This window comes from Schistocerca serialis, chromosome 7 (genome assembly GCF_023864345.2).
Source record: "Schistocerca serialis cubense isolate TAMUIC-IGC-003099 chromosome 7, iqSchSeri2.2, whole genome shotgun sequence".
Lineage (NCBI taxonomy): Eukaryota > Metazoa > Arthropoda > Insecta > Orthoptera > Acrididae > Schistocerca > Schistocerca serialis.
This window is the reverse complement of record NC_064644.1, coordinates 452,450,620-452,738,977: the sequence shown is the minus strand read 5'-3', so window position 1 is coordinate 452,738,977 and position 288,358 is coordinate 452,450,620. Positions and strand designations below refer to the sequence as shown.

At 40.8% G+C, this 288,358-nt stretch overlaps 2 protein-coding genes across 2 annotated transcripts; one reads left to right on the top strand and one right to left on the bottom strand.

Moving 5' to 3' along the window:
• Positions 1-139,920: 139,920 nt before the first annotated feature.
• Positions 139,921-140,421, bottom strand: LOC126413146 (uncharacterized). Its single transcript, XM_050083040.1, has one exon. The coding sequence runs from the start codon at positions 140,419-140,421 to the stop codon at positions 139,921-139,923; it is 501 nt and encodes a 166-aa protein (XP_049938997.1).
• Positions 140,422-141,739: 1,318 nt separating this feature from the next.
• On the top strand, positions 141,740-260,990 carry LOC126412138 (regulator of nonsense transcripts 1). Its single transcript, XM_050081587.1, has 18 exons — positions 141,740-142,046; positions 145,376-145,486; positions 157,215-157,364; positions 157,640-157,812; positions 177,865-178,077; positions 196,716-196,888; positions 197,004-197,211; positions 197,297-197,456; positions 219,639-219,922; positions 227,166-227,424; positions 239,055-239,268; positions 239,534-239,760; positions 242,401-242,634; positions 246,523-246,778; positions 249,400-249,570; positions 254,248-254,399; positions 255,617-255,805; positions 256,657-260,990. The coding sequence occupies exons 1-18, from the start codon at positions 141,861-141,863 to the stop codon at positions 256,663-256,665; spliced, it is 3,369 nt and encodes a 1,122-aa protein (XP_049937544.1). The 5' UTR covers positions 141,740-141,860; the 3' UTR covers positions 256,666-260,990.
• Positions 260,991-288,358: the final 27,368 nt, after the last annotated feature.

The window sequence follows — 288,358 nt, the reverse complement described above, 5'->3', positions numbered from 1 at the left end:
TCGAGAGGTCAGTATGTGCACAAAATCCTACGCCGGCAAACTTTCTCTGTTATGGACAGCCATGGAAGCAGCATGACTAAATACTTTGCAGACAACTTCCAACGAATCGTTGAGTCCATGCTACGTCCTGCTGCTGCACTATGCCGGACAAGAGCAGGTCCGACGCGGTATTAGGAGCTATCCCATGACTTTTATCACCTCAGTGTAAATTAGGGTGACTTCAGTGAAGTTAGTGTTTTTGAATAAAAGTTTCATTTCTGTTCGTCCCATTTCGTATTTCTTTCAGTTAACTTTTGTATTATATTGTAGCAGTTCTTTCTATCTTTGGTCCAAGTTGCATAGAGCAGTGACAAAACATACGAAAGTTACTTTCGACCTTAATTTTTCTACACCAGTGTATTTCACTGATTCTTCACGTTCCTCTTAAGCAGGCTTGTGGGCATCTCCCTTCATTCTTCCATTACTGGGTGAAGCAATCATAGAACGTTCGGGCTTCGTTCTTGTTCCTTATGGTCGTCTCTGCTGTGGTAACTATTGGCTATACTTATGCCTTGCTTCTTTCAGAGAAGTTACGAAAGTCCTCTTTTACTCTAATTACGTTGTAAACAGCTTTACCCCTTAAAGCTTGCCCAGCAGTCCTTGCTCTATCTTCAACTAGGGGACATGCCCATAAGTTCTGATCTAGTGTGCCGATTCAGCCACAATCATAGCTGGGCGTTGCCCTCCCACCAATTCTACTCAGACACGTACAACATGGCTCATGTTTGGAAAGCTTGTGTACCAGACTCCTACTTGGCTCAAAATGTGTTTGTAGCCTTTCATTTTTGCCAACGGCCTTGCCGCAGTGGTAACACCGGTTCCCGTCAGATCACTGGTGTTACGCGCTGTGGGGCTGAGTTAGCACCTGGATGGGTGACCATCCGGTCTAGCGAGCGCTATTGGCAAGCGGGGTGCGCTCAGCCCTTGCGAGGCAAACAGGAGCTGCCTGCTTGACAAGTAGCGGCTCCGGTCTTGTAAACTGACAAACAGCCGGGAGAGCGGTGTGCTGACCACACGCCCCTCCGTATCCACATCCAGTGACGTCTGTGGGCAGAGGATGACACGGCGGCCAGTCGGTGCAATTGGGCCTTCCAAGGCCTGTTCTGACAGAGTTTAGTTTTTTTAGCGTTTCGTTTTTATCAGGAAAATATTGAAACGTTCTCTTCAGGTGTCTAATTCAGTCTCTGCTGTATTTCTGCAAATATTAAATCCTTTATTACTAACGGATTTTTAAATGATTTAGTGATGCCTTCTTTATCTCATATATGACTCTTCAATTTCTTAGCTGCAGACCCTATCGCAATGAAGACTAACAGATTTGTTGATGGCTCCTCGCGAAGTTCGTCTTTTTTTTCATTTTCTCTTGTCTCCATCTAATAAGTGGCAGCCTTTTCTCTTATTTATAGGTCCAGGTGATATACGTCCACTAATATACTTAGTACGTCTGTATATGTCGTGCTGTAGGCTCTGCATCATCGTAACTGAGTTCCTCGCTGTATTTCTCTCATTGGAGCGGCAGATCTCGGCGGGGTTCGATCGAACTTGGTGACAAGATAAAGTAGAAATTTTTTTTTTCTTTTTTGTAGGAGCCACATTTTTTTACTCATTATGTCATCGAGCTCATTACGTTTGCCCCAGTGAGATGCCAACTTCTTAATCTTCCAGAAAATAAAATTGATTCCACCTCATCTACAGCAACTCTTTAATTCGCAATTAACCTTCTACATCTACGTCCATACTCCGCAAGCCACCTAAGTGTGTGTGACGGAGGGTACTTCTGGTACCACTAAGGGAGCTCCTCCCCTAATCTATCCGCGATTTGCGCGTGGGGAGAGTGATTGCCGGTAAGTTCCACATCAGCTCAAATTTCTCGAATTTTCTCGTTGTGGTCATATTTCAACACGCATGAGCGAAGAAGTAATATGTTAACCAAGTCTCTTCTATCAGTCCTGTCTGGTAAGGGTCCCAGTTTGATGAACAAAAGACTCCGTGGCTAGTACTGTACTCTGTTGTTAACGGGCTTTCAAATCACGCTGTGAACCTAAGTAGGATAAACAGCATGCTTCTATACATACTGAGGCACCTCTAAGGCAACTCGATGTTGTTGTTGTTGTTGTTGTTGTTGTTGTTATGATCTCTAGTCGGAAGACTGGTTTGATACTGCTCTCCATGCAAGTCTTACTGTGAGAGACTCTTTATCTTCGTATAAATACAGCAATGTTCATGTATTTGAATCTGCTTCCTATATTCAGTTCCCTTTTTGCATGAGGGTGTGTCCTATTAACTGATCTCTTCTTATAGTCAACTTGTGCCATAAATCGCCGGCCGGGGTGGCGGAGCGCTTCTAGGCGCTACAGTCTGGAAGTGCACGACTGCTCCGGTCGCAGGTTCGAATTCTGTCTCGGGCATGGCTGTGTGTGATGCCCTTAGGTTAGTTAGGTTTAAGTAGTTCTAAGTTCTAGTGGACTGATGACCTCAGAAGTTATGTCCCATAGTGCTCAGAACCATTTTGTGCCATAAATCTCTTTTGTCGCCAATGTTATTCAGTATATCATCACCTGTTATTTGATCTATCCATGTGATCATCAGTATTCACCTGTAGCAGCACATTTAAAAAGCTTTTACTCTCTTCTTGTCCCAACCGTTTATCACCCATATTTGGCTTCCATACAAGGCTATAATCCAAAACAACACCTTCAGAAAACACTTCCTAAGACTTGAATTCATATTAAATGTTAATAAATTCCACTTTTTTACAAATTCTTTTCATGCTATCGCAATCTACATTTAATATCCTCTTTACTACAGTTAACAGTTATTTTGGTGCCCAAATAACAAAACTGGCCGACTACTTTTAGTGTCTCATTTCCTAATCTAACTTCCTCAGCAATGGCTGATTTATTTCAACAACATTTCGTTACCCAGTTTTAATTTTGTTTACTTTCATCTTATCTGTTTTTAAAACACTACCCATTCCATTCACCTCATCTCACAAGTCATTTACCATCTCTGAGAGAATTTCAATTCATCAGTAAAACTTAGTTTTCGTTCTTTATCCCTGAACTTTAGTTCCCTTTTCCCAATTTCTCCCTGTCACCTTGACAGCTTGCCCGTATGTACAGACTGAATGGCATTGGGATTGGGCTATGACCTTGTCTCACTTCCTTCTCAACTAAGGATTTCTTTCTTGTCTTTTGACACTTATAAACCCAGTCTGTTTTCAGTTTATGTTGTTAATAATTTTAAGGTCTCTTGTTTTTATCCTGCTTTTTTCAAAATTTCAAAGAGCGGATTCCAGACAACAAGTCAAAAGCTTTTTTCCAAACCTACAAACGCCTTTCTTCAACCTATCTTCTAGGTAGGGGCGTATCCTCCATGAATGCAATGCATGCATTGCATGCTCTGTTAAATATATTACTCGTTAACTCACAAATATTTGTTACAAGTCAACTTGTGATAATTTAATCGTAATATATCTATTGCACAATCTGTATTCTCCTTTTTTGAACTGGCTGCTGGTTTTTGTACTGCACAAGAGATGGTGCATCTGCACAGGCACTCCCTTGTAATAGTTCTTGTAATGTACGAGCAAGGTGCTGTCGTAGTCTCGGCTCCCATTTGTTGATTTCTGATGTCATACCCACCTCGCGTGAAACATGGGCGATTTTTTTTTTTTCTTTGGACCTTGTGTAGATTCACGAAATACGAAGACTGCATTCAGTACATTTTACCTCCTGCTATCCCGAATTCAGTTTATACCTGGATCAGAAGTGACTGAGTTGTAGCTGTTTACGGAGCTGTTACCATAGCAACAGCCAATCGGAGAATACGCTTGGCTGCACCTCCTGTGCCGTTCGCTGTTGCCAGATCTCTCTGCTCCTACAGGTAGTGGCTACTGTAGCCAGTTGCAGACGACACTCACGGCTGAACCACAGACTGTCTTAAGGCTGTAGAGGAAGTGTGCAAAAAAAGTGTGGCTGTTAAGTGGAAAGTGTTTTGTGTGGTCAGACACATGACTTTATGTGCATGATGTGGGAATGTTTAAAGAAGGAGAGAGACAATGGTGCAACTACATTGCCTCTGACGAAGGTAGTAAAGGAAGTGCAGACGCTTTCAAGACACATAAAAACAGTGTCGACAAAGTTTGTAAGGAGAAATACTGTGCAAAAGCGGAAGAGCCTGGTTCATCCTAAGTGCAGACACCTGGTATAAAGAGGACAGAACCAAGTGTAACAAACTTGGGCTCTTTTGAAGAGCACAACTATGTGACCAAGCGGTTCTAGGCACTTCAATCTGGAACCGTGCGATCATTATGGTCGTAGGTTCGAATCCTGCCTCGGGTATGGATGTGTGTAATGTCCTTAGGTTAGTAAGGTTTAAGTTGTTCTAAGTTCTAGGGGACTGATGACCTTAGATGTTAAGTCCCATGGTGCTCAGAACCATTTGAACCATCTTTTGAACAAGATGCTGTTCGTCGCCACAAACATGGATCTCACGAGAAAAAAGAACATCCAACTACAAAAAAAGCTGTGTGTTATTCTTCTCGAGGTGGAGTTATTCACTTGTTTTCGGTAAAAAAAAAATCAATTGATGGAAAATTGTAATGCGCAGAGGTGACATCGTAGCGTGGCGTTGTCATTTTTTTTAGAAATATAGTTAAAGTGCCAATTGAACACATTATATGGCTCGACGAAATCTGTATAAACGCCAGTCATTCTGTCAGAGATGATTGAACATATCATAGCACATGTGGAAATTCTGCTGTTCCCGTGGGAAATGACGGAAGAATTATTGTTTTGCATGCAGGAACGGCATATAGTTTCGTAGTTAACTGTCTCCTCATTTACATACAGAGAAAAACAAGGGACTACCACAATGAGATGAACTACCATAGTTTTCTGAAGTGGTTCAAGAGGCACCTATTGGAAAACGTGAATCGGCTGTCTGTCATGGTAATGGATAATGCCCCTTACCATTCAGTTATGAATGATAAAGCTCTAACGATGGCAACGAAAAAAGACGGCTTTGTCGAATGGTTGAAACACCAAACTGTGAAAATTCGAGACGATTTCCGTAAGGTGCAGCTCATAGAAATAATGAAAAAAATAAACCACAGTTTCAACAGTATGTTGCGGATGAGGTAGTTAAAAGAACTTGACCACAGGGTTCTTAGGCTTCCGTCATACCACTGCCACTTCAGCGCCATCGAAATGATTTGGGCACAGATTAAACATTATGTGGCACAAACAACAATAGCTTCACTGTGACAGAAAGACTGTTAGAGGAAGCAGTGGCGTATGTTACGGCAGAGAAGTGGAATGACGTTGTACGCCACACTGATATGGTTGTTAAAGAAGTGTGGGAAAGTGAAGTGAATGTAGAGAGTGGTATTGAAAATTAATTTTAATGTTGTTAGTTATTGTATTTACATGTGGAAAAGTGAAGTGATTGTAGAGAGTAGTATTGAAAATATAATTACAACACTGTGCGCGCACTCTACAGTGACTGGTAAGAACTTTAGCAGTTTACATTATTTTAATGTTGTTAGTTATTGTATTTACATGACGATTCAGATCTATTTTGACACCCCTTCTCGAGTACGACAACTGAACAGGATTCATTTCGATTACCGGTACTGTAAAAGACAATGCGCTGCCTGGTGCTTTTCGTGAGACATACAAAAAATAGGAACACAGTATTATTCCGCTTACAGGTATGCTTTTGTAAAGCCACAAGGTTTACGATCCTGTAAACCGAACTCAGTACCTCCCGGTAAAACGCAACGTGAGAAGGTAGTCCAGTAAGGAGCCGCACAGCTGTTGTTGCTGCAGGGCTCCTGGAATATGGCGGAAATAAAAGGTTCGCGAAATTTTCGCTCTGTAAATTATGCCGATAACGAAAATGTTCCGTGTGAAGAATGTGTAAGAGTTAGTTTAGAGAATCCTGGAATGTGCCACCGTTGTTATTTGAAAGTTAAAAATGCCAACGAAATCGTAACTAGGTCAAAATCGAAAAGCAAAACAGTCACAGATGCAAACACGCGAGTTATTCATCCTTGCGACCAATGTGTCGATTATCGCCGCATGTTAACGGTAAAAAACAGTGACATCAACGAACTACAAAAGTTAGTCGCCGCCTTAAGAAGTCAACTGCAAGAACTGCTAGAGAAAGAAGTCATCCATGGGACATGTGAAGACCAAAACCTCAAGCAACCTGCCAACTGGAACGTAAACAACGATCAGAAGAACAGAGTCCACATAGGGAAAACGAGTTCAAAATCTAACCTGAACGTAAGTCTTGCACAAAACTACATTTCCCAAGCTAAGACCGCAAATATTATAACTAAAAAACGTTCACTTTGTTCAAGCAGTAAAGAACAGTCAGTGTTGTGTAGTGAAAACTGTCCAGATCGCGGTATGTCAATAAATAGCATCACCCAAAAATGCCCATCTGTTTCAAACAATAAAAAATATACAGAAACATGCATTTCGGGTACCGCTCTGATAAACAACACAGAATAAAACAATAGCGACCAGCTGAGACTGTGCAAAAAAGATCGACAGGTCCTTATACTCGCCGACAGTCACGGTCGTCAAATTGCAGAAAGAGTGTCTAGCCTTTTACCAAGCTACAATGTCATGGGTTTCGTGAAACCAGGAGCTTGTTTTTTGGAAGTAACAAAACCAATTGAAAACTCTTGTAAAAACTTTGGACCATCAGACTACGTGGTAATTTTTGAAGGTGCGAACGATGTTGCAAGGGATCAAGCCAACGAAATAAAAATAGCTCTTAAATGTGTACTGCAGCAGACAATCCACACGAATGTGTTAGTTATTAACCAGCCACAGAGGCATGACCTACCTTCCTGGTCACGTGTGAATCAATTAGTGATTAAGATAAACTCTGACATAAAGGATGTTTGTGGAAAATTTGAGCATGCAAATGTAATAGATGTAAGCACTCTTGAAAAATCCATGCACACCAGACACGGACTTCATCTAAATTATGCTGGTAAACAATACCTAACAGAGAAAATATATAATTTTGTAAAGCATTACACTAGAAAACTTACCAGTACGTTGGATAATTGGCTCATAACAGGCAATGAAAGCTCAAAAAACAAAGCAGAACATGTTAAAGGGGTCCAAATCGACTCACAAGGAAGGATGAAACCCAAGGAAAGAACGAATAACACAAAAATGGGTCAAAACACATTAGATAAATGGCTGGGAAGAAACACACACCAAGGGACAGGTAGACGTTTTTTAGAGTAGCTGAGGGTGCCACAGGGGAATGTGTTACGGAACAAACTGATACATACACTTTAAAAGTCGTTCACCAAAATGTACAGTCCCTACCAAACAAACTTGATGAAATGAGTGGAAGGAGGTATCAGTTTTATGTTTTTGTGAGCACTGGCTAGAGAAGGACCATTTACAGTATTCAAACATAACCGGTTTCACTCTGGCAAACTACTTTTGCAGATCAATATCAAAGCTTGGAGGAAGCTGCATTTATGTAAAAGAAAACATAGACTATAAGATAATAGACTGCGTAAATCACTTAGGAAGCGAAAAACACTTTGAAGCCTCAGCTATTGAAATAACATCAGGAAAAACTATAATAATGTGTGTTTACAGATCACCCAACAGCAATGTAAACATTTTCTTTAAAAAACTTGACCTTGCACTAGGGAAACTTAAAAATACTTGCAAAACTATAGTTCTGTGTGACGATTTTAATATTGACCTCTTAACACACAGCCACCAAAGAGAAAAATTCCTTAATATTATTCAAGAATATAACCTGTATTGTCACAGGCGGGCAGCAAGATCACTGATCCAAAATTAATTGCTAACCACTTCAATTCTTACTACACCAATATTGCTCGTGAGTTAGCGATGGAACAAATGGGAAAAACATCAAACAAAATATTACAGGAAATTTCTGGAAATAGTGTAACAAATACATCCATGTTCCTTCGACCAATAAGTAGGGAAGAACTGTTAAACAGCATAAAGTCATTAAAAAATAAATATTCAACTGGAGTCGACGATGTGCCAGACTATATTGTAAAAGTATCAGCTGAACAGATACTCGCACCACTGCTAGATATATGCAATTCTTCATTATCAAGTGGTATTTTCCCACAACAGTAAAAAACTGCGAAAGTTGTACCCCTTTACAAAAAGGGCGATCGGCAGCCTGTGTCACTCCTATCAGGTTTTTCAAAAATCATTGAAAAACTAGTTCTGCTACAACTAATTGATTTCTTTAACAAAAAAATATTATTTCAGGATGTCAGCATGGCTTCAGGCCTCAGTGCAGTACTGAAACAGCCACTTTTAGCCTCCTAAATCGTATTTTAAATTCAGTGGATAATCACAAAAATGTTTCGGGGATTTTCCTGGATTTAACAAAAGCATTTAATCTAATAGACCATGAAATTCTCCTAAGAAAGTTAGAATGGTATGGTGTAAGAGGCCTGCCACACGAGTGGCTGAAATCCTACCTAGAAAATCGCTCTCAAATAACAGAGGTAAAACACATGGGAAAAAACGAACTCCAAGCTTATCAATCGAAACCTTCCACGCTAACCCACGGTGTACCACAAGGCTCAATTTAAGGTCCGTTTGTCTTCCTAATTTTCATAAACGACTTCCCCCTACACGTTCAACACTCCGAACCAGTGCTATTTGCAGATGACACAAGCATATTAATTGAAGGTAAAAATGAGATGGCTCTAAGTTTAAATGCTAAAGTCACAAGTGAAAATGTCTCAGAGTGGTTTATGAGGAATAAATTACTGATAAACCCTCAAAAAACAGTCGTCTTACACTTCCATACACAACAAAATAAAAACCCATTAAAACCAAACATGTCAATGGAAAGCCAAAGAATTAACAGTGCCACTGAAACAAAATTTCTTGGCATCTACTTACAAGACAATCTTAAATGGAATTCCCACATCACTTCATTAAATTCTAAACTATCCAAAATGACTTATGCGATGAGAATTATATGGAACAACACAAGTCCTGAAACAGTTGGAGCAGTGTATTACGCTTGCATACACTCCCTATTGAGATATGGCATCATATTCTGGGGAAATTCTCCTCATAGCACAACCACATTCCGGAAACAAAAAAAGATTGTGAGGATAATGAAAAATGCCAACAGCCGAAAATCATGCAAACCATTCTTTAAAGAACTGGGGATTCTACCCCTACCATGTATCTATACACTAGAAGTTGTAATGTTCCTAAAAAAGCACGCTAAAAAATGGAAATGTATTTATTCAAAATAAATCTGTACATGAACACCATACAAGGGCAAATAGTGACATACACAGACATCATTGTTATACCACACTGTGCAAGAAAGGTGTATATCGCTCAGGTTCACATTTGTTTAATAAGCTGCCAAGTAACCTAAAGGCCATAAACAAAATCCATAGCTTTAAAAAATCTGTAACATCATATCTCTTGGAAAACAGTTTTTACTCAGTAACACAGTATCTTGAAAAATAAGTTAATTTCGGTTGTAACAATATAAAAATGTAATGTAACAATATAGCAATATAAAAATGTAATAATTTATAAATGTAATGTATACAATCAATGTAACATTATATTAATGTAATGTCATTTTGTCCAACATCTAAGGTATGGTATATGTACCACAAAGATTCAGGACGTAAATAAATAAATAAATAAAATAAAAAGCCAAACTACGCACGCGCACCTGTGAACCGACATCACCTCCTTCCACGCTCAACTGTGCTTCGCTGTCAATCACTTTGTCATTCTGATCCGGGTATAGCGGCGGATGAATGCGTCCTGTTTAATGCTTTTGGATGATATTTTACCCAGCAGTTTCACAAAGTGAGTGGCTGTAATAATGATGTTGTAGTGTTTTTAACAAATCTTTCTACTCATGGCCTCTCAGTGAAAAGTTTGAACTTGTTAAATGTGGTCGACCTCCCCTGTCTTATCAGTTTAAAGACAGAGGACAAATCCAGATATTTCATACGATCATTTACTACCGATATTTACAACAAAACAATATGGTTATGTGTCAGCGAAACATTGTGTAAATTCTTTCGAGAACCAGCATTAACGCGAACCACCTCGTTTTGCTGCAGCCCAGCAGTTTCTCATACTTTGTGTCATTGAAATCACTAAACTCTTTATGCGCTTCCTCTCGGACGGTATAGCAGTAAAAAAGATGAGTAAATTTTCACAGTATGTTTGAAGCCCACAGGGAGACAACCAGAAGCTATTTTGATCGCTTTGTGAATTAGGCCTATATGGGGTCCACATCCAAGCCCAACGAGTTGCTCTTCGAGTGATGGGTTCAATTTTGCTGAAACATTATTACTCCCTTTTCTATTCTTTCCTCCAATATTGCAGTTAGTATTATTCCACAAATGCCACAATTTTCTTATTTAAATCATTGCACGATAATACCTGCTTCAAATAATCGACACCAATATCCGATATTTCACCAGGCTCCTCTCGAAACTGTAAAATCTTGAGTTTCACACCTTCATAAAGTAAAAAATATCAGATCAAAACAGCGAATAATTTTAGTGGACTATGATTTGAAGCACCCATTAAGAAAGATATACAGTGTGCTTCACAAACATGCTCTTTCAATTCTTCCCTCTCCATACATGTCAGCACATTTGTAATAGTCTGGGATTTTGTGCGAACACATATAAATTTTTCCTCAAATATGTTTGATTAAAATTAGCGGCACATTCATTTGAGCAAAAACTGTGCTTTTCTTTTTAGTCGCATGAAATGCCCATGCACCTTCCTCTGCAGCTGCAGCCAAATCCTTTGAAGTCGGCAAATCGGTTCTTTTTAAAAAAGCAAGCATTGACGAACTGGAAGCAGCAGCTTGATCAGAAACCCTGTGTTTTACCGATTTTAAAGGTTTCTCAATATCGCTGGGGCCACCATGACCAATAATAAAATCCGTACGACGCTTTTCACACGCAACATCGGTGCGCCACTCCTTTGTTTTATAAATTGATACTTATTTTGCAAAGTAATATTAAAAGTACACTACCGTTTAGGCATTTTGTAACGTTACAAAAACGTATAAACACGAAAACGTTGAATGAGTTGTTTGATTGTGCACGTACACCCGATCATTCCAATACAAACTATACCCACCACTCTCTGGTTCCTGCATTTCTGGGGGTGGTACAATTTCTTTACCTACATCTCCCTGAGCACTGGTGGGCGGTGGTACCACTTCATGTGCTCCTGCCCCCACATTTTCCCATGATATATCCTCAAAGAGAGTACTTATACTGATTAATGCACCCGTTTCTATATTTCTTGCACTAGCTAATGGCTGTCCCTCAGTATCCATATTGCTCGGACGTTGACTATGCAATTTAACCATATTCATAAATTGCCTACTCGAACACAGGATCTATCAGTTTTGCCACTTGCACACAAAATATGGTATTTATCTACTATACACTGGACACTAACATTTACTGTCTACACTCAATTTTGCCCTGTCATAAATACTAACTTCAAACTACGCACACCACTACCGATATGAGATCACTTCTCTGGAGTTAAACTTCTTCGAACAGAACAACAACACTGTAGTCTTACCTTTAGTTTATCTGATTTCGGGGTTCGGCTGCCCCCAGATTGCCCAGCTTCCCGGGTTCGATTCCCGGCGGGGTCAGGGATTTTCTCTGCCTCGTCATGACTGGGTGTTGTGTGACGTCATTAGGTTAGTTAGGTTTAAGTAGTTCTAAGTTCTAGGGGACTGATGACCATAGGTGTTAAGTCCCATAGTGCTCAGAGCCATTTTTTGAGCCCCCGGACTATGTAGCGGTTACAGTTTCTCAGTAGTATCAGGATCTTTTCATCTGACTCGTTTGCAGTGGTGAAATTTTCTTGAAATAATTTTTTTACATTCATTAATGCATGGCATTAATCATGAGACACATACATACATTTATCACTAAATATACAGGGTGGTCAGAAAATGTGTGAAATGCTTGTAGGGATTTTACAGGGCAGTTTGTACTGAGACATAAATGTTAAGAAAGAAATTCGATACGTTGCTCCGTTTCCGACTTATTTAGCATAGAATTTAGCCAATTGGGGCGTCGCGCTTTCACATTCAAGCGGCCTGCCAGGGGCGGTGTTGCCCAACGAGTGCTTTGTCTTGTTAGATGAAACTTGAATTTACGCGCGCGACGATCTGATTGGCTAACTTCAATGCTAAATAACTCGGAAACGGCGCAACATATCGAATTTTTTTTGTAACATTCATATCTCAGTACAACCTGCCCTGCAACATCCCTACAAGCGCTTCAGACATTTTCTGACCATATAACAATAGACAATGGAAGAAAACACATAAAACAGTTATTATTTCCGTGGCCACTGCACATTCTGCCCCACGCTTTTGGGAGGCAGTTTCGATCTCCTTGTTATTGCGCGTAACAACTAATATATTGATAAATGGATGAGATAAAATATGTTGTTACGAAAAGAGCCCTGAAATACTTTTTAGGAATGCTGTGCTGTAACTTTCTTTGGATAATTAATTCTCAATAAAACAAATTATATTATGTTCTTATTATTCTAGATCTGGCTTTCTATAAAAGGAACACTGTTTCGTTACTGTAACTCACTATAAAATGGCTCTCAGCACTATGTGACTTAAGTTCTGAGGTCATCAGTCGCCTAGAACTTAGAACTAATTAAACCTAACTAACCTAAGGACATCACACACATCCATGCCCGAGACAGGATTCGAACCTGCGACCGCAGTGGTCGCTCAGCTCCAGACTGCAGCGCCTAGAATCGCACGGCCACTCCGGGCGGCTAACTCGCTATAAAGTTCAACATATCTTTCTTACTTTACAGTTATTGATAAAGTTACTGAAAATTATTTATTTATCATTACTGATGTTACAGTATTCTATGTTTGTTCAACATCAAAATTTTGCAGTGCATTTTTGTTAACATTAAAACACCAAAGAGTACCACGACTAACATGAGAACATGAGACTACTATCAGACAGAAAACTTTTTTTATAATGTTTGCCACACCAGAACTACGCACGGCAAGATTTCTTTCACGTCATGAAGGTAAATTTTTTTTGCACTGTTAATAATATAACATCATCCGCAGCCCATGTCCACCTGTAAAACACATCACAAAATCTGCTGCTCTGCCCTGCAATCCCGAAGGCTGAAAGAAATAATTTTAGTTCACTATTATCTGTCCGCTTCTTTGCGGTATGATTGCTTTCATTTAATGCAGTTTGAATGCGCCACGGCAGCGGCTCGTTCGTTTGTAGCGCAGTTCTGCACCACGAATAATATTTAAATAGCTGAAAATGTCTTGAAAGAATACCAGACAAGCTTATTACAAATCATAATGCAAGGTTTTACCAAGTAACTCTATTCAAAACATTTAGACAGATTAAATTCTTACACAACTTTAAAAAATCAATGCCTAATGGCGTCCTTCTCTCAATCTTAACAAAAGAATGCTACACAAGCATACAATATAGCGTCACAGGCGCTTCCTACTCACGAACTCCAAAAAGACGACAGAGAAATGAATGCTCGGTCACTACTATTAATATTCGGTTTGATATATTTACATCTTTGTTTGATATTTAATAAGTATCGTCTGTGGCGGTTTCAGTATTCACTGACGCAGATATTATCTTTAAAAAATCTTTACATAATTCTATACAAGTATAAAACATGACACATAATGGTTTCTCTTTATTACATTAAGTTCACACAATCATTGTCTATGCAGAAATAAAATTATAATCATCTAGTTCATTTTTTTTTTTTTTTACCACATGTGATATGTGTTTTGCCAAGAGATGTTACAGACGCTTTTCACACTTAACATCAGATGCACCACTCCTTTGTTTTATAAATTGATACTTATTTTGCGAAGTAATATTAAAAGTACACTTGTGTTTAGACATTTTGTAGCGTTACAAAAATGTATAAACACGAAAACGTTGAATGAGTTGTTTGACTGTGCACGTTACAATACAAACTAAAACTAAACAGTGTTGCTAATCGTCAAGTTTGCACTCACGCAATGTGACTGTTGAGTTGCGTGGCAGCAGTGTTGTCAATTTAGCGACTTTTTTGCTAGAAATGGCGACTTTTGCCTTTGTCTTAGCGACAAAAAAATCTTTTTAGTGACAAAAATTATTCAGCGACTTATCTGACGACTTTTGGAGTACTGACGACTTTTGAAGTACAAATCAAAATTATTTTGGGCCAGTATTTTCATTAACAAAACTAAGATTTTAACTATAGAATGGGTACTACACTGACTTTGTTCTAGATTTACTAAGTTAAATTAAGTTCTTAGCAGATCATGTAGCATTGTTCAGCATTTAGTAAACCTGAATGTGAGAATTGCCTACAGAGTAAGAAAACCTTGACCATAGAACAATTCATCATTCATTACCCACTAGCGTATTGATCTATAATTTTTCAATTTTTGAACTCCCTTCATTTTTCGAATTGACAAAAAACAGACTTCATATTAAGTAAAATAAAACATTTATGTCCAGCAACCTCTAATTTTTAGAAATGTTAACTAGCAGTCAAATTATTACCACATGCACAGTGGTAACGTGAGAACAATTCTGTGGGGGTTTTAAACAATGAACAGTAGGACTGATATCGAGTTACCGAGTGAGTAGATTGTTTCATGACCTCTAGTTCACCAGAGTTTTAATGTATTTTTAGTGATTATAAATTGGTGAAACTTATGTTGTGATGGCTTACATAATGGATTTACCGCAGAAGAAGAAGCAGTGCGCTCAAAAATATCGGGATGCATGGGAAGCAATCCTGAATTCAATGGATGGCTGAAACCAGTCGTTGGAGACTTATCCAAGGCAAGATGTCAAGTATGTGGCACAGAGTTTTATGCTGAATTGTGTGATATTAGAAAGCATTCGAAAACTATTAAGCATAAACAAAAAATTGATTTAAAAAAAACACAAACCACCTTACCTGTGAAAATTGTTCTGAAAACTACAGTTAGAATAGCAAGTAGAGCGGAAGGCGCCCTTTCTTTATTTATTGCTGAACATTGTTCTATTTTAGCTGTAGATCATTTAGTAATACTGTGCAAGGTGTTTTCCGGTGATGAGGGCACTAAAAACATGCAATTACATCGTACAAAGTGCACTAACATTATAACTGAAGTTTTGGCTCCATATTCTAGACAATCATTGGTTGAAGATATAGGTAACCAAAAATACAATCTACTAATAGATGAATCCACAGATGTATTAATATCTAAAATGCTAGGTATCGTTATATGGTACTATAGTGTAAACAACCAAACCATTAGATCAGCATTTCTCAAACTTGCTGTAGCAGAAACTGCAGATGCAAGAAATCTGGCTGCTGTTCTTGTGAATTCTTTGAAATATCTCAGACTTCCAATCGCTAATATGGTAGGAATTGGCACAGATAATGCTTCTGCAATGGTTCGAATAAACAATGAGCTTTTCGAACAACTCAAGAGAGAATATGGTTTGAAGCATTTGGTATTGATCCGTTGCATTTGTCACTCTCTTCGGCTTGCAGTTTCGCACGCCTCAGTGAATACCATACCTAGAAACATAGAGTTTCTTGTACGGGAAAGCTACAATTGGTTCTCCATTTCATCCAAAAGACAAGAGGAATATAAAAAGGTTTATGAGACAATAAATTGTGGAAAAGAGCCACTAAAAATTTTGAAGGTCTGTGCAACACGTTGGCTTTCAATTGAACCAGCAATATGAAGAATTCTGAAACAGTGAGAAGAACTAAAGCTACATGTTTCACTTGCCATGGTTCAAGACAATTGTTACAGTGCCGATCTTTGGCACAAGATGTATTGTGACGATCAAATCATCTTTACATGTTTTACCTTAAACATGCTTTAAAAGACGTACAAATAGCAATAAAAGCTTTTGAAGGAGAAGACAATGACCCCACTAAATTACTAGATACACTTGTAATTCTCATGCAGTCATTTGGACAAAACATAATTTTTCCAACTGTTGATTTGTTGACAACACCAGTTCCAAGCGAAAGTATGTACAGATATTCGAACCTTGGCTTTATGTTTGAACTGAAATTGTCTGAGTCAAGTTTGTCTGAAGAAAATAAAGTTTATTTGAAGAAGAGATGCATTCAGTTTAGTCTGAAACTCATAAAAGAAATTCAACAAAGGCTGAAAAGTAACGTTGCGATCCTGAAAAAAATGTCAATGCTAAATGTTGAAGAAACACTAAAAGTGAATAAAAATAATGCTGTAGCGGATGTAGCCAAAGAATTGGGTTTTAGTGGCGACTTCATAGATGGTATGCTGCAAGAATGGCATAATATCAACTTCGTTAGGTGGAATAACACTACTAAGGCTGTTCGGTTTTGGAGTGAGGTTTTGCAGTATAAAAATGCCGCAGGGGAGAATCCTTTTTCTTTGATTACACAGCTAGCAATGACTGTTGTAACCTAATTTGAGTTCTTGCTTTCTTTTGTTACAAATATGGATGTATATTTCTAGTATATTTGACTACTGTGATTGAAATAACAATTTATGTGTTGGGCCAGTTATGATAACATGTTTAATTCAACGTTAGCGTATTTTATACGTATTTTGTTGCAAGCGATGCATCATTTAATTAAGACAATATAGCAATTACGTATGAGACAATTTTTATTAATATTTTATTACCACCCCCCCCCTCCCCACCAGCACCATCACCACCACCACCCCACCACCACCACTGGCTTATTGCACCATTCACAGCACGAATTTTTCAGTACACCCCTAGTAAAATCGGTTTTAGCGACTTTCTAGCGACTTTTGATATTGAATCTAGCGACTCGGGTTTTTTAGAGTTGGCAACACTGCGTGGCAGCATCTGTCTCGTTCTCGCATCTTACTCGCTCTCTCTTCTCCACGCCACCCGCGCTGCAACCATCACCCACGCATTTCGAATATAGGCAGGTAGGGGGTTCATCTAATCAATTATCGTTTGCTCTGTTTGCAAAAGTGGGACTTTTTGCTCTGGCTGGGAACAACGGGACGGGCAGTCTGAAACCGAGACTGTCCCGCCCAAGCAGGACGTATGGTCATGTTACATACACATGCAACTGATATGTTTCATGTTCTACATCTACAAGCCACTGTACGGTGCGTGGCGGAGCGTACTCTGTGCCACAATTAGTCGTTTTCTTTCCTATTCCTCTTGCAGATAAAGTGAGGGGAAGCGACTGTCTGTACACCTATGTATGAGCCCTAATTTCTCACGTCTTCTCTTCGTGGTCCCTACACAAAATGTATGTTGGCGGAGTAGGACCGTTCTGCATTCAGCTTCAAATGCTAGTTCTCTAAACGTTCTCAGTAGTGTTCTTCGAAATGAATGTCTTCTTTTCTCCGGTGATCCAACTTGAGCTCCCGAAGCATATCTATAACACGTGCCTGCTGATCGAACCTACGGGTAACAAATCTAGCAGCTCGCCTCTGAATTGTTTCAATGTCTTCTTTCAATCCAACCTGGTGTGGATTCCAAACGCTCGAGCAGTATTCAAGAATAGGTCGCACTAGTGTCTTACATGCAGCCTCTTTTACAGATGAGCCAAACGTTCCTAACGTTCTCCCAATAAACTGAAGCTGACCATTCGACATCCCTACCACAGTTCTCACATTCTCATTCCATTTCATATCGCTTTGCAACGTTACGCCCATATATTTAAACGATGTGACTGTGTCAAGGAGGACACTACTAATGCTGTATGTGAACACTAAGGGTTTGTTTTTCCTACTCATCCTCATTAACTTACATTTTTCTACATTAAGAGCCAGCTGCCATTCATCACACCAACTAGAAATTTTGTCTCGGTCACCTTGTATCAACCTACATTTTCGACACCTTCCAGTACACCAAAGCATCATCGGCCAACAACCACATATTACTGCCCATCCTGTCTGCCAGATAATTTGTGTATATATAAAATAGCAACAATCGTATCACACTTCCATGGGGCATTCCTGATGTTACCCCCATCTCCGTAGAACACTCGGCGTCGAGGACAACATACTGGGGTTTGTTACTTAAGAAGTCTTCGAGCCACTCACATATCTATGAACTGGTACAATACCTTCATTAACAGGCTGGTGTGCGGTACCGTGTCGAATGCTTTTCGGAAATCTAGATATCAGGCTGTTGCCCTACATCCATATTTCGCAGTACATCACGTGAGAAAAGAGCAAGCTGGGTTTCACATGAGCGATGCTTTCTAAAGCTGTGCTCATTCGTGGACATCAGCTTTTCGGTCTCTAGGAAATTTATTATACTCGAACTCAGAATATGCTCTAGAATTCTGCAGCAAACCGATGTTAAAGATATTGGTCCGTAATGTTGTGGGTCCGTGTTTTTGGCCTTCTTATATACAGGAGTCACCTGCACTTTTTTCCAGTCGCATGGCACTTTGCACTGGTCGAGAGATGCACGATAAATGCAAACAAAGTAAGGGGTCAATAACATAGAGCACTCTTTGTAAAATCGAATTCGGATTCCAGCCGGACGTGGCAACTTACTTGTTTACAACTCTTTCAGTTGTTTCTCTACGCCAGGGATGCTTATTACTATGTCATCCATACGGGACTCTGTGTGATGGTCAAATGACGGTGCATCTGTACGATTCTTCTGCGTGAACGATTTCTTAAACATGTAATGTAAAACTTCGGCTGTCTTCTACTACCAAACCAGACTGGCCAACAAGTGACTGAATGGAAGCCTTAGACCCGCTTAGTGATTTCAAATGAGACCGGCATGTCTTCGGGTTCTCCGCCAGACCTGTAGCTAAGGTATGATGGTGATAGCCGTTGTATGCCTCGTGCATAGATCTTTTCACAGGTGCACAAATCTCTATTAATCTTTGCCTGTCGTCATTTGCGCGGCCTCTTTTGAACCGATAGTGCAACAGCCTTTGCTTTCTCAGCATTTTCGGAATTTCGTTGTTACACCATGGTGGGTATTTTCCGCCCTTAATCCACTTACTAGGTACTTACTTGTCTAAAACAGATTTACAGTCTGTTTAAACTTTGCCCATAATACCTCTATGGCTATCATTCTGGTACTAAATGGTTGCAATGAGATGCTAACAACTACTTATCTGCTCTTTCTGGCAGAATCGCTCCTCTAGGCCTCTTGACTGATTTATTAACCTTCGTAACCATAGTCACTACGATGACATCATGACCACTAATCCTCGTTTCTATATTGACACCATCGATAAGGTCCAGCCTGTTTGTAGCTGTAAGGTGCAACATACTTTCATTGCGTTTTGGCTGCTGAACTATATGCTCAAGACAGTTTTTTAAAAAGTGTGCAAGTACTTCACAAGACTGTCTGTCTGTATCCATACACGTCCCAGTCTATATTTGGTAGGTTAAAATCACCACCGACTAGTATTGCATGATCTGAGTATTTAAGCACAATTGACAATAGACTTTCTTAGAATGACTAGAACTGCCACAGTGGCGTCGGGTGGTCGATAAAAACATCTAACAATTGACTTGGTTTCACTAGACCAGATAATTTCACTATCACACTCAACTTTAACCTCAGACATTATTTTTACGGACTGCAATGAACACTCTCACCCCTGACATCTAATCTGTCTTCCAATAAACATTCCAAGACTCAGAGTTTTTTACGTAGGGTTTTAACCAGCTCTCAGCCTCAAGAATAACTTTCCTGGACGGCAGTAAATTCGTGAACTTTGTTACGAATACTTCGACAGTTTGCTGATAAATTTTTTACAACAGTCTTTACTCTCAATGCAGTCTGATTTCCCTAGATGCATATAGACTTGAGAGTGTTCATGAGAGTACCTCAAACTACCAACTTGCCTAAAAAAAAAACAAGTGCTCTCCACAGATACTTAGCTACCCGAGTAGATGTTTCCTTTGTGCAGAAGTCTAGACAAACAACTTGTTACCTTCCTGAGGTGTAACAAATGGATGCTGATGTCTCAATGAACTATGTAGTTGGCTGTTCAGAAGAAATGACAATTGAGCTACAGACACCCTGAATTTACACTTACAGCTAACAAAAAGGGGAGACTAAACTTCTTAAATTCCTAAACACAAGCAATTAAACAAATATATACTACTAAGAAAACACAGGAATAGCTTAACATGTAACATGATACCCTGGATATTTGTCACATGCAATAGTTGGCACTGAATTGAACAGCTAATTACATTGACTTCCCTTTCATTCTTCTCCCTCAGTCCATGTTCTACCAATTTTCTTTCTCTTCCATATGCTTCAACTGATTTCCAGTCATCCATCACAATTAAAGTTTCATCTCCCTTAACTATCTGAATAATTTCCATTATCTTATCAAACCTTCTTTCGGTTTCATCACCTGTGGATTTACTTGCATATGAACTTGTAGTATTTTGTTGGGTATTGGCTTTACATTTATCTTAGCTATGACAATGCATTCAGTATATTTCTCATAGTAGTTTCCCCAATTCCTACTTTCTTAGTCATTATTAGGCCTACCTCTGCATCACCCCTATTTGATTCAGCATTGATAACCCTGTACTGATCTGAACAGAAGTCCTGTTATTCCTGCTGCCACACTTCACTAATTCCCACAAATCTACCTTCAGTGTATCCATTTCCTTTTTTAAACTCGCTATCCTTTCTACCTGATTAAGGGATTTAACAATCCATGCTGCCAATTTAGCTTTTCATGATGACGACACTCTACTGAGTTGTCCCACAGATCCAAATGCGGAACTATTTCATCTCTGAAATATTTTACCCAAGTGGATGCCATTTTCATTAAGTCATACTGTTAAGCTGCAAGCCCCCAGGAAAAACTAAAGGCTGTAGTTTCCCCTTAGTTTCACGCATTTGCTGTACCAGCATAGCAAGGCCTTACTGGCTAATGCTAAAAGGTCGGATCTGTCAGTCATTTAGACAGCTGGCCCTGCAGCTACTGAAAAGGCTGCTGCCTTTCTTCAGAAAAGACTTGTTAGTCTGCCATCTCCACAGGTATCCCTCTATTGTGGTTGCACCTAAAGTACAGCCATCTGTATCATTAAAGCTGCAAGTGACCCTACCTTGTCAAGATCTATTGTTCACTGTTCATGGGACAACCAAATAGGATAACTGATAGACCAGGACAAGAGGTTTAAAAGATACTGGGGAAAGAATGGACTTGTAGGTAATAAAATGCCAATATGTGATAAGTTTAGGTCATTATTTGAAAACAGCTTTCCCAGAAATCTAGCTAGGAAGGACATTGACAGGTTGTCACTTTGCTGACCTGGCTTTCAGACTCTCCCATCAGTAGCACAGACTTCTGGTTACCTCCAAGCTGAAAGTTTAAATGAGTGTGGGATTGTGTTTGCTAAGGAAAGTACATACCACATACTTCCTTGCAAAGTTCAGTTATTAGTAACAATGACCATTTTAAGTAAAACAAAAAGCTGTTAGCACATGCAACCAGTATTTTGGAAGGTACACAAGCTGTGCTGTGGGACAGTCACCTGGTTGAAAATGAACACACTTTGTAAACCACAATGACAGTGTAGACACTTATTGCTCCAAGATGGCTGGTTTCTTCACACTTATGCTGCCATCACCTGGCCTTATGGAAACCGCTATAAAATCGCCATGTTACATTATGTGAAGTCAAAACATAAAAGGCACTCCCCACATATACATGTCTCGATAAAAATCTAGTTCATAAAATATGCACATTTGGTAAAATGCACACAGGTGATAAAAAGCACACAGTTAAAATCCTCATATCATCCTTGCATGCTGGTGGCAAACACGATTCTCACAAGCCAGCAGTGTAATGCTGTGCGGCAAGATTTTGAGAATTATGTTCACCAACAGCATGCATGGACAATATGAGGATTTGAACTTTGTGCATTTTACCAACTGTGTGTATTTTATCAACTGAATTTTTATCCAGACTTTATTGCTTCAACTTCATGTAACACTGAAATTTCATAGCAAAATCCATAAGATCAGATGATGGCAGCATAAGCATGTTGAAGTCAGTCATTTTGGAGCAATCGCAGTTACAGCATAAGAAGTGTGTTCATTTTCAACATAGAACCATGTCAGAAACCACATTTACATACCAATAGGCACAAAGCACAGTTCACATTTACACAAGAAGATTCACAGTTTTCTGTAATAAGTCACCAGAAAAAGTACACTGTGGTAGTTCAATTGAGCTAGTGAGAAATGACAAATACCATGTCCAACAGTATCTTCCTCTGATGACAATGATGTGACAAACCTTCTTGTTAATTACAACACAATTCAGTCAAAATATTCATTCATACGTATAGAGACATCGTTCAAAAATTACTAAACATTAATGTTATTGAGTTTCGCAGATGTCTGTGCACATATTTTCATGTACAGAATGTGCATAGCAGTGGCATTTGTCAACACTGGGAGCACAACCAATGTAGGTCTCTGTCATAATTTTCAAACTGTGAACCACCAATTTTCGGTGATGTCTGACACTTAAGGCTGGGCAGAAGAATAAACTGTTATTTTGTAAACTACATCATGCTTTGAAAATCAGCAAGGCTGAATTTTCCTGTTTTAGATGAAACACCAGAACTAATGTGATTTTAACTTATAGAAAATGTTGTAGGTTAGAACTGTAGAATGCTACATGGGACTATTAGTCTTCTGCAACTTGGATCCCCTTGTTTACATGATGAGAGCCATATTGCAATTTAGGCTAAATTATGTGAAGTTATTAAGTAGTGATTTAATTAATCAATGCTGTATGTTATTTTTCATATAAAAATTAAAGTAACAAAAGTACATAGGCAGAGTTCAGAATTAACAATAGATATGGCAAAATCTGGCATGGAAAATGGTAATAGTTTACAGCTTTGATGTTAGCTATAGTATATATGTTAATGAAGTTCAGTTTATTCAAAGTAATTTACAGTAAAATGGAACACCCAGACTTTCTGTTGGTGTGGGCCATATTTCTAAAATATGAGGTCTGTTCAAAAAATTTCAAAACATTCATAATTGTGCATCCCAATTCATGTCTGTGTTTAGTGTGTAAATGCTGAACATTTCATTGTCATATGTCTGTTAGTTATTATTCAGTGCTGAATTGTGTAGATCATTGTGTCACACAGTTCGTGAATTTTGAGACGGCAGAGTTAGAGGAGCAATATGTCTGCATTTAATTTTGCATGTAACTCAAGAAAACTTTTACAGAGATGCACCAAATGATGCAGGAAGCCTACAGTCATGAGTGCTTAAGCTGTACTCCATGTTATAAATGATTCACAAAGTTTAAAAATTGCAGGATGGAAGTTAAAGATGACCCTCTTTCAGGATGCCCTTTGACGTCTACCGATGACACTCTTGTCAGGAATGTCAACGAAATTGTGCATGCCAATCGAAGACTGACTGTCCAATAGATTACAGAAGAATGTAACATTTCAGTTAGATCATGTCATGAAATTCTGACACAGCATCTTGGAATGCACTGTGTTGCCACCAAGTTCATCTCACGGTTCATGAGTCAAGAAAAGAAAGACTTTCACCTCACAATCTGTGAACAGCTTTTGGATAAAGCAAATGAGAAAGAGATGTTGCTTAAGAGAATCATTACTGGTGATGAGATGTGGGTCTATGGGTATGATGTTGAGACCAAAATTCAGTCTTCACAATGAGTCAGGAAAGGTTCTCCAAGACCAAAAATGCTTGTCAGGTCAGGTGCAATGTCAAAGCCATGCTGATAGTTTTCTTCAACTTTGAGGGATTAATTCATGCCACAGTGACAAACTGTTAATCGGTGATACTGTTGGAGCAGGTTTCAATGCTTGAGAGAAAATGTGAGAAGAAAAATGGCCTGAAATGTGACGAGACAATTCATGGCTCTTGCATCACGATAACGCAACCACACATTCATCCCTGTTGGTGCATGACTATTGCACAAAAAACAAAATCACTGTGCTGCCTCATCCTCCAAACTCTCCAGACCTAGCCCCTGTGGACTTTTTTTTATTTATAGAGTTGAAAATCCCGTTGACAGAATCAAGATTTGCAATGACAGATGAGATAAAATAAAACAAATACTAACAAAGAGATAGAGGGACTGGCCAGTACTTACCTCAGCTCAGTACAGCCGATAGATACACACAAAACAGAACTGAAAATTTACATTCCTAGCTTTCGGAACTTTGTTCCTTCAGCAGGGAGGAGAGAGGGGAAAAAAGGGAAGAAGGGAAAGTGGATTCAGTTACTCACAACCCAGGTTATGAAGCAACAGGGAAAGGTAAACAGGGAGGGTAGCAAGGATGGAGGCATGGTTGTCAGAGGGAAGCCAAAGATATTCTACTGTAAGTACTGTGCCAGCTTCAAACCAGAGAAGATGCATACAGAAGTAAAGAGGTATATAGTATAAAGACAAACACAACTATGTAGGATAAAAAGATGCGTGAATGGCTAAAGAGGAAAGGGAAAGAGGAGAAGACTGAAGAGTGAATGGGAGTGAGGTTGTTTAACGTAGGTTCAGTCCAGGGGGATGGCGGGATGAAAGGATGTGTTGGAGTGCAAGTTCCCATCTCCGCAGTTCAGAGGGACTGGTGTTGGGTGGGAGAAGCCAAATGGCACATACGGTGTAGCAGGTTCCTAGGTCCCTAGAGTTATGCTGGAGGGCACGCTCTGCTACTGGGTATTGGGCATCTCCTAGGCGGACAGTTCGTCTGTGTCCGTTCATGCGCTCAGCCAGTTTGGTTGTTGTCATGCCGATGTAAAAGGCTGTGCAGTGCAGGCATGTCAGCTGATAAATGACATGTGTAGTTTCACACGTAGCCCTGCCTTGAATTGTGTATGTTTTATCAGTAGCGGGGCTGGAGTAGGTGGTTGTGGGGGGATGCATGGGGCAGGTTTTGCAGCGGGGTCGGTTACAGGGGTAGGAACCGCTGGGTAGAGAAGGTAGTCTGGGAATATTGTAGGGTTTAACAAGGATGTTACGGAGGTTAGGGGGGTGACGAAAGGCAACTCTGGGTGGTGTGGGGAGAATTTTGTCAAGGGATGATCTCATTTCAGGGGTTGACTTGAGAAAGTCATATCCCTGGCGGAGTAATTTGTTGATGTTTTCGAGGCCAGGATAATATTGGGTGACAAGGGGGATGCTTCTGTGTGGTCTGGGGGTAGGAACATTGTTGTTGGACGGGGAGGAATGTATTGCTCGGGAATCTGTTTGTGGACAAGGTCTGCAGGATAGTTGCGGGAGAGGAAAGCACTGGTCAGGTTATTGGTGTAGTTGTTGAGGGATTCGTCACTGGAGCAGATACGTTTGCCACGAATACCTAGGCTGTAGGGAAGGGAGCGTTTGATGTGGAAAGGATGGCAGCTATCAAAGTGAAGGTACTGTTGTTTGTTTATGGGTTTGATATGGACAGAGGTGTGGATGTGAGCTTCAACAAGATGGAGGTCAACATCCAGGAAGGTGGCTTGGGTTTTGGAGAAGGACCAGGTGAAATTCAGATTCGAAAAGGAGTTGAGGTTATGGAGGAAATTAAGGAGTGTTTCTTCACCATGAGTCCAGACCACAAAGATGTCATCTATAAACCTATACCAGGCCAGGGGAAGCAGCTGTTGGGTCTTCAGGAAAGCCTCCTCCATGCGGCCCATGAAGAGGTTGGCATACGAGGGAGCCATCCTGGTTCCCATGGCCGTTCCCCTGATTTGTTTGTGGGTCTGGCCCTCAAAAGTGAAGTAATTATGGGTGAGGATGAAGTTGGTAAGTGTGATAAGGAACGAGGTTTTTGGAAGATCTTCGGGTGGGCGTTGGGAGAGGTAGTGCTCAAGGGCGGAGAGACCATGGGTATGTGGGATGTTTGTGTAAAGGGATGTAGCATCTATGGTGACAAGAAAGGTTTCAGGTGGGAGAGGAGTGGGAATGGATTTGAGGCGTTCTAGGAAGTGGTTTGTGTCTTTGATGTAGGATGGGAGTCTGCGGGTGATAGGTTGTAGGTGCTGGTCTACCAGAGCTGAGATACGTTCGGTTGGGGATTTGAAGCCTGCTACAATGGGACGGCCAGGATGGTTCTCTTTGTGGATTTTGGGTAATAGGTAGAAGGTAGGGGTACGTGGCTCAGGTGGAGTGAGTAAGTCTATGGAAGCCGTTGTGAGGCCTTGTGAGGGACCTTGGATTTTTAGGATTTTTTGCAGCTCAGTCTGGATGGAGGGAATGGGATCCTGGGTAACAGCTTTGTAGGTTGAGGTGTCAGAGAGTTGACGCAGTCCTTCTGCCACATACTCCACACGGTCAAGTACGACAGTTGTGGAGCCTTTATCCGCCGGGAGGATGATAATAGAGCGGTCTATTTTCAGCTCCTTAATGGCACGGGATTCAGCTGGGGTGATGTTGGGGGTTGTCGGGATGTTCTTCAAGAAGGACTGGGAGGCAACACTGGATGTGAGGAATTCCTGAAATGTCTGCAAGGGATGGTTTTGGGGGAGGGGAGGAGGATCTCTTTGAGAAGGCAGTCGGAACTGTTCTAGACAGGGTTCAACACTGGGTCTAGTACTTGGGGGCTGTGTTTGGGTAGTGAAGTGATATTTCCAGTTGAGGTTTCGGGTGAATGAGAGGAGATCTTTAACCAGGGCAGTGTGGTTGAATTTAGGTGTGGGGCTAAAGGTTAAGCCTTTTGATAGAACAGATGTCTCTGGAGGAGAGAGGGATCTGGATGAGAGGTTTAGGACTGAATTGGGACTGGTGATATGTGGCATTTGACTGTGGTTATAGTTGAGATTTGGTCTGTGTGGGGTATGTGCTGGGATGGGGAGATTGAGTAGGGTGGCTAGGCTAGGTTTGTTGGCTATGAGGGGGGTTTGTTGAAGGTTCTGTTGTGGTTGGTGTTTGTGAGGGATAGGGAGAGGGACCCCACTTCTTAGGTGTTGCACTAGCACTGTGGATAGTTTTTTCAGGTGGTGTGTGGCATGGAACTCAAGTTTGCAGCTGGCTTCTAGGATGATGTTCCTCAGTGTGTTCTCCAAGCAAGGGTTTGAGAGGTGGAGGACTTTGAAGAGAGATAGGAGCTGTTGGGAGTGGTGGTTACATGAAGTAGTGTAGAGATTCAGGACAAGTTGGGTAAGGGCTAAGGATTGAAGGTTCTGGAAGTCCAGGAGAGACTATCACTTACGTCTGTCATCTTAACACTTTCTCTTCTTCAGTGTTTTATATATACATAAATAAATATTTTCGTCACCAACTGTGCTAGTTTCATCTTCCTCCTATTATCTTGTTCCGTTTATAGTCCTCTTCTCTTTTTTATTTATTGATTTATTTATTCAACATTCCATAGTTTTAACGTTCGTTATTCGCTGTTTCCCAGCCAACAATCACTGCCAACAATCTCTTCCACACCTACCAGTATCATCCATTTCCGTCGATTTCTTGTTGCTGGCGATATTTTTGTGCCATTGGCTATCTTTCTCTGCCACAAGAAAAATTTTTTGGGACATTTCTGCCCCACCCGCGATCTTTTTTGCGGCACGCGCGATCTTTTTTTTTGCGGCACGCATGTCCAGATCAGGGGAAAAAGAACACACGTAGCTCAAAAACAGAGATAGCGAGTGGCGAAAAAAGATCGCGCGTGCCGCAAAAGCGATCGCGCGTGCCGCAAAAGCGATCGCGCGTGCCGCAAAAAAGATCGCGCGTGCCGCAAAAAAAAGATCGCGCGTGCCGCAAAAAAGATCGCGGGTGGGGCAGAAATGTCCCAAAAAATTTTTCTTGTGGCAGAGAAAGATAGCCAATGGCACAAAAATATCGCCAGCAACAAGAAATCGACGGAAATGGATGATACTGGTAGGTGTGGAAGAGATTGTTGGCAGTGATTGTTGGCTGGGAAACAGCGAATAACGAACGTTAAAACTATGGAATGTTGAATAAATAAATCAATAAATAAAAAAGAGAAGAGGACTATAAACGGAACAAGATAATAGGAGGAAGATGAAACTAGCACAGTTGGTGACGAAAATATTTATTTATGTATATATAAAACACTGAAGAAGAGAAAGTGTTAAGATGACAGACGTAAGTGATAGTCTCTCCTGGACTTCCAGAACCTTCAATCCTTAGCCCTTACCCAACTTGTCCTGAATCTCTACACTACTTCATGTAACCACCACTCCCAACAGCTCCTATCTCTCTTCAAAGTCCTCCACCTCTCAAACCCTTGCTTGGAGAACACACTGAGGAACGTCATCCTAGAAGCCAGCTGCAAACTTGAGTTCCATGCCACACACCACCTGAAAAAACTATCCACAGTGCTAGTGCAACACCTAAGAAGTGGGGTCCCTCTCCCTATCCCTCACAAACACCAACCACAACAGAACCTTCAACAAACCCCCCTCATAGCCAACAAACCTAGCCTAGCCACCCTACTCAATCTCCCCATCCCAGCACATACCCCACACAGACCAAATCTCAACTATAACCACAGTCAAATGCCACATATCACCAGTCCCAATTCAGTCCTAAACCTCTCATCCAGATCCCTCTCTCCTCCAGAGACATCTGTTCTATCAAAAGGCTTAACCTTTAGCCCCACACCTAAATTCAACCACACTGCCCTGGTTAAAGATCTCCTCTCATTCACCCGAAACCTCAACTGGAAATATCACTTCACTACCCAAACACAGCCCCCAAGTACTAGACCCAGTGTTGAACCCTGTCTAGAACAGTTCCGACTGCCTTCTCAAAGAGATCCTCCTCCCCTCCCCCAAAACCATCCCTTGCAGACATTTCAGGAATTCCTCACATCCAGTGTTGCCTCCCAGTCCTTCTTGAAGAACATCCCGACAACCCCCAACATCACCCCAGCTGAATCCCGTGCCATTAAGGAGCTGAAAATAGACCGCTCTATTATCATCCTCCCGGCGGATAAAGGCTCCACAACTGTCGTACTTGACCGTGTGGAGTATGTGGCAGAAGGACTGCGTCAACTCTCTGACACCTCAACCTACAAAGCTGTTACCCAGGATCCCATTCCCTCCATCCAGACTGAGCTGCAAAAAATCCTAAAAATCCAAGGTCCCTCACAAGGCCTCACAACGGCTTCCATAGACTTACTCACTCCACCTGAGCCACGTACCCCTACCTTCTACCTATTACCCAAAATCCACAAAGAGAACCATCCTGGCCGTCCCATTGTAGCAGGCTTCAAATCCCCAACCGAACGTATCTCAGCTCTGGTAGACCAGCACCTACAACCTATCACCCGCAGACTCCCATCCTACATCAAAGACACAAACCACTTCCTAGAACGCCTCAAATCCATTCCCACTCCTCTCCCACCTGAAACCTTTCTTGTCACCATAGATGCTACATCCCTTTACACAAACATCCCACATACCCATGGTCTCTCCGCCCTTGAGCACTACCTCTCCCAACGCCCACCCGAAGATCTTCCAAAAACCTCGTTCCTTATCACACTTACCAACTTCATCCTCACCCATAATTACTTCACTTTTGAGGGCCAGACCTACAAACAAATCAGGGGAACCGCCATGGGAACCAGGATGGCTCCCTCGTATGCCAACCTCTTCATGGGCCGCATGGAGGAGGCTTTCCTGAAGACCCATCAGCTGCTTCCCCTGGCCTGGTATAGGTTTATAGATGACATCTTTGTGGTCTGGACTCATGGTGAAGAAACACTCCTTAATTTCCTCCATAACCTCAACTCCTTTTCGAATCTGAATTTCACCTGGTCCTTCTCCAAAACCCAAGCCACCTTCCTGGATGTTGACCTTCATCTTGTTGAAGCTCACATCCACACCTCTGTCCGTATCAAACCCACAAACAAACAACAGTACCTTCACTTTGATAGCTGCCATCCTTTCCACATCAAACGCTCCCTTCCCTACAGCCTAGGTATTCGTGGCAAACGTATCTGCTCCAGTGACGAATCCCTCAACAACTACACCAATAACCTGACCAGTGCTTTCCTCTCCCGCAACTATCCTGCAGACCTTGTCCACAAACAGATTTCCCGAGCAATACATTCCTCCCCGTCCAACAACAATGTTCCTACCCCCAGACCACACAGAAGCATCCCCCTTGTCACTCAATATTATCCTGGCCTCGAAAACATCAACAAATTACTCCGCCAGGGATATGACTTTCTCAAGTCAACCCCTGAAATGAGATCATCCCTTGACAAAATTCTCCCCACACCACCCAGAGTTGCCTTTCGTCGCCCCCCTAACCTCCGTAACATCCTTGTTAAACCCTACAATATTCCCAGACTACCTTCTCTACCCAGCGGTTCCTACCCCTGTAACCGACCCCGCTGCAAAACCTGCCCCATGCATCCCCCCACAACCACTTACTCCAGCCCCGCTACTGGTAAAACATACACAATTCAAGGCAGGGCTACGTGTGAAACTACACATGTCATTTATCAGCTGACATGCCTGCACTGCACAGCCTTTTACATCGGCATGACAACAACCAAACTGGCTGAGCGCATGAACGGACACAGACGAACTGTCCGCCTAGGAGATGCCCAATACCCAGTAGCGGAGCATGCCCTCCAGCATAACTCTAGGGACCTAGGAACCTGCTACACCGTATGTGCCATTTGGCTTCTCCCACCCAACACCAGTCCCTCTGAACTGCGGAGATGGGAACTTGCACTCCAACACATCCTTTCATCCCGCCATCCCCCTGGACTGAACCTACGTTAAACAACCTCACTCCCATTCACTCTTCAGTCTTCTCCTCTTTCCCTTTCCTCTTTAGCCATTCACGCATCTTTTTATCCTACATAGTTGTGTTTATCTTTATACTATATACCTCTTTACTTCTGTATGCATCTTCTCTGGTTTGAAGCTGGCACAGTACTTACAGTAGAATATCTTTGGCTTCCCTCTGACAACCATGCCTCCATCCTTGCTACCCTCCCTGTTTACCTTTCCCTGTTGCTTCATAACCTTGGTTGTGAGTAACTGAATCCACTTTCCCTTCTTCCCTTTTTTCCCCTCTCTCCTCCCTGATGAAGGAACAAAGTTCCGAAAGCTAGGAATGTAAATTTTCAGTTCTGTTTTGTGTGTATCTATCGGCTGTACTGAGCTGAGGTAAGTACTGGCTAGCCCCTCTATCTCTTTGTTAGTATTTGTTTCACATCTTATATGAGATAAAATAAAATTCACACACATGATGCAGCAAGAGAAGTTCCAAGACTGAATCTGGAAGTGAAAAAGGCATTGGGAGTGGTGTCAATTGGAACTGTGGAGAAGAGTAGTTCCAAGGAACCCATGCAAAATAAGTAAAAGGTAAGTCTAGAAAAATTCTGTAGACAGAGTTCCATAATTTTTTGAACAGACCTTGTACATTGATTAGCTCACAGAGCTTTGCATGTAGCAAATTGTAGTGCTTACATAAATTAATTTTTTTTCAAATTCTGAGTGCCCTAATGAAAATTAATTACATCAGTCACAGAGAACAACCAAAATGATAATCTGAATAATAAATTCACATGGAATTAAGTCTAATTAAGATGTGAGATTTCCATGTAAGTATTACATGCCAGTACATGAATGTGTTGAAAATGAGCTAAAAATTAGCAATAAACTTTTGATTGTTTTTGGAAGCAGAAAAAACACAGCAGATGAGAAGAATCCACCCTGCTATATCACAAGTTCCACGTGCTCTGTATTGGGGAGCACAGACCAGAGAGAAAGGATACTTGACCCATTCTCCTAACCAAAAAGTCAAATATTCTGTCTCCCACTGAAACTGAAACTTAGCTAGTTTGACACGCTTCACGTTTATGGAAGCTTGGCGGAGCAAACGCAAAAGTATAGGGGTCTGTCTGTTCATTGTCAGAATTTCAAACTTACGAGAATAATGGTACCTCTTAGGGAAATGACAACAAGGGACAAGATGCATCAATTTACACACTCATGGTGTATGCCTAGGGACCTCATTCAGATACTGGTAGCTGTAAGAGATCCCAAAATATTCCTGTAAGATCCAAATGAATGCCTCCAACTTATGAGACTGTTGGTGCAGAAAGGTGGTTAAAACCTGGAAATGATTATAGTGAGATTTTTGGAGTAATTCATTGTCAGAATTTCAAACTTACGAGAATAATGGTACCTCTTAGGGAAATGACAACAAGGGACAAGATGCATCAATTTACACACTCATGGTGTATGCCTAGGGACCTCATTCAGATACTGGTAGCTGTAAGAGATCCCAAAATATTCCTGTAAGATCCAAATGAATGCCTCCAACTTATGAGACTGTTGGTGCAGAAAGGTGGTTAAAACCTGGAAATGATTATAGTGAGATTTTTGGAGTAATTCATTGTCAGAATTTCAAACTTACGAGAATAATGGTACCTCTTAGGGAAATGACAACAAGGGACAAGATGCATCAATTTACACACTCATGGTGTATGCCTAGGGACCTCATTCAGATACTGGTAGCTGTAAGAGATCCCAAAATATTCCTGTAAGATCCAAATGAATGCCTCCAACTTATGCGACTGTTGGTGCAGAAAGGTGGTTAAAACCTGGAAATGATTATAGTGAGATTTTTGGAGTAAATCTAAATGTGTAGGGAATGGAAGTGATGTATTTGTTGTGATTCACATGATGATAGAAACTGAAGCTGTTCTTGAGATTGTTTGGGAAAGACTCACAATCAAAGGTGGTACCAAAGTGCAAGCAGAAATTCTGAAATCCATTTTCAAATGTTCCGTTACAAAGAAGGATCTGGGAGTACTGCCCCAGTTTAATTCTCACACCACTGCAACAATGAACAGTAAGATATTAATTTCAGTGGCATTGAAATCACTAAAATTGAACAATACCACAGGGACCTGTGGAAGTATTGTCAGAATCTATACAGAATTTGCAGCTGAGAGTGTCCCTGATTGAACCGGAATATACCATAGATCCAGAAGTGATCCACAATATATCATTGATACACACCTGTTATAGAATATTCGAACATATCCTGAACTAATATGTATTAAACATAATGATGTATTAAACATAATGACATCCTCCATGCCAAATAGCATGGATTCCAAAAAAAACAATTCACACTCAGAACATTACACCTTGAGTGCCATGGATCAAGGCAATCAGGTAGATGTAGTATTTTTGACTTCTGAAAAGTATTTGCCTCAGTACTACACCAACACTTAAAACGGAAGTACAATCATTTCGGGTATCAAACAAATATTGAGGACTTCTTGTTAGTATAGATACATGTTATCTTGAATGGAGAGTCATAAATAGTTGCCACACAGCAGGGAAGTATACTGGGACTCTTGTTGCTTGTGGTCTACATTAGTTACCTCACTGAGAATATTAATAATAACCTCAGGTTTTTGCATATGGTGTGGTGGTGCCAAGATAGGCGACTTACTGTAAATCTTCAGAAATGTATAATTGTATGAAAATACAGTTTGAAAAACCAGTATTAAGTAAATAATCAAGGAATATATTACAGCCCCCTCTGTATTACTCACATGGGACCTTGAAGACAAGCTTAGACTGATTAGTGCATGCACAAAGTCATTTAAGCAAACATTGTTCCCACACTTCATATGTGAAATGGAACAGGAAGAAATTTAAATAAAATGTATAACGTACACTCTGTCATACACTTCACAATGGTGTGCAGATTATTTATGTTGATTTAGATGTATAGAGATAGATGTAGGCATACATGCGATGCAGTTACGCAAGACAAATGGTGATTAACACCTGTGATCAAAGTATCTTGTGCCAGGAAGAGTGAGCTCTCTTTAATACAGAAATTAAAGAGGTACCTCTACTAAAGGCTCCTAAAGTGAATGTTTTGCTACATCAAAGATTCTCTTTGTAAGTCTGGTGTTGTTCATTCTCTGTATGTTTCCGTAGAAATTTAGTCTCCGCTTTCTGATCATGTCTGTGAGTCTGTCATTGTGTTGGTATAACTCATTGGTAGGTCTTTTCATACATACGTCATCTTTATGTATTGGTCCAAATATTTCTTCACAATATCATTTAATTATTATTTCTGTGCTGCTGTTCACCTGGTATCAGCAATGTGGTACGGGCGTAATATTACAGAACAACAGTGCACTAGTGAAGTCCATAATCACTGACAATGATAGCTTCTATTTTTAAAAGTCTAACAATGCTGGCTGCACAAGGTGCACACGGGCACAAATTGACTTAACTGACAGATAGTCAGGATTGATATCACATTTATGACATGATACTGAATTTAAACTAATTAAACTTCATATAGAATATTAATCAGAAAAAATACTCTTAGTATAGCACACAGTATTCTCTTTTATGGTGTTTTGTCACAGGATAACTTTATAGAAGTTTGTTGCCTATTACACTGACCTGTCCAAGCTACATGTGTTTCACCATTCAAGCAACCTTTAATAGTCATCACTGAGATCCACAAGTTTCAGTTAATGTCGGTAACAATGGATAAAATTTAGCATGGAAGTGATGCTAGCGACAGTTTTGGACGCAAGAAAAACTGCATCTAGCCAAGTCGGATGTTACAACATACAGCTGGTTCATAGCAAAGAGTTTAACCTTTAATTTTACAAAGACTCATATAATAAAGTTCCAAATAAATCAAAATGACTTACAGATACCAGAAGTAGGGGCCAATGGGCACACATTGAATGTGACTCCATGTGAGGAGTTCTTAGTAATTCAGAAGGATAATAAGTAGAGGTGGATGCGGATAAGTCAGCCAAATGTCTAAGTTCTTCCTGCTTCACACTTAGAAATCTCTTTCATGTGTTTACCTGCGGCATGCTTTCACTTAATATGGTGCTATTTTGTAATCTTCTGGGGCAAAAAAGTATTTATCCTACAGAAACATACTGTAAGAATATTGTGTAATGTCAATAACATAAAATCCCACAGTAACATCTACAGTGACCTTGGGTTCTTCCACAATACTGGAAGTAAAGGTACTTTCTATGTACACTATGTAAACTTATGTAGGATTCTCAGTGGATCTTATAGTCTGATGCAAAAGTCTGTAACATTTTACTAACAGATTTCAGTCAGAATAAGGTAAATTCCCAGATATTTGAAATCAAAGTAAAAGAATACCTCATTAGTAACTCCCTCTCAGTTTATCACAATATTTGTGTCTGTGGATGTAAATTCCATGAAACTAACTCTAACTTAAACATATGTTGACTTTGTCAGTATACAGACATCTGAAAGGAGTCTTTTTAAAGTTACATGAATGCTTAATTTTAAGAATCAGATAAATACAGCATCTGAGTTATAGTAGATGAGAATCACTTATTCAAAATAGCTGTCTTTGTCCTAATATACATAAATACATATAAAATAAATTAGAAGCAAGTCAAATAATTATCAGTATGAGTAAATTTGTACTAGTCATAAATTTTTCTCAATATTCTTACAAAAGTAGCATGCAGTGGCTGCTTCTATCTATTAATGCACACCAAAAACTCTTCTCATGCCCTGGAAGTCCCTCTTTCATAATGAGGTTTATAGAACAAGGTGTATGAATGAATGAAAGAATGAGTGGTCATGCCTGCTACAGTTTAAGCTAAGTTATTAATGTATATCTAGAAAAGAATCAACTTCATTATGGAAAACTGCAGAACAATTCTGGTCACATGTAAGGGCTGTTAGTGGTACCAAAGTTAGTGTCCAGTCTCTAGTGAATGAGACAGGAACTGAAATTGAGGGTCGGAAAAGAAAAGCTGAAATGCTTAACTCCATTTTCAAATATTCCTTAGAAAGGAAAACCCAAAGAACTGTCCTAATTAATCCTCATACCACTGAAAAGATGAATGAAATAAGTATTAGTGTCAGGAGTGTTGTGAAACAGCTGAAATTGTTAAAATTGAATAAACCTCCAGGGCCTGATGGAATCCCTGTCAGATTCTATACTGAAGTTGCAGCTGAGTTAGCCACTCTCCTAACTACAATCTATCATTGATCCCTCAGACAAAAAAAATCATGCCCAGTTCATGGAAAAAGGCACAGGTCACACCCATCTACAAGAAGGGTAGTAAAATTGAACAAAACTACTTCCAATATCTCTGACACAGATTTTTTGTAGAATCTTAGAACATATTCTGAGCTCAAACATAATGAGGTATCTTGAACAGAATGACCTCCTCAATGCCAACCAACATGGATTCCGAAAACATCGATCATTTGAAACCCAGCTAACACTTTTCCCTCATGACATACTGAAAGCCTTGGATCATGGCAGTCAGGCAGATGCAGTGTTTCTTGATTTCCAAAAAGCATATGACTCAGTAGCACACCTACACTTATTGTCAAAAGTATGATCATGTGGGATATCACGTGAAATTTATGACAGAACTGAGGACTTTTTGGTACAGAGGACGCAGCACATTATCTTGGATGAAGAATCATCATCAGATGTAGAAATAACTTCAAGTGTGCCACAGGGATGTGTGCGGGGACCCTCACTGTTCATGTTTTATAGTAATGACCTTGCATATAATATTAATAGTAATGTCAGACTTCTTGCAGATAATGCACTTATCTGTAATTAAGTACTATCAGAAAATAGCTGCATAAATGTTCAGTCAGATTTCAAAGTAGTGAAAAGATTGGCAACTTTCAAAAAATGTTCAAAAATGTAAAGTTCCGCACTTCACAAAATGAAAAACGTAGTACCCTATGACTATACTATCAATGCGTCACTGGTGGAATCAGCCACCTCGCTAAAGTAGTTATTTGCAACACTTTGTAGGGATATGAAAGGGAATGACCACATAGGCTCAGTCATGGGTAAAGCAGATGGTAGACTTTGGTTTATTGGTAGAATACTGGTGAAGTGCAATCAGACTACGAAGGGGATTGCTTAGAAATCACTTGTGTGACTGGTTCTACAATAGATATTAGGAATAGACTACAGTCCCATATGTACTGCTCACATAGAGATCGTGAGGATAAGATTAGAATAATTACTGCATGCACAGAGACATTCAAACAATCATTCTTCCTGCACTCCATATGTGTGTGGAACGCGAAGAAACCCTAATAACTGGTACATTGGGAATACCCTCTCCTGTGCACCTCGCAATGATTTGCAGTGTGTAGATGTAGAACAATCTATGTTACAGTAAGGTGTCCAGACACTAGCTCATTTCTTGCTAAGTGAGAGTGTGAAACAACCTTTCACTTTCTACTATTCAGTTTTGATCAAAACCAACTTAATGTTTTACTGCTGATGTACTTCACCTAGCTTGTAAAATTTCTGATGTATTGTTCAGAAAATATGCTCTAATTGCTTGCATAAGCACAACTTTCAGAGGCAAGTGTATATGTATTACTCTTAAATGTATTTAACCAGTGTTTTGTTACTGAATTGTTTCTTCAGCTTTCAGGTGATAGTCTAATGAAAACTGTTTATGAGGATATGATTAAACCATATCAAGATAGTCCAGTTTTTGATGGACCAGGACTTGAGAAAAAATTCTGCGATGTTCCAAGGACCTGTTTCATAGGAGAGCGAAAAGCCTTCCTTTATCACAATATCTCCTGTGAAACATTTGAAATACCTATGAAAGTTGCGCATTCACTCCTTGGATTTGCCATCAGCAGAAATACGCCATACAAGGACATTTTAAATTACCAGTGAAGTATCTTTAATCTTCTAATTTTTTTCTAAACAGATAAATTTTACAAACACTGTTTTCTTACAACATAATATAAGATGGAAAGATGATAAAACAGTTTCTTTGTTTCAGGTTGTTAAGGTTGAAAGAGTTTGGCATATTAACGAAGATAAAAAGAGAGGTATCATCTGACAAAAATAAAGATGATGAAATTTACTTCACAACTGTAGATATTGATCGAATCACTCCACTGATAATTTTTATTAGTATGGGCCTACTCCTCTCAGTTTTTGTTTTATTTTTAGAAAAAATTCTTTGTAATCCTGTCCGGAAAACAAAAGGCAAGAAGCGAGCAGTAATGTTCTATGATATATGTTTCGCAGTACTTGAATAAAAATTATTTTTTCACCTCAATGTAGAAAAATATTTCCAAGATCACATTTCCTGCAACTTTTTATCCTATATCCCTTCATACTTGTTGTTTGGCTCATTTTGCAGATAGATGTCAAGCCAAGCACACAGCATGATGAGGAATTCAAGCATTGGGGAAGTGAGCCCACTCACAATGGAAGAGGAACTGTTAATTCTTCCTCACAAAACTTAGTTCACTTTGTAAAGACTTCACAAAGGAAGACACCATGGCAATAGTGGGTGATGCACGAAACAGCGTACATAGGAACCCTAATAATTCAATTGAGAGTGACCTGGTAAAGATAGCTTTAGCAATGAGATGTACTGGTGTTGGGCTTATGTCTGTTCTGAGGTGCCATGACCGGTCTCATTTAAACTCTTCTGTTAGGAGAGTTAATTTAAAAGTGGAACAGTTGCGATCCGATATGGAGTCTCATATCAGTGTGGTTCCTGTTGACTCTATCAGCAGGTGGGACTTTACTAGGCATGGCCTTCACCTCAACAGGAAAGGGAAGGGAAAACTGTCTGGGCTAATAGCAAATAACTTAAGTGGGCGGGCGGGGCGGGGGGGAGGGGGGGGGGGGCACTGTCACAAGTGGTAAAGTACCATTGGTTACAAGTGACAAATCAGCAGTTTCTTTAGGGTAGGGAGGGCAGAAACAAAAGATGTTCAGAGACAGGCTGAAAATGACATTCACATTGATAAAATAGGCAGCCAGAAAGCAAATTTTAATGTACACAATTCATGCAGACAGCCTCTGATAGAAACTAGAGATACTCCAAAATTGGCAGGAAAATTAGGTTCATCCAGCTGTAATTCAGCCAGTGCACAAAATCGGTTATCGTTATTGCATCACAACATCCTAGGACTAAGGAGTAAGCTTAATGAGTTGCTTATTTGTGTTGAAGAATCAGAGTTGAGCAAACCAGTTGATATAATCTGCCTCTCGGAACATCATGTGACCACTGGTACAGATACGTTAAATGTTAAACGATTCAAGTTAGCTTCTTATTTCTGTAGAGAAAATATGGAGAAAGGAGGAGTTGCCATATTTGTCAGAAACTGTTTTGATTTCAAGAATACTGACGCTAACAAATTTTGCTCAGAGCAGCACTTAGAAGCTTGTCCAACAGAAGTAGTATTTCATAATAAGTCCTTTATAATAGTAGGTTTTTATAGATCACCTTCAGGAAATTTTAACCTCTTCATAAAAAATTTGGAAGCTCTGCCATCCTATCTCATGGTAATAAACAAGGAAATAGTGGTTCCTGGTGATTTTAACATGGATTTATTGAAAAACTCTGTCAGTGAACAATTATTGCAGTCAGTAACAATTTAGTTCCTACTATGAATTTTGCTACTATGATATGTAAATGCTCTGAGACTGCTATTTATAATATCTTTGTAGACAAATCTAAGAAAAAAAGTCACAAAACCAATAGTAAATGGGCTATCTGATCATGACATGCAGCATCTTGTGTTAAATCTGAGTACAGGAGGGTAATAAATAAGTCAAAAATTGAGAAATTCAGGGAATTGCTCAAAGACATGAACTGGATAGATGTTTACAATACTTCTGACTCAAATGGAAAATACAAAGCATTCATTAATAAAGTTACCTCCACTTTTGAAAACTGTTTTCCCCTAAAGGTAACTCAAATCACACAGAAGTCAAAAAATAAACTTTGGATTACACAAGGAATAAAGATATGTGTGACAAAAAGGAGACTGTATCTACTATCCAGGAACAGCTCTGATGTTAGAATTGTATTACAAAGAATACAGCAAACTACTGAAGCAAGTAATCCAGAAATCAAAGCAGCTTTATTATGAGTAAAAGATAATTATATCGGGCATCAAAATAAAAACTGTATGGGATATAATGTAGACAGAGACAGGTGGGGCCAAAAAGGAAGAGGAACAAATAGCTCTAAAAATAAATGAGACATTGGTAACAAGTAAATGTAATGTTGCAAAACTCTTAAACAAGTACTTCATTTTTGTCACTGACAGCTTGGGGTTATCAGGTTCAGTGAACAGTGCAATTGAGTATCTGAGACCAGTCTTTAAAAGTAACTCCAGTAAAATGGAAATGAAACTCATGTCTCCCAAAGAAGTAGCATCCATCACAAAATCCTTAAAATCTAAATATTCCTGTGGGTATGATAACATATCAACAAAGTTAATCAAAGAGCACTCATTCGAGTTGAGTTCTATCTTAAGTTATTTGTGTAATCAATGTTTTATCAGCAGAACATCTCCAGACTGGCTAAAATATGCTGACGTTAAGCCTCTTTGCAAGAAGGGGGATCAAACTATTGACCAGTTTCACTTTTGCCGGCTTTCTCAAAAATATTTGAAAAGGTTGTGTTCAAGCATCTCCTTAAGCATCTGACTGCAAATAATATATTGCCCAGCACACTGTTTGGATTTCTTAAGGGTTCTGAAGTAGAGAAAGCTATTTACACTAACAGTGAGAATGTACTTAATTCATAAGATAATAAATTAGAGGCTACTGGCATTTTCTGTGACTTGTCAAAACTGTGACTGTATGAACCACAGCATTCTCTTAAGTAAATCAGAATATTATGGTGTCACCACCAATGCTGCAAAATAGTTTGAGTCTTACCTATCTAACAGGAAACAAAGAATGTCATTGCGAAATACCTGTGCAAGAAGCAGTCGCTCTTCATCTGACTGGGAATTAATTATATGTGGTGTTTCTCAGGGTTCTGTCTTGGGTCTATTAATTTTTCTTGTGTACATTAATGACCTCTCATCTGTTACACTGCCAGATGCTAAGTTTGTTTTGTTTGCAAATGATACAAACATTGCAATAAGTAGCAAGTCAAGTACAGATTTACAAATAGCTGCTAATCAAATTTTCCTGACATTAATAAGTGGTTTAAAGCTAATCCACTGTCATTAAACTTTTAAAAGGCCCACTACATGCAGTTAATAACCTGTAACAGATTTCCTTCCAGCATGTGTATAACATATGAAGACATGCAAATCGATAATAAATTCAGTTGGGAAGGGCATACCACAGAACTGCTTAAGTGCCTCAACAAGTCTGCATTTGCTGGGAGAATGATGTCAGATGTAGGAGATAAAAATATATAAAAAAAACTTGCATACTTTGCTTACTTTCATTCTATTATGTCATATGGGATCATATTCTGAGGCAACTCATCAAACCAAGCAAAAGTTAAAGTGTGTGATACAAATAATTTGTTGTGTAAATTCAAGAAAATCATGTCAAAATCTGTTCAAGGAACTTGGTATTCTAACCACTGCTTCTGAGTATATTTATTCCTTAATGAAATTTGTTGCAAGTAATACATCTCTATTTCCAATCAATAGCTCGATACATAGTATCAACACTAGGAATAAGAACAATCTACATAAAGACCTAAAATCACTTCCCTTGGTCCAAAAAGGGGTCCAATATTCAGGAACACACATTTTCAGTAAATTGCCAGAAACCATTAAAAACTTGGTTTCAAATAAAGCACAGTTTAAACAGAGTTTGAAAGAGTTTTTGATAGGCAGCTCCTTCTACTCCATAGATGAATATCTTAACAGAGACTGTTAAGCTAGCTTAAGTAAAAATATCTCTTGGATTTCTGTTTTGACAGCACTTGGTCACAACAGTCAAGATTAGGTATTTTGTGTATGATAAATTTATTAATAGTGTCTAACAGTGTTTCATTCTGACAGCATGTTAATTCTGTAAATATTAGCTGTTCCAGTTTACCACATTGTATTCACCTATTTCAACAAACTCCCAACAAATGATCAGGGTAGTAGGTATTATATTCAAATGTTTTATGTTTTTATGTTATACTTTCTGACAAGTTCCACACCCACAGGAATCATCTCATCTTTTGGGTCTATGGAACGAAAACTAAATCTAATCTTTATCCTTTAGTACATCTGATATGAAAAAAACGTGTGTCTCCTTTCTGCAGCTGAAGTAGTTGAATTGTAATATCTATAACTTATTCTTGGTTGCAAGTAGAAGAGGCTGCACAGAGCACAGGAAGAAAAATCCACCCAGCACCTACACTGCCACAGGGAGAAATGTGGAACAGAAGGAAAAATCCTGTCTCCAAGATGCAGTGCTGCCATTATATGTATGCTTTATGCTTCATACTGATTGCTTAATTAAACTGTAGGTCATAAAGGTTTTTTTAAAATAAATAAAAATAGGTCCTACAATTAACTAAGAACTGGTTCATCATTCACTGTAGCACAGTCACGAAACAGTGCAGTTCAGCACTAAAACATCATCAGCATCTCCCATAAAAATAGTGCACGTACATTGTGTCTCTCTTAATATATTTAAAAGTAAGACTAAAAAGTGGCTAAAAGACAAAGCTTTTTACAGTGTTAAGGAATTTGAAAACTCTTCAAAAATAGACCTGACTTTACAAAACAACTTGCAACTCTGTTTGTACCTCTTACTACGCTTTTTTTTTGTCTCTGTAGTTCCACATTTAATTGTTAAACACGTGGAGAAATCCTTATGTATGAAATGTATTCTTTTATTATGCACATTCTTTAAAATGCACACTTTAGTTATGTGGGATATCTTTATGTATCAAATGTATTCCTTTATTATGTACGTTCTTTTAAAATGTATACTTTAGCTTTGTGTGATACCTCACAATAGTTATATTTCTTAGTATGTAAATTGTACATTACTCATGACGACATTGATTGCATGTAAATGCTTAAAGATGGATAAATAAATAAATGAAAATAGTGCATAATGATCAGGAAATGACTGAAGCAAGTTATGTAAAATTTCTAGGTCTAACCCTTGACAAAAATTTAAATTGGAAGGCACATGTAGACTGCTTAGCAAACAAACTAAACAGCCTAGCTCGTGCATTAAAAGTCTTATCTGGTTCCATCCTTATGGACTTTGAGACTATAATTCAATAAGGAACAATTTTCTGTGGAAACTCTATGAACAGCCCAAGATTACTTACACTGCAAAAGAGAATCATCAGAAACATGTGTTTAGTCCAAAACAGAACATCATGTTAGCCATTATTTTAAAAAATTCCTTCTGTGTACATCTACAAAATTTTTATTGTCATATATAAAAATCAAAACTCACTTGACAATTTTCATTTCAACCACAATTACAGTACTCGTCACAGACGCAGCTTCAAACTTCCCTCTCATAATTTAAAACTTTATGCTCAGACACCATTGTACATGGGATTAAAAATTTACAATAAATTAAATAACACAAATCTGTAAAATATAGAGTTTGACCCACTAAAAAGATTGTTATTCAATATTCTAGTGGAAAAATGTTGTTATTCAATTGTACAATTCATGCAGGACAGTTCGGCAATTTGAAAAGAAAGAAACAATAAGGATTATTTATTGTATAATAATAAATTGTATAAATTGTATTCCAAGCTGCAAAATGACCATATGTTCTTGTTAAATTGTTCATGTGTGAAAATGCAGAAATGTCTGATGAAATATCTTAATTATTGTAACCTTTTTTTGAAAGCAGTTTCACGTGTCTCCAGTACAAAAATCTTTGATTTGTAACTGTATGTTATGAGACGAATAAACTACATTTTAGATTCTACACATTCACAATAACAAAATCAAACAACTCATTCAGTTATGGCAGTTACAGTGCTAACATATGTAACATTTGATCACCAAGGTTATCAAAGGATGAACACAAATAATGAATCTTCCAGCATTTACCAATTCAGGAACAAGAAGTTTAATATTAATGAAAATGTTTACTAATAGTAATGGAAGTACCAGATTTGAATCTGAATTGAATGAAACTTTCATTACTGGAACTTCTGCAGCCAGGAAAAGAATTGAGTAATTATTATTGGAGAATACTCAGTATTGTAGAACACTCAGTATAATGTCGTTTATTGAAACTGAACTACACTTCTCGAACAATCACTATATAGACACAAAAACAAATAACTTGTGGATGACCATTCATCAAGAGCATCGGTGAGGTCCGTCAGAGCTGGTCCTAGCTCGGCGAGGAACTGGCTGTACTGCTGCTGCACTGACCTTATAAAGCCAGCGGAGGCTGGCGGAGTACTCCAACTTTTCCTGTATCTGTGAGGCGACCTCTGCAGGAAAAGGTTCGCATTAGTCTCTAGCAAGTTCTGTTTGTTTTGAAGAACTGTTTTCCCCTTGGTTGCGCCTGCAAGTGCTTGTGTATGTTATATGGTACATAGGGGTGTCTTGAATGTAGTCTGCCTGGCAGGGGCAGTCTGTGGCAGATGTAACAATTATGATACTGGAACATAAAGCCAGAAAAACTAACTGAAGGTGAACTTTGGAAATTCTTTAGTTCAGTCACTATTATAAGAAATGGAAAGATGATGTAATGGTAGATGGGGAGACTGAAATAGCAGTCAGTTAGGGTAAACATATATGAAGAATGCTAACAATAGTAATAAGCAGGGTAGACTAGAAGAAGCATTGTCTGACAGTGAATAAAAATGGATAATGTCAATGGTGGTGCAAGAAGGTGAATGAACTACGTACAGTTTCCAAACATCACTGTTAGTGTTGTTCTGGGTTAAGACTCAAGCAGTCTTGGAACTCATGATTAGTTGTTACAGATATAAGTAACTACTTTTTTTAAAATACCAATGTAATCATGCAAATATTAAGATGCCAATAGAAGATAAACAGCAGCTCTTTAATGTAACTGAGGAAGTGGCAGATTTTTCAGAAATAATGACTGTCCTGCTAATCTACCAAGCCACATGAAGCTGATGTAAGCCCAAACAGCATTAGGCAGTACAGCAATAACTTACTGTTAATGCATTGAGTAGATTAAGGTTCTTTGCATTACTTCTCTTTCGTTATAGTACATCTTGACTTTTTCCACATTCCTGAAGGCTCTCCTTCCCAAAAATATTTACAGAAGAAGATGAATTAATGAATACATAAGTGAGGCATTTCTGGATGGAACAATATGAAAAAAGAGGGAAGGTCAGCCTCTCACCTGCAGTGGACTGATGTGTGGACCATAAAAATGTGTAACATGAAACAGTATTCACACTAGTCTTTGAGCTCTTGCTCTTTTTGTAGTAAAATTACACACACACACACACACACACACACATACACACACAAAAAAAAAAATATCACACTGAGACCCAAACACACACACCTCTGGCCACAGCAAGATTGATTATTGGTTATTGAATGCAGCTGCCTGGTCTGACAGAGGTGGGGACAGGGTACGGAAGGACACAAGAAGGGGTAATGGTAAAGATGCATGTCTTTGGACAGATGGCTCAGCAGCTGCACAACATGATGAAAGGGGTACCGTGGGTAGAGCTTAAAAGAGATAAGGAAACAGGGTGGGGAGAAGAGGAGATGGAGGTAGATATGAAGAGGAAGACAGGGAAGGAGAGAAAAGGGAGAAGGGTGGAAAATAGGGAGAGAGAGAGAGGCATAGAGGAGAGAGAGAGGCAGAGAGAACACCATTTAGTGGTTGTTGGCTTCTTTAGATGACAGTGTGAATAATAATGAATGTTAATTTGAAGAGCCCCCCAATGAATCATGGACCTTGCCATTGGTGGGAAGGCTTGCGTGCCTCAACAATACAGATAGCCGTACCGTAGGTGCAACCACAATGGAGGGGTATCTGTTAAGAGGCCAGACAAACGTGTGGTTCCTGAAGAGGGGCAGCAGCCTTTTCAGTAGTTGTAGGGGCAACAGTCTGGATGATTGACTGATCTAGCCTTGTAATACTAACCAAAACGGCCTTGCTGTGCTGGTACTGTGAACGGCTGAAAGCAAGGGGAAACTACAGCCATAATTTTTCCTGAGGGCATGCAGCTTTACTGTATGGTTAAATGATGATGGCGTCCTCTTGGGTAAAATATTCCGGAGGTAAAATAGTCCCCCATTCGGATCTCCGGGTGGGGACTACTTAGGAGGACGTCGTTATCAGGAGAAAGAAAACTGGCGTTCTGCGAATCAGAGTGTGGAACATAAGATCCCTTAATGGAGCAGGTAGGTTAGAAAATTTAAAAAGGGAAATGGATAGGTTAAAGTTAAATATAGTAGGAATTAGTGAAGTTCGCTGGCAGGAGGAACAAGAATTTTGGTCTGGTGAGTACAGGGTTATAAATACAAAATCAAATAGGGGTAATGCAGGAGTCAGTTTAATAATGAATAAAAAAATAGGAGTGCGGGTAAGCTACTACAAACAGCTTAGTGAACGCATTATTGTGGCCAAGATAGACACGAAGCACATGCCTGCTACAGTAGTACAAGTTTATATGCCAACTAGCTCTGCAGATGATGAAGAAATTGAGGAAATGTATGATGAAATAAAAGAAATTATTCAGATAGTGAAGGGAGACGAAAATTCAATAGTCATGGGTGAGAAGGGAGAGAAGGAAATGTAGTAGGTGAATATGGATTGGGGCTAAGAAATGAAAGAGGAACCTGCCTGATAGAAATTTGCACAGAGCACAATTTAATCATAGCTAACACTTGGTTCAAGAATCATAAAAGAAGGCTGTATACATGGAAGAAGCCTGAAGATACTGACAGGTTTCAGATAGATTATATAATGGTAAGACAGAGATTTAGGATCCAGGTTTTAAATAGTAAGACATTTCCAGGGGCAGATGTGGACTCTGACCATAATCTATTGGTTATGAAATGTAGATTAAAACTGAAGAAACTGCAAAAGGAGGGAATGTAAGGAGATGGGACCTGGATAAACTGAAAGAACCAGAGGTTGTACAGAGTTTCAGGGAGAGCATAAGGGAACAATTGACAGGAAGGGGGGAAAGAAATACAGTAGCAGAAGAATGGGTAGCTTTGAGAGATGAAGTAGTGAAGGCAGCAGAAATATCCTCAGACTTCAAGAAGAATATAATAATTCCAATCCCAAAGAAAGCAGGTGCTGACAGATGTGAAAATAATTGAACTATCAGTTTAATAAGTCACGGATGCAAAATACTAACACGAATTCTTTACAGACGAATGGAAAAACTGGTAGAAGCTGACATCGGGGAAGATCAGTTTGGATTCCATAGAAATATTGGAACACGTGAGGCAATACTGACCTTACGACTTATCTTAGAAGAAAGATTAAGGAAAGGCAAACCTATGTTTCTAGCATTTGTAGACATAGAGAAAGCTTTTGACAATGTTGACTGGAATACTCTCTTTCAAATTGTGAAGGTGGCAGGGGTAAAATGCAGGGAGCGAAAGGTTATTTACAATTTGTACAGAAACCAGATGGCAGTTATAAGAGTCCAGGGGCATGAAAGGGAAGCAGTGGTTGGGAAGGGAGTGAGACAGGGTTGTAGCCTTTCCCTGATGTTACTCAATCTGTATATTGAGCAAGCAGTGAAGGAAACAAAAGAAAAATTCCGAGTAGGTACTAAAATCCGTGGAGAAGAAATAAAAACTTTGAGGTTTGCCGATGACATTGTAATTCTGTCAGAGACAGCAAAGGACTTGGAAGAGCAGTTGAATGGAATGGACAGTGTCATGAAAGGAGGGTATAAGATGAACATCAACAAAAGCAAAACGAGGATAATGGAATGTAGTGAAATTAAGTTGGGTGATGCTGAGGGAATTACACTAGGAAATGAGACACTTAAAGTAGTAAAGGAGTTTCGCTATTTGGGGAGCAAAATAACTGATGATGGTCGAAGTAGAGAGGATATCAAATGTAGATCGGCAATGGCAAGGAAAGCATTTCTGAAGAAGAGAAATATGTTAACATCGAGTATAGATTTAAGTGTTAGGAAGTCGTTTTGGAAAGTATTTGTATGGAGCATAGCCATGTATGGAAGTGAAACATGGACTAGTTTGGACAACAAGAGAATAGAAGCTTTCGAAATGTGGTGCTACAAAAGAAAGCTGAAGATTAGATGGGTAGATCATATAACTAATGAGGAGGTATTGAACAGGATTGGGGAGAAGAGAAGTTTGTGGCACAACTTGACTAGAAGAAGGGATCAGTTGGTAGGACATGTTCTGAGGCATCAAGGGATCACCAATTTAGTATTGGAGGGCAGCATGGAGGGTAAAAACTGTAGAGGGAAACCAAGAGATGATTACACTAAACAGATTCAGAAGGATGTAGGTTGCAGTAGGTACTGGGAGATGAAGAAGCTTGAACAGGATAGAGTAGCATGGAGAGCTGCATCAAACCAGTCTCAGGACTGAAAACCACAACAACAACAACAACAACAACATCATTTCAGTACCTCAGATATAGATATGAAGAAGAAGAAGAAGAAGAGCCTGGGACTTCAAGCAAGAATCAGAGGACCTAACAAAGTATACTATTTACTAGGTACCTAGATAGCTTAGCCACATTAATACAACCCTTTCAGATTACCCTACTAATCCTCCTTTCATGGAGAAGAAAGTGTTATTTTTGTATGTGTATTTTTAAGCAATATGTACAAATTTTCAAGTCATTTCAGTTATTTTGTTAGGTGATTTGGCAACAATACAAGACTGTTACAAAGTGTTATTCCAAGTGTTTTTATTATGCAGTCATTCATTTTTATATATGGTTATCTAAAATGGGGGAATATTGTTGGGCTTTATCCCATTTTGTGGGGTAAAACCCCACAGTTTTTGTTTCAGCTAAATTGTAAATTCCTCTGTAATTAATAATCAGAGAGTATTGGAATTTGTGTGGTTTATAGGTACTAATTCATCCTATAACTTCAATTTGAAACTGTGGGAAAAACTAGCCCTCATTGACCACAATGTTGGAAAAACAGAAAAATGCAGGGCTTTACCACCACATTCGCTATGTTAGAAAATTCTAAGATGGCATTTCTTACATTGGTCAAAATTTCAGGATATGTATTTGTCATGTATAGAAGCTGTTTGCAGACAAGTTTAGATAACATGACTGTTGGTCAGCCACATTATCATAACAGAATCACTTATAAATGCTTTAAAAATAGGTTCATTGTGATAGCTGGTGACAAATTTGTGCAGTGTCTGTAAGAATCTGCGATTAAATTTAATTGTATACGCACTACTGCTCCTCATGTCAGAAGAAATTGCTTGTGAATAACGTGAAAGTGAAGTGACATCACAGCAATCATTTTTTGCTGTTTATTATTTAGAACATGTTAGGTCTAATAATGAAAAAATATGTCATAAAAATTGTTGTGTCTAGACAAGACAGCCTAGACACAATGAGAGGAAGCCGAAAGGCACGCGCTAAGTTAAAGCAGGGTGCATGAGGTCTGAAACAGGATACGTAATGAATGCTATAAAGAAAAGTACGTAGCTTCTGGAATACTTAACTTTAATCCATCCTTTTTGGTACATCTGGAGATTGTGGCAATACAAGTGAGACTCTTTAGATACATGCAATGTTACTAATGGCGCCTTGCTAGGTCGTAGCCATTGACTTAGCTGAAGGCTATTCTAACTATTGGCTCGGCTAATGAGCAATGCTTCGTCAGTGTAGTCGCTAGCAAAGTCGTCCGTACAACTGGGGCGAGTGCTAGTCCGTATCTCTAGACGGTGACACCACAAAAATCTAGTCCAGCAAAGAAATATTTTAATTTCAAATCTTTATGAAGATATTAGTATATTTATGCAATTACTAGTACTGTGTCATTTCAGTGTCCACAAAAGTATTAGCTGAATATTACTTAACTGACCAATTATTGCGGTATTTCTTGATTTCTGAAAAGCATTTGACACTATACCACATTTATGCTTAATGTCAAAAATATAATCAGTTGTGGTATGAAGCAAAATTTTTGACTGGATTGAGGACTTTTTGGCGGGAAGGACTCAGCATGTTATCTTGGATGGAGAGTCACTGTCAGATGTTGAAGTAACTTTGGGTGTGCCCCAGGGAAGTGTATTGGGACCATGCTACTTTTTCTTGTATATTAATGGTTCAAATGGCTCTGAGCACTATGGGACTTAACTGCTGTGGTCATCAGTCCCCTAGAACTTAGAACTACTTAAACCTAACTAACCTAAGGACATCACACACATCCATGCCCGAGGCAGGATTCGAACCTGCGACCGTAGCGGTCACGCGGTTCCAGACTGTAGCGCCTAGAACCGCGCGGCCACTCCGGCCCGCTGTATATTAATGACCTTGAAGACAATATTAATAATACTCTCTGACTTTTTGCAGATGATGCAGTTATCTACAGTGAATTACTGTCTGAAAGAAGCTGCATAAATATTCAGTCAAATTTTGGTAAGATTTCAAATGGTACAGAGATTGGCAATTTGCATTACATGTTCAGAAATTTAAAATTGTGCAGTTCACAAAATGAAATAAACATGGTATCCTATGACTATAATATCAATGAGTCACTATTGGAATCGCCCAACTGACCCAAATACTTTGTAGGGAAATGAAATGGAATAATCACATAGGCTCAGCTGTGGGTAAAGCAGCTGGCAGACTTTGGTTTATTACTTAGAATACTAGAGAAGTGTAATCAGTCTACAAAAGAAATTGCTTATATATCTTTCATGTGACTGGTTCTAGAATATTGCTCAAGTCTGTGGGACCCATACCAAACAGGACTAACAGGAATGTATACAGGGAAGGGCAGCATGGCAGTGCAACAGGGCACAGGTTTGTTTGATCCACCATAAAGTGTTACAAAGATATTGAAGAAATTGAATTGGAAGACTGTTGAAGACAGACTTAAACCATCCTCTTGGGATATTGACTGTGACATGAGAAGAGTTTATACAGTGGGTCATCAGAGAAGCTAGTTTCATCAAAGTTTGCAATGTTTTCTGATGGTACACCATCCATTGGCCTCTTCAGATTTTCAAAAGATTCATCGATAACTTCTCTAGTAAGAGATGCTCTGTTTGGATTTATGTTGCCACACTTCCTTGTGGATTACAATGCCTTGTGGCTATGTAGTAATGATTTAGTCCAGCCTTTCCCCGAAAAACTGCTGGACCCAAACTATTCATGCCACTCTGTCAAATATAATTTTAATTATTAATATTAGGTCATACAAGTCCAGTACGAAACCCCTGATTCACATTTAAATCACACAACTGTTTTTGTTCATAAGAATTTGAACTGCTTGTCTGTCAGGTGTTTCTATGTTTCCTTCTGTTAGACAGAGTCCCTTTTGGTATTTTAAAAATTTGTGAGAACTTGGTTAGTGATATCATCTTTCCATGAATTAGTTTTAAGGCAGTTTCCATAAGTTCAACAGCCAGGCATACTAATTTGTTCTCTCACCATATCTACAAAAATGAAAACTACAATTGTAATTAATCATAAGGTACTGATATGTACCCTAATTACATATGGCTTAATACACAGGTAAATAAGTTTAATTAAACCTACCTGATAAATAACAAGTTCAAAATAACACTGCATATCACTGGTCAGCTGATCTGTCAACCAGCATAGATACCAGCAGGATGCCAGTGTCCATAGTCACCTCATGAAAAAGAAATCTTTAAATTTTATTTAATTATGACATCAAAAGAAGAAACAAAAATTCTTAGCCTTTCAATACAGTTAAATTTGTATATTCCCTTTGCCAGGAAGACTCATTTATGATTTTTGAACCTGAATTACTTCATATATGATGCAAACATTTTCTTGTATTTAGAAAAAATCATGTTGAAAAAGACACTAAATTACTCTTCAAAGACACCACATTTTACAGTATGTAATGTCTTCAACCTTAAAATCTACATTTAAATGATGTAAGACAGGTGTCACTAAATAATCTTCATTTACAAACTAATTTTATCAAAAATCTGATTTTGAAATCCTTTGACTGTCATCTTTGATAGAACAAAGATCTTTAACCATATAACATAATCAGAACTTTAGTATGTAATGGAAAAGTATGGCACCTGCCACAGAATCATCAGGAGAGGCAACCAGTGCAATGAATACCAGTGTTGTAAGGAGTTGTAATATAATCGACATGTGGAATGAAACAGATCAATTCTGGATGTGCAGTGACTGTCACTACTGCTACACAGTATTGCAAAAAGAGCAGCTTATTTCATAACTTTGAACTGGTTTGGCAGTAGCGCAAGAATAGTTAGTACAATTTCTATCTGTAATTCTTCTTCTGTCAATCTAGGATTAGGTCTTACGTCTTGTTCTGGCTGCACATCTCTTCCCCAGCCTTCTGACATTCCTTCTTAGAACAGGACTGTATTCCATTGCTTGTTCGTGTATTCTCTGAGATGACAAATGCAATACATGCTCTTTCCAATCCTGCTTTTGTTGGATTACTGTTTTAGTTAATAGCTGCACCCCTACTTTTTTCCTTGTTTCTTCATTTCTTATGCCGTCTTCTCTTCTGCAGCCTTTCACTGATCTGAGGAACTCCATTCCTTATGTTTCAGGTCATCTTAGGTGTTCTGATCTTAATGTCCAACTTCCTGCTCCATGTAGAACTGTGAGTAGTGCCCATGATTCTATAAAATTGTGTTTGGGTTTATGTTCTAGTTTTACCCTTCAATGTTCATTTTATCATGTCACATACATGTTGATTGGTGTTCAATTTCTTATTTATGTCTTTCTCTTTTTCAAAAATTGTCACATCATAGACAATGGAGATGGGGCATGTGTTTATTATTAGGATATTTAAGACTACCTTAGTCTTTATGGGTGCTTTCCTAAAAACGCCATTTTTTTGCTTTTGTTGTTGACATCTTTAGATTGTAATGTAGGCTTATTTTGTTTAATCTATGTACCATTATTTGTAATTTGTCTTCACTATTCTATATTATTACCTGGTTGTTGGCAAAAAGCTGTGTATTTAGTAATTTGCATGGTCCAATTTTTATACCTTGGGGTATTCTGTCGATCATCAATTCGTCAGTATAGATGTTAACAGTGTTGGTGCCTTACTCTCCATTTTTGGTGTCAGATCTTTTCCACTGTCTATTCTTATTTTGGTGTATTTTCATAAACCTTGGTGTACTTTTACCAGGTGTCTGGGAAAACCTCTTTTCTCCATTATTGATGAGAGCTTTTTTCTGTGGATGCAGTCAAATGCCTTTCCAAAGTCAATAAATGCTTGATGTGTCTCCTAATTGAGGTCTTATCCTTTTTGCACAATTTGTTTCAGAGTGAAAACATCATTGACACAATATGTTCCTTTACAGAAGCCTGCCTTCTGTTGTAATAAAATTTAATCAGAGATGTTTCAAAGACTTTTTATTAATCATTTTGCTGCAGAGTTTATAAGAAGCATTCAGAAGACTGATTCCCATGTAATTAGTTGTGTTACTTGCGTCTCCTTTTTTAAACAGTGAAATAACTTTAGTGCCTCTCCATTTGTTTGGTATTTCACTTGATACCAACACATTATATAGATGGAGCTTTCTGAATTCTAGAAATGGCCCCTCTAATCCAGATGCTTTTTTATTTATTTTCTTTTAATTTTTTTTCTTGAATGATGGTTTTAATTCTGTGAGATCTATTAGATCTGTCCCATTCTCTGCATTCTCTTCTGTGTCTGCATTATACCATAATCTCATGTAGTGATTTAACCAATCTTCTGAGAGAATGATATTTATATTTGCAATATCTCTGCCTCTTTTTCTTAGCTGTCTGATCAGTTTGTATGCTATTCCCTGTGGTTTCACTTCTGATTTCATTATGTTTTTCTTTACTTCCTCAATCTGTTTCTGTAATAACTCCCTATATGCTTTATTTTTCTTTTCTATGGCTTCTTCTATCTGTTCATTTCAAATCTTTCTATTCATCCCCTCTTTCCAATTCATTTTGGGTTTTTCACCAAGTACTTCTTTAGTGACGTATTATAGTATTTTTAATGTTTGTCCATTCTTCAATTAGATCTTTGATTGAAGACATTTCTTGGAGTAGCTTATTTAGCTTTCACTGATATAGAGTTCTTAAACTCTATTCTTGAAGTAGATCCACCTGTAAAATTTTGTTTGGGTTTCTTTCATTTTTCCTCTTGTTCTGTTTCTTACATCTTTCTCACAGCTGGATCTTTGATTTAACAAGGCAGTAGCCCATACTCACATTTCTTTCAATACGTACTTGTGTGCCTAACACCCTTGAGATGAGATTTTTATTTACTATTATGTAATCAATAAGAGATCCTACAGCCTCACACATACCATGTGTATTTATATACGTCTTTCTTTTTTTAAAAAAAATATTGGTTACTTTCTGTTGCTTTACGGGTGACAAACTCTTTCAGCTTCATTTGTGTCTTAGATTTAGACCAAGAGAGTGGATTACAGCGAATCCTTCCTACTCAGTGGATACAGTGAACAGATATAGGAAATGCTGCAAGTCTCATAGCTTTAGTCCAGCTACCTCCAATAGCTTCAATTCCCTGGAGACTGGATGAAAGCACACAGACTACCTGAGAAGACCAGAACCAGTCTGTCAGTACAGAGCTTATGGTGTAAGCTAAGATGTTTTGTAATGAAAGTTTTAAGAAGATCAAGAAGGTCTCAATGATGAGTAGTCACAGTAGAGGAATGTCAGAATTTGCCAAAACTCTTTGGGAGATAATTGTAAGGTAATTAGCTGAGAATGCTCCTCCACTTGTGTAAAGATCATGTCACTCTTTAAGTGGTATGATAAGTCATTGATGCAGCATTCTGTAGAATGTGTAAATGCTCAGTGGAGTAAGCCATTCATGCATGGGAGTGGTAGATCTATTGCCACACACTCAGTTCCACCATACATGTAAGGGTTTGAATCTGAATGCTTCTGGTAAGTGGCTACTTGCTCAGTTAATTGCCAGAAGCATCTAGTTTTATCAAAGGAATATCTATTCTCCTCTAATGATTTTCAGTATGTTCCATAGGTCTTTTTTAGCATAAATTTATCTGAAAGACAGAGTTGCAGAGAAAATATAACTACAGTTGAAACAACTGTTAATGAAACAATATACTGTAGGCTGGACAAATCCATGCATATTACAGAATACACTGATGAGCCAGAACATTATGACAACCTGCTTAATAACTTGTTGGTCCATCTTTGGAATGCAAATGTCACTGATTCCGTGTATCAGGATATGACAATTTGGTAATAGGTTTGTGGAGGTATGTTGCACCAGATGTCAATGCACAAGTCATGTAATCTCCTTAATCAGTGGGCCACTGATTTGTGTATGTGGTAATGGTACCTCATAGTGACCCATATGGGTTCCATTGGATTAAGATAATGCAAACTTTGTGGCAAAGATATTAACTTGAGTACACTACCATGTTCCTCAAAACACTGTAGCATGGTTCTGGCTTTGAGACATGAAAAATTATCCTGCTCAAAGATGACATCACTGGTGGGGAAGACATCAGAATGAAGAGGTACAGGTGGTCCACAGTTGTCAATGTGTCTTTGATTACTACCACAGGTCCCACGTGATTGCAGCAAAATGTCTCCCATAACATAATACTGCTCTCACCAGCCTGCATCCTTGGCATGGTGCACACTTCCAACCAATGTTCATGTAGCTGATGGCATTTTTGGAAACATTCCTCAGCCTGGTGTAGCAAAATTGTGATTCATCTGATGAGGCGACTTGTTCCCACTGATCCACGGTCAAATCTTGATGATCCCATGGCCACTGCAATTGCAACTGATAATATAATTGGGCCAACATGTGAACACATAAGGGTTGTCTGATGTGGAGTCTAACGTTCAATAATGTATGATGAATAGTGTGCTCTGAAACAGTTAAGCGTGAACCAGCACTGTGCTCTTTTGGCAGAGATGACATGGATTTCCACCTATCCTGCTTTACAGAGCAGGCAAGCCTCCGAAAGCCATATCCTCTGAAGACTTTCAAATGATAGAGCACAGTAATCAGTCGTCCTTTCCTTTCAGGTTCTGTTAGGCACATTTACATTTTGGCTAGTGCCTAATCATTACCAATGCAAAAAAAAAAAAAAAAAAAAAAAAAAAAAAAAAAAAAAAAAAAAAAAAAAAAAAAAAATACAAGAAGTACATAGTCAGGTAATAGAATAAAAAGTTACAATTCATGGCATAACCTATATGTCTTACTGATTAGATTACATACCACTATTCAATGCATGTCCTAGCACATCAGTCCCCTGTTGTTCAGGCTTCTGCCACAGTTCATTCAAGACTACTGTATAGCGAAGATATGTTTTGTGGTGAACACATCAGTTGGCCATATGGTGCCCTCTATATGAGCTACGGAATGTATAACACTCAAAGAAAAGCACCTATGGTCTCTAGTGCAAAACTTCAAATTTGCATAGGAATAACACAAAACAAAATATAAAAAAATATTATTTTCATTGCTGTCTGACTTACTGCCACATTTAACAGCAAACATGGTAGATGTAAGAATTCCCAGTTTCACTCCTCTGGAGCCAATCATTTTGTTATTCTTTAAAACACATATGTAACCTCAGATAGGTAAAACTTTTTAAAGTCTTTTTTAAAAATATTTACAAAACACAAGGAGGCAATACTGTATGCTTCAACTATTACAATTGATTTGATTTAAATGTTTCTATCTTTTGTACTATTTTCTTTTTATTTAATCATCATGACAGGTATGTGGTTTCTCTTACTTACTGAATAGTTCATAGATGTAACCAAATGTCATCAAGATGGATAGTTGGTGTGACTTGCCATTCTGTTACGAATGTAAGGAGTACTAATCTCTGTGCCACCTCAAACACATTTTAATAATAAATACAATAAAACCAATATCCTTAATTGCTGTTATTAACAATGTACAAGCATATAAACTAACATATCATAGAGAAAGTTCTGTAGATCAGTCTTATAACCATTGTGCTCTTACAGCATTACGTTAATGGCTACTACATATTGGCAATATGGCAGAAACTATTTTACCTGTGGAAGACTTCCCATGTCCTCTTGTTCCTCAAACCCAACAAACCCCTTTCCATCACCTCTTCCTATCATCCCATCTGTCTCACCTCCATCTTCAGTAAAGTCTTGGAATCCAGCCTCTCCCATCATATCCATCACCACCTTAATCTACACCACCTCCTCTCTCACATAGTGTGGCTTCTGGTCCTTCTTCTCTGCTGAAGATCAACTTCTTAACCTCGCCCACCTTCTCTCCCTCCAACTTAACTCCCGCTGCTTCACCATTTTTGTTTCCCTCAACCTCCAAAGTGCTTAGACCATGTCTGGCATCCCTGTCTCCTCTTTAAACTCCCTACCTATGCCCTGCCTATCAATTTTGTCCATCTGGTCACTTCCTTCCTCTCACGCCATCCTTCCTAGGTCACCATCCACAATACCATCTCCCGTATCTTTTATCCCACCACCGGCGTACACCAAACCTCCATCCTCACCCCTATCCTCTATCTCCTGTACACTGCTGATATGCCCAAGCCATCCCCATCTGTACACCTCCTCCAATATGCTGATGACACTGCCTTCCTGGCTCTCTATCCTACCCTTCAACAATCCCAATGCACCTCCAAACCCACCTTGACCAGTTCACCACTTGTCACAACCAGTGGTCCCTTCATATCAACCCCTCCAAGACCTAGGCAATCATCATAGGCCATACCAGCCGCTCTTTCCATCTCCATGATATCTACATAACCATTTATGGTCTTCCCATCCAGCTCACCCCTGCCCTGAGACACCTTGCCCTCACCCTCGACCATCACCTCACCTGGACCCCCATCTCCTGACCATCCAGCATAAAGCCCATTCCCACCTCCGCCTCTTGAAACTCCTGTCTGGCCAGGCAAGGGGATTGCATCCTTCCACCATCTTCCACACCTACAAATCCCTCATCCATCCTATCTTCCGTAATGCCAGTGTTGCCTCGATCTATGCTTCCCTCCCCCCCGTGTCCTCTCCCCCCCACAGACATATTTTTTAAGGCCCTCCAAATCCTATAACGCCACACGCTCTGCCTTGCTTTCCATATCCGCCTTCTGTCACCCACTCAACTCCTGTATGATCTCATCCCCTTCCAGCATCTCCCCTTTTACTCCAACATATCCACATCCTTTACACAGTCCACAGGCTTGATCCCTCCCCACGCTCTGGTGTCCTCCTCCCTCTCCACTCCCTGCCCGTTGTCATGCCTCTATCACTGTAACCCTCCCCCTCTCCATCTCCACACCCTCCATCTTCTTCATCAGGGGAATTTCTTGCACCTTCCCCTCCCAGACTGTGAACTTCACTGTGACATATACCCTTCCCACCAACTGTAGCCTATCCTTGATGCCCCCCCCCCCCCTCCCCAGGGACCCCCCTTTTCCTCTCCCTTCCTTCCCCCAGAGCAGTTTTTCTCCTTCCCCCTGCCCCTGAGTCTCTGCACCCCCTCCTTTGTTGTTTCCCTCTCCTGTCCTTCCCTCCCCAGCTCCCTTTGGCATGCATCCCACCTGTCTCCGCTTCTCTTCCCCCCTCCCCCCCTAGCAATGCCCATCTCCCCCTACCTTCCCTTCTCCCTCATCTCCGTACCCCTGGCAGATCCTCCCAGTTTGTTTCTCGTCATCAGTGTGCTACGTCAGTGCTGTGTTTGGTGCTGTTCAACAGTGACAAGTGTCACTGGACTTGTACATAGTGTTGCTGTCCATGACTGTTATGTGCTACACTGCCCATCGCAACTTTTATGCTCTGGCTGTACTTCACATTGTGTTCTTTTAATTGTAACAGTTTGTGGCTTTTTAAATTTTTTATTTTTTTATGTACACTTTTTAGATGTTTATCTCCATTTTTACAGTCACCCCCTTTTGTTTACTATCTCCCATTATGATCTCCCCTTTTTTATAAGTCTGTTTCACCCTCTTTTCTCCTTTATGTTGTTTTAAATGTCTCCCTGTTATGCATTGTCTCTTGGCTATAGAGCAGCACCCATGCTGCTGCCAGCCCACCCTGGATGAGGACAAAAAAGTCAAGGATTGGAACCCCTCATCTTTCAAGTGGAAGAATACTGTTGCCAGGGCTACCCCCATGGACCAGATTTGCCTCCTGCCACCCACCGCCTGCCACCAGCTGCTGTCACTTTCATCATCCCCTTTCCACGTCCTGTCTGTCCTCATTCCTTGGCTCCATTTTCATTTCATCTTCATGCCTTGGTGACGCCTGTTGCCATTAGGCCCACACTTCGCCATGAGCCCCCCCACCACCACTGTAATCTACACCTCCGCATGCCCAGCTTCACCTATCCCATCTTGGAGTCCCACCTCTGGCCTCCCCCCTTGCACCTCGCCTCCCCTCCCCCCCTCATCCATTTCCCCCATCTCCTCTCCAGCTGTCTACCCCCACCTATACACCCTTTCCCCAGCCTCCACACCAGCAACAGTTCCTGCTTCCACTCCTGCTCCTGCCCTTATGTATGCATCTGCTACTGCCTGCGTTGCAACAGCTCAGCTGGTGGGCTTCCCCCCTCTCACCCTCCCAGTCACCTCATCTTCTGCCATGACCGAACCAAATCACGTCGGGCCACGATTGCAACTACAGAACCCTCAGCATCTCCTGGCACCTCCGCCATGCCTGAAGGATCTGCCACCTGCCACCTCTGTCTCCTCCCCATCCCTCTCCCCTCCTCCCAGGCTACCCTCACAAAAAATCTCAGAAGTGCACAAATGCCACACTGCATCCGACAAAAAATCACTGCCCCCTCCTGCCATCGTCTCCATGTATACCACCCCTCCTCCTGTCACCCATACCCATGGCCCCACCCTCCACACCCTTGTCCTTTTGACCCCAGACCCCAAGTTCCCAGATGCCCGCGCCCTCACAATGGAGGTACAAAAGTATGTCCCAGGTGCTCCCATCTACCAATTGATTCACTGCAGGGACTCAGTCCTTATCAAATCCCACTCCCCTTCTTTCATACGGACCTTAGCAGTTAAGTCCCACAAAATTTCACACACATACTGTAAACTCCCACGTATCATGTTTGGCCCCCACGTGTCCCTCACACCCTTCCCCTCCTCTTCCTCTGCTCACCAACCCCAGCCTCCCCATTGCCCCCCCCCCACCGCCCTACACCAGCTTGATCACCAAGCTCAGCCCGGTGATCACAGAGGATGAGGTGCTAAGTGTACTCAACTCTCACCCTGGCCTTGAAATCTGCTCTGGTTGCCATATCTGCAATGCCACCAGTCCTAATTTCCCTAAGTGGGTCTTTTCAGAGTCCATGCCCTCCACTGATCACCTCCTCACCCAGCCCAGGGTACCCTGATTTTTAACTGCTGCCACCCAGCTGAATCCTCCAAATTCCCTCCCCAGTCCTATCGCTGCCAGTGTTGTTTAATATATAATGACCACCTGTCCTCATTGCAAGGCCTCCCACTTTCTCAGAAACTGTCACAACTTTGCCGCCCCTCCTTCCTGTAACATCTACTATGGAGCACATCCCACCTACTCCTACAAATGTAAAGCTAAACCCCCTCCTGCCACCCCTTAACTTACTGTCCCCGTCTGTACCATTGACACCTCCCCTCCTCCCCATCCATCCATCCCAACAACAATTCCCTCCGTGTGTCCCACCCCTCCCCCCACAATGTACGACATCATCTGTTTCTTGACCATAGTCCTCCAAAATATCCACCCTTTCCAACGCCCCTGCACCCTCCAACAGATCTCCATCGCTACCTGTTCCATCTTCCAACTCAACACCTGTGCCACCTACTCCAACAACTAAGCCCACTTCACCTTCGCCCACCTTGACACCCTAGTTTAAGCCTCTTCTCTCCTCTTCTTTCAGCCCCCCCCCCCTCCCCCTCCCAGTCATGGTGCGGTGCGAGTGTCACATCCTCTTCCACAACATTTGCTCCTTCTGCACCAACAAATACCTCTTCATGAACACCCTTTCGCAATGCCAAGTTGACACCTTCATCCTGAATGAAAACTTTCTCTGGCCCCGCCATACTGTCCACACTTCTCCTTATATCCTAAACTGCACAGATGATCCTGTTCCCCAATCGCAAAGTGGAGTCACCATCAGCCACCTTAAGCACATCCCCATCCGCCCCCAATCCCTTCTCAATGACCCCATCGAACACCTCATCCTCAGTGTCTTTTTCCCCTCCCTCACCATCACCTGTGCCATCATCTATATCTGTTCCACTGCATCTATTCCCTGTGACTTCATCTCCCACGTTGACAGTACCTTCGCCACCTATGTGATTGCCTCCGACATCAACATCCACAGCCGCTCCCCTGCTTCCCTTCAGTAGTGGCATCAGTTCTTCCCCACGATTCAAGGTGACCTTGTTCCTCTTTTTAAGCACACCTGTGCTGAAAGCAACACAACTCCCGATGATTTCATTGCCTCTGCCAACCTCCTTGGGCATATCACCATAGAAATTCTTGACGCCACAGGTTGTGACCACCTTCCTGTCCTTCTGACCATCACCTCTGCCCACCTCCTGCCTCTGGCTCCCAACCCTGTGCCCCCTATCATCATGCCAACTGGGATGCCTACTGGGAATCCACTGCCACCCAGGTTGAAAGCCACCCTCTTAACCGTCACCATCCCGACAATATCACCCACGCCTCATACTTCCTCCAGAAATTAGTGAACTGCTTATAGATGTTGACTCTGAAATTATTGTTATATCAGAGCACCATTTAAATAATTTGACAATTCAGAGGCTTCCTTCACCAAGATAAAGATTAGCTGGCTGTTTTTCAAGGAGCCGTTGCAGGGTGGGGGAGTGGCCATGTACGTAAAAAACGGTATTCCATTTGAGTCCATCGACATATCACGGCAATGCGCTGAACAGATATTTGAATGTTGTGCAGGGGCAGTTGAATTAAGTGAAACTAAACTACTAATTGTTGTTTATAGGTCCCCTAAATCTGACTTCAGAGCATTTCTGCTCAAGTTAGAGAGGTTAGAGAGGGTTCACTTTATACAAAGACCAGAAATTAGTTACAAGTGGTGACTTCAATATAAATTTTGTATATGATGGTGCAAGAAAAAGGATGTTGGTAGATCTCCTAAATTCGTATGATCTGATGCAGACTGTGTTTTTTTCCAACCAGAGTGCAGGGGAACACTAGCACAGCCATAGACAATATTTTTATTCATTGTTCATTACTAGATGGGAATTCTATTAGTAAAAGGGTGAATGGCCTTTCAGACCATGATGCACATATTTTAATACTAAAAGGCTTTTGTACTCAAACAAATGTCACATATAATTACAAACTATGTAGGAAAGTTAATCCAACAGCAATAGAGAGTTTTTTAAACCTCATCAAGGAACAAGAGTGGCATGATGTTGATAGTGCCAATAACATAGATAACAAATACAATGCTTTCCTTTACACATTTCTCATGCTCTTTGAGCATTGCTTTCCATTATAACATTCTAAATGGGGTACTAGCAGTAGAAGACAGCCCAGGTGGCTGACTAACAGGCTAAGGATATCTTGTAAAACAAAGCGGGAATTATATCAAAATGTTAGAAGTAGTCACAATCAAGCTGCAGTAGCCCATTACAAACAGTACTATAAGGTGCTTAAAAATGTTTTTAAGAAGGCAAAGAGTATGTGGTATGCAAATAGAATACCTAATTCACAGGATAAAATTAAAACCATATGGTCAGTTGTGAAGGAAGTGTTTGGTCAGCAGCACAAGGTCGAGATATAAAGACAGTTTGTAGTAAAAATATTTCTGTTACTGATAAATCAGATATATGTATAGTATTTAAGAATCATTTTCTGAGCATCGCTGGTGAATTAAATAAGGGAAATGCCTTTCCGAGATTGATGTCTGAAATACTCCTCTGTGATACAGACAAGAGGGAGATTGAGTCAATAATTAAATCACTGAAGACTAAAGACTCTCATGGATATGATGGAGTGTCTAGCAGAATATTAAAGTACTGTGCTGCACATGTTAGCCTTGTATTTAGCCATATTTGTAAATTTTCCTTTAGGAATGGTCAGTTTCCCGAATGATTAAAGTACTCAGTAGTAAAGTCACTTTATAAAATGGTAGAAAGGGATAATGCAGACAATTTTATACCTATTTCTACGCTAAAGTTATTGAAAAAGTCCATGTATGTAAGGATAATTGATCATTTTATATCATGATTTCCTGTGAAATGTAAAGTTCGGCTTTAGAAGTCGTTTAACAACTGAAAATGCCATACTCTCTTTTCTTTGTGAGGTACTGGAAGGGTTGAACAAAAGGTTTCGAATGCTAGGCATATTTTCTGATTTAACTAAGGTGTTTAATTGTGTTGATCACAAAATATTGCTCCGGAAGTTGGGCCATTATGGAATACTTGGAGTAGCTCACAATTGGTTCACCTCTTGCTTCGGCAACAAACAGCAAAAGGTCGTTATTCACAGTGTTGAGAATGGCTGTGATGTGGGTTTCCGAGTGGGGTACAGTCAAGTGGGGGTCACTCCTGTTCCTTATTTATGCAGTGTGGTCCATTGATAGTGACCGGGATCAAATATCTCACGAAATAAGCATCAAACGAAAAAAACTACAAAGAACGAAACTCGTCTAGCTTGAAGGGGGAAACCAGATGGTGCTAAGGTTGGCCTGCTAGATGGCGCTGCCCTAGGTCAAATGGATATCAACTGCATTTTTTTTAAATAGGAACCCCCATTTTTATTACATATTCGTGTAGTACGTTAAGAAATATGAATGTTTTAGTTGGACAACTTTTTTCGCTTTGTGATGGATGGGACTGTAATAGTCACAAACGTATAAGTATGTGATATCACATAACATTCCGCCAGTGCATATGGTATTTCCTTCGTGATACATTACCCATGTTAAAATAGACCGTTTACCAATTGCGGAAAAGGTCGATATCGTGTTGATGTATGCTCAATGGGCATGTGCTATGTATGCTGCTCAGTATCCTGGATGGCATCATCCAAGTGTCCGGACCGTTCGCCGGATAGTTATGTTATTTAAGGAAACAGGAACTGTTCAGCCACATGTCAAACGTCAACCACGACCTGCAACAAATGATGATGCCCAAGTAGGTGTTTTAGCTGCTGTGACGGCTAATCCGCACATCAGTAGCAGACAAATTGCGCGAGAATCGTGAATCTCAAAAACGTCGGTGTTGAGAATGCTACATCAACATCGATTGCACCCATACCATATTTCTATGCACCAGAAATTGCATGGCGACGAGTCTGAACATCGTGTACAGTTCTGACACTGGGCACAAGACAAATTATGGGATGATGACAGATTTTTTGCACGCGTTCTATTTAGCGACAAAGTGTCATTCACCAACAGTGGTAACATAAACCGGCATAATATGCACTATTGGACAACGGAAAATCCATGATGGCTGCAACAAGTGGAACATCAGCAACCTTTGCAGGTTAATGTATGGTGCGCCACTATGGGAGGAAAGATAATTGGCCCCCATTTTATCGATGGCAATCTAAATGGTGCAATGTATGCTGATCTCCTACATAATGTTCGACCGATGTTACTACAAGATGTTTCACTGCATGACAGAATGGCGATGTACTTCCAAAATGATGAATGTCCAGCACATAGCGCGTGTGCGGTTGAAGCGGTATTGGATAGCATATTTCATGACAGGTGGATTGGTCGTTGAAGCACCATACCATGGCCCACACATTCACTGGATCTGATGTCCCCGGATTTCTTTCTGTGGGGAAAGTTGAAGGATATTTGCTATCATGATCCACTGACAACGCCTGACAACGTGCGTCAGCGCATTGTCAATGCATGTGCGAACATTATGGAAGTGAACTACTAGCTGTTGAGAGGAATGTCGTTCCACGTATTGCCAAATGCATTGAGGTTGATGGACATCATTTTGAGCATTTATTGCATTAGTGTGGTATTTACAGGTAATCGCACTGTAACAGCATGCGTTCTCAGAAATGATAAGTTCACAAAGGTACATGTATCACATTGGAACAACCAAAATAAAATGTTCAAACATACCTACGTTCTGTATTTTAATTTAACAAATCTACCTGTTACCAAGTGTTTGTCTAAAATTGTGAGCCATATGTTTGTGACTATTACAGCACTATCTATCACAAAGTGAAAAAGTTGGTCCAACTAAAATATTCATATTTCTTTATGTACTACACAAATGTGTAATTAAAAAATGGGGGTTCCTATTTAAAAAAAACGCAGTTGATATCCGTTTGACCTATGGCAGCGCCATCTAGCAGGCCAACCATAGCGCCATCTGGTTTCCCCTTTCAAGCTACACAAGTTTTGTTCTTCGTAGTTTTTTTCTTTTGACACTTATTTCGTGAGATATTTGGCCCGGTCACGAATCAATGGACCACCCTGTATAAATGGTATGCCCTCTAGCATTACGGGTAACTCTAAAATATTTCTGTTTGCTGATGACACTAGCTCGGCAGTGAAGGATGTTGTGTGCAACATTGGCTTGGTTTCAGCTAGTGCAGTTCATGACATAAGTTCATGGCTTGTAGAAAATAAACTAATGCTAAATCACAGTAAGACTCAGGTTTCAGAGTTTCTAACACACAATTCAACAAAACCTGACATTTTAATTTCACAGAATAGGCATATGATTAGTGAAACTGAACAGTTCACTGCCTCTATATGTATTTATTCCAATCTGCTGTTCTTCTATTAGTCCATCTCCTCATTCCCTCTTTCTCCATCCATCTTGTCTGTCACCTCTTCTCTATCCATCTGTTCCATCTCCTCTCTCTGTATTCACACTCGCCCGATATTGTATTCAGAAGTGTCACTTGCTGGCTGCTTGGGGCACTGATATCGCTGTGGGTAACAAAAATGAGACAAAGTATTGCGAGTGTTATGTTAAACTGTGATTGCACAATGGTATAATTTTGAAGGTACATCCAATGGTATACATGGATAAAGTCTGCGAAATGTGGTTTAAACAGATTTAGTAGCAAGGAAGTAATAAATTAAAACACCATGCATGATGCAGCAGTTTTTCTCACACATCAGTCATATCTCCTGAACTGTGTGTCGCACAATGATATATTTTTGTAGGCATGTTCAGCGACATATGTGGATACTGTCTGGGAAATGTGTTGCGAATAGGATTAGTATCACTGGCCTGAAACAGCTTCATTTTCTACCAAGGAGCAGAAGAAGAGATACGGGCTAAACAGACCACTGCCAACGGTTGAAACACATTACAGCTTAAGAGTAAATTACACAGCGCATTACGGCATGATACTCGATTAATAATAATAAAAAAAAAAACAGAATCGTCATTACATAGCGATCAATCATGGCTGAGAGTGAAACACTCCCGGCCGGAGTGGCCGAGTGGTTCTTGGTGCTACAGTCTGGAACCGCGCGACCGCTACGGTCGCAGGTTCGAATCCTGCCTCGGGCATGGATGTGTTTGATGTCCTTAGGTTAGTTAGGTTTAAATAGTTCTAAATTCTAGGGGACTGATGACCACAGCAGTTAAGTCCCATAGTTCATAAAAATGAAAGGAAAAAGGAAGTGAAACACTATTTCCAACGAAATTTATCAAACTCACAGCAAGATCTACATCCAAACTCTAGGTCCAGTACATATTATATTTGGAGACCTCTAACTGGAGAAATATAAGGCCACAAACGAAATACGGCGTCCGTAGAGCACCCACTCTTCAGCGTTGGCTGAGAGTGAAACACTATTTCCAACGAAATTTATCAAACTCACAGCAAGATCTACATCCAAACTCTAGGTTCAGTAGGCCTACATATTATGTTTGGAGAGCTCTAACTGGAGAAATATAAGGCCACAAACGAAATACGGCGTCCGTAGAGCACCCACTCTTCAGCGTTGTGTGAAAAAATATATATATTAACGAGTCGCTTAGGATGTACTCATCATTGTATACTAATATCGATGTCTTCCTCATCCTCTAACTTCAAAAATCTATAACTAAATAAAGTTCTGCTGTCGCAATATATCATTTGTATCACCCAAAATATACTCCTTCTCTAGTTCTATGACGAAACACGAAGCCAAATCAATGGTCCGATTACGAGATATGGGCATCTGAACATGGCAGAAAATACGCGTTTGGCGCCGGAGTGCTAATTTCGAAGATCAATAAATAAATAAATAAATATCGGTTGTCGCAATATGCCACTTGCAGTATGCATAGCAGAATGTATACCATTAGATCAACATGTTTCAAAAGCATGAAAAAATGTTACAGTCACAATTTTTTCCTTTATTTTCCTTTATTGTGATTTCATTCCTCTGCCCCTTATGGGCAGGGGAGAGCTGGCAGTGGCAGAAACCGCCGCTCTTCAGCCGAGTGACAGTACAAACAAAAAGTTGAAATGATACACATAAAAGGCTATAAAAACGAGACATAAGAACATAATAATGGGAGACAATGTGAGTTAAAATATACACTTACTCGCAGACGTTCATTGTAGGACAGTCTCACAATCGACGATGATGCGTTTTACCACTTGGTGGCATTGACGTAAACTTGTTGTTGAGTAGAAAGGGCTAGTTGTGCACGCCATGAACCGAGCACGTCGTTTATCAGATCCATGTGTATTTGGACCTTGAGGCCAAGTCCTTATTCAAATGAGCAATAAATATACAAAGTTTGGATTTTTTTAAAACAATGAAAAGACATAAAAGGATCTGTGTGGGGATTATGACTGATCATACTTTGAAGTTTATTTTAGATTTTCAATATAAAAAAAAATGCGCCCATAACTATGGTTTGATCAAGGGCCTGCGAGTTTGAAGTACCCAGACTGTGTGCAGAGTATGCCCTCAGAAGTTATCTGGAATCAAAAATACTACATTAAATTTATGGGAACTTTTAACTAAACACAATAAAATAACCTTAAATTTAACGATATGGTGCTAACTCGAATTTTGAGTTCGATTTTCGGGTCTTTGTTTCACTCTTTATAGCTTAGTCAATATTAACAGAGTTCATATATGTTATAGGTATAAGCTCCCTACAAAACTGAGTACTTTTTGGAGGACAAAATTAGAAGTTAACAGGTTGAATCCTTTTTATTTTATGCTGCATGTAGTTCTGAAAAATCGTTTCTCAAGAAAAACATGTTTAAAGTTTAGGGAAAACTTTTTTATGTATAACTAGTTCAAGGTGCATTAAATATACATGTTATTTAATATTTTTGATGCTGCTGAACACAAGTCTGAAGTTAGATTTTTAAAATTCAAAATGGCTAATCTATTATGGCGGGCCAAAAACCATGTTTTGATCAATTTTGACCAAAATTTGACTAAGAAAAGTGTTTTTGTTAAATACACTACTGGCCATTAAAATTGCTACACCAAGGAGAAATGCAAATGATAAACGGGTATTCATTGGACAAATATATTATACTAGAGCTGACATGTGATTACATTTTCACGCAATTTGGGTGCATAGATCCTGAGAAATCAGTACCCAGAACAACCACCTCTGGCTGTAATAACGGCCTTGATACGCCTGGGCATTGAGTCAAACAGAGCTTGCATGGCGTGTACAGGTACAGCTGCCCATGCAGCTTCAACACGATACCACAGTTCAGCAAGAGTAGTGACTGGCGTATTGAGACGAGACAGCTACTCGGCCACCATTGACCAGACGTTTTCAATTGGTGAGAGATCTGGAGAATGTGCTGGCCAGGGCAGCAGTCGAACATTTTCTGTATCCAGAAAGGCCCGTACAGGACCTGCAACATGTGGTCGGCGTTATCCTACTGAACTGTAGGGTTTCGCAGGGATCGAATGAAGGGTAGAGCCACGGGTCGTAAGACATCTGAAATGTAACGTCCACTGTTCAAAGTGCCGTCAATGCGAACAAGAGGTGACCGAGACATATAACCAATGGCCCCTCATACCATCACGCCGGGTGATACGCCAGTATGGCGATGACGAATACTCGTTTCCAATGTGCGTTCACCGCGATGTCGCCAAACACGGATGCGACCATCATGATGCTGTAATCAGAACCTGGATTCATCCGAAAAAAATGACATTTTGCCATTCGTGCACCCAGGTTCGTCGTTGAGTACACCATCGCAGGCGTCAAGGGTAACCGCAGTCATGGTCTCCGAGCTGATAGTCCATGCTGCTGCAAACGTCGTCGAACTGTTCGTGCAGATGGTTGTTGTCTTGCAAACGTCCCCATCTGTTGACTCAGGGATCGAGACGTGGCTGCACGATCCGTTACAGCCATGCGGATGAGATGCCTGTCATCTCGACTGCTAGTGATACGAGGCCGTTGGGTTGCAGCTCGGCGTTCCGTATTACCCTCCTGAACCCACCGATTCCATATTCTGCTAACAGTCATTGGATCTTGAACAACGCGAGCAGCAATGTCGCGATACGATAAACCGGAATCGCGATGGGCTACAATCCGACCTCTATCAAAGTCGGAAACGTGATGGTACCCATTTCTCCTCCTTACACGAGGCATCACAACAACGTTTCACCAGGAAACGCCGGTCGACTGCTGATTGTGTGTGAGAAATCGATTGGAAACTTTAGTCATGTCAGCATGTTGTAGGTGCCAACGGCTTCAATCTTGTGTGAATTCTCTGAAAAGCTGATCACAGCATCTTCTTCCTGTCGGTTAAATTTCGCGTCTGAAGCACGTCATCCTTGTGGTGTAGCAATTTTAATGGCCAGTAGTGTAATTCCACAAGGTGTCAAAATTTAGGCTGTTCATGGGCGCTTGTTCTCTTGCACAACAGCTGCCTCTGATGCGTAGTACATCCCTTCTTTAGTTTAGTATTCGAATGCTATCCTCATATCTGTGAGCTAAACACAGACTTCTTTGGCTAATAGCAAGTATGGTTGATGGGGTGGGGGGTGGGGGAGGGCTGCACTCTACTTCACCCCCCACCCCCATCTTCCTAACTCAGTGGCGTGAAAGAAGAATATAGTGCGAGTCATTGTTAACTGATTGTCGTCGTGATCAGAAAACTGTGTATCTCTCAGAGACGACCACAGCAAATTTGTAAGTACACTCCTAGAAATTGTAGAAATTGAAATAAGAACACCGTGAATTCATTGTCCCAGGAAGGGGAAACTTTATTGACACATTCCTGGGGTCAGATACATCACATGATCACACTGACAGAACCACAGGCACATAGACACAGGCAACAGAGCATGCACAATGTCGGCACTAGTACAGTGTATATCCACCTTTCGCAGCAATGCAGGCTGCTATTCTCCCATGGAAACGATCGTAGAGATGCTGGATGTAGTCCTGTGGAACGGCTTGCCATGCCATTTCCACCTGGCGCCTCAGTTGGACCAGCGTTCGTGCTGGACGTGCAGACCGCGTGAGACGACGCTTCATCCAGTCCCAAACATGCTCAATGGGGGACAGATCCGGAGATCTTGCTGGCCAGGATAGTTGACTTACACCTTCTAGAGCACGTTGGGTGGCACGGGATACATGCGGACGTGCATTGTCCTGTTGGAACAGCAAGTTCCCTTGCCGGTCTAGGAATGGTAGAACGATGGGTTCGATGACGGTTTGGATGTACCGTGCACTATTCAGTGTCCCCTCGACGATCACCAGTGGTGTACGGCCAGTGTAGGAGATCGCTCCCCACACCATGATGCCGGGTGTTGGCCCTGTGTGCCTCGGTCGTATGCAGTCCTGATTGTGGCGCTCACCTGCACGGCGCCAAACACGCATACGACCATCATTGGCACCAAGGCAGAAGCGACTCTCATCGCTGAAGACGACACGTCTCCATTCGTCCCTCCATTCACGCCTGTCGCGACACCACTGGAGGCGGGCTGCACGATGTTGGGGCGTGAGCGGAAGACGGCCTAACGGTGTGTGGGACCGTAGTCCAGCTTCATGGAGACGGTTGCGAATGGTCCTCGCCGATACCCCAGGAGCAACAGTGTCCCTAATTTGCTGGGAAGTGGCGGTGCGGTCCCCTACGACACTGCGTAGGATCCTACGGTCTTGGCGTGCATCCGTGCGTCGCTGCTGTCCGGTCCCAGGTCGACGGGCACGTGCACCTTCCGCCGACCACTGGCGACAACATCGATGTACTGTGGAGACCTCACGCCCCACGTGTTGAGCAATTCGGCGGTACGTCCACCCGGCCTCCCGCATGCCCACTATATGCCCTCGCTCAAAGTCCGTCAACTGCACATACGGTTCACGTCCACGCTGTCGCGGCATTATACCAGTGTTAAAGACTGCGATGGAGCTCCGTATGCCACGGCAAACTGGCTGACACTGACGGCGGCGGTGCACAAATGCTGCGCAGCTAGCGCCATTCGACGGCCAACACCGCGGTTCCTGGTGTGTCCGCTGTGCCGTGCGTGTGATCATTGCTTGTACAGCCCTCTCGCAGTGTCCGGAGCAAGTATGGTGGGTCTGACACACCGGTGTCAATGTGTTCTTTTTTCCATTTCCAGGAGTGTATTTAGAAGAGGAAGACCGTGACAGCGATGCGTCAGGAAACAGTGAAGAGTAATAGGAAGACTCGGAAACAGAACCGAGCTGCACAGATGTAAGCTTTCCTCGAGAAAAGAAGAAGAAAAAACGAAGAAGGTAACAGAAATATCACTTGAAAAACAGCTCCTTATTGTCCACAGAGAAAAACCGCCAAACTCGATCTAACCAAGCAGCGCCCGAAATGCTGATCAATGTAGCTACGTTGAACTATGTCATTGACGATGACATGGTAGATATGATTGTTAGATATTCAAATCAGTACATTGAAAGCATTCTTACCCATTATTCGAAGCCATAAAAGTCTCCTGTTTGATGATGTCCGTCTTTAGGTTTAGGTTCTTATCGCAAACAGTGAGATTTGATGATAGGGGAAGTAGACTTGAAAGGAGAGCAGTAGCTCGTTTAGAAGCTATTCGTGATTTCTTTGGAAAGTTGATATACAGCTGTGTAGAAGATGATGTCACAACTGACGAAAAGCTAGAGCTCAAAGAGGTTAGATGCCCATTCCCTCACTATATTCCATCAGAAACATCAAGACATGGCATCAAAATATTTGCATTTTTAGGGTATAAAATGTTCTATAACATATACCTGGAAATATATCCCGGTAAACAATCAGAGGAACCATTCCAATGCAGTAAAAAATGCACAGAGCACAAGTGGTTATTCCCACAACTAATATTGCACGTAAGTCGACGGCTGATAATCGGTTTACTGATGTCATTCTTCTTCAAAGCTTCTGAGAAAAACATCGCTTGTCTTACGTGGGAACGCTACAACAGAACAAATGGCAGATCCCTAAAGAGGTGAAAGAGGTCAAAAACAGAGAGAACTTGTACACCCATTTCGATCGCGTAAAGAAGTAACGCTAGTTTCAGTAGAGAGAAAATTGTACTGTTCATCTCAGGTTTATACAAAGAAGATTCAACTGATAACGATACTAGTGACAAGAAAAAGCCTGAAATGGTAACTTACTGCTGTGAACATAAGATGGAGTAGTGTCATAGACAAAGGTGCTACTGTCCATTTCATGACTGACCCCTGACTTTGAGTTCAAATTTTTTTCACATTGTATTACGAACATCGATATGTTATATCTTGCCGGAATCGTGGAAATGTCTACTTTTATTTAGTGTGTGAATATTACATCTTAGTAGGAAATGGGTCGACATCCGCCGTAATATTTTAAGAGAAACTGCTTTTTCTAGCCATTTTCGGCGAATGTCAGCTTTAAGGACGCATAAAAAGCAGACCGTAAAAAAAACTAGAAGAAAAATTCCCCGTCCACAGTTTAAAGATACAACCTTGTTCTATTTACAGGCGGATTTTCGTTATTTTCTGCTTACTCGTTTCAGCAAGCCGCTGCGATTGAGCTAACCGTCGAAGCTATTACGACGGAGAAGGTATTGGTCTTAAGCTTCAACTTTTGTTGGTTACATCGAATGTCTTTACTAATGAATACTCCTCGTGTTTGTTAGCTACGAGTTTGTAAAGCAATTATGTAATAGCTGCGATATATGCGAGGCTGTGGTGGAGCGTAGTTGTCACACTAGCGTGCAACCACTGTTGTAATGCGCCATAAGCGCCTTTTCATCAGCGAAGAAAAGCAGCTTCGTTGTCGCATTGCAGTGCAGGATTGCGATGTTCGCTTTTTGTTACGAGTAAAGTGAAATAATATGGGAAACTGCAAATAAGTGCACGATATGCAAGCAGTTCACAATAAAGGAAGATTTTGTTGCACATTTCAGGTGTAAATGGAAAAGTTCTTTAGCTCGAATAAATTTTGCAGTAAAGAATTATGACTAAAATAAAACCTATCTTCATTGCTTTCTCTCCTGGCTGAGGTCTCACTGCTGCTATTGCAGTCGTCTGCTTCGACCAGCAACTGTTCTATTGCTATGTCAAGATATGGGGCTCACTGAATTCCTCAAGACGCTTCGGGGAACACTTTCCAGAGCGGAGCGACTCAACTGTAAATCATCATTTATTGTTCTCCTTTACTACCTTATTCTTGACAAATGCCCAAATAAGTTCAATGGCGTTCAATTCGCAGTGCGCTACAGGTAACCACAGAACATTAATTTCCTTGTCTACTGATCGCAATATGCACCCCAAAAGGTACTCCTGCGCCCTGAAGTGCGGTCGTGTGCGTTCCAGTAGGCCAGCCTTAGTAAATTCCTCATAAAGTGGCATTAGATGGAAGCTCTAGATTATTGTTTTCCATACATTCAGTAACAGAATCCTTTCTCCATTTCGTAATGGGTTTCGTGATACTGGATTTATCATCGTGTGATATGGAGCCCGGTCTAAAACAATAGAGGACCTGTTTGTTAATTTTTCGAGAACTCTCCCCTAAACCACTCTTCGTAGCGTCTGGCATTAATTTCAAAATGATGATGTACACCTCCTCTTTGCCCAAAAAAACATAAGCCAGCGTTTTGCGCGAATCCATCTTCGTTGCCAATGTGGCAAGTTATAATTTTTTTTTCTAGAACCGTTCGGTGTTTGAATTCCTGCTTGCCAGCCATTCCTCTGATGCATAAGGCACATTTTGTTCCTACTAACCAAACTTTCTAGAATGATTTGCACCACACTTACTCTCATCAGTGTAATAAATAGTACATCTATCGCCGCAAGAAGTCGTCTCTTTCTCCTGCTACTATTCCAGCGGCACAGGTTTTTTGTTAAATTTTTTGTATCTAAAGCCCAATTTTCTAATAGCACATTAAAAGGTTGTTTCACTCGTATAAAGAAAATCTTCCATTTCCGTCTTCAACTTTTCCACCGAGGCTGCCACTATTGGAAACTGCTTTTCCACACAGAGGTCCTGGATTTTTCCTCTTATGACTCCATGTGAAAATTGGTCCAATACTAACTTCTGTCGCCTGCCATAACTCTTTTTTGGTGATACAAGAAATGAAGTTTCTCTATATACTCTCGAAATTCGCTTCACTGTACTTTCACTAAGACCGAAGCATTCAAAAGTTCTCTACTGGCTGTGATACGAAACTGCTCGCACCCTGTTCTTTTCTGGCCTCGAAGTATGCAAGCGCACTGATCGCCGTAGACTCTCTACAGTTCCATAAACGATGTACGGTTTTACATAAGTGCAAGGCAATTAATTACTGTATGTCACGATCACTGTCGCACACGATTACACAACAACGAATGGGAGCACGATTGTTTTACTATCTGAAGGAAAGCCGCGATGTAAACACTGCAACAATGAAGTGGAAATCCTGTACAGAGGTCTGGCAACGTAACACACGCTAACACGTGGACCATAGAATTGCAAAAGCAAATAAATTACACCCGTGATATTTGAGTTTTCTATAGATTTTCGTGCATAAAAGCATAACAGCTGTGAAAGCAACAACACAGCTTGCATTTACACTTTTCGTCTTATTGATATATATGACCATTAGGCGAACTGCAGCAATCTACATCCACCATTATTAGAACAAAACGACTAATTGGAAGGCAACGACAGTTCGTCTGGAAGTTGAGTGTGGTTGCACCTTTAAACTATGCAAGGAAAATTTCTCTCCTAGTTGGGATCACACTTCGTTGACCACTCAATTTTTGACACTTGCCAAAAAATGGCCGAGACAGCAAGCTTTCTCTTAAATATTACCGTGTATGCCGCCCCCTTTTCAACTAAAATGTAATATTCATTCAACAAATAAAAGTAGACATTCCCACGATTCCGGCAAGAAATAACACATAGATATTCGTCATGTTATGTGTCCAGAATATGAGCTCATATTCAGGGATCAATCATTATGAAATGGTTAATAGAAGGTGGCTGATGGTGGTATACTTTTCAGTCCTAAATATTGCTGGACTCAGCCCTCACGTTATTCAAATAGAAAACGGAAAAGATTCAGAAGAGAACTTACTGATAATCACTTGTTGTTGTTGTTGTTGTGGTCTTCGGTCCTGAGACTGGTTTGATGCAGCTCTCCATGCTACTCTATCCTGTGCAAGCTTCTTCATCTCCCTGTACTTACTGCAACCTACGTCCTTCTGAATCTGCTAAGTCTATTCATCTCTTGGTCCCCCTCTATGATTTTTACCCTCCACACTGCCCTCCAATGCTAAATTTGTGATCCCTTGATGCCTCAGAACATGCCCTACCAACCGGCCCCTTCTTCTTGTCAAGTTGTGCCACAAACTCCTCTTCTCCCCAATTCTATTCAATACCTCCACATTAGTTATGTGATCTACCCATCTAATCTTCAGCATTCTTCTGTAGCACCACATTTCGAAAGATTCTATTCTCTTCTTGTCCAAACTATTTATCGTCCATGTTTCACTTCCATACATGGCTACACTCCATACAAATACTTTCAGAAACGACTTCCTGACACTTAAATCTATACTCGATGTTAACAAATTTCTCTTCTTCAGAAACGCTTTTCTTGCCATTGCCGGTCTACATTTTATATCCTCTCTACTTCGACCATCATCAGTTATTTTGCTCCCAAAATAGCAAAACTCCTTTATTCCTTTAAGTGTCTCATTTCCTAATCTAATTCCCTCAGCATCACCCGAGGTAATTCTACTATATTCCATTATCCTCGTTTTGGTTTTTGTTGAGGTTCATCTTATATCCTCCTTTCAAGACACTGTCCATTCCATTCAACTGCTCTTCCAAGTCGTTTGCTGTCTCTGATAGAATTACAATGTCACCGGCGAACCTCAAAGTTTTTATTTCTTCTCCATGGATTTTAATACCTACTCCGAATTTTTCTTTTGTTTCCTTTACTGCTTGCACAAAATACAGATTAAATAACATCGGGGAGAGGCTACAACCCTGTCTCACTCCCTTCCCAACCGCTGCTTCCCTTTCACGTCCCTCGACTCTTATAACTGCCATCTGGTTTCTGTACAAATTGTAAATAACCTTTCGCTCCCTGTATTTTACCCCAGCCACCATTAGAATTTGAAAGAGAGTATTCCAGTCAACATTGTCAAAAGCTTTCTCTAAATCTACAAATGCTAGAAACGTAGGTTTGCCTTTCCTTAATCTTTCTTCTAAGATAAGTCGTAAGGGCAGTATTGCCTCACGTGTTCCAGTATTTCTACGGAATCCAAACTGATCTTCCCCGAGGTCGGCTTCTACTAGTTTTTCCATTCGTCTGTAAAGAATTCGCGTTAGTATTTTGCATCCGTGACTTATTAAACTGATAGTTTGGTAATTTTCACATCTGTCAACACCTGCTTTCATTGGGATTGGAATTATTATATTCTTCTTGAAGTCTGAGGGTATTTCGCCTGTCTCATACATCTTGCTTACCAGATGGTAGAGTTTTGTCAGGACTGGCTCTCCCAAGGCCGTCAGTAGTTCTAAAGGAATGTTGTTTACTCCCGGGGCCTTGTTTCGACTCAGGTCTTTCAGCGCTCTGTCAAACTCTTCACGCAGTATTGTATCTCCCATTTCGTCTTCATCTACATTCTCTTCCATTTCCAGTATATTGTCCTCAAGTACGTCGCCCTTGTATAGACCCTCTATATACTCCTTCCACCTTTCTGCTTTCCCTTCTTTGCTTAGAACTGGGTTTCTATCTGAGCTCTTGATATTCATACAAGTGGTTCTTTTTTCTCCAAAGGTCTCTTTAATTTTCCTGTAGGCAGTATCTATCTTACCCCTAGTGAGATAAGCCTCTACATCCTTACATTTGTGCTCTAGCCATCCCTGCTTAGCCATTTTGCACTTCCTGTCGATCTCATTTTTGAGACGTTTGTATTCCTTTTTGCCTGCTTCATTTACTGCATTTTTACATTTCTCCTTTCATCAGTTAAATTCAATATTTCTTCTGTTACCCAAGAATTTCTATTAGCCCTCGTCTTTTTACCTACTTGATCCTCTGCTGCCTTCACTACTTCATCCCTCAGAGCTACCCATTCTTCTTCTACTGTATTTCTTTCCCCCATTTGTGACAATTGTTCCCTTATCACTTATGCGTTGTATACATGAGTCAATTTCTACGAGACTTCGTTAAATCTCATCTGAAAATCTACAAATTGTCATTACTCCTGCCAATTCTGTGACCACTCATAGTGCAAATACGAAGCGTTGGCAGCCCTACCAGGCCATGAAAACAAGACTAACAAAGTACACCTGCAAGACAAGTAGACAGTTTTTATGCTCGCAACATTGTGCCTTTTATGGTATTGATGGGTATGATGCAGGAGATGATCATAATGAAAAGACTGTGGCTATTTTTGTTCTTTAGACTTCATTAGTATTCACTATGTTTGCATTTAAACTTTAGAATTACAGTATGCTTATTAAAGTGTAAATGTACATACTTATATTTTCTTTCTTTTAAGAAATTTTCCTAACTGCTTCTTAGGTTTGTGGCTATTAAAAGGACAAAAGGATGTGCACGTGTCTTTACCACATTACCCTAAACTACTAACGTAAAAAGTGTGGATATACAAGGTGAGTAAGAAGTAAAGGTACGTGTTTGGACGAGTGATAGCATTAGTGATTCAGTAGAGAAAACGTGATGTGGATATTTGGCCTATTCCGAATGCTTTCAGGGATAGAACAATTTTAATATGCATTTCTATTTATTTTCTGTGTTATTCGTTGTCGTTGTTTACAACGTACCTCAGTAATATAGAGGAAGCTGAGACGAACAATTTGATACAGGACGCTTGTCGTCTATCAAGTCGGAAAACTGCCTCAAACTGGCTTATAAAAAGCATCGAAGCTACAGCGCACGCGCGTCGCACGACATTTTCAATATTCTCACGATCTCTGCGCGTAAACTGTTAGCTATAAACAAAATATAAATCGGACCTTTTTTGTAGCAAATTTAATTTAGTTTAGTTGTGTACTGAGACACGTTTTCGTTGGAGTGTGCAGTTTTCGAGTTATCAAAGAAAAACGTACAAAAGTGATATTAAACGTGTTCTATCTCGTAAACCATTGGCAATATGGCATATGTCGGCGTGAAGTTTTTTGTTCAGAATCACTAATACTATTACATATCAGAGCATTTACCTTTCCTCCTGACTCAATGTGTGTCCTGTAGCTCATAGATACTGCTGTAGCAATTTAGTAAGATTTTTCAGGATAGCATTCGAGTGTTAATATCAAAACATAAACCCAGATTAACGCTCCGATTACGAGATAAGTGCACCTGAATATGGCAGAAAAAACGAAACGCACTTGATGCTCCCGGTGCGAACTTTGGAGGTCAATAACTCTGTACATAATGGTCGTCGCATTATACCACTTCTTCAGAGGTCAGTTAACTAAACAAATATTCACCGTCGCAATGTCACTTGCAGCACCCAGAGTACACTCCTTCTTTAGTTCAGTAAAGAAACATAAAGCCAGAATAACAGTTCGATTACGAGAAATAAGCACGTGAATATGGTGGAAATTACGCGCTTGTTGTCCTCGGCTGCTAACTTCGAAGCTCAGTAACTCAATAAATAACCGCCTATGCAGTATGCCACTTGCAGTATCCACAGAACACTCCTTCTTTAGTTAAATAACAAAACATGAAGCCAGATTAACGGTCTGATTTCGAGAGAACGGCAGCTGAATATCGCAATAAACACAGTTGGCTAATTTCGGAGGTCAATAACTAAATAAATACGAGTCGTCGGAATGTGTCAGTTGTTGCATACGCAGTACGCTCATATTTAGAGTAGTTGAGTAAGATATTCATAATGTCTGACAGATATTGATAATACAAAGCCTTCATAGCAGCTTACTTCCGGGACGTTTGCTAATGGCTGTTCGGCTACGTAGAACCTACCTGTGGCTCAGGGCAAAGGTTCACATCTCCTGGAATGGCCGTAGCTCAGGAAAGACCAGAATTCTGCGCATGCCACAGTCGCAGATGAAGAGAAACTTAGAGAAACTAGATGGAGTATTGGATGTTAAGGGGTAATAAGGGCTGAATTAGAAAATTGTATGAAACATTTAACTTTCTTTTTTTAAACGGAAATAGCAACGGAGTGTAAAGGATGAATGTTATCAGTAGATCGTACAGTTCAAAATGTAAACAAAGAGAGATATTATTTGCAGTATCTACGTTGCTATCTTAGAAAAAGAAAGACTTAATAATCCCTAAGCTACAATTCAATTTGAAATTACTAAAAAGAGGCGTAACCAAGAAGAAGTTTCAGCAAAATTTTCACTTGCAACAAATACTAATAAAGCAAAAGAATCATAGTTGGATGTGTTGATAGCAGCTAAATTTAATAAATGACAATAGTTTAAGGGTAATGTAAGAACAGTAGAAGGCACAAATACAAAAATTATTACAAAATTATTACAGATGCGAAGTAATGTTCGACGGATTAAGCGATACTACACTAGTTTGGTGCAAAACAAAGACAAACGCTGTTAGTTTACAGTTTTCCTCGTGCTGCTTCATTTAATATTATTTAGTTCTTTCCTACTGCAGTTTCAATCATTGTTTTGCCGTCCTTGGTCCACTCATTCGGAGGACCCAAATACGATATGACGTTGTTGAAAATCTTTAGCCGTTCGCAGTTTTTGCTAATTTTTTTCTTCTGCCTGAGATCTCATCCTTTATTCGGTATGAGACAAACTTTGTAATTAATGGACAAGGTTTTGTGGCGTCTAATACTCTTCGTCGAATCCTATGGCTTCTATCAGAACAGTTTTTCAGGCTATTTTGAGTTCGATAATGTTCTAGCTCGATTGCTTGAGGAGTCACGTTTCCTTCGTTAATCCTGTGTCTTCTTTTCATACACAAGACAATGAACTTTTAAGTCAGTATCTTCTGCTTTTTTGCAACGGTTTCCCGATTTTTTTTTTTTTTTTTTTTTTTTTTTTTTTACTAGAGCTGCTATCCTTTCGACGTCCTCGGCAGTGCACCCAATCAGGTCAAGAGTATTTTCCTGACGGAGGGCGTCAGTTCCCAGAGCAGAACTTTTCTTTACCAGGAAGCGAACAGCGACCTCACCATACACCGAGGGCATCTGCTTGTGCACCTCTGCTGTGTGTGCTGTTTGTTTGCTTTCCAGTTTGACATTTTTCTAGTGTAGGTTCTTGGTGTTCAACTGTGCAATCACAGCGTAATGCCTTTCAACGGATTTTCGGATGTTGGCCACTCTGCATTTGTGCGGTTCTAGGCGCTACAGTCTGGAACCGCGCGACCGCTACGGTCGCAGGTTCGAATCCTGCCTCGGGCATGGCTGTGTGTGATGTCCTTAGGTTAGTTAGGTTTAAGTAGTTCTAAGTTCTAGGGTACTGATGACCATAGAAGTTAAGTCCCATAGTGCTCAGAGCCATTTGAACCATTTTTTGAACTCTCTGTTTCTCTGAAGAAGTAGCTAGTATTGCGAGGCGTTCTGATACTAGGTTAACTGTGCGTCGACTACATAAATTGTGCCAGAAAGATGCGGTTTGAACACAACAAATGGCGAAAGGTCACTGACAAGAACAAAATGCAATGTCTTGCATGAAAGTGACAATTCGGAATAAAAAGTCAGTCATAGTTGATTTAAAATGTGTTAACTGTGATCTTCAAAGTACGCACATCATTGATAAAGAGAAGTTCTTAGACTAAATCTTCCTGAGATGAAGTTAGCTTGTGTGTCGCACGTTTCAAAGTACTACACAAGCGGAAGGTACAACACAAACCGTATTTAAATTATGTTTTTGGTATTGAAGTGCAAATATAGCAACTGTACTATTTTCAAGTTCGTCTGCGTTCTCTACAGTGGAATCGTTCGTGTTTATGTGACTTATGGAATGGGAAATCACACAAATCTGGATAAACAATTCTGTGCTCTCAGGGGTGCCGAGAGGGAAAGGATGGCGCTCCAAGACAGTTATATCTTACATTAAATTAACTCTGCGACGAAAATTTTGCAATATTTGGTAATATGCAAGATGTATGGACATTATGTGTCTTGCAGAAAGCCAGATCGGAAGCTTTTTATATTGCCATTCGGATAAGAACGATTATCTGGATGTGGTACTACGGTACCTCAGTCGAAATGCAGAAGACAAGTCCATTCTGTGCGTATTGGTGCTGCGTCAGCTCTTTATGTTTTGCTCCTATTTTGTTATAAGGCAAACAACTTTTTTACTTTGACGCAACAGGATGCGTCGTTCGCGGGCAGCCAGGAGAAAAGAAAGCAGAATTTATTACAATGCTCGAGTGATAAATATTTACAGAAGAGTGATACCTGTGCTCGAAATGGTATGTGCTACGCATGACGACAGTTCAGTTGCGTCTTTCACTGGATCTTTTAAATAATGCTGTGTTAAAGGAGGCGTTAAATGTCCAGCCTTATCAAGGATCATACTGGCTGAAATTGGGCTAGGATATACGCTGTATTAGAGAAATTTTGTGATGTGACTTAAAGGTATACTTTAACATCCTTTACCCTGACACTGTATCCGGTTGGCTGGTTGGTTTAAAAGAGGGAGTGGGGGAGGAGGGGGGGGGGAGACCAAACTGCGAGGTCATCGATCAATGGAGTGCTCTGCTAAGGATCTGTGTTCAGCTGCACTCCAGGTTTGCTGCGCTCATTTCATGAAGATTATATCTGCTCATCTCAAGAACGAGGAGTTCCGAAGTGCCACAACAAGTTTATTATGGTTGATATGGCTGCAATGGTTTCTGCAAAGCAGTAACAAGAATAGCTCTACATTTTTCAGCATTTCGTTTCTATCTTAACGAACACCGCAATGACGTCACGCGTGCAGGAATTGTGGGAAATGCTAAATAATTTTCATATGAGTGAACATTCACTATACTCCACAGACACTTCCAAAAGCTAGTCTTAAGATCATATGCGAGCATCAGTGTTATAAGACCGGAATTGATTTTACTATCTTTTCAAAACGAAGGTAGAAGAAATGACAGAACAAATACTGCCTGAAATTGATGCCGCCAAAAATCCTTTCCATGATGAAGATTTTGTTACACATATATAAAGGAGACATATGTCATTTGTGCCGTTATGGTCTAGAATTGGCATGGATCTGCTGCCCGGCGGAGTAAACATCAAGAGGAACAGGAATGCAGCTGTGAAGAACTAGCTCGAACAGATCAAAATGGGATCACTCCATCACTTCAGCAAACAGAAAGCGGACGGTTCTTACAGATCATGGAGACGCAAGTACGATCTGTCTTCAGAGAGTTTAAAATCAACGGTGTCCTTTCAGTGGAAAAAGTTGCAGGAGGGTCCAAAGGGAAGAGAAGATGGAAGCAGTTTGAAAATAATGATGGGGTAACAGCAGAGGGGTTCTGGCAAAGAAAAAAGAAGGTAAAATTTTCTTATTTCAGACAGAATTTTTGATGCCGCTGCCATTCAGTCTTCTGTGCATGGTTACAAAGAAATTAAGTGCACAGGAAGTAATAATATCCCTGACTGTGTAACAGCATATTCAATGAATGGCTTTGCTCGAGTATCCAGCCATCTATGAAAAAGAGATGAGATGTGAATTTTGCTGTCGCTCTTTTCCGTGACTCGGTTGAGCCACAAAAAGAATGGTGGATCATCAATCTCTCTTCAACGACAACTGGCTGACAAATGTTGTTATAGGTTGTTGTGCAGGAATTATTTTTCAGGGTCGCGAGAAAGATTTTTACAGCATTTGAAAAGGAGGAAATAGTAAAAATAATCCTATATATCAGAAGAATCCCAATGATTTTGAAAGAATTTTCACTCTAGTCCATGTAAATGGCAATAACTGGTGCCTGTTTTCAGTCAACATAAAGCTTAAAGAAGTGATAAGTTGGTTCCGGTGGAACATTCGAGGCAAAAAGATGGTTGGAGCTGTGGATTATTTGAATAACATGGCTGGAAGTCACTCACCAAAGGCATCAGGTGCAAGAAAGTTTTGGCAACTAAAGCTGTTAGAGGTGTCTCTAAACGTTCATAGTAGATGTCTTTACTGTGGTTTCGAAGCAAATGATCGCCAAAGCGTGAATAGCGGAAAATGCGGGCGATAAAAGTACATCGATTACTAAGCAGTTGTGTCAACTGTCAGAAAGCAAAATCCATCATCAAAACTAGTAAAACGGAATTGCATTTTTGTTTGCCTAATAAACCACTTGAAATAGTACCTGTTGATACTGTTGGTCCATATTCGACAGCCAGTGGAGATACCAAATGCGTTGCTGCATTATATGACATTTTTTCCAAGTTTGTAAAGCTATATGCTACGAAGTCCGCTACGGTTGCAGTAATAATCAAATGTTTTTCAAATGATTACATTCTCACAGTAGTATAACCCAAGTCATAGCTAACGGACAATGCATCTTACTTCACTAGATACAAATGGAGAGAACTTTGCAAGAAAATGACGTACAACTTATTTTAATACTACGCTTTAAACCATAAGCAAATCCTTGCGAACAGATGTTCTGCAAAGGTTCATGCGCATTTATACAAATAAGCAATACACTTATTGGGTGCAGTATCTTGATTTGTTTGAGCAAGTAGTGTACCGTCTTCCTATTTATACACTCCTGCAGACTTGATGGTCAGTCTTAAAGAGAGTAAATTGATGAGTAGAACCTCTTCGGAAATTTCCAAAAACAGAATCCTATGATAACAAGTAAGATCCATGTTAATTACACTCACTTATTAAATGCATCTTATAAAACAAAGTGTGACAAAAATCTTAGAAATAAGCAAAATTATAAAGTAGGAAATTGATTCGCTCAGAATTCACCACCAATCTTCACAACTCAAACAAAAATACAGCAATTGGGTACTACTTTATGAAGGACGATGTGTCACTCTATCCAGGTCGTTATTTGCCCACGAACCAATAAGACTAAAGGTTTGTACCTACACAAAGATTTGAAGAAATTTCAGTGTATGTAAAAATATTAAATAAAGACTTTGAAAGGTAAATACCGGTTACGACAATATTCATGGTACTGATCACCAGATGGAATGAACATTAAATTTGAAACATACGTATGTATCAGATACAAGATCTACACTGGCTGGAGTTGTATTTTTTTTTCATACATACTCACACATTAATCTGAAGAAGATGTGTAGTATCATCAATTCACTTCTATCGATGGTTTTTCTACGTTTATTACACTGAAGCGCCAAAGAAGCTGTTATAAGCAAGCGTATCCAAATACAGAGATATGCAAATAGGCAGAATGCGGCGCTGAGTCGGCAACATTTATATAAGGCAACAGATGTCTGACTCAGTTGTTAGATCGGTTACCGCTGCTACAATGGCAAGTTATCAAGATATAAGTAAGTCTGAACGTGGAGTTATACACTCCTGGAAATGGAAAAAAGAACACATTGACACCGGTGTGTCAGACCCACCATACTTGCTCCTGACACTGCGAGAGGGCTGTACAAGCAATGATCACACGCACGGCACAGCGGACACACCAGGAACCGCTGTGTTGGCCGTCGAATGGCGCAAGCTGCGCAGCATTTGTGCACCGCCGCCGTCAGTGTCAGCCAGTTTGCCGTGGCATACGGAGCTCCATCGCAGTCTTTAACACTGGTAGCATGCCGCGACAGCGTGGACGTGAACCGTATGTGCAGTTGACGGACTTTGAGCGAGGGCGTATAGTGGGCATGCGGGAGGCCGGGTGGACGTACCGCCGAACTGCTCAACACGTGGGGCGTGAGGTCTCCACAGTACATCGATGTTGTCGCCAGTGGTCGGCGGAAGGTGCACGTGTCCGTCGACCTGGGACCGGATCGCAGCGACGCACGGATGCACGCCAAGACCGTAGGATCCTACGCAATGCCGTAGGGGACCGCACCGCCACTTCCCAGCAAATTAGGGACACTGTTGCTCCTGGGGTATCGGCGAGGACCATTCGCAACCGTCTCCATGAAGCTGGGCTACGGTCCCGCACACCGTTAGGCCGTCTTCCGCTCACGCCCCAACATCGTGCAGCCCGCCTCCAGTGGTGTTGCGACAGGCGTGAATGGAGGGACGAATGGAGACGTGTCGTCTTCAGCGATGAGAGTCGCTTCTGCCTTGGTGCCAATGATGGTCGTATGCGTGTTTGGCGCCGCGCAGGTGAGCGCCACAATCGGGACTGCATACGACCGAGGCACACAGGGCCAACACCCGGCATCATGGTGTGGGGAGCGATCTCCTACACTGGCCGTACACCACTGGTGATCGTCGAGGGGACACTGAATAGTGCACGGTACATCCAAACCGTCATCGAACCCATCATTCTACCATTCCTAGACCGGCAAGGGAACTTGCTGATAGCCGGCCGAAGTGGCCGCGCGGTTCTGGCGCTGCAGTCCGGAACCGCGAGACCGCTACGGTCGCAGGTTCGAATCCTGCCTCGGGCATGGATGTGTGTGATGTCCTTAGGTTAGTTAGGTTTCAGTAGTTCTAAGTTCTAGGGGACTTATAACCACAGCAGTTGAGTCCCATAGTGCTCAGAGCCATTTTTTGAACTTGCTGTTCCAACAGGACAATGCACGTCCGCATGTATCCCGTGCCACCCAACGTGCTCTAGAAGGTGTAAGTCAACTACCCTGGCCAGCAAGATCTCCGGATCTGTCCCCCATTGAGCATGTTTGGGACTGGATGAAGCGTCGTCTCACGCGGTCTGCACGTCCAGCACGAACGCTGGTCCAACTGAGGCGCCAGGTGGAAATGGCATGGCAAGCCGTTCCACAGGACTACATCCAGCATCTCTACGATCGTCTCCATGGGAGAATAGCAGCCTGCATTGCTGCGAAAGGTTGATATACACTGTACTAGTGCCGACATTGTGCATGATCTGTTGCCTGTGTCTATGTGCCTGTGGTTCTGTCAGTGTGATCATGTGATGTATCTGACCCCAGGAATGTGTCAATAAAGTTTCCCCTTCCTGGGACAATGAATTCACGGTGTTCTTATTTCAATTTCCAGGAGTGTAGTTGGCGCACGGGCGATGGGACACAGCATCTCCAAGGTATTGATGAAGTGAGGATTTTCCCGTACGATCATTTCAAGAGTGTACCGTGAATATCAGAATTCCGGTAAAACATCAAATCCCCGACATGGCTGCGGCCGGAAAAATATCCTGCAAGATCGGGACCAACGACGACTGAAGAGAATCGTTCAACGTGGCAAAAGTGGAACCCTTCCGCAGATTGCTGCAGATTTCAATGCTGGGCCAACAACAAGTGCCACCGTGCGAAACATTTCACGAAACATCATCGATATGGGCTTTCGGAGCCGAAGGTCCACTCGTGTACCCTTGATGACTGCGTGACACCAAGCTTTAGCCTCACCTGGGCCCGTCAACACTGACATTGGACTGTTGATGACTGGAAACACGTTGCCTGGTCCGACGACTCTCGTTTCAAATTGTATCAAGCGGATGGACGTGTACAGGTTTAGAGACAACCCCATGAATCCATGGATCCTGCATGTCAATAGGGAACTGCTGAAGCTGGTGGAAGCGCTGTAATGGTGTGGGACGTGTGCAGCTGGAGTGATTGGGACCCCTGATACGTCTAGACAACACTCTGATAGGTAACACGTACGTAAGCATCCTGTCTGATCACCTGCATCCATTCATGTCCATTGTGCATTCCGAAGGACTTGGGCAATTCCAGCTGGACAATGCGACACCCCACACGTCCAGAATTGCTACAGAGTGGCTCCAGGAACACGCTTCTGAGTTTGAACACTTCTGCTGGCCACCAAACTCCCCAGACATGAACATTATTGAACATATCTGGGATGCCTTGCAAAGAGCTGTTGAGAAGAGATCTCCACCCCCTCGTACGCTTACGGTTTTATGGACAGCCCTGCAGGATTCATGGTGTCAATTCCTTCCAGGACTACGTCAGACGTTAGTCGAGTCCATGCCACGTCGTGTTGTGGCACTTCTGGGTACTCGCGAGAGCCCTACACGATGTTATGCAGGTGTACCAAGACTTCCACATTGCTGAATACTTTCTATGCATAGGGAATTTTAATACTATGGCATTTATTCTGCGCAGAGAGTGAAAGGTGGCCATGAACTGATAAAAATAAGCGAATAGTAAAATTCCAGATAATTATGCTCTGTCAATAAACGAAATTATTTACCCTGATACACAGCACTGTGTGCCATGTACTATCTGAACACAACACGATCACATGCATGTTCATAGTGTACAAGCCTATTCACAAACTACAGTAAATATCAGTTGTACACTCACAGAAGATATTGCTAAGCAACAGGAATGGTAGTGTACTGCTGACGCAAAACTTGAAACTAGATATTTCTTTCCTCTACTCCTGTGGGTGAGCATTCGTTTGTTTTGTAATTTAATAGCTTCTAAAAGTAAGTACTTTGCTACTTTGCATTCACCTGCATTAGGTAGTGATGTGTTGTAGTGAGTTTTCTCTGATCTGCCTTTTTTGTGTATATAAATAAATGAAATATTAACCTGATGATATATGAATCCTGCACCCAAATACTCAAGCATATTTTAAAAGGCTGAAAGTAAGTTAAGGGAAGTTTATAAAAACAGGTGACTGGTTGATGCAAAAACTTAAGTAGATGAAATAACTTGAACAGAAAATAAGACAATATGAACGCCATTCCATGTAGGCTTTCACGGCCGGCGTCTTCAATAGTAAACACTTCCGGGCTAAGTTGCCGTGGTCGATCTGTAGAACTTCTTCTCCCTGAAGTTTCGTTCTCAACTACGGAGAACATCTTCCGAGGTGAGTCAACGACTGGCTGCTAGGAGCTGGGGCCGCCGCTTATATGGATATCGTAGGGGGCGCCACCACACGTCACGTGGCGTCGATGTGCAGCTATCTCTGGCTATCGTCTGTTCTCTCGATTGCCGGCAATCGATTGTCACGTGATTGATGCAACGTCGACCGCCATATCTTATCCAATTTTAATCCTTCTTCTTTACGATTAAAATTGTATTGATGTTTGTGGATTTCAATTGCCTCTCTATACATATGTGTATAATAGTGCGACGTCCTCGCTAGCACACTTGTTTCACCAAATTTTATTTCGTGATCTCCATCCTTAAAAACATGTTCCGCAACTGCCGATTTGTCGATATGTCCCAAGCGACAGTTTCTTTTGTGCACCGTCAACCGTGTATTGATGCTTCTTTTTGTAGTTCCTATGTAAACCCTGCCACAACTACACGGAATTTTATATACCCCTGGGGTGGCTAGAGGGTGACGAGCATCTTTTGTTGATCTTAGGCATTCACTAATTTTCTTAGTAGGTCTAAAAATGGTCTCTACCTGAAACTTGGCTAGTACTTTCCCAATGCGATCCGTGATATTATGGATGAACGGAAGAAATACTTTTCCAGCTGATGGTTGTTGCTGCCTCCTATTTTTAGGCATTTTTCTATGTGGGTGAAGTGCTCGGTTAATCTCGTTTTTCGTATAACCATTTTTCGCAAAGGCCATTCGTAAACGATTTAGTTCTTCTTGTAAGTAACCTGGTTCACAGATATTATTGGCCCTATCCACTAGTGTCTTTATGACCCCCTCTTTTGCCTAGGGTGGTGGTTTGAGTTCTTATGGAGGTAGCGATCAGTATGTGTACCTTTCCTGTAGACCTTATGGCCTAAGGTCCCATCTGCCCGTTTGATAACTGATACATCCAAGAAGTTAAGTTGTCCATTCTTCTCCTTCTCTATAGTAAATTTAATCTTTGGGTTGATGCTATTTAAGTGTACCAGGAAATCATTCAAGTCTTCTTCCTCATGATACCATATTACAAAGGTACCATCCACATACCGATACCACTTCGAGGGGCTTTTTTTGGCCGACTGCAGTGCTTGATGCTCAAAATATTCCATGAATAAATTCGCAATTGTGGGACTTAGGGGGCTTCCCATGGCTACCCCATCGATCTTTTCATAAAATTCACCATTGGAATGATTTCCTGGTACACTTAAATAGCATCAACCCAAAGATTAAATTTACTATAGAGAAGGAGAAGAATGGACAACTTAACTTCTTGGATGTATCAGTTATCAAACGGGCGGATGGGACCTTAGGCCATAAGGTCTACAGGGAAGGTACACATACTGATCGCTACCTGCATAAGAATTCAAACCACCACACTAGGCAAAAGAGGGGGTCATAAAGACACTAGTGGATAGGGCCAATAATATCTGTGAACCAGGTTACTTACAAGAAGAACTAAATCGTTTACGAATGGCCTTTGCGAAAAATGGTTATACGAAAAACGAGATTAACCGAGCACTTCACCCACATAGAAAAATGCCTAAAAATAGGAGGCAGCAACAACCATCAGCTGGAAAAGTATTTCTTCCGTTCATCCATAATATCACGGATCGCATTGGGAAAGTACTAGCCAAGTTTCAGGTAGAGACCATTTTTAGACCTACTAAGAAAATTAGTGAATGCCTAAGATCAACAAAAGATGCTCGTCACCCTCTAGCCACCCCAGGGGTATATAAAATTCCGCGTAGTTGTGGCAGGGTTTACATAGGAACTACAAAAAGAAGCATCAATACACGGTTGACGGTGCACAAAAGAAACTGTCGCTTGGGACATATCGACAAATCGGCAGTTGCGGAACATGTTTTTAAGGATGGAGATCACGAAATAAAATTTGGTGAAACAAGCGTGCTAGCGAGGACGTCGCACTATTATACACGTATGTATAGAGGCAATTGAAATCCACAAACATCAATACAATTTTAATCGTAAAGAAGAAGGATTAAAATTGGATAAGATATGGCGGTCGACGTTGCATCAATCACGTGACAATCGATTGCCGGCAATCGAGAGAACAGACGATAGCCAGAGATAGCTGCACATCGACGCCACGTGACGTGTGGTGGCGCCCCCTACGATATCCATATAAGCGGCGGCCCCAGCTCCTAGCAGCCAGTCGTCGACTCACCTCGGAAGATGTTCTCTGTAGTTGAGAACGAAACGTCAGGGAGAAGAAGTTCTACAGATCGACCACGGCAACTTAGCCCGGAAGTATTTACTGATAATATGAAAGCCCTTAGTAAATAAGAAATTATGTACAATAGTACCTAGATTTCTGTTATAGTGCAAAGCAAACTAGTGGTGTGTATGTGATAAACAGTGACCAATTGTGTGTTGGGGAAGAGAGTTAGTGCATTGTCCATAATCCCAATCCATGACGGCTGCTAAACGAACATTAGGACACGTTAACAGCATTTGTGCCAGATACGAAGATGTGCACATACCTTGTGAAAAAATTGATGCTGTCTCTTCCGAGATGGTGTGCTACCGAAAGGATGTCAGTGGATTCTACTGCTTAGGAACTCAAAACGCGTTAACAACACCAATCGTTACTCAGAAAACTTCAAATCAAATATTAACACAGTGTGCTGCATCCACGGTCAAGTCAAAACTAAGCTGTGGGGAAGCCAGTTGTAAAGTGGAATTGATCCAGGCATCTGTGTGGCGCACCCTATTGAACATTCAAATGTATACACTAATATGCATCCATGTAAAGAAAATTATGGACATATTGATATTTGTGCAAATCTAACAACTTTTGACCTTTGCAGTCCAAACAAAGAACAAAGCTTCAGCTTAGTCTGAATTTACATTATTCTTGTGCAAAGAGCAATGTCCAAGTCTTTCCAGTCGACAAAAATTTGATGAAAAAAGAGTAATTGTACATTCTGATCTTATGTTTTTTTCTTTTGTTAAGAAACGAATCCAAATTCTGTTCTGTTGTTTAGTTAGTTAATTAGTTGCGAGTTCCATTGATCAATCCCATGGTATGGTAGCCGTCATGATGTGCATTTATGTATTCTTCTATGTATTTTATCTCTGTATGCACCATAGCGTGTCACCTTTCAGAAGACTGATGTCATGGTACAAAGGCTTTATGAATCATGGACCCTCGGCACTGTTGCATGTATTGCAGCGGACGTTGGGCTGAGAACCACTAAAACTACACAGTATGTGTGGACCACGTGTGTATTAAGGAGATCAAATCATTCACCTGATGTCTCCTGGATGACATCACCCAACCCGCGTCTGATGCCACAACCCATGTCTGATGTCGAAAGCGGAGTCTGACGTCGACTTCATCAGTAAGTCATGCGTTCTTCCCATCCCCCAACCTCTGACAAAGGCCAACTGCCCTATGTATAAAACAGCAAGAATTCAAATTTTGGCAGGAAATTCAAAATGTTGGCGGGAAAATAGTGCATTGTCATGCTGGTTGACTTGGAAAGCTAGGACAGGGGATCTGAGACTTGGAATATTGGTGCAGTCTTCCTATAACGTCAAAATGGTTCAAATGGTTCTGAGCACTATGGGACTTAACATCTCAGGTCATCAGTCCCCTAGAACTTAGATCTACTTAAACCGAACTAATCTAAGGCATCACACACATCCATGCCCGAGGCAGGATTCGAACCTGCGACCGTAGCGGTCGCGCGGTTCCAGACTGAAGCGCCTAGTACCGCTCGGCCATCAGCGGCCGGCTATAATGTCAGAATACAAGATGGCGAATATGGAATTCTTGTGCAGTCTTAGTATGACATCACACCCAAAGACTCAGAATTCTGGCACAGTGTAGCTATTATGTCCGAATACAAGATGGTGGTGCAAGATAGCTGACCTGAAATTCTGTGGGAGGAAGTCCAAGACTCTGAATACTGGACGAGCCTGACTGTGATGTCAGAATCGAAGATGGTAGATCTGGAATACTGGCCCATGGCTGGAATACTGACCCTGGTTCTGTGATGTCACAGTCCTTCTCAAACCTGTCATGCTATTTGTAACAGTATGGAATTCCGGATAATGGTCCAGACTTGAGATACTTAGAATTCACTTTCCTGTATACTGGCACTACAACGTCTAAGACAGAGGATTTACTTGTAGGCCCAGACCTGAGACATGTTTTCCCTATATCTATTCACTCAGTGATGTATTGTCACTGCTTCTTTCCACTTTACATCTTTAAAATCACACTTGGAGCGGAAGTCTCTCAGTCAGAGGTGTACAATTACTTAAAAATACAGGTATACTGCTCCTCATAAGTCCAATTCCTCTAACTAGCCCTGGAGTTGCGTCTGTGACAGTTCCAAGTACCTCAAGCCAAATGGAGGATAAAGCTGCATCCACAGTCGTATTCCTAAGTTTAACTCCGCGTGTGCTATGTTTAAAACAACTGCAGTGAGTAGAACAGTAACAGTTCATCTTTGTTTCAACAAGGGAATAAGTAAAAACGGGGGGAAGTCCCTGTTGTGCGATTACAAAGTACATGATCAAGGAATTCACCCAGGACCAGTGAGAGCTGTGTCACCGCATGCCACTGCCGACATTGGAAAACAGGACCACAGGGCTCACGCACTGCACATGGTATGAGGACCCAGAGTTAAAATGATGTGAAACTTGAATACACTTGTACTCTAATCCAAGTGACAGGTACAGAGTAACAGCAATGGGTTGAGAAGCACTGGATGGTTGCATCAGCCAAGTCTGTTCAGTAGGGAATTTCCCAATGGTTACTATTGAGAAGCACAGAAGAGTTGCAACAGCCAAGTCTACTCAGTAGGAAATCAGAGAGAAAAGCTAGGACACCTAGTGAGAAGCACCAGTAATCTGTAACCTACAAATACATATATTGTGGGTGGAAATTGAACGTCAAAAGGTACACATTCGTCCTCCAGCTGGCAGACACTTCTGCATAGCTACTGAAGCTGAAAAAAACAGATCCCCGTATTATGTTTATAAAATTCGCCACAAAACAAATTGTGTGTGAAATGGACTGTGGCTGTTTACCGACAGTAACATAACCAGCATCGCAACGATCACACCATGTCAATTGGAGTTGGCTGATGGTAAAATTGACGTTCTGATGGAACAGCTGTCTAGAATATCGCAGTGCCTCTCACTTCTTCTTTGATGTATATGATCACTTATGGGCTGGTCGAACCGTGACTTTATCTTACCCTCTGTGAATCCAACCATTCCGCTCTTGAACTTATATTTCAATAGGTTCCTTTTCACGTTGTTTCGTTCAAAACTTTTCCTATACCCCATGCTTATTTTTCTTGTGATTTCAAACATCTTACTACTCCCTGTCGGAAATCCGCCTTTTTGACAATAGACTGTGTTGCAGACTCTTCCCACCACCGCAGGAGTATGATACCCCGAATTGTCACTGTCAGAAACTGTGGCAGAAAATCTAAGTCTTAGACCTTTCGTTTCATGTGAGTACATTACGCGACGGTTTCGGGTATTATTTATCAAAATACTTAGTTCTATAACACTACAAGGCAGACACGAAATATTACTGATTAAACTTACAATATGGAGTCCTCTTGCCTGTGACTGAATTATACTGTCATTATAGTGGGAATTACCTATATAAGACACTTTGATGCAACAGGTCCGTGTAGGTTGTTGCACAGTTGATTCCAGTCCATGACACTGAACTGCGCCTTTGTAGCCAGCTGCACAGTCTCTATCTCCAGTGTAGCTTAGAATTCCATGTCAGGTGCTAAACCAACATTAACATACTTAGATCTGTTGGGAGTCAATTAATAACTAGTGCTGAACAAGAGCACTCTGTAATGACTTACCTGAGGCTTGATTAGTGATGCAAGCGTTGCGTACAGTGGGAGCTCGAAGTCTCCAATGAATTCCATGTCCTCCTCTGGTGCATCTGGCTCTGCATCAGGCAGCTTATTTGCGTACTGACCTTTTGGTGGAGGTTATTTGAGGGATATAGCGAAAACTCAGGGTTTGGAAACAGTTCTCCATGCTGATTGGATTTCTGCTTCTGCTGCTCCTCAAATGTTATTGGTTACCACTCTAACGTGTTGGGAGCTGCGTCAATGGCGTGACTGCATGCTGGTTTGATTTATCCTGCTGCTACTCCTCCTCATTTGTATCAGGTACTACACCATCTACATCAGGGAGCTGTTGAACGAGGGGGAAATAAAAGAAGACCGCGAAAAACACAGAAGAATGTTATAATTACAATTCCAAAGAAAGCAGTTGTTACAGGTGCGAAAATTACCGAAGTATCAGCTTTTTAAGTCATGGTTACCAAATACTAACACGAATTATCTGCGGGAGAATGAAAAAAAAACTAATAGAAGCCAATCTGAGGGAAGATCGTTTCGGATTCTGGAGGTTCGTAGGAACACGTGAGGCAATACTGTCTCTACGACTTCTCTAATAAGATATGTTAAGGAAAGACAAACTCAGAGAAAGCTTTTGACAATGTTGACTGGAACACTCTATTTGAAATACTGAGGGTAGCAGGTGTAAAATACAGGAAGCGAAAGGCTATTTACAACTTGTATGGACACCAGACGGCAGTTATAAGAATCAACGGGCATGAAAGGGAAGTAGTAGATGAGAAGGGAGTGAGAGAGGATTGTAGCCTGTCCCCAGTGTTATTCAGTCTGTACATTGTGCAAGCAGTAAAGAATCCAGAGAAAAATCTGGAGTATAAATTAAAATTTAGGGAAAAGAAATAAAAACTTCTAGGTTTTCCGATAACATTGTAATTCTGTTACAGACAGCGAAGGTCTTGGAAGAGCAGCTGAACGGCATGGACAGTATCTTCAAAGGAGAATGTAACATGACCGTGAACAAAAGCAAAACAAGGATAATGGAAAGTGGTTGAATTAAATCAGGTGGTGCTAAGGTAGTCATATTAGGAAACGAGGTACTAAAGGTAGTAGATGTGTTTTGCTGTTTGTGCACCAAATAACTGATGATGACCAAAGTAGAGAGGATATAAAATGTAGACAGGCAATGGCGAGACACGCATTTCTGAAACAGAGAAATTTGTTAAAGTCGAACATCGATTTCCGTGTTAGGAAGTCTTTTGAGAAGCCTGGATTGTTGCCATGTAAGGAAGTGAAACATGGACGATAAACAGCTTAGACAAAAAGAGAGTGGAGTCTTTCGAAGTGTGGTGCTACAGAAGAATGATGAAGATTAGATGGATTGATCATTAATTAATGAGGAAATATTGAATAGAACTGGGGAGAAAAGAAATTTGTGGCACAGCTTGACCAAAAGAAGGGATCAACCGATATGATACATTTTGAGACATCAATGGATCACTACTGTAGTACTGAAGGGAAGTGTGTGTGTGTGTGGGGGGGGGGGGGGGGGGGGTAAATATCGTAGAGGGAGACCAACAGATGACTATAGTAAACAGATTCAGGAAGTTGTAGGTTGCAGTATTTATCCGAAAATGAAGAGGCTCGCACAGGATAGAGTAGCATGGAGAGCTGCATCAAATTAGTCTTCGGACTGAAGATTGCAATAACAACTGCATCCATAACAAGTTCCAATTACACAAAGGAGTGTCGACAGCGAAAATCTGCGTTAGTTAAAAAGCTACACTGCTACCCACCAAAAGAGTGTATCGGTCGCTATGGTACAGCTGGCAATCGGTTGGGAACCTACTGCAATATGGATTCATGTTAGGACCTACTGTTTCAGTCGATTGAATCTACTACTGCAAATGTTAATATGGTGCTACACCAACTGACTCACGCATCAGTTGATCTATTGTAGTACATTTTTCTGTACAAACACTTTTACATTTCATCAGAAATGATAGGTGAGATGTGCAGTTTCTGGTGTGTATTGTATGTGGTGTTAAAGACTTTGATGCTGTCTTGCTCCAATATTTTCTTGATAGGTAGTAAACCTGCATACAACACATTGTGGAGAATGTCTTATATCACTGCTAATCAGTCCGTTTTTCTATTCCACTTGCGTATGGAACAATGGGAGAACGCATACGTGCTTCTGACAGGTAACTTTATTTGTTCAGTGGTTGTGAAACTGTGTGACTTGTGCGCTACAATATGGAGAGCTTTCTAGATACTCTGTGTACAGGACCTAATATTAACTGCTCTTCGATTATGTTGTCATTTGAACTATTATAGCACATTTCCCTGCACAGTGCCAGTATTCCAGAACGTGGGTTCTGACGTCATAGAACCTGTGCCAGTATCTCAAGTCTTGGACAGTATGTCAGAACTGTACACTGTTATAAATAGCCTGACAGGTCTGAGCTGGGTTGTGACGTCACAAAGCCAGTGCCAATAATCAACGTCTTGGCTTCTCGCTGTTAGGCAACCCCTTTTGTTATTCTACCTGCATATGTAGCAACTGGACAACGAAAGTGTGCCTGTCAGGTAACTATAAGCGTTCAGTTGTGAAGAACCTGTGCAACTTATGTTCTGCAGTATCGATCCCTATGGAGATATTATCTGTGCTCTTCGATTAAACTGTCAAGTATTTGTTGAAACACAGAGTTAGCGTTCCTGACTTTGGGTTGGTGTTAAATACATGATGTACTGTGGTCCGGTGACTGTTTCTCATGTAGCAATATCGGTCAAATGAAGGAAACAGCCCACCATAAGGAGGGTAAATGTGCATCTCTTGATTTTCTCGATATACACATTGAAAGAAAGAGAGAGACAGACAGGAATGGTAGTAGTAGGGAAAGGGGGTATGGCTCCACTCTACATTGTTGCCAAATGTATTCAAGATGGCGGCCATAGATGTCGCAACGTCGCAGTGATGTCGTGGCAGGAGGTTCAAGTTTTGGAGGTAAAATCGGTCAATTGGGCTATCTTCATTAACCTAACCCCCTCCACACCCCTGCCCTCCCCCCTCCCCTCCCATCCCCGCCCCAGTTCGGAAATTGATGGGAAAAGGACTCAGTGAGTACTGGGCTGCCAGATAGGAGGGACAAAAGTCTCTATTTTCATGCATTGTTTATTTAAACAATTTGAGTTGTCACAGACAGTAGCTCCATCCAGTGTTTTCACATTGAGGTCTGGAGTCCAACTGACCTAGTTCACAACACCATCGCCAGAGGGCGCTACCATCCCTCCCCCTCTCCCCTCCCATGATGTAATCCAAGATGGCGGTCTTGGGAAAAATGGTGGGAAAAGGATTTGGTCTGTGTTTAGCTGCTTGACTGGGAGGATGGACGAGATGACTGTGCTGGAGAAGGAGGACTATACCTATCAGCATATGAGGACTATGTTAATAGCAAAGATATTTGGTAAAGACGAATATGCTTCATGAAATAATGAAGATGGGGCTAAGTTATGGTTCACAACTCATGCTGATAAATGCGTATGCTGTAGTTATAGATCATTCGATAAAAGTCCAGACAGTTTGTCTTCTGAAGCACAAGAGGCAAGATGTGCATCCCATAATAGTCTCCACGGCCCGCTGGAAGACAGATAATGCACCTGCATATGGCACAGCCAAGGAGTGCACTGGCTTATAGCATGCTTATGCAGTAGCCACTAAGCACTTCCTGTCGCATTGGAAATACCTGTGGCCTTTACCTGCAGCCTTCCTCCTTCCCGGCTTATGGCATGGTCATGCAGTAGCCACTAAGCACTTCCTGTCATGCTGGAAATACCTGCGGCCTTTACCTGTGGCATTCCTCCTTGCCATCCCTGGTGTATGGATACCCTTTGTCGTTGAACACAAACTGCTTCATCTGGTGTTCCAGAATATTGTCATGTACAAAACTTGAAGATATCACAGGAACTAAATGTACCACTGCACAAAGAGAGAGAGAGAGAGAGAGATAGAGAGAGAAAGAAAGAATTTTTCACATGATGCGAGAATATTTAAACAATTACACGTTTATCCATATAGCCAAACTGTGTTATTGTGGACAACAATCATGTTCATTTGCCTTTGGTTCATCGTATTCAAATCTATGAGGAAAATTATACATTTTAAATCCGATTTCGATCATTCGCCTACATGAGAGAAATTTCACTTGTAAATCTTGAGGCTGTGTCCAATACTCCACAGCGATTGTCTGTGTGACGTGGGAAGGCGAGAGCAGCTGATATAGCTTTGTAAAGACGTCAAGACCAATTTTTCTCAAAACGTCCATTGTCTAATGACAAGATAAATGAAAACAGTTGGAACAATAGCCATTTATTGCGATTTGGACTGTATTATAAGTAAAAATTTAATACATATCAAAATAAAATTAAAACTCAAGCCGAAATCATTATATTCGTTTGACAACTGCTTCTACTCCATACACTTCTTTTTTTTAAATGTGTATAATATATGTATGTGGGTGTCTTTCACTGCTGTTCCATGTAAATCACTCTATGTAAAAAAGAATTACCGGTTGCAAACATTAGTGCTAAAGATTGTAGTAAAAATAGTCAGTATGTTATCATATTTTTCGGTGTCAACAGGCATTATGAGTTTAAACTAATTCTTTTGACATTACAGGGGAAGAACGCATTTATGATCCACTGAACAAGCTAACAATTAACCATCTTCTTTGAACAAATCGACGGAATGCTGACCAATAACGTCTAAAACCACCGATATCTCAACAGGTAACCATCCTTTTCATTTTAAGGCATTTCCCAATTCGTGCTGTGAAAATGACAAGGGTTTATTTGTCGATATACTGCAGTTTTTGACGAATTTATCCAGTCGCGTTCTCGCAAGTAATATCGCAAGCTGGGAAAAGCTTAACTTTGAAAGGGTCCTGTAGCCACCTTTCATTGCCAACTCTCGTAGTGGTCAAGTCGGCAAAGAGGTTTCCGCTACTTGTGAGAAATCCACCTGCGTTGGGTTGGTGGCGGAAATGGCATCCTGGGGTTTTCCGGTCCACGCTGAGCGTCGAAGAGGCTGGAGAAGCGGGAGGCAGTCTGCCGCCGGTACGGGAAGCGTACACAGCTGTGCTCCAGTCGAAGAAGGTGAGTTGGACTGACCGCGTGGCGCGTTGTCACATAGAGAGGGGAGCTTTTAGCTTTTGGTCTCGAATTTCGTCTTATAAAGATTTACTTGCTGGGTTGCAGCAGGGAATGCAAGGCTTTTGTAGACTTTCAGTTTGATTCCCAATGCAGTCTTGACTTTGATCCGTGAGAGGAACGCAGCACAAAGGAGTTGCATATGTTGAAGTGCCCTCGGTTCAGTGTGAATGTTTATGTGCCTACAACTGTGTGTGTATGCTTCTAATCTTTTCCGGATCTTGGTAATTTTTGTGTATTTGTGAATTTTCTTTGTCTCATGTGATTAAAATTTGGCCACGGTCCATAGAAATTGTCTCCGTGGACCGAGTGGGCACGCGAGTCTGTTATGAAACGTATAGTATTTCACAAGCAATTGTACACAGTTAGCGTGCAACAGCAGTCTATAGATGCACTACGTCAATGTTTTAAGGAATAAATAATTTTGCCTTCAATCTTATCTTGTGTACCGATGTTACGTCGCCGTTACCTTCGCCATTTACCTTGTAGTTTTCCTTGTTGGCCCACCTATAGCGTTTCCATGTGCACAGGTGTAGTGATTAGTGTCCCTTTTTTTTATCTGAAACAAATGCTCTGGAATAGATCGTGTTTTCACGAATCTTGCTGCAGGCTGCACTTACGCATGGTGTTCACGACCTATTTACTTTACTCAATATTTGATTCACGGGAAGAATGCCTGGATCATATTAATAACTACATCCCATTCTTTATCAATGACTTTACAATGAATGTTCTTTTGTGAGTTTTTCTTATTAATAAATTAAGTAATTTTCCGACTCAGTGCTACCTCTTCTTTGTCGTGTGGCTAGAGTTGGTGGCGACCCTATCTTTTATATTGATTTCAGTGTCAAATAGCATTTTCTTATTCAAAGTGCGCGTGGGTCTTTTAGCTATCAGGATACATTCAAAGGGCGCTTCATGCTTCTTGCACATAGCGTCCTTTTATTCACGCTACTTACAACTTCTCCATGGGCAATGTGTTGAACATTATAGGCTGAATATTTTACCGACTACATATTCCTAATAGATAAAAGCTACGAAGTTCTCATGTACAGTATATGAAATTGACATATTGACAAAAACGTTTTTAAACCATGAGTGTATAAAACTAAGAAAGATAATTACTTTACTTCTTCTCATAATATCATCTGCTATCTGAGTCCATGTCCGAACCATCTGATTGTAAATTTAGTATGAAGCGTTCAATGCCTTTATTCATCTTCACTTCTCTGTGAAAGTCTTATTTTTGAAACTTTTCAGCGTGACACACACAATGTGCCCACCCTGAAGTGATGTTGTCTGTTACTTCATGCACAGGCCTTTCATTCTCTGTTATCTTGAGTGTTTTGTTTTTTCCCCACATAGCTTGTAACCTGTGCGCAAATTAATTATATTGGATATACTGACAGTAATATGTGGGTAAACGCAAAACTGTGTGGCCACATCCACATGCAAGAATTCAAATTTGTACATTCTGTCACCCGACTTTTATAAATTAACGAACAGCAGGAGTTCAGCACGAGTCTGGCTTATATTGTCTGGGAATACTTTTATTTTTTCAGCCAGAGCACAATATCCCCTTTCCTGGTGGTTGTAATTGGTCATTTCTCTGTAACAGCTGAATGATAAGTGGCACGGTAATTACAGTGACCGACTTCGAAGCTAGGTATGGCAACAATTGTTCAGTGAATCACTTCTTGAAAGTGACAACGTTCATTTCTGAATGGTGGTCACTACTGATTTTCTTACACCTAAATACAAGTTTACTCTTAGGAACCAAATCAGAAGAAGAGCCCGCATGTTGAATAAGTATCCGAGAACCTTTTTCCTAAGGGAACTATAAAACCGCCACTACCATCACTCATTCTCAAACAGGTATTCATGGAATGATTCTGATTCACCCAAGTTTCATCAAGGTAGTACACTGTAGACCTACCTCTTCCTCTTGTATCTTTATAACGGACATGCTTCGTGCAGCTTCTATGTCACTTCTTTTAATTAAAAACTCTCTTCTTAACATGTTGAAAACCAATGTATTTTAAAATTCTTTACATTGACGAAGCCCTACCTCTAAAGCCAATTTGCTCAGGCATAAGTGTAACAAGTTTTTGTAATGTTGGGTATTCCCTTCTTATATACATTTCAAAAACGGAGTGCTTTAAAATATCGTTTTCAAAACCATCTATTTGTGTTACAGGTTTATTACAATTTAGATGATTTTCAGGGGACACGAAAATAAATTATCCTGAGGTTTCTACAGCTTCAACACTTTTGTTTAGTGTTCTCTGTACAGTTCTCATGCCGACATATGCCTCTGTAGTTCGTTCTTGAGTTTTCGAAATGTCAAAAATAGAAGTATCGCTTTCAGATTCACATTTGAAGAAGTTATAAATGCGGGACATAAACCACCTCGACTGCTTGTAAACCATCCTCATCTACATGATGACTCTGCAATTGGCAGTTAAGTGCCTGGCAGAGTGTTCACAGGATCACCTTCTAGCTATATCTCTACTGTTCTCCTCTCGAACAGCGCTCAGGAAACACAAACGCTTTTACCTTTTCTTAAGAGCTCTAATTTATCATATTTTACTGTGATGAACATTCCTCCCTATGTAGGTGGGCGCCAACAAAGTATTTTTCACACTATGACGAGAAAGTTGGCGACTGAAATTTCATGAGAAAATCCTGCCACAACGAAAAATGCCTTTGTTTTGATGATTGACACCCCAACTCGCCTATCATATCTGTGGCAGTCTCTCCTATTTCGTGAAAATACAAAACGACTGGCCTTCTTTAAACTTTTTTGATCTATTCTACCTGTTGTGGATCCCACACCTGACAGCAGTACTCCAGACGAGGGCGGAAAAACATAGTTCAAGTTGTCTCTTTAGTAGACCTGTTGCATTTTCTAACTGTTCTACTGAAAGTATCATGTTCAAAATTATCTTTAAAAGTGGAAGTTGTTGTTGTTGTTGTTAAGGTCTTCAGTCCAGAGACTGGTTTGATGCAGCTCTCCATGCTACTCCATCAAAGCTGCATGCCCTCATGAAAAATTACGGCTGTAGTTTCCCCTTGCTTTCAGCTGTTCACAGTACCAGCACAGCAAGGCCGTTTTGGTTAGTGTTACAAGGCCAGATCAGTGAATCATCCAGATTGTTGCTCCTGCAACTACCGAAAAGGCTGCTGCCACTCTTCACGAACCACACATTTGTCTGGCCTCTCAACAGTTAACCCTCCATTGTGGTTGTACCGATGGTACAGCTATCTGTATACATGAGGCACCCAAGCCTCCCCACCAATGGTAAGGTCCATGGTTCATGAGGATGGAAAATGAAAGTATCTAACCCAAAATTGTTTCCTTTTTAATTAGTAAAAGTATAAAAGATAAAATTGTTCCAAAATAATTATTCAACAAACCTGCGTCTGACTGCGTCTGCAAATTTGTTTCGTGCACTCCTCCATTTTTGCCAATAATGAAATATGTATTTCACTCAGCAATCAAATTTAAGAGAATAATGCTGTTTGTACAAGGGCATTAATATGGTACTGAAAAATTAAATTTGCCCCAGATGTTTACTTAACGAAATTATATCTTGATTTGAATAATGCCAGTTGGGCAATGGCATAAAATTAGTTATTTGAAATAACTTCACTCTGATAACTTAAGTTATACCAAAATCGATTCAAACCATGAACACCACATATACAGGGTTATTACAAATGATTGAAGCGATTTCATAAATTCACTGTAGCTCCATTCATTGACATATGGTCACGACACACTACAGATACGTAGAAAAACTCATAAAGTTTCGTTCGGCTGAAGCCGCACTTGAGGTTTCTGCCGCCAGAGCGCTCGAGAGCGCAGTGAGACAAAATGGCGACAGGAGCCGAGAAAGCGTATGTCGTGCTTGAAATGCACTCACATCAGTCAGTCATAACAGTGCAACGACACTTCAGGACGAAGTTCAACAAAGATCCACCAACTGCTAACTCCATTCAGCGATGGTATGCGCAGTTTAAAGCTTCTGGATGCCTCTGTAAGGGGAAATCAACGGGTCGGCCTGCAGTGAGCGAAGAAACGGTTGAACGCGTGCGGGCAAGTTTCACGCGTAGCCCGCGGAAGTCGACGAATAAAGCAAGCAGGGGGCTAAACGTACCACAGCCGACGGTTTGGAAAATCTTACGGAAAAGGCTAAAGCAGAAGCATGTCTTAAAGAGGAGATTGGAAAACCGATGGATCGGTCGTGGTGGAGATCATGATCAACAATTCATCTCATGGCCTCCACGCTCTCCCGACTTTACCCCATGCGATTTCTTTCTGTGGGGTCATGTGAAAGATTCAGTGTTTAAACCTCCTCTACCAAGAAACGTGCCAGAACTGCGAGCTCGCATCAAGGATGCTTTCGAACTCATTGAGGGGACATGCTGCGCCGTGTGTGGGAGGAACTGGATTATCGGCTTGATGTCTGCCGAATCACTAAAGGGGCACATATCGAACATTTGTGAATGCCTAAAAAAAACTTTTTGAGTTTTTGTATGTGTGTGCAAAGCATTGTGAAAATATCTCAAATAATAAAGTTATTGTAGAGCTGTGAAATCGCTTCAATCATTTGTAATAACCCTGTATATTGCATAGAGGCCTCATTTTCTTTACATTCTTTCATTTGGTATGTAATTTTACTTTACTACTCATTTTCATAATCAGTACAAGCAAAGGATGTGGATTATGGTTCAGGCTGTTAGATTTAAACACAATGTTGATCTCTCTCTCTCTCCCTCCCTCTCCCTCTCTCTCTCTCTCTCTCTCTCTCTCTATATATATATATATATATATATATATATATATATATATATATATATAGTTAAAAATTTAAGTCATATACAAAAACTGCCATTTCCAACATTTTTGTAGCATGAACCACATCTCATTTTCTTATATACATTGTCAATACTCATATTACATCCTTTAGCACGAAAACCTTAAGTAAACTTCAGGAAAATTGGTACGACTAGCTTAACATCAACGTACAAAGTGGCCTTCATTACGACAAAATCTTGTTACAGTTAGTGTCATTATATAATATAAATATAGTTCAATGTAGGCATCGCAAAGTAACAGAGGTGATGAACCAAGAAAAAAATAGGAGCAAAGGTATCATGTAGAAAGTATCAACATCAATTTGATGACCGAAATTCTCAACTGTAATGTCAAATTCAAACGCCAGTATGAAAAGAGTTTCACAGAAAACAATAATGTAATTCATCGGTAATGTACTGAAATAATCCCAGGTTATTACAATAAGTGAGAAACCTATAAGGTGCAGGAAAGAAAACAGGTAACACTACTAAGCTGCCTCCAGAAAAAGATGTCTCCGAACTCATGTCTTTATCATAATGCAAGAACAGAACACAGGTGGTGTTAGTTGGAGCTTTTACACAGGGAAATATTCTGAATGCTTGCACGCTGGAAAATAAATGCGCTTGACACAGGCCTAATGGTGTGAAAAAAAATTCTGTTCTGCTCATGTGCTTGTTGGGGCTACGAGTGGAAATATACCTGGATGGCTGACTGCCACCTGTGAGCAGAATTCATATGGCACAAGCCTAACGACATGAAAAAGATCTGTTCCGCCAGTGGTGCGTGTTGTATCCACTGTTAGAGGTACCATCAGTGGCCTACCACCAGCTGTGACAGGAATTTGTGCGACACAGGCCATAATTGGGTTCCAAGCTACTGCTGCAGAGTCGCTACACATCTGCAAACAATGCCTGGGACAGGGAGAAATAATATAAATAAAATAGCTGGACATACATAGCTGGGATTTACTGTAATAAACCGAAGTAGTGAAACCCAAAATGTTCCCAAAGGAAACAGTACTGTCTATTCAATGAAGTGTTTGGAATTTGTGATATGTTGTACACCACATGATTTTTTTGTATGTATGGTTTGGATTTCAAGGGCATTAGGATGTGTTGTACGGACTAGTCGATATGGACCATTATATAACAGAAAGAATTTTTGACGTACATGGCGGGCTTTATTGGATAGCCTGTGGGAGCGGACCAGAACATTGTCTCCTACTTGAAAAGAAATATTCCTCTTTGGTGACTTCAGTTGGTGCAGTCATAGGTCAGCAGCTCACTTAATACTTTGTAATGCAATTTGAATAATCTCGTGATGTTGTAGGCAGCAAGACTGCAGGAAACATATGATCTGTTTAATCTTGTCAGGCAAATGTCTTCTTTAAAACGAGATGTGGAGACAACTGTATGGAAGTATTTGGTAATGAATTTATTACATCCCGAAACATGTGAAGGTATTTGTCTCAATCATTATGTTTTGCATGACAAAAGATCTTAAATAATTTCACCAATCCCTTCATTAACCATTCTGCGGGATTTGATGAAGCATGGTATCTGGAGATAAAAATGGGGGAAATTTTGTGAGTCTGATGAGTACATCGCCAAGTGCGCAAATGGAACTATGGCCTATCTGTCTCTGGTACAATGATCATATTGATCTGTCTTGAATCTGAAACAAGACGAATTGAACCATCCTGTTTAGGCACAGCATGTATTGGGGAATTGTATTGACTGGTAGCAGGTTCAATAATATTGTGAGCTAACATAGATTGGGTTTCCTGTTTGACTTTGTCACACTGAACTAATGGTATCAGGTAAGGTGGAACAGCAAAAGGGGTATGGGGTTTTACTTGAAGTTTATATAAAAATCTGAGATTGTGCCTGGAGCTGTGTCAAAAACATGGGAAAACTCAGTTAAAATGGCATGTAAATATTCCTATTCTTGAACTGAAGCTGAATCAACTTCCATGATTTTATCTTGAATAATGTCACTAATGTCTGGTGTTGTATCGTCATTGTCAATGTTTGGTGAAGGAACAAAAATGACGTCAATGTTACATACGATGGGAGCTGAGACTGAATGAAATTAATTTTGTTAAGGTTTGTTCTGCTTTCAACAAATGTTTGTGAAAGTCCAAAAAGAAACAAACTCCATCATCACAGAGATTAATCCAATAATCTTCAAAATCTAGAATTGCTTTGTATTTGTTCAAAAAATCGATCCCCAGAATGACGTCTGTAATGAGAAGCGGAACTATTAAGAATGTTGCATATAAAAAATGTGTATTGACTTGAAAATGCAGATAAAATTGCTGTTTAATATCTACACTTTTGCCAGGAACAGCACCTCTGACCTCAGCATGCTAAAGTGGAAGTGTTGGAATGGTAGCAACAGCGGCGCATTTTTGAAAAGCGGCTGCATTAATAACAGAAATGGGAGAACCCGAATCAAGTACTGCAGAGAATTTGTGTGTGCCTATTGAAATATTAATGAGGGGATGATGAACAATTGGTTGTAGTTCAATTTTTTCCAGCAGAACGTCCTCTCGTACATCGTCACAACGGATGACATGTGATGTAAAATTTTCAGAAGAATCATGGCACCGCTCGCACTGCAGCGAGCATGCGGTAGGCAGAGCAGTTAATTGCTATTGTTGGTGTTCTGTTTCATGCTGATGCTCTCCATTGTTTTAGGGATTTGGTGGACGAACTTCTACTAACTGTACTGTTCTACCTGATGAATTCTTGAAATCATGTCTGAGGTGGAAATGGGAATCAGGTTGATGAAATGGTACTCGTCTGTCATTGCCATAATTCTGTCGACTGTCATTTGTTTGTCTCTGGTTATGACTTGGATAATTATCATTACGATTTGAAAAATTTTGTTGACTGTACTGATGAGTGGGTGGGCGATCAAAGGTTTGTCATCATTGGTAGTAATCGTTGGTTCCATATGGTTGATGGCGGTTCTGGTGCCACATGTGGTTTCTTTGTACAAAAGAAGTGTTGGAATTATTCCGCTGAGTCTCCCAGTTTCTCTGGTTGTTACTGTACCGCCGGGATGATAATTTTGATTCCTGGATGTGTAGGCATTCACAACATTCTGCTGATACTGGGGTTGTGGAAGAAAGCATCTTGCATTTCCATATTGAAGTATATTATTCGGAAACTGCCTGCTGTTATTACAGAAACGGTTGTCACTATTCTTTTGTGTTTTCGGGAAAGAGTGTTGACTAGATCATGGATTGTGTGTTTCATCCAGTTCAAGAAGCTGTAAAACATCACGAAAAGTGTTCAAGTTTTCTGTGCGACTCCCTGTCAGCAACGGAACTCTCAATGATCTAGGTAATTTTGAAATACAAAGCTGAATGAGATCAGAAGGGCTGTAAGGTTCAGTTAAATGTTGATTCTGTTGAACCATGTGGTCAAAATATTGTGAGTTATAAAAAGGTGTCATATTCAGCAACTAGTCTTTCACAGCACACTGTGAGGTGGGATTCCAGTAAGTATCAAGAAATTGTTGTTGGAATAACTGTAAAGACAAACATTGCCGTGCAATGTATCTCATTCGCATTGCAGGTTCACCCTCCAAGAAACTGCAGATAAGTTCTAATTGATGTGCCACTGGCAAGTTTGGAGGAAAAGCGAATGTGAATTGCTGAATCCAAGCAAGAGGATGTAAATCATTCAGGTTATTCCAAAACGTTTTAAATTTCTTAATTGACAGGAAGTGTTTATAATCTACATTGTCCTGGTGTGGAAAAGAAAGAGCAAAGGAAATTGCCTGGCAAGGTACTACTTTGTACAGGGTAATCGTGTGCCAATGGAGCCTGTGAAGATAAGAATGGAGGCTGTTGTTGCTGGTATGCAAACGAATTTTCCTGCTGTTCTGGGACAAAATCACGAGGCGCACTGTTGCCCTGTAATTGTTGCTGTATATCAGAAAGTTTACTAGGAATTGAGGTGAGTTCTCGTTTTTGTTGTTCATTAACAGTGATTTGTTTACTCTTAAATTTAGCCAGAGCTTGATATCCAGTTGTCTCTGAAAAGGGAGCTGGGGTTGTCAGATCTAATTCATTTTCTGCATGAGTTTCCAAAGTGGCTACTCTTTCTGTTATGTTTCCTAATTGTGAGTGGAATTGCTCACCCTGTCCACTGACCTTTGTTTTAAGTTGAGTGACGTCAGATGTCAGGGATTCGATACATGATTCTAAGGCCTGTATGTGCTCAGAATGAGGAGCAGAATTTGGTTGCAACTTTTCATATTCAGTACAAGCAAAGGATGTGGATTATGATTCAGGCTGTTAGATTTAAACACAATGTTGATCTCAATATATACATATTATTAAAAATTTAAGTCTTATACAAAAACCACCATTTCCAATATTTTTGTAGCGTGAATCACTCTTACAAAAAATGTTACCAAACGCTTACTGCGTCAAAACTTGGACATACAAATCCTAACTCTGAACATTATCTAACAAAAACCATATTGATATCATTTCATAGCTTCTCCCGTTAACGTGCTAAAGTTTGCTCAGTGTACAACCGTAAAACTGCATAACGCGAATCCTACCTTCAAGCTGTCATCACACATCTGCTTCCTCCGGGCACCTAGCTGCGACTGCGACTACTGAGTTTTTACTGCGCGCGCCCGGCTCTCTTAACCAATAAAGATCCTCCTACTCAAAGATATTATACTCATTCCACCTTGCGGTTGGCAACTATCAACTTTATTTTCTGGATCTACCATGATCAGACCTTAGCATATACCTTTCACTACCAATAAATGGCATTCTTTGGTTTGCTTTCCAGACAATGTTATCCATGTGATAGTTACATTTTAAATTATTTGTAATTGTAATACCTAGGTACTTAGTTGAATTTACAGCCTTTAGAATCTCGTGTTTCATCCTATAAAGCGAATTTAGTGGATTCTTTTCAGTACTCATGTGGATGACTTCAGACTGTTCATTATTTAGAGTCAATTGCCTCTTTTCTCACCATACTGATATCTTGTCTAAGTAGTTTTCTAATTTGTTTTAATCTCTGATAACTTTATAAGACGGTAAATCATAGTATTATCTGCAAACAGTCTAAGAGGGCTACTCAGATTGTCTCCTAAATATTTTATTAGATTGGGAACAGAGGAGCGCCTATAACACCTCCTTGCAAACGCCAGATATCGCTTCTATCACTTCTGTATTACTTGAGATTTTCCGTCGATTACTACGTACAGTGACCTTTATGACACGAAATCACGAAACCAGTCGCACAGCTAAGACTATACTCCATAGGCACTCATTTAATTAAAGTTGCTTGTCAGGAACTTCACGTTTATTGCCGGCACATGACATTTTCACTCAGAAATCACTCTAAAACGTTTTTCCTGCCTCGAGATGACTGGGTGTTGTTGTGTCGTCTTCATCATCATCATTCATCCCAATTATGGTCATAGGAAGGACCTTGCCTAGTACAGCAGGTCTCCCGCATTGTCCGCTACACTCCTCAGAGTAAGGGACCTCATCATCATCATCCACCAAGCTGCAGCTCGCTAAAGTTTTGGGTTACTAGACATACAATTTCCACTCCTTGTCTTCGGAATTATGCTGTGCAAGCTGTACTCCTATGCGAGCAGTACTGTTACATGCTTGATATCGAGAACTATTGTGTAAATGGTTATGATATTCTGGCAAACCAGGTGAAAATACATGTGTTCTTATAATCTCAGAATATGGGAATGGGTGCGGAAGTCATGGCAGTAAGAAAGCAAGTAAGCAGGTCAAGGCCGGAAACAGTAACGCCTTTGTGCAACAGTTCAGAGAGTGACTGCGATCCACTGAGGGCACTCTGGTCGCATGTCAGACTAGGGGGTGTGCTGGATTAGTTGGCTTGTGACCATTGGCCGCGCTGGATGACTGACCGATCTTGCGGGAAATATCTAGTGCTGCGAAGACTGTATACGGTGCATGTGCTTATCTTTTTTTTGAAATCTGACTGTCTCCATGGTCCGGTCGTCGATAGCTATTTGCAGGGTGCAGAAGTGATGTTTTTGACAGTGCAGGATATGAACTGTGTTTACCTCATCGATATGGGGTGACACAGCCTGGTCAAAAATCGGTTTCCTGCTGAAATATTCAAGCTATCCTCGACAGTTGCAGAGTAGTGTGATTGAGGAAGCGTCTTTCCATATTTCATGGTCTGTAGACAACTTTTGCGGGGTTTAATTGTCAGTGGCCTATGACTGCTGTGTGATTTTTCTTCATGATCTGTACAAAAGAGTTTTTCCACTGAAAGTCTCATCTGCAGAAAATGGCAGACAGTGCTCCCACACCTGCAGCAGCAGCAGTTTGGTGGGTAAATTCAGTAAGAAACAATCAGAATGCTCCATTCACAAGACATCCTTTATGTAGGGTGTAGGAGAGTATTGAGACAAGGCGTATTCTGGCGCTATGTACCATTGTCCAAGATGGCGGCGATTACGTCATCCAAGATGGCGTATTTTGTCGGGAAGCTTCAATTTTGGCGGGAAAGTTTCACGCCCCCCTCCCCCAGAAAAATGGCGCAAAGTTCAAATTCCAACATGATAATGCAACACACTCCAGTTATCTCTACTAAGCAAAGAAAATCGCAGGAAAAAAGGACTTGTCTTTATTATTTAACCAATTTCAAGCATGTGTGTTCTCCACTGGGTCTGGACTCCAACTGGCGTAGTTCATATCAGTGCCACCAGAGGGCACACTCCTGATGTCAGATCATGATGCAAGTACCGGTATTCAAGATGACTGCACCCACTGTGTTCACTGCAAGCTCCATAGCCCATTTGACTTAGTTCGTACCATGCCCACCAGAGGGCGCTACCATGAAGTCACATGACGAAACAAGATCGTCTCCTCTCTCTCGCACACGCATGCTATAACCGCACATGTGCCACACCATTGGCCCGCGGGCATCCGACCGCCTATGTCACACACCCTCGGCCACAACCTCCATACACGCGCCGGACATAGTCTTCTGCGCTGATGACCTCGATGTTGAGCGCCCATAAGCCCCAACACCCCCCCCCCCCCAACATAGTCTTCTGTAAATATGCTAACTAAAGTAACACCCACATCGCCCATCTAACCTATCAATTACCTAAGCACTTAATTCCATTTCGATTTCAATCATATTCAATAATTCAACTTACAATTTCAATATTCAATGATAAAATGAGAAGTTCCACATTTTCCCACTATCAGCGCGGTGTTCATTCATGACCTAGCACCCCCACTCCTCGAATATTGCACTCCTGTTGGCTACTGCATTAGTCAAGTGATTCGTCTTCATATAGGTAGGAGAGACCTTTGGAGAAAAGAGAACCACTTGTATGAATATTAAGAGCTCAGATGGAAACCCAGTTCTAAACAAAGAAGGGAAAGCAGAAAGGTGGAAGGAGTATATAGAGGGTCTATACAAGGGCGATGTACTTGAGGACAATGTTATGGAAATGGAAGAGGACGTAGATGAAGATGAAATGGGAGATATGATACCGCGTGAAGAGTCTGACAGAGCACTGAAAGACCTGAGTCGAAACAAGGCCCCGGGAGTAGACAACATTCCATTAGAACTACTGACGGCCTTGGGAGAGCCAGTCCTGACAAAACTCTACCATCTGGTAAGCAAGATGTATGAGACAGGCGAAATACCCTCAGACTTCAAGAAGAATATAATAGTTCCAATCCCAATGAAAGCAGGTGTTGACAGATGTGAAAATTACTGAACTATCAGTTTAATGAGTCACGGATGCAAAATACTAACGCGAATTCTTTACAGACGCATGGAAAAACTAGTAGAAGCCGACCTCGGGAAGATCAGTTTGGATTCCGTAGAAATATTGGAACATGTGAGGCAATACTGACCCTACGACTTATCTTAGAAGCTAGGTTGAGGAAAGGCAAACCTACGTTTCTAGAATTTGTAGACTTAGAGAAAGCTTTTGACAATGTTGACTGGAATACTCTCTTTCAAATTCTGAAGGTGGCAGGGGTAAAATATAGGGAGCGAAAGGCTATTTACAATTTGTATAGAAACCAAATGGCAGTTAAAAGAGTTGAGGGTCATAAAAGGGAAGCAGTGGTTGGGAAGGGAGTGAGACAGGGTTGTAGCCTCTCCCTGATGTTATTCAATCTGTATATTGAGCAAGCAGTGAAGGAAACAAAAGAAAAATTCGGGGTAGGTATTAAAATCCATGGAGAAGAAATAAAAACTTTGAGGTTCGCCGGTGACATTGTAATTCTGTCAGAGACAGCAAACGACTTGGAAGAGCAGTTGAACGGAATGGATAGTGTCTTGAAAGGAGGATATAAGATGAACATCAACAAAAGCAAAACAAGGATAATGGAATGTAGTCGAATTAAGTCGGGTGATGCTGAGGGAATTAGATTAGGAAATGAGACACTTAAAGTAGTAAAGGAGTTTTGCTATTTGGGGAGCAAAATAACTGATGATGGTCGAAGTAGAGAGGATATAAAACGTAGACTGGCAATGGGAACGAAAGCGTTTCTGAAGAAGAGAAATTTGTTAACATCGAGTATAGATTTAAGTGTCAGGAAGTCGTTTCTGAAAGTATTTGTATGGATTGTAGCCATGTATGTAAGTGAAACATGGACGATAAATGGTTTAGACAAGAAGAGAATAGAAGCTTTCGAAATGTGGTGCTACAGAAGAATGCTGAAGATTAGATGGGTAGATCACATAACTAATGAGGAGGTGTTGAATAGGATTGGGGAGAAGAGAAGTTTGTGGCACAACTTGACTAGCAGAAGGGATCGGTTGGTAGGACATGTTCTGGGGCATCAAGGGATCACCAATTTAGTATTGGAGGGCAGCGTGGAGGGTAAAAATCGGAGAGGGAGACCAAGAGATGAATACACCAAGCAGATTCAGAAGGATGTAGGTTGCAGTAGGTACTGGGAGATGAAGAAGCTTGCACAGGATAGAGTAGCATGGAGAGCTGCATCAAACCAGTCTCAGGACTGAAGACCACAACAACAACAACATCAATAGGTAGGAAAAGGTGCTCACTATACTTTCAACTACCTACTCTCAACTACTTTTCAAGGTCCCAGGAACCGGCGCCGAGTTTGAATTCTGGCAGTAAAGAAAGGTGACTTGGGCTTTCGTTACCAACCTAAGAAAACTGTTGCAAACAAAGCTGACCGCCACTAACCCAAGCCTCCAGGGTGCAACCTCTTCCTAGGGGTTGCTGGTAAAAGGACTCAGACCGAGCGAGGTGGCGCAGTGGTTAGCACACTGGACTCGCATTCGGAAGGACGACGGTTCAATCCCGCGTCCGGCCATCCTGATTTAGGTATTCCGTGATTTCCCTAAATCGCTCCAGGCAAATGCCGGGATTGGTTCTTTGAAAGGGCACGGCCGACTTCCTTCCCCATCCTTCCCTACTCCTATGAGACTGATAACATCGCTGTTTGGTCTCTTCCCCCAAACAACCAACTAAAAGGGCTCATCCCGCACTAGGCTGATGGAGAGAGGAAGCAGTGTACTTTATGTATCTGAGAGCAGTTTATTCAGGGATGGAGCATATGTATCACAGAACACACGCTCTGACACGCCCCACAGCATACAGACCTGCAACTACTCCTACATAACTCATGTATAAGGCGCTACACACACTCTTGCTAATTGTAAACTGTCAAAAATAACACATTGCACAACCTACAGACATGCGAACCACTCATAAATAATACAATACATTTACGTTCAGATAGCCAAACAACTCCTAAATTGCCAAAATAATAATCCATCTAAAACACTCTGCTTGCTAATCGTCAGCTGTCGAAATCATGCACCAGTCATTATTAAAACAATTAGAGCGAGCACCAACACCAAGTGTATTCGCCACTGAGTCCATAGCCCAACTGACTTAGTTCATATCAGTGCCACTAGAGGACGCTGTAGTGACGTCAGGTGATGACGCAAGTACCATAATCTAAGGTGGCGCCACTTAGTTGGTTAACCACGAGCTCCAGACCCCAATAGCAGACTGCTCCTAGATAATTCTTCATACTGATGTGTAGATACGCTCAGTACTCATAAACTGTCCAAACAGCACATAGCACGGCCGACAGAGCCACTCGTAAAATAATGCAATCAATGCGCACAAGCATAGTCCACCGCCCACTGTCCAGTAGAGCACACAGGAGGTAGCGATAAGTGATGCATCAGTCAGATGTCAAACCACACACAGGCTCCTGCTCAGCTTCCGCAAGCATTAGGTGGCAGCACCCCGATTCATACATAACACCTGAGAAATTCCTATCTGCTAGACACTGATGATGACGAGATCGCACGTGCGTTCAACGAAGCCGACAGCTGTCAAAGCACTCATAGACCTCCATTTAGTGCCACGTGCCACAACCCCCACAAAGTGAGGCAGCCGCAGCTCGGGTCCCGTGTGCTCCGTCACAGTCTCCGAGCTGGCTTCGTCGAACACCGATGGAAGTTGCATGCCTGTATACAGTCACCGTTATACTGTCATAGCATTCCAAAGCGCGTTCACGCCAGTCTCATATTCGAGGCATCTCCAGGCGCCACTTGTCTTTACCACTGAAGGCAGAATAGCACAGAGAAGTATTGACACACGCGTTCAACTGCTTGTACCTGCCCCAGCTTGACTGACACATCGCCATCTAAATCATTCTTAACGTTATACTTACGGCACTTGAATTTGTGAAAAAAAAAATCAACCAAGTCCAGCTCTCCGTAACTTTATAGTGCCCCAGAAATAGTTAACTCTCACTTTCTTGTTGTCTCAGCTTGTATGTGCAAAAATTCTTGCCCTAACAGAACCTGTTTACCAAAATCTCGCCAGATCCAGTCTTGCTCCCAGCCATAACGTGATAGCCATCCTGCTCTCAACGTACGCAAATCTTCTCACCACTCCTATATCCCACCACAATCAATCGAGCATTTTCTTTCTGGGGCTTTCTGTCATTATTTTGCAAAGATTGCTAAATTGCACCTACCCCCAACCTGTGCTTTCTTTCTACAGACACTGCACTCAGTGGTAATAAACTATTTTACACTGATCATCATTTTGCACCAGCAACTAAATATCACAAAGTTGTCTACAGGTCATCAAATACATACGATACTCGCAAGAATATTGGAGCGTCAAACCGATCTCCAACCAGGCAATATATCACCAGGTACTGTCTCGATATAGTAAACATGCAACACATATCCCCCGCCATACCAAATCATCCCATTTACATCAGCAAACCAAAGCCACTCTCTCAGAACTGATGTGCAAAGACAGGCTCGTTTCGCCCCCCCCCCCTCCCCTCCCCACAAACCCACCCCCATGGCACAAACGCTTTCTTGCCCGAATTTCTACAGACATCTCCAGACTCGTCGATTAAATGAACAACCACGTTTTCGCCATAATATTATACTATTTTCGCCGTATTTCTCGATATCGAGCACACAGCAGTAGGCTCCCGATCGCTAATGCAACATAATGCATAAGATATAGACAGTAAATTATTTCTCCACAAACACCAAACTTTAGCGAGGTGCAGTGTGCTGTAAACCATTGGCTAACTAGAAACAAATACAGTAAACTGATATTTGCACTCTCGAATACCGAAGTCGGTGGTGTAACAGATTCCAGATGATCAATATTGTCTACAAACCAACTTGGGTCTTTCCCACGTCTACAGAATAGGCAACTAAATAAAGACACCAATTGTGCAGAAGCAGTCGACTGAACAATTTACATGGGAGGGAATAATGCTCCACCACATCTTCTCAAAGTTACACTTGATCACGAAAGCAGCCCAGCACATACTAAGTATTAGTTCGCTATTCAGTAGTCTAGAAGGTGGTAAAGTTAACTATGATACATTCCTACACTCCAACAGGCCTCTGCATTCAGAAGACTGCTACCATTAACATGGGAACGCGAATCAATACCACCACAGACTTTGCATACACGAACACCTTCTAGAAAACTCCTCACCTGTATCTTCTGTCATTATATTTACAATTAAAACTTACGATCGCGGACTCAACTGAACGGAATTCGGCAATAAGCGAAGTATCGGAAATACACTCTGTTGACCGCTGTGGCTCTGCAAATACCTGTACCTTCCTTACCATTGGACATACTCTTCCCTTCGCTATCACAGTACTCCAAGTCAAATCCATACCCTCCCTACAACAGAACACAGACATTTCCTTTACGCAAACAGATATACTTTATAAACCTGATGCTCAAAGGCGAACATATCACACACCCAGCACTAATACTAACGATAATATTACTTCCTCAATAACTGGATGCATACGACACCAAATAATACAGACTGAAAATCAACGGTGGGTGTGCATATCTCTTACGTTCTTCCTGTGAGACATACCACCGTGTCATAGACGTAATCGAGCAGTTGTTAAAGAAAAAATCCCGATCCCAACAACTACTGCAAGTTACTCTCACAAGCGCTCTTCGTTCTACAGGTGCACCCAAGTATCCATGCTAAAACCTATAACCGCGTTATGAATCTAGGTACGACATTACCTCTGAACGAGGTGGTGTTTTCCGGACAAATACTGTGACGGTGATCATAGAAATGTGTGTTTTACGAGCGAACGATGCAACCTCGCGATAAACTCAACGAACTTTGAAAGTCATTTGGTTAAGGAACGTGGTATGCATGCGCTGTTTTTCGACTCCGTCACACCGCATGGAACTACATAATTCATTAGTATTTGCAACCCATTCTGTCTCGAGACCATATCAGATGTTCCGCGATATATCTGCTGAGTGATAGGCGATGACAGACAGTAGTAGTAGATGATGTGCTGATTGAGGTCCTAAGAAGAAAAATATACACTAACTTGTCAGATCTCTAGTCTTATGCTATATATTAGAAACTATGTCCATTCAAACACATACTTGCATAGGCTCACACCCACAAGTCAATCATATTTCATGCACTGTCATATCTCTAAACGAGTCACCTTCCACGAATCTGTCTGCTACAGTAAAACTGCAACCTCCTTTTAATCACATCTTGCAGTCGCACCCATTCTACAGCTTTCCACAAGTGCCAGTTCCAATTTAAGTCAGAGAAAGACATATCCAACACCTTCTGCAACCTGTGTATAAACAGATCGAGCTGAGTTACTGCAACAGGACCGTGTTTTGAGCATTCGGTGGAAATGCACGCAATGTGGTGCATACCCAAACTAGATACAAGTACTACAGGTCACCAACATGTTATCTTCGTTATTCTTGTGGTGTCACCGCCAGACACCACGCTTGCTAGGTGGTAGCTTAAATCGGCCGCGGTCCATTTAGTACATGTCGGACCCGCGTGTCGCCACTGTGTGATCGCAGACCGAGCGCCACCACAAGGCAGGTCTCGAGATACGGGATAGCACTCGCCCCAGTTGTACGACGACTTTGCTAGCGACTACACTGACGAAGCCTTTCTCTCATTTGCCGAGAGACAGTTAGAATAGCCTTCAGCTAAGTCCATGGCTACGACCTAGCAAGGTGCCATTAACCGTATCTAAAGATAGTCTTATTTGTATTATCAAGAGCGATGTACCACAAGGATGGAATAAAGATAAGTATTCGAGGAGCTGCATACTTTTCTTATTAGCATTCACTAATTATCCTGTTCCAGAATTCACGCCCGTCTGAGTTAGATAGCGTGCATTTCAGGCTTCCTTTATCTACAAGGTGTTGGCACATTTACCAACACATCATTGGCGACGAGGATGGGATGGGATACAGATAAGTATTCGAGGAGCTGCATACTTTTCTTATTAGCATTCACTAATTACCCTGTTCCAGAATTCACGCCCGTCTGCGTTAGATAGCGTGCATTTTAGGCTTTACCAACACATCAATTCTATACCCACCCCAACATAGAAAAATTACGAACTACAAAAGCTCATCCTATTTACAAGTCACCTAGGCGCCAATAGAGGTGCAATGACGTATAGCTACGGTGGGCCTCCAGCGCGAAGAAAGACATTTGACAATACTTGCCCAGAATTGCGTAGCGTGCAGCCATCCAGGCATTCCTAACGATTCACCAAGTCTCGACACCTCAACCCGAAGCTGCCTATGTGGAGACGATCACACTAAATATAAAAACACCGCAGAGACCACTTTAAACTTTCATCACTATACTCTAAGCGAATTATCGTATGAGACGCTCCCTCTGGTACTGATTCAAACACTGTTTTCTAACACGCTTTTGTACATTGCCAAACATTTCGTTTTCTGCCATGACTTCGAGATCTGTGTCAGATTCTAAACTGACATTAAGACCTCTCACAGAAAACTAGACATGGCATGGTGTAAATCATATTCTTAAGGTGGATAGCATAACACTGGATGATTTTTAAATAAAACACATCATAAGGAAACTAAAAGAGTTTGACAGCGTTGAGGAGAGTTTCCAATATACCGTCCGAAAGTGATTCATGACCTCTAAATTTAAACTCATATGTCACAGTGACGGAATAGATGATGGCTCCGTGTTCCATTTCGAGTTATTCCTAATTTTGCACTCACGTACGGGATCGCTGTTTAGCTGCTAGCAACCCCTGGAAGTTGTCACCCATCCACAATACTTCTTCCCCAACTCAAACAAGCGATGTCACTCAATCATTATGTAGTAACCAATACGCGGATGTAATGGAGAAGACACCGTCGATGTACTGTAATATTAAACAACAGACTTGTCAGAGCAAAGAATTTTACACTAAGTTCAGCACCGGCCAATGACATGACAGCACGTTTCCCCAACTTCAGGATCATAGCTAAACCATGCCCTCTCCACGTTTGGAGTATCATTGTGAACATCGGTAGGTGATTGAGCAGTACGCAGTCGGATGCCCGCGGGCCGGTGGCGTGGTGCGTGTCTGGTTATAACCCGCATGCGCAAGAGAGAGCAGACATCTTGTGTCACCATGTGGCTTCATGGTAGTGCCCTATGGTAGGCACAATATGAACTAAGTCAGTTGGGCTATGGAGGTCGCGGTGAACACACTAGGTGCAGCCGTCTTGAATGACGGTACTTGTGTCATCAGCTTATGTCAGGAGAGCACCCTCTGGTGGCACTGATATGAACTAAGCCAGTTGGAGTCCAGACCCAATGGAGAACACACATGCTTGAAATTGGTTAAATAATAAAGACAAGTCCTTTTTTCCCACAATTTTCTTTGCTTAGTTGAGATAAAAGGGGTGTGGCATACTATCATGTTGGGATTCGAACTTCGCGCCATTTTTCTGGAGGAGGGGAGGGGGGTGTGAAACTTTCCCGCCAAAATTCAAACTTCCCAACAAAATCCACCATATTGGATGACGTCATCGCCGCCATTTTGGATGACATAATCGGCACCATCTTGGATAACGGTACTTTTCGCCTTGTCCCAATGCTTAGGAGCCTCTACGGATTGGCTTGAACAAGACAGAGGCAGATTATCTATGGAAAGTTCTGTGACGTCTGAGAGTAACGTGATGTCTTGTTTCTTCGAGTGTTCAGAGACACTTTCAAGCAGACCATGAACCTCCGGTGTGATGCTGTCCCTCATGCGCCATTGTGGCCTTAGAGCATCTCCACACCAGCAGCTGTGAGACACCGAAAAATCACCGAAAATTCCAGCCGTTTTTCTCGTTTGTAGGACAGTGCTTCGAATTGTTCTGATTTTCCCGTCTGTGCTTAGAAAGTGCATCAAGAAGTGAGGAAAATAACGTCCATGACTCCAGTAGCAGCAAATATACAAGAAAGGCCATGCACCGTTCCTGAAAAGTGATGGACACTACAGCAGCTGTAGGACTCAGAAATATTCCACTCTATCTGGCGCTGCCTTCAAACAAGCAGCTCAAACTCAAAAAATGATGAGTGTCCTGTTTAGAGTTACAGAGATATTTATTTTGACTTTCAAATATCATTGTCTTGGTGTATTAAATCAGATGTTGCAGCTGATATTGGTTCCAGGATCAGTTTCCCACAAAAGCATGTGAAGTGTCTCATTGACTGTAGCGATCATTTTAGAGTCTATGTTCAAGTATGGCAGTATACATCGCAAAACTGAAGCAAACTACTGTACATAGATCTTTTTGAAAGTGCGCTTAGAAACACATTCAATTGGATTTAGTAACTCCTGAAGCAGCTCGTGCTCAGGAACAAGGGTATTGCCCACGAAAGCAAAAAAGTGCTCAAAGTGTCTCTAGGATGGTTCCAAAAGTGTGTCGCGATCTTTTTCTTTTAGAGTCCGTGTTCAAATGTGGCAGGGGCGGTATTCCTCGGAACAAAACGCGTGTTTGTTTTAATACTCTCGCATCATCTGCAAAGGTCTCTCTCTCTTTGTGCAGTGGTACACTTAGTTCGTGTGATATCTTCAAGTTATGTATGTGACAATATTCCTCAACACCAGATGTAATAGCAGCAGAAGCAGTTAGTGTTCAACGTCAAAGGGTATCCATGCGGCAGAGGTGGGAAGGAGGAAGGCCGCGGGTATTTCCTATGCTAACCTCTTCATCTCAGATTAGCACTTGCAACCTACGTCCTCAATTATTTGCTTGACGTATTCCAATCTCTGTCTTCCTCTACAGTTTTTGCTCTCTACAGCTCCCTCTAGTACCATGGAAGTCATTCCCTCATGTCTTAGCAGATGTCATATCATCCTGTCCCTTCTCCTTATCAGTGTTTTCCACATATTCCTTTCCTCTCCGATTCTGCGTAGAACCTCCTCATTCCTTACCTTATCAGTCCACCTAATTTTCAACATTCGTCTATAGAACCACATCTCAAATGCTTCGATTCTCTTCTGTTCCGGTTTTCCCACAGTCCATGTTTCACTACTATACAATGCTGTACTCCGGACGTACATCCTCAGAAATTTCTTCCTCAAATTAAGGCCGGTATTTGATTTTAGTAGACTTCTCTTGGCCAGAAATGCCTTTTTTGCCATAGCGAGTCCGCTTTTGATGTCCTCCTTGCTCCGTCTGTCATTGGTTATTTTACTGCCTAGGTAGCAGAATTCCTTAACTTCATTGACTTCGTGACCATCAATCCTGATGTTAAGTTTCTCTCTGTTCTCATTTCAACTACTTCTCATTACCTTCGTCTTTCTCCGATTTACTCTCAAACCATACTGTGTATTCATTAGACTGTTCATTCCGTTCAGCAGATCATTTAATTCTTCTTCACTTTCACTCAGGACAGCAATGTCATCAGCGAATCGTATCATTGATGTCCTTTCACCTTGTATTTTAATTCCACTCCCGAACCTTTCTTTTATTTCCATCATTGCTTCCTCGATGTACAGATTGAAGAGTTGGGGCGAAAGGCTACAGCCTTGTCTTACACCCTTCTTAATACGAGCACTTCGTTCTTGATCGTCCACTCTTATTATTCCCTCTTGGTTGTTGTACATATTGTATATGACCCGTCTCTCCCTATAGCTTACCCCTACTTTTTTCAGAATCTCGAACAGCTTGCACCATTTTATATTGTCGAACGCTTTTTCCAGGTCGACAAATCCTATGAAAGTGTCTTGATTTTTCTTTAGCCTTGCTTCCATTATTAGCCGTAACGTCAGAATTGCCTCTCTCGTCCCTTTACTTTTCCTAAAGCCAAACTGGTCGTCACCTAGCGCATTCTCAATTTTCTTTTCCATTCTTCTGTATATTATTCTTGTAAGCAGTTCGATGCATGAGCTGTTAAGCTGATTGTGCGATAATTCTCGCACTTGTCAGCTCTTGCCGTCTTCGGAATTGTGTGGATGATGCTTTTCCGAATGTCAGATAGTATGTCGCCAGACTCATATATTCTACACACCAACGTGAATAGTCGCTTTGTTGCCACTTCCCCCAATGATTTTAGAAATTCTGATGGAATGTTATCTATCCCTTCTGCCTTATTTGACCGTAAGTCCTCCAAAGCTCTTTTAAATTCCGATTCTAATACTGGATCCCCTATCTCTTCTAAATCGACTCCTGTTTCTTCTTCTATCACATCAGACAAATCTTCACCCTCATAGAGGCTTTCAATGTATTCTTTCCACCTATCTGCTCTCTCCTCTGCATTTAACAGTGGAATTCCCGTTGCACTCTCAATGTTGCCACCGTTGCTTTTAATGTCACCAAAGGTTGTTTTGACTTTCCTGTAAACTGAGTCTGTTCTTCCGACAATCATATCTTTTTCGATGTCTTCACATTTTTCCTGCAGCCATTTCGTCTTAGCTTCCCTGCACTTCCTATTTATTTCATTCCTCAGCGACTTGTATTTCTATATTCCTGATTTTCCCGGAACATGTTGGTACTTCCTCCTTTCATCGATCAACTGAAGTACTTCTTCTGTTACCCATGGTTTCTTCGCAGCTACCTTCTTTGTACCTATGTTTTCCTTCCCAACTTCTGTGATGGCCCTTTTTAGAGATGTCCATTCCTCTTCAACTGTACTGCCTACTGCGCTATTCCTTATTGCTGTATCTATAGCGTTAGAGAACTTCAAACGTATCTCGTCATTCCTTAGTACTTCCGTATCCCACTTCTTTGCGTATTGATTCTTCCTGACTAATGTCTTGAACTTCAGCCTACTCTTCATCACAACTATATTGTGATCTGAGTCTATATCTGCTCCTGGGTACGCCTTACAATCCAGTATCTGATTTCGGAATCTCTGTCTGACCATGATGTAATCCAATTGAAATCTTCCCGTATCTCCCGGCCTTTTCCAAGTGTACCTCCTCCTCTTGTGATTCTTGAACAGGGTATTCGCTATTACTAGCTAAAACTTGTTACAGAACTCAATTAGTCTTTCTCCTCTTTCATTCCTTGTCCCAAGCCCATATTCTCCTGTAACCTTTTCTTCTACTCCTTCCCCTACAACTGCATTCCAGTCGCCCATGACTATTAGATTTTCGTCCCCCTTTACATACTGCATTACCCTTTCAATATCCTCATACACTTTCTCTATCTGTTCATATTCAGCTTGCGACGTCGGCATGTATACCTGAACTATCGTTGTCGGTGTTGGTCTGCTGTCGATTCTGATTAGAACAACCCAGTCACTGAACTGTTCATAGTAACACACCCTCTGCCCTACCTTCCTATTCATAACGAATCCTACACCTGTTATACCATTTTCTGCTGCTGTTGATATTACCCGATACTCATCTGACCAGAAATCCTTGTCTTCCTTCCACTTCATTTCACTGACTCCTACTATATCTAGATTGAGCCTTTGCATTTCCCTTTTCAGATTTACAAGTTTCCCTACCACGTTCAAGCTTCTGACATTCCACGCCCCGACTCGTAGAACGTTGTTCTTTCGTTGATTATTCTATCTTTTTCTCATGGTAACCTCCCCCTTGGCAGTCCCCTCTCGGAGATCCGAATGGGGGACTATTCCGGAATCTTTTGCCAATGAAGAGATCATCATGACACTTCTTCAATTACAGGCCACATGTCCTGTGGATACACGTTACGTGTCTTTAATGCAGTGGTTTCCATTGCCTTCTGCATCCTCATGTCGTTGATCATTGCTGATTCTTCCGCCTTTAGGGGCAATTTCCCTCCCCTAGGACAAGAGAGTGCCCTGAACCTCTATCCGCTCCTCCGCCCTCTTTGACAAGGCTGTTGGCAGAATGAGGCTGACTTCTTATGCCGGAAGTCTTCGGCCACCAATGCTGATTAATTATCAAAATTTAGGCAGTGGCGGGGATCGAACCCGGAACCGAAGACGTTTTGATTGTGAATCAAAGACGCTCTCCCTAGACCACGGTGCCCATACTGTAAGCCAAGGCACTCCCTGGACACGCTGTAAGCTGGCATGTTACATCTCCTGGGGTGCACATCTTGCCTCTTGTGCTTCAGTAGACTGACTCAATGGACTTTTATCGAGTAATCTAGGGTTACAGCACAAGCAATTTCCAGTATGAGTTGCAAAGTGCAACTTAGAAGCATCTTCATTATTTTATAAACATATTTCTCTTCACCAAATATCATTGCTATCGACACAGTCCTCAGATGCTAATATACTCCTCCTCCTCCAGCACAGATATCTCATCCATTTAATACAGTAAACAATTATGTCCATTCTCCCAGTCCAGCAGCTAGACACAGACTGAGGCCATTTCCAACCATTATTCCCCAGACCGCCATCTTGGATTACATCATAGGAGGGGAGAGGAGGAAGGACGACAGTGCCCTCTGGTGACGGTGTTTGGAATAGGTCAGTTGGACTCCAGACCTCATGGTGAACACAGTGGATAGAGATACTGCCTAGGACAACTCAACTTGTTTAAATAAACAATGCTTGCAAAATAAAGGATTATCTCCATCCTGTCCAGGAGCCCAGCACAGACTGAGTCCTTTTCCTGCCAATTTACAGATGGAGAGGTGAGAGGAGAGGGTGGGGACGGGTGAGGGGGTTAGGTTAGTGGAGGTAGCCCAGTTGACCTATTTTCCTGCCAAAATTGGAACTTCCTGCCATTACGTCACTGCGACATTGCCACATCTATGGCCGCCATCTTGAATATACCATCTTAAATAAATCTGGCAACAGTTCAGAGTGAGGCCATACCCCCTTTGCCATACCACTAATGGTTTGATCCCTTCTGCTGCTCCACATGCATATGGAGCAGTGGGAGAACAAAATATGCGTCCGTCAAGGTAATTCAAGCATTCAGTTGCAGTGAACCTGCGCGACATGTACTCTGCAATATGGATAGCTATAGTGAGACTGAAAGAACCAGAGGTTATAGAGAGCTGCAGGGAGAGCATTAGGGAACGATTGACAAGAATGGGGGAAAGGAATACAGTAGAAGAAGAATGGGTAACTTTGAGAGACGAAATAGTGAAGGTAGCAGTGAACCTGCGCGACATGTACTCTGCAATATGGATAGCTATAGTGAGACTGAAAGAACCAGAGGTTATAGAGAGCTGCAGGGAGAGCATTAGGGAACGATTGACAAGAATGGGGGAAAGGAATACAGTAGAAGAAGAATGGGTAACTTTGAGAGACGAAATAGTGAAGGTAGCAGAGGATCAAGTAGGTAAAAAGACGAGGGCTAATAGAAATCCTTGGGTAACAGAAGAGATATTGAATTTAATTGATGAAAGAAGAAGATATAAAAATGTAGTAGATGAAGTAGGCAAAAATACAAACGTCTCAAAAATGAGATCGACAGGCTTAGATGGAAACCCAGTTCTAAGCAAAGAAAGGAAAGCAGAAAGGTGGAAGGAGTATATAGAGGGCATATACAAGGGCGATGTACTTGAGGGCAGGATTATAGAAATGGAAGACAATGTAGATGAAGATGAAATAGGAGATATGACACCGTGTGAAGAGTTTGACAGAGCACTGAAGGACCTAAGTCGAAACAAGGTCCCAGGACAACATTCCATTAGAACTACTGACAGCCTTGGGAGAGCCAAGCCTAACAAAACTCTACCATCTGGTGAGCAAGATGTATGAACAGGCGAAATACCCATAGACTTCAAGAAGAATATAATAATTCCAATCCCAAAGAAAGCAGGTGTTGACAGATGTGAAAATTATCGAACTATCAGTTTAATAAGCCACGGCTGCAAAATACTAACACGAATTCCTTACAGACTAACGGAAAAACTGGTAGAAGCCGACCTCGGGGAAGATCAGTTTGGATTCTGTAGAAATGTTGGCAATACTGACCCTGCGACTTATCTTAGAAGCTAAATTAAGGAAAGGCAAAACTACGTTTCTAGCATTTGTAGACTTAGAGAAAGCTTTTGACAATGTTGACTGGAATACTCTCTTTCAAATTCTGAAGGTGGCAGGGGTAAAATATAGGCAGCGAAAGGCTATTTACAATTTGTATAGAAACCAAATGGCAGTTATAAGAGTTGAGGGTCATGAAAGGGAAGCAGTGGTTGGGAAGGGAGTGAGACAGGGTTGTAGCCTATCCCCGATGTTATTCAATCTGTATATTGGGCAAGCAGTAAGGGGAACAAAAAAAAAAAAATTCGGAGTTAGAATTAAAATCCGTGGAGAAGAAATAAAAACTTTGAGATTCGCCGATGACATTGTAGTTCTGTCAGAAACAGCAAAGGACCTGGAAGAGCAGCTCAAAGGAATGGACACTGTCTTGAGAGGAGGATATAAGATGAACATCAACAAAAGCAAAACGAGGATAATGGAATGTAGTCGAATTAAATCGGGTGATGCTGCGGGAATTAGATTAGGAAATGAGACGCTTAATGTAGTAAAGGAGTTTTCCTGTTTGGGGAGCAAAATAACTGATGATGGTCGAAGTAGAGAGGTTATAAAATGTAGACTGGCAATGGCAAGGAAAGCGTTTCTGAAGAAGAGAAATTTGTTAACATCGAGTATAGATTTAAGTGTCAGGAAGTCGTTTCTGAAAGTATTTATGTGGAGTGTAGCCATGTATGTAAGTGAAACATGGACGATAAATAGTTTGGACAAGAAAAGAATAGAAGCTTTCGAAATGTGGTGCTACAGAGAATGCTGAAGATTGGATGGGTAGATCACATAACTAATGAGGAGGTATTGAATAGAATTGGGGAGAAGAGTAGTTTGTGGCACAGCTTGACTAGAAGAAGAGACCAGTTGGTAGGACATGTTCTGAGACATCAAGGGATCACAAATTTAGCATTGGAGAGCAGTGCAGAGGGTAAAAATCGTAGAGGGAGACCAAGAGATGAAAACAGTAAACAGATTCAGAAGGATGTAGGTTGCAGTAGGTTCTGGCAGATGAACCTTGCACAGGACAGAGTAGCATGGAGAACTGCATCAACCAGTCTCTGGACTGAAGACTTCAACAACAACATGGTGAGATTCAGTTTATAATGGCCATAACGTAAAACTACTCTTTGATTATCTTGTCAAGTATTTGATGTAACACAAAGTTAGCGTTTCTGACTTCTGGTCAGTGTTAAATACATGGTGTGCAGTGATCTGATGACCGTTTATCATGTTAAAATACGGTGCAGTCTAACACTGGTGGCTGATTTTCGTGTTAAAATGTGATGGATAAGAAGGGAACAGATTATTACTCTCGAAAGACGTCGCTGTTTCGTCACATACGCTTACCTTCACTGACGATCATTTTACAAGGGATGGTGTGAATGTACCACAATTTCCGAACTGTAATCGGATATAAAATTCATAAGCAACTGCTGCTGTATACCTTCTGGATGCTATAAATGGGCTGTCAGACAGAATCAATTTCACACTCTCAAAGTTCGCGAGCGTAGTGTGTGGAACTTGCTACCTGGCTATATGTTTAGGGACAGTTAGATAGTGTTCATCACCATTAGCATTGCCACACCGTGCACGTTTGCGCTCGCTCCTTGTCCTATTCTCAGCGAAGACGAAAAAATGGCTTGCCCATTCAAAAATTGCACTACTCGTCAGAAATGTGTATGGAATGTTCCATGTGGTGGTTTCGGGCCTGCAGTAGAAAAACGAATACTTTAACGTGATACTTTGACGGATATTTCTACCATATGTCAAAACTACAAGTTTTCTGCGAGTCTGAAGTAAAAGTAGAAATGTAGAATGTATTATGAGAAGTATCATCGAGCTGATTCACACAAGCAAAGGTCTATACTGCTAGCGTTTGTCGGCTGTTCAGTTTTAGAGTACATCTTATGCCCTTCCTGGAGACAGAATAACAACTATATGTATTCCTTCCCTTTTAAACTGTCAAGAACTTAGTTAATCCACATAACACAGAATCGCGACACTGAAAACATGTGGGCCAACATAGCAAATTTCATTGCCGAGATCCGAGATGTTACAACATGAGCAAAATATGGAATGTTGATGTGGAATTTGTGAATGAATTGATTAATCCCTAGCAAATACCACATTGTTCTTAATGGAGCAGAGGGGGGGGGGGAGGGGGAGGGGTGCTCACTCTGTTCGTTCACGACCCTTAGTAGTGCAACTTTCAATACGTTATTCGTTGATTTCACGAGCTGGCCATGATCGCTCCCTACTGTACGGCATGATTCATACCCCCAGAACGCCGGGAGTGTCATTCTTGCTCATTACATGAATGAGTGGCAGTTCAGTTTTTTGTGTCAAATGCCATGGGTAAGGCTCTTCCTCTCATAAGACGTCATTGTTTTTCATCGTCAATATTTGTCACGTTTTGATGGGTATACTTAGAGTTGTGAATAAGAATAGGCACATTTGATTTCCCCTTGACAGTGTTACATAGATTCTGTATGTAAGTTCGCATATATGACGGCTCTGTGATGTTGGTTATGTTATTGCCGGTAAGCAGCCACAGTCCATCCCACCCACAGTTTATCTTTTGGTGAATTTTACAAGCATCATACCCGAATCTTTTTTTTTCAGCTTCAGAGCCTGTGCTCAAGGGTCTGCCGTCTGGAGGATGAACGTGCATCTCTTGATATTCAATTTCCATCCGGAATGTATGTATGTGTCGATTATAGCTTACTGGTGGTTCTCACTAACTGTCCATTCCTCTCTCATTCCCTACTAAGTAGGCTAAGCTGGAGCAACTCTCCTATGTTTCTCAGTGCTAACCATCTGGCACATTCCCTACTGAGAGGACTTGGCTGGAGCAACCCTCCAGTGGTTCTCAGTTTCTGCATTCCTCTCATTCGCACTGCTGTTACCTCTTGCTTGTCACTTGGGTTAAAGTACAAGTGTTTTCATGTTTCCTTTCACAAAATTTTCAATCACAGAAAGGGACTTGCCTCCAGTTTCGTATTTCTTTGCTTGTTTAAACAAAGACAATTGTTACTGTCCTACTCACAGCAGTTGTTTTAAGCATATCACATGTGGAGTTAAACTTAGGACAAGGGGTTTGGGTGCACCGCTGTCCTCAACTTTGCGTGAGGTACTTGGAACTGGCCCCAGTGCGACTCTGGGGCAAAGTTGAGGAATTGGAGTTAGAAGGAGCAGTACACATGTATTCTATAAGTAATCATATCCTCTGAGTAAGAACCATTCGCTCTCAGTGTGATTTTAAAAATATAAATTGGAAAAAGCCAAACTTAAAGAGTTAGGAGAAGCACTGACCATACACATATGAGTGAATAGTAGCTGGGGAAAACATTTCTACACATTCATCCTCTGTCTCAGATGTCATAGTTCCAGTATTCAGGAAAGCCTAGTATCTCAAGTATGGGCCAGTTTGCTGAAATTCCACACTGTTACAAATAGCACAAGTCCAAGGAGGATTTTTGTGTCAGAACCATGGCCAGTATTCCAGCCATGGACCAGTATTCCAGCTCATCCATTCTGCATTCTGACATCATAGTTAGGCTGGTCCAATATTCAGACACTTGGATTTCTCCCACAGTGCTCCAGGTCAGGCATCTTGCATCGCCATTTTGTATTCTAACATTATAGCAAAATTGTGCCAGTATTCCAAGCCTTGGTTTGTGATGTCGTATTAAGACAGCACCAGAACTCCAGATCAACCATCATTTTATACAGGTCTGCCATCTTGTATTCTAACATCACAACAAAGTTGTACCAGTATTCCAAGCCCTAGATCCCCTGTCCTAGTATTTCAAGTCATTCAGCATGACAATGCACTATTCTGAACTTTCCGCCAATTTATACTTCGTACAACAACAACCCTACTTCCACATTATAGTCATTTTATACATAGTGCAATTGGTCTTTGTCAGAGGGGTGAGAGGGGAGGGTGGGGAAAACCTATGACTCATTGATGACTTTACCGACGACTTCGTCGTTGACACTGTGAACGCTCCTTACTTACCTACTGTCACATACGCAGACTGACAAGTGGTTGGAATCAATGTTCACCCTCAGAACATCACGTTGCTCTCATATCATGTTAATATGTGCAAATAGACAAGCCTGCACCAAACCTGCACCAAGGAATTCATAATGGACGAATTGTGCACTTACTGAAATAGATCTCATCGAACAACTTAAAGAAATGTTTAAATATATTAACTTTTCTTTCCAGATGTATATAACTTGGACAGCTACTCACAATAAAGCCATTCAATACGCATTGTAATTCCCTTTTTATATATCGATATAAATGTCAGAGACTCGATGCATACATACTTGTGACTCCAGGCACACTTACTTGTGGGCTGTTCGCATTTGTCTTTCTTCTTCCAGCCATCAGTGTGGCATCATGGAATATAGCTATAAATGATGTTTACTTCCTAACATATTATGCCTATATTCATCCACCACATCATATGTTTTTCTCAATATTTATTGTGTTACAAGATTTATTTTTCAGCTTTTCTTGTGAGGAAGACGAAACATTCCGATGTGACGCCAGTGCGCCATTAGCGTGATTTCATTACTGATTTGCAACGCACATTTTTGCTTATCGTATCACCAGAGCCTGCAGTCATTCACAGAAGAAATCCAAGATTATTTTAATCAACTATGTAACGTAGAGCAGTTGTCAAATCGCGATAAGCTATTTACATTCTCTAAAATTCCATCAGCCCACATCCTCTGTAGCGCCACTCCCAAAACCAATCTGGGACATTTTCAAGCCTCATTCTGATAAAGCTTTATTTGTAATATTTCAGTAGTGGAGGTGGAAACCAACTCACAGAGTGTACTGTGCATACTCCAAGTGGCGTATTGCGACGGGCGATATTTATTAGTTATTAACCTCTGAAATTAGTGACTGAAAGTGTCTGACCTGTAATTTCCTGTCATATTCAGCTGCCGTTACCTAGTAATTGGGCCTTTAATTTGGCTTGATTTTTTATAAGCAGAGAAGCAGTGTATTATACAGATTGCAAGTGGCATATTGCAATGGCTGATATTTATTTAGTGAACGACCTCCAAAATTGATGACAGAAAGTGCCTGTCACATATTTTTTGCCATTTTCTGTTGCCGTTATCTCGCAATTGGACCATTAATTTGGCTTCATGTTTTTATTTTTATTTTATTTATTTATTTATTTATTTATTTATGTTGTGTTACTTAACTTATGACAGCGCTGAAGAAACTAAAACTTGCACCAAACAGCATCCTGATCAGGTTTGCTATTGTTTCTTTGTTTACAAAAGTGCCACTCAGTAACTCTCTGGAGCACATCGGTTCCCTTTTCCCCCAAGACATCACAAAACTCTTTTATGCGTGTCTCAACACGAGCTATTTCACTTGGAATGGCAACTTCTACGAACAGTTGGAAGGCGTCGCCATGAGTAGTCCTCTTAGTCCACTGGTGGTCAACTTCTTCATGGAACATTTCGAAGCACAGGGCTGGACTTGGCACCTTGTAAACCTAAGGTGTGGTGCAGATACGTCGTTGTGAGGAGCCGTGGTGAGGAACACCTCAGTGCCTTCCTAAGACACTTGAACAGCCTCCATGCCAACATTGACATTTACTGTTGCAATAGAAAAGGACAAAAAATTACTATTTTTAGATGTGCTGGTCACAAGATATGATGAAAACCTGGGACGCAGCGTGTATCGAAAACCAATACACATGGACCGATAACTGCACAAGTATCACCGAGCCAGAAACGTGGAATGATTAATACGCTCGTAGCGCGAGCAAGACAAATATGTGAGCTGCAGCACCTCAGACGCGAAATGAAACACCTGGAACGTGTTCTGAGGAGCAGTGGGTACTCCACAAGATATATTAGAAGTACAACAGTGTCAAGCACTCGGCAAAGTGGCAAATCAGAAAAAGAAATGTCGGGTACGGCCTTTCTGCCGTGATTTCCCAGACTGACGGATAGAATCGGGGTCAAGACTATTTACAAACCGACAAAAAAGATCAAAGAATGTCTCAGATTGGCAAAGAGTGAAAGGGACCCATTTGCAATGTTGGAATGCTGGACGATCAATCAACACCAGGATAACAGAACATACGCGACATTGCAGGTTGGGACAGGTGGAGACATCGGCCATGGCGAGCATGCGCTGTGTGAGACCGACCATGTAATAAAATTCGCCGATACGAGAGTTCTGGCTGTACAGAAGAGTTATCACACCCTCTAATTCAGAGAAGCTATGCAAATACATAAGCACGAGAGTAGCGTGAATAAGAGAGAAGAAAGCCTCAAGGCAAACGGATCCTGGCTTTCCATGCTGCAGCGAACGATCGTTGCAGGTATCAAGAGGAGAACCGCACCAGAAATGATAGCTTGAACGTTGGCGCACCAGGCACATATAGTCTGCGGCCGCGAGCTCGGCTCCAGTCCACCATCAATAATGCAGGGCGAAACTTTGACAATGTCAGCCACTCCTGCTGGCGAAACGTCAGGAAAAACCATCAGACGAACGTCGGCTGAAGAACCCGAGACACAAGCCAACAGGCAGTTTGTCCTTATTTGTAGCAGAATAACATACGATCGCTCGAAGTGACCAAATGGATTAGAAGGTACTGAAACTGAGAGTGCGAATTTGCTAAGATTCGTATTGCCACAGAACAATCAATACTGTAAAGGAATTTTTTATTTCAGTAAAGTGATGTCAATTTTTTGCTTTAAGCTTTGAGTGTTAATATTATCATGAAATAGAAATATATTTTGACTTTAGAGATTTAAAACTACTTTGATCCTCATTAAAATCTTATGTACACTATGTGATCAAAAGTATCTCGAGACCCCCCAAAAACATGCGTTTTTCATATTAGGTGCATTGTGCTGCCACCAGCTGCCAGGTACTCGATATCAGCGACCTCTGTAGTCATTAGACATCGTGAGAAAGCAGAATGGGGCACTCCACAGAACTCATGGACTTCGAATGTGGTCAGGTGAGTGGGTGTCACTTGTGTCACATGTCTGTACACGAGACTTCCCCACTCTTTAACATCTCTAGGTTCACTGTTTCTGACGTGATAGTGAAGTGGAAATGTGAAGGGACACACACAGCTCAAAAGCATACAGGCTAACCTCAGCTGTTGACTGACAAAGACCGCCAACAGTTGAAGAGGGTCATATGGGGAATATGCAGGCGTCTAACCACACCATCACATAGGAATTCCAAACTGCATCAGGATCCACTGGACGTACTATGACAGTTAGGCAGGAGGTGAGAAAACTTGGATTTCATGGTCCAGCAACTTCTCATAAGCCACACACCACGCCGGTAAATGATAAAAACGACGCCTCGCTTACTGTAAGGAGCGTCAGAAACACACAGAGCACAGTGAGTGACGAATCACGGTACACAATGTGGCGATCTAATGGCAGGGAGTAGGTATGGCGAATGCCCAGTGAATCTCATCTGCCAGTGTGTGTGGTGCCAACGGTAAAATTCGGAGGCAGTGGTGTTAAGGTGTGGTCGTATTTCTCATGGAGGGGGCTTGCACTCCTTGTTGTTTTGCGTGGCACTATCACAGCATAGGCCTACATTCATGTTTTAAGCACTTCTTGCTTCCCACTGTTGAAGAACGAATTGGGGATTGCGATGCATCTTTGAACACTGTCAAGCACTTGTTCATAATGCACAGCCTGTGGTGGAGTAGTTATAAGACAATAACATCCCTGTAATGGACTGGCTTGCACAGAGTCCTGACCTGAATCCTATAGAACGCCTTTGGGATGTTTTGGAATGCCGACTTCATGCCAGGCCTCACTGACCAACATCAATACCTCTCCTCAGTGCAGCACTGAATGAAGAATGGGCTGCCATTCCCCAAGAAACCTTCCAGCACCTGATGGAACGTATGCCCGCAGTAGTAGCAGCTGTCATCAAGGCTAAGGGTGGGCCAACACCATATTGATTTCCAACATTACAGATGGAGGGCGCAACGAACTTGTAAGTCACTTTCAGCCAGGCGTCTGGATACTTTTGGTCACATAGCTTATATATAACAGTGTTTGCATTGGCGACATCATTAAGTTATGACTGTTCGGCACAGTAGAACAATGTCCAGTAAAACAAACATATTTACAGCACCTCTGACCTATCAGAATCTTGACTAACTCTGAAAGTAAAAACAACGCTTAATTGTTAGGACAAGAAACTTACTTTCCAACGTATCTTCAGTCTGTTGTGGCTACCATAAAATTTCGAAATAGTGCTCTTTGGGATGCAGTATGTAAGATTTCAGTGACTCCAGTTGCTAGATATTTCAGTATTACTTCTAATTTAATGCAAGCTGGGATGACATCTGATATACTCGTGTTAGACTTTTGTACCCAGGCAGAAACATGCCTCAAAAAGATTTCAAAATTAATTTCACTCATTCAAAAATTATTTTCAAACACAATGTCATCCCCAACATATACAATTCCTTAATAGTGTGTTTGACGTCCCCAAACAATTCCAATGAGATGCCCATGTACAACATTCGTCATTCCACTTTTTTGTCACCTTTGCCATAAGCTATTTGGCTACGAGCTGCACAGCTCTCATACGAATAATTTCACTGTCACCAAATTTAAAGATTCACAGACAGTGTTTCCAACTCAGGGATTTGAAAATACTAATGTGCAAGTAAGGGCAGTGGTGTGGAAATGCACATGAAAGAAATTCATGCCTGTGAAAACCTAGCTTATTTCTCAGTATGGCAGATAGTCACTGAAACGCTTAAAAATAGCTCCAAATGGTATATAACATGCTGGTTGCTGCCCTCCTTATCGCTGCAGATTTCCAAGTGAATATCTAAAATCTCACTGTGACCTCTATCCGAAGTTTCCAAACAGAACGCCATAGTCACTTCGAATTTCTCATTTGTAAACAGAATCTCACAGTCACTTTGTAATTCTCATACCCCCTATTATTTAGATGCTGTATTACCCATGGTCACCTTAGAGATTTCTTTTTCTGTTGCCCTTCATCCATATACATGTAGAGCAAATTACTGAACAATGAAACGGATGCAAAGCTGACTGCTTGCAAAATGAGGTAACGAGTGCACACCACAACGTGGATTCGTATGTATATTCTTTCTACTAATTTTTAGGTATGCACTTTTGTTTTCATGTGTCGGCAACTGCAAACCAGGAAACAGTCACTGTGTAGTCAGTTACTCACAAATGTTCATAAATACACAATACATAATGATACACACTAGCATTGACACAATTAATGAAAGGTTTTGAGAAAACTAAGTGAATAGTAAAGTATTAGGACATAAAATTTAGACCTCACACAAAGGAACATTGCGAAATCGGCTTATATACGTAAATAAACGTGGAAGTTGTATGGATCTGTTTATTTAGGTGATTTTGTGATATGATACACACTGATATGCCAAAGATGAACACTGCAACATCAGTTTATCACAGTCAGAACTGGGCAAAACATTGGAGCACCAACAAAGCTTCAGGAGGCTAAAGGCAAATTCACACCAACTGTCAACGGACAGTCACACCATGCCACATCACCTCACATCATCATCACGTCATGTCACATCTGTTTGCTTAAGCTCAGTCTTGAACAACGAAAGAGCGGTTATGAGACACCATCCATGACACAAAAAGTTGGATTATTGTATCGGAAATGTGGAACTAATAATGACAAAATTTATTAATGGCCAAAGCAAGCTTCCTAGTGTATGTTCTTGGTCAGTTTTGTGTGGTAAAGTCCTGAGAAGTGAAGCAACATACCCAAACATCGACATTTATTTGCTAGTAAAAATACATACAAATAAATATATAGAAAAATATTTCTAAGGGAATAAGTAGAACCTGTTTACCTTATCCGTTATGTTTTTTCCATTATGTAACCAATAATTTCATAAAAATGATATTTTTCTCCTTCACTCAGACTGACTTTTTCACTCAAAATGTTATTCAATTAAAAATGAATTGTCACTATGTACTACCTTACAAGCAGTGTAATATTCAGCTCTGTTCAATTATTGTAAAATTTAAATCATTTCTCGCTTTCAAAGACCTAAGCTCGTTCATGGAAGAACGCTCAATGGAAAAATGCCCAATTTTTCAAGAAAACATAGCAAAACAACGATATGAGTATTAAGAAGAAACGAAAGCACAAAGCCCAATACCACAAAATAAGTGAGCATGCAGAAAATAAGTTAATTTTCGATGTTAAGAGAGTATGACACTGTCAAAACTTTTGTACCTGAGGAACCTTGACGTGATGTGACTGCCTGGTCCACTGATGGCCTGTGTGAATACCGCCATTTGAGGTGCCTTGTAGAATGCTTTGATGTGATGTGATATGACGTGACGTGATGTGATGGCAAGTATGAATTACTCTTAAAAAGGCATCAGAAGCTTTTTGTTAGACAGAAAGAGTGAAAATTAATAATAGCATATTTCGTTGAAGTTGGAAGGCTTAATAATTGACTATGTGACAACTGAAAGGACGTTATGAATTTAGATGGAACATAACAAGAGAATTAAGTCCGAATCACACTGGACTATCAGGTCACATCACATCATGCCAACTTAAGGATATATTTACATTATGTTACGGCAAATTGCCTAAAACCAATACAGAGGTGAAACTGAAATCAAGAGACACCATCCTTGATAAAAAAAACTCAAGAGTAGAGTATCGGAATTGAGGAACTAATATTGATAAAGTTCATTAATGGCCAAATCAAACTTCATAACGAATATTCTTGATCAGTTTTGTACAGCAATTAGTTGAGAAGTGCAACAACCTTTCAAAACATCAACATTTATTTGCTAGCGAAAATACATACATACACACACATCAAACAATATTTATAAGGGAATAAGTAGGGGCTGTTTACCTTATGTATTACTTTTTCCCCTACATAGCAAATAACGCCATAAACAGATCTTTTTTAATTTATAAAAGGTTATTTAATGAAAACTGCTCCATTAATTTATGTTCTTATCTACGCACATTGTAGGTGTTAACTCTGTTCTGTTATTGTGAAATCTAACCTTTTTCACTTTCAAGTATCTGGCCTCTCTTATGGAAGAGCATTCAATGGGAAAAATATCCAAGTCGCCATGGAACATTTGCAATTTCTGACGAAAACAAAACGAAATAATAAAATAAGATTTGAAGAAATAAAAGCACTCAATGCATTTCTATAACAGGAGTGAGCATGTTGAAAATAGTTTATCTTCCAATGTTACCATATGGTGCCACAGTTCTCCCCATCAACATTTCCATCAAAGCTGTCTTCCCATAAAACCTTGAGGTGATATGGCGTGTCATAACTTGGGGCAGCAACGTATTTAAACATACAAATAAAAAGTTTCTTCTAACCAGGATTCATTGCTTAGACTCTCTATAAAACTAGCAAACTTTTCCCCAGAGAAATTCTTCAGTAAGAAAAATATATATCTCTTTCTTTTAAAGATGAAGCTTGCATTGTAAGGATAAAAGCATTATGATCAAATATCCCTAAATCGGTATTGATAATTACCATCACTGTGGTGTCCATGTTGAAAATAACTTGTCATTAACATTTTCCATTCCATTTGTTATTGTTGTGGGGCTATTTACAAGAGAGAGCATGTTTAAGCTGTGAAGTACGTTAAAAAATAGCGCTTTTGATGCAGTTTGATTTGCAAGATTTATATTTAAGTCCCCACAGACAATTACAGTGGCTTTTCAGAAACATAATGTCCATCAGAGGCTTTAATTTAATAACAAAATTGCTTAACCTGCATACTGCTATAATTAATTATAACTCTACACAGTTCCCCATACAACTGAGCAACAGCAGTTTCAAAATGTTTTTCACTACTCGATGCTTCTGCTCCACACTTGCTTTTATATTCAGCACTGGATTTCTAATTATATAATCCCCTCCACTTAGGGCACCCTTTGTATAGAACCGACTAAAAATATTATAATGATTAATGTTAGCAATACATCATTCAAAATCCCTAGACCAGTGTTCCATAATATACATAAACGCAATATTGGCATCAGTAATTGCAACCTCAAGGTCAAAAGATTAATTTCTCAAACCTTAGACATTGTAGCTTAAAATATGAAAATCTGTAGAATAGAAAAAGTAACAGTTGTACTTTGGTGTGTCATATACAATCTTGTTTTGCAGCAGGGCACCTATTTATATTGTAAAAATATCAGCAGGACTCATACTGCCTCCTATGTTAGGTATTTGGAATTCATCACAATCAAGTAATGTTTCCCAAGAGCAGGTAAAAACTGTAAAAGTAAAAACAGGTAATCAGCATTGTGTGGATAACTATAGACCAGTGACACTACTGTCAGAATTTCCAAATATTACTCGCAAAGTATTCCTTTCAAAACTAGTGACATTGTCCAACAAAAACAATATACTTCTGGATGTCAATGTGGCTCCAGGGCACAGCGCTCAACTGAAACAGGTGCTTCCAACCTGGTAAATTATGTCTTCAGCTCAGTCAACAATCACAGAAAATTCACTGGGTTGATCTCAGCGGTAACAAAAACTGTTGGTTTGTGGTCCACAGAAAGCTTGAACAATATTGTGTAAGTGACTTGCCAAATGAATGGTCTAAATTGCATTTGGAATATCATCCTCAGGTAACAGAAATAAGGAGCATGGAATGAAATAAACTCCAGGTTTACCTATCAGAAGCATGTGTACTAAGTCATGAGGTTCCATGGGGCTCTATTTTAGGTCCATTTTTTATACATAAGCGGCTCCCAATTACATATTATGGATACAGAGCCAGTACTATTTCCAGATGACACCAGTCTATTGATTGAAGGGACTTATAAAGAAGATCTTACCGCTACTGCTAAAGATATTACGAAAGAAGTATGTGTGGCTTACCAGAAGTGAATTAGGGGTAAATTCACAGAAAACAGTATCCATAAATTTCCATAGAAAACAGAATAAAATTCCAGCATAACCAATAATATGTGTGGATTACCAAAACGTTAATACTGTTAGAAAAAAAAATCTTTTGATTCATGTTCAAGAAAATGTTAAATGACATTCTCATATCACATTCCTAAATTTAGAAGTAGCAAAAATGAGCACACATTAGGAATTCTTTGCAACAACACTAGTGCTAATACAGTTACAACCTTGTACTTTGGTTGTGTGTTTTCATTACTGAAGTACAGTATCATTTTCTGGGGATATATACGCCAGACCAAAACAGTTTTCAGGAAACAAAAGGCAATTATAAGAATGACGAAACAAGCAAGCAAAAAATCTTACCTTTTCCCCACACTTTATACTGAAAGTAGTTATGTATTTCAAAAAGGTACGCCAAGGAGAGAAAACCTTTGTACTCAAAACTAAATTTTCCTTGATAATAGTGCCAACCAAGCCAAACAATGACGTGCGTGTTCCACCACATTGTGCGAAAAAAGGGTACATCATGCAGCAACAAACTTGTACAACACATTATCTGGAAATATAAAATATATCTCTAATGCAGATACCTTTAAAAAACTTGTAATATCTTACTTACTACAAAATTGCTTTTATTCAATTTATGAGTAGCATATGTGTGAAAATATGTAATTCATACTTTTAATTATAGACATTAGTTATAATATACAACATATCGTCAGATTTGTAGCTATTCGTTATATGGCTCCAGTTTGTGATAAAAATTTGAATGATACATATTTTCTATTGAAAAACCACTATCCAAAAAGATTTTCTGTCCAATATCTTCCGTATGACGTATGCACTGAAAAAGAGATTTATATGGATAAATAAATAAATACCAAAATTATTTGTGTTCTCCAGGTTTCCCGCCCCTAGAAGATCTTTCCTTTGGCTATGTTTTAATGATTGCTGCAGCTGCTGCTGATGAGGATGGATCTTCTGCTGCCAGCGAAGGATCTTCTACTACTGCTGGTGCTGGATAGTCAGATATTGGTGTAGGATCTTCTCCTCCTGGTGCAGGGTCTTCTGCTGCCATTACAGGGTCCTCAGCTGCCAATGTGTTATCCTCTGCTGCCTTCGTAGTATCGTCTGTTGCCAGTGTAGGGTCCTCTGCAGTTGGAGCAGGGCCTTCTGCTGCCAGTGTGGTAGCTTCCGCTGGAGGTGACCTGGCTTCTTCTCGAGGTGTCCTGGACTCTTCTGTAGGTGATCTGGTTTCTGGTGTAGGTGACCTGACGTCTGCTGTAGCTGACATGATCGCTGCTGCTGCGGGCGCCACGACTTCTGCTGTAGGTGACCTGGCACTAGTTTCTGGCAACAGGGAATTTCGTAGATGCGTTGGCGAAATTTTCTCATCAGTACATGATTTCATGACCTTCAGAATTTCAGTTGTCATTGCTTCTTTGCCCTTCCTGTTTCTGTGAAGGCCATGTCTCGTAAAGTGACGTCTTACAGCACTATTTGTACAAACAAATGTTGCGTTTGCAAAACCACTGCAGATCTTTTCAAGACTTTTGTTCATGGATTTTATTCTACGATTAACACGTGAATTTTTTGTGAGATCATGTCTGCGAGGTATACTAACAATGAAGTATTTCACATCAGGCGTTTTTTGCAAAGCTTCTGTGAGAGCACTCTCTGCACATTTGTTCTTGTTCCTATACACGTCGTTCGCACCTCCAATTAATACACAATCACTACCAGGCTTTAAAATCTTCTCGCAGTCTTTCACTACTTCCTTGAGCGGGGCACCGGGTTTGATGATACCCATAACATTGAAACTCAGTTCACTGCAACCCATAATTGCTGCTACCTCCCTCCCGTGACTGTCAGATAGTATAGTTATGTCCCGCGTTTTTCTGGTGGGGTTTCGCCGCTGCATTTGCTCCTGCTACGATAACCACAGCGTTTCTTTTTGAAAAGTCGGCGCATTCTTTGTGGGCATTGGTCACTACATCTACGTAGGTATCTCCAATACAAATTGGACACGAGACATGAGTTTTAACTTAATCGGAGAAAATAAGGAGAAAAATAAAAGTGGTATACTTGAGCCCGTACTGGTACGTCATCTGTAAGAATATTGATGAGTTGTTACTTTTTTGCCTGTTTGTATAGTTTCCGTGGCAACATAACTAACAGTATCATATGAGTATTTTGTGTTATTATTGAATAGTATTCCACGACTTCTTGTCTTCAATATAATCTAGAATAAATTAGCCATACTCGAAATATGTGTGACCTCGTATATACAGATAAGAAACGAAACACTCCAGAACACTTAGAATATTATGTATTAAACTTGGTCTAGTCTTCTCGGTTTTGTTTCTTTTGCTGGTGCAGACTATGTATTAACTATGGTAATAAACGTCTGCTGGTTATTTATTTTGACCATTCTGTGAGAGCACAAGCCACAGTACCACTGAACTGTGTGCATTTATCAGAGTACTGCTTCCGGCAAGGACACCACGCAACACCAACATCAGCGTACTATCTCTTATCTTATCATTTGAAATCGTCCACGGTAATCTGCCCCTGGTGCAATAAAATGTCGTCGTAAAAGAAGACTAGGCTTAAAAATAATTTTTAGTCTCATTTGCAGTTAAAATTATCGTCCGTGTTGTCAAGCTTTTACGTTTTTGTTGGCTACTCTGACTACTACGGCTATCCTCATGACTAAGTGCTGACGTAACAAAAGTATCGAGAAGTCGAGAACATGGCGTCAGTGCGTCGTGTTTAGTGGTAGTTCAGTTGCGTTTGCTGCTCTTGTACCCAGTGTATTTGGCGAATTTTGTATTTTAGTTTGTGTAATACACGTTTGAAAAGAATACTTTCATAATGAGCGTTGACGCGTATGGACCAAGTTCGCAAACGCTAACATTTTTGGACACGGAAGATGCTGACCTTATCGGTGCTGATACCCAAGGTTCTGAATTCGATTTTACAGATTTTACGTTGCCTTCACAAAGTCAAACACAAGCATCCCAGCTGGACGTTGGACACAGCCAGTCAACACAAAATCAAGTAAGATGACTTTTATGTTTTACGTATGTCCAACTTTCCCGCCTATGTAACATAACCTCTTTTTGGTGGATTGCGTTTTCCTTATCTTTTTGTCTTAACATCTTTGTTGTTATATGTTTACGCACATGTAGGACGAGGAGTAGGTCTAATTTTGTTTTTATATCTCTTTGTATTTACATAAACATTTTTTGTTGACAATTGGTTGTTTATGACCAGCACATGGCGTTATTAATTTTCCGTGCAGCTGCTTGTATTATAAATTTCAGTGGAAAGCGTACGATTCTCTGAAATTGTATGTTGTGTATTACGTATCAGTTCCGTCCCTGGTAGATTTTGAAATACCTGAAAGACGTTAGTTGGTTAGATCTGTGTTGTTTCTGTGTAAAAGCAACGGTTATCACGAGAGAATATTAAATATATACCTGGTAATTTCTTGGTCTTAATTGCGCTAGGCCGTATAATATTATAGGAGATTTTATTTTGCGGAGGTGTCTATATTTCTTCCAATATTTGAGTTTTCGACGATTTCTGTAAGTTCTGGGTTAGTACACTGGCCTATAATAACAAATTTATTTAATATGAAATGATATTGGAGTATGTGGGAGACATTGCGGTGAAGGTCGTGTTCTGAGGTTATATATCATATGAATGCAAATGTGTTGATTGCAAGACTTGAGAATCTCAGTAACTAGATTACATGTGACTGGTCTATCTGTAAATATGTTCATGATTGTAGGTATGGTCTACTCGATGTGAAACAGCAGATGTTCATAAAAAAGGAGTTTGATGACATTTATTCAGTTTGGTAAAACAAACTGAAACACAGTTCTGGAAATTGCATACATTATATGTACAGTATTAGTTGACCTTGGTGTGCATTAAGCACTACAGCTGCTAGAATAGGTCAGGAATAATTGTGTCATATTGAATGTAATACTTATAATTTTGAAAATTTGTTGGACGCTTAGGAAAAACATTTGATTTCAAAGTGTGAGGGGAATTGTTAAAACTTAGGTTTACCTTTCAAACAAAGTAACTTAAATTGATTAGCCACTATAAAATTGACTTTATTGTTGAAACATTGGATGATTTTTGGGAGGGGGGGCTAGTTATTTGTTACACCATGAAGCACCATAATGACTTTTCAATTCCCTGTTCCTAAATTTATTTACTTATTGAAACGTCTCAAGCCAAACATTATTTGCATAACCACAATGTACGGTACTTAAATTGGTAGCAAATAACTTCAATAAAGCATTTCTGTGTTTGTGACAGTGTCTTTTTTATTAAACCTAAGTTCTGGCCACTGTTGAAAGTTGTCATCATCAGGGTGATGCATTGACTACTTGACCAGTGTTATCAGCCTTAATGTAATACCATCTTTATTGATAGTAGTCTATATTTTAATTCCTGTAGGCTGGTTTCAGAATGAGTCAGTACATTGACATTGTGTTTTCCTCCTGCAGTTCCCAGTGCAAACATTTTACTGAAGCCCACAATAACCTACATTTGCACAATCTCTCTCAAGTTGTCCATTGTATTTCACAATTTATCTCGGTGAGGGTTTGTTGACATTAACCGTGGTGTTATTAGAGGGAAAACACTCCAAATGACATAATTGTGGTATATGATGTCACTGTGTTACTCTGTTTCATTCTGGGGTTGCAGTTCAGCAGATGGGCTTGGATAGGGGTTGTGTCTGGTGGGGTTGATTGAGAGAACAAGAGGAAGAAAACAGGAGGGATGAGGAATGGGCAGTTAGTGGCTTAGAGGGAAATGGGGAAGGGGTAGTAGGTGCATGGGCTAGGCATGTGGCACAAGGGTACTGGAAGAGATGATGAGGTGCAGCACACAATGAAGATGAATTAGTGGGAATGAAGAATGTGTTGCATGGCTGTCTTTAATCTACATAGTTCAGAGAAGCTGGTGCTTGCCATTAAAATGTTTCGCTAATTGGTGGTCAGCTGTTTTTGGCCACAGTTCGATGGTGGCCATGCATTCTGATGGACTTTTGGTTGGTGGTGATACCCACATGAAATACTCTGTAATAATTGCAGCAGAGGTGGTATATGACACGGCTTCTTTCACAGTGGCCCTGCCTCTGATGTTATGGGATAAGCCTGTGACAGGGGTGGACTTAAGATGTGCTGGGTGGCTGAATGGGCCATGTAGTGATCCTGTGTCTTTCACAGTTAGATACGACCTGTGGCAAGGGATTGGGAGTTAAGTAGGTATGGAGCAGGATGTTACGTAGGTGGGCAGCGGAGTACCACGTCTGGCATTAATTCATGTAGACACACAAAGCAGTTGTGCCAAGGCCACTGCATCTGTTGGGATCTCCTTTCACCCACTCTACTATGGTGGACACAGTTTTCTGTCACAGTGTCTTTGTTTTCATTTGTTATAGAAATCTGTAGAATTTTCATAATTAATGTAGTATCTAATTTTACCAGTTCGCCTACCAAGCAAAAGTGTTACCTCAGTGAAACATTCTGACAAATTTCTGATCTGTCTGAAGATTGCAACCAAGTTTTTCAACTGTTTTCTTCAAGACAATAAATTATCTGACATCTTATTTGTGTAACCAGCAAGGAAAGCCTACCTTCTCTAACAGTTCGTAAAATTTACGAGAAAGATCCACAGATAGTACATATTTCTCTCTGTAAAAGAATACTACATGCTGTAGAAAACTGTCTGATTATTTCTTGAAGTAATTGTAGGTTACACGATCAAAGATTAAAAATGACTAAATAGTTTGGGAGGATGGAACGTAAATTATGGTAGGCCTATTGGTGTTACACTTTGGAACAGTGTCACACTGTAGACAAAACATTTGAATCTTTTGAGTTATTCTTGTGTGTGTGTGTGTGTGTGTGTGTGTGTGTGTGTGTGTGTGTGTGTGTGTTTCCTGTTGCAATCCTTCTGTTATTGGTTTCGACGGCTTCATGGCTGAAAGTGGTTCCACAAGAATGTGCTTTTGCTGAAAGTGCAAGGAAGGAGTATGATTTGCAGCGATAAGATTATCATACAACAAATGTGAGATGAAGTAGGTATTGTTGACTGTCTGAGGTCACTAGAAATGTAAGATTATTTCTTTTGTTGGCCATTTTTACCTAAGGTGTTCAGTTTCGGTTTTTTTTTTTTTTTTTTTTTTTTTTTTTTTTTTTTTTTTTTTTTTTTAAATGTGGCTGACACTGTCTTTTAGTCTGAAACACTTGTGCTATTAACATTTCAATATTTAATCCAATTCCATACTAATTTGTGAATCACCAATATTTGTACATGAATAAAAATGTTTGTAATGTCCTCATAAATGGTTTACTTTGTAGCTGAATGGTGACATTGGGGAAAATGGTTTGGACGCAGATATCACAGCAACAGCAAAAGCACTGGGAGAACTTCAGTTTGAGGAAGAGGAAGATGAAGCATATTACAATAAGGTACACTTATAGTCTACGTTTTGTTTAACTTAACCAGCTTAAAGAATCTAATTCTTAAATTGAACCTTGAATTGTTGTAGATTGGGAATGGGGATGTGTTTCTATTCTTATGTTGACAGTAATAAGAAAATAATGAATACCCCTTGGTTGACATTTTAAATGTCTCACTTTGTCATATTGGGCCTTACATGTGTCATGTAAAGGAATAATACAGGTTGACATGTTGGCATCATATGATGGTTATCTCCTTTGGAAAACTGCTTTTGTCTTAACCTATGTCTTACATTGATTAACTGCTTTCAGAAGCTTTTCGCCATTGAGAGAAATTAAGTTTTTAAGATAGTGAAACTACTATTATATCTTGCATAAAATAATGGAATGGCAACTGCTCATCTGTAGTGCGCTATTAGGTGACGTGCAGAACCGTGTAATAAAAAACCGCATTCACTAATTCCGTAAAGTTTCGGCTTTCCAGGCAGATAATGTTGACTTCTTGCCCTGATATATCGGCTGACAAACGCATCACTACCTTTATATGAGTAATTGGCATGAAGATGCCTGCACCAAAGGTAGCCGCCACATGGGAGATATCTGTATAGGTACATGCCCTCTTCGAATATTGCTCTATCTAGGACGTGCAGGCGCATACATAATGTGATACTAGATGTGCAATCTCTGTCGGAAAATGCACTTTCGGAGTTAAAATTCAGATGTCAAAATTAATAAAATTATAGTTCACTATATGTGTCACGTCTTATCTCTCAATAAATTAAAGAAATCACCTGGTCCCATGCCTTAGCCAGTTGAAAGTCACTATGCCAGACGTATTTCCACAAATTCCTTAATAACTGAATCCCAGAAGGATCTCGGTGATGCCAAGTTTTCCGTGGCGGAGTGATCGATGGAATGGCTTGTTGTGGAGATACTGTGAAATGCAAGTGTGGAGATTATGTTCAACACATCATTCGTGGGCTGATACAGTTATCTGACAAAATTTAGACTTTACCACACAAGCAAGATATTTGGTAGATTCCAGTCTTCAGCAATCAAAGATCATCCATTGCTGAACTGAGAAGTATGTCTTTGTAGGCGGGCAGAAGATTACTTCGACATTATGTTTTCTTAACATTCTGCCCAATTTCAACGAAATGTTGCCAACGTATGGGAGGAATGCTTCGGACTTAACCACTCCTGGTCTTGACCTTGTGGGTGGTCACGTTTCCACTCATGTTGTGTCTGTCTTTGTACGTGTGTCTTCACGCTAATTATTAGAATAAAGGTAGCAATGTGGACTAGCACTCTCCTGTGGAAAACACTCACATGAAAATGCCTGGATGGTTGTCATCCGACATATTGTGTAGAGAAGTTGACGTTATCCAGCTGCACTGAAACTTTGTGGACTACTCTTTCCACCGGTAAAATTTCAGGGATCAAACAGTACTCACTAACTTTCGAGCTCTCCGGCTCCTCTTGTGATAGGAAATGCACATTTTCGCACACACGACTACACAGATACCTAAATGTAAGCTATAGTGCATTCAGAATTACTTTAGGATTGACAGTGTGGAACAGAGTTTCCAAGTCCCGCGCATAATCTCATGTTTCATTCAACTCGCTCACACACGGTAACTATTACATCTTCAAATGTGGAGCCGACTGTAATTTGTTGTGAAATAGGTTTTTTTTAGTGTAGACTATAAAACAACAGTTTTTAAGAAACAACTTTCCAATGACATTTTCAAATTTTCGACATGAAAGTTTTTTGCTATTGAAGTTTGGTGTACAATTTATGCGAATGAAATGTGAATAAAACATCAAATTTTCATCTGTTTCAAACCTTAGCTGTGTCGAAGATCTCTAACGCGAGATACAGGACTGTAAATAATGAGACGCAATCGTCTGCTCGCGTACAGTAGCGGTAGGCAACAGACCTGTATATTTGTAAAGACCTGATATATTTCTGATATGCGCCCTTATTTCCAACACAACAAAAAATAAAATAATGCTTGTTTGGTATCTTAAATTGGGCAACATCTATTCTGAGAATCAAAAGCAATACAAAAACGGCCAGTGTATTGCAGACATCATTTCGTATACTGTAATATGTATGCACAGACTGAATTATAGAAATGTACTTTCTTTGGAATTAATATTTGATAATGCCGCCATATTAAAATTTCAAAATTTAGTGTGACTTAATTTTGATATGCCAGTACTTAAAAGTGCAAACTGCGCACTTCAAACGTGTAGCTGAATCCGTTTGTGCTGCATCTCTGTGTGGATAATGGTAAAACTCCACTGACACCACTCTTGTCGCTATTACAGATACGAAGTTTTGCTGTCACTATTGTCATTTAAAGAGATAACCATCTCTTCCACTGAAGTCTCCAAAGCACTTTCATCCTGCCATGCTCTTTCCATAATGTTGTGTGTTTGTTTGACAGCTTTCTTCCAGTCTTCAGAGGTAATGTGGGTAATAGCTTCTTTAGTGTGTGGTTCTACTGTGGAGAGCGTAAATTTTTGGTAACCTTTAATTTGGGCCCATATCAACTCTATAGGGTTGAAGTGGCAGTGGTACTGTGGCAGCCTGACGATAGTATGCCCATATTTTTTTCCCAGTTCGTTGATTTCATATTTTGGAAATTGCGGTTTATGGAAATTCATTTTTTACATAAGCTCGACCTTCTTAAAGTCATCAGACGCATTTACGTTATGATGCTCAAGCCAATTAGTCATTTCCTCCTTTCGCTTTCCGATGGTAGGTGCTTTGTCAACAACAACCGAATGATACGGAGCATTGTCTAAAACAGTTCTTGACGGTTTATCTAGATTGGGTATTAGAGCTTCTACAAACCACTTTTGTGAATGTAATGTGGTTCATATCTTCATGATAATCTCCTGTCTTCTTAGATTGAAAGAGAAGGAGACAGTTTGGTATGAAACCTTCTGAGGTGCCTGTGTGCAGTAGAGTCAATCTGCCCCCTTACCAGACGGCATCTGCATTGTTCCTTTAATCATGTTGTCTGTCCGCCCCTGCTTAACTGCGTGACCAGAATTAACCCACATTTCATCGAGCCAAACCACTTCATTAACATTTATGCTACATATTTGTCTTAAAAATCGGCATCGCCATGCAGCAATATCCTCCCTTTCCATCAGTAGCTTACAGCCGCAAAATTCTGTAGTGAAATCCTACATTGTACAAAACTGAATAACAATGTTTATTGCCCTGAAAAAGTCCTGATTCTTTAAGTGTCACCAATTACTTTGAGAGTGTTGGATGTTCCTTTCTGCAATAATAAATGTAAACATGGCAACGAATTGCATCCTCTGCAAATGAATCTAAATTCGTAACACGCTTATCCATAGAATGTGTTCCCCCGCCCCCCCTTCCCAATTTTTACGACAGAGTTTTTGTTGATATTTAGAGCTGCTGCCATTTTATCTACTACCTTGCTAACGTAGAGTAGTGGGCCACAATTAAGTTTTTCACTCTCAAAGGAAGCTCTTAAGGAACAAACCATTTCTCTACACTGTCCTCGTAAAGCAATTCCCTGTTCACGAGAAGGGCATTGAACTTATCCACTTCTAACTTTCGATGTACTTTCTTCTGACATGTTTAATAAGACACAACAAATAACTGTCACAGAAACAATACGGTAATTCCTAAACTGCAACAAAAAAAAAGGACAACGCGGAGTGATCGCACAGACTCACTCACTGCAACTAAATCGCGGCACAAGCAGCAGTGTTGTGGACTGAGATTTGGCAACTCAGGGTGCTCGTGTCCAATGGGCTGTGGCTACAGCCATCACGGGATTGGCTGAATCCAAGCCATGCCTCTGGCACGGCCTTCTCCCTACCGCTTTTGGCACAGCTGTCAATACTAAAGTTATTTTGAATAGACTATAGTGTGGCTGCACTCATTTGTGTGTGTGCGCATGTGTGTTTGTGCGCGCTTGTGTTTGGCACACGTGCTACTACTAGAAGAGCAGCTTGTAAGCTTGTGAATGCGGTTTTCCATTGTGCGTCTATGCTCCACTCATCAATTTGCTACAGGTGAGTGGTTGCCTTTTCCTCACTTTACATATTGTTCCATTCAGGTCCTTACATTATTGTTGTACTTTCACAATAATATGTTAGAGTTTTGAAACTTTGGTCATCGCTACATAGGTCTTGTCCCAAGATTCTTGGCTTGAATATGAGGTAGTCAGAACAACAGTTTTCTAGCTTCAAAGCTGTGTACAATAAAGGACAAATTAATAATTATGGAAAAGTAAAAATGTTTGTTTGTTGGTAATTTGACACATGCTGAAGTAGACGAATTTGCCAAATAAAATAAAAGCATGTGTACTACTTCTAGGGGCACCTTTGCTTTGACATGCAAAATCATTTGTCATCTCCAATGAAATGTCTGCACTTTGTGTATCATGATTATTAGGAATTCATACTGTCTTTCACAAATAAACTGATCAAATTCCTGGAGGCAGGTAAAGAACTGTAGTCTGTTTCCAACAGAGATTACAATAGATTAATTATATTAATATCTTATGTTTATAGAGGCTGACAAACAAAGGCATGTTATTTCAAAATAATGCTCCTCAAGTGAATCTTCGATGTTGAAATGACATAAAAACCTTGGCTAGTCCAATTCTTTTCTGGGAACAAGTCCTGCATCATTGAATGAATATGGTTATCTAAAACAATCTCCTAGGCATTACCAGTTATGTTTCCTTTTTGTGTCTTTAAGACAAACAGAAAACGAAATGAGGCTGATGATGATGATGATGATGATGATGATGATGATGTGTGTCATATCGTGGTCGCAAGATGACGTGGGGTTGAGACTAGTGTTACAGTAATACCTTTCCATTTCTCTGTAGTGTAGGCTGTGTTCCTTGCACCATTGAAGCCTGTTGTTTGTGTATAAGATTTATAACAGGTTTGACAGTAGCATTTCTACCATGAATTCTTCGTTTATACTGTTAATATTGCATTTGTTATGTTCACATTGGATCCTTTTCATAAATTTTAGGCTCAGCTGTTTTTTCATTGACAGTGGTAAAACTATTTGGTGAAACAGTTCCTTTGATGCTCACCTGGTGTCTGACAGTAAGTTTTCCATTGAATATCAAGAGGTTTGATGGAAACCCAGTTCTAAGCAAAGAAGGTAAAGCAGAAAGGTGGAAGGAGTATATAGAGGGAGTATACAAGGGCGATGTACTTGAGGACAATATTATGGAATTGGAAGAGGATGAAGATGAAATGGGAGATATGATACTGCGTGAAGAATTTGACAGAGCACTGAAAGACCTGAATCGAAACAAGGCCCCGGAGTAGACAACATTCCATTAGAGCTACTGACAGCTTTGGGAGAGCCAGTCCTGACAAAACTCTACCATCTGGTGAGCAAGATGTATGAGACGGGCGAAATACCCTCAGACTTCAAGAAGAATATAATAATTCCAATCCCAAGGAAAACAGGTGTTGACAGATGTGAAAATTACCGAACTATCAGTTTAATAAGTCACAGCTGCAAAATACTTACGCGAATTCTTTACAGACGAATGGAAAAACTGGTAGAAGCCGACCTCAGCGAAGATCAGTTTGGATTCCGCAGAAATGTTGGAACACGTGAGGCAATACTGACCCTACGACTTATCTTAGATTAACGAAAGGCAAACCTACATTTCTAGCATTTGTAGACTTAGAGAAAGCTTCTGACAATGTTGATTGGAATACTCTCTTTCAAATTCTGAAGGTGGCAGGGGTAAAATACAGGGAGTGAAAGGTTATTTACAATTTGTACAGAAACCAGATGGCAGTTTAAGAGTCGAGGGACATGAAAGGGAAGCAGTGGTTGGGAAGGGAATGAGACAGGGTTGCAGCCTATCCCCGATGTTATTCAATCTGTATATTGAGCAGCCAATAAAGGAAACAAAAGAAAAGTTCATAGTAGGTATTAAAATCCATGGAGAAGAAATAAAAACTTTGAGGTTCGCCGATGACATTGTAATTCTGTCAGACACAGAAAAAGACTTGGAAGAGCAGTTCAACGGAATGGATAGTGTCTTGAAAGGAGGATATAAGATGAACATCAACAAAAGCAAAACAAGGATAATGGAATGTAGTCGAATTAAGTCGGGTGATGCTGAGGGAATTAGATTAGGAAATGAGGCACTTAAAGTAGTAAAGGAGTTTTGCTATTTGGGGAGCAAAATAACTGATGATGGTCGAAGTAGAGAGGATATAAAATATAGACTGGCAATGGCAAGGAAAGTATTTCTGAAGAAGAAAAATTTGTTAACATTGAGTATAGATTTAAATGTCAGGAAGTCGTTTCTGAAAGTATTTGTATGGAGTGTGGCCATGTATGGAAGTGAAACTTGGACGATAAATAGTTTAGACGAGAGGAGAAAAGAAGCTTTCGAAATGTGGTGCTACAGAAGACTGCTGAAGATTAAACGGTAGATCACATAACTAATGAGGAGGTGTTGAATATAATTGGGGAGGAGAAGAGGAGCTTGTGGCACAACTTGACTAGAAGAAGGGATCGGTTGGTAGGACATGTTCTGAGACACAGAGGGATCACCAATTTAGTTTTGGAGGGCAGCGTGGACGGTAAAAATCGTAGAGGGAGACCAAGAGATGAATACACTAAGCAGATTCGGCAGGATGTAGGCTGCAGTAGGTACTGGGAGATGAAGAAGCTTGCACAGGATAGAGTAGCATGGAGAGCTGCATCATACCAGTCTCAGGACTGAAGACAACAACAACAACAACAACAACAACAGTGTTTAAGAGAAATTTTTTATGAACTCTAAAAGTCGTCATGACACGAGACCTAGTGATGACCTTCTGTGGATGTACCAAGTTGGTCAATATGATGGTTCAACACAACCCCACTATAATGTGAGCCATTTCCTTAGTCCACTTCCACAGGAAAACTGAACATTACTATGTTACAGACAGGACATAAGAGTAGTTCCATGCAAAAGATGTTGATATGACTTGAGGATCTTTCATTTTTGCGCTGTCCTTGTCTTGGTAATGCTAGACATTGTCCTTGTGACATTTACATTGATGTAGGAATATCCTTAAATGTGAGATGTTCTCTTGAAAACCTGCTAAACATTTAAGCTTTCATCCAAAAGGCCTATGTGGGACACAGACACACACGCACACACACGTACACGTACACTGGTAGCATGTCTCCGGCATTGTGGCCCAACTGTGGTCTGCATCTTAGTGTGATGTGAGCAACAATCTGGGGTGGCTGGTGGGGGGAAAGCAAGGGGCACGAGTTTGGGAGGGGAGGGTGAGCAGCATAGGGGTGAGGCAAAGGGCATGCAGATACTTGGTGGGGACGTGATATTGCTGCTATATGCAGAGTCGCAAGGCTGTCCTGGGAGGGGGGGGGGGGGGGGAGTGGAAGAGGGAGAGAAGAAAAGTAGAGAGGGCAGGATAGACTAGTGCGTGTATTGGCAGAAAAGTGTAGTGCCAGAGCGGGAGCAGTGAAGAGGATAGGTTGGTGGAGTACAGGAACTAGCAGGTGTTTTTAGGCTGGGGAGTTTATGGGAATGAAAAACATGTTGTAGGGAGAGTTTGTACCTGCTTAATTTGGAAAAGCTGGTGTTGGCATAGACTGTGAAGCAGACATTGAATTGAAGCACAATGTATTGGGCAGCATGTTCAGCAACTGGGTATATCAGCTGTCTCTTGGACACAATTTGACGGTGGCCAATCATGCAGACAGACAGCTTGTTAGTTGTGACGGCCACACAGAAAGCAGAACTGTAGTGATGGCTTAGCTTGTAGATCATGGGAAATGCCTGTGACAGGTTTGGCAGGTGGTGGTGGTGGTGGTGGTGGTGGTGGTGGTGGTGGTGGGACGATGTTTGGGACAGGTCTTCCATTGAGGTCTATTGCAGGGTATGAGTCATCTGGCAGGTGGTTGGGAATAGAGATGGACAGTGATATTGTGTAGGTTCTATGTGCAGCATAATGCCTCTATGGTAGGGGCTGGGGAGGACAGTGGAATGCTATTATGGGAGGCTGGGAGGACAGTGGGTAGGAATACCTTAGGTCCTGACAAAGCACCTAGCAGCTCTGCCCTGTTCCCACCATGTCCCTCCACCCTTTCACTGGGAGCACACCACCTTCCCCCCACCCCTACACCGCTATCCATTCCACTCCCCACTCCATGCCTCGTCTTTATCCCCACCAACTACCCCAAATTGTTGCTAACGTCAAATGCAGTCGCAGTGCCCAGACACATCCCATTGGTTGGAGATTTTGTGTGTGTGTGTGTGTGTGTGTGTGTGTGTGTGTGTGTGTGTGTTTTTCAGAAATTGGCCATTTGTGTTTAGCAGTCTTAACATTCTGCATGTCTGCAACTGAACCTCATCTTTGTGGCACATTACAGTTTTTACTTTTCATGTCATTGTTGTTCCATCCTGGACGTTCATTGTTGTAATTTTTATTTTTCCTAGTTTTGAACCATGTGACGCGAACACGAAGACTTTGCAAAAGGAATTGTAAAATAAACATCTGGGTTGGTAGGACATTTGTTTCATTGTGATGTAAGATAAAATGTGGAACCAGGTTTAAAAACGTGTACAAACGCTAACGAAGGCTACCATAAGAACTTTCTACATACATTTTTGCTGGAAGAGCATTGAAAAATATTTTCAAAGAATTTGTTGAAGTGCAAGTAGGAATAGTGCACTGGATGTTCTGTCTGCCTGCGTATGTACATGTGTGAATGGATATGTGTGTGTGTGTGTGCGCGCTAGTGTATACCTGTCCTGTATTCCCCCTAAGGTTAGTCTTTCTGATCCCGAGACTGGAATGACACCTTACCCTCTCCCTTAAAACCCACATCCTTTCGTCTTTCGCTCTCCTTCCCTCTTTCCTGATGAAGCAACCTTGGGTTGTGAAAGCTTGAAATTTGTGTGTGTGTGTGTGTGTGTGTGTGTGTGTGTGTGTGTGTGTGTGTGTGTGTGTGTGTGTGTTTTTTATTGTGTCTTATCTACCAGCGCTTTCTCATTTGGTAAGTTACAGCATCTGGCACCTAGAATCTCAATGATTTTTGCCTGTTAACGGTATCGATACTGGTAACATATTGATCCCGGGAGTTCAAAGACCATATCAAAATCTATGCAGTAATTCCTCAGACTAGTAGGGACTTAAGTTTATATATGTAGAGATGGAAGATTTATTAAAACATTTTTATTTACTTACTAAAACGAAACTGCAACTTAACATTTTATTTTTGTATGCAGTAGTGCTCATCTATTATGATTTGACAGATGATGAAAGCAATGGATATTAAGATGGCAAAAAGACATTTCTTTGTTATATAATTACAATTTAATAACCGACTCCACCAGTGACGCATTGATAGTATAGTATAGAGTACTATGTTTTTTCATTTTGTGAAATGCACAACTTTAAGTTTTCAGCATTTAAAGCGAGTTGCCAATCTTTACACCACTTTGAAATCTTGCCAAGATCAGACTGAACATCCATGAAGCTTCTTACAGATAGTACTTCATTATAGATGGCTGTGTCATCTACAAAAAGTCTGAGGTTACTGTAAATATTGTCTGCAGGGCACACACAGTCACTTCTACATCTGATGATGACTCCATCCAAGATAACATTGTGCATCCTTACTACCAAAAAATCCTCAATCCATTAACTGATTTCGCTTGATACCCCATATGATTGCACTTTTAATGAAAAGCGTAAGTGTGGTACTGAGTCAAATGCTTCTTGCAAAGGGAGGAATGCTGCGTCTACCTGCCTGCCTGGATCCAAAGTTTTTAATATGTTGTGAACAAAGTGCGAGTTCAGTATCAAATGCTCAAGGTACCTCATTATGTTTGACATGTTTGTGGTGTAAATCACCAAACCGCCTGATTCCATTGACTTCAAAGGTTGCATTTTTTACATCGCCAAGGGGACATAAATTTGAAGTTGATAATCCAACCTGTTCCAGAGAAGAGAGGGTGTTTTAAGACTAACAGACAGACAGATAAAAAAGGAAAAAAAATACTTTTAATGTAATTTTAAGACGTGCCAGTATAAAGCAGTGAACTCCACTGAAGAGGAATACACAAAGTGTGTTGAAATGTCAACAACTTAGCTGCTATAGTAGTTGCAATGACATGGCCCAATACCCATAATTATTGTATTCGAAATGCCACCAACTGTGGAAGCTGTTGAGTGAGTGAGTTTTCGAGTTTCAAAATGCGTGACATAAATGATCAAATCTTTCCGTAGCATGACTCAGAAGCTTAAAAAATGGTACATTGACAAGGGAGCATAGACCATAAGATGTGACATAAATTTGAACTTGATATGTCTACCGCATCCTGAGGAAAAGGGTTCTTAACAGTTAGACAGACAGACAGACAGGCATACTGACTGACAACAAAGTGATCCTACAAGGATTCTGCTTTTATAAATTGAGGCATTGTACCCTAAAAACATATAATTGAGTTGACATAACAAAATATAATGCAAGAAAAGCTAGAAATAAGATACATGTAAAGAAATAGAACTCTCTCTCTCTCTCTCTCTCTCTGTCTCTCTCTCTCTCTCTCTCTCTCTCTCTCTCTCTCTCTCTGTGTGTGTGTGTGTGTGTGTGTGTGTGTGTGTGTGTGTGTGTGTGTGTGTTGTAGAACACGAGAAATGAAGATCTTACATTTTGCTGAGAAGCTGATGACTGAAGTTCATTTCACATCCGTATGTAGAAGGGGTGTTCAAAAAGAAACATGCCAGAGGCGTAACTGCAGAAACCAATACCTATATGTTAGAAGTATTGACCCTGGCTGTTGAGACACTTGTCCCATTATGACACAAGGCCGTGAATAGCTGCCTCATAAAATTCCTGGGGCTGCGATGTTAATCAGTTCTGCACATACAGCTGGACATCGTCGTCAGAGGTGAATCGTTTGCCCCTCAGAACCTTTTTAAGGGAACCAAAAATGACATAATCACAGGGAGAGAGGTTCGGACTGTATGGAGGGTGGCCGAGAACCTCCCATTTGAATTTCTGCAGGAGTGCCGTGACTATGTTGGCCATATGAGGCTTTGCATTGTCATGGAGCAGAATGACTCCATGGGTGAGATTGCCTGGTCATTTTGATTTGATCGCTTGGAGAAGGGTGCTCAAGGTTTGCGAGTAACATTGGGCATTCACTGCTCCATGCGGCAGGAAGTGAATCGGAAGGGGGTCATCTTGTTCAGAGAAGAACGTCAGCATAACCTTTTTTGCACTCATGTGGACGGTGACGTCCAGCTGTACGTGCGAAACCGGTTAACATCGTAGCCCTGGGAATTTTAAGAGACAGCCATTCACCACCTTGTGTCACAGTGAGACAATTGTCTCAACAACCAGGATCAGTACTTCTCGCATACAGGTACTGGTTTCTGTAATTATGCCTCCGGCTCGTTTCTTTTTGAACGCCCCTTATAGAATAAGCACCGCATTTTAACAGTATTTTTACACCTACATGTCATAGTTTAAATTATATTGTTCTTGTCAAATTTGAGTGATGTTTGCTTCTTGTGTCTGTTTCTTGAGATGATCCGTGGTGAAGTATGTATCTTAACATTCAAGATGTTACTTTAATGCTTAGTATTGTATTGTTACTATCATGCAATTGGTGCACATTTGTCACAAATTTCTGTATGATGCTTATATGCATTTCCATTTTAGGACCTTCCAGAATTCGCATGCAAATATTGTGGTATCCATGACCCTAGTTGTGTAGTCATGTGCAACATATGCAAAAAATGGTTTTGCAATGGACGAGGAAACACATCTGGTTCTCATATAATAAATCATCTTGTGCGTGCAAAACATAAGGTAAGCAGAAGTATTTCAGTTACATATAACTAAGCAATATCATCATTCATTGACAAATGCACAAAATTTCTGATGTATGTACTTTCGAAAACACTCAGAGTGGGAGTAAATTTCTGATAAGCGGAGTAGCGGTAAACATACAGTGACAACTGATAATAGATGAGGAAATTCTCTTAAATGCATTTTTTTCGTTAAAGAATTCTGTGAGACATGTATTCCGTGGTTACTGTAAGTACCATAATTATATGTAACTAAATATTTTTGTTTTGTTTTAGGAAGTGACTCTACATAAGGATGGACCATTAGGAGAGACGATTCTCGAATGCTACTCTTGTGGTGTAAGAAATGTGTTTGTACTGGGTTTCATACCTGCTAAAGCTGATTCTGTAGTCGTTTTGCTCTGTCGACAACCGTGTGCTGCCCAGAATTCTCTCAAAGACATGAATTGGTGAGAATATTATATGGTTTTTGTGATTTTGGAATACTAATGTAATTATAGCTGCTTTCCACTTCCTTCTTTCGCATAGAATTGGAATGTGTCTAATTCTCTGTTGAATTGTGTGCTGACCTGTTGAAAAGTTGTGTAGTCCAGCCTATAAAGTTCGTGACAAATAAGCTATTGTAATTTGCAATGCTGTTTTCAATGTAGTTTAATGGAAAAGAATCTTCTCTCTTTTTTTTCTTTTTGTGTAATTAATAGAAAGTTTGCTCTCAGAATAAGTGTAAAGTTTGGTATAAAATTTGTTGAAGTTCTTGAAGAATGCTTGTTGGAATGCTATTCGTGTAGGGTTCTTGGAGAGTTTGAGACTAGTTTATAATTGAATCAATAATTTCACACTCACAGTTAATGTGTGGTGAACTAGCAGTGCAGTAGCGACTCTCATATTTAGCTTTCATATTTATTTTGTAGTTTGTTTCTTAATTTCTTTCAGAGTGTTTGTGCGCTTGCATATTTAATTACATAAAATCCTTGCATATTCTCGTATTTGAGAGGAAGAATATTGCTTATTGATAGCTGTAGAGTATAAATTTGCGGAGTCGTTAGATATTAGCAGTAGGATGGAGAGGGTGTGTGCGGGCGCAGGAGGAACTGGCCGCGGTTCACTAGCAGCTGAGCGTGCTATTGGCCACGGTCAGCAGCCTTCAGGCTGCTGCCTCGAGGTGCAGCGACGGCGGAGGGTCTGCCGCGTTGCTTGGACACCCCAGGTGTCGCTTGATGTGTCCGCTGAGTGCCGCCAAAGCACCTTCTAGTGTACCCAGCATGTTGAGGCTGCCCTCACCTCAGGGTGAGTGGCGGACTGCAACGCGTTCGCATCACTCAAGGCGGAGGGTCAATGTGGAGGCTGTCCAGCTGGCCTCACCTGTTCGTCCTGTCAGTGGGCAGGTGGCCGCTCCTTCAGCAAGGCCCGAGCAGGCACACGGAAAGGGGGGGGAGGGAGGGAAGGGCTTGCTGGTTATTGGGAGCTCCAACGTTAGGCAGCTGATGGAGCCCCTTAGGGGAATAGCGTACAGGGCTGGAAAGAAATCCAACGTGCACTCAGTCTGTCAGCTGGGGGGGGGGGGGGGGGGGGGCTCCTCCAAGATGTGGAGGTGGTCTTGCCTGCGGCTATCGAGCGTATGGGGTGCAGTCGTCAGCAAGTAGTTGCTCACGTCGGCACCAATGATACCTGGCGTTTGGGTTCTAAGGCGATCCTCAATTCATACGGGCGGCTGGCGGATTTGGGGAAGACCGCTGGCCTCGCATGCGGGGTGCAAGCAGAGCTCTATTCGCAGCATCGTTCCAAGAGTGGATCGGGGTCCTTTGGTTTGGAGCCGAGTGGAGAGTCTCAACCAGAGGCTGCATCAACTCTGTGATGGTCTTGGCTGCAGATTTCTAGACTTCCGCTATTGTGTGAGGAATTGTAGGACGCCCCTAGATAGGTCAGGGGTGCACTACACAAAGGAAGCGGCTACTCGGGTAGCAGAGTACGTGTGGCATGCACATTGGGGTTTTTTACGCTAGGCAGTAGTGCGAGGTGTCCTGATGAACACTCACCAGTCGACGAGCAGGCAGGGAAATCAGGACGCGCTCAGTGTAAAGACACTTCAGCTATCAAGATATTAGCAGTAAATTTTCATAGTGTTCGAAATAAAGTTCCTGAATTTACTGCCCTCCAGGAAGCGTGTGGCGCACAATTTATTCTTGGAACTGAGACCTGGCTGAACCCTGAGATAGGAAGTTCTGAAATATTTAGTGAGGGTTGGAATGTGTATCGGAAAGACAGATTAGACACTGTAGGAGGGGGTGTCTTCATTGCAGTTGACAAAAATATTGTGTCTACTGAGGTCGAAGTAGATTGTGATAGTGAAGTTATCTGGGTACGTTTAACAGGGCTAGGGGAAATAAAGTTAATTGTGGGGTGCTATTACTGGCCACCAGGTTCCAAAGGGAGTCTACATTCTGTATCGCAGAAGTACCTGGATCATGCTGTATTAGTCGGAGGCGACTTCAGCCTACCTAGTATAGACTGGGATGTCTATGGATTCATTACAGGTGGTACAGACAAGCCGTCGTGTGAATTACTTTTGAACACATTATCCGAAAACTGTCTTGAGCAGCTAAATCGACAGCCAACGCGTAATGGAAATATTTTAGATCTGGTAGCCACGAACAGACCAGACCTCATCGACGGTGTCAGTGTTGAGACAGGGATTAGTGATCATGATGCTGTCATTATGACTATGGTTACGAAAAGTTAAAAAGTCGGTCAAGATGGCTAGGAGAGTATTCTTACTAGAAAGAGCAAATATGCAGTTGTTAGCATCCCACTTAGTAAATGAATAGACTTCATTTACTTCCGGTACAATGGACGTGGAAGAATTATGGGCAAATTTTAAACACATTGTAAATCACACATTGGACAAGTATGTGCCAAAAAAGTGGGTTAAGGACGGAAAAGCGCAATTCGGAGAATGCTCAGGAAGCAAAGGCAGTTGCACTCGCGGTACAAGAAAGATCGGGAGAATGAGGACAGGCAAAAGTTAGTGGAGATGCGTGCTGCTGTAAAAAAAGCAATGCGCGAAGCATTCAACTACTACCACCGTCATACCTTAGCAAAAGATCTTGCTGAAAACCCAAGGAAATTCTGGTCTTGCATAAAATCGGGAAGTGGGTCGAAAGCTTCCATCCAGTCACTCACTGATCAGTCTGGCCTGGCAATGTAAGACAGCAAAACGAAAGCTGAAATTTTTAAATTTAGCATTTGAGAAATCTTTCACGCAGGAGGATCGTACGAACTTACCGCTGTTTGAGTCTCGTACAGATTCCCGGATGGAGGACATAGTGATAGACATCCCTGGGGTTGTGAAGCAGCTGAATGGGTTGAAAATAAATAAATCACCAGGTCCTGATGGGATTCCAATTCGGTTTTACAGAGAGTACTCTACTGCATTGGCTCCTTACTTAGCTTGCATTTATCGCGAATCTCTTTCCCAATGTAAAGTCCCGAGCGACTGGAAAAAAGCGCAGGTGACGCCTGTATATAAGAAGGGTAGAAGGACGGATCCTCAAAATTACAGACCAATATCCTTAACATTGGTTTGTTGCAGGATTCTCGAACATATTCTCAGTTTGAATATAATGAATTTCCTTGAGACAGAGAAGTTGCTGTCCATGCATCAGCACGGCTTTAGAAAGCATTGCTCCTGTGAAACGCAACTCGCCCTTTTTTCACATGATATCTTGCGAACCATGGATGAAGGGTATCAGTCGGATGCCATATTCCTTGACTTCCGAAAAGCGTTTGACTCGGTGCCGCACTGCAGACTCCTAACTAAGGTACAAGCATATGGGATTGGTTCCCAAGTATATGAGTGGCTCGAAGATTTCTTATGTAATAGAACCCAGTATGTTGTCCTCAATGGTGAGTGTTCATCGGAGGTGAGGGTATCATCTGGAGTGCCCCAGGGAAGTGTGGTAGGTCCGCTGTTGTTTTCTATCTACATAAACTATCTTTTGGATAGGTTGGATAGCAATGTGCGGCAGTTTGCTGATGATGCTGTGGTGTATGGGAAGGTGTCGTCATTGAGTGACTGTAGGAGCATACAAGATGACTTGGACAGGATTTGTGATTTGTGTAAAGAAAGCTAACTCTAAATGTAGATAAATGTAAATTAATGCAGATGAATATGAAAAAGAATTCTGTAATGTTTGAATACTCCATTAGTAGTGTAGCGCTTGACACAGTCACGTCGATTAAATATGCGATATGGAGTGGGACTAGCCTGTAATGGCAGTTGTGGGGAAGGCGGATAGTAGTCTTTGGTTCATTGGTAGAATTTTGAAAGATGTGGTTCATCTGTAAAGGAGACCGCTTATAAAACACTAATACGACCTATTCTTGAGTACTGCTAGAGTGTTTGGGATCCCTATCAGGTTGGATTGAGGGAGGACGTAGAAGCAATTCAGAGGCGGACTACTAGATTTGTTACTGGTAGGTTTGATCATGAAGCGATTCAGAGGCGGACTGCTAGATTTGTTACGGGTAGGTTTGATCATCACGCGAGTGTTATGGAAATGCTCCAGGAACTTGGATGAGAATCTTTGGAGGAACGGAGGCGTTCTTTTCGTGAATCGCTACAGAGGAAATTTAGAGAACCAGCATTTGAGGCTGACTGCAGTACAATTTTACTGCCGCCAACTTACATTTCGCGGGAAGACCACAAAGGTAAGATGAGAGAGATTTGGGCTCATACAGAGGCATATAGACAGTCATTTTTCCCTCGTTCTGTTTGGAAGTGGAACAGGGAGAGAAGATGCTAGTTGTGGTACGAGGTACCCTCCGCCACGTGCCGTATGATGGATTGCAGAGTATGTATGTAGATGTAGAAATACTCAGTGAGTCACACTGTTCGAAATAATCATTTACTTTTCTATAACTAGTGTCAAATTTAAGTCCATCATCAAATGAAAGAGGATTCCCTGTACAAATTTCTACATTTTTATCACGAGGAGATGATGATTTTGTAGATTATGTTATACAGACCAGTTTTCTTGCTTGCTACCTTTCTGGACCACATAGAAGTGGGCGCAAGGAAATTATCACTGTTGTCTAGTAATGGACACAGCTCCAAAACTGCTTAACAATAAAAATAAATTATTCCTTCAAAAATAGTTTGGCTGGTTGCAGTTTCTTACCTCAATGATACTTCCAAAGACAGTTCTAGTGTTCTCAAATCACCATGAATAAAATATGTGGTTACTGTTTCATTGTTTCCATTATGTACTGCATCTGCTATGAAGTGCATTTTCATTGAGATTTCAGTTAAATGGTGTTAACTTGTCATTCATCTTCAACAGTACTTTGAGTTTCCCTTGGAGTAGTAACAGTGGAGGTACTTAGTTTGAGACATGTATTTGTTTGCAGTCATTTTACGTAAAGTAGTTGTGATGAAAGTAATTCCAAAACAGTAATTAAAAGGTTTTTGAATGTCATTTTACAGAGTAGTGCTGAAGGCTAGATGAGTACATCAAGTAACTAATGAAGAGGTAGCAAATCCAACATGATGAAAAGAAGGGATTGATTGACAGGACACATCCAGAGACATGAAGGAATAGTTGATTTGGTAATTGAGGGAAAGGGAGGGGGAGGGGGGGGGGGCTAAAAATTGCAGAGGGAAACAAAGGTTGACTACAGTTGTTACGACTAAAGTTAATGTATTCTTTATTCAAAGATGTTGAGACTTGTGTGATATAGATTAATATGGAGAGCTGCTTGCATTATGTTACTCATTGTCCTATTAAAATTACGTGGGTCGTTTTCTTCCTGGGAGTGTGAGTGACCTACTGCTCCTTTTTACCTTTCCCCAACATGGTCCCACATGCTCCACTCGCAAGGAAGAAACAAATTATTCCTTAAGCTAGTATAGTTTTATTTACTTAAATATGTTTCTTTCAGGAGTATTAATAATTTCTCCTCCTCGAAGTAATTACTGAACAGCAATCCTGTCACACGATTTCATGAAATAAAATGAAGCAAATTTATTATTTTTTGGTTGTGTCATTCTGAAGTACTGAATTTATCTGAAAATTTCATATCAGAGAAGTCATATGCAGCAATTGTAGCTCTTTCCATGTAACCCCTTCCTTTCAAAGTAATCTTGTAGTAAATTTTTGACATAGTTTATACTCTTCACACATGTAAAATAGAACATTAATGGCTTCTTAAAGCAAATTCTGCACATCTTTAATCCTCCAAGTACCAGTTTTTAGCTGTCTTTCCTTACATCGTTTGTGTTTAACATGTAGTCACTTTTAATTTCCTTCTTTTTTTCTTTTGTTTTGGTGTTCTACGGTTCTGACAGGGGCGCTTGTGACCCTTGTTGCTTTTGCAGCCTAAAACAAAACAAAACATTATATTTAATTCTGAGTGAGCAATCTTTGAATGTGACCATTGTCTTAATTTGGCACTTAACAATTTAGATTGGTAAGTAGTAGCAGTAGTAGTTGGAAGTGTATCCACCTTGTGGCACGTTTCTGCCACTTCGTGGGAAAAGTACAAAATGTTAGATGGTATTTGTGGCAGTTGACTTCCACCACCCTCATTCATTTCTTCAACCAGAAATTGAAAAATATTTCACTACCAATTAAACACCAGTTCGTTCCCAATATTTGAATTAAACAAAGGAAATTCCAGGATGCAGTAACAATATAGAACAGATACATGGCAGTCATTCTTATGGAAAATATGTAATTCTCAGGGAATTACATTTTACCTAGAAAAATTGGAAATCTCAGGAGTTTCATAAAATGTAAGGGAATTCCACATTGAAACTGCTTTTACTAAGTTTTATAAATCACAAATTTTAAAATACTTAATATCTCAAAGTGTGATCATTATTTGAAAATTACACCCATAAAAATTCAGTGTTTAAGAACTGTGGTTACGTTACTAATTAAGGCTGGTATATTGCACAGCTGAGAGGAAAGAAAAGTCATTATTTACGTTCCCGGAATTAACATTTTCCTGCTGTTTGACATTTTTTATCTTTACCGTGAAATTTCCTATGTCCACAGTGTTAATTTGCACCCATTTTGCATCAGCTTATTCATAATTTTCCAGTAATTTATGCATTACGAAAAAAAGTTTGTGGAGAAAAAATGACACTGGCATGTTGGCTGTCCGGTAGTGTTAACAAATGTTATGTGGTTAAGTTTCTTGATATCGGGGCACTCAACTTGGTGGATTTTAACCGGTAAACATTTTGCAGTTGATACTACTGCAAAAACGCAGTTTTGTGATTGTAGTGATCATTGTGACACCTTTGCCGAATTATATTTAGTGTGTTTTGGTGTTTGGCGACTTGCAGTGCACTTTACGTTGCTCAAATGTTTTTACTGTTAAGTTTAAACTCAGCGCCGGTTACATGTTCTTTTTGTTTAATGTTGAGCGAAATGTGTTACGAGAAATTATTCTCGTTGTCAAGTGAAGCATTTATGTATGTATTTTTTGTGATTTTACATAAACAAACAATGTGAATGATAGTTTGCGTGTGCATGGTTTTCCATGTACCTGATACCTGAAAAAGGCTAAGACAGTGCAAGAGAGGCAGAATAACACGCATTGAAACACCACACAAAATACTTGCATACATGTTTGTGCTTGAAAATGAGAAAAAATTCTTGAAATGCATCAAGCTAAGTATGAAAAAATACGTGACTAGTGCAGTATTTCAGTACTTAAATAATGAATGACAGCTGCAGGCTGTCAAAAATTGACGTATGAAATTGAGTCAAACGTTCCTACTTCCCAGTCAGAAATACAGTCCCATGCCTTTGGGCATGTTAATGCCTTCTAAATGGCAAGCATAAAAATGTTTTTAGTTCTACGCAAAATAACTTCTGTAAATGGAGTGAACAATGTGCAGTGACGTCACATGTATTTATAAATTGTCTCTTTTTTATTTGAAGTTGCAGTACTCATCTATCATTTATGTACCGGATTTTGCATGCTTGAATCATACGAATGTTGTTTAAACATTATAATAAGGCACAAGAGGAAATTGGTTTTAACATTTGGGACGTAATTGTTCGCTTTGGATTTAATGGAGAGGAGAGTGGTGAAGGAAATGGAGGCAGCTTAAAAATTTTTCATCATGAGGTATGAGACAAGTGCAATAGAACAAATTAGGTTGGAAAAAGATTTTCTTGTTTCAATAAAGATCTTCTAGCATGAATGATTTTCCATATTTAAGAAGTCTTAGTAATTGACATGTGAGGAACTGTGACCATGTAATCTTTGTGTAGCATTTAAATTCAGTAGGCAAGGTTCATAAGTCGACCATAAAGTACTGTAAGCAACAAAAATTAATGGGGTGACTATTACTGTATTTAATTGTTGAATGTCATGTACTTGCTCATTTAGCATTCCTGTTCAGTAGTATTACTGGTGATGATTTGCAATGACTTTGTACTAACTTTTTAATAAGAAATCAGTGGTTGAGCCCTTGGACATTGTGGACAAGTGTTTTGCATCTGATAGCATAAAAAGTGTGTTGTGCACTAGGAACTGCTTCCAAGTGATGCGTCCATTAGTTGGCCCACTGGACTCTCATTCAGGAGGATGACAGTTCAAACCCACATCCAGCCATCGTGGCTTAGGTGTTCTGTGGTTTCCCAAAATGGCTTCAGGCAAATGTTGAGATCGTTCCTTAGATGGGCATGGCCGATTTCCTTCCCCTTCCTTCCCTAATCCGAGCTTGTGCCCTGTCCCTCATGACCTCATTGGCGACGGTACGTCAAATACTAATCTCCTCCTCCTCCTCCTCCTCCTCCATTACCTGGAATTTGCTGACAATGACTGAGATGCCTTTCAGTCACAGTGTGAGCACAACAAGTGTCACCACCTTGTGATAACACCTGCCTGCACACTGCTGATTTCAGGAAAAAGCAATCCAGGAGAATGTTCAGGAATTCACCTGCCACACATTTACTATTCAGATATTTTGCCCTCAAACATTTTCCATTCCCCACTTCTTATGGAACAACCATCAAGAAAATTCTGTTTCAGTTAAATTTGATTTTCAAATTTGGCTTGACGACACTCTCAACTTTGATGAACAAGTGGGTTTCTACCAGCATGGAACCAGTAAACTACCTGCGCATTGCTAGACTGTTTTTAATGTGAGAAAATTTATATCAATTTCCATTATGTATAATGTAAGTGTTCAGTAAACCAATGTGAGACGCTTTTGAAATAACAGAAATGAATTACATTTTACCATGAAAACCTTATGTCAAAACTAATATTTTAATAATATATGAAGTATCTGTAACATGATGGCTTGATGATCGATGGTCTAGTTGGCTTCACTTATGCTCATGCTGGAGATACTGAACAGCCCTCCTTACTGGATGGCTGCAGTGTTTTCACTGCAGAGTTGGCAGCCATCTGTCGTGCTCTTGAGCACAGGTGAGCATTCCTCTTCTGTAGTGACTCCTTAAGCAACCTTAATGCTCATGACCAGTGCTTTCCTCACCATCCTTCAGGAACAGACTATCCAGGAGTCTGTTTCTGCACTAAAAAACCGTGACATTGAGTGGCCTTCACTTGGACCCCAGGACATATCGGAATCCCGGGAAATAAACTTGCTGACAGGCTGGCCAAACAGGCTACCGGTAAACCAACTCTGGAGATCGGCACACCCGAGACTGATTTCCAATCAGTCTTAAAGTTTTTGGAATCTGGAGTACTGAATGGTGCATCCTAAGGACACTAAATAAAGTACATGTTAGCAAGGAGACAACGAATGTGTGGAGGTCCTCCATGTGAGCCACTTGCATGGCTTCTGTTGCCTTGTGCCGGCTCCACATCAGCCACACTTGGCTGACTCATGGTCGCCTCCTCTGTTGTGAGTAACGCTGTGGTTCCCACTTGACTGTTGTCCAAATCTTGTTGGATTGCCCAATTTTAGCCACCCTTAGGCGGACGTTTAACCTTTCCACCACACTGCCTACTGTATTAGGAGACAGTGCCTCAATGGCTGATCCAGTTTTATTTGTGAGGGGGGGGTTTTTATCACACAAACTATGGGTGAGCATCTGGCGTTCTCTCCTAGGCATTCACCCTCACTCCCTTTTAACTCTTTCTCACTCTTTCTTAGCTGTTAGTTTGCTTGGTGTTTGTCTTTTCTCTGTCTGTTTCTCTGATCTTGCCTTTTATGCTGGAGATTTTAGTGTATTGCAGAGTGGCTGGCTCATCTTTTAGTGTGGTCAGCCATCATAATCCATCTGCTATATTGTTTTAATACCTTCTGCTGCTTTTTCCCTTTTAGTGCGTGTTTTCTTCTTTTGTCTTGCTTCTTTCGTTTTCTCTCTGTGTGGTTCCCAGTTTTCCGCCTTTCTTACCTTCCCGGAGTCATTTGGGGAGTGGTTTTACTTTGTGAACCATTTGAATGTGGAAAAAGGAACTTTTTGACCCTGTAGTTTAGTCTTCTTCTCTCCAAACCAACCAACCAACCAACCATTCATTCATTCATTCATTCATTCATTCATCTGTAACACAAGTGCGCCTAAATAAACACAAATTAAGCACTGCGGACTCCAAAATGCTCTCTGTGTTCTGCCCTGTGTCATACTTAAGTATAATGGAACTGTGGCAGTTGTTGTAGACGCATAAAGAAAACCTGTTAATAAAATATTCAGTTCCAGCAATAAACAAATAAAATTGTTTTTGCACATAAACCAAAAGTTATGATGGCAGAAGCAGAAAAAAGCATTATCAAGTATGCAGTATCATACAGTTTTCTTGTTCTTATACTACGAGGTACTGAAAGTAGAAAGAAGGCTTATTGTGGTGAAGTTTACTTAAGATTTCCTTGCAGAGTTTTGGTCTGGCTGTTTGTAGGTCTGTTACATAATAAGTAGGAAGTTGGCCTTCCAACTAAGAGCCAATGAATCCTTCATATTACAGTTCGGCTCCATTACCTTAGAGCGAGTGAACAATTGCGGCATTAATCTCTCCCTTATGACCCCATTGGTACTTAGGACAGATAAATTGCAACATTAAATATGAGTCACAGTTTCTGAGTAGAATGACTCACATGAACTACAAACCATTTGGATGTCACACTTTTAAGTGAAAATTGCTGAGAGTATTCAGTCAAAATGATATGAAAATGTCAAGTGAATTTAGCAGTATAATTCCATGTTGCCCAGGAAGTGAATCAATGGTGACAGAGTTGCCAAACATATTCTGTGTTGTTGCCATCTTTGTTATCCTACCAACAGGAAACACCTATTTCCACAGTTAATGTGTTTCTTGAACAGGCTCGGATAAAGTCAGAATACCAAAGTATAAGCCAATGAGTTTTATTCCCATTTCTGTACTTCCGGTTAAGGACAAGAATGTGGTTACTAATAATACATGCAGTGACAGCAAACTAAACATCATAAGTCAATAACTGTCACAATTGTTTTTGTTTTTCTGTGTAACGGTACTGAAGACTGAAAGCCCATTCATAGATGATTCACATTTTTGAATCATAGCAAGTGGTTATATTGTAAACCTTACTAGTCAACAACACATCCTACAAACATAATTATAAGAAAGATTCTTTTTTTAATACCACCACCATTAGAACTACCCCAGAACATAGAAACACAAATGGAAAAAGCAATATAGCATTAATTGCAGAAATGATCATCCACAGAGAGACTGCATGATATAATTTCAAATCAAGAAGTCTACTGTGCAAGAAAACTATACACAGCGGCTGAAAAAGTTGGCTCAGAACGGCAAAGAAAATGAAGTAAAAGTGTCATACAGTCTATAAATACTGAAAGAAATAAAAGTATCATCTACTCACAATGTTTACAATGCAGCAGCTGCTGACAATTTGTAAATAAAGGCAAAAATGTGCCTATGTTGAAGAATGTTTCAGCTTGGAAGTATGCTTAAGACAGAAACAATCCAGCAGCTGAATGTGGTGCTCCTTTCTCGTCCAGTGCCTCTCATTCGTCAGAGGTGTTGCTAATTTAGCCCCTGATCATGTCATATGAATGACACCTCTAGTCTGTCATGTATTCGTATGAGAATTGTCAAGATGTAATGCAATTGCATAGATGGACATATGGTTGTGGAATTTGCAGAGACTATTGATACGCTGCTAATTCATGAGCATAAACTACCACTACTTTATTTTAACAAGGTCATTGTTAGCTGGATTATTATCCATATTTAATTTGTGCCTATGAAAGAATTGCTCAACATTGTATGGATAGTATCAGCATCCTGACAAGATAAAGCAATGTGCCAGACAAAGACTCAAACTTGAGACTTTTCCCTTTCTTGGGCAGTTGGAAGATAGGAGGTTCGGTAGTGGTGGAAGTAAAGCTTTGAGGACAGGTCGTGAGTTGTCTTTGGGTAGTTCGGTCAGCAGAGCACGTGCCTGAAAAAGACAAACATCCTGAATTTGAATCTCAGACCAGCACACAGTCTTAATCTGCCAGGAAGTTTAAAGTTTCAAGTTTTACAGTATGCCACACCACCGTTTGCACTCACTCCCACATCTCAACTACCAAGCTCATTGTAGATCTCTCATAAATTATCACACTAGATGCAGTTCCTCTTTCTGTTTCCTTCATGTAGTAGCTAAACGCTTTTGGCAGAGAGATGTTGCAGAATGGCGTGTCACCATTAGTAGTGGATAAATGAAATTGTTTAATTTCAACCCATTAAATGTTAAGACATCTAAAATCTTTGGAAAAGGTTACAAACTGTTGAAAAGGTTTAATTACCTCTTCATGTTGGCTGGTGGGCGTGTTCATTTTTCCCTGGATATTCATGCTCACCAGCTAGTGTTCAACTTAAAAAAAATCTAGGATGACCGAATCGTGAAAAATTAGACTGATAAATATGCATGCAGTCTGGTAACCTCATGATTAATATCCCCAGATAAAATATCGTTAAGGAGTTATAAATTGTTAAAGCAACAGATTTAGATTATATAAGAGAGAAACATATTAGATATTTGTGCACCAAAACAATGTGTAGCTTCCATACATTTTCCCATGCTTTTTCCCCTAAATGACAAACTTAATCCTAATAAGCATCACAGATGTCGTTGTAGGAATATATTCGAGACTGACTTAGATAGATTGCGGTCACAATTGTGGTTGTCACCACCACAGATGCGGAGCAGTAATGCATGCAACTTCACTACTCTGTTATGCCAATAGAGCTTAAGTTATTGGCAGGCCCTGATCAACATCCAACAGTTCAATAATAACTAAATAGTGTAGATAAGGATCACCAACTGCATCTTGCCTTTCAGGAGAGGTATAACTATCAGCTGTGCAGCAATTTGACATGTTCACTTAAGTTCCAGATTTCCGCCATTGAATAAGAAACAAATCTCTCCCAGTCTCCACTTAACCCCAACGACCACCATGTGTTCTTATCAGACATATCAACGAAAAGTCCAACAGTAACAGTGAAAGAAAAGAAACAAGTTACCCGTACGAAGTCATGTAATTTAACTAGCTTCATAATGATAGTTAACTCCCAATGTTAGTTATTTGCCCTACAAGGCTCCCTTTGATTAATAACATCAATATCTTCAAAGTCTCCATGTAAGCTACTTTTAAGACCAAAATTGCCGGTTATTTATCAGTTTTGGAGGCTGCAACCCTCCTCTGTTTAGTAATAATACCTCGCATTCAGAAGTCTGAAACTGGTTATGAAACTAAACACCTGGATATAGAAATAGCCTGTACTTTCTGTAGTCTTCATGCACTCCAAACATTTGTGTTGCGAAAGTGTTGTACTGGATGAAAATATACTCTTTGATACAATTGTGGTCCCCTTGGTTTCCTCTGGGAGGAGACAAAGTGGTTATTATAACACAAAATATTAGTTCACTGCATGTAAACATAGATAAGATGAATAGAGTTTTGTAGTTGTTGTGGTCTTCAGTCTGAAGACCATGCTACTCTATCCCGTGCAAGCCGCTTCACTTTCGAATAACTAATCTCTTGGTTCTCCCTTGTGTGATCTTACACCCCCCCCCCCCCCCCCCCCCCCCCCCCATTTTTCCCTCCAGTACTAAATGGGATTCCTTGATGCCTCAGAATGTGTCGTAACAACAGATCCCTTCTTCTAGTCAGGTTGGTTCCACAAATTTTTCATTTTTCTCCACAATTCTTTTCAGGATCACCTCATTAGTTACATGATCCACCCATCTAATCTTCAGCATTGTTCCGTACCACCACATTTCAAAAGGTTCTATTCTCTTTTCATCTAAACTGTTTATCATCCATGTTTCACTTCCACATGTGGCAACACCCTAGACAAATACCTTCAGAAAAAACTTTCTAATACTTAAATCTGTGTTCAGTGTTCACAAATTTATCTGCTTCTGAAATTCTTTTCTTGCCATTGCCAGTCTACATTTTATATCCTCTCTGCTTCGGCCATCATCAGTTATTTGGTGCTCAAATAGCAAAACTCGTCTACTATTTTTGGTACCTCTTTTTCCTAATCTTGATTCCCTTAGCATCACCTGGTTTAATTCAACTACATTCCATTATCCACTTTTTGCTTTTGTTGATGGCCATATTTTATCCTCTTTTCAAGACCCACTCCATTCCGTTCAACTACTCTTCCAAGTCCTTCTCTGTCTCTTACAGAATTACAATGTCATCAGAAAACCTCAAAAGTTTTTTTTTTTTTTTTCTCTTTCTTTTCCCTGAACTTCAATTCATACTCCAGATTTTTCTTTGACATCCTTTACTGCTTGCTCAGTGTACAGATTGAATAAAATCAGGGACAGGCTACAACCCTTCTCAGCTTGTCAACATTTAATACTGCTATCTGACTTGTGTACAAGTTATGAATAGTGTTTCACTTTCTGTATTTTACCCCTACTACCTTTAAAATTTCAAAGAGAGTATTTCAGTCAACATCGTCAAAAGCTTTCTCAGAGTCTGTAAATGCAAAAAAAAAGTTTAGATTTGCCTTTCGTTAACATATCTTCTAAGAGAAGTCAGAGGTTCAGTATTGCTTCACGTGCTCCTACATTTCTGCAGAATCCAAACTGATCTTCCCCGAGTTCGGCTTTTTTTAAAATTTGTGTTAGTATTTTGCAGTGATGACTTAAAAAGCTGATAATTCAGTAATTTTCACACCTGTCAGCAACTGCTTTCCTTGGAATTGTAACATTCTTCTTGAAGTCTAAGGTATTTCACCTGTTTAGTACTTCACGCAGACCAGATAGCAGAGAGTCGTCATGGCTGGCTCTCCCAAGGCTATCAGGTGTTCTGGTGGAATGCTATTTCTGGGGCCTTGTTTTGACTTACGTCTTTCAGCACTCTGTGAAATTCTTCTCACAGCATCATACCTCCCATCTCCTCTTCCCGTACATCCTCTTGCATTTCTATAATATTGCACTCAAGTTCATATACCTTGTACAGACCCTTTATATTCTTCTTTCACCGTTCAACTCTCCGTTCTTTGCTTAAGAGTGGTTTTCCATCTGTGGCTTCGATATTTATACAGCTGCTTCTCTTTCCCTCAAATGCCTCTTTAATTTTTATGCACTCGGTATCTGTTTTTCCCCCCTAATGAAATATGCTTCCAAATCCTGACATTTGTCCTCTAGCCATTCCTGTGAGGCAGTGTTAAATTTCCTGTCAATCTCAGTTTTTAGACATTTTTATGCCCTTTCGCCTGCATTTTTATTTGTTCTCCCTCCTTCACTTTTTACAGCACATTTCCACAGGAATCTGATGAGTATTCATACTATCTCTGAACTAATGTTCACTTGACATAAACAAAATACAAGTGTCTCAGTCAGAGTACATTTAACACTAACTTTCTTGTTGGTTTCTTCCTAATACGTTCGATCACACAGCTGCTATTCCAGAAGATCATACTGTCATCTTACTAGATGATTGCAGACAGGGCTGAGCATTACTGTGCTTGGCTGTAAGTAGAACAGCTGATGCAAAGGTGTTATGAAATGTTTCGGGGTGTGGCTACGTGGGTGTCGCTCGTGCATTGATGCGGCTTGTAGTGAATATCTTTTTCTGATGTTGGGTTGCAAGGTACCAGTGTTACTTTGGCACATTGCTCTTCGGCTGACACCACAGAAAGTACTGTGCTACCAAAATTAATCACAAAGTGCTGTATCCCTTAGGTCTCTATGACCCATCTTGACTCGTGGAGGAGGACATTCGTGGACACCCCAATTCTTAAAATTCCCAGCGGCTCTTGAAATTCTTGAAGATTTATGAATTTTTCCCAATCTTTGGTTTAGCTACTGTTCGTCATCTTGTTGCAATGATGGTGTTTGCTTCAATCTAGTTCCCTAGGCACCTAAAAGCTACTAAATTAATGTGCTGCAGTCTTGTTTGTAAGTATTGTGACCTTACAGGAAACCTTCACATCAACTCCAGGCCAGGCATCGAAAGTTGTATTTCATTGTTAATGCCTGGATACAAATGGAGACATCTATCATATGTACCACATAGGTTTCTAGCTTGTTAAATTCATTGAAACAACCACAACCTGACCCATTGATAAGGGAAATACTTCTCAACCACTGATTGAAAACTGAGCTGGTGCAAATTAGTCCTCTGCATACCAATTGCTATAGGCTCATAAATGAAGCCACTAAATAGTTTCGTGTTCCCAGTACAGTGATCTGTGACTTCCTCCGCAAGATATGGAACTGAGGTTACCAGGAGCCTCTCAGTATAATATGCCTCAAGGCATTCTCTGTATTTCTTGAGCTTTGTCGTAAGTATAGAGGTTTACCAAAAGAAAGACATTCTCGTAACCCAACAAATAGGCATCACCATTCTGCTGTCATGAAAGTTGTCTTATATTTTGGTTTAACTCAGTGGAACCAGCGCCTGAAACAACAATAAACCATCCTGGACTTTTAAAGGCCATGCATTTATAGCTTTCTGGTAACTATAGTTCACATTGCTCACAAAGCAGCTGTGTAACATGCTCAGACATAAACTGCTTTGTTACTACCATGATACATCATCGGAAATGGTTGACGACTTAACCTATATTACTGCCTGCTTCGTATCAGCTTTTCTGATTGGAGGTCTTGCTGTTGCTTTGAAGGTAAATGCTTAAGGCAAGTACGAATATTCAATGTCTAGTCATTTCCTTCGAATGGGCTGAGTGATTTTCACTTAAGGTGTGAAACCAAGTTATTAAAATTATGGTGTCCGATCAGGAAAGGTGCTCCACACAGAAACTGTACCTAAACTCATATTTTACACTGTGATTTACCCGTATTAGCCACCAGTGGAACAATAAGGTAGATATGAATGCTGCAGTTGGTTGCTAGCACTGAGGCAACAGTATTGAGATGTAAAGGAAAGGCTACATTTGCTGCCAGTTCTAATGAAGCCCCAGCTGTCTGCTTATTGTGTGACAGAGGTACAAAAAGCCAGATAAAATATCAATAACAAAAACTTGCAAAAACTTCTCCAGCATAAGTACTCTCACTACTTTGTGTCCTGTAATGTAAGGGTGTAAAGTGTATGATACAGCAAATTCATAATGCCTTTCCTTGCTTCCGCTGCCATAATTTTTGGTTTTTGTAAACACACAATTTTATGAAGTTGTGGAACTGAACAATTCATTGACTGGGTTACTTTGTGCATCTGTTTGAGTTGCCACAGTTTCATAATGTGAGGATGACACTAAATGAATACCATTTCAAAGTCCAAAGAATCTAATGTATTATTAATTTGTATTGATTTAGGCACGCTTGTGTTGCGTTAACATAGACTTTCATCATAACAATATTATGAAAAGGAAAGTTGCTACTCACCATATAGCGGAGATGCTGAGTAGCAGAGAGGCACAACACAAAGACTGTCACAAATAAATAAAGCTTTTGGCCATTAAGGCCAACAACAACAACAACAACAACACACACACACACACACACACACACACACACACACACACAAACTACTGTTACGCCTACCTGCGACTCAGTGTCTCTTCTGTATGGTGAGTAGAAACTTTCTTTTCATAATATTGTTACATCCCATCCTGGATTTTCCATTGTTTGCCTTTTGTCATAAGGTGGTTGTTGTACGTTGTAATTCATTTATATACTTTTATATAATTCATTTTATATACTGCATAGTTCGGTAGTACATTGAACACTACAGGAAATATGAGAGAGAAATCTGTCATCAGCAATGTATTCTCTCACATTATCTGATAATGTTCAGGTAGTTCACAGATTCCATGCCTGTGGAGACATACTGGTTCATAGTTAAATATGTTTTCCAGCTAAGTTTGAAGGATATTTTTGCCCAAAAGGAATTTCCTTCATAGTTGCTCCATAAGCTGTGGAGGGGAGTAAACATTTGGGGGGCAGAAAACAAGAATAATAAGAGTTGGGGATGACTTCCAAAACAAACTCAACTCCTGGATGGTTCTTTTGTGAAATCAGCAGAGGACAGGCAGGTGTTATCATGCAGTTCTGTTTGGCATTTTTTGATAAAATGTCAATGAAAGATGTCTGTCATTGGTAATGAATGCCAGCTGATACGGAGACTCCCTGGGGAGCATTTCGTAATGCACATCACCGTTTTTATGCCATCAGGTGCAAAGTATTAAGTCATTAAAACTCCTCTTTGCCTGAGTACATCTTTTTCTTTTTTTTTTGGGGGGGGGGGGCAGCTATTAATTTCTTATTAATTGATTAGCAATGGAATAAGTAATGGAATTCAGGTAAATTGCTTGGCTTTTGCGGATGATTTTGCAATACTTTCAGAAAACCTGACAGAAGCAGTTATTCAAATAAACCTTCTGGAAAAAAATAGCAAACAGAACTGGCCTCAAAACTTCAGCTGAAAAAACAAAATGCATGGCAAATATAAAAAAATGCACCAAAATTCATAGAAACACAGATAGGTAAAATAGAGTGAGTAAATAAATTTAAATATCTTGGAGAGACTGTACAACAGAATGGATTAGAAAACTCTGCAGTAGATGCAAGAATTAACAAAATAGGAAGAGCATATGTTTTGACCAAAAATATTTACAATAAGAAATGAATATCTAGAAAAACAAAACTAAAACACTACACCACAGTGGTACGACCCGAATGTTTATATGGATCTGAATGCCTAACGATGAACTATAAGATGGACAAACTAGAGGTACTGGAGAGAAGGATTATTAGAAAAAGAACGGGTGCAATACAAACTGCAGATAGTTGGAAAATAAGAAGTAATGAGGAGATCTACAAAACTATAGAGGAAAAATATCTGAAGTAATGGTCAAACGAAGATTAACGTTTTTCGGACACACCTACCGAATGGATGGAAATAGACTAACAAAACAAATACTCCTATATTTCCGGAAGAAGAAATCAACAATAGCATGGATTACAGAAGTAAGGAAAGATCTAAAAAGAAACATCAAAGAATCAGAAATAGCAGAAAGAAACCGTTTTAAAAAAATTACTAAATTTGGAAGGCTTTCGAAGCAGAAGAAATAAAAACTCGGGTACAACATGGACAGAAAAAAGGAAGAGACTTCATGGAGAGAAAATGAGGGAATACTGGAAAAAATGGGAAACAACAACAAAGAAAGAAGAGGAACTGAAGTTATTAACGTGATCCTAGTTGGTCAATACTGCCAGTTACATTACTGGGTGCACACTTTTACTGTCCCCTCTGTAATCAGTAGAAGTTAGCTGACTTTGTGCCACTCAGGAATGCTTGCGCTCATTGCCAGCCATAGCTACCTAACAGTTTTGTGCACTGTAACAATAAGTAGTTGATATTATTTACAGAAATAAGTGACATGTACTTGGTCCTTGCAGTGACTCACTATCAACTTTTGTGTCACTTTTGTGATGCATTAGTACATTACATGTTTGTTTCTTTTCTAACGTATAAGCAATGAGCCGATTGCAAGCTTCCACTCCCAGCATCTTCCGACCAGGGGCCAAACACATGCATGCGACCAGTAGTAACCTCTACCAGCTGTCACTTCTACTACTCTGTACTGTAGTATAATGGCCATTTGGTTTTAGCACAGAGAAAACTGGAGTTACGGTTTTTCACTTGCAGAGATTTTTTTAAAAACATTTTCATTTTCTAAGGAATATGTCTGATGTGACAACTGCTTTGCCGAGCAAGGTGGCACAGTGGGTAGCACACTGGACTCTCATTCGGGAGGACAACGGTTCAATCTTGTGTCCTGCCATCCTAATTTAGGTTTTCCGTGATTTCCCTAAATCGCTTCAGGCAAATGCTGGAATGGTTCCTTTGAAAGGGCATGGCAGACTTCCTTCCCTAATGCGATGGGACCGATGACCTCGCCGTCTGGTCTCCTTCGCCAAATCAACCCAATCCAACAACTGCTTCACAAATTCTTCTAAACATTTAAATATTAAGAAGCAAAAACAAAGTATATTTTTTTAGTATTTTTTCTTTGCAAATTTCACTCAGTGCAAAAATTTAATAATTCAGGGACCAGGAACAGTGGAAACCACTGATTGCAGACAGATGCTTCCTTACATGGCTGGTGAAGATCCCTCTGGAACAAGAGCAGTTGCGTGCAAGACAGATAACAGCTCAGCAAATAAATAAGCTAGAGGAACTCTGGAAAGACAATATTGATGCAACGTTCCAAGATTTGGAGAAACCTGGTGTGGATGAAGAACCACAACAAGTTTTATTGAGGTACTTTTGCAAGTTACATTACTTAAGTTACCTACTGAAATGTGTCATTATGATAGTTTCATGAAGTTTCAGTTGTGACTTTTTGAGTTCACATTTTTTGTTGTGGTTAGTTACTTTGTTTCTGAGCTTTTGTGTGAATCTTAACTGCCTCAGGAAAATTGTTATTTCTTAATGTGTTTGATGTTTCTTAATGTGTTTGCAGTGAATACAGTGTATTCGTATAAGTACCTATTTTGCATGTGCAGCAATAGCATTATATTCTGTAGTATTAATTTATGCTGCAAAAGCATGAAAGTTCACTGGGAGGCTGAAATTGGGAAAAAGAGACCTAAAAGTGCTAGTGTGATATCCTATATGGAGAAGAAAAAAGCAAAGCATGATTTAACAGGAAGTATTACAAAAAATAATTTGTTGTGAAATTTTTATGAAAGCAGAAACTTGCCAATTATGTTAAATTTGTTTGTGTGGCTATCTTCCGCAGCAGCTGTTAATCTGTTACTGTTGGTTTTCTGTCTTGAGCTGACTGCAAGAGAGAGTGGTTTATTCAGTAGTAGTACATTTAGTACCTGTTATATGAGTTCTAGCAAATGATCGAGAAAAAAGACTCTTGCACCAAGTGAATTCTTTGCTGAAATAAGTTTGTACACTTGGCAGCACAAAAATTGGCCAGTGGAAATCTCAGCCAGAGTTAAGTCCAGTACAGTAATGAAATGAGTGAAATGCTGCATGCCATATTTTTCTATTTATATTGGGAACATGCAGGTGAGGAAATACTATTTCAAAAATTACAGGAAACTGATCTTGTCAGTTTTATGCACATATTTATTTCCCTGTAAGAGAGACAGTATTCGGGCTCAGCAATTTGTTGTCTATGAAGCTCTCCATTGTGTTACAAGGAAACACATTTTGATGATGTGCAGCTAATTTTCTACAGAAGGTGCAATGAATTTTTGGCTGCAAATCACTTCAGGTTAAGAATGCCATTCCTGATGTGAAGTTCGTCTGCTTTATTTCTTTGTTGATTGTCCTTGGTGCCGACGTACTGCATTGCTACACTGGCTGAAAAATGGGGTTTGTAATTTCAACACTGACTACTGTAAATAATGTAGCCAACAAGTGCGCAGTTGCGTTTCACAGTTCTTTACTTTTATTGTTCACAACCCCCGAATATTACAGTTATATGCCCAGTGCACTAATGTTTAACTTTCGATAAGCCTCATTGCAGGAAAACACTCATATGCTGCTACAGTAGTTTACTGTTGAACATCTACAAGCAGTAAAAACCTAACCACATAGTTCAGTTTTTTCAGGACAATAAGGTACATATTAAACAGACACTATCATTGTTTAAAACATGGCTTGTTTGTATTACACTTATTTCATAGTTAAGTTAATCGCATTGTTGTTGCTGTTGTAACAAATACGTGTTCGTCGTCTGAAACTTGGCCATGGACTGACTTGTCTCGGGACCAAAAATCTGTCCCTTATACATCCTCACAATAACAGGCACTGAACCTATAGATTGTTCATTGTTTAATTTATAGAAATTGCAATTGAAACTTCTCATTAAATTAACTGAATACATCAAAAACTTCCTTCTCTTTTAACAGTTTGTCTTACTTCAAGGGTTAAGCTGAATTATTTGTTTAAATGATGAAATTAACAGATATCGTTACGCAAACAATACTTCTGACAAAACTGTTAATTACTTTGGAATTAATTAAGGGCTGGCTTTGCTAAGATGTTTTCAAATAAATCCAAATAGATCCTTTAAGAATACTATTAGTTGTTTCTCCAAATGTTTATAATTAGTACAGAATTTATATTTGTTTATAAGTCAACAATAGAATTTAATTTACGAAACAATTACTGATTTCACCCTATAATGAAAGATACTAGCTAATAATAGTCAAAATAAATTAGAAAATCAATTACACACATAAAATTAAGCACACAATTAGACCTGGTGGTATATTCTTTAAAACGGAGGGACAATCTCTCTCTCTCTTATGAAAACTCAGATTATACTCATGTATGTTAATGGTAATTAGTGAAAAGTAAATTTTAAGGAGGCAGATGGCAAAACAAGAGGGGAAGTAAAAATATCCGAGCTAGCTTCACCACACTGGGTTGAAGAATAAATTTACTATCTGTATTTGACATAAAACACGAGAATTAATCACACAGAGTCACAGATATTACACAGTAATAGGCTAACAGTGTGTTGTGCCAATTCAGAACTGCAAGCACACCATTCGTTTTCTAATAGCCAGTGACAGTATAAGAGTGAGTTCAGATGCCAGCATTACATCACTTTCAATCAAGTCACATTATTCATGTGCAATGCCTCACCATCAATGGGCTATTCGTACTTGCGTCATTGCCCTTGTGGAGGAAGGGAATTTAATGACATCGGAGACCAGGGCATTGTACAGTGTTTCTGGATGACGATGGATAAACTGTTATCAAGACACTGGAGAACGCAGTTGGTTTTGGGTACTGGACTTTGAAGGAGAGGCTTTGTGATGACCATCAACTCTAACGATCAACATTTGCCAAGGAAAGTGTCAGTCATGACTGGTGGAATGTGATATTTTCAGATGAATCAGCATTGTGTTCAGTCACTGGTGGTTTAGTTAGAATATGCAGGCTGCAGTCTACCTGTTTTGACCTCAAATACATCCAGTGGCCATTTGTCTAAGGCAGTTCGTGGCTAGATGTGTTCCTGTGAACTTCGAATGCTTCGCAGGATAGATGGTACACATGATGCTGCCTAGTATACCTGTGTAATACATAATATTGTGGTCCAGTCTGTGTGACAACTATCTTCTGCAGGTGTAATTTGTTCAGTGCAAGACCAGTTCCTTATAAACCTATCAGCTATGATGCAGCAGTGGTTTGCAGAACAGAATGAGCTTTCTCTTTCCAATTGGCCATCCCCTGCACCGCATCTAATCCCTGCTGAAAATGTGGGCAGAGATCAAATGAACCATGTGAGAAAACTGACGGGACCCTGTGCAAAGAACCCTTGATGGCCCTGGAATACCTACGTGGGAGAAGGTGGCAGCAAATAAGATTTATTACTGATCTCTCTTCCTTGCAAACTGCAAACAGTCACAGAATTAGTAGGTCTTGAACAGGATAAGTGCCAAGCCATTCTGAGGGCTGAAAATATCTTCATAAGATCTGTGAACAGTTTGTTCTATTAATTTTGTGATAGCTGCTGAAACAAATTAATGGAGTAATGTGTGCAGCGAGAGATTGCATTAAGGCAGATATGAAACAAACCTAGTCACCATGCAGTTGCATACTATACCGTCAACTACGCCACTGAGCATTATGCTGCAGTTGTTGGCCTTTAGATACCTCTTACCGCTTTTGACTCCATGCTAAGTATCAAGTTGTCCTACTACTACAATCACAGTTAGTGTTCTTTACTTTCATGGACACATCTGTGCACACCATAATGTGATTGGCCCCTTTGTAACAAGGCAGGTAATTCATATATCAGCAATTGCTTTTTTTGTGCTGTCATATGTACTAAATCTTACTCTGTCGTCTATTTATAGAAGTAAAATATTAAAATACATCCAGCTGGAGAGCTCACAATTCCAAACAAGTTATTCTGGCTTACACCTAGGATTAGCTACTAGGGGTTGACAAGAAATTGTACATTTGTCATTATCAAAGTGATTGAGAAGTTACAGATATTATAATAACTACTGTACAGAATCTGGCTGCAAGTTCAGTCACATCTAGAAGGAGAGTTCTGTCACATCTAGAAGTCGCAAGCAGCATTTAACATTCAGAGCTGTGTGCCGTTTGTTTGGCGAAGTTTGTACTTCTTTCGAAGGAGGTTTGGTTCATGCTATGGAAGTATAACACACTTATGGTTTAATGATCCAAAAAGCTAATTTATTCTGATAAAAATTTTATGCTTGGTAATCTGTCTGGCAGCAGCACTAAAATGCATGGCTCCAATTTTATATTGGACATTCCCCACCACTGTAAGTGGTGTCACATAGTCCAGTAGATGTTTAGTTAGTCTTTTTCCAGGTAATCTGTCTAGGTGTCCATAGAACTTCATTCGTATCTTTCTGCTGTCAGGTTTGATGTTTGATAATTTTTCTGTTGTCTCAGTGGTTTGCAGTCTGTATCCATCATGTGTGTATTGTGGTCCCAGAATTTTTTAAATAATCTTTCTCACTACTTCCTTAATTTCTTGTAAACCTAGTTTTCAATTCATTGCGTGTGTTACACTTCCATGTGTGACTGTCGGTTTGATTACTGTGTTGTTGTACCTGATTTTAGTGCCTTTTGACAGGCATTTCTGGGTTATACAAATTTGGAACGAATCTGGAAGCTTTCTTGATTTTCTGCAATCCGTTTTTTTTGTGCTATTTCGGGTTTATTAATTTCATGGAGATACTTAATGTTAGTCTGTTGATTTCACCATAATTTGTTTTATGTTTCGGAATACCTAACTTGGAACATGATTGTCTTCTCCTGGAGATTTGGAGGCCAATCTTCTCTACACATCCTTTGAGGGTCTAGATTCCTTTTTTAGAACCATTTCCCATTCTTTCATTACTTCGCATAAACCTAATTTGAGTAACAGTGGTGAGATTCCATTTCCTTGTCTTCTGTTTTAATTAAGAATGGTTCCAAAATTTCACGTATGAAATTAATTTTTGATTTGGTTTCTGTCAGTGTTTGTTCAGTCAGTTTTAGAGTTTCAGTGTCTAGTCGACGTTCTTCTAGAGTATTACATAGAGATCATCTATCTATAAAATTGTATACTTTCTAAAAATAAATGAATGTGCAAACTATTGGTTTCGACCTGATTGCTTTAATTTTTAAAATAATTTTAAATTTAAAGTTCTGTTCAGGCACAATGCATTAGGTTGGCGTGCCTGCTTGGTATGTTCCAGTTGTATTGTGCGCTCTTCAGGAGACAAGCGGATAAAATTTTGCAAATGATTGGCAAAAGTGAAGTGCCTCTGTAGTTGTTTACATTCAATCTCTCCCTTTTTGTGCAATGGATGAGTTAGTGCACATTTCCAATTCTCTGGAATATTTTCTGTCTTCCATATTTCATGGATGATTTTTGTGATTTCTTTTAAGGAATTTGAACAGAGGTTCTTCAGTAGTTCAGTTACATTCCGTCTTCTCCCAATGATTTATTATTTTTGAGCTTTCTAATGTGTGTGTAAATTTGTTCTTGAGTTGGTTGTAGTGAAGTGTCATTCCTGTGTTCTGTTTGTAAAGTGGGCAATCTCTTGCTGGTTTTGAGCAATTTAGAAGTTTTGGGAAATAATTTGGCCAATTCTGGACAATTTTCTTTGTTAGTTAGTGTCAATTTTCGATTATGTTTCCTAAAACAGAGGTTTCATGGAGTGTATCCTTCGGTTTGATTTGCAAATGTTTTGTAAAAGTTGTTTGTTTTATTGTTCCTAAAGTCTTCTTCAGTTGAGTTTAGCTGTTCATTAAGATATTTTTTTCAGTTTATGTAAGTATTTTAGCTGTTTATTTTCTGACTTTGAAAAATTTATCATGGGTGGTTTCTGATTTGTCACAGTTGTAGTTTCAGAAGGCTCGTTATCTCTCTTCTATTACGTTATCACAATTTGAATTCCACCTCAGGTGTTTGGATTTTTTCTTTAGTGGGATCACTTCACTTAGTTTCTGTATAATTTTCTTCAGGGAATCTCTCCAGTTGTTTGTAGGTTGTTTTTTTCCCATAATTCCATAATCTTTAATTCTTGGATTTTCTTCAAATCTAATTTGGGAATTAGTGGTGGTTTCTTTCAGCATTTCCTTTGGTGTGAATTTGATTTTGACTCTGATAAGATAGTGGTCAGAATCTATATTTCCCCCTCTGCCAACGTGATCATCGTGTATCTCTTTTTGGAAATCGTAGGAGATTGCAACATGATCTATTTGGAAAAAAATGGAAATGAATGTATGGCATCAGGGGAAGTTAGGCCGCCAAGTGCAAGTCTTATTTCAGTCGACGCCACATTGGGCGACTTGCGTGCTGGTGATGAGGATGAAATAATGAGGAGGACAGCACAACACCCAGTCCCTGAGCAGAGAAAATTTCCAACCCGATCGGGAATCAAACCAGGGCCCGCTGGCGTGGGAGGCAAGCGCCTCACCATCCAGCTAAGCAGGTGGACATCTATTTGAAATTCACCTAGTTGAAGGATGGGGGATCACAATGTTTTCCTTTTTCTTGTGGGTCTTTCAAGTTATGTTGATATGCTTTTTAGATTGTTGTGTTGGCACAAGTCAATGAGTCACCCCCAGGGGTCCACAACTCTTTTGTGGATACGTGCGTAGCGAGCACAGGACCCCGAGCTAATGTGGCCCTCCTTCCTTTCCGGGCTGCATACCTTCCTTTTCCGCATCCTTCCCTATCCCCCCCCCCCCCCCCCCACCTCTGGCTCTTTCCTCCCCTTTCTCCCCCTCTGGGAGTATGGTTTGTGCCTGCGTCCGGAGACGGACGCTCGTAAATGTAACGCATTCTTCACCTTCTCTGCTTGTATGTCTTCATCCTTCCTTTGTCCTTCTCTTTTCCTTACCTCTTCTCTTTACCCTTTTCTCCGCTGCGGCGTTTGAGACCTCTCTTCTTTCCTTTCCCTTTCTTTGTTTTTCCCTTTCTCTTTCTTCCTCCCTGTGCGTGTCTGAAGGCCGACCCACGCGTTTTTGTGCGTAGCCGGTGACGGGGTAACGCGTAATTCCCCGCCCCAGGTAGACAGGTAGGACACGTACGTACCCCCTGGTAACGGCCAGGCCCAGGGAGGGGTGATTACCCGAGCTGATACCTTCCGAAAGTGCCGATTGGTCCCTCTGTCCGTTTGTCTGGAGGTGTGACCTGAGGTGTGAACAATCACCTAAGGCGGGAGTGCCCTCAGAGAGGGCCCCCACAAGGGAGGAGCGCGCCATCGGAGACGCCGGTAATCATGGGGGATTCTTCCGCAATGGTTTCCTCACCTTCCACTATGTCTGCTCACAAACGTCAGTTCACTGAGTCTCAGCCACAGACAGTTCTTCCATCGTTGCCACAGTTCCTTGTTGTTTCTCGGTCTGACGAAGGTCACGACTTCTCCACGGTCAACCCTTTCGTTATTCAGAAAGGTGTCGACGCAATTGCAGGTCCTGTAAAGTCTTGTTCCAGATTACGAAATGGCACCTTGTTGTTGTTAGAAACAGTCAGTGCCCTCCAGGCACGAAAATTGCTGCGTACTTCACTGCTGCACACTTTCCCTGTCCGGGTTGAAGCGCACCGCACTTTAAATTCCTCGCGTGGAGTTGTTCATACACGCTCCCTCGATGGATTGTCTGACGAAGAAATTCAGCACTACCTGTCTGACCAGGGCGTAACGGCTGTTCATAGAGTTATGAAAAGGGTTGACACGAACATCATTCCAACCCGCACTGTCTTCTTGACATTTGACAAAGTTCACCTCCCATCGAAAATCAAAGCAGGCTATGAGATAATTTCCGTTCGCCCTTACGTCCCAAACCCTACGCGTTGCCATCAGTGTCAGCGGTTCAATCACACCAGCCAGTTCTGTTCCAATCCAGCCAAATGTGTTACGTGTGGCAAGGATGCACATGAGGGTGCTTGTCCACCTCCATCCCCTCTCTGCATCAACTGTATGGGTGACCATGCTGCTTCCTCTCGAGATTGCCCCATTTTTAAAGACGAAAAGCTCATCCAGGAAATCGGAGTGAAGGAAAAGGTGTCGACCTTTGCTGCTCGAAAATTATTCGCCAGTTGACAGCCCACCGTGCCTCAGACAGGAAAACACAGCACTGTCCTTGCTTCTCCTCGACCAACAAAGGAGGCGGCCACGCAGACTTGCAACCTCACCTTTAATGCCACGGTCGTCAGATCGGCCAGCGCAAAGATCGCCTGTTCAACCTCACCACTTTCGCCTGCGCACTCTATGGCTCACCGTTCATCGGGTTCGAGCCCAAAAGTCAGACACCAAGACTTCGAAAAAAGAGCATACTCGTGAAAATTTTTTATGTACCCCAAGTTCACACCCATCGGTTCCTCCTTCATCTAAACATCATATTTCCAAGAAGGCTAATAAGAAACCCAGTGCATCTCCTTCTCCGCCAAGGTGTGTCCCATCTACAGCACCATCTGGCGGAAATCGCCCTCGGCCATCTTCTGTGTCGCCGAGGCGCACTGCTGGCGGCCGATCAACCGGCCGATCGCTGGTGGCAGGAGCTGCTCCTGAATAACCTATGGATCAGGATCTTCTGCCTTCGGCTGAATGCCATTCCATGCTGTCTGTCGCAAGCTCTGAGCAGTCGTTGAGTTGACGGCAACCTTGGTCAGATTCCTCCATTTTCTGTTCACCCTATGTCCATTATCCACTGGAATATCCGCGGCATTCGAGCCAATCGGGATGAATTGTCGATCCTCTTACGATCCTACTCGCCGGTCATCTTCTGTCTTCAGGAAACAAAGCTGTGTCCCCATGATCGCTTTGTTCTCCCCCATTTTCAGTCCGTCCGATTTTATCTCCCCTCTGTTGAAGGCACTCCAGCCTATGGAGTACTCATGATTCTTCTCCATGATACTCTCCATTATCACCCAATCCACTTAAACACTTCCTTCCAAGCTGTCGCTGTCCGTCTTTCCCTTTCTGGATATACCTTTTCTCTTTGTACTGTATACATTCCATCGTCCACACCAATGGCACGAGCTGATCTCCTTCATCTTCTTGGTCAGCTTCCACCCCCCTATTTGCTGGTTGGGGACTTCAGTGCCCACCACCCGCTTTGGGGATCTCCACATCCTTGTCCACGTGGCTCACTATTACTAGACGTCTTCCACCAAGCGAATCTAGTTTGCCTCAACACTGGGGTCCCTACATTTTTGTCTGCCTCCACGACAAATTTCTCTCATTTGGACCTTACGGTCGGTACTGTTCCGCTAGCTCGGCACTTCGAATGGTTCGCCCTTGATGATACACACTCGAGTGACCACTTTTCATGTGTCTTTAGACTGCAGCCTCAACCGCCATATATGCGCCCGCGACGCTGGAAGTTTGCCCAAGCCGATTGGACACTTTTTTCGTCTCTAACGACATTCGATGACCGTCACTTTCCTAGCGTCGACAATGAGGTCACACATATTACAGACGTTATTCTTACAGCTGCGGAACGTTCAATACCACACACCTCCAAATTGCCCCGGCGCCCCCCAGTTCCTTGGTGGAACGAGGCGTGCCGTGACACAATACGTGAGCGGCGACGTGCTCTTTGCGTTTTCCGCCACCATCCTACTTTGGCCAACTGCATCCGCTATAAGCAGTTCCATGCGCGATGCCGTCGCGTCATCCGCGATAGAAAGAAGTCAAGCTGGAAATTCTTTATTAGCTCATTTAACATCTTCATTCCCTCCTCGGAAGTTTGGAGTCGGCTTTGACGGTTATCAGGCGTGCCTAGTTTCTCCCCGGTCTCTGGGCTCACTGTCACGCGTGATACGTTAGTGGACCCCCGTCGCAATTTCTAACTCCTTGGGTAAACACTTTGCTGAGATTTCGAGCTCTTCAAATTACTCGCCAGCGTTTCTCCCGAAGAAACGTGCAGCGGATGCGCAACCTCTTGCTTTCTTCTCTCAAAATCGCGAAGGCTATAATACTGTTTTCTCCATGCGGGAACTCCAACATGCACTCTATTCTTCTCGCTCCTCCGCCCCAGGACCGGATGGTATCCACATCCAAATGTTGCTGCATTTATCAACCCATAGTCTGCGTTACCCCCTTCACATTTATAATCGAATTTGCACCGACAGTACTTTTCCCAGACGATGGCGGGAAGCTATCGCCGTTCCTGTTCCGAAACCTGGAAAGGACAAACATCTCCCCTCTAGCTATCGCCCCATTTCTCTCACGAGTAGTGTATGTAAGGTTTTGGAGCGTATGGTGAATTGCCGTTTAGCTTGGTGGCTGGAGTCCTGCAGTCTTTTAACACCTGCCCAATACGGTTTCCGAAAGCATCGTTCTGTAGTTGACCATCTTGTTTCTCTCTCTACTTATACCATGAACAATTTTCTCCGGAAACGCCAAACAGTAGCAATATTTTTTGATCTGGAGAGAGCATATGATACCTGTTGGAGGACAGGCATCCTCCGCACACTGTTCTCTTGGGGCTTTCGAGGTCGGCTGCCCCTTTTTCTTCGCGAATTTATGGCGGAGCGCACATTTAGAGTGCGGGTGAACACTTCTCTCTCCCGTACTTTCTCCCAAGAAAACGGGGTACTCCAGGGCTCCGTGCTAAGTGTTGTACTGTTTGCCATTGCCATAAATCCAATTATGGATTGTCTCCTTCCTAATGTCTCGGGCTCCCTCTTTGTGGACGATTTTGTGATCTTCTACAGCTCTCAACGGACCAGCCTTCTTGAACGACGTCTTAAAGGATGTCTTGATCGCCTGTACTCTTGGAGCATCGAAACTGGCTTCCATTTTTCTCCCAGTAAGACTCCTTGTGTTAATTTTTGGCGATGTAAGGAGTTTCTTCCACCCTCCTTACATCTAGGACCTGTCAACCTTCCGTTTTCGGACGTCGCTAAATTCTTGGGTCTTATGTTTGACAGAAAACTGTGCTGGTCCTCCCACGTTTCCCATCTTTCGGCTTGCTGTCTGTGATCCCTCAACATCCTACGTGTCCTGAATGGTACCTCCTGGGGAGCGGACCGAATGGTCCTTCTCCGCCTCTATCGCGCCTTAGTGCGCTCGAAATTGGACTATGGAAGCATAGTTTACTTCTCTGCTCGGCCGTCTATTCTTCGTCGTCTCGACTCTATTCACCACCGTGAATTACGTTTAGTGTCTGGAGCTTTTTACACCAGCCCTGTGGAAAGCCTTTATGCTGAGGCTGCTGAACATCCGCTGTCCGATCGGCGAGCAGTCCTTCTGAGTTGTTATGCTAGCCATCTGTGTTCCATGCCTGCTAATCCAGCCCATGACATTTTTTTTTGACGCCTCCTTTAATGTAGGGTATGCAGGCCGCCCCTCCTCCCTACTACCACCGGGAGTCTGCTTACGTCAACTGCTCCATTCTCTTTCCTTCCGCTTTCCTAAAACCTTCTTGACAACTTGGGGTACAGCACCGCCTTGGCTCCGTCCCCGGATCTGCCTGCTCCGTGACCTTTGTCAATTTCCCCAGGATGGTACCCCTTCGCTTGTTTATCGTCGGGCATTTGCTGCTCTATGTGCACAAATGAAGGAAGCCACGTTTATTTACACCAATGGTTCGAAAACATCGTTAGGTGTAGGGACTGCCTATATTGTTGGCGACACCCCAATTCAATTTCGGCTTCCCCACCAGTGTTTGGTTTATACTGCGGAGCTTTACGCTGTTCTCCACGCCATTAGCGGATACAGTATGTTATCTGCTCAGATTCTCTCAGCTCTCTCCTCAGTCCCCAAGCTCTTTATCCTGTCCCCCTCTGGTCCACAGGATTCAGGACAGTCTGCGCTTGCTCCACCTGGGGGGCGTCTCGTTGGCATTCCTCTGGCTCCCGGGACACGTTGGTATCTGTGGAAATGAGGTGGCCGATATAGCGGCCAAGGCTGCAGTCTCTCTTCTTCGGCCAGCTATTCAATCGATTCCCTTCGCCGATCTACGGAGCGGTTTATGTCGTCGTGTTGTTCTTTTATGGCACGCACATTGGTCGACACTTCCCCATAATAAATTGCGGGACGTGAAAGCTCTTCCTTGTGCTTGGACCTTTCCTCCCAAACGCGTCGTCGGGAAGAGGTACTTTTAACTAGACTCCGGATAGGGCACTGTCTTTTTAGCCATCGACATCTTTTAAGCGGCGATACTCCCCCACTCTGTCCCCACTGCTCTCAGCTGTGGACGGTAAGACACCTTTTAATTGAGTGCCCCTATTGTACTCCGTTACGCGCCCGTCTACAGCTGTCGCCTGATATATCGTCAATTTCAGCAGATGACACGCGCACGGCCGATCGCGTTCTCGAGTTTATTAGTGCCAGTGAAATGACGTCAGTCATTTGAAGCTTTTTTTGGGGTCAGCCAAACCCTTTCTGTAGTGGATTTTTAAGCCTTCCATCTGTTTTTAGTTTCTCCAATTTTTTGAGTTTCGTTCCCATTGCTGCTGGTTTCTACTGTTTCCTAAGTCACGGACCGGGCGCTAATAACCATAGCAGTTTTGCCCCCTAAAAAAAAACCACATTTGTAATTGAATGCATAGTAAAGGATAACAGGAAAAAATTAGGTATACTAAATGTGCAGATACAGGACTGAACGCAAAATGACCAAAACTAGATGGTGAAATATTGATATGGATTCAAAGACACTGTCAAAATGGCATTGGAATTAATATAAAAATGATGTAAATACATGCACATAAGTTAATGCTACAGTGGAACTGTGCAGAGTGTAAGGATGGAGTTGGTTGGTGCTACAGATCTTTTTCCCAAAAATTTTCTGTTTTCTCAGGTTCTTTTTTGTTGTCAATGTTTGTAGGTGTATGAACATTAATAATTATCAATGTCTTGTGGGTGTGCTTCATTCATTTGATCATTAGTCTATTGCGGGTTAGATTTACATCTCTAACAGAGTCAACAATGTCTTTATTCACAATAAAGGCCATGTGAAACAATGCTCCTCCTTTGCATATTTTCTTGTCCATTTTGCTTTTAAAGATATGGTAGTTGTTTTCAAATCGGTGAATCTAATCTCTTAAAGTGGAAGGACTTGAATTTTCTGTCTGAGTTCTCTAGTAACATTCTTTAATCTACCAGTTTGAATAAGTGTTTGGATGTTGAAAAAGCCTGTATATGCTTTATAACGTTTGGCTCTTCTGCCAGGTCCTCTGTTGCTATGATCTGCATTTCGGCTTTCATTGCCATTGGGGTTTTCGCCGTTATCCTGGCAAGGAACCCTTACAACATACTATCACCTGGGTCAGATGAACCAAGGTTTTTTAATGACATGTTACTCCTCCCGCTCCCCTTCCTCCTTTTCCATCAGGGCTTGGGACCGGCTTCCCAATATCAACTTTTAACTGGAAGTCTGTACTTCCCACCATTTTCACTTGCAGAACATCAGTCTTAAACCAGAAAACCCTCTAACCCAACCTAGACCTTGAGCTACACTACATTTCACTTTATCAGTAACTACAATGCAGAAAATTTTGGGGTGTGAGATGCTTACACAAAGGGAGAAGTGAGTTTTTGTTATTCACTCTCAGCACATTTCACATTTATTTATCTTCCCTTTCACATTGCATAATGACTTCAACGGCCCACTGTTCCAGTACTCATTTTGCATCATTATTTTGTCAGTTATGGCCCACTTAAGCTGCGAGTTCTTTAAGATTTGTCCTGAATCTTCATGATAGTCTACTAGGTTTGGATGGGTATGTTCAGCAGCCAGTAATTGAAGTACAAACTGTTTCAAAAATCATGACTATTATTAAATCTTTCTACTGCTACTAATAACTACCAATATAATTTGCAGTGTAAAAGTGCTGATATTTCTGATAATGAAAGCAATAGATTGGGATGGTTTCGCACTTGGCAATAAACAATCTCATGAAGTTCATTCACAAACTATCGTTTCTTCTGACAAAGACAGTCTGTCTAAAGATGCTGTGGCAACTACACCAGTTCTGCTGTCAATGGTATTTTGAATTACCTTTATATGGATTGACTGATAATGGGGTTCAGATACCGGAGAACATAAAAAGGGGTTAGAATCAATATTCTAAACATGAATATCTACTGTACTGTGTGGCGATTTACGTTAAGATTCTCAACGCCCCACTATTAACATTTTCAGATGTGCTCCATTAATACAAAATCAAAGTCATAGGAAAAACAAATTTAAAATCTGCTTTCTACTGACTGTTTTGTTGAGATGAAATTTTCTCTCTGGACAAACGTGACTTCTGTATATTGTAATAAATCATGTAAGCCACAGAAATTTCATAAGTAACAGAAATCGTGCAAGTCACAGAAATAGCATTGTAGAGTTTGGAGAAATACAAGTTATGAATTAATTTACTGTGATTTTAAACTACAACTAATCACAACTAAGAATCACAGTTACCAAAAATATAGTGTTTGCAGGTATCGGAAAGTCACAATTTAGCACATCCCTAGTAGCTAACATGTAAGATATTTTTTAGTTAAAATAAGGATTAGAGTATAGTTAGGTAGCTTGTGGTTATGGTTTTTATCCTTCAGTAATGCTCTTATATTAGACAGTAAACTCTTGGTAAATAATTTCACACTACCAAAGTGCTAAAAAAAAAAAAAAAAAAAAAAAAAAAAAATTGTACGTTTTGATTTGTGTTGTTCTAAAAATTGCTTCTTGTCCTAATTTTGAGGAAGGGAGAAAATCTTAAAAAAAGTCTTTTATGTACAACTGTTTAAAGTGTAGTCATAAGAAAGTAGAAGTAATAGGAAGTGTTGGAGTTAGCTACTACCTGAAGTAATCAGCTGCTTTGTTAGTTTATGAGAATGTTCTGTTGACAACTTGCTCGGTTATTTGTGGTGGTAACTGACAAATAAGTGGATACACTTTTACCATTAGCAGTCTGAAAGGATGACAATTAAGGAAAAGTTTGTGCATGAAATTAGACTGGATACTTAAAAAATGTACCTGAGAGTTCAAAATTAAATGAATTGTTGGAAACAGTGTGAAACCGGTTGCAAAGGATTGGAGTGAAAGGGGGCTTAATGAGGATGAGGCCTGTCAGTCAAAAGTGCTGTAAATTAAATGAGCACAGTTACTCACTGTTTCATCCTGTGACAGGTGTGGCATGTTCAGGCATTTATTGGAAGTTCTCATTTGTGTATTTTTCAGTAATGTGAAAAAATTCCTTTTTAATTGGTTGGATTTCATTGTTTTTATCATTATCGCTTACCACCATACATTTTATGATAAATTGTGGCAGTTAACATAATTGGAAGTAAATCACAAACCTATAACAAAAGTTTGGTCTCTTATTGATTTCTTTTGTAGGTACACATTGTTGGTCATTAGAGTGTCAACAGTTTCCTGTTCTTATATTTCTGCACTAGTCACATGCCCATGCTTTTCTGCCAGGAGGCTCGCCACTCGCCGCTGAGTTCATGCTTGGCTACTGTAGATCCTAAGTCTTTGTGCCCTGCTATTCTTTTTCCCCTACCTTGGAGAACATGTCTTGAATACTCCCAGGAATGTGTTCTGTAGGTTTGGTAACATGGCATCGGAACAATCCCTCGTCTGCTTTTTCCTCGTTCCCTATCTCCTCCCCTTCCTGCACTTTGGCATTTGAGGTGTTTCTTCTTCCTCCTTGTGTTGCTGCAATTGTGGGCCCTATGAAATCCTGCTCTTGCTTACGTAATGGGACTTTGCTTCTGGAGACCAATTGTGATTTTCAAGCCCAATAACTGCTTACAGCTTTGCTCATAAGTGGTTGTCCTGTTCATGTTGAGGCCCATTGTACACTGGATTCTTTGCGTGTATTATTTACACTCAGCTGCTTCTTGGTCTGATAGAGGGAGAAATCCAAAATTATCTCTCTGATCAGGGCACCATTGCGGTCCATTGGGTAATGAAAAAAGTTGATGCAAACTTAGTGCCTACTCACACTTTTTTTCTCACATCTGAATAAGTAGTGTTTCCATTGAAGATTAAGGCAGGCTATGAAGTTATCACAGTCCAACCGTACATTCCAAAGCTGATGCATTCTACCAGTGTTAACATGGCAACCACACCCATGTGTTCTGTTACACACAGCCAAATGTGTTACTTATTATAGAGATGCTCACAAGGACGATTGGCCACCTCCTCGCCCCCACTGTATCATTTGTAATGGTGACGATGCCGCCTCATCCTGTGAGTGTCCCGTGTATCTCGATGAGTGGAGATCCAGATGAAGGAAAAGTACTCTAACCTGTGACTTGCAGTGTGAATTTGTTGCATTAGATCCAACAAGAAGGAATTATGGCTGCTTTTCTCGAATCACAGCATTCATTTGTTTCCTGCCTTCAAGAAACAAAATTGTGTAATCACATCTATTTTGACCTTTCACATTTCCTTCTGGTCCGCTTCAAAACCACTGCATACTAATACCTATGCACAGTAAGGACAAACACCTATTTCTCTCATCAGCTATGTTTGCAAGGTGATGGAATGTATGATTCATGGCTGGGTGGTATGGTGGCTCGGGTCTTGCAATCTACTAACCACTGCACATTGTGGATTTAGAGTGCGCCGTTCTACAGTTGACCGCCTTGTCACTTTGTTAACCAATGTCATGAATGGTTTTCTGTGGAAATAGATGATGGTGGCAATGTTTTTTGATTTGGAGAAAGCCTACAACACCTGTTAGAGAACTGGTATCCTCCATCACTATACATGAGGCTGCCTGCACCATTTCCTTCAGGAAAGACTGGGGTTTCTGGTCATGTCCATCTAAGGGGAAATAATGCTACTGATGCTGCAGTCTTCCAGTCTTCCTACTTCAGCACCTGCTAACTTTGTCATTCCTTCGGATGCTCTTTGTGTTGCCGTCTTTCAGCTGATGGTATCACTTTAACATCACCACTGGTCTTCTCTTCACGGTGTAATGTAATCGACCATCGGAAATAAGGTTCATCTAAAGTGAAGAGTATGATACCCCTAGTAAGGAGTTGAAGTAATTTCATGACTGTATTATGTTGCCAGAAAACATGCTTATTTTGTTAATTTAATTATGAATATGTTCTTTTGTAATGTAATAAATAATGGAATATTTGCAACTTCCAGACACATGTTAGCTTGCCCGCCACTTCTTTTTCAGTCTTGGAGGAAGACAGTAGTGCTTTTGTAGATAACGGAGTTAGATAATCAATATTCATACTAAAAATGTTAAGAAGTGCAAACTTTCATTGCAAATAGTGTAGTTCGGAACAAAAAGTTTGAATAAATATAATGCTTAGCAAAAAGTATTGCCAATCCAGTGGAGTTTGTTTAAACATAAGAAAACCCAGGCCATGCTTGATGTTGGAATGATCATTTTGCAGGCAAAGAAAACAATAAAACCCCCTAGACAAACAAGATCTGCAGTTACTGGGTATGTGATCTTTCAGCAACTACTAACAAATTCGTGCTGAAATTGTGCTGGGACTGGACTTACTATTCCCATTCAAATAGCTTATTGAATGGAAACCAATAACATGTGGTGTGTGTGCTGTCCTACCACACTAACCCTGTAAGGTTCTGTAAACAATTATTCAGTTACTTAAAAAACCAGTAAGGTAACCAGTACAACGGGAACAGACTGCGGGGAATTTAACTTCTCCCAGTAGCTTGGCTGACCACCTCTCGGACCTCTCATCGCAAGATCATTTCAGCAAGGTTGCGTATTGGCCACTGTCTTTTTAGCCATCGCCATTTGTTAAGTGGTGATCCCCCAACACTTTGTGCTCATTGTCATCGACCTTTGATGGTTCGCCATTTCTGGGTTCAATATCCTTTTTTGACCGGTTACGTTTCAGTGTGTGTTTACCGTCTGAGGTATCGGTTGTTGTAGCGAATGACTTGTTGGCTGTTGACCGCGTTTCACTTTTTATCCATCTTAGCAGTATGGCAAAGGACTTTTAATCTTCAGTTCAAGAACTCCACTTTCTCTACAGGTTAATTTGTGGAACTTTCCCCAAAGGGGGGACCTTGTTTTTAGCTTGTTTCCTTCTGTCAATTTGGCTTAATGTATAGTAACTTTCAGTTTCATTTACATCTTGATCTTCTAAGATTATGAGATGGACACTTTTATGACCTCAGTTGTCTTTGCGCCCTTAAAAAATAAAAAGGAAAAAAAAAATGCTTTGAAACGGAAGCTAAAGAAGGGCCTTTACATACCACCATCTACCCATCAATCAGTAAAAACCAAACCCTTATAGCATCACTTCGTCAGTAAATTAGTTATTTCTAGCCAAGAAGCCAAATATAAATGAAACCTATTGAAAGAAACAAGACAATTTCGTTAAGATTTTAATACATAAGTGAAATCAGTAAGTTTGTGTATCCTAGCCAAGGAAATTCAACAGTAGTTTGTATTAATAAAGATAAGATAGTGGCACTTAATTGTATCACTGACTTGAACATCTGAAAAATTAACAGTGCACTCAGTGGTTCTCGGGTGCACTGTGCCATCACAAAAGTAAACATCCAAACTACCTAGCCTGAAAAAGCTTCTAAAACTTCAAATTTTCTCTTTTTTAAAAATTATGATATTTCTTCTAATTCTTTATTTTTTTCTGTCTTTGTGTCATTTTGATGAAATAAAACTTCAGTTGGCCCAAGCAGTGCTCAAGTGACTCATGAAAGCCCTATGTGAATTGTTTCAGTAGTTTTGCAGATCAGCATGTTGAAATAGACTGACAGACACAGTAGTTTTACAATTTTATCACTAGTATGGATTAAAAGTGTCTACAAACTGGCATTAATCAGCTCTCGGAAATTCCAAGCATGTGGTGTAAGCCATCCAACTCTGAACACATTTTCTGAGATGATAAGAAAATCTGTGTTATTATCACTTCCTAACTAATAATTACTGGTGTGAAAATTTAGATTTAGTTTTTCTAACAATGGTTTCTTTGTTTTATTTTTAGATATGAAGATGGCTATCAGTATCAGAATATATTTGGACCTCTTGTCAAGTTGGAAGCTGATTATGACAAGAAACTGAAAGAGTCTCAGACACAGGAGAATATAGAAGTTAGATGGGATGTTGGCTTGAACAAAAAAATAATTGCGTACTTCACACTGGCGAAAACTGATGGTGGTATGTTGCAACTAATTCTGTTTGAAACTATGTTTGTAGAAGCTGTACTTTCGAGTACTAACAATTCAGAACTGAATTTCGAAATTGAGAACTAAATTATGCATTGCAATTGCAGACATGAAGCTCATGCATGGTGATGAACTGAGACTGCGTTACTTGGGAGAGATGCATAAACCGTGGTCTGGTGTTGGTCACGTCATAAAAATACCAGACAACTTTGGTGAAGAAGTGGGTATTGAGTTGAAGAACAACAGTGGTGCACCAACTGAATGTAGTTCACATTTTGTTGTAGATTTCATTTGGAAGTCAACTTCATTTGATAGGTATTTCATGCAACTTTATATTTTATCAATCTTTATTAGATAAACGTGTAAAGTCAAATTATTGTATTGTAATTTTTGTCTGCAGAATGCAGCAGGCACTAAGAAAATTTGCGATGGATGATTCCTCTGTGTCTGCTTACATTTATCATCGCTTACTTGGGCATGAAGTTGATGAAGTGTTATTTCGTTGCCATTTGCCTAAACATTTTTCTGCTCCACATCTTCCAGATCTCAACAGATCACAGGTTAGTTTTGCCACTCTTAACAAATATAATGAGTCTTTCTGAGGGAAAATTTTCCCAAACTGAACATTCAGTATGATTTTGAGAATGTAGTAAACATTACATGGTGTCCTTTGTCTTTGTTAATGTTTGTGAAGTGTGGGTGACTTCAGCCTTTTTTCCCACAATAGTAATATGTAGTATATGTCTGTATTATTTTTAAGCATCGTCCTTGAATGTGTCTTTGAATTAAGATGGACATACTGGTAAGTCTGTCTGTCTCAACTACTAAGTTATCCATGTCACGAAGAGCACTTTTCATTCATTTTTAAGGCAAAGGTCCTCTTACTTCTGCATTCTTGATGTACATAGAAGTCCACTAGTGCTGTGACAACCATCTGTGAATAAGTTGGGCTTCTGAGAGAATTGAGTGTGAAAAGTTTGTTAAATCTACGCTAATGCATGCATTTTTACATATCTGTTGCACCTTTTCAGTTGAGAAAATTAATTTACATGCAGTGTGGTTCAGTGCTGCTAGATGTTGTAGTAACATGATGTTACTAAAATGTGGAAGCTGGTAATGTTTCCAGTTGAAGAATCCTGAGTATTAGATTTATTAATTGTAGGCAAGATAATGAAAATCAGTTCATGAAGAGGGAAAGTTGCTGTCCTAAAATGCTAATTTGGGGGTGTATACATCCACACTCTGATATCGAACTGAGAGTTGAAGTACTTAAATTAATTATGCACCTACTCATGAACCTTAGTCAAAGGTTGAAGAATACCGCATTCATAATCAGCTTAACTTTCTCACATGTTGTCCCATTTCTTGTTGTTTGCTTTAATTCTTCCCTCAAAACTGTCGGTATACCTTATTTTATTTTACCTCTGCTTTTCAGTTCTATATTTCCTTCATTTGTAGGTTATATGCGAGCATGTGCATGCATCCATGTGAGGGAAACAAAACTTAATGTTTTCTTTCTAATCTACTTAATGAGATGAAACAATGAACTCTCCTGAAGTTTACCAGGGAGGCGACAGTTAACTGGCTCATAGAAAACCAGCTAGTAAATATATTTTCTCTTCCTCTTTCCAATCAGTGAATTGCGAAATTGTTGTTATTATGCCCATTGTTTCCTTTTACTTAATAGTGGCTCACATTTAGGTTCATAACGATGAAAAGTACAGGGTGATTAAAAATGAATGGAACAAAGTCCTGTGACTGAAGATACGACTTTGTTTCAGAAGTCCACATATAGACTGAAAGAAACTCCCTCAGTTTCTGTGAATGTTAACGGATGTTGAATCTGAGCTCTGTTTGTGGCACGGTAGATGCCTGTCAGATACTGCAGTTTCTGCCTGACTTTTCCAGTGTAGCCCGATCAATGGAGTTACCCCTGCCAACAATCCAGTGCCTTAGCTGCTGCAAGTCCTTCGCAGATAAGGGTGCATAAACCATGTCTTCACACAGTCTCAAAAGAAAAAAAATCTATAGGTGCAAGGTCAAGGGCTACAACGTGCACGGAACATCATTTGACCAAGCATTACCAATCCAGTGCTGTGGAAGATATTCATTGAAGTGGCTGTTTACAAAGTTATGCCAATGTGGCGGGACTCCATCCTGCTGCAAAATGAGGTTGGGTACCTCTTCTGTCAAATGAAGCAACAATCAGAGAAAAAGTGTATTGAGATAGGTTATACCTGTAACGGTTTTTTCGGCCTTGGCTCCTCAGGCAGTTTTCATTGGGACGATCATGCCTTGGTTTCGACTTGATAGCCATATACCCATGTTCGGTCATCTGTTGTAACCTTTCATAGAAGTTTTGGTTTGTTGTTGACTTCATTCAGCAATTCCTGAACACTGTCTACACGACGTCGTTCTTGGTCAAAATTCAACCATTTCAGAACAAACTTTGCTGCTAGACGTTATGCCCTAAACATAAAAAAAATGCATGGTATAAGCCAAAGGATAATTTAGTATCATCAGCAACCTCTTTTACAGTGATTCAATAATTTTCCAGAACCTTTTCTTCACTTGTTCCACATTGTCTTCAGTAATTGATGTGCTAGGACAACAAAGGCCGTCATATCTTAAACACCTTATTGACCTTCTTTTGAGCATTTATACAGGGTGTATATGTCACGGCACAACTGGGAGATCCGGGAAAAACCCGGGAATTTTTTCATCCGGGAGAAAATCGGGGGAAAAAAACGGGGAATTTTTTAGAATTCCAGGAATTTTTCATTGTGTTAGTTTTCAGTTAAATTCTTTGAATTCTGACTGGTAAGAACGATACTCTAACAAAGGATATTACTGTATCCCGCTACTGCAGAATACTACTTCAACAATAAAACATAAACGAGAGAAAAAAACGAAAATAACTTCAATTGCAAAGGAAGTGCACCATATACGACGACGACACACAGTGCTCGTGCAAGTGTCTGCCAACAGCAAAATGTGTCAAAGTCTTTAAGAAGACATGCAATGCTTCATAACAACAAACTGCCGTGAAGTCACAACTGTTTGCATTGGATTTGTTTTAGAGTTACGAGCGGGCTCGTGCGCATGCGCAGTTGAGTCGCGTTTGACTTGTAGATTCTCCCGCTTCTGGCTGCAGGAGTGTGGCCATTGGCTGTGCAAGCAGTCGCAGTAAGCATCTAGATGCTACCAGCAAAAGGGGGTGCCAAATTCATATTCTTGAGGAAAAGAACTTGTTTCACAAATCGCCTAGCATCCAGAGCACATTTATTTATCGATTATTCATACGATTTTTGAAACGCTTCCCTGTTGGTTTTTGAACACATTTTAAGTTGATTTCTGAATGAATCAGGCAAATGCCGGGATGGTTCCTTTCAAAGGGCACGGCCAACTTCCTTCCCCGTCCTTCTCTAATCCAATGAGACCGATGACCTCGCTGTCTGGTCTCCTTCCCCAAACCACCCAACCCTCTGAATGAATCGTAAGTTGATTTTTTAATGCGTGATGTCTGTCAGGAGAATCCTAGTCGCATCTAGAAATAAACTTTCAGCAGACAAGCAGACAAAAGGGTACGGGGCTATACAAGCTGAGCGAAGTAAAGCCGAACGGATGAATGCTAATTGCTGTCTGATTGTGTGGTTGATTGGGTTTGCGAATGATCAGCATTGTTATAATTACTAGTGAAATCTATAGATTCAGACTACCAGAATGAAAATAAACAACTGACAGGAATAACAGGTGAGAAAGATTACGTATTATCTTCTCGGTGTATCAAAGAAAATCAAATTTTGACAGAAAATTTTTGGCCTGATCGCTATACTAGTAAGGACCAGTTGTACAGCAGCCGCTTAAGTTCTATTTTGGAAGTAATGCGGAAAACGTGTTGTACGAACACGTAATAGTGCCTAACTGGAAAATAATCGCAGGATAACTAAACCTGGGATTCTGGCAGGGTTAGTGAGGTTAATCGGAAAATAAATTTTGACAATGGCAGGAATAGCTACAGAATTGGTGATGACAAGATTGTTTGTTAGAACGAGGAAGGAGAAGAAACGGGGACATCACAAAAATTATGAAAGAATAAGACGATTCCAAATTTATATAAAAATTTCGTAATACTACTTTTCGATCTCATGCTTCAGAAACTAATGCGTATGAATGAAATTTGAAACTATTTCCTAACCTAAAGCTTTTTGCTTGTAGTAGGCCTAATAGGCGTTTGATATTGGTACTTCATGATTTATATTCTGTCTTGTTGTAAAAATGGCCATTTGTGTCAAAACAGTCTCGTTTATTTGGTGTGTTAAAAAATTGCTGCCATATTAGAAAGCCCTATTTTGTTTTATCTAGCAGACAGTGACAAAATAGACGTAATCAGATCGAGAAACCACACCAGTCTGGGGTATTATTTGTGTTACCAGCTTTTTCGGTATTGGATAATGACATTTCGATTTTTCATGTAGCAAAACGTTTGACGAAATTTGATGAAGTAACAGATTCTTTCGCAGAAAAGAAAGCACACCTTGTAAAGCTGTAGCAAGATTAGAGAGAGAAAAAAGGCTAGGAGCTAAGGATTGAAGAATTGTGTAATTTCTTGCTTATCGTCTTTATTGGTGTTATGTATCCTATATTTAATTTTATATCACACAAAACAGCAAGTTATTAGCTAATAGGCAATAAAAAGTGCAAGTTTTCTGAAGAGTTCTTGTTCTCCCGATTACAAATAATCCCATCCGCTATTAATTGCGAGTTGTTTCTTTTTTTAAGAAAAAAAAGAAAAAAAGAGGGGCGGGCTGTCAAACCGGCCTACTGGGAGCAGGCGAGGCACCACAGGACGTTTCAATTAGACTATAGTTTGATGGCATCCATTGCAAATTATACACGTTTCAGTTCCACATAGTGAAATACAGTGACGTGCGGTACAGGAATGCTTTACGAAGAGGTGTGGCACTGCACTTTGCCACACTTAAGACCAAATAATATGCCCTCATTTCCTTGAACACATGTATTTTATGTTTCAGATGCACTACAAGATGAACATATTTTTGAAAATGCTTTTTTTTCACCCTGTTTGCCAAGTATTGTAGATCCGGGGCTGATCCGCAGAGCAGTCTGAGTTATAGTGGGTAGTCTCCCCATGACCCGTGTTTACATTTAGTGATTTTGCTATTTGCCCCTCGTTTACTCTCATGTCAAATGAAAACAAAACGGATATCTTTGGCTGGGAGCTATACATGCATCCACCCTCCGTCGCATGGAATCCCTGATGTGCTGATGCAGCCCTGGAGAATGGCATATTGTATCACAGCCGTCCACAATACGAGAACGAAGAGTGTCTACATTTGGTACCGGGTTTGTGTAGACAAGAGCTTTCAAATGCCCCCATAAATGAGTCAAGAGGGTTGAGGTCAGGAGAGCGTGGAGGCCATGGAATTGGTCTGCCTCTACCAATCCATCAGTCACCGAATCTGTTGAGAAGTGTACAAACACTTCGACTGAAATGTGCAGGAGCTCCATCGTGCATGAACCACATGTTGTGTCGTACTTCTAAAGGCACACGTTCTAGCAGCACAGGTAGAGTGTTCCGTATGAAATCATGATAACGTGCTCCATTGAGCGTAGGTGGAAGAACATGGGGTCCAATCAAGACATCACCAGCAGTGCCTGGCCAAACGTTCACAGAAAATCTGTGTTGATGACGTGATTGCACAATTGCATGCGGATTCTCGTCAGCCCACACGTGTTGATTTGATCATGTTGATTTGATCATGTTGGAATGAAGCCTCATCCGTAAAGAGAACATTTGCACTGAAATGAGGATTGACACATTGTTGGATGAACCGTTCGCAGAAGTGTACCTGTGGAGGCCAATCAGCTGTTGATAGTGCCAGCACACGCTGTACATGGTACGGAAACAACTGGTTCTCCCGTAGCACTCTCCATACAGTGACGTTGTCAGCATTACCTTGTACAGCAGCAACTTCTCTGACGCTGACATTAGGGTTATCATCAACTGCACGAAGAATTGCCTCGTCCATTGCAGGTTTTCTCGTCGTTCTGGGTCTTCCCCAGTCATGAGTCATAGGCTGGAATGTTCCATGCTCCCTAAGACGCCGATCAATTACTTCGAACGTCTTCCTGTCAGGACACTTTCGTTCTGGAAATCTGTCTCGATACAAACGTACCGTGCCACGGCTATTGCCCCATTTTAATACATATATCAAACGGGCATCTGCCAACTCCGCATTTGTAAACATTGCACTGACTGCAAAACCACGGTTGTGATGAACACTAACCTGTTGATGCTACATACTGATGTGCTTGATGCTAGTACTGTAGAGCAATGAGTCACATGTCAACACAAGCACTGAAGTCAACATTACCTTCCTTCAATTGGGCCAACTGGCGGTGAATCGAGGAAGTACAGTACATACTGATGAAACTAAAATGAGCTCTAACATGGAAATTAAGCATTTCCGGACACTTGTCCACATAACATCTTTTCTTTATTTGTGTGTGAGGAATGTTTCCTGAAAGTTTGGCTGTACCTTTTTGTAACACCCTGTGTAACTGATATATAACTAGTGCAAAGATCCAACTATTGTTAGGGTACCACTTCTATGTGTTTGAATTCCTCATATTAAATTGTGAACTTATGTTAGTGCAGACTCCAGTATAACTCATCAATATCGTCCCTTTTTCTTTTATTACCCATCTACATTTATATTCTGCAAACGCTGTGAAGTGTATGGAGAGCGTACGTCCCATTGTACCAGTTATTAGGGTTTCTTCTCATTCCATTCACTTATGGAGCGCAGAAAGAAATATTGTTAAATGTCTCCGTGTGTGCAGTAATTATTCTAATCTTATCCTTGTGATCCCTATGAGAGCGATATGCCTCCTTTGTAGACTGATGGCGCTTCCCCAGTATTCTACCAATGAAACGAAGTCTTACTACTTGGTTTACCCTAGACTGATCCTATGTGATTACTCCATTTCCTATCCCTACAAAGTGTTGCACCCAGGTATCTGTATGAGTTGGCCAGTTCCAACAGCAGCTCATTGTCATTATAGTCAATATTATAGTCTATCAGTTACTATACAAATTGGATTAAGCAGATGACTTCAGTTTTCCAGCCTAATGATTCATAAGAATTGTAGTATTCTTTTTAATGCATGAAGGCCTCCTAGTAAAAGTTAGCACTGCTTTAAATCACCAAATTGTTCAACATGTTTTGATAGAGCCTAATCCAGATAGCAAGTTAGTAAGTGTACATCTTTTTTACTTTCTATGAGTCAATAATAATATGTGATACGCCACAGTAATCATTGAAATATAGTTATCAGGTTTGCAACTGTTTTGGAAAACCTGGAATTCTCAGGGTACTAAATTTTACCTAGAAAAGTAAGGGCAAACTTGGAGAATTTTAGAGATTTCAAAAAAATCTCAGGAATTTTACTTTTTTAACCCAACCTTGAAATGGAGTTTTATTGAACTTTATAAATCATAAATTTAAAAAAAGTTAATATATCAAAGTGTGATAATTATATGAGTTTTATTCCATATAAATTATTGACATTTAAAAACTGTTGTTAAACTACTGCTTGTAGGTGGTATACAGCTCAGGTGAGAGGAAAGAAGTCAATATTGTGTTAAACTGCTCCCACTCCCCACCTCCCCCCTTTCATTAATTTATCGGAAACTTCGTGACACTCTTTCTCCTCATGTCTGGAATTCCCAAAGAATTTTTTTTATTTCCATGTTTGAGTAGCCAGCCTGGTTATTTTGATTTAATTATACACCATGCAGCATTGTGCAGTCAGACCGTAACTATGTCACTGACTTGCAGTAATAATACAACCAACTTCCCTTCACCCTCACAATATGATCTATCTCCTGTGTCCCTATGAAAAAATGTTAAATATTTAATTTACAATAGCAGAGTTGTTCAAAATAGGCATAATAACTGCAGATGTTATCTTTTTGTCATATATTATGATAACTTCAAGCAAAGATCAAATTTACTGCAGAGTCAGCGATATAGTTTGTCTCCTCTCCATTGTTTATCAGTTGTAAACATATTTTTCTTCATTTCTTTTCATATTATATAATCACTATAAAGTATCTCTTTTGTATCTATTGACAATGTTGGAAAAGACAGATTGCTCCTTGCTGTGAAGATGACATGTTTAAGTTGTAAACATTTGGCCACACACTTCGTCAGGAAAAGAAAGAGAAGTGCACATCATTCGTTAACACAAACAAGTACACATGACTGCCAGCTCCAGCAGCTCAGACCAAAATGCTATCTATTGCTTGTATCAATTATTTATTTTTCAGTTTTTATCTCTATTACGAAATAGTTTGACAGCTTATACCCATCTAGATAGATATAGCGCGCACACACACACACACACACACACACACACACACACACACACACACACACACACTCACACTCTTCTGAACTATTCAAAGAAGAACAGGTATGCATCCAAGTGACAATGTTGATAACCTCCTGCAATTCAGCAGGTTGCCATTCTGCCATTTTCAAGCAAATATACACTGCTGGTGTGAATTTTAAACCTCGTTTTGCAGAGCAGTTCTGGAAAGGGTGGTGTCACTCTCATCCTCTGTGTTGTGTGTTGTGTGTGTGTGTGTGTGTGTGTGTGTGTGTGTGTGTGTGTGTTCTCTTAATGTTGTCGGTAATGTTACTCAAAAAAACTTTGCATTTCCTTCAGGGGTTCCCATTAAGTTCCCAAAACATTTCCGTAATACTTGCAGGCTGTTCAAACCTACCAGTAACAAATCTAGCAGCTCACCTCTAATTGCTTCAATATCCTCCTCCGTTCCAACCTGGCATAGATACTAAACACTCGAGCAGTAAGAATACATCACTCTAGCATCCTATATGTGGTTTCCTTTACAGATGAACCACACTTTCCTAAAATGCTCCCAATAAATCAGTCAACCATTCGTGTTCCTTATCACAATCCTCACTTACTTGATCCATTTCATATCGCTTCACAACGTTATGCCCAGATATTTAAATGACATGACTGTGTCGAGCAGGGCACTAGTAATGCTGTATGTGAACATTATGGTCTTGTTTTTCCTACTCATCCGCATTAACTTGCATTTTTCCACATGTAGAGTGAGCTGCCATTCATCATACCAGCTAGAAATTTTGTCTAAGTCATCTTGTATTTTCCTACAGTCACACGACGACACCGACACCTTACTGTGCACCACATCATTAGCAAAGAACCGCCGTTTGCTGCCCACCCTGTTTGCCAAGATCATTCATGTATATAGAGAACAGCGATCCTATCACAATTACTTAGGCACTCCTGATGGTACCCTTGTCTCTGATGGACATTCGCCATCTAGGACAACATACTGTGTTCTATAACTTAAGAAGTCTTAGAGCCACTCTCATATTTGTGAACCTATTCCATATGCTTCCACCTTCCTTAACAGCTTGTAATGGGGCACTGTGTCGAACGCTTTCCGGAAATCTTGAAATATGGAATCCACCTGTTGCCCTTCATCCATAGTTCACAGTATATCATTTGGGAAAAGGGCAAGCTGAGTTTTGCATGAATGATGCTTTCTAAAACCATGCTGATTCATGGACAAAAGCTTCTTGGTCTCAAGAAGTGTTGTATTTGAACTGAGAATGTGTTAAACTGTCCTGCAGCAAACCGATGTTAGGGATATTGGTCTGTAATTTTGTGGGTCCATTCTTTTGTCCTTCTTATACGCGGAAGTCGTGTGCACTTTTTCTAGTCACTTGGAACTTTGTGCTGGACTAGAGGTTCATGATAAATGCATGCTAAGTAAGGGGCCATTGCCTTAGAGTACCCTTTGAAAAACTGAATTTGGGATTCCATCTGGAACTGGTGAGTCATCTGTTTTTAAGTCCTCCAGTTGTTTCTCTATGTCAGCAATGCTTATTACTATGTCGTCCATATGAGAGTCTGTCTGATGGTCGAACAACAGTATGTTTGTACGATTCTCCTGCATCAACAATTTCTTGAGCAGAAAATGTAAAGCTTGGGCTTTCATTTTGCTATCTTCACCGCACCAGACTGGTCAACACGCGACTGGATGAAAGTATTAGCCCCACGTAGTGATTTTACATAGGACCAGAATTTTCTCAGGTTCCCTGCTAGATCTTTTTCTAAGGTAAGATAGTGGTAGTAGTTACATGCTTAGTGCATAAATCTTTTCAGATGTGCACACATATCTATTAACCTTTGCTTGTCGTCACTTGTGGGTTTTCTTTTGAACCGAATTTAGATATTAAACCATGGTGGGTCTTCTCTGCCCTTAATGCACTTACTAGGCACATAATTCTTCAAACCATAATTTACAGCACATAATTCTTCAAACCATAATTTACAGTCTGCTTAAACTTTGTCCATAATTCCTCTTCAGCCGCCTTACTGGAACTAAGTGATGTCAATCCATTGTGCAAGTGAGATGTTAACAACTGCTTACCTGCTCTTTCTAGCAGAAACTCTCTCCTATCCTTCTTAACTGATTTACAAACTTTTGTAACCATAGTTGTTATAATGACATAATGATCGCTGACATTGCCAGTAAGGTCAGGCCTGTTTGTAGCTATGAGACTTAAGATATTTCCATTACATTTGAGCTGCCGAACGAGCTGCTAAGGAAACATTTTCAGAAAACATGTCTAAAAGTACTTTGCGTGACTGTCTATCTGTGTCCCCCTGCAATGAATCCATGGACTTCCCAGTCCATGCTGGTTAAAGTTGCCTCCAACTAGTATTATATGATCTGGTTATTTCCTCACTACTGACAATAGACATTTTTTGAATGACTCTAGAACTGTAACAGCAGAATTTGATGGCCGGTAAAAACATCAAAAAATTCACTTGATTTCACCTAAATATGTTATGTGACCAGACAGCTTCACAGTTGCACTCAACCTTGACTTCAGTAGAGACAATATTTTTGTCAACTACAATGAACGCTCCCCTTCCTATGGCCTCTTATCTGTCTTTCCAATATACATTCCATGACTCGCTAAATATTTTGGAACTTTCCACAATGGGTTTTAGCCAGCTCTCTGTCTTGAGAAAATTTGAGAGCGAGAACTTTCCTGGAGGGCAGTAAATCAAGGAGCATTGTTATGAATAGCTTGGCAATTTACTGATAAAATTTTGACAGCCAAAGTGTCTTTACTCTGAACAAGGTCAGAAATCAGTTGCTGCGTATCGACGGGTGAGTGTTCATCAGAGTACCTTGAGCTATTGCCTAGCCTAAAAATTCTCATGTGCATTCCACAAGTACTCTGCTACCCAAGTAGCTGCTTCCTTTGCATAGTGCACAGCTGTCGTATTAAGGGGAATCCTACAAACCCCATAACAATAACGCAGCTCAAGAAATCTGCAACGAAGACCATCACAGAGTCAACAGATCCTTCGGTAGAGACCCTCCACTCAGCTCTAAACCAAAGGACCCCATTCTATTATGGGAACTATGCAGCAAATTGCAAGCTCTGCTTGCAACCCACTTGTGAGTCCAGCAGACTTGACCACTTCTGCCAGCCACCTGTATGAACTAAGTAAGGATGGCCTCAGAAGCCATGCGACAAGTGTCGTTGGTGCCAATGTGAGCCACACATTGCCGATGACTGCACCCTGCCTGCTTGATAGCTGCAGGCAAGGCCACCGCCAAATATCAGAGGAGACCCTCCAGCCCCTGGCATTACCTCTGTCCCTCTGCCTTTTGTCAAGGGAGAGAGCAAGATCCCATGCAGAATTTAGCAAAAACCTCTATCTCTATTTACAATGTTACTTGCTTATTTAATCTCGACTGCTTCCATACTGACTCTTTCATCTGCCTCGAGATGACTGGGTGTTTGCGTTGTCCCATCATTTCATCATCATTCATGAAAGTGGTGAGATTGGACTGAGCAAAGGTTGGAAATTTGTACAGGTTTAGTGCGACTGTGAAGCTGTCTGGTCACATATAGCAGTGCCCCTCAAACAAATCATCATAATCATCATCCATACTGACTGTATCCTAATAGCTGGAAGTGCACACCACAGTCTCCGTATTATATTCCATAGGCTTACTGGTGCCAGGACAGTGTTCTGCAATAACCAATTTGCTCGGCTGTTGTAAGTGTATGTGGCGCTTATGCTCAGTACACTGGTACTCCATAGTTATCAAAGTCTGACCAGTATATGACAGCACAACTGCAGGGCATATGCTACACACCCACCTTACGCAAACCAAGATAATCCTTGATGTAACCTAGAAGGACCTTAATCTTAGATGGTCAGAAAACACATTTCGTGCCATATTTCTGCAAGACAAGATAAATCTTGTAGGAGATGCTCCCTGCGTAAGGTAGAAGGGACATAGCATAGTGCCAACTTGGTTTCATCATCACTAACCCAGTGCACACTCAGTTGATAGAGCAACACACATCTACTGTGCCCTTCACAGTTTCCATTCTGATGGAAGGGGACTCCAAAATGAGTTAACTCAGCTGACTAGTATGAAATGACTTGGGCCTTGTGATCAGAGGAGCTAGATAGTGACAATTATGAGCCTATAGATACAGACTTAGAGAAAGCTTTTGACAATGTTGACTGGAATACTCTCTTTCAAATTCTGAAGGTGGCAGGGGTAAAATACAGGGAGCGAAAGGCTATTTACAATTTGTACAGAAACCAGATGGCAGTTATAAGAGTCGAGGGACATGAAAGGGAAGCAGTGGTTGGGAAGGGAGTAAGACAGGGTTGTAGCCTCTCCCCGATGTTGTTCAATCTGTATATTGAGCAAGCAGTAAAGGAAACAAAAGAAAAATTCGGGGTAGGTATTAAAATTCATGGAGAAGAAATAAAAACTTTGAGGTTCGCCGATGACATTGTAATTCTGTCAGAGACAGCAAAGGACTTGGAAGAGCAGTTGAATGGAATGGACAGTGTCTTGAAAGGAGGATATAAGATGAACATCAACAAAAGCAAAACAAGGATAATGGAATGTAGTCTAATTAAGTCGGGTGATGCTGAGGGAATTAGATTAGGAAATGAGGCACTTAAAGTAGTAAAGGAGTTTTGCTATTTGGGGAGCAAAATAACTGATGATGGTCGAAGTAGAGAGGATATAAAATGTAGGCTGGCAATGGCAAGGAAAGTGTTTCTGAAGAAGAGAAATTTGTTAACATCCAGTATTGATTTAAGTGTCAGGAAGTCATTTCTGAAAGTATTCGTATGGAGTGTAGCCATGTATGGAAGTGAAACATGGACGATAAATAGTTTGGACAAGAAGAGAATAGAAGCTTTCGAAATGTGGTGCTACAGAAGAATGCTGAAGATTAGATGGGTAGATCACATAACTAATGAGGAAGTATTGAATAGGATTGGGGAGAAGAGAAGTTTGTGGCACAACTTGACCAGAAGAAGGGATCGGTTGGTCGGACATGTTCTGAGGCATCAAGGGATCACCAATTTAGTATTGGAGGGCAGTGTGGAGGGTAAAAATCGTAGAGGGAGACCAAGAGATGAATACACTAAGCAGATTCAGAAGGATGTAGGTTGCAGTAGGTACTGGGAGATGAAAAAGCTTGCACAGGATAGAGTGGCATGGAGAGCTGCATCAAACCAGTCTCAGGACTGAAGACCACAACAACAACAACAGATACAGTCAGCGTGAGATGACTTTCCATTAGCAGTATGTACCATTGTACCCTCAGCATTTCTCCCAACCAACACATCAAGGAAGGGGAGGCAACCATCATTTCCCACGTCCATCGTGAAATAAATATTCAGATGGTTGAATTCAAATTCTCACTGCTACGACGACAAACAACAAAAATATCTATAAGCAAGGCTTCGGCGGCCATTGTCACAATCAATAAAATTTTTCTGGTTTGTGACCGCATTGTCGGTAAAAACTACCAATGTTTCACTGTTGCAAGTGACCTCCTTCAGGGTGTTTTTGTTTACTACTGATTGAGAAAACTTTGTTTCTGATATACCTGCAGACATGGCTGTTATCTAATTCTCATAGGCTGTTAAGGATGCACGAGAGAGATGTTAGAAGTTCTTTTTTGGTATTTTTATTATTTCTTTCCATTGGTGAAAACCCAACGTTTTGATTGGTGTTTGCATTACTTCTTGTGATTGGTGGAAATCGGCGAATTGAAAACTAGGCGGCAGTTGTGAGGTGGCGTTGTTTTCCTGCTTTGTAGTGCTGGCTGAGGTGCACCAGTACTCTATGTACCTGTGGCTGGTGTGGTCTCCTGCAAGTGTATCGCTCCATGTGAGCTGTCATTCTGTAATAATGATATTGCTCATCTTGAAAGTAAGAGGCTGTTCCATCAGTATGCGAGCTTCTCCAAAATCAGTCTGTTTGCCGCACTCATCCTGCTGTTCTGCCACCACCGATTTGTGTTGTCTTAGTCGGATATATCTTTCATGTTCAGATATCCATGTGCTGATGGGTCGTCCTGTCTTGCCTACATACACTAATCCACATTCGCACCTGATTTTTTTAAACTCCAGCATGTAGTTTGTCAACTGCATCTTTCGTTATGCAAAGAACATCTTTTTGTCCTGCTGCTGCTTCAGAAAATTGACTTGACGCCTGCTCAGCAGAGAATTTGCCCCCCCCCCCCCCCCCCCCCCTGTTCAGTGACACCTTGAACACACAATGATAGAGCGATTTTTTTGTGCTCCCTTCTGCTCTCCTCTATTGCCTTCATTCTTTGTCACCTTAGTTGTATCTATTAGTTTCTTCCCATAACCATTAACACCAAAAAATGGACTTTGTTTTGTAATTCACCCATTAGATGTTCCTTATCACTGATCCTTTGAGTCCTTTGAGCCCTCTTGGTTAAAGCGTGCAGTGCGGATTTCATCTGCGTAGGGTGATGATGAAAGGAGGCATATAGGTACCTGTCAGTAGTGGTTGGCTTCCTATATACTCCATGACCCAGTTTAAAAGATGCAATTGACAAACTACATACTGCCGGAGTTTACAAAATCAGGTGCAAATGTGGATTAGTGTATGTAGGTGAGACGGAATGACCCATTAGCACACTGATACCTGAACACGAAAGATATTTCCAACTAAGACAATACACCAAGTCAGTGGTGGAAGAACAGCAGGATCAGTGCAGTAAACAGATTGATTTTGGTGAAGCTTTCGTACTGACGAGACAGCCTCTTACTGTCAGGAGGAAGTTTATAGAGAAGCAATAGAAATAGCCAAGCAACCCACCAACATGAATACAGTAGACTGGTATCAACTTAAGACCTCTTGGTTGCCAGCAATAACATCATCATAGGACAACAGCTTAAGTGAAGCCATACACGCAAATAAAGGGGAGAGCGCAGCGGCTGCAGGTACATGTAGTACTGGTGCATCTCAGCCGGAGCTATAAAGCTGGAAAACAACGCCACATCACAACTGCTGCCTGGTTTTTCATTTGCCGATTCCCACCCATCACAAGCAGTAATGCAAACACCAAACAAAAAGTCAGGTTTCCACCAATGAAAATAAATAATAAAAGTACCAATAAAGAACTTATAACCAGAAAACACCAATAAAGAACTTCTAACATTGCTGTCCTTCATCCTTAACAGCCTGTCAGAATTAGATAACAGCCACGTCTACAGGTATATAAGAAACAGTGTTCTCATTCAGCAGTAAACAAAAACACCCTGAAGGAGGTCACTTGCAACAGTGCAACATCGGTAGTTTTAGATATTGACAATGCGGCCAGAAAACCAGAAAAATTTTATTGAACAAAAGTATCATCTGCCTATCTGAAAAAAAATGCAGGTTTCAAAGCAGCATACTCAGAGGCATGTTCCTCGAAGTGTTCAGAAAGAAATTTGCTGTAATAGATGACAGTCAGTTTCCCATTGGAACTCCATCTGTCTGCTCATAATATTAGGCATTGAATAGAAAGATAGATGGAGGTCAACACATTATGAAATAGATTCGTTAACTCATCACCAAACCTAACTGCAGTTAACCACAACAAACTGAACAGAGGAACATGAGGGGGGGCGGGGGAGGGGGGGGGGGGAGAGAGAGAGAGACTAATAAACGTGAGAAATATGCTGAGTTTTTAATGTGATGCTCACAATGATCAGCTAGTGAGATCAACACAGTTGCAAGATGTTTTGCTACACAATATGTCAGGGCACAGATGTTACGAACAATCAGATGAAGAGGAACACCTTCTTTGTCGCTCTTTGAAGCTCAGAAAACTGGGCAACAGCACAGTAAGTATTAAGACTATTGATAGACCCTTTTGACAAGGATTTTTTTTTTTTTTTTTTTTTTTCCAGGATGCTGTTAGTCTTTCTCTCGACACTTTTTGGTAGGTCAGTACCAATCCTGTGATATGCTGAATCAGATAGTAAACACTGCACTCAGGTTTTAAATTCACTTGCACAGCACTTAGTGTGCATTGTCACTTGGCTGCATTCCCATGAGTTATTCAAACATTGCGTACCCTTGGAGAAACTTGGGTCTCCCGTCTCTTTAAGTCTTATTCTCCGATGTAGCCGACAGACAAATCTTAATATCTTTGCCTTTTCTTTTCTGTATGTTATTTTAAGAGATTTTTCATTTATGCTTTATATCTTTGGGAAAGGGAAAGCGAAGGAACTAATATAAGATGCTTTGGGACTTAATGTGGAATCAGTGGTGATAAGTGAAAATTTGTGAAGGACTGGGACCCAAACTGGGGATGTCCTACTTAATATGCAATTGCGTTAACCACTGTGCCACTTGGACACGGTGTTTATCACAGATGTGTGGACTGTCTCCGTGCGCCCCCCCGGCCGATTCACACTCCCACCTAATGCCATCTATCTGTAGTCTCCATCCATGTCCTTGCTAACTAATTTTAGATTCCCACTGGAGGTCGAATGTAAATGTGCATCTGCACTGGAGGTTGTGGATTCATGGCCTATTGAGGCGAATCAACTATAAGAATGCATGGTGCATGTCCTTTCAGACATGTCCGAAAAAACAGACACAACACATTCATATAATTAAAGGAAAATTTTATTTTAGCTCAATAATAAAGAGTTGGGATCCCCTTTATAAGTTTTCAATAATCAGAGTTTTATTTAAGGTTTGGTTTCTTACAGCAGATAATCAACAGCTGTATACAAGTGCCAACACAGCCAATTGCCAAACAACAAAGGTACTGAAATCTTAAAAAGATACAATGAAGAACCCTTCAAGGTAGAGATGGGCAAAGTCATTCATCCTTGGGAACTAGTTGACTGGTGATTTCCCTTTTTCGGGAACCGTTCATTTTTACTTGTTCACCTTTCGTTGTGCTTGGTATATGGTTCTTATGAAAAATTGAAAATTGGTAGCATAGGTGACTGAAGATGGAAGGCGCCAAGAGGGGGCACTTGCCTCCCCCTTGGAGTACAGGGTTCTTATCGTAATAGAATTATCACACAATTGTAATATTCGTGATTCTGCAAAACTTCTCGTTTAGCCACTGTAGCTTTATGTGGCTGATTGCAGTGAAATAATATAAGGTGGCGCACAAAAAACCGGCCCCGAGTACAGACTGCTTGCCAATTACACACAATTTGTTGACCGCTACGAGCAGAATAGATAAGCACGTAATAATTAGGGAACGAAGAAATAACAAATAAGCAATACAAACAACTTCAAAACAATAGGTAATGATTGGTAAGCAACAATGAGCAGTCTAGTACTTGGGGCAGATTTTTCGTGCGCCACCCTGTACCACTGAAATAATATTGTAGGAGTTACCATATTCTCTTCACAAAATGTGACACCATACACTTCATTACGAAGAGCGGGCTTCATTTGGTTGTTAGTCAGTCTGCCTTCCATAACAATGAACATGCTCTTTTCCCGTGGATAAAAAAAAGACTGAAAATAGCCACTTGTATGTGCCGTGCAGATGTCCTTTGCATGTGTAATAACAAAAAATCTTGCCTTTTGACAAGTATTTATTCTGCTGTTTATCGAAATAGTGAAGTAATCTGATACGCCATTTTGGTACCTGAAAAGGTTTTTGTATTACATACCACATAATTTTCATGTAGTTTACGTAGTTATAAACTACATTTTAATTACTGGTCATGGACTCTGAATAGAATATGAAAGAACCAGAAGTTCAGAGTTCAAAAAAGGTTTGAATCAGCAAACAAATCTAACAACAACAACAACTCGATACTGAACTAACTATGAGCAGTCAGCAGTGGAACTGCAACGAGTGGCCACGCGATGAAGGAAGAGTCCGGCCGACCAAGGCAGACAGGAACGGCGCCGAGGCTGGAACGAGACCGGCTGATGTGCTGTTGTGGGTATGAGACCGACCGTTTCCCGTTCCCGGGAACTGTATGTAGAAAGCCGTGACCGAAGTGAACTATGAAAGACCGTTCCTTAGAATTCGTTCCACGCTCTTTCTGTTCATTTTAGTGAACCATTCCTTGGGGCCTGTTTGTTCGCGAACGACCCATCTCTACTTCAAGGCACCATCCCTTTAGGTCTGGTAATTATACAGTTAATGCTAAATTGTGCCTCTTCAGTTGTTGGCAACATGTGCCACCGAAGTTGCATAAATGAATGGTCACTGTCACAATTATTCTGCAAGTAACGATAATACTGCACAAAGCTCACTTTAATGCTTCTGATAAGGTGCAACTGTAAAAATAATTTAGGAAAAGATCTTTGTGAATTTTCGGGTGACACGTGCTGTATGACCAAAGAATAGTTAGTTGTAAAATCTCCAGTGCCTGTTAAACAAACAGTCTTTTTATTGAGTCAGTACCTTGCTCAATACAAATCACAAAACCAGTTTCTCATATGCATAAAGCAACCAGTGAATTAAGCTAGAGGGTGCCAAATAGGATACTTCCCACAAGACACAGAGCAAATCTGAGAGTATACACCTAGGTTCTAAGTCACACACAAAGTTAAGGCTACAAAATTATCGTGATGCCAAATAGATCAAATCTTTCGAACCATCACAAAGCACACTCAAAATATTAGGTCTGCATCCATTCTGGATCTTCTGATTTTGGTTACTTTTTTCTTTTTCCTTTAGAAATTCAACAATATCTAGACTCGAATAAAAAAAATTGTTCCAGGCATGCTTCATGGTTACACCTACATACTTTGCCAACGCTCTGCATTGAATTCCCTCAAAAACTGTTGAAACTGAGGGTGTTACAATGCATGTAACTTCAAGAAATTTAACGTTTGTACCACAGATTTTATCAAACGCTCCAGGTCAGAAAATTTAGCAGAGTGTGGTTTTTGATGTACAGAACAATGGAACCTGTACAAATTGTCTCTCGACCATTGTAATTTTTTGCTGTTTCATCATCAGTTAAATCTTAAAATTTTTTGTGCTTGGTGTGGTAGTAATATTCTATGGAAAATCTGGGATAGCCTTTGATTATTCAACTCCGTAGTAAATATTAAGAATTCTCACCCTTCTCTTCAAATTGGAACTGTGATACTCATTCATTTCTGAAGGCTTTTGATTATATATTACTAGAGTGCCTCTTTTTGTGCAAACAACCACTGAAGCCCTAACTTACTTCCTGTGCCCCAAGCAAATGAAGAAGGTAAACAGCACTGACACAAACATTCTGCCGTGGTGAAGAAAACTGTGCTATTGAGAAATGGCACACTGAATACTGGAAGAAACAGTATTACATCACACTTAAATGAAATGTCACACTGTATTGAGTAGTTCTGAGAAGGACCAAGCAAGCTAGAGATATACTGAGTAGTGCCAAGTCAGGCAGCCCAGTGCTGCATGCGTATGGCACATTGTGCATGTGTGAAGTTTAGCACACTATGGCCAAACCTAGTTTACGTGATTGTGAAAGACGTTACTGAACCAAGCCAGTTCTTTCATAACTGTAAAAGTAATAGTGAAGGTGATTTTGTCACTAACATTCAGTCAAATAAAACAAACTGTGGACAATATTTATTAACTGGAAAGACAAGAATGATAAAGCCGTCTTATGAGACACTGAAAGTAACTCCTTTCTGTATGCAGCGATATGACCGTAGTAATGCCTAGCCAGTAATATTTCAAGTACTTACTGTTTAGGGTTACGGTGTAGAGAAAAATATTTTTATTGCCAAACATTTAGCATGCTACTATCTTAGTAGTAAATAGATAATTAAAATCATTTCACATTTTCTGTGTAAAGAGCAACAACCCGTGGATAAGATATGTTCCAGAATAATCAAGCAATGTTTTGACCATTCTTAGTACTTTCACAGACATAATGACAATATTTTGCACATTCGTCTTTGTTACATATTTCTATTGCTGTTTGTGAACTTTGTTGGTATAACATACAGCCCATTTTTATGTTTAAGTGATTTGACACCTACGTCAGGAATACATTTCTTGACATTCCTCCAATACAATAAAAAGTAACTAGGTCCACAGAGATTAATCAAAAATACTTCGTGTGGAGACTCGAGTAGATATCCAATGCATAGTGGCTACTAAACTTCAACGATGAACATCCCAATACGAAAAATAAAAATTGCTTTAGTTTCTCAGAATTGAAACTTTTTCCCCAGGGCAGTTTTCATAATTTTCAGGACATAGAATTGTGACTAATCTTCAACTAATTGTGCTGGTCGTAGGACGGACACACACACACACACACACACACACACACACACACACACACCAACTTTACATGCATTGCCAAACTGATAGTTCCTTGATGCGTGAGTGCTTGTCCTCTCAAAGTATCTTTCTCAAACAGTGGAAACTGTAGGTTGGAATATCAACACTGTAAGGAAAAGATGGATTGCTACTTACCATAAAGATGCCTTGTTAAATGGCAGAGAGGCACAACTAAAAGACACTTAAACATTAGCTTTCAATCACAGCCTTCATCAGAAAAAGAAAAAAACACACACACACACACACGCACACACACACATACCTCCAAAGTAAAGTTGTGTGGGGAACTATCAGAGCCCTTTGAAATTCGCACAGGTGTCCGACAAGGCGATGGCCTCTCACCTCTCCTTTTCAATCTGGTGTTAGATAAGGTCATAAAAGAATGGGAAACATCACAACAGGGGATAACCTTAGGAAACCTACAGATTAAATGCCTGGCTTTTGCAGACGATTTGGCGATTGTCACGAAAGGTATAAAGGAAACAAAAGACGCTATTGAAAAACTGCACGAAATCGCTTCCAAAACTGGACTACAGATCTCTTACGAAAAGACACAGTTTATGAGCACAAAGAAACTCTCATCTCTGAACACGAAGTATGGCACGATTTACAAAACGGCAAACTTCAAATACCTCGGTGAAACACTACAAATGAGTGGACATAACAGAGACTCAAACGAAGAAAGAAAGACTAAACTGGACAAGGCATACAAAGTAGTGTGGAATCATTACAACAAGAAGTCTATCTCACAAAAACCCAAATTACGCCATTACGACACGGTGGTGCTCCCCGAGGCACTATATGCAGCAGAGACCACACTAATCCTAGGGCATACACGTATCGGACAATTAGAAAAAGTAGAACGGAAAATATTTAAGAAAATATTTGGCGCAAATAACAACAGTGGAATATGGATCAAGAAACCTACAGAGGAACTGTACAAACATACGGAGACAATCACAGAAAAGATTAGAAAACGCAGACTACAATTCTATGGACACCTATACAGAATGCCATCACACAGGCTGACCAAACAGATCTTTGACTGGGTAACCACTAGAAACAACAAATGGGTGGCAGAGGTAGAAAACGACCTGAACCAGCTCAACATAACAGCAGACACAATAAACGACAGAATAAAGTTCAGAAACATCATTAAGAAAAGTAAGCTACATGAGATACAATGCGACAAACGAACAGGCATAAAATGGACCGAAGAACGCAAGCAAAATCACAGCCAGAAGATGAAAGAAATATGGGCAACCAAAAAGGCAATCAAGATGAAGCCGAAGACACAAAGCCGACAAGAAGCATGGACAGAGGACCGGAAACAGAAACACAGCGAGCGAATGAGGGAAGTTTGGGCAGCAAGGAAGGCAGCAAAAGGAACTGGCCATGTAGTTTAGTCCAAATGCGCTCTTTAAGGGCAAAACACCAATAATAATATATATATATATAATTTTTTTTTTTGCTCAAGCAAGCACAACTCAAACATACCTGACCGCTGTCTCCAGCAGCCCAGCCCAACATTCTGGTGTCATCTTTGTGATAAGTAACAATCTATCTTCTCCTTGCATTGTTGTGTCTTCCCATTTAAACTAATTGGGCCATAAAGCTCTTTTGTCTTCAGTTTGATTCAGTACCTCGCCATTAGTTAAACCTGCTCATCTAATAGTCAGCTCTCTTCTGGAGCACTACAAATTTCATGTTTACATTTTTCTTTCCAGTGAAGCTTTTTGGGCTATTGCTAGTCTCTTTGCTCCTGCTGTGATAGTATTCCTTTGGTTTCCTGGTGGTGGTGGTTAAATAATCATTACATATCATTGGCTAGTTCACCTGTAAATGAAACGCCTTATATCAATTCTAAATACATTGAAAGTTAAGTGTGTGTGTGTTTTACCTGATTCCACGTCACTTGTGCTCTCTCTCTCTCTCTCTCTCTCTCTCTCTCTCTCTCTCTCTCTCTCTCATTGTTTGGAATATTCTGTGTGTGTTTTTTTTTAGGTGTATGCTGTGAAGCATGCAGTCCAGCGCCCATTGTCGCTGATTCAGGGACCACCAGGAACTGGCAAGACTGTTACATCAGCAACTATTGTTTACCATCTAGTGAAGCAGAGTGGTGGTTCAGTACTTGTTTGTGCTCCTTCAAACATAGCTGTTGACCAGTTAACTGAGAAGATTCATCAGACTGGCCTGAAAGTTGTTCGTCTTTGTGCAAAATCGCGTGAAGCTATTGATTCCCCTGTCTCCTTTCTCGCTTTGCATAAACAGATACGAATTATGGACAGGTATGATAACAATTTTTTTCATTTAGGAGTAATTTCAGAATTATTTATTAAAATAACTGTCATAAACATCACTCCTGCATTTATAACTGTGCCGTGGTACTTACAAGTTACTTACGACATTAACCATCATTGATGTAATGCACATCCTTAAGAAGATGAACTGTAGTTTTGTTTCATTGTAAATGATTTTATTGCTGCTTAATCTCTCATTAGTGAGTTTACTGTTCTTCAGTAGGCTATTGGGTTACATAGTTCACGACAATATCCATGTTCATTGTGTTAAGCAAACTGCATACTGATGCTGCAACCTTTGTGACTTTCAGGTGGATTTTACTCTCTATACAAGTGAATGCTCATGCCTATGTCTGCTGGACTGGCTCACCAGTACTGTTTCAGGCATTGATCTAAAAACTGCCGAATACTATTAACAATGTTCCTAGCAAAGCTAATACTACGTGCTTAAATACACAGATACAGTTTCTTGTCAGTAAGTTGGGTGGAGTCATTGTATGCAGCTGTTTTATTTCTTTGCAACAATTTCAAGTAAAAGTAATTAATGTGAGACAAATGGTCAGACAATTTTGTTAGTTGAAGCAAAGAAGAATAACTAAAATTGTAAATTTGTATTTTAACATAAAAATGCTTGCACTCAAATCTCTCTGTCTAAAAGTGCCATATGGATTTTGTTTCATAGTAACTTTGTATCTTTCTCTGTCTCTGTGCGCCTGTGCCTGTGGTAGCTTGTATGCGTCCATGCATTTTCATGTAAAGTGGTGATCAAAGAGAGGGCTTCACGGTGGTGTGCTAATACATATAACAACAGTGCCATTAATGAATGTACATCACGTGCCATGCTATTTCAGACCTTATTTTTATTGGAAAAATGGAAGAAACACTACTACTTAAAAGCAGTAATTTTGAGGAAAGATGTTGATAAATTCAGTACACAGAGTGCTGTTGCAGCCATGCATGCTGGCAGAGATAACTTTGAAAAGTGACACATACGTTCTTATTTAACAATAATAAAGTCAGTTAGCAGACTCGAACAACGGTACTATGATAGCACATTGTTACAGTTTCTCGTTACTCAGCTTTGGACTCGGATGATATTAATAATTTCTCAAAGTCCTAGTCCATTAATACTCAGAAATTGATTCTATTTTTACACAGTACAGTTATTAGGTCATGAATATTTATTTGTCGTCTTCTAGTTTGGATTCATTGCTGTTACGATGGGGCAGTTAGGGAGAATTTTATGTGATTTGATGTGGTCCAATCTCAGCAAAATTAGTTGCCCTTTGTAACCTGTGGCATCAGTGCTCCGTCAGTTGTGTGATGTACTTTTGCATTGGTGCTACCTGGATGAAATACCATCCTGCAATGCAAATTAGTCTTTTTTTAAAACAAATAATAGTTATTATTTAGTTTGAATATAACAGAGGGAAACATTCCACATGGGAAAAATATATCTAAAAACAAAGATGATGTGACTTACCAAACGAAAGTGCTAGCATGTCAATAGACACACAAACATACACACAAGATTCAAGCTTTTGCAACCAACGGTTGCTTCGTCAGGAAAGAGGGAAGGAGAGGGAAAGACGAAAGGATGTGGGTTTTAAGAGAGAGGGTAAGGAGTCATTCCAATCCCGGGAGCGGAAATACTTACCTTAGGGGGAAAAAGAACAGGTATACACTCGCGCGCCGAAACTCTTTGCTTTTGCAAATGTCTGCTTGTGTGTGCGCGAATACCTGTCCTTTCTTCCCCCTAAGGTAAGTATTTCCGCTCCCAGGATTGGAATGACTCCTTACCCTCTACCTTAAAACCCACATCCTTTCGTCTTTCCCTCTCCTTCCCTCTTTCCTGACGAAGCAACCGTTGGTTGCGAAAGCTTGAATTTTGTGTGTATGTTTGTGTTTGTGTGTCTATCGACATGCCAGCCCTTTCGTTTGGTAAGTCACATCATATTTGTTTTTATTATAATGGAAGGAAACATTCCACGTGGGAAAAATTATATATAAAAACAAAGATGAGGTTACTTACCAAACAAAAGCGCTGGCAGGTCGATAGACACACAAATAAACACAAACATACACACAAAATTCAAGCTTTCGCAACAAACTGTTGCCTCATCAGGAAAGAGGGAAGGAGAGGGGAAGACGGGAGAAAGTGGGTTTTAAGGGAGAGGGTAAGGAGTCATTCCAATCCCGGGAGCGGAAAGACTTACCTTAGGGGGAAAAAAGGACAGGTATACACTCGTACACACGCACATATCCATCCACACATACAGACACAAGCAGACATATTTAAAGACAAAGAGTTTGGGCAGAGATGTCAGTCGAGGCAGAAGTGTAGAGGCAAAGAAGTTGTTGAAAGACAGGTGAGGTATGAGTGGCGGCAACTTGAAATTAGCGGAGATTGAGGCCTGGCAGATGACGAGAAGAGAGGATATACTGAAGGGCAAGTTCCCATCTCCGGAGTTCGGATAGGTTGGTGTTGGTGGGAAGTATCCAGATAACCCGGACGGTGTAACACTGTGCCAAGATGTGCTGGCTGTGCACCAAGGCATGTTTAGCCACAGGGTGATCCTCATTACCAACAAACACTGTCTGCCTGTGTCCATTCATGCGAATGGACAGTTTGTTGCTGGTCATTCCCACATAGAATGCATCACAGTGTAGGCAGGTCAGTTGGTAAATCACGTGGGTGCTTTCACACGTGGCTCTGCCTCTGATCGTGTACACCTTCCGGGTTACAGGACTGGAGTAGGTGGTGGTGGGAGGGTGCATGGGACAGGTTTTGCATCGGGGGCGGTTACAAGGATAGGAGCCAGAGGGTAGGGAAGGTGGTTTGGGGATTTCATAGGGATGAACTAACAGGTTACGAAGGTTAGGTGGACGGCGGAAAGACACTCTTGGCGGAGTGGGGAGGATTTCATGAAGGATGGATCTCATTTCAGGGCAGGATTTGAGGAAGTCGTATCCCTGCTGGAGAGCCACATTCAGAGTCTGGTCCAGTCCCGGAAAGTATCCTGTCACAAGTGGGGCACTTTTGTGGTTCTTCTGTGGGGGATTCTGGGTTTGAGGGGACGAGGAAGTGGCTCTGGTTAATTGCTTCTGTACCAGGTCGGGAGGGTAGTTGCGGGATGCGAAAGCTGTTTTCAGGTTGTTGGTGTAATGATTCAGGGATTCCGGACTGGAGCAGATTCGTTTGCCACGAAGACCTAGGCTGTAGGGAAGGGACCGTTTGATGTGGAATGGGTGGCAGCTGTCATAATGGAGGTTGTTGCTTGTTGGTGGGTTTGATGTGGACGGACGTGTGAAGTTGGCTATTGGACAGGTGGAGGTCAACGTCAAGGAAAGTGGCATGGGATTTGGAGTAGGACCAGGTGAAACTGATGGAACCAAAGGAGTTGAGGTTGGAGAGGAAATTCTGGAGTTCTTCTTCACTGTGAGTCCAGATCATGAAGATGTCATCAATAAATCTGTACCAAACTTTGGGTTGGCAGACTTGGGTAACCAAGAAGGCTTCCTCTAAGCGACCCATGAATAGGTTGGCGTACGAGGGGGCCATCCTGGTGCCCATGGCTGTTCTCTTTAATTGTTGGTATGTCTGGCCCTCAAAAGTGACGAAGTTGTGGGTCAGGATGAAGCTGGCTAAGGTGATGAGGAAAGAGGTTTTAGGTAGGGTGGCAGGTGATCGGCGTGAAAGGAAATGCTCCATCGCAGCGAGGCCCTGGACGTGCGGAATATTTGTGTATAAGGACGTGGCATCAATGGTTACAAGGATGGTTTCCGGGGGTAACAGATTGGGTAAGGATTCCAGGCGTTCAAGGAAGTGGTTGGTGTCCTTGATGAAGGATGGGAGACTGCATGTAATGGGTTGAAGGTGTTGATCTACGTAGGCAGAGATACGTTCTGTGGGGGCTTGGTAACCAGCTACAATGGGGCGGCCGGGATGATTGGGTTTGTGGATTTTAGGTAGAAGGTAGGGGTGCGGGGTGTCGGTGGGGTCAGGAGGTTGATGGAGTCAGGTGAAAGGTTTTGCAGGGGGCGTAAGGTTCTGAGGATTCCTTGAAGCTCCGCCTGGACATCGGGAATGGGGTTACCTTGTCAAACTTTGTATGTGGTGTTGTCTGAAAGCTGACGCAGTCCCTCAGCCACATACTCCCGACGATCAAGTACCACGGTCGTGGAACCCTTGTCCGCCGGAAGAATGACGATGGATCGGTCAGCCTTCAGATCACGGATAGCCTGGGCTTCAGCAGTGGTGATGTTGGGTGTAGGATTAAGGTTTTTTAAGAAGGATTGAGATGCAAGGCTGGAAGTCAGAAATTCCTGGAAGGTTTGGAGAGGGTGATTTTGAGGAAGAGGAGGTGGGTCCCGCTGTGATGGAGGTCGGAACTGTTCCAGGCAGGGTTCAATTTGGATGGTGTCTTGAGGAGTCGGATCATTAGGAGTAGGATTAGGATCATTTTTCTTCGTGGCAAAGTGATACTTCCAGCAGAGAGTACGAGTGTACTCTCTGCTGGAAGTATCACTTTGCCACGAAGAAAAATGATCCTAATCCTACTCCTAATGATCCGACTCCTCAAGACACCATCCAAATTGAACCCTGCCTGGAACAGTTCCGACCTCCGTCACAGCGGGACCCACCTCCTCTTCCTCAAAATCACCCTCTCCAAACCTTCCAGGAATTTCTGACTTCCAGCCTTGCATCTCAATCCTTCTTAAAAAACCTTAATCCTACACCCAACATCACCACTGCTGAAGCCCAGGCTATCCGTGATCTGAAGGCTGACCGATCCATCGTCATTCTTCCGGCGGACAAGGGTTCCACGACCGTGGTACTTGATCGTCGGGAGTATGTGGCTGAGGGACTGCGTCAGCTTTCAGACAACACCACATACAAAGTTTGACAAGGTAACCCCATTCCCGATGTCCAGGCGGAGCTTCAAGGAATCCTCAGAACCTTACGCCCCCTGCAAAACCTTTCACCTGACTCCATCAACCTCCTGACCCCACCGACACCCCGCACCCCTACCTTCTACCTAAAATCCACAAACCCAATCATCCCGGCCGCCCCATTGTAGCTGGTTACCAAGCCCCCACAGAACGTATCTCTGCCTACGTAGATCAATACCTTCAACCCATTACATGCAGTCTCCCATCCTTCATCAAGGACACCTACCACTTCCTTGAACGCCTGGAATCCTTACCCAATCTGTTACCCCCGGAAACCATCCTTGTAACCATTGATGCCACGTCCTTATACACAAATATTCCGCACGTCCAGGGCCTCGCTGCGATGGAGCATTTCCTTTCACGCCGATCACCTGCCACCCTACCTAAAACCTCTTTCCTCATCACCTTAGCCAGCTTCATCCTGACCCACAACTTCTTCACTTTTGAGGGCCAGACATACCAACAATTAAAGGGAACAGCCATGGGCACCAGGATGGCCCCCTCGTACGCCAACCTATTCATGGGTCGCTTAGAGGAAGCCTTCTTGGTTACCCAAGTCTGCCAACCCAAAGTTTGGTACAGATTTATTGATGACATCTTCATGATCTGGACTCACAGTGAAGAAGAACTCCAGAATTTCCTCTCCAACCTCAACTCCTTTGGTTCCATCAGTTTCACCCGGTCCTACTCCAAATCCCATGCCACTTTCCTTGACGTTGACCTCCACCTGTCCAATGGCCAACTTCACACGTCCGTCCACATCAAACCCACCAACAAGCAACAGTACCTCCATTATGACAGCTGCCACCCATTCCACATCAAACGGTCCCTTCCCTACAGCCTAGGTCTTCGTGGCAAACGAATCTGCTCCAGTCCGGAATCCCTGAATCATTACACCAACAACCTGAAAACAGCTTTCGCATCCCGCAACTACCCTCCCGACCTGGTACAGAAGCAATTAACCAGAGCCACTTCCTCGTCCCCTCAAACCCAGAATCCCCCACAGAAGAACCACAAAAGTGCCCCACTTGTGACAGGATACTTTCCGGGACTGGACCAGACTCTGAATGTGGCTCTCCAGCAGGGATACGACTTCCTCAAATCCTGCCCTGAAATGAGATCCATCCTTCATGAAATCCTCCCCACTCCGCCAAGAGTGTCTTTCCGCCGTCCACCTAACCTTCGTAACCTGTTAGTTCATCCCTATGAAATCCCCAAACCACCTTCCCTACCCTCTGGCTCCTATCCTTGTAACCGCCCCCGATGCAAAACCTGTCCCATGCACCCTCCCACCACCACCTACTCCAGTCCCGTAACCCGGAAGGTGTACACGATCAGAGGCAGAGCCACGTGTGAAAGCACCCACGTGATTTACCAACTGACCTGCCTACACTGTGATGCATTCTATGTGGGAATGACCAGCAACAAACTGTCCATTCGCATGAATGGACACAGGCAGACAGTGTTTGTTGGTAATGAGGATCACCCTGTGGCTAAACATGCCTTGGTGCACAGCCAGCACATCTTGGCACAGTGTTACACCGTCCGGGTTATCTGGATACTTCCCACCAACACCAACCTATCCGAACTCCGGAGATGGGAACTTGCCCTTCAGTATATCCTCTCTTCTCGTCATCCGCCAGGCCTCAATCTCCGCTAATTTCAAGTTGCCGCCACTCATACCTCACCTGTCTTTCAACAACTTCTTTGCCTCTACACTTCTGCCTCGACTGACATCTCTGCCCAAACTCTTTGTCTTTAAATATGTCTGCTTGTGTCTGTATGTGTGGATGGATATGTGCGTGTGTACGAGTGTATACCTGTCCTTTTTTCCCCCTAAGGTAAGTCTTTCCGCTCCCGGGATTGGAATGACTCCTTACCCTCTCCCTTAAAACCCACTTCCTTTCGTCTTCCCCTCTCCTTCCCTCTTTCCTGATGAGGCAACAGTTTGTTGCGAAAGCTTGAATTTTGTGTGTATGTTTGTGTTTATTTGTGTGTGTATCGACCTGCCAGCGCTTTTGTTTGGTAAGTCACCTCATCTTTGTTTTTATACATATTTGTTTTTAGATTTATTATTTAGTTTGTTGCTTCAGGTGCAACTTCACGAAGAAATTTGTCACTGCTAACCGTGCCAGATTTCTTATGCTTGTGAGATACTGATGTATGCAAGTGACCAATATTTATTTGTGTCTTTGTGACCAGAATGCATTTTTGTTCTTCATGTTAAATGCTGAAATCAATTTAATTTGTAATGAAGTTGTGCGTCATCTATTTACAGCAATACGGAACTGCAGAAGCTGCAGCAGTTGAAAGATGAGACAGGTGAACTGTCCTCTGTAGATGAGAAAAGGTACCGCATGCTGAAGAAAGCTGCTGAGAAAGAGCTTTTGGAGGCTGCAGATGTTATCTGTTGTACCTGTGTGGGTGCAGGTGACCCACGCTTACAACGCTTAAAATTTCATTCAATTCTTATTGATGAAAGTATGCAAGCAACAGAACCGGAGTGCATGGTTCCAGTTGTACTAGGAGCGAAACAGGTAAATCGTAAATTGTGATTTTGTGTGTGTGTGTGTGTGTGTGTGTGTGTGTGTGTGTGTGTGTGTGTGTGGTGGGGGGGGGGGGTCGATGGTGCATGTGTGTTTGTGTTTAATAGTTTCCGCAACAAAATTGTCTCGAAATCTGACAGAAAATCCAGAGAGATTAGTGTCATAAGTAAAGTACACAAGCAGCAACACACAATTGATATCTTCACTGCACAATAGCAGTGGTAATGTTACAGACAAGTCTCACTAAAGCAGTGTTATGAAACACGATTTTACGATATTCCTTCATCAAAGAATATGAAGTAAATGTGCCAGAATTAAAATTGAAGATAACTGCCAACATTAGTAACTTAGAAGTAGACACCCTTGGTGTAGCAAAGCAGCTTAAATCGCTTGACAAAGGCAAGTCCTCTGGTCCAGATTGTATACCAGTTAGTTTTACTACAGTGTGTGCCTATACAATTGCAAATACTTAGCACTCATATTCAGCCACTCGCTCGACAGAAGATCCATACCCAAAGATGAAAGTTGTGTATGTCAAACGAATACTCCAGAAAGGAAATAAGAGTAATCCACTGAATTACAGACCCATATCACTGATTCTGATTTTCAGAAGGATTTTCCAACATATGCTGTGCTTGAACATAATGAGTTACTGCAAAGAAAATGCCCTGTTAACAAATAATCAACACAGATTCAGACAATACCATTCTTGTGAAACAAAAGTAACGAGTGCTATTGACGGGGGATCTCAGTTGGATTTCATATTCGTAGATTTCCAGAAGGCTTCTGATACCATTTCTCACAAATGACTTCTAATCAAATTGTATTGTCTTTGTTGGGCAACTGTAATCTCTATTTCCTCTCTGAAAGATCACAGTTTGTAGTGACTGATGGAGAGTCATTGATTAAAACAGAAGCTCTATCAGGTGTTCCCCAAGTACACTGTGTGATCAAAAGTATCCGGACATCTGGTTGAAAATGACTTAAAAGTTCGTGGCGCCCTCCATCAGTAATGCTGTAATTCAGTATGGTGTTGGCCTACCCTTAGCGTTGACGACGGCTTCCACTCTCGCAAGCATACATTCATTCATGTGCTGGAAGGTTTCTTGGGGAATGGCGGCCCATTCTTCATTCAGTGCTGCACTGAGGAGAGGTATTGATGTCAGCCAGTGAGACCTGGCATGAAGTCGGCATTCAAAAACATCCCAAAGGTGTTCTATAGGATTCAGGTCAGGACTCTGTGAAAGCTAGTCCATTACAGGGATGTTATTGTCTTATAACCACTCCACCACAGGCCGTGCATTATGAACAGGTGCTTGACAGTGTTCAAATATGCATCGCCATCCCCAAATTGTTCTTAAACAGTGGGAAGCAAGAAGGTGCTTAAAACATGAAGTAGGCCTGTGCTGTGATAGTGCCACACAAAACAACAAGGAGTGCAAGCCCCCTCCATGAAAAACACAACCACACCATAACACCACTGCCTCCGAATTTTACTGTTGGCACTACACTCACTGGCAGATGACATTCACTGGGCATTCGCCATACCTACACCCTGCCATTAGATAGCGACGTTGTGTACCGTGATTCGTCACTCCACACAACGTTTTCCCACTGTTCAATCATCCAATGTTTATCCTCCTTACAGTAAGCGAGGCGTCGTTTGGCATTTACCGGCGTGGTGTGTGGCTTATGAGCAGCTGCTTGACCATGAAATTCAAGTTTTCTCACCTCCTGCCTAACTGTCATAGTACGTCCAGTGTATCCTGATGCAGTTTGGAATTCCTGTGTGATGGTGTGTTTAGACGTCTGCATATTACACGTTATGACCCTCTTCAGCTGTTGCCGGTCTTTGTCAGTCAACAGCCGAGGTTGGCCTGTACGCTTCTGTGCTGGTGTGTCCCTTCACATTTCCACTTCACTGTCATGTCAGAAACAGTGGACCTAGGGATGTTTAAGAGTGGGGAAGTCTAGTGTACAGACGTGTGACACAAGTGACACCCACTCACCTGACCACATTCGAAGTCCATGAGTTCTGCAGTGTGCCCCATTCTGCTTTCTCACGATGTCTAATGACTACAGAGGTCGCTGATACGGAGTACCTGGCAGTAGGTGGCAGCCCAATGCACCTAATATGAAAAAAATGTTTTTTTTGGCCATGTCTGGATACTTTTGATCACATGGTGTAAGTATTACAGGGCCTCTGGTATTGTTAATCTACATAAATGATTTATGAGATAGTCTGAGCATCCCTCTTAGATGGTTTTCAGAAGACGCTGCTATTTACTGTCTAGTAAAGTCATCAGAAGATCAGAATCTATTGCAGTATGACTTAGACAAGATACATGTATGGTGTGAAAAGTGGTAGTTGATTCTGAATAATGAAACGTGATGTCATCCACATGAGAAATAAATGATTCAGTTAAATTTCAGTTACAAAGTAAATTACACTAAACTAAAGGCAGTCAATTCAACTAAATATGTAGGGATTACGATTACAAATCATTTAAATTGGATTGACCCCATAGATAATTTTGTTGGGGGGTGGGAGGGAGGACAAACAAAACAAAGAGTGTGTTTTATTGGCAGAACACTTAGCAGATGCAACAGGTCTGTTAAAAGGACTGCCTACACTAAGCTTATCCATCCTCTTCTGGAGTATTGCTGTGCAGTGTGGGATCCATATCGGATAGGATTGATGGAGGACATGGAAAAAGTTTAGAGAAGAGTAGCTTTTGTTGTATGACTGCAAAAGGGGGGAGGGGGGTGTCGTTCATGTGATATGCAAGTTGGGGAGACAGTCATTAAAACTAAGGCATTTTTTGTTGCAGTGAGTTCTTTATAGGGAGAAACGATCATTATAATAAATGAGAAATCAGAGCTCACCAGGAAATATTTAAGTGTTTGCTGTTAGATAGTGAAATGGTAGAGAGGGAGTCTGGAGGTGGTTTGATGAAACACATTGCCAGACACTGTGCGCTCTTTTATATCTTGATAGAGATAATTAGTGGATTATTAATCACCTCTACCATTGTTTATGAAGTTGTTTTTCAGATTAAATTGGGTTGTATGTATGTTTAAGAAAAATATTAATTCAGAAACAATGGTTTATCTTACTGTATTCACATTTGAGGAGCTTCATCGCCTGCTGCAAATGCTAGAATTGTTTCTCCAAAAAGGCAGCAACCCTTTCCCTTCTCTATGATTGTGTCTATGGGGTTCTTCTCTGTTTTGCTGGTGCCTTCACAGACCAAAGTTAATGTCCACACTTCGTCTACAAAGAAATGTCCAGTGCTTGGTCTCCCCACTCATGTCCCTCCCCTCATGTAGCCACTGATGGGCCACATTGGAGTGCCCGCTCTTGACTCAGTACTTCCCAGGTCTGGAGCAGCTGAATCACACTCTTCACCAGGCTTTCAGTCACTTGTCTTCATTCACTGAAATGAAAAGTACCCGCCCCACTATCCTCCCCATCCCTCCCGCAGCAGCAATCTACCTTCCACCCATCTAACCTACAGTATGTTTGTCTATCCATATTCATCGCAGCTCCAATCTCTTGCCCTGTAGCTCACAGCCCTGTGGAAGACCTATATGCAAGACATGTCCCATATATCCTCCTCCTGCCAGCTACTGAAGTCCTGCCACAGGTATGCCCCCCCCCCCCCTCCCGGGAATTTTTTAGAATTCTGGGAATTTTTCATTGTTGTATTTTTCAGTTAAGTTTTTGTAATTTTGACTGGTAAGAACTGAAACTATAACAAATAATTTTATTTTAGCATGCTACTGCAGAATAATACTGCAGCAATAAAACATAAATGAGGGAAAGAAAACAAAAATAAATTTAATTTGCAAAGGAAATGCAAAATTTCCAAAAACAAAACATAATGCACACACGTGCGTCTGCCAACACCGGAATGTGTCAGAGGCTTTAGGACTAAGACTATGCAATACTTCATAACAGCAAACTGCTTCCCATGACCGTGACGTCACAATCGTTTACATTAGGTTTGTTTGAGCATTTGCCAGCGGGCTAGTGTGCATCTGCAGTTCAGTCGTGTACGAGCAGAACCTGCTCCCACTTATGGCTACGTGAAGTACGGCTGTTAACTGTGTCAGCAGTAGCAACTAGCAGCCAGACACTAGCTGGAAAAATTCTTCTGGCGAGCCCAAGCTGCCAGATTCACACATGCGCAGAGCCGTCTAAGTTGCAATGGAGAGGGCGGTAGTCTCCACATGACCCGTGTTTAGGTTTAGTAATTTTGCTGTTTCTTCTTTGTTTACAACCCTCACATCATATGAAAACAAAATGGATTTCTGTGGCTAAGAGCTAGCAAGTGAATTAAAATACATTGAATATAATAGAGGGAAACATTCCACGTGGGAAAAATTATATATAAAAACAAAGATGAGGTGACTTACCGAACGAAGGCGCTGGCAGGTCGATAGACACACAAACAAACACAAACATACACACAAAATTCAAGCTTTCGCAACAAACTGTTGCCTCATCAGGAACGAGGGAAGGAGAGGGAAAGACGAAAGGAAGTGGGTTTTAAGGGAGAGTGTAAGGAGTCATTCCAATCCCGGGAGCGGAAAGACTTACCTTAGGGAGAAAAAAGGACAGGTATACACTCGCGCGCGCGCACACACATATCCATCCACACATATCCATCCACACATATCCATCCACACATATCCATCCACACATATCCATCCACACATACAGACACAAGCAGACATATTTAAAGATATTGGTCTTTAAATATGTCTGCTTGTGTCTGTATGTGTGGATGGATGGATGGATGTGTGTGTGTGTGTGTGTGTGTGTGTGTGTGTGTGTGTGTGTGTGTGTGTGTGTGTGTGTGTGTGTGGCACGCGCGCGCGAGTGTATACCTGTCCTTTTTTCCCCCTAAGGTAAGTCTTTCCGCTCCCGAGATTGGAATGACTCCTTACCCTCTCCCTTAAAACCCACTTCTTTTCGTCTTTCCCTCTCCTTCCCACGTTCCTGATGAGGCAACAGTTTGTTGCGAAAGCTTGAATTTTGTGTGTATGTTTGTGTTTGTTTGTGTGTCTATCGACCTGCCAGCGCCTTCGTTCGGTAAGTCACCTCATCTTTGTGAATGTATTTTAAATAAAAACATACTTATGAAAGGCTAAAATACGTTATTAGTTTTAGTTTCCTGGTTTTATTTTATTTCCAGTTTTTTGGCATTCAAACATTAATTGCCTTGCAGAACACTGAAGTTATTATTGTCGATTTGCTGAAGAAATTTGGCTTTTATTAATCTTTTCTGCAGAGGCAGTCAATTTTTTTGAAACAAACTTAGAAGAATTTTGAGCCCAGATGTTTATGTATTATTTAAAATTTTACTGGCTCATTTGTGTGATGTATATTCAAGTATAACACGTGCAAGAAAGACCAGTATTATATGTGAGCGTTTAGCTTTTCTAGTAGCCACACGTGTATATTAATTTAAACCATTAACTTTTCCGATTTGTGTGTTTGTGCCAGTGAACAGTGATGTTGGTTGCTGTTGGTGGACTACGTCGCATGTTCTATGCTCTGAATATCTGCTATCATCGACTGGTGAGATCATGTGACATCAGCTGTGGTTGGCTAACTAAAGCACATCACAATTTCGATTTCAGTGCTTCGGAAACTAACGTGCTGTGGTTGGTGAATTCTGATATCAGAATTTTCGTAATATGAAAATATGCAGCGTATATTTTGCTGCAAATCAAAGATATTTTCAAAATGCGCTTTGTGTGTGTGTGTGTGTGTGTGTGTGTGTGTGTGTGTGTGTGTTCATAGTTTTCTAAAGTGCTGGAAGTTCTACGGCAGTGTATAAAGCCTTAACCATTCAAAGGGTTGATAAGTTTTACAGTTCCGAGAGAACGTACTCTGTCACTTAACACAGAAAAGTGTATTTTTAACCGTGAAAAAATATGGAAATTTTTTTTCCTTGTCCACATATACACCCTGTCACTGCAATTGAGCAGTTTCTTCAAGGGTTGGACCTCCCTTTCTAAATTCTGTTTCTGTAGTGTTAGCCATCTGGGGAAGAACTCCCTCCCTAGTGCCTCTGGTGTGAATCATGCTGCGCTGGAAGCTGTGGCTGTTCGGACCCATTTAGACTTTGGAGTAATGATATGCAATCTCTATCTCCTTCCATACTGGCCTCCTACACTTCCTGCTCTTCTTACCCTCCTTAAACAGCTCCCTCCCCCCCTTCTTTCCATTTGGGAATTTTAATGCCCATAACCCTCTGTGGGGTGGTACTGAGACCGCTGACTGGGGCAGGATTGTTGGAGACCTGCTGGCAGGGCTTGATCTCTGCCTCTTAAACACTGGAGCCCCCACACACTTTAGTGTGGCACATTGCACATTCCTAGCTATTGATCATTCCATCTGTAGACCTGAATTCCTCCCGTGTGATCATTGGCAGCCCATTGAGGAGTTGGAGTTGCAGGATGCCCTCTTGCCTCTTCTACTCTGAACTGGCAATGGCTTTGCGGGTTTCTTGGTCCACTCAAGCCCTCATCCTACCTGCTCTTTTGCTCTTCTTCCCCCTTGTTCTGCCTTTGTTTTCTATGCTTGTCTCACGCAGTCCACATCGCTAGTCTCATGGTTGTTGTTTGGTGGGGTGTCACTGGTAAGTGGCGGGAGGTATGTTTCACATCGCACTTTTTGCTTTTGAAGCCCTCTGTTGCTCCCTGGATATGACACCTTGCCCATCTTTATTACTTTCCCCTCTTTCTTCTTCCTTGTTTCTTTCTCTACAGTTTGTTAACCTTCAGTGGACCTTTTGTGCATTAGGCCCATCTTTGTTATTCAGTTTTGTTGGCTTGCCTGTTCCAAGTAGGAGGGACTGATGACCTCGTAGTTTCGTCTCTTCAGTCATTAAACCTACCAACTAACCACTGAAAGGACTGCAAATTTATCTGTTATGACCATTTGTGTTTATAGTATTACAACACAAAAATTGATTATACTTCAACGGTGGGAAGTATTCTTATTTTCAGGTTTTTAATTTTAAGTATACCTGTGCTGTTTTTGTGAATGCAGACAAAATAATTATTTTACTTTTGAGCATGGGAAACTTATTTTTGTCATGATTCTCTTCTGTTTTTTATGTTACTTACATTGTCCTATTAGAATAGTATATACAGTGGAATCTCATTATCATGGTTTTTTGAAAGGACCGCAGATTTTGAACATTGTGGGCGGGAAAATGTAATACCTAAAAATACACAATTTACTATGATTTTTTTTTTTTTTTTTTTTTTTTTTTTTTTTTGGTCAGTGAGAAGTGGAATTAAGGGTACCATGTCAGGGGATTTGAGGTAATATGAGATCTCTTAGTGCCACACTTGCTGCCATGCTAACTCAAATATGTAATAATTCAAAATGCGTGTTTCGGAGAACGGATTTGGAATATCGTATCTGGATACTTTCAAAATTATGCTGTAGAAACGAGGACCAAAAATACATTAAAAATGGAGACATTAGCTGTACACTATTGCCATCAGTCAATTGGAATGCGGAAATGTCATGTGACATCAGAGAGTAACTTCCAGTGCCCAGAATGCAAACCTGGCATGTGATGTTTATTGAAGAAGTATCATTCATTTAGTGTCTTCCTCGTGAATCACTTCTGGTAATTGAGTAGGATGTACCATTTCAACAAACTATCGGTATATCACGCATCTTAGACAAACTACACTACAAAACAGTAACATACAGTACATAGTCCTGTCTTTACAGAGGTTTCAAAAACATGTCAACAGCTGATGCTTCTTTTTTCTTAATTTTAATGTTGTATTAGCAGTTAGTTTATACACAGAGCTTAGCTGGATCCATTGTGTCAGTAGTTTTTGATATTGTAGTTCAACCTCATCTTCACTTTTTCTTATTTCACTGTCACCTATTCATGCAGGACTTCATAAAGTGTCATTGACTGACAGATGGCAAAACATTCGTCACACTCAACATACACATCGAAGCTTAGGTATTCATTGTTCTCTTTCTGTGCCATTATTTGCTGCCATTGATCAGCTGCAATTTCTTAATGTTCTAACTTGTCTTCTACAAGTACCTGCCTACCTGGCAAATATTTGTCAACTATAGTTCTTACATGAGGTTGATTATATTGGCGAAACTAGTAATTCAGACCTGTGATGCATAACATTCTAGCTTTCCTTGTAAAATATTTGCTTCTTTAAATGCCAGGAACACAGCTGAATGTCGTTCATATTGTCATATTTTGAGTCTTTGTGCAGAAATCTTCCATCCACCTGGCAGAGTGCATAATTTGGGTCCATTGATTAGCAATGTTGGTCATGCCCATATGGGTGCTTTATTGTTGACACGCGAGCTGGCAAACCCATCATTACTCAGGCACTCATTCTGCCAATTTTTATTGTAATTGAAAATAACAAATTAAATGTGTTTGTGGTGAAGGCAAAAAATTTCGTTTCCGTGGATTTCTGAAACCATCTTTGAAATTATGAAACAGTCATACAAAGAAATATGCATAATGTACAAATGTACAAGTATAGTATACAAATTAAGAGACAAGATCATGGACAGTTTCTGTGTGCTGGGCGCAGCTGCTTCATGTGTCTACAACATGATGATATAAATGTGTCTATGGCAACACCTCTTCATATACCTATAGATGGTTACTGTATCTGCTTACAGGGATTTGTGCTTCACAGGTGAAAGCTGTCAAAAGTGCTGCCAGGTGTCAGGAATTTCCTTAATTTGACTCAGCTTAAGAATATCTTAGTAGTAAGGAATAAATTTATTAAAACTTCATGCATGATGCAGCAATTTTTCATGCATTTGTGAGTTTTAGCATCATATCTCTTGAACTGCGTGTCGTACTATGATGTAATTGTCTAGGTATAATAAGCGGTGTATGTGAATACTGTCTGCAAAGTATGTTGCAAATGGAGTTACACTAGACGCTCACTAATCTGGCACTCAGTAGTCTGGCCTCTCAGTAATCCAGCGCACATCCAAAAACACATACACGATGAATTATCGTGTGCAACAATGCTTTATATACTGTATTTGAAATTGTAGCTTTCTTTACAGTTTGGAATCATGTCTTCTAAAAGAAAATGCGTTACGCTAGACCTCAAGCAGAAACATGAAATTTTGGTTAAGTTAAATTGAGGTTCTTAGCAGAAAGCCATTGCTGGACGAGCAACTATTTATGACATCAAAAAGATAGATGATGATATTTGACAGTAGTCAACGGAAATGGATAGTCAGTTGGGAAAACTGAAGGTTGTGCGAAAGAGTGAGAATGGAGAACTGGGCGTAGCTGTTTATAGATTGTTCATACAACAACACAGTAAAGGAATTCCAGTCAGTGGCCCGATTATAAAGGAAAAAGCAGCTGCCTTTAACAAACTGCTTGGCGGTAGTAACTTGTTTGCAGTGAGCGAAGGTTGGATATCAAACTGGAAAAAACAACACGGCATTTGGCAACTGACAGTCATGGGGGAAAGTCGCTCAGCTATCGATAAGAATGCTGACGAGTTTGTAAGCAAGATACGGAAAATAATTTAACTGCTGATGCCTTGTATAATGCTGATGAAACAGGACTCTTTTAGAAGATGCTTCCTTCAAAAACATAAGCTGTCAAGAACGAGAAGGAAGCTCGCGGTTACAAGCAACAGAAGCAGCGCTTCACATTAATGGCGTGTTATAATACAAATGGTATTCATAAACTACCGCTTAGGGTGGTTGGAAAATCCCAACATACATGTTGTTTTCAACATACTGATATAAATACTCGACCAGTGCAGTATTGCGCTCAGAAGAAAGTGTGGATGGACAGACAAATATTCTCTCTGTGTTTCCATGAAACGTTTCCACTGGAGTGAGAAAAGAGCTAAAGAAGAAAAAGCTTCCACTGAAAGCTATCCTTATAATTGACAGTGCCCTCCGTCATCCTTCACACGTTTCTCTAAGTCTGATGGTACACATGTACAAGCACTCTTTGTCCCACCCAGTGTGACAGATCTAATACAGCCCTTGGACCAGGAATTTTGGAATCAATTAAACATCATTATCGACATTCACTTCTCGTCTCCTTGCTGAACAGAAGTGAAAATGATTCTATTGGGACTATGCTGAAGACCTGGAAAGCAATTAATATATGTGATACCGTTTCCCATGCAGCCGAAGCACGGGAGAAAGTGGAGAGAGCTACATAATAAAGAGCTGGAGAAAATGGTGGCCATCTATTGATGCCAAGTTGAACACCCAGTAGTGAGTGACAGCAATGAGCCAGTCAATTCAGAATTATCAATTACTTTGTACACTGACATGTTTCACAACCGTCCAGGAGGAGAACAAATTGATGATGAAGATGTGACCAAGTGGTTGAATGAGGATAACTGTGATACAGACCAAACTTGAACAGATGGAGAAATAATCAAAAGCGTGCAAGAAAGTAATGATGAAAGTGATGAAGAGGACACAGGAGGAGTGAGCAGGAAGATAACTCACACTGCTGGCGCTCAAGCTGCCGAGGTCTTCCTGGAGTACATTATGCAAGAACTAGATATGTGTAGTGCTGATGTAATGCTTGTAAAGTGCTTGCATGATAAAGCATGCCACCGCCGTGTATCATCATTAGGGACATGTTTCATAGTTAGTGATGAGACTGTATAATTATGTACAGTATACACTTGAGGAATAAGTTTTCTTTGAAAATTAATGAATTTTTGATTTTATAAAGTATATCCTCTATGTTTTAAAATGTATCCTTTGTTTTAATAAAGTACAGTACACTATATCCCCTATGTTCTCAAAATAAATGAATAAAATAAATTTCAGACGCCCAATAATCCAGCACTTCTGCTAATCCGGCACCCATATGTGCCAGGAATGGCTGGATTAGCGAGAGTAGTACCTGTAGTACCAAAGGTTTAATAAATTTAAACATCAAACATGATACGGCATAACTGGAAATCGGTTACTTTATCTGTATTTATGTACTGGAAATGGTTTATTAAAATTGTCAATAGTAATCCATATTGTTAAAAGTAGCAACAAGAGAGAGATTATTATGCTATGTCATATGTTGAGCCAGCATTCTTGTCTATATTTTCATTTATTTGATTTATGACAAATGTGAAGTTCTCGTCTAGCAGAATGTTTGCTCTGTAATAAATCCTATTACTAAATACGATATTTTTTTAAAATTTTTAGCCATTTGATATTTGGCAGACTACTTCCAAATTGTGGAATTCTGGAAATTAACACATTGCCCATTGAATTATTCGAAAAATACAAGAGCTATATGTTCAGCAGAATTCCATTTACTTCAAATGGCTATCAAAAATGAGATTAAAGCATATTTAGTCACATTTCCTCTGGGCATTTTCACTAATTTCCAGGAGATTGTGCCTGGTAATACCTGAGTGCATATGTTTATAATTTCAGTTGCTGCTCACAGTAGCGTAGCTGTTTTTCAGTTAAAAACAACAGAATTAAGAATTTTTGCGTTTAAAATATTAGGAGTAAAAACTGACACACAGACAACTGAAACTGCTACTTAAGAATGTCAGGGTGATAATAGGTGAATTTGTTTCTTTTGTAGCTAATTCTTGTTGGTGATCACTGCCAGTTGGGCCCAGTGGTTATGTGCAAAAAAGCTGCACGTGCCGGATTGTCGCAGTCATTGTTTGAACGTTTGGTTGTATTGGGGATCCGCCCATTCAGGCTTGAGGTGCAGTATAGAATGCATCCAGAATTATCCAAATTTCCTTCAAATTTTTTCTATGAAGGCTCACTGCAGAATGGAGTGTGTGCAGGTTAGTAAATTTTCACGAATGAACATTTTCATTATAATTACGTTTACAAATACAAGCATTTAACAATAACTGAAAGTTGAAAGTTTGTATATCATACTTACCAGTATTCCATTTAGTGAGGATACAGTTAAAAGATTGGTTGAGATTCAATGTCAGTTCAAGAAATAATGTCAGTGCTGATTGGTAATTTGCGTTTAAAGACTCAAGATTCGCATCCGTAGCGCAGTTAATAGAAATATACTAAAAATATGTAACTATTTTTCAGATGAACGTAAATTGACAAAAATTGAATTTCCATGGCCACAGCCAGACAAGCCAATGTTTTTTTATGTAACTCAAGGCCAAGAAGAAATCGCAGGCTCTGGAACATCATATTTAAATCGCACAGAAGCAGCAAATGTTGAAAAAATTACAACTAGATTTTTGAGGTGTGGAGTCAAGCCTGAGCAGATTGGTGTCATAACACCATATGAGGGACAACGAGCGTACTTGGTGAGTCTTTGAAATGACAAATGGAATACAGTGGTTTCTTTTTTTGGAGGGGGGGATATTGTACTGAGAAAAGTGCAGTTATCACGGTGGAAGAGATGTGAATATCTGACTTAAAATGCCAATTGTTCCATCACTTAAGGAATTTATTACTAGGTAGCTTTTATGTGAATTTCTTATTCATATTAGAAAGCTGTGCAAATATGCTTAAAATTGCTTTTTTGAAATTAAGAATTAAATGAAAATTTTTGTAGGCAAAAGTAGTGTGTTGTTTGTGATTAATTTCAGCAGTTGACTGTTTCTTCTGTGCTAACTTCTCATAGTATTTGTTCTGTGTAAATTCCTTGCTGATGTAACACAAGGAATAAAGAAGCATGCAAAAAATTACGTGGATCTTTTTCGGATCGTGTGTCATAGCCTACTGTTCGATGGGACGCAAATTATGCTCATAATGTACCTAGCTATTTCTAAGTATGACAGTGGCAGATCATCTAGAGTGTTTTTTTACAATAAAGTTTTAATGGAATAGTTTCACAACATTGGTTTTAGTGTGTGTGTGTGTGTGTGTGGCCAGCTATCACACCAGATTTCCTGATATATAACACAAATACACAGACATTCATGATGCTGACAGAAAGAAGTGATAGGAATGAGTGTTATCCACTGATTGACTAAAAGAAGTTACAAGAGATAGTACAAGTTACTACAGAGGTGAAACTTCCCAGCAACTTTAAACTACATGCTAGGGCAAGAGACGCACTGAGGATCTTTGTCTGAGCTACCCAAGTTTGACTCTCAACCCATCCTCAGAGCTTTACTTCTGCCAGTAACTTATCTTCTACTTTCCAAACATGCCGGATAAAGCCAAAGGTCCCAAATTTGAGTCTCAGCCTGACACACAGTTTTCGTCTGCCAGGAAGTTCCATCCAAGTGCACTCTCTACTGCAGAGTGAAAACTTCATTTTACTACAGAAGTGTTGATCGTATGAATGCGGGTGGCAGATTATCACAGAGATTTTAGTTATACATTAGCTTGCCTGGGACCGAAGAATTTTGAATTGGAAGACATATTTTAAAATGGCAAAATGCTGTTTTGTGGTCATAACATTACATCATAGTTCGTAACACTGTAGGGTGAAAATTCAAATAATGTAGATGACCTATTGGTTCCAGTAATAATTTGGTTTAAGGAAAATACAGTTATTTGGGAAGTTAAAAAAGTTCTCAGTACTGTTTATCACAGTGAATACCTCCTTGGTGGACTACCTATTTACGAGTTAAGTTGCCCCATTTGAAATTCTGTTAAATTAGCGAGTTCTTCAAGGGCTTAGTTGAATGAAGAACAGTGTTAACTGCTTCATAAATATTATTACACCAAAATTTAAGTATATTATTGTAATCAACTGACAGAATACTGTGAACGGAATAATAAATTAATGAGGAATTGTATGTTCATAGGATATTGATAATTTTGGTTGTATGTAGTATAGCCATAGTATGTCAACTCATACACTGTTGAAATAAAAATCGGAAAAAAATATTGCTTGGCAGGAGTAGAACATTAGTACGTCGCATAAGTTCCAGCTGTCTTTGTTTCATGTTGTTTGGTATGTTGTGCATGTGGGACATGGACCATGTTGTTTAATTTACAGTGTTTAGTGCAAAGCATCCTTTAACTCGCACATTGAATGAGATACATGGATGATTTGTGATATCACTGTATAACATCGACTTTCATTGTGATTCGCATGACTGGCCAATCCCCATCTGGGCATCCAGATGTAGCTGTTCAGTGATTTCTGTAATGATTAATGCAAATGCCAGGATGGTTCCTTTGGAAGGACACCGACAATTTCCTGCCCTAACCTGAGCTTAGGCTCCATCTCTGATGACCTCAATGTTGACAGGATGTTAAACTCTCATGTCTCTTCCACCACTTGTTCCTTGTGATCTGAAGATATAACTTTTTCTTCTTGATTATATTCAGTGAGATCTGTTTGGTAGCTCCATGCATGATCCATTTCCTGGACTGTAGCAGAATGTGTAGGCCAAAATATTGAGGTGTGCATGTGGTACTCTACATCATATATTTATGTGAGCTCTTGCAAGGCGCAAATGTTCTGGTTTTTCATAAAATAGTCGCCGTAGAACTACAGCATACCAGCTTCACATAGAGGAGACTGATTATACTATGTCATTAACACAATTTAATGGCAATACACAACTTATCAAAGCCATTATGCCGACAAGCCGTGTCATAGGGGATGCAGCAATGAGAGTTACTGTGGCAGTCAGCTGTTGCCTGCCTGACCTGTATGGCTGCTGAACTAGGATTATGCTCACGCCTTTGAGCAGAAGCCATTTCAAAATTCAAAGAAAAGAGAGTAGAACTTAATGTTTAAGATGTGGTATAAAATTTTTTATTTGTTACTTCTAGTTTATAAATGGAATGAGATTAGTTAATTTAGTTTACACTTTAATGTATTATAATGTATATGTTCATCAAATGTTTGAAACCTCCCTCCGCACTCCCAAATTTTCGTAATTTTTTTGTTGCAGATTCTAGAATGTAAACTTTCAGTAGTATGCTGATTCTGAAGAAATGGTTTATTCATTATATCTTAAAAGTTGCCTGTATTTCAGGTGCAGTACATGCAGTATCAGGGCTCATTGCATGCGAAGCTCTACCAGGAAATAGAAGTTGCTAGTGTAGATGCTTTCCAGGGTAGGGAAAAGGATCTGATCATCATGTCCTGTGTGCGTTCTAATGAACATCAAGGAATTGGATTCTTAAATGACCCAAGAAGACTGAATGTTGCACTCACACGTGCAAAATATGGGATTATAATCGTTGGCAACCCAAAAGTGCTATCAAAGGTGAGTCTGAATTAATCCAGAATAGACCGATCACTGACAGTATGTTCAACGCGATAGAAGTTCGGTACAATTCAAATAATGTTCTTGGAAGATCACACATAGCCCATTTACCCATGTTTACGCAGTCTTGAGACTGCGCAGGTAAACAGAAAACCACAGATAATCTGATATGTCACATATGAAAACTTACTGCTTTACTTACAGATTACTTGCCAGAAACTAACAACTTACTTCAAAAAATTACACTTAAAACACAATGTAGTTTGTATCACTTGTTTTCAGTACAGTTTTTGGATATGTTTATTTTTTCTGTTCCTGCTCAAATCCTGGTTCGTATAGCTATTTAACCACTCGGGGAAGTTTTTATCATCTTCACAACCATAGATTTGTTTCATGACAGTGGGCTGATGGAGCAACAGTATTGTATTCCTCAGTGCTGTGTATTTCAAGTCACTTTCAGCAGTGAGAGTTGCAATTCTCTCCCATGATCAAGCTGCTGATATGTCCATGTTGCTCCAAGTCTTAAAACCCCTGTTGACTGCTTTGAACTCATTCAGGTAATTCCAGAAACTGAGGACGTCTGAACCTTCTTGCTCAAGCTGTTTTGTAAGGTTCGACCAGAAATGAATCACACCAAAGTTCCTTGACTGTACGAGTTCCACAACACAAGGAGGGAGGTATCTCACAGTAATTATCCCATTATCTGAAATGAGCACTACTTCTGCAGACAAAGTGCATTGTATATGAAAGAACAGCATATGCCGATAAACATGTCTCCTCCAAATATGTATACATAGCAGGAACAAACATAGAACAGAACCAGTCTCTTAAAGTTGTACTGTCTATCAAGGCTCCTTTGTGATGGGTATAATAAAGTGGTAAGTTCATTATACATTTGAACGAACACAGTTCATTAGATTTACCAGGACAGTGTATTTTCAGTTTGTGTTCACCATTTGAATTTGAACAGCAAAGAACATTCAGCCTTTCTTTCTAGGCTATTGTATGGTAACATGTGCTTCAGTCTGAGTGTGTTGTAATTTGTGGGCACACCCTTGCAGTCCAGTCCAGTTTCACCCGTGTTGTAACTCTGTTTCTCGAGAAAATCTTTGTTTGCTGTAACTGAGAAGGATTCATCGGAGAAAGCATTATCGGTCTCTTTTTAGCACTAAGTTTCTCTCTCTGAGTTGCAATGTCTCAAACTCCATAGCCATCCATCCAGGTAAAGTGTTAAAAGTTCCCTTCTACATTCAGTGTTTTATGAAACTCTGCTGCTTTCTATATTAATTTGAGATGTGAATGGGAACTCCTAAAGAAACCACAAGGGCAGAGCTTCACGTAGCTCTGTGTAAATGGAAGTTTTCAAGCACTTGCACCGTACTGGGCTGGATTGCCTGCCAGGGTGGTTAAAAAAATTAACAACTTTCTGTATTTTTCTTCAGTCGTTTCAATCATTACAATAACATATTTCCATTTCTCTTGTCTTCCTAGCACATGTAAATGGTCTGTAACTTCAGCAACAAATAGAGGTTAACACTCGCTGCCAATAGTTCATATTATAAGCTATGGTATTCTTTAGACCTGTGAGCAGCTAGAAAAGTATGATGATGCATTTCTCCTGGTGATGTATAATAGAGTTCCTTTTATTTTGTATCAACATAAAACAATAAGGAAGCCATCCAATTTTCTTGTATTGTCAGCTATAAGTAAGTTGTGAATTTTCAACCTTTATTGTATTTACTCGAATCTAAGCCGCACTCAAATCTAAGCCGCACCTGAAAAATGAGACTCGAAATTCAAGGAGAGAGAAAAGTTTTAGGCCATCTCCAAATCGAAACAAAGTTGGTCTATTGTAATATGAGACACAATTTAGGTCGAATGAATGACGACACAGCTACAGTAGTTTGGTTCGAGTCGTAAGCTTAGCAGTTAAGGTTTACCAGGTAGCCATTGCTATGCGTCAGGCGCTCCGTATTTTTACGGGTACCCTTCCTTTTTCACGTGCTTCGTCTGGTTTGAATTGATGGCTTATTTTTCTTTGATCTGACAAGCGCCGTTTTCTTTGTTATAGGTGCTTACGTCACTCTAAGCTGAAAATGCATTACTGTACTGTGTCATGCATTGTTTGTCGCATTCTGATAGTGCGTGTTTACGGCCTGTCGCCGCTTACGGCATGGCTTGCTTTCGTGCGCGCTACTGCCGCTTACAATTAAAAAAAAAAAGAGAGAGGAATCGTCTCATTAGCAAAACAATGGCAAGAGACTGCTATTTGTTGTTACTTACACTACTGCTTCCTTTGATAATGATCAACAAGAATCAAATAATAGACTGCGTATGCTAGATGATGTTCTGAACGAAAGTTTAATTTTTCTCCGTTTGAAAATCTGTGCAAGCGCCTCTTTAGTTCATTACATGCTGCACAGAAATTAGTCATCTTAGATTTAAAAATCTAGTCAATTGCCGTGCTTCATTTCTGACTGTATCACTATTAAGCGTAAGAATAATACGAATATAAACATGACATGATATGTATATTCTTCCGCGTTTGCTGTTGTCTCACTCTAGTTTCATAGTTTATTAGGCACACAGGATTTAAATGAGATAGCAGCAAACACTAAACAATACATGGCAAAAATTTTATATTCGTATTATTCTTATGGTGAAGAGAATTCTGCATGTGATTAACAATTCATAAAAGTTCTTATTAGCAACCATCTCTTCTCACAGGTAGGAAAAAATTCAGAACGTAGAGTTGGCCATATTGACAAACATCCCAAACAGTCTTGCCAGTCAGATTTTCATAGTACATTGAAATGCTGCTACATTCGAAGATGAACAATACGGAATTTGTATTTATTTCTTTGGATAATGTACCAAAATGCAGTGGTTGAAACTCGGGGCGGAGGAAAAAAGCTCGTCTTCCACCTTTTTTTTTTTAAATTTATTTACTGATGCGGAGGTTTTGGTGCCAGTATTTATCTTTGTGCCTACAAAGCATGCGTGTGTAGCGCTACATATATTCGACGGCAGAAGTTAGTTGTGGCGGCACTCACCAACATTTTTCAGCTTGCTTTGCACTCGATTCTAAGCCGCAGGTGGTTTTTTGTATTACAAAAACCGGAAAAAAAGTGCGACTTAGATTAGAGTAAATACGGTAAGTAGGTGCTAGGGAAAAGGCTAAGCAAACGTGTAGACAGGAAATTGGTGGCATGTATCTTTCAAAGATAGAGTCCAGTCCCTGCATTTACCTGACGATAAAATTGGGAACAATAGTAAATATTTGAAGGATGTCAAACAGTGGAATTGGGGCCCATGTCATTTTCGATGGTAAAACAGGAGTCACACTAATGGTGTATTTTAAATGGAAATTAAGTTACAACAGAATACTTTATACTCAGTTTTCTAACTTTCCAAAGATCACTGGTAAAAACCAAATAATTTGCACCTTTGTAATTGGGAGCTTGGTGCATTTTTTACAGCAATTGTTTGTTTTATGTTACACATGTAGATAGTTCAGTTTAAACTATATAATTCAGATTGTAGGTATCAGTATTTTGTAATAGAATGAAGAATGGTCATACATCAGTATATTTATAATTTTCAGTTGGTTGTGGTGCTTTTACTCATTAACATTTAATGTTTGCAGTACTTGGATAGTTTCATGTATAACAATTTACAGAGTAGCAGAAGAAAATACATCAATTTTTAGTTAATTAATTTGAGCCCATTTGTTCTTCAACATTTTTGAGCTTTCATTCTTAAATAGTGTAGGAAAAACCTTAGAGACAATTATAATTGTAATGGAAGTTTGTGGACTTCTGACACTTGGATTAGCTGTTAAGTTATATTTAGCTATATAAATTACCTTCTTCTTTTTATATTCTACAGCAACCTTTGTGGAACCACCTGCTGAATTTTTATAAAGAACAGAAAGTTCTAGTTGAAGGCCCCCTAAACAATCTAAAAGAATCAATGATCCAGTTTGCAAAACCAAAGAAGATCGTAAATACAGCAAACCCTGGAACTCACTTCATGTCTACATCAATATATGATGCCAGAGAGGCATTGGTTCCAGGAAGTGTGTATGATCGCACTAGCCATTTAAATGGCACACCAGCACCTAATCATTTTTTCCCTAGACCAAGTAAGTTGGTTAAATTTTTGTGTATCTTGTGCTTTTAGTTCTTTCACAATTTATGAAGAGTATAAAAAATTACACTAGCTTTAGTGGTGACATACTTCATCAGGTGGTGATCTTACAAGAAAGAGGATCAGGTTGATAGTTCTAATCCCTCCCCCCTCACAGATCAACTGCCCCCTTCCTCCTCTTCCTCTTCCCATAAGTTCCTGATGGGGTATAAAATCAGTTTTCTTTGTGTCCTATAAGTTAAATATTAGGGTTGCCCAGAAAGTAGTGCACCACATTTTTTTTTCTTCAACAATTCTTTACTGAACGTAATGAGAATTACACACGCGAAAGAATGGTATCTTATCTACACATCCTACTTTTCCACGTAATCTCCATCCCATTCTACAACCTTCCTCCAGTGCGAGACAAGGGCATGTGTGCCCTGTCGGTACCAATCCTTGTCCTGGTGGCAGAGCCAGAGCTTCACTGTGGGAACCACCTCATCATCGTTCTCAAAATGTCTTCCACGAATGGCATCCTTTAATGGCCCAAACAAGTGGAAGTGCGAGGGGGTTGGGACAGGTGTGACAGCCATGGATGGTCTCCCCGACCGCTGCAAATCGTGGAGCTCCGCCAAACCGCTTTCTGATAACCTCACTGTCCATACCCAGCAATTAACTGTACTGCTGCCAACAACAGATGCTCCACAGACTTTGCACAAGTGTTAGTGAATACTTCCCACAATTTCTTTCTCTGCATTGAGATATTCAATGAAGGCATACTGTTTGTAATGTACGTCACCTACAGAGGCTATTTTGAAACTGTCCTGCAACTACGCTATCTGTCAGAAGTGACAGAAACTTGGTGCGTGTGCTCAGGAGACTTCAAATGATACATACATAACGTTTTGCTTTCGGAGCATTGTTTTAGGCTGAGAAAAAAGAATGTGGTGCATTACTTTCTGGGCAACCCTTGTGCTCATATTTTTCTGTAAAGTAAAAATTAATATGTCCTCTTCAGTGCATGTTTCAGTTGTTTACTACATGTTTCTGTGCTTAGATATTTTGTCAGTAACAATTGCTTGCAAGTAATGGTTTTAATGTTTTGGTGTTCTTTGTTGGGTCAGAAAGAAAATGTCATACCATCTCTACCTAGTACATGATTCCCAGATTAATTTATTCTTGCTCCGTTATTTGCATGTATATATTCATGCAACTACTGAAACTGGTGTGTAGATTTCTTTAATCTTTAGTTGACTAATGAGGATCACATAAGAACATAGACATTTCTTCTTCTCATGTTGTTGCCAGTTTCTAAATTTTTCTGCCTTGAAAGTGTTCTAAATGTTGTATTTTATTCTTAAAAATGTTTCTTTCTATTATTTCCAATTCTTTGATGGCATTTCTTTCCAGTTATTTCATTATTTTTGTAATCCAAGCTGCTGTCAATTTCTTTTTCCAGGAATGCGGAAATATTGTTTTATTTGCGTGTTCACGTTCATTCGGAAAACGCATCCAAAGAAGATAAATTTTTTCTTCGTCATTATTTCTGATATTTTCTCTTTCTTTTATATAGATTTCCTTGCTAGTTTCATTTTGCAGCCATCTATTGTTTTATGGCACCCATTAATTTTCTAGGAAATGTCTTTAAAGTACCTCTGTTATGTCCACCTTAGAATTCATCGTTAAGCATTTTTTTCTGGTCACGTCAATGCGCTATAGTGTCGGTTTTTATTTTTCTATGTATGCACTTCTTGTAGGTATTTTTGTTAAACCATATGCTCTGTCCATTTTATTATCTCTTACATGTATTGCTAATTTTTCTAGTCCATTCTGTGGTACAGTTTGCCCAAGATACTTAAATTTAATCATTCAATGTATTTTACCTATCTGTACTTGGATGTATTTCTTATATTTATCATCAGTGTTCCACCCCACACCCCAACTGAAATTTTGAGACAAGTTCTATTCACCATTTTTCTCCAAAAAATGTATTCAAGCAACTGCTTCAGTTAAATTTTCTGAAAGTATTCAAATATAGATTTTATTTAAATTGACTACATTTATGCCGTAGAGAATTAACTACAATGCATATGATAAACATTTACAAAATTGTAAACTTCTTTCATATTTGTGATCAAGCTACTTACATCTAATCCCGTTTTTTAAGTTTTTAGCCTTCAGTCATATAACACACTGAAAATAGACATGAAGCTCTTCTTCTAAGACTTTGTGAGCACATTTTCTCTCTGACTTTCCACCTGTTAATCAAACACTTCAAGATAACAGTAGGGAACTATTACTACTGCCTACTTAAACATAGTTGTAATCAAACTCCTTTTCCATAAACACTTGTGACATCAAAAATTTCTTATTTCATAATTGAGCAAATTTTGAAATACGTGAATAATGTGTGAACATGTTTCCACTACCTCCCTGGAGTCAACTAGGCAACTGTACATTTGTAAGTTTATTACATTGGTTCTTTCTTAACATGTTAACGACAGTATTGTTGTAGGACAACAGCTCCAGCCACAAACACTATGACAACTTGTGTATGTCTTCTGTTTAATAACTACAGCAATAAATCTGTTTCACATATACGTAAGAGTGCTATGTAAGTTCTGTATGTTACAGCAAATGGTGTACCAATGGACTTATACAGCCGCACTCATGATCCTGCAAGTTATATATCCCCAGAAAGGGCTCAAGCTGCACTAGCAAATATTCCAGTACCGGTTGGTATGTTCATGAATATGGCACATGTTCCACCACGCTTTTACAACCAGCATCAGCAGGCTTTGCAAGGTACAGAAACATGTTTTGTTCTTGATACACTTCACTCCTAGTTAATGTACTGTACTAATTCCTAGTTAATGTACTGTACTAATGTGATTACTCAGTTGTGGTAGTGTCGGTGTTTAATGTCTATTTGATAAATATGCTGACAAGCAGATTTAGTGATATCATTTGTGTAAAAACCAACAAAAGAAGAAGCAAAAAACATTTGAGACCCTGTCAGCACTCTTATTACTCAAAAATTGTGTTTTACCCTGTTCTTTGTATAGTTTGCAAATAGGTATGTTGGGAGTAGTCTGTGATTTTAGTAGTCGAATTTGCTTCAAATAAATGTAAAGGTCTTGGCTTTCCAACCAGAGGAGCTCCTCGAAATAGCTTCAGAAGTTGGGGGAAGTGGCACTCATCGAAATGTTGCACCATTTTGAGGAACTCTCATGACTGGAAACCTGAGACCTTAATGTTAGTTCAAATTAGCTTGAAAGACAACATTCATATGTTTCAATATGGTCTTTGGTGGCCTAAAAAGCAGAGCCGTGTAACTTAATCTTTCGAGTCAATGTTTGGAATGAAACTTCTGTAAAGGTAATGATGTAAAGCAATGCAAGTGTTGATGACATAGTCTAGTATTGTCCTATTTGCTGTACTAACTTCACTAGTAGAAAAAGTACGTGTTCTTTGTTCTAAGATGCTAGCTATCACAAGTACATTGCCATACCGGGTATGTATGTTACAGAGACAAATCCACTGCCCAGTGTTTGACATCACACAAGAGAAAAGTACACTCATACATTGTTTCATGCATGTATAAGTGCACTAATTATTTTGCAAACACGTTGGCAAAGTCTGCTTCAAAACTGGTCCTGGCCAGATGGTGTGCTGTGCCACTAACCACAATTTGGTTATTTTTCAATATTTATATGCAGAAAATAAAGGTATTTCCAAATGTCTCTGATAAAATAATTCATGTGGGTGCAGTATGCTATGAAATAGCACTTATTAAGTACGTTTGTATTCTCACATTTTGAGGCAGAATTTGCATGTGCAAACACACATTTTTCAAGTCCCTAACGAACAGACTTCAGCCTGATATATTGCAGTTTCTACCATTAGTTCTGTGAAATAACTTGCTTCAAATCATACCAAGTGAATTACATTACTGTTTTCTATTTCACAAGAGTATCCAGATCTATGAAAGCATCATACAGTGGAACCTCCTTTTTACTCTTTCAGCATAGTGACCCCAAAAGAGTGTAAAATACAGGAAAGCGTAGGAAACACAACAAGGGAAAATGAATGAATAACACTGTCATTCTCTTTATATTGTTCAGAATATGAAATTTTAAAAAATTTAAATTTTGCCTATTTAAAAAATCTTAAACAGTTGGTTTTATTGCTTTCTAACAGCAGTTAATTCTACTTATCTCTCCACGTATAGAAAGCATCAATCACACAGAAGCAGTGGCTGAGTGCTGGGACACACAAATGTGTGAGCGTTTCCATCACAGTTCCAATCGTGTCCAAAGGTGTAAGCGAAACACAGAAGCAAAATTCTTTTGTGAAACCACATTAAAAAACACACTCACGTTCTAATGTGAGACTTAATGATTATCATTATAAAATAATGGTAAATAAAACTTGTAACACAATATTGGTTGAAACACTTAAGTTGGCCATCTTTGTAAAAAGAGAACAATAAGCATGGAATCTACCGCTTGTTATAAACAAGGTCACTCAGTTCAGGTGTGTCCTGGGTGAGGAAGAGGGTGGAAATTGTCACGTTATGGAGCATCTTGAGGAGGGATGTTTGCATCTGACATCAGGTTGTACCATCCTAAGACTACTTGCCTATATAGTCTGGCATATTTCACATTGAAGTAATTATGATTCATGATAGCCCATTATAAAGATGGTCGTCTTCAAAAGTTGTGTTTATTTGTGTAAATGACTGAAAGTAAATTAAAGCTGTTGTAATACACGCAATGGGCAGAAAGAAGGTTGCTACTAGTCACTATCGTCAGATTGTGCTTATCATTGAGGGAGTGACTGCATGCTTTCCAACCATTCCAAAAACTGTGAACATAAAAAAAACAGGTGGCCATAACCCCACATACCGACAATGAAAATTTTGCTTACTACGCTAACACTACGTTAAATGATCAATAAATTTGCATATAGTATGTGTTTTCTGCTCTGTTCCAAGGCTGACTTTGAGCAGAAATAGGACACACTTTTTGAATAAATCTGTATGAAAATCAATGTCAAAGGTCATGATAACATCAAAGAAAAATTAAAATTTCATTCTGTGATACAGGAACTATGTAAACTTCCCCTTGAGAAGAAAAAAATTGGAAAAGTACTTGAGGTCCTCAGAAATTAGAGATTAGAGCGCGCACGGAGGCTTTCAGACAGTCGTTCTTCCCGCGAACCATACGCGACTGGAACAGGAAAGGGAGGTAATGACAGTGGCACGTAAAGTGCCCTCCGCCACACACCGTTGGGTGGCTTGCGGAGTATCAATGTAGATGTAGATGTAGAAATGTGGCAGTGAACAATGGCAGATGGTGGATAAAAGTTTACTTAAAAATCACACAGGTATAACACAACTGATGCAGTTTCGCAGAAAGAAGAGGTTGTTAAAACTAAATACATGTCTTTGCCCTTTAGTGGGTTAGTGTCTGAACAGTTAGACAGGTTACATGACACCAAAGTACCAATGAGCTTTAGTACGAAAAGGTGCTGGGTAAGACTTAACAACACAGCATCCAACATGAAAAAACCATACTACACATGTTCCATTGTTTATAATATTAATTGTGGAGAAAGCAAAAACCTCAATATAGAACAAACAGGTAGATGTTTTGCCATTAAGGTTAGAGAATACATTAACACCAGTGACAATTGCAAATCTTCATTTGGGAACCATATTCAGAAGACCAAACACAAATGGAATGATACTGTAGCTCCTTAGAAATTTTTCATCAAAGCAGGAAAGGAAGACAGCTTGATAATTTAGAAGATATGAAAATTTATTGGTAGTTTAAAGACCAGCCAAATCATACCTGTAATAAACAGACTGACATGAAAAATATAATGGTTTTAGACATCCTCAGTAACATCTAAGAAGATGATGATTTTAGGTATATTTAAAATGTGTTCACTACTGGTCTTCGCAACTAGGCTTACTTTTTAACGATTGGCACATGTTCTATCCTACCTAAGTAAGTTCACATTTGTGCATTGCTTACAGAGTATCACACACTTGTGCGATTGTGTGTGCCTGTTTTCTGTTTGTGGTCTGTACCTTCGACCTAGATCTGAGATTTTTGACTTTCTTTTACACTTGTTTTCTGTTGGCATTGTTTGTTGTGACTGGGTGGTAATTTAATTTTTTCCATATGATGAGTCAGTTATTATTAGATATATGTGTATGTGTACTTATGCATTTAGCTATCACTTACTTTAAACGAGAAAATTCACATTAACACACTACATGCATATTATGACAAATCAGTGTGTGTGTGTGTGTGTGTGTGTGTGTGTGTGTGTGTGTGTGTGTGTGTGTGCGCGTGCGCGCGCGCGCGCGGTTGCGCGCGCCCTTGCTTTACATATATGGACATATACTTCCAGTTTTATTTATGATTTTAAGATGATCATTTCTGTGTCTAGGCAGATCAGTTCAGTTTCACAATACAATGTGTCAGTGATGGTAAGTTGTACATGTACTTGCATATGTAAATAGAACCTATTTTTAATTTACAGACTTCTTTTTATTTGTTTACAAGCTCACACTATGTATGTTTACATCTTCGTCATTCTACCGACATCGTAATCCCTCCATCCCTCCATTCGTCCATCCACCACATTCACTACATAAGTGTTGTAATTCAGTGCATATTGTGAACTCTGTTTTTATTTTCACATGTGTGTGCGGAACAATGGGTTGATTTATACTTTCACATGTGTTTGGCTTCAGACTGCTGGGAAGCATGTTCCAGCTTGTCATAACTTTGTTGTTGAGTGGGTTTCATCATTCCCACAAAATTGCCCTTATGTTCTAAGTTTCACAGATCTGCTACTTGCTTTCTACTCTAATGTATTTTATTTGGTGCAGTTTCGACTGTCATTCTGAAAGGAATTGCAATAAATAAAAAATTTTTAACAGCCAAATGCAGAATGTCTACATTCAGTGAAAAATTGTGTTACTAGAATGGAGTTATTAGTTAGTATCACTGAAGACGAAGACTGCAACCAGCCGCACTTTCTGAATGAATGGTTATTTTGCCATAACGAGTCAGACAGCCATGAGGATTTACAAAAGTGTGAACTTTGTATGAAAAATTCTGGCTGTCTGACAATGGGCTTAAGCCTGAGGCTGGTTACACTGAAAGAAATCGTCCATTAATTAGTAGGATTGTAAAATATGTTCAGATGTTTCATGTGACGAAGTGATGCACTTCATATGAGCAGTTCCTTGTTTAGTCTCGTTCACAGAATTTAATGCAAACTGAGTGACATTTTGCAGTTTGCTGTTGTTTTTAGCTGATCATCTGAAAACACATAGTAATCAACATTATCTAAATGTTAAAAATCATCAAACCACCATCGTGAAAATGTGGTAACCACTTGTAAATAGTTAAATTACACACAAGCCCATTTGAACCTTTTTTTTCTCTCTCTCTCTCTCAGCACGACAAAACCAGAGAAACAGAGCAGCAACAAGGAACAAAGTTAAGAACACACGCAATTCTGTAAAAACTGGACTTAATCAAGCAGGGCAGAGTCAGGATGCAACACAATCTTACAGTCAAGCTGCACCACTAACTCAAGGAATGTCACAGGTGAGTTTTTAAAAGGTAAACAGTATTAAGACATGAAAACTATGAAATCTTACTGACTGAAAACTGTTTGCAGATAGAAAACGGGAGTAGAAATTGATACAATAATTGTAGATATTAAGTAATTTCACAAAAAGCATAATATTTTGGTTGTATATAATGTTTATACTTTGATACCATGTGATGCCAGAATATTATGAAATAAGTATTTATTCCTATAAGTGAGAAAACAGTCAGGGACGGGCTATATTGGGTTTCCATCTAGATCGAAAGTTTGCTAAAATATTGTCTACTAGTTTCTAGAAACGAAACTGCTCCAGTGTTTCAGTAGTGACAGGTAAGCCATTTAAGTCAGGATCAACACTATTTAGCACAGCTGTTCTTGTGACGTGGCAAATGAATTAGAACCATACAAGCTTATATTACAGTTGCTTGAATTGCTGATGTGATGCAAATTATCGGAACATAACAGAATGCTTTTAAAAGACATCATTGTCCTCTTCAACTGTTAGAATTATTTATTTATAAAATCTCAAATTCAGATTTACTCTTTTTGTTATTATAAAGTTTTATGACTGTGAATCCACATCCAAGAAAAAATGAACAACTTAGTGCACTGCTTTTCTTTAAGAGTAACTCCCCAACTTTATTAAGTCTGTCGGTGGTGAGAAATCGGCATGTGTCGAACATTGCTGATCTGCATAATGTCTAGATAGCAACACTGAGTCTTCCTCAGGTGAAGGGTGGGGGGGGGGGGGGGGGGGTGTGCTGTGGACTACTAAACTTTGCCAAGTGAAATACACACTGAAATGAAAACCCAAATGATAATTTTGCTGGAAGTAGATGAATTACACTGCACCATTTTTCATTGTCCAACATACCAAATATTTGTTCTGTCAGGTATCATAATTTTAAATTTATACGTGGTCTTGTGAGACAGTATTGTTGACCATTTAAAATGGCTTTTGTACGGTTCTTCAGTGAAGTCTGATTAAAACTAATGTTAGATTTTGGTGAAAATGCATACTACTTAATAGTTTTAGTTTTGACAAACATCTCCTTTTGTCAGTTATCTATGAATTTTGATAATACAACCTGTTGTTTTATTTACAGTGTGTAAATAAATCTTACAAGTATTTCAGCGATAAATGTTACTGTTATTATTTTGTGTTTGTTTTGAAACAAAGTGTTTATGTTCATGTTTTTGGAATTTCTTTCAGGGAATGTCGCAACCTGGATTTAGCCTGTCACAGCCAGGACTTTCCCAGCCTGAGTTGTCACAGGACAGTTATATGGTGGGAGAATTCCAGTCACAAATGGATGGACTCCTGTCACAGGATTCAACCTACCAAGGAGACCGCTCAGCCTTTTTCACTGGCGGCGCTTCACAAGGAGGACAGTTCTCACAGGTAGGTATGTGAATCCCTACCCTGTCCACTCCCTTCCTTTTTTTCCTATATGCCCAGACTACCTCATTGGTTATCCAGCACATGACATTGTGATATATTTTGTGACATAGCATAACAGCTATGTTATGAAATTCATCTTTAAAGCTTTATATTCCATTTGTGAACTATGTTCACCGTATTTTTTTTTTTTTAAAAAAGTTTGGATTTTGGAGAATGACTTAAGGCTTAAAGGAATCCCTCATTCCGAGTTAACGTGTTGGGATGGATGGTCGTCTCTTGCATGTGAAGTAAACGAAGAAAAAAAAGTGTAATTCTTATTTGAAACTGCATTAACTGCTGCAGGCTAACCATTGATAACTGTTTGGCAAATGTTTGACTCGATAAATACTTCTGTGACTAATGCCCTCTTAGTAGAGAAGTTGTGAAGTTTCCAAATTTACCTAGTACGTGAATATAAATGTTAGTTGTCTACTGTGAATACATTGGTAGTTGATTAAACACATGCAATGACCCAGTTCATTAAAGAAACATGTAGGTTGAGCAGGACAGCAGCTAGGGTTGATTGGAGAATTTTAAATAAGTCTCAGACATTCAAATGAACTGACAGAGTTTAACATTTTAATAAAAGTTCAAATAATGTTCAGGAATCCAGCCAGGGGACATCGCCGATGACTTCACTTGGCTGCATTCCCATAATTTATTTGAACATTGTATATGCCAGGAGAAATTAGGATCTCACTTGTTACTACAACACATTAGTAAATGAAATGAACAAAATAGATACTGCCTTCAAAGCTTTTTCACAGTTGTGATAGAAATTTATTGAATGCTGTTTGTCGTTGATCTTTCAGCCATATTGAGCACGCGGGCGGTGGCTGGTTCGCGGAGCGTCGCGGGAGCGGCACGAAGTGACACAAACCCAATTGAGGGGCGGACGGAGACGGTAGTAGAGTGGAACATCCAAACATGCAAGTGCAAGAGAGACAGCTGGGAGCTGTCAGCCGATGTGTGGGAGAGGCAAAGAAGCTGCTGCTGCTACTGCTGCTGTTGGAGCAATCGCTACCCACCGGAACCGGAAGCCGACCCCCGGAAATACAACCTGAATACTGATCCAGATCTGGCAAGGTTTACTGCTTGGTAAGTGCAGTGCCACAGTCTGTCAGGGATCACAAGAATGGGAAATTGAATGGTTACCAATGCCAGCTTCTGTTTTGAAGTATTGCCAACAAGGGTACAGCAAATCATAATTTATGTAAGTCATGACAGATGAAACAGAATTTTTGTAGAAGTGCCAAGATGGCTTGTTTCTTTTTATGAGTTTTAAAAACTCTTATAATAATTCACACATTATAAGAATGAGTGAGAAGGAAACAACTTACACATTCTTACACATTTCAGTTTGTTTGAAAATTTTATTGTGTGGGGAAAAGTTTTTGCACTCTTTACATTTTAATTTTCTGTTCGTGTTGAGATGAATGTGAGCAAATACATTTTAGAAATTGCACTGGGAATAGCATGCTGCAACATGCTTTCAGCGTTATCAGTCCTCCATGCCTGTAGGATTTCCATTTCTGCATTATTTGTATTTTTATCCCTAATTTCTGGGATGGTTAGGCAAGAGTTGCCCTCATGGATGTGTGTTACTGTCCCAGAGGGTGAAGCAAAAGGTGACATTTCAAATTCAGTTGTGAATTAGTATTACACATTTAGAGAAGTTTTAACTCAGTAATATGAGCTTAACCTAATGCTCATTTCTTGAAATTTTTTGCCGATGTAATAGTTTTGAGTTTAAATTGCAAAAATCAATGATTAAATGTACTGTGGACTTTGTAACAAATTCCTCTAATTTGAAAATGTAATCTCTGCCTGTGCAGTTTATCTTTATTGTTAGGATTTTATAATTTATATAGTTTGATATACTGACTGAAATTACACCCATTTGTGTTTGTGAAATGTCATTAAGAAACACGGGCAAATAAATCAAATAACCAGAATGGGAAAAATAGAGCTTTTATTATTTTTTCTGTTAGTCGTTTGGATCATACTGCCATCACTGTAAGTGCAAACTAATGTTAAGTTTTTGGGAAGTGTAGTAGAATAAAGCAAATTTGATTTTTGTGAACAGTGGTATATTTTTGATAAACGTTGTATTTCTACCCTTGGTATGGTACAAACATGAAGTCTCACTGCTCTGCTTAATATAGAAAAACTTTTATAATGATTTTACTTTGTTGTAATAATTAAATGAAAATGTTGGTTCTTGCATTAGGGGCAACTGCTGGGTGACGAATGAAATTTCTGTTTTAAATATTTTATTTTAGAAATAGAAGAGATTTTCAACACACACACACACACACACACACACACACACACACACACACACTCACACGCGCGCGAGTTATGTAAAATGTTATTTTAGTTTTTATTTCTCCATGAAAAGATGTCTTAGTTCGGACAGAATCCCTGTGTATAGAGGGTGAAAAATTTTAATCAGAGCTTTTGGAATGTAGTTGCAATGCAACACCCACAATGTGAAAATGAGAAATCAATTCCTTGCAGACTGCTATGAAGTCTGCAGAGTGCCTTCGTCAGAGCCTCATGTCATACATGCATGTAATTGCTTGCAAGCTTAAACACTGTGTATAACGACTGACATTTGTTCTGTTCTTTTAGAGCTAATATGACCATCTACCATTTAATTTCATTTGTAATCAAGATTTCATCAGCAGTCATACACTGTATGTTCACATGTATGACTACATATCCAAGAATATATGTTGTCAAATTTTAAGATTTGTAATGGTTAATAGCTTAACATCATTAATGCACTTCCCTTTTTGTTGACTGTATCAGTTACAAAAGTAGTTAATTAGAGTTAGCAGTCATATAGGTAATTGTTTCCTTTGTTTGCTGTGTTGATATGCCATGAAGGATTGGTTGTTCAAACATTGTGGTGTGCTGTAGGTGTGTAAGGAGTTTCACAATTACCGTGGAACAGTTGTACAGAAATGAAATGTTACAGGAGTGTGATATTTTTATGCTCCTTAGGTCTTCGGAAAATTTCATGAGATTCTGCAAAAGTGAAAAGGTTGATGAATATTTAATATAGTGATGGGATTGAATATTTAATTCCATTTTCAAATCCTCTTTCATTCTTCTGACTTAATAAAACCATTGTACCATTATGGCATATCCATGGAAATACGTTTTCATTTCTCTCTCTTTTTTTTATGGTAGTGGGTCAAATTTCAAGGACTCAGTGCATTTTGTACAATGGGTTAAAACACTTCAGTTATTTGCTATAGATACTTTGCTTAGTGGGGAAGTCTTGGATCATTGAAAGATGTTTATCCGTCCAGTGTATTTGGCTTCCTGTTTTAGATATGGCTTTATGTATATGGAAATTATTGGTATTGTCTAAAATTCATTGAATGTGGATGTTAGTAGTATAGCATGAACAAAATATTTTTAAAACAAATAGTGTGGTATTGAAATGTGACCATATTGTACATGGTCTTTCCAAGTTCACTGAGATAATACTGTAGTACCTGAAAGTGGCCTTTTGAAATGTAGCAGTCTTTCAGAGTTCCTTATCAAGAAATAGAAACATCATTTATTCCATAAATAAAATGTGTATTGGAAAGACAGTTGAGATACAAATATTGCTGTGTGTGGCATTTCTTACAGTGAATTCCGAACTCTTGTGGTTGCAGATTAGTCCTTTATCGTATAAGTTTGAATGTGGGAGGCATTTGTGTCGTGAAATGAGTATTGTTTCAGATGTCTGGCCAAGTTTTAATAAGCAATCACCATAGGGTGCTCATTTTGTGAACATACCATGAATTCAATTTTATTATGGTTGCCAAAAGGCAATGTGTGTATAATAACAAAATTTCTTTGATCTTAGGAATATACAAACTGTATGCAATTTCATTTAGTTCATTACTAAGCGGTCGTTCAAGGTGAAAAACAATGTATGAATCATTACACAGAGCCCAGCAAAAAGAAAAGATCACCTGCATTCTTCCACAAAACACTAGTTTCCAGATTTCTTCATGTGTACAGTTGCTTACACACGTTTGTAAACTGCATTACAAGAAAAATTATATTGGTTTTCTATAATTTCCTGTTCTGTAAGGGTATCATTTTTTGCATGTATGTGTTTGTATGATGTGAACTATTAAAAAGTATTTCGAAGCGAGTCTATTTTAATAATTCATACCAAGGGAAGAAACAGCTGAGATTCACTGTTCTTCATTGCACTGTCAGATTATCTGTATTACAGTTAAAGTTGAATTTGTGGTTTTATGTAGTGTTTTTTTTTTTTCTTTAAATTTTGTAGTGTAATAGGTATGGTGTGCAGTAATAAGTAAATTACATCTTTCTTTGATTGTATTGCAGGTACAGTGATTGTTTTTGTTTGCAATTTAAATTTGCTTTATCACTCTCAATGATGGTATCTCGTTGACACCGTAAATGCTGTGTTCAGTATTTATTGGTAATTTGAAAAGAATTCAGGTATTGCTTGTCAGCTGTGTACTGCTATGATAAAGATATTTTAAGTATTTCTTAGTTGTAATGACATTTCAGAATATTAAATTTTATCCCGAATATTGTAAAATAAGGTAATATACTTCCTTATACCTGCTTAAGCGAGCTACATAGCAGTGCACATTTTGTAATCTCACTGTTAATGTTATAAAAAATTGTGGCAAGCAAGCAGATTTGCACAAACTAGAACTTCACATTTTATTTCTTGAGTATTTACGGAGTTTGTGGTACCGACAAGCAGTAGAATTTATCTCAACTGTGCATTACTTCTCATAGTATTTGTGAAATGTTACCCTCAGTTTTATTTCTGTTTACAGCTAGGAGTGGTTTATGAATAACTTTGTTGGTTGTTGTTTTATGCAAAGTAGGAAGGAACTTTATGGATAAGTGACTCCATATAAGTCAGCTGACATTATCATTTTTTTTTCTTCAGTCCTTGTTTCTGGAAGTTCAATCCTGTAGCATGATGTTCTTTACAAATAATAGTGACAAGTATTATGATTTATTAACAAAATGTTTTTATGTTAATGGAAATTCCAGAAATAAATCCCTCAAATTACCATAGTAGTTTACTGTGTTAAAATCACCTTAATGCCAATGTGTCAGTTAGCAATAAAGAGCTGATATTGTTAGATATTGTGACTGATCTTTTTATTGTGTGATTGATACCAATCAAGCATTCATTTTTGGAGTGGTTAAAATCAGTTGTGGTATTAACATATCCTGTAATTTATTCTCTTACTCATTTCTACACCACCCCATCCCTCTATACTTCACTTTCTTCTCTCATCTTGTACCCTTTCTTTCTCATGTTACTGGCTTTGTGTGTGAATGAGCATTGTACAGATTTCCTTCTCTACTACAGCATTAAGGATTTTTTTAAATTTATTTATTTATTATTATTATTCCTGTGCACGCATTCACTTTAGTAGAATTTTTGAGTGACTGAGTTACATATTGACACACTGCCATTAACATTGTCATTCTATCCTGTGGTTGCAAATCCTATAGAAGCATTTATAATGTTGTGTCAAGTATATGCTGCAACTTCCATAACAAGGGAAGGTCCCCAGATGTGGGATTGACTTTCTAAAACCATCTTTATGGTGTGTAAGTTACGGTTCATTCTCTCTGGTGGGCCTTCGTTTGTGAGTAATCGATGAAAAAAATTTGAGAATTTCATGCGATGCTCTACAGCTTTAAAAAAGTTATGTAGCGTAGTCTGGTTGCTTAGCGTAATGGGTACGGTAGTACTTACATGCCAAAAGTTGCTGGTTCAGAGCTCCTCGGATGCTATCAAGTTCTTTATTTTTAAATCTTCATCAAAGTGACTTGATTAATTTTTTATTTGATTCCTTTATCACAGCTGTATTTTTGCAGTTGCTCCCATTTTTTCTTCCTGTCACACTTTTTTCCGCTTGAAATCATTGTGCATGTGAATTTAATTTCTTAAGGTATTGATCTATCATACTATTTAAACACTTGATAAAGCTGCTCTATGAGTTAAAACAAAGGAAAAAAAATCTATTTATAAATTGACTGTGCACTGTTGTCAAAAGTGTATTTTGCATTACAGGATGTATGTATTTTGTAGATGGTAATTGTTACCATACAAACATATGAAATGTAAATTATTATTGCTCTAGGGACAAAATAATACAGATGAACATTTAAGTGAAAGAAGGGGTGCTACGAGTAAAATTATATTCGAGCAAAAAGCGGAATAGAAATAATGAATGAAGTAGCATGGACAAAGACATATGATGATAAAATTAAAATCACATGAACAAAGGTTGCAAGTGGGAAAAATAATGATAGGAAGAAAAATGAGAGCAAAATTGATTGCATTTAAACCAATTAATTGAATAAAGGTAATGATCAATGTCATTTTGGTTGAATCTTTAAAATAAAAAAACTTCAAAAGGCCTTGGAGGTGCGAACAACCTTTGGTGTGTGAGGACTCTACCTTTACTATAATGTTACACAAAAACTCTGTACAACATTACTTTTTGAAAGCAATGTGAAATTTCAGTGATAACTCGCAAACAAGGTCCCACCAGGATGAATAGCTGTGTAGTGTCATACCTATGTCATCCCTGTTGGGGACCTCTCCTTCGAGAATGGAGTGCTGTATTGCTAAAGAAATGCTGGGAGGAGGTTCCAAACAATGTTGTAATGCAAAACACAACTTGCATTAATCTTAAAATGAATTCACACTTCCGCTCTGTTTCTCGGTGAAGATAAAGGTTCAAACATGAATTATCAGTTGACATAACATACTTACGTGTTACATTCACTTTTTGAACAAGTGTCTGCCTGTTCTCAATTCATACTTCTTTCCATCTTCTATATGGTTTTCACACATTCAGTTACTCTTTCTTGTGGGATGACATTGTGTTATTAGTTTAGACAGGTGTCTTTAATAGGTTTTCTGTTTTTTGCTGTAAGGCTGCATTTTTTTTATGTGGAGGTCAGGGTATGTATGCATTTCAAGTGTTGTATATGTTTGCAATTTTGCATGTTAACTGTGGGATGGGATGTCTCTTCTAAGTGTTAGCGCACACACACTTGAAGATAATTTTGAAATGAGACAGTTTGTGCGCAAGCAGGTTACCCAGTCCAGTGTTCCAAATTTTATGTGGGCATTTTTAAAGGGAGTAGTGTATAGCTCGTCACTGAACTGTTTTAACCATTATAAAATGGCTATTGGCAGGGTATATACACCCCGGGAAATCAGAAAAATCCAGAAATTTTTTCAACTGGTAAAAATCGGGGAAATACTTGGGAATTTTTTAGGATTCTGGGAATGTTTCATTGTTTCAGTTTTAAGTAAAATTTCTATAACTTTGACTGGTTAGAACTGATATTTGGACAAAGAATTTGATTTTAGCCCACTACCGCAGAATAATACCACAGCCATAAAGCACAAATGAAAAAATGACACAAAAATAAATCTTCAGTTGAAAAGATAATTCTCTACTTACAATAACAAAACACAATGCACAAACAGGCATCTACTGACAGCGAAAGTGTTAAAGGCTTTAGGACAAAGGGTATGCAATATTTCATAACATTAAACTGCTTTCGATGAGTGTGATGTCACAACTGTTTACATTTCTAACAGATTGCAGGAAAATATTGCGATGGTGGTGTGAGAAACGTTACTCTCAAAGTAAATTTCCTTTTATGGAAGACAAATTATGTTATGTGTGATGACTTTCTTAAATTGTGGAATGTTTGACTCTTTCAAATCTTAATGTTTGGAGGACCAGCCACTTAAAAAATGTCAGGCCCGGAAGACCAGTCATTTCTGCCATCATTTAAAATTTTATTGGCGCATTCGTGTTTGATATATCTTGAAGGGTAATACAAGCTAAAAAAGACCAAGCTTCAAGGTTAGTTTAAATATTTATTTTAGTTCTTTCATAGGTTACAAATTATGCAATAATGATGGCAAAAAGTTTAATTATCCTCCAAACGAAAGTGCAAGGTGAGTTCGTGAGCAATTTCAGATGTAATTGACTTTCCTATGGAGAAGTCAATGTGCTCAATGGGAATGTTTGTTCAGCCAGGTCACCCACAAAATGTTCAATACACTGCAGTGAAATTTATAATCATGTTTGTCAGAAATATTCAGCTGCTGCAATTTAAGCTGTGGTCTTACTATCCTGCCTAACCACAAGCCGAGCAAAAAACGGGCAAAAAATTTTTGACAATGAATATTATATGTGAAATCTTAGAGTTTCTGGAAAGTATTGAGTTTCTGGTAGTCGTATTTCACAAAGCAAGAATATGTATTATTGTGCCATATTTTCCAAAATTCGTAGTTCACTGCCAGGCCGCTCAGAGTGCTGCTACAGTCTTTGCTCCCATATCATAGCATGGGCGTAACACTTCTTGTGTTTTGGTGTTGTGTGTTCGGAAACTACTGAACTATATATATGGTGAATTTGTATATATACTTTAGTAACATCAAAATATGGACTGTATGTGATACTTTGCATTAAATATGTTTCCAAAATGTGTTTTTTGCTGGGAGTGCTGGAAATTTCTATGCCATTGTATAATACCCCCCTTTACCACTCAAAGAATTGATACATTTTACAGCTGCGAGAGAAATTATGTTACCACTTACCAAGGAAAAAATTTACTTTCACCCACGGTATGGTATATGTTCACACGGGGAAAAAGTGTTTTTACTGGGAAATCTGGGGACAATACCAACCATTTGCTGTTGTCTTGTTAATATAGTACGTGATAGAATTGTTGAAAACTGTGTTAAACAAGCAATTATTTTAATTGACAAAAGTTAAATACTATCCATGTTGTTGAAAGGAATGATGGAGAGCTCCTATCAAAACTTTGTTTAGGTTGTCTGACCGTACTTTTAGACTAGGTCTTAAATCTAGTGAAAGTACAGTTAAAAAATTGAAAATATAGACTTTACTCAAACAGTTGGATGTTAGGTGATGAATATGTTCTTCCATATGTACTTTGAGCAAAATTTCTGTTCAGACAATGTCTGAATTTGAAAGAAAGCCTCATTCATAACCTAGGAAGTGGTATTGCAGCAGCAACTGAAAGTAGTGATTGTCTTGTGAGGGCTATGATGGTAGATCTTGTCCTTTGAAGGTAAAAGATGGTATCGTTATAACTTATTGGCCGAGATTATTCTGTCATTTTAAAGTTTTGATCATTCTTTAATATTGACTGACTCATTTGTCAGCTGCAGTTACTGAGAACCATCCATTTGCTGGTAGAATTGCTACCTGTAGCGACAAATTCCAAATGACACAATCCTTTTTTCCTTTCTGACCATAATCTGGATAATACTGACATAATTGATTTGTAACTGGATCAACTATTCTGGTTTACATATAAGGTGCACTTGTATCAAAAGGACCCACCATGAAATTTACTTAATTTTTTACCATTAGTGTAAAGGCAGTTGAGGATAAGTATTACGATATGTAACTAACAGTAAATTATGATTGTTACCGTAAGTATGTATTAACTAGAACCAAAATGAACACACTTCGAGAAAACTCAGAACTTGTATGGAACTGGTACACTTTGTAGACAGAAGTATAAGATTGTACTTAAGACACTATGAAATCTTAATGTATGTCTCTGAACCAGTTTGGACATACTGGTTGTGCGCAGTGTAAATGTAGGAGGCTCCACAGGTAACACACAAGCTTGATAATTTCCTGCCGTTCTTTGCTGTGTGAAAGGAACAATGCTTTCTTTTGGAGTGGGTAACCACGGGCTATTTAGGTACTCCTTAGACATTTGGCAAATTGATGCTGAGAATATGTTCAGTGATGTGTTAAAGATGTTAAATAGAGAGAGCGGGTGTTACACTAAACACTTTCTTATTCAGCCTTGCGAAATTTATTTACTGAGCCGGATAAACTTTCAATGGGCAATTTTGTCACTGTCCTAGCCTTGGTAGAGGGTAAATAAACTGGCACCACAAATTTTTAAGACTTCATAAAAAGACTGTCACAGGCCACAATTATGGTTTACCTTCTACATCAGCGTTACCAAAACTCAATGATATGATGAGCTTTACCTTCTTGTTATTGTTAACAGTACTGTGGTAAGATGGAATATCTCTATTTTTGCTCTTTTGAATAAGTCAGATAAAGTTGTGTGTGTTCATAAAGTTCTGTGCCAGAGAATCAGTTGTTGATAGTAAAAGTTGTTGCTGCCATTGTAGCCTCTACCATTTTCATCACAACCGAGGTATTTTGAAGTTCTCATGGGGCACAATTGGAAGAGTTCCACTGTAGACCTCCGAAATTAGGCAGTAAAGCATCTTCCAAGGAGAGGTCCCCATTCTGATACTACTTAAACAGTTTTGTTGGGTTGGCTAGTTTCATATCTTGCAGCCATTCACCGTGCTGAGCCCTTGTTTCAGTGGAGATTTTTATCTGCTAGGCAGTGGTACCATTTCAAAAGTTGGTTGTTCTCAAAGCTTTAGTGGATAATAAGTGATGCTTAGGGAATTAGATTAGAAAATGACACTTAAAGTAGCAGGGCTCGCAACTCTGGCAGGTTCATGCTTGGCTACCATGGGGCACCAGCCTTTGCACCATCTTTCCCCTTCCGTGTTGCATGTCTGTCCTCTTGCTATTTTTCTTTTGCCTCAAACCCCCACCCCCCATGGGGAACACGTCAGGGATGTTATTGAGAATGTTCCACATTGTTTGTTGCTGACATAAGAACAGTCTCACCACTGTTTCTTGTTCCCTTTTTTTTTCTTTGTTCCCCTACTTCTATCCTTCTGCCACTTTGGCATTTGAGGTTCCTCTTTTTCTTGTTCCTCCTTGTGTGCTGCTGAAGACCGGCCCACGCATCTGACATGTAACAGGTGAGTGGGTAATGCATAATTTCCAGCCCCAGGTCGACATGTAGGGTTTGCGCAGGTACAATGCAGCCCAGGGAGGGATGATTGCCCCACTTCCTAACTTCCCAAATTGCCAGTTGGTCCTTCTGTCAGGTGTTCAGGGGGTATGAACAATCACCTAAGGTGGGAGTGCCCTTGCGAAGGGGACCCCAGTTCGAAGTTCGAAGGAGGGCAATCATGGGGGATTTTCTCGCTATGAGCCAGTTGTCTTTACAATCGGCATCTACAAAACGTTTACGGAATGAGGCTAACGATTCAAAGACCAGCTGCACTATGTGGTATCATGTACTGAAGATTGTCAGTTCTTTGCAACAGCAAATCCATTCATTATTCAGAAAGGTGTTTATGCAGTTGCGGGCCCTGTGAAATCCTTCTCTCGTTTACAGAATGGCACTTTGCTTTTGGAGACTACTACTGATTCTCAAGCACAACAATTGCTTGCTGCCTCGCTTCTCCATGGCTATTGTGTTTCTGTGAAGGCCCATAGAACTTTGAATATTTCCCGTAGTGTTATTTACACTAGGCTGCTCGACGGTCTGACTGAGGCTGAAATCCAATCGTACTTCTATGGTCAGGGTGTCATTGCCATCCATCGGGTGATGAAAAAAGTAGACCCAATCCGCTGCTACCAGTGTCATCATTTCAACATCACTAGAACATCTTGTCAGCCAAATGTGTAACCTGTGTTAGAGATGCGCACAAGGGCTATTGTCCGACTCCTCCTCCTGCTGTATCAACTACAATGGCAGCCATGCCGCCGCCTCTCGAGATTGTCCCGTGTATGTTGATGAACAGGCTGTCCAGGAGATCCAGGTAAAGGAAAAAGTGCATTACCCGGTTGCTCACAAGTTGTTGGCTAGTTGCAAACCCTGCGTTGTAATGTCTGACATTTATAGTTCTGTTCTTGCCACGTCTTGCACCATGAACGACATGGCCACACAGACATGTGACCTCAAATTCAGCCCTGAGGTTGTTAAATTGCTGTGTGTCAAGGTAGCATCAGTCCCATTCTGCGACTGTGCAGCAAGCCATCAAACTCTTACCTCAGGGGCGAAGCCACCAGCTACACAACCAGCAGGCCGGAAAGGACAGTAGTAGTACTCCCGTGAAGACTTCCTGTGCCCCTCCAGCCAACCAACACCTGAGTCTTCCTCTCCAAATCGGAAAGGCTCAAAGAAGTACACCAAATGGCAAACGCTCTTCTCCTTCACCGTCTCGAGGATACTCTTCGACTGTGTTGCCATTTGTTACCTTCGCTCGGCCGGCCTCTGTATCACTGGTGCGCACCACTAACCGTTTTTTTATGTTGGACTCCACAGACCGACAGCACAAGAAAGCCGATGCTTCTGTGGACCTCATGGAGCAGGATCCTCCTGCCTCTGTGCCCCGTAGCAGTGAGTCTTCGCAGGCTGGCACTCGGCAGCTGCCAAGGTGACACCACTTCAGTTTTTCCTTCTTATGAGTCTCCTCCAATGGAACAGTCGCAGTCTTCGATCCCACGAAGAGGATTTACAGCTGCTTGTAGCATTGCACTGCCCCCTTGTACCGTGCCTCCAGAAAATAAAATTGCGTCCTCAAGACCGCTTTGAGCTTTCGCATTTCTTCCCAGTCCGTTTTGACCTTTCCCCTGAGGTCGGCATTCCATCTCATGGGGGAGTCACGCTGCTTATACGGGGTGACGTTCGTAGTCAGCACATCTCCTTGACTACCCATCTTCAAGCTGTTGCCGTTTACCTTTTCCTTCCTCACCCGACTTTCACTTCGTACCATTTATATCCCTCTGTCATTAGATGTCCCCAGGGCAGACTTCCTCCAGCTTATTGAGCAGCTGCCTCACCCATTTCTGCTACTCAATGACTTTAATGCGCACCACCCCCTTCGGGGTTCTCCCAGAACATGTCAGAGAGGTGTCCTCTTGGCTGACCTCCTTATACAATCCAACCTCTTCTGCCTTAACACAAAAGCACCCGCATTCCTTTCCAACTTGTCGCACACCTATTCCCATTAGGACCTATCCTTCTGCACTGTCCAGTTTTCCCATCGTCTCGAGTGGTCCGTTCTTTCTGACACATATTCAAGCGACCATTTCCCATGTGCTATCCGTTTGCTGACTCCTACCCCACCTGCGTGTACACCCAAATGGTAGCTTACCAAGGCTGACTGATGGCTTCACTCCTCTTTGGTGATCTTTGAAGAACAAGATTTCCCCAGTTGTGATGACCAGGTGGAATATCTTATAAACTTCATCCTTACTGCTGCAGAACATTCCATTTCCTGCATTTCCTCTTTACCACGCAGTGTCCCAGTCCCTTGGTGGACTGAGCCATAGTGCATTGCAATTCACGCGTGGAGACCTGCTCTCCACGTTTTTAACCATCATCCTACAATGGCAAACTGCATTCATTGTGAACAGATGTGTGCACAGTGTCATAACGTTCTTCAGGATAGCAAAAACGCTAGCTGAATTTCACTCGTTAGTTCTTTTAACAGTTCCACCCCCTTCCTCTGTCATTTGGGCCAACCTCCAACGGCTCTCTGGGACTAAGATTTATTTCCCAATTTCCGGCCCGACTGGCAGACGATCTCATTGTGGACCTTATTACTACCTCCAACACCTTGTGCTGCCATTTTGCAGAAATTTTGAGCTCTTCCCACTATCACTCTTGCCTTTCTTCATCGGAAATGAGCGGAGGAGGCTCGGGCGATATCATTCTTTTGTCAGACTCATAAGTGCTACAATCCCGCCTTTATTATGAGGGAGTTAGATCATGCTCTCAGTTTATCCCGATCCTCCAGCCCACGCAGGGCTAGACACTGTCCACATTCAGATATTGCAGCACCTTTCTCTTGTGGGCAAGCATTTTCTGCTTAATAGATACAACCGCATCTGGGCGGAGGGCACGTTTCCCAGTTGGAAGTCTATATGCTGAAACTGCTGAACTACCACTGTCCTACCGCCGTGATTTTCTCCTCAGTAGATATGCATGCCGTTTATCTGCCATGTGTGGCCACCCATCCTATGCAGCCTCCTTTGATGGCTCCTTTGACCGCCAGGATGGGGCGTGTCCTTTTTCTGTTACCTCCTGGAGTCCGCGTTTGGCTCTTGCTCCTGTGGCGTAACTTCACAGTACCTGGTGGGTGTGAACCCTTCACCACCATGGCTTCATGTGGCAGCCCATGTTCACCTTGGCCTTCATTCACTTCCCGCGACACTACTCCAGTGTCGCTCTATCACCTTCAATTTTACGTCTTTCACATGGAACATTGTGGTAGTACCTTTGGTACACTCATGGCTCTTGGACTGTCCGTGGTGCCGGGCATGCCTTCGTCATTGGTGCCGATGTTTTTCGGTATCAGCTTCAGGCACACTGCTCAGTATTTACAGCCGAGATCTTTGTCCTGTATCAGGCCATGGAGTACATCCAGTGACACAGGCTTTTCCATTGTGTCATCTACTCAGACACTCTCAGCACTCTTAAAAGACTTTGTGCGCTGTACACTGCCCATCACTTAGTGCAACGCGTCCAGGAAAACTGTACTTGCTCACTCTTGATCGAGCCACAGTGATTTTTTTATGTGGGTTCCTGGTCATGTCAGTCTGCCAGGAAATGGGGCTGCTGACGCTGCTACCAAGACCGCAGTCCTCTTACCTCAGCCCACTATTTCCTATATTCCCTCTGATGGTCTCTGTGTTCCCATCTCTGAGGAGGTGGTGTCACTTTGGCATCGCCATTGGTCCTCCCTTCATGGCAGTAAGCTCCAGATTATTAAGCTTCTCCCAGCAGCTTGGGCACCTCATCTCATCGCCATTTGTTAAGTGGTGCGCTCCCACCACTTTGTGTACATTGCACCCAAGTTTTAATTTCCCCCATTTCCTGACAGAATGGCCATTTTTTAACCGTTTACTTTCCCGCTTGGGTTTGCCATCAGTTATTGACCATTATAGTAAACGACGCAAGGGTTGTCGACTGCTTTATACTGTTTATCTACCGTAGCAATATGGCGAAAGCCATTTAATTTTTAGTTCTGGACCTCCATTTCTCTATGGTGTATTTTTTAGCCCTTCCTCCATATCTGTGTTTTTAGCTGTCTTCTCTTGTGTTGTTTTTGTGCACTAAAACGAAACAAACAAACTTAAAGTAGTAGATACGTTTTCCTATTTGGGCAACAAAGTAACTGATGATGGTCAGAGTAGAAAGGATATAAAATGTAGACTGGCTATGTCAAGGAAAGTGTTTCTGAAGAAAAGAAATTCGTTAACATCTAGTATAGATTTAAGTGTCAGGAAGTCTTCTCTGAAAGTATTTGTATTGAAGTGAAACATGGGCGATAAACAGACAAGAAGAGAATCAAAGCTTTTGAAATGTTGTGCTACAGAAGATTGCTGAATATTAGATGGGTAGATCACATAACTAATAAGGAGGTACTGAGCAGAATTGGGAAGAGAGGAATTTGTGGTACAACTTGACTAGAAGAAGGAATCGGTTGGTAGGACATGTTCTGAGGCATCAAGGGATCAACAGTTTAGTATTGGAGGGAAGCATGGAGGATAAAAATCGTAGAGGGAGGCCAAGAGATGAATACACTAAGCAGATTCAGATGATGTAGGTTCAAGTAGTTAGTTGAAGAGACTTGCACAGAATAGAGTAACATGGGGAGTTGCATCAAATCAGTCTTTGGGCTGAAGAGCACAACAACAACAGTGGATACTGAGATTCTTCTTTGTCAATTACTTGCAAACAGAGCCCCATCAGGGTGTCTGAATGGCTGCAGGTACCATAACGTACGCCATTGTACAGGTGGTTTCAAAAAGTCGATTGCACATATGGGTGCCTTTACTTGTTAGCATCATTGAAGATAAAAATGTTGATCCCTTATTTACTTGGTTTGGAAAGTATATACATGCTGAGTGAGAATATGCAATGGACACGTAAAAGCATTTTGTCACTTGCAATGTACACTCTTACAGAATAGTTCAGCTGACAATTCGTTATTGATCTTTGAAATAAACACAAGATACAGAGTTTGTCAGTTGTTTCCTTGCTTGTCAAGTTACTTTTTCATTACAGTGATTGCAGCATTACAGGAGCAATAATTGTTTTGTAGGCATTATACATCGAAAATGATCTTCATACTATCTGTAGAAAAGAGACTGTAAGTATCATCGCAGTTTGATTTATGTAGAACAATGTGACCAATTGAGCCTTTTACCTCAGTTTTGTCTGTATTAGTATTTCTTGGTCTCCTGGATCTTTCTCTCTTCAACCTTTTCGTCAGTAAACAGTAGTGTCCAGAAATCTGTAGCATTTTTTCCTGTATATCTGTTTTATTGAAGACCCAGGTCTAGTGAAGTGAACTAGGGCTATGATGCTTGTTTGTGGTGATTTCACACAAGCTGCACAAGTTGACCATTTATACTTAGTTCTAATAATGAAACAATTTCCATTAGTCTGAACATCACATTCATCAAAACTTAACTAGTTTCACTGTTTAGGTCAGTGTTTTATCAGCAGTAATATCATACTATTATCATCCGCACTGTCATCAAAACTGGAATGAAGATCACCACTACTCGTTTGCACTTCAGAAATGAACAAAAACTGCACACAGTAGGGCTATTGCAGGACACTAGAGTCAGTCTTTAGAGGAACACAGTGACCACTTTATCTTAATGCTCACTCAAGTGGGACAATCAAGATTACTTATTGTAAATGGAAGGTTAGGAGTCTTCTAAAGAAGCCATATGACTGTTAGTTAACCTGCGACAAAATAGGAGGGGGGAAAGTGGGTTGTGTGGCCTGAGCACCCATGTAATCCAGTTGCAGGTCAACTATAAAAGCCATCTTTAGGTCTTATAGAAACTATATTAAGAAAAAAAAAAAGAAAACCAAATAGCTGTGAGTTCTACTAAAGTTTATAGGCCCTATGAAATGTGTTTTATTCATCTCACAGCTTACACAATTTCAGCACATATGTCTGATGTACAGGAGACATGTCAAATCTACGGTTTGCTTATTTGAAATTTTGTCACGTTTATAATAATACTTTGTGAAGAATTACTTATTTAAAATTTGTTAAACGTACAATAATTTCATCCACTATAACTATCATATTTTTTATTCCATTTTAGGGATCCTTCATGAAATCTTCCACAGAGTAGTAGCATGTTTCAACTAGAAAATACCGTAACTTGTTTTTAAAATAATTATCTTCATATTCATTATGTCACACACTTTTATTGTGTTGTGAATTTTTATGGCTATTTACTGAGGGGAATGAGCAAACAGTTTTAAGCATGCAAAAACAACTGTTACCATGGTGGTATCATACATATTATAAACATAATCGGCAAACAGTGATATTTGAACTAAAGTAAGTCAAAAATTAATGAGCCGCTAGCCGGCAGATCCAGTATGTAGGCATGTGCCACAATGTTTCATTTTTGCAGTGATAATTCAGGAGTGCCAATAAATCAATGTGAAAGCCAGAGGGCTCAGTAGGAATAGGCCTTGAGAAAACTAGCAGTCTTCTTGAGGATCTCATAAAGACCTCAGAGTCTTTAAGTGGGCTGTCCCCTCTTGACCAGAAATGCATATCAATGTGCTGTTGGTGTAAGAACTACTCAATAGTAGTGTGGCCATTGATTTGAGCCATGTTTCAACTTGCTGCATCTCAAAAGGCGTAGATATCTAGGTTTTAAATGGGGTTGTTACATGTGTAAAATGAACGCGCACAGCATTGGCATGAATCAATATGCAAACGACTTTCAGCGGCTGTATGTTTAGGTGATATGTTGGAACATCTGCCCTGACTTAATGTGGAAACAGTTTATTTTTGAAGAAAAGTGACATAGAACCAAACCCACTTCAGTATAGTATTCAGAAACATGTTTTGTTTTCCACTGAAAAAAGTTGTATTTGCTATTCTGTTGAATTATGGTATGACTTTTCTTTGTTCTAAACCCTGTAAGCGAATGCTTACTATAGAAACTGCAGAATATAAACAGAACAGTTTTTGCCATACAAAGTAAGAACATAGTTTATTCAGCTCTTAATGAAAACAATATAATTTTTACTGTGTCAGATCGTTTGTTTCCCTTACTTAATGTTTTATATTCTTTGGCGCACTGTTTAATTTTTCATACTTCATAATATGCAAGATAAATAATACAGCAATCTCTGGTATTTCCCCATCAAGTAAATAATATGTGATTGTTATTGGTCATGACAGCACTAGTAACCTACAAAGAAGAGCAACTACTAATTGCTTGACTGCCTCAATGGAAAATTTCATGATACTTCAAAAGACACATCATGCTTGTTTTATTTCAGCTTTTGAAACTAATATAATTCAGATAGCTATGACATAGTACTTCATTTCCTGTAACCTAAGGGGAAATATTCTGAGTTCCACGATTCAATCTTTGATGTCGTCAGTATATGCTAGAAGTACTAAGTTCAGTGCACCTATTTCCTTTTCAAACCAAATGAGTGTTACAGCTCAAATGAAATGACTGAACTTTCCTTGAATGATGCTGCAAACCTACCATGTAGTCATGCATCAGTAATAATACATTACTGGCCATAAAAAGTGCTACACCACGAAGATGACGTACTACAGATGCGAAATTTCAGCGGCAGGAAGAAGATGCTGTGATATGCAAATGATTAGCTTTTCAGAGCATTCACACAAGACTGGCGCCAGTGGCGACACCTACAACGTGCTGGCATTAGGGAAGTTTCCATCTGATTTCTCATACACAAACAGCAGTTGACCGGTGTTGCCTGGTGAAACGTTGTTGTGATGATGCCTCATGTAAGGAAATGCATACCATCATGTTTCTGACTTTGATAAAGGTAGGATTGTAGCCTATCGTGATTGCGGTTTATCGTATTGCGACACTGCTGCTCGCGTTGGTCGAGATCCAATGACTGTTAGCAGAATATGGAATCGGTGGGTTCAAGAGGGTAATACGGAACGCCGTGCTGGATGCCAACGGCCTCGTTTCACTAGCAGTCGAGATGACAGGCATCTTATCTGCATGGCTGTAACAGATCGTGCAGCCACGTCTCAATCCCTGAATCTACAGATGCGGAGGTTTGCAGGACAACAACCATCTGCACTAACAGTTCCACGATGTTTGCAGCAGCATGGACTATCAGCTCAGAGACCATGGCTGCGGTTACCCTTGACACTGAATCACAGACAGGAGAGCCTGCGATGGTGTACTCAACTACGAACCTGGGTGCACGAATTGCAAAACGTCATTTTCTCGGATGAATCCAGGTTCTGTTTACAGCATCATGAAGGTAGCAACCGTGTTTGGCGACATCGTGGTGAACGCACATTGGAAGCGTGTATACGTCATTGCCATACTGGCGTATCACCCAGCATGATGGTATGGGGTGCCATTGGTTACACATCTCGGTCGCCTCTTGTTCGCATTGACGGCACTTTGAACAGTGCACTTTACATTTCAGATGTGTTACGACCTGTGGCTCTAGCCTTCATTCGATCCCTGCGAAACCCTACATTTCAGCAGGATAATGCACAACCGCATGTTGCAGGCCCTGTACGGGCATTTGTAGATACAGAAAACGTTTGACTACTGCCCTGGCCAGCACATTCTCCAGATCTCTCATCAGTTGAAAACTTCTGGTTAATGGTGGTGGAGCAACTGGCTCGTCACAATACGCCAGTCACTAATCTTGATGAACTGTGGTATCATGTTGAAGCTGCATGGGCAGCTGTACCTGTACATGCCATCCAAGCTCTGTTTGACTCAATGCCCAGGTGTATCAAGGGCATTATTACGGCCAGGGGTGGTTGTTCTGGGTACTGATTTCTCAAGATCTAAGCACCCAAATTCCGTGAAAATGTAATCACATTTCAGTTCTAGTATAATATATTTGTCCAATGAATACCCGTTTATTATCTGCATTTCCTCTTGGTGTAGCAATTTTAATGGCCAGTAATGTATATGTGTATAGCTGTGCCAGGTCTGCAAGTTGGATTGGTGTTGATCTGAAGGTTTGATACACTATACAGGGTTTGATTCAAAAGTTTCAAGACTTAACTGAGGACTAGAAATTCATTGGATATTTAAATACAGCGGACTAAAATTCTTCAAAATATGATCCTTCAGCATCAACACAGCGCTTGTTGAAGCCTGCTGGGTGGTGTCGATGGAGTCAAGTCGCTTCCCTTTTAGGCCTGTCTCGATTATGGGGAAGAGGAAAAAGTCACTCGGAGCCAAGTTGGGGCTGTAGGGTGGCTGCGGTAGTGATGTCACGTTGAACTTGACCAAAACTTCAGCAGCGGCACGCGCTATTGGAGCGGGTGCATTGTCGTGGTGGAGAATCAAATTGCCCATGATCGCCGGGCAGACATGGCGAGCTCGATCCCTCAAGCGGTGGAGCACTCCAGTGTAGAAGTTACCTGTGACAGTCTGTCCTCGAGCAACATACTCCTTGTGAATCACTCCTTTACCATAAAAAAAAAAAAAAATCAGCGTGCACTTCACATGCGACGTGCTTCTGGTACTGTGTGCCGCAGAATTTGAATCCCTGCCAAACGTCATGGACATCGAAGACCCCCTTGGAGGTCTCTGAACTATGGCACCGTAAGCTGTGGCAGTGCGCGCTTCCTGGCCCCCATTTAGAGTGAGGGCGCCACAGTAGAACACGTGGTTGCAGCTGCGTACCCGATAGCGTATTTAAGCGCCTGCCTCGCTCAGCCTTCCAGTCTGACCTTGCGTACGTCTCGGGACATATCGCCTCGCTTTAGACAGCGTATTTACTTTCGTGTTTTGTTTACAAGTTGACGTGGTTGTCTAGTTAGGTTTTCTTGACTCTGTTGTTTTATTCTTGTTGTTGTCGTAAGGTCCTTCGATGGTCATGTCCGCCCTTTCCCGTTGTGTTGTTGTTCACGGGCCGCTCCGCGGGTCCCGCCGCGTTTTCCGTCACTTCAACCCCGCGACTGTTCCGGTCACCATTACATTTGGCGACGACGTGAACGGTGGTCATTGTTGGTATGGAGGCGAAGTTGGTCTGTCTGCTGGAGCTACAGCAGCAGCAGCTCCAGTTAGACATCTTACGAAAGTCGCTGCAGTTGCTGACAGAGTCGATAGCCGGGAGGCGTTACCACAACAGCTTCAGAATACTTGGGTGTCCGATGCTTTCCCACATCTGCTGTCGTTTCCACCCTTTAATGACACTAACGAGGTGCAGGGGTCATGTTCTTTCTTCTCTGCAAGTTGGCACCATTGTCCGATCCTGTGGCTCTCTCTTTCCCGGAGATCTGCCTTTTGCTGACAAACTATTATTCCCAACACTACCATGTGGTCGCCTCTAGGCTGGCGTTCCACCAGTACCATAAACAGCCTGGTCAATCGTATCATTCCTGGGTCACGGACTTGCAGGGTCTCAGCCGTCGTGCGATTTTATGTGCACCAATCAGCAGTGTAAGGCTTTGTATGCAGACTCCCTGATCTGGGATGTGGCGGTTCAACTGGCTCCCGATCCTGAGGTCCGTACTGCAGTGTTGAAACTCGACAACTCCTACTTGGAACAGATTCTTCGCATTACCCACTCCTTTGAAATTGCTCAAGCGGCTAATGAGCGTCTTATGGCGCGACTGCAGGTGGTGGCGATCGTGGCATCATGGCGTGTTCCGCCCTCGTGACGTCGATGTGGCCCGGCCAACAGAGGCCAGTGCCGTCGGGACTCCTCGTTGTCCGACGTCTCTATGACATCGGCACCTTCGGTCGCCCCTCGTCGCCAGTCGTGCGGCCCACTTCCATCTTGCCCACAGTGCTTTACTGCACATTCGCGGGCTGATAGTCCCCATCGCTGGAAAACATGCATACTGTGTAACAAGGAGGGCCACATCCGATGGGTTTGTCATAGTCGCTCGACTCACTCCAGTCCTGCCCCTCCTGGGCCTTAAGATACAGTCCATGCTCTGCAATTGGTCGTTCCACAAGACAACCCGCTATTGCGGAAGCTTTTCCTCACACTCTGCATTTTCACTGAGGATGTCAGTTTTCAGGTCGACACTGGGGCCACTGTCTCCCTGATTAATATGGCGACATATACGCGGCTGGGCTCTACTGCGTTGTCGCCTCCCTCTCGCCGTTTGGTCGCCTACGGAGACGGTTCCATTCCCCTTCATGGGCAGTTCGTCATCCAGGCGATGTACAAGCATTTTCCCCGCCTCCTTACCCTCTTTGTCGTCGACCCTCTGTTGGCTTCGAATATTTTTGGCCTGGATGCGTTTCAACTGTTTGGCTTTTCAATTTCCAATGAAGTTAAGGTCGTTTCCACAGCTGTTCCCTTTGGACGATCTGTGCTCTGCTTTTGCGTTGTTGCTTGCACTGGATCTCAGATGTGCTTCTGGCTTTCAGGCACACATGACCGTACAGCCGGATGCACAACCTCGCTTTTTCCAGGGCCGGCCCCTTCCTCTGGCCTTGCCACCAGCAGTCAAGCAGGAACTTGATCGGCTCCAGGCCGCTGGCATGCTGGAGCCTGTAACTCACAGTGCATGGGCGACACCACTGGTGCTCATACAGAAACCAAATGGGTCCCTTCGGCTGTGTGGGGACTTCGATGTTACAGTCAATGCTCAGTCCCTCATTGACACTTACCCCATTCCCCGACAGGAAGACCTGCTTGCTGGGGAAGAGTATTCTTCCAGGATAGAACTGGCTGAGGGTTACCACCAGTTGCCCTTGGATGCTGAATCTCGGAACATCATGGTTATCAACACACCTTTTGGATTGTCTAAGTACAAGTGCCTTCCCTTTGGTGTCTCTTCGGCACCGGCCATTTTCCAGCAATTCCTGGAGCAGTTTACGCAGCCTATCCCTGCGTGTGTGAATTATCTGGATGACATCTTGGTCACCAGGTGTTCCCACCAGGAACATTTGCAAAACCTTAGCGCCTTATTTCATGCTCTGCGGTTTGCTGGTTTATGCTGTTGGCTGGACAGGTGTTGTTTTTTTCAACTAGAAGTGGAATACTTAGGCCACTGGCTTAGCAAAGATGGCCTTCGCCCTTCGGGTCGTAATGTCGCAGCCATTGAGGCCCTTCCTCGTCCCAAGAACTTATCTGAACTCCAGGTGTTTTTGGGCAAGGTTAATTATTACTTAAAGTTCTTGCCCCAGGCTGCCTTCATTGATCAACCCCTCAATCACTTGCATCGCAAAGCAGTACCTATTGATTGGACTCCTGCCTGTGACCAGGCTTTTCTCTGTTTAAAAGCGATACTTAAGTCCGCTCCTTGCCTTACTCCCTTTTCCCCAGACCGCCCCTTGGTTGCGGCAGCTGATGCGTCGGCATACAGCATTGGGGCCATTTTTGGGCACCGGGATGCCGATGGCTCCGAACAGCCCATCACTTATGCCTCTAAGACGTTGACCCCAGTGCAGCAGAACTACACCCAGATTGAAAAGGAGGCTCTGGCGATCATGTTCGCTGTCCAAAAATTTCACACCTATCTCTTTGGCGCAAAGTCACCCACCTGATGGACCATAAACCCTTAGTTACACTTTTTGGACCCCACTCTCACCTCCCAGAGCGGACGGCTCAACGTCTCCAGCGCTGGGCATTGTTTTTACGTAATTATGCTTACACCATCCGATATAAGCCCACTGCCCACCATGCTAATGCGTACGCTTTGTAACATCTCCCAGTGGACCCCGATCCTGCCTTTGACCAACAGGAGGTCCTCTGCTTTCACAGTGATTCCGCCTGCCAGGATGTACTGGACAGTCTGCCTCTTGTGGCTCCTCACATTGCTGCACCTACCCGCCGCGACCGTGCCTTGCGGCAGGTTCTCAACTATGTGGTCCACGGGTGGCCATCCTACATTACTCGTCGGATTTCAGCCCCTGGCGCCACCTGTCCCACAGGCTCTCCATGGTCGATGATGTCCTTCTGTTGGCCATGGAGTCGGATGCCCATTGGGTGGTCATCCCTCCGGAATTACGGCTTCGGGTGCTTGGTTTGTTACACTGCAGCCACTGGGGTGTGTCCCGTAAGAAAGTTTTGTATTGGCCCAGCATCGATGGCGATATTGAGCACCTGGTCCGTGGGTGCACTGTTTGTGTGCGTCACCAGGCGAGTCCCCCTCAGTCATTTGCACCCTGGCCTGTGCCTTGCCGGCCCTGGGATCGTATCCATATCGATTTTGCGTTTTTGGGGTCCATGTGTTACTCATTGTTGATGCCTACTCCAAATACCCATGTGTTGTCCGAATGGCATCCACCACCACGGAGGCTACACTCGTGGCCCTGGCCCAGTTGCTCGCCATGGAGGGTCTGCCACACACATTGATCTCCGATGATGGTCCCCAATTCATGGCGTCCTCCTTCCACGACTTCTGTCAGACCAACGGTATCAAACATATCCGTAGCCCCCCTGTCCAACCTTTATCCAATGGCGCGGTGGGGAGGCTTGTCCGCACTTTTAAACAACAGTTGACTAAAGCGGTCGACACATCTTGCTTGTTCGCACTTTTAAACAACAGTTGACTAAAGCGGTCGACACATCTCCAACCACGTTGACCCTCACCTTGTTTTTGAGCACCTATCGCACTACACCAATTGATGGACGCAGTTCGGCAGAGCTCCTTCATGGGTGACAGCTGCAGACCCTGCTCCATTTGCTGATGCCATCCTTCTCCCACCCCCACTCCTGGCCCTCGCAGCAGTATGCCCCTGGCACAGCCGTGTGGGCCCACGAGTACGGACCCAAGGCGGGTTGGACACCCTCCACGGTCATCATGGCCCATTGGCGGCGTGTGTCGTCGGTGAATACGTCGAAAGGGTTGGATCACCACCATCATAATCAGCTCCACTTTCGTGCCGCCACGGGACTCGCACCACTGCCTCTTTCCCTACCTCCTTCAGGTACGGACATGGTCCTCGAGTCACAATCCCGGCCCCCGGTTGCCGTCTCCCCAAGGGCCTGCCGCCGGCCCCCTCTGCCTCCTGGTGGATCGGCTGCTCCCTCCCTGCCCTGGACTCTGGATTGGCTCTCATGGATAGCTCGGGCGTCCCTTCCTTCCCGCCAATAGCGGTTGATGAGCTTGGTTCCTCTTCCCACTGCCGCCCACTTCAGCACTGTCCAGGGCGTTTCCACCTCTACATGCAAGTTTCAGGGGGTAGGGATCTAGTACCGCGTGCCGCAGAATTTGAATCCCTACCAGACATCATGGACGTCGAAGACCCCTAGAGTTCTCTGTACCATAGCGCCGTAAGTTGTGGTGGTGCGCGTCTCCTAGCCCGCATTTAGAGTGAGGGTGCCACAGTAGAACACGTGGTTGCAGCGGCCAGTAGCGGTGTCCTCGATAGTGTACTTAAGCTCCTGCCTCTCGCTCAGCCTGCCGGTCTAACGTTGCATATGTCTCAGGACATATCGCCTCGCCTTAGTGTATTTACTTTCGTGTTTTTTTTTTTTTTTTTTTACAAGTGGACTTGGTTGTCTAGTTAGGTTTTCTTGACTCTGTTGTTTCGTTCTTGTTGTTGTCGTAAGGTCCTTCGTTGGTCGTGTCCATCCTCTCCAATTGTGTTGTTGTTCGTGGGCCGCTCCGCGGGTCCCACTGCGTTTTCCGTCGCTTCAACCTCGCGACTGTTCCAGTCGCCATTACAACAGGCTCAGGCGAGCTTTCTTGGGATTAGGCGAGGAAGCAGTGTGCCATTCTGAGCTTTGACACTTTGACTTGGGATCGTACTTGTAGATCCAGGTCTCATCACCAGTAATCACTTTCTCCAGAAGGTTCAGATCAACATTCAACCGTTGGAACATTTATTGGCAAACAGTCATGCGCTGCTTCTTCTGATCCATCGACAAAACTTTAGACACCAGTTTGGCACACACTTTTCACATCATCAAATTCTCTGTCACAATCCTCCACACCATACTCTGACTGAGTCCCAGTTAATCGGCAATTGATCTAGTACTAAGACGACTGTCACTGTTTAAAAGTTCCCCTACTCTCTCCACATTTTGATCCGTTCGGCTTGATGTTGGCCTCCCTGAATGGTTATCGTCTTCAACATTCCTGCGGCCATCTTTGAAATGTTTGTGCCACATGAAAACCATTGCACAGAACATGGCTTCTTCCTTAAAGGCCTCTTGAATCATACCGAGAGTCTCCGTGGCGGTTTTATTCAGTTGCACACAAAACTTAATCACTTAACGCTGCTCCAAGTGCTGCTCCATTTTCGCCTCTCCCACTATTCGACCGAGGTTAAGGACACGCACTCACGCTGCAAGTGATGCGCACTCTCCAGGGTTCCGGAGGTAACTGCCGCGGTGTTAGTTCATTCCCTGAGACCCCCCACTACTTTCCCCAACCAGCGGAACTGGTCCGCGTGCACTCCCATACTCAGAAATGAATTAGTCTTCAAACTTCTGAAACACACCTTGTAGAAGTGCTGTTGGTATGACATCCTTGTGTGGTCAAATGTTGAATACGGTCTCCTCAAAGTGGGTTATGGTATACTATGTAAAGAATTTCTAAATGGAGGTAACGAATCGCTTGAAATAGTTACAGAGCCAAAATTGCAGTTATTCCAAAGGAAATAAAACACAGAAGTGAATCATTTACACGGTTACAAAATTAGCGTGTATGCAGGGCCGGCGCAAGGCACGTGCGAAACGTGCAGCCGTATGGGGCGGCACTTTTATTTTAAAAAAGGACACTCAACTTCATGCCCAAAAGGGCATTCGAAACCAAATCTCGGAGGGAGCGGTTTCAGGAACTGTGGCATGGGGTTTCGACTACCTGCTGGCCACCGCTGTTGAACAAGGGGAGGGAGGAGGACTAAATTTCTTCCTCGCCACTGTGGCAGCACTGTCGTGTTTACGCCAGAGGAACAGAGGGGGGGAAGCAGTCTGGCAGTATTCTTATGAGTGGAGCGCTGCCAGCCTGTTACGTGCCGTGCATTTACTCACAACTAATTTTGCAGAAGACGAAATCTAATTTGAAAATTCGAATGCAATGTTCGATACTGTGGTTACGTGTTAAGCCTGAATCAATTATGCTAAGCCCTTCAATGGCAGTTTCCGAGTGTTTTATTCTTCCTGCATTATGAAAAAAAGGGTTGCACATTCCTACAGTCAAACATGTCCAACATCTACAATGGCTAGAAGTATTCTGAATGGGTAAATACACTGCGAGTAATTACAAGGGATAAACACATTGCTAATTAGCCTAGCATAAGTTGGGTTTCGATGAATTTTTGAAAATTTTTGCTATCCGTTTCTGAGTGATAGTCGGCTCGTTTTGGTTTTTGAGCCATGAAACACGTGTCTTGGTCTGCATGAACAACAATTAAACTCTGACTGGTACTTTTGTTTGACAATACTACTCACACACTATCACTTTGCCAACATTTATTTACTGTATAACACGTGTCAATCCATGTTTCAGCCTAGTGAACTGCTGGTTGCTTTGATTCTGACGAAAACCTGAGAAAGTATGGTCTTTTAGCAATAATGCCAAACAAAACAAAACGTTAATTTTGACACCTTCTAAAACGAAAATCCTTAGACAGAATATTGCTTCTAATGATTTCCTTCCTAGCTTTGGAACTCATTTCTGTTTGACAAAAGTTGTACAGTTTTCGCAAATTTCGTATTTCTTTCTATTGTTTGTAATGCCATAGAAATTGCTGCCTGATAATACATTTATCCATATCATCGGTCACATACTTATTGTGAGCTTTTTGCTTCTTCTTCTTGGGTGCTAGTTTAACTGTAGCCTCGCTGTACCGCGTCACATGACCTAGTTCCTGGCACTGCCACGTCACCACTTCGTCTTCCCAGGCAATAGGTATTGCATTCTCTACAACGAAAACTACAGAATTCGTTACGGTAGTTGGCCGAGGGAGTCAAGGTTGGTCAGAAGCACTTTCATTGCGTTTCGAAAGAACACAAGAATTGATGTGTCCGAATTTCTTGCAACTTGGGATGTAATAGGTAAGTGCTTTTCATATAATTTACAATTAGTATTGCGCATGCACATTACTCATAAGTTAGAATTTTTCTCCTTCAAGATTGCAGAATACGAAAATTTATTTTTCTTATGATCTGTTACTTCAAAGATTGGCAAGTCGGCAAATTAGCATGCGTCGTCCCAATAGCTAGAATGAAAATAAAGCGAAGAAAAGTGAAGTGATACGGTGATGACTAATTTGTTACCCCTTATTCCATAATCAGACACGAAAGAAGTGACACATGGAAATTATGGCAGAACAACCGCAGTGCAGTCAGTTAATATACACTCCTGGAAATGGAAAAAAGAACACATTGACACAGGTGTGTCAGACCCACCATACTTGCTCCGGACACTGCGAGAGGGCTGTACAAGCAATGATCACACGCACGGCACAGCGGACACACCAGGAACCGCGGTGTTGGCCGTCGAATGGCGCTAGCTGCGCAGCATTTGTGCACCGCCGCCGTCAGTGTCAGCCAGTTTGCCGTGGCATACGGAGCTCCATCGCAGCCTTTAACACTGGTAGCATGCCGCGACAGCGTGGACGTGAACCGTATGTGCAGTTGACGGACTTTGAGCGAGGGCGTATAGTGGGCATGCGGGAGGCCGGGTGGACGTACCGCCGAATTGCTCAACACGTGGGGCGTGAGGTCTCCACAGTACATCGATGTTGTCGCCAGTGGTCGGCAGAAGGTGCACGTGCCCGTCGACCTGGGACCGGACCGCAGCGACGCACAGATGCACGCCAAGGCCGTAGGATCCTACGCAGTGCCGTAGGGGACCGCACCGCCACTTCCCAGCAAATTAGGGACACTGTTGCTCCTGGGGTATCGGCGAGGACCATTCGCAACCGTCTCCATGAAGCTGGGCTACGGTCCCGCACACCGTTAGGCCGTCTTCCGCTCACGCCCCAACATCGTGCAGCCCACCTCCAGTGGTGTCGCGACAGGCGTGAATGGAGGGACGAATGGAGACGTGTCGTCTTCAGCGATGAGAGTCGCTTCTGCCTTGGTGCCAATGATGGTCGTATGCGTGTTTGGCGCCGTGCAGGTGAGCGCCACAATCAGGACTGCATACGACCGAGGCACACAGGGCCAACACCCGGCATCATGGTGTGGGGAGCGATCTCCTACACTGGCCGTACACCACTGGTGATCATCGAGGGGACACTGAATAGTGCACGGTACATCCAAACCGTCATCGAACCCATCGTTCTACCATTCCTGGACCGACAAGGGAACTTGCTGTTCCAACAGGACAATGCACGTCCGCATGTATCCCGTGCCACCCAACGTGCTCTAGAAGGTGTACGTCAACTACCCTGGCCAGCAAGATCTCCGGATCTGTCCCCCATTGAGCATGTTTGGGACTGGATGAAGCGTCGTCTCACGCGGTCTGCACGTCCAGCACGAACGCTGGTCCAACTGAGGCGCCAGGTGGAAATGGCATGGCAAGCCGTTCCACAGGACTACATCCAGCATCTCTACGATCGTCTCCATGGGAGAATAGCAGCCTGCATTGCTGCAAAGGGTGGATATACACTGTACTAGTGCCGACATTGTGCATGCTCTGTTGCCTGTGTCTATGTGCCTGTGGTTCTGTCAGTGTGATCATGTGATGTATCTGACCCCAGGAATGTGTCAATAAAGTTTCCCCTTCCTGGGACAATGAATTCACGGTGTTCGTATTTCAATTTCCAGGAGTGTATTTCGACTAGCATTAGTACCCGTCGATGCCCAGGTGTGTATTTATTGCATTATTATGTTACTCTATCTCCTTATTCTTCCTCTCCCCACTGTCTTCCGCCCGACTCTTTGACCGTTTCACCTGCGTCTGTAGTGAAATTCGGCCTGAAATTCAATTTCACGCTGCTCAATTCTTATGACTTCATCTCCTGAACAGTGTATCCTACAGTAATATAATTTTCCGTTTACATGCAGTGGAATTTGGGAAATTGTCTGCGAAGTGTGTTGCAAATAAAGTTAGTATACTGACATCAACAGTTAGTTTCACGTGATCGTTCTTTAGAGGATGGATCGAAACATGCCCGACGGTAGAAAAAGACTGTCTGGCAGTGAATGTAGGAAAAGGCGGTCGCTGAAGGAATATGACGATAAGAAGCAAAAGGATGCACTACAACGATGTTTCAAGCCAAAGAGAGAACGACCTAGCAGCGGCGAGGGTGGAAACATAGATCCTGAAAGTAAAGAAACTAGTGGAGCTACTGCAGCCACATCTTTATCTTCAGGACATGACCGGAAAGTTGACGAACACAGTACTGTGACCACCATATACAGCAGCAATGCTGACGGTGGGCCATCCACAACATGTTCACCAGACCTCGTCTGGACTCCAGACCTGCTTTGTGACGAAAGCTCCGAGATTGAAGCATCAGGCAGAGCTGAAATTAGGCGACCCAATTCGGAAAATACCGGAGGAACACCAGCCGAGGTACTCACCACCGGAGAAGGGATTGAAGGCGAGCCTAAACTGAAAGACAGTTGAAAAAATGGCTCTGAGCACTATGGGACTTAACATCTGAGGTCATCAGTCCCCTAGACTTAGAACTACTTAAACATCACACACATCCATGCCCGAAGCAGGATTCGAACCTGCGACCGTAGTGGTCGCGCGATTCCAGATTGAAGCGCCTTGAACCGCTCGGCCACATCAGCCGGCGAAAGACAGTTGACTCAGATCCCAGAAGATGGCTGAAATTATTACCTACTTTGGTCATGCGAGGTCCTCTCGAGCGGATTGAGGAAGCTGAAGAATGTCCTAAAAACGCGGACAACCAGCGTTTCAGCCCTGTCCACTGCAGCTATTCTTTGAAGAATTTAGAAGAAGCAGATAGACATTTGTTGGTGTACTCGAAGAGCAAGGATGCTGTGTTCTGCTTTTGTTGCAAAGTTTTTTTGTCATCTACTGTAAAAATTGCAGAGAACGGTATAAGCGACTGGTGGCACCTTGCTTCATATCTCGAAAGTCACGGGAAGTCTACCGAGCATTTGAATTCACACAAAAAGTGGATCGTGTTTTCCGAAGGACTGAAAAAGTCGCAAACTGTCGACGCCTATCATCAAAGGCTTCTGAATACTGAAAGCGAACATTGGAAAAATGTTCTTGAGCGCTTAATAGCAATAATTCGTTTCCTGGGTCGGCAATGTCTGCCTTTGAGAGGAAGTACAGATACACTCTTTCAGCCTGTCAACGGAAACTTCTTGAAACTCATTGAATTATTCGGATAGTGATGATGGAGCACCTGCATAGAACAAAGCAAGGTGAGAACAAGGGTCATCATTATCTTGGAAAAGATACACAGAATGAAGTAATTCATCTTACTGGATCATCTATAAACAACAACATTCTATTAATGTTGAAATCTGCAAAGTTTTACAGTATAATTCTGGACTGCACACTAGATATTTCAAAAGTTGAGCAGATGACAGTTGTGGTACGTTTCGTCTAGGAGACAAGACGCGACGGGGTATACGATGTCCGAATTCGGGAGCATTTCCTGGGATTTCTTCAGTGCCCGATTCTTCAAGCTCCACTTTGACGCAGGTCGTACTCAAGTTCTTGGAAGATAAAGAAATCCACTTGTGTAATATGAGAGAGCAAGGATACAACAATGGAACAAACATGAAAGGAAAGAAGTCTGACATCCAGAAAAGAATTTCAGATGTGAACAAGAGAGCATTTGATGTACCATGCAGCAGTCACTCACACTCATTGAATCTTGTTGTAAACGATGCCGCTATATCTTCTAAATATGCTGTTTCCATGTTTTCGACAGTCAAAATCTTGTATGACTTCTTCTCGTCCTCCGTTCGACATTGGGATGTCTTGAAGAAGTATGTGCCGAATCTTTCGCTGAAGCCACTGAGCGATACTAGGTGGGTAAGTCGCATCGATGCACTTACTGCCCCGAGGTTTCAAATGGGAGGCCTTTATGATGCACTGGTTCAGATATCAGAAGAATTCGATGGCATGACTGCTCACGAAACAACGTCACTTGCGAATCAAATAAAAAATTACACTTTTCTCACTTCTCTGGTAATCTGGTACGACGTTCTGCTTCACGTCAGTGTAGTCATAAGACCCTCCAGACCATAGACATAAATGTTTCTGAATCCGTGAAAATGCTTGAAAAAACGAAAGCGTATTTTGAGACCTGCAGAATAGAAGAAAAGTTTGTGTCTTTCTTGACAGATTCCAAAGAATTGGCTACAGAATTAGAGCTAGAAGATCTAACATTACCACAGATAAGTGTTTCGCGGCGACGCAGTAAGAAGCCAATACACTTTACCTATGAAGAAAGGGATGAGACAATAGATGACCCAACAAAACGTTACAAGATTGAATTCAACGATTATCATTTAGATATCTTTGGATGAGAGATTCAATCAACTGAACTCTCATTGTGATTATTTTGATTTTCTCTACGACACCGGCGAACTGAAGAATGCACGTACTGGCAGCCTGGACACAAAGTGTAGAAACTTTGCAGCGATTTTGCAAGATCAATAGTCAAGTGACATTGATGCACTGGAGTTGAGGAAAGAACTAAAACTGCTTTCAAC

Excerpts from the sequence above, each read along its gene's own strand:
- LOC126412138 (XM_050081587.1), top strand. The coding sequence starts at position 141,861 with ATGAGCGTTGACGCGTATGGACCAAGTTCGCAAACGCTAACATTTTTG. Across the intron at positions 142,047-145,375 it reads GCCAGTCAACACAAAATCAA|CTGAATGGTGACATTGGGGA; the intron begins GTAAGATGACTT and ends TTTACTTTGTAG. Across the intron at positions 239,761-242,400 it reads AGGGACAACGAGCGTACTTG|GTGCAGTACATGCAGTATCA; the intron begins GTGAGTCTTTGA and ends CCTGTATTTCAG.
- LOC126413146 (XM_050083040.1), bottom strand. The coding sequence starts at position 140,421 with ATGACAACTGAAATTCTGAAGGTCATGAAATCATGTACTGATGAGAAA.